Source organism: Danio rerio, chromosome 22 (genome assembly GCF_049306965.1).
Source record: "Danio rerio strain Tuebingen ecotype United States chromosome 22, GRCz12tu, whole genome shotgun sequence".
Taxonomy (NCBI): Eukaryota; Metazoa; Chordata; class Actinopteri; order Cypriniformes; family Danionidae; genus Danio; species Danio rerio.
This window is the reverse complement of record NC_133197.1, coordinates 6,541,030-6,793,607: the sequence shown is the minus strand read 5'-3', so window position 1 is coordinate 6,793,607 and position 252,578 is coordinate 6,541,030. Positions and strand designations below refer to the sequence as shown.

The following is a 252,578-nucleotide window of genomic DNA, read 5'->3' as shown; positions in this document are numbered from 1 at the left end:
AGGCAGATCGGATAATGCATGCCTGAGTTATAATGAATTCCGGTTTTGTGGCGAATCGTCAAAGTTTGCAAGGCCGCCACGGACACGCCCATCGACAAAACCTCTAAAGCTTCGCAATTTAACATCGCCAAGGCCTTTAGATGACAAAACCCAATTTTGGTGTCGATAGCATAAAATCCCTAGGAGGAGTTCGTTAAGATACAAAGCCTGGAAATGGCAAAAATGCCACTTATTTGCCGCAGGAAGTTAAAAATATCTGACTTCCTGTTGGGTTTGAGATGTGGATCCAAGAGACTTTTTCGTATGTTTTGGCGTGTTTAAGGTGTGTGCCAATTTTCGTGCATGTGCATGATTCGTAGATCAGGGGCTCGTCCGTTTAATTTTTATAGGTGGCGCTGTCGAGTCATTTTGCCACGCCCACTTCATTATTGTTATGTGGATGTGTTCAAGAGATGACGTTTATCAACCATGTGAAGTTTCAGGCAGATCGGACATTGTGTGCTTGAGTTATAAGGACTTCCTGTTCCATGGCGAAGCGTTGAGGTTTGTCATGCCGCCACGGACACGCCCCTCTGCGAAAACTCTAGATCTTCACAATATATCATCGCTAGGGCTTTCAGATAACACAACCCAAATTTGGTGCTGATACGAAAAAATTTGTGGGAGGAGTTTGTTACGATGTAAAACATGTCATTTCCTGTGGCCAGCAGGTGGCGCTATAACTGTATCTGGATATCGGCATGTAAACGTGTTCAGGTCAGGACTCTTATCAAGCGTGTGAATTTGGAGGCAGATCGGATAATGCATGCCTGAGTTATAACGACTTCCTGTTTTGTGGCGAATCGTCAAAGTTTGCGAGGCCGCCACGGACACGCCTATTGACGAAAACTCTAAAGCTTCGCAATTTAACATTGCCAAGGCCTTTAGATGACAAAACCTAATTTTGGTGTCGATCGGATAAAATCCCTAGGAGGAGTTCGTTAAAATACAACGCCTGGAAATGGCAAAAACGCCACTTTTTCGCCGCAGGAAGTTAAAAATATCCGACTTCCTGTTGGGTTTGAGATATGGCTCCAAGAGACTTTTTCGTATGTTTTGGCATGTTTGAGGTGTGTGCCAATTTTCATGCATGTGTGTGATTCGTGTATCGGGGGCTCGTCCGTTTAATTTTTCTAGGTGGCGCTGTCGAGTCATTTTGCCACGCCCACTTCCGAGACCCATATCAACCTGCTATTTACACCGCGTTTGGTGTGTGTGCAAATTTTCATGAGTTTTCGGGCATGTTTAGACCCTCAAAAGTGCCCCGATAGGGGGCGGAATAATAATAATAATAATAATAATAATAAAAAACGGAGCAATTCCAATAGGGCCTACGCACCGTTTCGGTGCTCGGTCCCTAATTAAAGCTGCAAGCAGCGATGATAGGGACCTCGCACCCGGGCTTACCACCGCCCGGTGGCCTCAGGATGACAGAGAACAGCGAACAATATTAATCTAAGCCGATATATATAAAGAACCTGGGAAAATCACAAATTTAAGCCAAACTTCCTCTTGTCAGCAGGTGGCGCTATGATTATGAATTAAGATTGGCATGTAGATGTGTTCAGGAGAGGAATTTTATCAACCATGTGAAGTTTCAGGCAGGTCATACATTGTGTGGCTGAGTTATAAGCTAAACTACCATCTGCCAGCAGGTGGCGCTATGACTGTGACTCAATATTGTTATCTGGATGTGTTCAGGAGAGGAATTTAATCAACCATGTGAAGTTTCAGGCAGATCAGACATTGTTTGATTGAGTTATAAGGACTTCCTGTTTCATGGCGAAGCGTTGAGGTTTTTCATGCCACCACAAACAAGCCCCTCTCCGAAAACTCTAGATCTTCACAATATATCATCGCTTGAGTTTTCAGATAACAACCAACCAAATTTGGAGCTGATATGAAAAAATTTGTGGGAGGAGTTTATTACTCTGTAAATCATGACATTTCCTGTGGCCAGCAGGTGGCGCTATAACTGTATCTGGATATAGGCATGTACACGTGTTCAGGTCAGGACTCTTATTAAACATGTGATTTTTGAGGCAGAACGGATAATGCATGCTTGAGTTATAACGACTTCCTGTTTTAAGGCGAATCATCAAAGTTTGCGAGGCCGCCACGGACACGCCCATCGACAAAAACTCTAAAGCTTCGCAATTTAACATCACGAAGGCCTTTAGATGACAAAACCCAATTTTGCTGTCGATCAGATAAAATCCCTAGGAGGAGTTCGTTAAAATACAACGCCTGGAAATGGCAAAAATGCCACTTATTCGCCGCACTAAGTCAAAAATATCCGACTTCCTGTTGGGTTTGAGATTCCGTTCCAAGAGACTTTTTTGTATGTTTTGGCATGTTTGAGGTGTGTGCCAATTTTCGTGCATGTGCGTGATTCGTAGATCGGGGGCTCGTTCGTTAAACTTTTATAGGTGGCGCTGTCGAGTCATTTTGCCACGCCCACTTCAATATTGTTATAAGTATGTGTTCAAGAGAGGAATTTTATCAACCATGTGAAGTTTCAGGCAGATCAGACTTTGTTTGGTTGAGTTATGAGGACTTCCTGTTCCATGGCGAAGCGTTGAGGTTTGTCATACCGCCACGGACACGCCCCTCTGCGAAAACTCTAGATCTTCACAATATATCATCGCTAGAGCTTTCAGATAACACCGCTCAAATTTGGTGCTGATACGAAAAAAATTGTGGGAGGAGTTTGTTACACTGTAAAACATGTCATTTCCTGTGGCCAGCAGGTGGCGCTATAACTGTATCTGGATATTGGCATGTAAACGTGTTCAGGTCAGGAATGTTATTAAACGTGTGAATTTTGAGGCAGATCGGATAATGCATGCCTGAGTTATAACAACTTCCTGTTTTGTGGCGAATCGTCAAATTTTGCGAGGCCGCCAAGGACACGCCCATCGACGAAAACTCTAAAGCTTCGCAATTTAACATCGCCAAGGCCTTTAGATGACAAAACCCAATTTTGGTGTCGATCGGATAAAATCCCTAGGAGGAGTTCGTTAAAATACAACACCTGAAAATGGCAAAATTGCCACTTTTTCGCCGCAGGAAGTACAAAATATCCGACTTCCTGTTGGGTTTGAGATATGGCTCCAAGAGACTTTTTCGTATGTTTTGGCATGTTTGAGGTGTGTGCCAATTTTCTTGCATGTACGTGATTCGTGGATCGGGGGCTCGTCCTTTTAAAATTTCTAGGTGGCGCTGTCGAGTCATTTTGCCACGCCCACTTCCGAAACCCCTAAAACCCAGCCATTTACACCGCGTTTGGTGTGTGTGCAAATTTTCGTGAGTTTTCGGGCATGTTTAGACCCTCAAAAGTGCCCCGGTTGGGGGCGGAATAATAATAATAATAATAATAATTAAAGCTGCAAGCAGCGATGATAGGGACCTCGCACCCGGGCTCACCGCCGCCCGGTGGCCTCAGGATGACAGAGAACAGCGAACAACATTAATTTAAGCCGATATATATATAAAAAACCTAAGAAAAATACAGATTTAAGCCAAACTTCCTCCTGTCAGCAGGTGGCGCTATACCTGTGACTCAAGATTGGCATGTAGATGTCTTCAGGAGAGGAATTTAATCAACCATGTGAAGTTTCAGGCACATGGGACATTTTGTGGCTGAGTTATAAGCCAAACTACCTTTTGCCAGCAGGTGGCGTTATGACTGACTCAATATTGTTATGGGGATGTGTTCAGGACTGAACTTTTATCAAACATGTGAAGTTTCAGGCAGATCAGAGATTGTGTGGAGATTGTGTTATAAGACAATTTACATTCTGCCAGCAGGTGGCGCTATTAAAAACTCAATATTATTATGTAGATGTGCTCAGGAGAGGACTTTCATCAACCATGTGACATTTTAGACAGATTGGACATTGTGTGGCCGAGTTACAAGCCAAACTACCTTCTGCCAGCAGGTGGCGCTATGACTATGACTCAATATTATTATGTAGATTTATTATGTAGATGTGCTCAGGGGAGGACTTTCATCAACCTTGTGAAGTTTCAGGCAGATCGGACATTGTGTGGCCGAGTTACAAGCCAAACTACCTTCTGCCAGCAGATGGTGCTATGACTGACTCAATATTGTTATGTGGATGTGTTCAGAAGAGGACTTTTATCAATCATGTGAAGTTTCAGGCAGATCGGACATTGTGTGGTTGAGTTATAAGGACTTCCTGTTCCATGGCGAAGCGTTGAGGTTTGTCATGCCACCACAGACACGCCCCTCTGCAAAAACTCTAGATCTTCACAATATATCATCGCTAGAGCTTTCAGATGACACCACTCAATTTTGGTGCTGATACGGGAAAGTTTGTGGTAGGAGTTTGTTATAGTGTCAAACATGTCATTTCCTGTGGCCAGCAGGTGGCGCTATAACTGTAACTGGATATCGGCACGTAAACCTGATCAGGTCAGGACTGTAATTAAATGTGTGAATTTTGAGGCAGATCTGATAATGCATGCCTGAGTTATAACGACTTCCTGTTTTGTGGCGAATCATCAAAGTTTGCGAGGCCGCCACGGACACGCCCATCGATGAAAACTCTAAAGCTTCGCAATTTAACATCGCCAAGGCCTTTAGATGATAAAACCCAATTTTGGTGTCGATCGGATAAAATCCCTAGGAGGAGTTCGTTAAAATACAACGATTGGAAATGGCAAAAACGCCACTTTTTCGCCGCAGGAAGTCAAAAATATCCGACTTCCTGTTGGGCTTGAGATATGGCTCCAAGAGACTTTTTCGTATGTTTTGGCATGTTTAAGGTGTGTGCCAATTTTCGTGCATGTGCGTGATTCGTAGCTTGGGGGCTCGTCCATTTAATTTTTCTAGGTGGCGCTGTCGAGTCATTTTGCCACGCCCACTTCATTATTGTTATGTGGATGTGTTCAAGAGATGACGTTTATCAACCATGTGAAGTTTCAGGCAGATCGGACATTGTGTGGTTGAGTTATAAGGACTTCCTGTTCCATGGCGAAGCGTTGAGGTTTGTCATACCGCCACAGACACGCCCCTCTGCGAAAACTCTAGATCTTCACAATATATTATCGCTAGAGCTTTCAGATAACACTAACCAATTTTGGTGCTGATACGAAAAAATTTGTGGGAGGAGTTTATTACTCCGTAAATCATGTCATTTCCTGTGGCCAGCAGGTGGCGCTATAACTATATCTGGATATTGGCATGTAAACGTGTTCAGGTCAGGACGCTTATCAAGCGTGTGAATTTTGAGGCAGATCTGTTAATGCATGCCTGAGTTTTAACGACTTCCTGTTTTGTGGCGAATCGTCAAAGTTTGCGAGGGCGCCACGGACACGCCCATCGACGAAAACTCTAAAGCTTCGCAATTTAACATCGCCAAGGCCTTTAGATGACAAAACCCAATTTTGGTGTCGATCGGATAAAATCCCTAGGAGGAGTTCGTTAAAATACAACGCCTGGAAATGGCAAAAACGCCACTTTTTCGCCACAGGAAGTTAAAAATATCCGACTTCCTGTTGAGTTTGAGATATGGCTCCAAGAGACTTTTTCGTATGGTTTGGCATGTTTGAGGTGTGTGCCAATTTTCGTGCATGTGCGTGATTCGTGTATCGGGGGCTCGTCCGTTTAATTTTCCTAGGTGGCGCTGTCGAGTCATTTTGCCACGCCCACTTCCGAGACCCATATCAACCTGCTATTTACACCGCGTTTGGTGTGTGTGCAAATTTTCATGAGTTTTCGGGCATGTTTAGACCCTCAAAAGTGCCCCGATAGGGGGCGGAATAATAATAATAATAATAATAAAAAACGGAGCAATTCCAATAGGGCCTACGCACCGTTTCGGTGCTCGGTCCCTAATTAAAGCTGCAAGCAGCGATGATAGGGACCTCGCACCCGGGCTCACCGCCTCCTGGTGGCCTCAGGATGACAGAGAACAGCGAACAGTATTAATTTAAGCCGATAAATATAAAAAACCTAAGGAAATCATAGATTTATGCCAAACTTCCTCTTGTCAGCAGGTGGCGCTATAACTGTGACTCAAGATTGTTATGTAGATGCCTTCAGTAAAGGAATCTTATCAACCATGTAAATTTTCAGGCAGATCGAATATTGTTTGGCTGAGTTGTAAGCCAAATTTCTGGTTGCCAGCAGGTGGCGCTATGACTGTGACCCAAAATATTGTTTTGTAGATGTCTTCAGGAGTGGATTTTAATTACCCATGTGAAGTTTCAAGCTGTTCAGACATTGTCTGGCTGAGTTATAAGCCTAAGTACCTTCTGCCAGCAGGTGGCGCTATGACTGTGACTCAATATTGGCATGTAGATGTGTTCAGAAGAGGACTTTTATCAACCGTGTGAAGTTTCAGGCAGATCAGAAATTGTGTGGTTGAGTTAGAAGGACTTCCTGTTCCATGGCGAAGCATTGAGGTTTGTCATACCACAACGGACACGCCCCTCTGCAAAAACTCTAAATCTTCACAATTTAACATCGCGAAGGCCTTTAGATGAAAAAACCAAATTTTGGCGTTGATCGGATAAAATCCTTAGGAGGAGTTCGTTAAAATACAACGCTTGGAAATGGCAAAAACGCCACTTTTTTACAGCAGGTAGTTAAAAATATCCGACTTCCTGTTGGGTTTGAGTTATGGCTCCAAGAGACTTTTTTCTAAGTTTTGGCATGTTTGAGGTGTGTGCCAATTTTCGTGCATGTGCGTGATTCGTATATCAGGGGCTCGTCCGATTAATTTTGGTAGGTGGCGCTGTCGAGTCTATTTGCCACGCCCACTGCAACATTGTTATGTGGATGTGTTCAGGAGAGGACTTTTATCAACCATGTGAAGTTTCAGGCAGATCGGACATTGTGTGGTTGAGTTATATAGCCTTCCTGTTCCATGGCGAAGCGTAGAGGTTTGTCATGTCGCCACGGACACGCCCCTCTGCGAAAACTCTAGATCTTCACAATATATCATCGCTAGAGCTTTCAGATAACACTATCATACTTTGGTGCTGATACGATAAAATTTGTGGGAGGAGTTTGTTACTCTGTAAAACATGTCATTTCCTGTGGCCAGCAGGTGGCGCTATAACTGTATCTGGATAGTGGCATGTAAACGTGTTCAGGTCAGGACTCTTATCAAACGTGTGAATTTTGAGGCAGATCTGATAATGCATGCCTGAGTTATAATGACTTCCTGTTTTGTGGCGAATCGTCAAAGTTTGGGAGGTCGCCACGGACACGCCCATCGACGAAAACTCTAAAGCTTCGCAATTTAACATCGCCAAGGCCTTTAGATGACAAAACCCAATTTTGGTGTCGATCGGATAAAATCCCTAGGAGGAGTTCGTTAAAATACGACGCCTGGAAATGGCAAAAATGGCACTTTTTCGCCGCAGGAAGTCAAAAATATCCGACTTCCTGTTGGGTTTGAGATATGGCTGCAAGAGACTTTTTCGTATGTTTTGGTGTGTTTGAGGTGTGTGCCAATTTTCGTGCGTGTGTGTGATTCGTGGATCGGGGGCTCATGCGTTTAATTTTTCTAGGTGGCGCTGTCGAGTCATTTTGCCACGCCCACTTCCGAAGCCCATAACAAACGTAAATTTTCGCCACTTCTGAGGTGTGTGCAAAGTTGCGTGAGTTTTCGGGTATGTTTAGCCCCTCTAAATCGCGATTCATTGGAGAGAAGAATAATAATAATAATAATAATAATTAAAGCTGCAAGCAGCGATGATAGGGACCTCGCACCCGGGCTCACCGCCGCCCGGTGTTCTCAGGATGACAGAGAACAGCGAACAAAATTAATTTAAGCCAATATATATTTAAAAAACCTGAGAAAATCACAGATTTATGCCAAACTTCCTCCTGTCAGCAGGTTGCGCTTGGACTGTGTGTCAATATTGGCATGTAGATGTCTTTAGGAGATAAATTTTATCAACCATGTAATTTTTCAGGCAGATCGAACATTGCTTGCCTGAGTTATAAGTAACTTCCTATTGTCAGCAGGTGGCGCTATGACTGTGACTTGATATTGGCTTGTAGATGTCTTCAGGAGAGGATTTTATTCAACCATGTGAATTTTCAGGCAGGTCAAACATTGTGTGGCTGAGTTATCAGCCAAACTTCTGGTTGCCAGCAGGTGGCGCTATGACTGACTCAATATTGTTATGTGGATGTGTTCAGAAGAGGACTTTTATCAACCATGTGAAGTTTCAGGCAGATCGGACATTGTGTGGTTGAGTTATAAGGACTTCCTGGTCAATGGCGAAGCGTTGAGGTTTGTCATGCCACCACTGACACACCCCTCTGCGAAAACTCTAAAGCTTCGCAATTTAACATCGCCAAGGCCTTTAGATGACAAAACCAAATTTTGGTGTTGATCGGATGAAATCCCTAGGAGGAGTTCGTTAAAATACAACGTCTGGAAATGGCAAAAACGCCACTTTTTTTCAGCAGGAAGTTAAAAATATCCGACTTCCTGTTGAGTTTGAGATATGGCACCAAGAGACTTTTTCGTATGTTTTGGCATGTTTGAGGTGTGTGCCAATTTTCGTGCATGTGCGTGATTCGTATATCAGGGGCTCATCCAATTAATTTTTTTAGGTGGCGCTGTCGAGTTGATTTGCCACGCCCACTTCAATATTGTTATGTGGATGTGTTCAGGAGAAGACTTTTACCAACCATGTGAAGTTTCAGGCTGATCAGACATTGTGGGGTTGAGTTATGAAGCCTTCCAGGTCAATGGCGAAGCATTGAGGTTTGTCATGCCGCCATGGACACGCCCCTCTCCGAAAACTCTAGATCTTCACAATATATCATCACTAGAGCTTTTAGATAACACTACCCAATTTTGGTGCTGATACGATAAAATTTGTGGGAGGAGTTTGTTACTTTGTAAAACATGTCATTTCCTGTGGCCAGCAGGTGGCGCTGTAACTGTATCTGGATATTGGCATGTAAACGTGTTCAGGTCAGGACTGTTATTAAACGTGTGAATTTTGAGGCAAATCGGATAATGCATGTCTGAGTTATAACGACTTCCTGTTTTGTGGCGAATCGTCAAACTTTGCGAGGCCGCCACCGACACGCCCATCGACGAAAACTCTAAAGCTTCGCAATTTAACATCGCCAAGGCTTTAAGATGACAAAACCCAATTTTGGTGTCGATCGGATAAAATCCCTAGGAGGAGTTCGTTAAAATACAACGCCTGGAAATGGAAAAAATGCCACTTTTTCGCCGCGGGAAGTAAAAAATATCCGACTTCCTGTTGGGTTTGAGATATGGCTCCAAGAGACTTTTTCGTATGTTTTGGTGTGTTTGAGGTGTGTGCCAATTTTCGTGCATGTGCGTGATTCGTAGATCGGGGGCTCGTCCGTTTAATTTTTCTAGGTGGCGCTGTCGAGTCATTTTGCCACGCCCACTTCCGAGACCCATAATAAACGTAAATTTTCGCCACTTCTGAGGCGTGTGCAAAGTTCCGTGAGTTTTCGGGGATGTTTAGCCCCTCAAAATCGCGATTCATTCCGGAAAAGAATAATAATAATAATAATAATAATAATTAAAGCTGCAAGCAGCGATGATAGGGACCTCGCACCCGGGCTCACCGCCACCCAGTGGCCTCAAGATGACAGAGAAGAGTGAACAACAATAATTTAAGCCAATATAAATAAAGAACCTGGGAAAATCACAGATTTATGCCAAACTTCCTCCTGTCAGCAGGTGGCGCTATAACTGTGACTTAAGATTGGCATGTAGATGTCTTCAGGAGAGGAATCTTATCAACCATGTGAGTTTTCAGGCAGGTCAGACATTGTGTGGCTGAGTTATAAGGCAAACTTCCTTCTGCCACCAGATGGCACTATGCCAGACTTATTATTGTTATGTGGATGTGTTCAGGAGAGGACTTTTATCAACCATGTGAAGTTTCAGGCAGATCGGACTTTGTGTGGTTGAGTTATAATGCAAACTACCATCTGCCAGCAGGTGGCGCTGTAACTGTGACTTAAGATTGGCATGTAGATGCCTTTAGTAATGGAATTTAATCAACCATGTGAAGTTTCAGGCAAATCAGACATTGTTTGGCTGAAATATAAGCCAAACTACCTTCTGCCAGCAGGTGGCACAATGACTGACTCAATATTGTTATGTAGATGTGTTCAGGAGAAGACTTTTATCAACCATGTGAAGTTTCAGGCAGATCGGATATTGTGTGGCTGAGTTATAAGCAAAACTACCTTCTGTCACTAGGTGGCGCTATAACTGACTCAATATTGGCACGTATATGTGTTCAGGAGAGGACTTTTATCAACCCTGTGAAGTTTCAGGCAGATCGGACATTGTGTGGTTGAGGTATAAGGACTTTTTGTTCCATGGCGAAGCGTTGAGGTTTGTCATGCCGCCACGGACACGCCCCTCTGCAAAAACTCTAGATCTTCACAATATATCATCGCTAAAGCTTTCAGATGACACCACTCAAATTTGGTGCTGATACGATAAAATTTGTGAGAGGAGTTCGTTACAGTGTAAAACATGTCATTTCCTGTGGCCAGCAGGTGGCGCTATAACTGTATCTGGATATCGGCATGTAAACGTGTTCAGGTGAGGACTCTTATCAAACGTGTGAATTTTGAGGCAGATCGGATAATGCATGCCTGAGTTATAACGACTTCCTGTTTTGTGGCGAATCGTCAAAGTTTGCGAGGCCGCCACGGACACGCCCATCGACGAAAACTCTAAAGCTTCGCAATTTAACATCGCCAAGGCCTTTAGATGACAAAACCCAATTTTGGTGTCGATCGGATAAAATCCCTAGGAGGAGTTCGTTAAAATACAACGCCTGGAAATGGCAAAAATGCCACTTTTTCGCCGCAGGAAGTCAAAAATATCCAACTTCCTGTTGGGTTTGAGATATGGCTCCAAGAGACTTTTTCGTATGTTTTGGTGTGTTTGAGGTGTGTGCCAATTTTCGTGCATGTGCGTGATTCGTGGATCGGGGGCTCGTCGATTTAATTTTTCTAGGTGGCGCTGTCGAGTTATTTTGCCACGCCCACTTCCGAGACCCATAACAAACGTAAATTTTCGCCACTTCTGAGGTGTGTGCAAAGTTTCGTGAGTTTTCGGGCATGTTTAGCCCCTCAAAACTGCGATTCATTCCGCGGAAGAAGTCGGAAGAATAATAATAATAAACGGAGCAATTCCAATAGGGCCTTGCACCGTTCGGTGCTCGGTCCCTAATAATAATAATAATAATAAACGGAGCAATTCCAATAGGGCCTACGCACCGTTTCGGTGCTCGGTCCCTAATAATAAAAAACGGAGCAATTCCAATAGGGCCTACGCACCGTTTCGGTGCTCGGTCCCTAATAAACAGAGCAATTCCAATAGGGCCTACGCACCGTTTCGGTGCTCGGTCCCTAATTATTCTACATCACCTTTTTCAATGTAGAACTTAAATCTAAATGGGTCTCAGAGCCCTCAGACATCACAGTTAGTTCTTATCGCTATTTTCAAAAAAATTTTTGAAATCCCAGAGTTTAGTCATCACAACAGCCTTTTTATATTACGTCAAAGCATTTCTCATTCCTGTCTATTGTAGGGAAATCATGGTTACATTTTTATTCCTCTTAAAGAGGTTGCATAATCAAATGTATTTATATTAAATACATCACATAAATGTTTATATTGTCCAGGGTTCCCACGGGTCCTTAAAAAGTATTAAAATGTCTTAATATAAAATCTGGGAAATTAAGGTCTTAAATTGTCCTAAATTTACTGTTAAGTGGCTGTAGGTACTACATTTTCAGCCGGTGTGCTTAATGATGATAGGGAAGCACAGTGGTCCACCGTAAAACATCTAATAGTAGATCATTTTAGAATGTGTAAAACAGGAGAGAAATGACAGTCTCTGTGATTTATTAGCTTATTATGGTAGGTTGGCTACAGACGTTTATATCGGTCTGCACCTGTGTGCTGTCATTATGCGGTTGTCAAGGTGAGGTTCAAAATGAAAAGATGGGAAAGTACAAATTTTAACGACGTGGCAATGAGGCAATGTGTAAATTCTGCAAAAAGACCTTTTCGTCAGGGACCATGGGGCTTAAAGCCATGGAGTCGCAATTGAAATTAGGAAAGCAGCAGCGGTAGGTTGCGGCAGCTAGTCATAGCAGGTCCAGTTTAATCCCTGCATTGTTTGCAGCTAGACCTAACAATGTTACTAAGTCTAGAGTGGAAGATCTTTGCCCGAACCCGACAGACTTAATTTCTATCCTTTTAGACGGGGTCGATCCGTGCTTGGGCTTGTGCCATAAATGAACAGTCATGTGATGCATTTCGATTAGCGGGAAATTTAAAGGTGAAACAAATGATGACGGAGATATCAAAAAAAGCTAATTTTGACCGCGGTCATTTTCGCTGCCAAGGTATTTTGGCGGTCGCTCATACACTGCGTATTACGGTAGAGCACTAAACAGTTATGTACAGCGAGCTGACAGGGACGATGAAATGTATGTTCTTGACTGGTGAAAGATGAACAAACAATTCTACCCAAAACATGCTAAATTAGCCAGAACAGTAGTGCATCCCGGCCAGTATCAGCAGCAGTGAAAGAGTGTTCTGTGCTGCTCAGTGAGCTCAGGACTGCACTAAAGCCATTTACAAGGGATTTAATAATGTTCCTCCACAAAAACATGTAGCCTAATCTTGATGAGCAAAGAATTTTCAAATTATAACTAAATATTAAAATGTAATAATAAAATCATAATGCAGACAGAGTATATTGGCTAATGCTGGCATTAATCTTTTAATATTCATTGCCAAATACCAGTCATTATTAATCTTGTATTTTAATTTAATTTAAGACTTATTTTTATTGGTGTGTTGGCCAATTTAAAGGCTAAGTGTATGTACCTGGGACTCTTTAGAGTGCTGAGATGTTACAGAAGATTTATTTTATTTTTTTGTTCCAATTTCCAAGTGGCCTATAGCCTATGTTATGATTTAGTAATGTTAACACATATAAATGACTCATTAATGAAAAAAGACAAGAGAGCTGTGTGCATGTGCATAATTGACAAATGTCGCTTTTTAAAAGCTGTCATTCAATAAGTACTTGTCAGGCTCGGGCCCTGTCGGGCCTAACTTTTATGGCCCGATTACAGCTCTAGTTCAGACGCCCCCTCACAGTCAGCTATAGGGTTGTAACGGTATGAATTTTTCACGGTATGATAATCGTCTAAAACAATACCACGGTTTGACGGTTTCGCGGTATACGGTATGTTACAAATGTTACAAAATAATAGAACAGTGAAGCAAATTTGACTTTTTCCAAATAATATATTTTTAGTTACTATAAACAACACCACTTACAATGAACAAATAAAAATAAGAAAATAATAAATAATGTGTCAAAGTCCAAATAAAGTCCAAATAAACATGGTGCAAATCCTCAGTAAAAAATAGATATAAATATTTACTATACTATAAATAGATACATAACGAAACTAGATTCAATATGGAACATCCTTAGGTTTTATGTGCCAGCATGGAAATGGTTGTCTGTGGATATGGATTTGGATATGGCTGTCTGCAATGCAGACAAACAGCTGCATCTTCATTTGCGTCTTTTGAAAACAGCAAGAGCAGCAGTTCGTCTTTGCTGTGTCACTGTTTTGTCATGTTTCTGTGCTGCTGTGCATGCAAAAGTACTTAGTATGAGAATTATTTCATGCAAAACTTTTTTTTTTGCGTTTTATTTAGCCGCGCATAAATGTATGCCTATCTCTCATTCCGTGTTGCTCAAAAAGCTTAGTCCACAAACAAAAGCGAAACCTATGCTTATTGGTTGTGATATAGCGAGTTTGAACCAATCTGGGCATGGAGTAGGGACAATGCATCAATGTATCATGTCTGATTTGTCCGGAGACACAGTGACGAGCGTTTCTTTGTCAAATCAGCGTTGTCAAATGTTGATGACGTAACCGCACTGATTCCGGAGCCTCTGAAAGTCCGCGAATGTTATGTGATACAGCACTGGAAAGCAAGCTGAGATTCTCTTCTTTATGCCAATCTTTGAATTGTATGAATCGGATCAGCGGATCAAAAGTTATTAAACATTTAAGAGCAATACTTATTTTTAGCCGCGGGCGGCTGTCTCGGTCTTTAAGGGTTAAAACCGTTGATATGCAATTGTTCATGGTATGATAATCGTGCACGTTCAAATCGTGGTAAACCGTCATACCGGTATATTGTTACAACCCTAGTCAGCTATAACAGTTTAATTTCACCACCAGACACTCAAACGATAGGTACTGTGGGTTATCCATCTTGTGACGAGGCACAGTTCATTTAAATCTAACAAGGACATTAAATTGAGTAGCCTATTACAAAGAAATTATGAACATTTTAAATTATATTTAAAAAACTTAAATTATATTTGTTGAGGTCTTAAAAAGGTCTTAAAAAGCATTAAATTTTACTTTTAAAATAGTGCAATAACCCTGTTGTCTTTTTGTAAGGCAGACCAAATATTGTTTATGTAATCACAGTGGTTGGAGTGAGCTGTAGGGAAAAGTTAAAGGCTGATTTATACTATGTCGAGTGCAAGCATATGGTCTAGCATAGCCTCCGTACAGTCGCATACAGTTCACCATGGTCTACACTGGTATCAATATCAAGCATGCTCTGTGATTGGTCAGCTTGGTAGCAGTGATAAGTGTGGGCGGGGCCAAGAGCCACAGGAGAGGATTGAGCCTAGTGGCAACCTTCTGCTCTACCTTGTGAAGCAAATACGGAAGTAAACTGCAATTCATCGAAATTCTGCTAGTCCCGGCTCCATAATAGAACAGATTTCTATTGTACCCCCTGTTAAAATGGCCAACTGTACAACAGAAAACAAGGTGTTTACAGCCTGGTACAAAGAACAATTTTGGTGTATAAAGCTAATATTACACTTCATGACAACTGTGAGGGGGTGAATTTTTTTATAACTCATCTGTTTCGTTTATATAAGGTTATGGTCTCATGGCCTCCATTTCCCAAGTGAGTGAAATTATATACTTATAAGATGTCTATAAATGTATTTGCTTTATTTATGATCATTAATTATAATTTTCTTTCGAGCTGTAAAATGCACTCCAGAATCTGACAGATTGATTAGATGTAGGCTCTAGATCAGTCATCTGAAGTGTTGTCATATAGTGTTATGCTATATTTCATCAATAGTCTTGCATTTGCTAACACAGACTAAATGGCGTTTTGTTCAAAAGACTAAAACTAAATCAGTATTTGCTGTCAAAATGACCACTGCTAGAGTTAATAAACCCACAGAAAGTATACAAGGCAATATCTTTTCTCCTAAAGTTTAGCTACATCTCATCACAGGAACAGAACAATTCGTACAGAGCAAATCTGAACGAATTTAGAACAAAGAATGTGATTGTGGAAGCACTACCTCAGTTCGTGAAGACATTCTGTCTGCACATTTAATTATTATATCGTTGAATAATGTGCTTCCAGTGTTGAGATCAACGCATTAAAGTAATGCATTATAGTTACTAGTTAACTTTAGCTGTAACAGTATTGTAATGCATTACTGCTCAGTTTTAAGCGATTGCAATATTTTACACTGAATGTTGGATCAATACTTGTATTTTCCTTTCAATCTTAAGTATTTTAGGTTTAAATGGAATGGATGGTTAGATGGATGATTTTGAAGTGCTGCTTTTATCCTGACTTGTAGGTTTGCTAAATGAATGAAAGAATGTTAATGTAGAACATTAGCTTTGGAACTGTAATGCATTGTAAGCTAAGGGATTACTTTAAACGTATCAAATGATCTGTAATATATTACAGTTTTGTATACAACTTGCACTACACTGTATATTACAGTAACTCTTAATGGTACTGTGTGTGCTTTCGATGGTATTGTTTTTCTTGTCTTATTTTGACTAATTATGGTTTATTTAAGGTGTTTTCTTAATGGTTTTGTTTCTTTTTTACATTAAAAAAGACTTTAAGGCTTAACCATTAGAATATCACATTTATATTCTCAGTCTATCACTTTTAAATAAATAAGTCAAAAATAAATGCACAGAAAAACAGTACTGGTAGAAAAAGCACAGTCGCACAGGATGCCTTTTCTCTTTTTTTGTGTGTGGTCTGGTAGTATATTGTTACATGCTACCTTATTTTAGTTGTATTTTTTTTCTGTCAAGGAGGTTGTTTAAAGTTTGCTTTGCCATGAAAATAATGTTGTCTTTATGTTTTGTGTTGCATTATTTACTTGTATTTTGTATTTGGCTTTACAATTTTCCCTGGACTGTTTTCAGGCTCATTTGACCAGCATACTGTAGGAGAGCTGTGCAATTTACTACAGTTTACATCACATCTGTTGAGCCTTGGAAAAGATGTGAAATTATCAGTGCATGTCTTTTGTATTGATTTTTTCATTAAATGTGCATTTCAAATGTTTTCTTGCTTAACACCAAAGTGTCAAAATATGTGTACAACACTAGGCCAAGTGCACTTTTTATTGTTTTTCATATTGCTTGAGTATAACCAATTTGTTCGACTGCCAAAAGAAGGATTTTGTCATCTTGGTGCCTTAAAAGACAGTCATTTTAAGCTGAAGGGATTCGATAAGCCAGTTTCATACCAAAAAAAAAAAAAAAACTGCCTTAAACTGAAGTTGGTCTATCTTCATGTCTCATGTGTTCATATGTCAATAAATAAAATACTAATTGTATTATGACTGGAATCTGTGTGTTTGTATTCTTTTGAATGATTTTACGTTAACAAATCAAAAATAACTCCACAATGGTGATTGAATGTAAACACGATGCAAATAACATTAAAGTTATGCCTCAGAAGTTAACTAAAGCTGATTACCTCAGTCCTCAGCAGCAGGTCCAATCAGTATTTCATAATCATGGTTTTTATACTGAATAAAGACATTGTGGTTTCTTGATGATGTGAATTTTGAGATGGAACTCCATCTAGAATATTATAGTATAATGTAATATATTTTAATATCTGAACTGATTATAATGGATGTTTCTTAATACATGACAAATTCTAACATGGTGGATATCTCTAGCCTCTGCCTTGCTAAAAGGCAAGAGATGCCCATCAAAAAAACCTACACCGAAACAAAGCTATATTTTAAGGTGAAATTTTTTAACTATGTAATATCTTAACCTACTTTAAACTTTTTAATTAATGCAACCAAGAAAACCTATAAAGATGCACCTGGATGACATTTGGAGGTAACATAGTTACAATGCACTTAGACATTAGCAGTTAACATTAATCGTATCATATTAAAGTTCTTGTAAACCCAAGAAAAAAAAAATAGTCGGTCATGAATTTCAATGAAGCTTTTGCAAGTAGCCTACCACATTAGCATTTTATTAATGCTTCAATAGAATTATAATTTCTATTAGAGCTTACAACAATAATAAATATAAAACACTAATAATTCAATTGTAATTGCAGTTTTGTACATACATAATGTATGATCTACCAATCAGACGATTCCTAATAAATAACCAAACCAGCTTATCTGAGTCATCTTGAAGAATCCCCCTTCCATCCCCTCTCCTCTTTCTTCCTCTATAGGATGGCACGGTGGCCCAGTGGCTAACACTGTTGCCTCACAGCAAGAATGCCACTGGTTCGGGTCTCTAATGCCTAGTTCACACTAGAGGATTTTAAGCCTGATTTGAGCCCGATTTGGAAGTTAACGAGCTCGCCTACAGATCGGGCTGTGATCGGGAAGAAATCTGCGGGTGCTCGGCGCTCGCCGCTCTTTATGTGTGAACTACTGAGCAACGCATCAACGAGGCTCGCTGACGCGTCGCCGACACCTCGCAGACGGAAATCCAACATTCAGCATGCTAAATATTCCAGAGCAGTCGGCCGACTCAACCCCACGTGTGGTCAGATGTAGTAACGAGCTACAGCCAATGTGAGAGCATATCAGCATGAGCTGAATGCCTGTGTGTTCAGGAGCTCAGCAGAAACATCTGTGATTGGTCAGAATGGGCTTCGGTGCACTGGCTTCATTCTGCGTTAGCACAGACATGAGAGTAGGCTATATTAACAGTGGAACTAGAATTCTGTAACTATTAGAATTACCATACTGCTCATTCTGACCGTTCTCATATAAAACGCCATACTGTCACAACATATTTACATTCAAAGCTATTATTGAGATATTAAAATTAAGCTTTGAATGTCTAGCATCATATTTAATGACACCATTACCCTAAAAATATAATCTTTTTTTTTTTGTAATACAGCCTATAAATATGTAGTTAAGATACTAAAACATGCAAAGGTCTTGGCTTTTATTTTCACTTTCAAACAGGAGCTTTTTAGCAGCACAGAATATGCTGTTTTGAAAGATATCTAAAGTAAATTGATGTTTTTGCCATCAGAAAGTTTTGTTTATGTTAGCAGGAAGTTGCCAGGCAAGAAAATGCACACATATTTAAAGTCACAGCGAAAAGTATCAGACATGCATGCAGTCATTTTGACCAATATGGTAATTTAAGGCAGAAATGCTCAGTTCTTTACTGTTTTGTAATAAAAAAATAAATAACAATGTCAGAAAGAAATACACTGATAGTTAGAAAACGGCAGGGTGTTATAAATATGTTAGTTTTATTTCAAAGAGTTATAAAATTACAAAAATTAAAAACTCTCTGTGTATCTATCCACTGGAACCTTGCAGATGAGTGATTAATCCGCTCATAAATCAGCTGATTTGACGATGTTTTTAAATGCTTTCTCCAAAGCTTGAAAAGCTGTCAGTGATGTCATCCGCACACAAGCAGCCAATAGTGTTCAGCTTTGTTCTGATGACTCCTCCCTCAAATTTTCATTGGCTGTGGTTTGGTAGCTTGAATGAGCTGATGGGGAATGAGATGTTGTCAGATCATGTAGTGTGTGACCCCCCTCTTTTGGATCGTTCACGGAGTGTTGCGTAGTGTGAACACCACAGAGATTAAAAGACACAAAGTCAAGTCATGTAACGTGAACGGCACAGCGATCTGCTGATGTTTAAAATCCTGTAGTGTGAACTAGGCTTAACCGGCCAGTTGGCATTTCTGTGTTGAGTTCATGTTCTCCCTGTGCTTGTGTGGGTTTTCCCCGGGTCCTCCGGTTTCCTCCCACAGTACAAAACATGAGACATAAGTAAATTGGCTAAACCAAATCAGCACCATAGCCAAGTTCCACCAGTAGCACACCCTCATCATAGCAGTCCTTAAGCAGCAGGAGGGAAGTGGGGTTCTCAAGCTCAATTTCCCCACGCGCCCTGCAAACGGAAGGGAGCCCTGAGCTTGAGGATCTCCTGGGACAGCGTGCCAAACTAGCTTTATCATCAATCATCAGCTAAGTGTGAACTCTTGAAATTGCCATTTTTATACTTTTACACGTAAACTTTTTTTCTTGTATACTTTGAGAATTACCATTGGATAAAATAAATAAGCTTTATAAATAAACTTACGGGGTCGATTGTGATTTTAAGTGTTTGGTTTAATTTTCATTAAGCTAAAAACCTCTCTGAGACTACAATTTTTTTTATGATATTTAGTGTTTAACTGAATGTATACTTCAAATAAGCATCAGATATGAGGACAGACATAAGTAAAGGCCTGTCATATGTCTAATTTTACAATGTTATGATTCAACACACACACACACACACACAAAAGCATGTATTTATAGCGCACATAGTCAGGGAAAAGCAGCACTATTATCAGAGAATTTGATCATTAAAGAACAGTAGAGAGTGATGGTGTTTTTGTTACAAAATATCAATTCAAGCTTGACATATTGATGCTGCAAAAGGTATGTGCTCTCTGTATTGTGAATAAAATATATACAAAGCATACAGTGCTCTACAATTGTAAAAAAAGAATAAATCAAGAACAGTAAATAGCAAACAAAAAGTTGGATTAAATATTTAATTAACATTTTCACCTGATAAAAAAATAACCTATAGATAAGATTTTTGAGTTTGCAAATGCAAATGGACCTTTAAATATAAAAGGTCTGAAAACAAATATATTCATGCAGTGAGTAAATGCGAACAAAACCAAAAGGAGTGATGAAAGATGCAAGTCCTCTATGAGCTCTAACAGCAGTTCCTGTCGTCAATATGGTCAACGTTTTTTAGGGACATTTTCATAAACAGCCTGCATCTTTAAGTTTCTGCAAGGAAACACAAACACAGTCAGTCTTGCTGATGTCACAGGAAATCTGTAGCACATATTTCTCTCTAAATAGCATCGCTAGTCTAATAATAATAGCTCTTGCGTAATTTACTTCCTCAACAGACTTTTAAAATATCATCTAGATGTAGAACTGAACATGACTTTACTCCAAAGGTTGACCTTGCTTATACATTAAAAGCTGCGTGTATCCCAGGAATCTTCTCTTATTGGTTATGAATTGGTTATTTAAATTTTAGAGATGCTAATCTGTTTTTTCTTACAAAATGAAGTGTCTTGAATGCCATCTAGTGTACAGAAAGCGTCACTGCAACCGTTACATTCCAGGAAAGTAGCTGCTACGAACGGAAATTGCCTCATGTGGTTCATCATCTGGTGAGTTTTTGAACATTTTTATCATCAAACAGGGTCAAACAAGTTAAGTTCTAAGGCTAGTCACGTTAGCATCTAAGCTAAGAATGCTTGCCTTAAAAAAAAAACCAATGACAAATTTGGTGCTGCACGTCTATAAAACAAACAAAAGGTACACTTCATCTTGTCATCAAGGCCAGACTTCAGCACAGGTAATAACTTGTCTTACTTTCTTTCCAGTGAAATCGTAGCCTACTTGTATCACTGCTGAAAAAAAGCATATGCTGGTAAGGTATGTTTTGATGTTGAGTCTTGCTGGTTTCAATGCTAGTTTTGCTAGTTTCAATGCTAGTTTAGCTGGTTATAATGCTGGTTTTGCTGGTTTCAATACTGGTCTTGCTGGTTTTGCTGGTTTCAATGCTAGTTATGCTGGTATCAATTAGTTTTGCTGGTTTCAATGCTAGTTTTGTTTCAGTGCTTTCAAACCAGCAAGGCCAACATCGAGACCAGCAAAACCTGCACTGAAATCAACAAGACCAGCATTAAAACCAGCAAGACCAACATACCAGCATCAAAACATACCTTACCAGCATATGCTGTTTTTTTTTTTTTTGTTTTTTTTAGCAGGGATAATACTGATTTAAGATTAGTTTTTTTTAGAATAGCAAACCACTTTAGCTAAATTTGGTTGTATTTGATTTTGAATAGATCACAATTTAACCATGAAGACATTTATTTGCATAATGTTGATATTTTGTTGGATTAATGGGTTTCTCTTCACACAATGAAAAAATACTATAGTAATTTATACTTAATACTAGTGTTTCTGTACTATATTATAGTATGTTATAGTATTTAACACTCTTTATTAATGAATGCTACAACATACTTTGTATTAACTTTAGTGAACGGATAGACTGTAATACATACTGTAGTATACTTTAGTTTTTACTACAGTAAGCTGATGTATTGTACTGTAATACACCTCACAGTTGTAGAAACCTAGTGTATTGGGTAATTTGTTTGTTGTGTTTCCATTGCAACAGTAGAATCACCACAACAGACTATTTCAAGTACTTTACTATTGTATTGTTCAAAACTATTATAGCTTTCACTATAAATCACTACAGTATTTTTCATGTTAGTTATATCAGCAGTGTTTGGAAACTATAGAGCTAAAGTGTATAATACTGTGTATATTATAGTATTTTAAACTCTTTGTTAATGAATGTTACAACATACTGTAGTATCAACTATAGTGAAGTATACTTTAGTTTTTTTTATTACAGTAAAATGTTATGTGTTGTGCTGTAATACACCTTAGAGCTGTTGACAACTTGGTGTATTTGGTAACTTGTTATTACTGTAGTTGTGTTATGACAACAATTAAATCACCACAACAGATTAATTCAAGTACTTTACTATAGTATGGTTTAAAACTACTATAGCTTTAGCTATACATCACTACAGTATATTTCATGTTGGTTAAATCAGAGATATCTTGATACTCTCATTCAAACCAGTTGTTTTCAATCATGTGTTTGATGTTGATGTAAGTGTGAGCAGGCCATAATCAAACATCTAATTCATACATACTTGGTTTGGTTTTCCGTTCCTTGCCTTTAAACCTTTTCACGCCAAGGATAACACTTGTAACAGTTTGATAAAAGTAACTAGATTTAATTGAGGTAAAGTTGGTCTTATATTCACACATTTGTTTACTGAACTTGCAGTATGATGTGCTCTCTATATTGTTCACCATGGTACTTTTAATTTTCAGCCTGAATTTGCATGCAAGTATGACTTAAACAACATCAGCACTGTATATTTGACTGTGAACAATGTTGTAAATTGATAGTCATTGGCTGCTGATATGATTTTACTATTTAGAATCTGCAAATAATATTTAAGAGAAATTATATTAAGGATAAAGTCCAAATGTATGAATATAAAACCAACTTGACCTCAATATAGTTTTAAAATCAATATCCATATTATTATTTTTATTATTAAAATGAATCACTCAAGCCATCCTGGGTGTGTATGCCTTTCAAATCAACCCAATGAGAGTGTCAAAGCTTTTTAAAGTGAAAGTTCACCAAATCGAAAATATCCTCATCATTTACTTGCACTCAAGTTCTTCTTTTATGAATTGCCATCTTTTATTGATCACAAAACAGGATATTTAAAAAAAAAAAAAACAGCCATTGACTTGCATAGTCTTCTTTGTTTAACAAAAAATACTATGCAAGTCAATGGCCATTTTTTTCCTTTGTGTTCAGAAGAAAGTCAAACAGATTTATAAAAAATGTGAAGAGTTCAGATGCAAAAACCTGAAATTTTCTCCTAAAATTTACATTTTTTTCAAGATCTGGTGTGTATGTTCAGTAAATCTACTTTTATGGCAAATAGTATGTTCTTTGCATTGCCTTTAAAGTGAAATAACTGAAAACAAACATAAGATCCTGAGAAAAAATGCTTATTTTAGTAGAAAATTTCAGATGACACTTTTTTTTTTTCATCTGAACTCTTCATATTTGTGTGAACTATTTCTTTAAAGCTTGATAAAGTGCATCCATTAATTATAAAAGTAATCCATTCATCTCTGGCGGGTAAACAAATGCATTCTAAAGTGAAGATACAGGTTTTTGAAAAAAAGATTCATAGTTAAAACTTTATTACAGCATAAAATGTTTATTGGACTCCATTGGATTGAGTTGTGAACAGAAGACAGTGGATTTGGATGTCAATTTGTATTAGTATCCATGTTAAAATTGTGCATTTGTTTGTCTATGCTGAATTAATCTTGAGATTACTTCTGCTGCACTGACATCCTTTATCATGCATCATAACCTAAGTCTCTCATTAAACTGCATGCAGTTTGAACCCAGCAATTGTTAAAAAAAAGTTTAAAAAATCATATTTTCCCAACAAAAATCTCATGTCATTACTTCAGAAGGCATTGATTTGCCCATAGCCATATGCTTTAGTGTTATAAAAAACTCCATTCACTGCTGTTACAAAACTGGAATAAAATAATATTATTTATTAATTTATTTAAATTGTGTTCGTCTAAAATAATTAAATTCCCAGAGATGGGTTGCGGCTGGAAGGGCATCCACTGCGTAAAAGCATGTTGAATAAGTTGGCGGTTCATTTCGCTGTGGTGACCCCAAATTAATAAAGGGACTAAGCCGACAAGAAAATGAATGAATGAATAAAATAATTTAGGGGATGGTTCAGATGAGTACACCCTTACATAAAATAAAATAAAACCCAAAGTTTTATTTACCTAAAAAATGAAAATTAAGAATTACTACTAAAAACGTTTAATATATATATATATATATATATATATATATATATATATATATATATATATATATATATATATATATATATATATATATATATATATATATATATATTTATTTATATTTATTTATTTATATATATTTATATTTATTTATTTATATATTTTATATTATATTTATTTATTTATATTTATTTTATTTAATTAATATATATATATATATATATATATTAATTAAACTGAATTATTTTAGGTGTAACAAGTTGAGGTATTTTATGCTTTGACTTGTGAATCTAGATTGAGTTGAGAGTGCATAAATTACGGGAGGTTGTGCATTGGTGTGGATTTTTTATGTATTGTTTCTGTCCATTAATCAATGTATTAAATACACATCTTGCTTATTTAAATGCCAACTGTTGGGGAGACAGATGTAGTATCAGTGATAAATAATAAGTAAATAAAAAGTGCTAATATGCTACCAAAGACACTATTCTGTCAGATGTCTCTCCCCCTAAAAAATGAATAAAGTTAAAGGGATAGTTAACCCAAAAATAAATATTCTCTAACTATTTACTTAAGATTATATGAGTTTCTTTCACAAAGGGAGATATTCTGAATAAAGTTTGAAAACCTGTAACCATTGATTTTTATAGTAAAAAAACAAATACTATAGAACTCAATGGTTTATTATTATTATTATTATTAATATTTTATTTTTTATAAAAAAATTTTTTTCGAAGTATCTTCTTTTGTGTTCAACAGATAACAAGAAACTCCTAAAAGTTTGCTACAAGTGTCGGGTGATTAAATGATAGCAGAATGTGCATGTTTTTCTGTGAAATATTCCTTTAACTGCATTTTAAATGCACAAACAGTAGACTTACTAACTTAAACAAAAAAAGTGAGCTCAAGTTATTTATAAAGCTCATTTTATAAACAAAATTATGCAAAATAAGATACTTAACAACTTGCAAAACATAACTAATAGACTTGACTGCACACATTAAAGAACCAACAAACAAAAATAAACCTAACAACCTTTTAACCTGCTCTTTGTTTACTAAACGTAATGGCAGTTGTGTTTGTCAGTTACGTCTGATGTGCATTTTTACACAACTTCAATCAGCAAACTTCAGTCAAACTGCCTGCAACACAACGTCCACAACACATCCAAAAATAAGCTTACCGTTTTCCGTGTTGTTTTTTTGCACTGCGGCGAATCTGTGTTGTATTCCACATACATCTGGGGTGCATTAACTACAATCAAATAAACCAATATTAGAATTTGTGTCCTAATAAATAATAATATCTCTATACTGATTAATTGCTGATTTTCTTCACCTCTTCTTTGTCGTTTCTTGCAGATGCAGTTCAGACAAACTATGACAACAGTTAATAGTAATCCAGCCGCAGTGCATATCAGCACTATATACAATAAAGGTAAGTGCAGTCCTGTAATGGACACAGTAAACCATTAGAAAGACAGCATCGGTCTAATCTGAAGATAAACAACTTTTATATCAACGCCAACATACCTGATGGTGTGTTACATGGTTGACAGAGTTGAGTGATGTTGAGTTGTGTGGTCTGGTTGCTGATGGAGTTGTTCACCACGCAACTGTATGTGTCTTGATATTCCACATCTAAAGAAAGGCTCCTGATCTGATCAGACACACTGATGCTGGACAATAAACCGTTTCCTTTGTACCAGGAGAGACTCACAGCAGTCACATTTACCACTGAACACAGCACTGAACAGTTATACTGAGATGATGGACATCGAGAAGAGTTGAGGATAGGAACAGGCAGACGAGCTGGAAAACAGCAGAAAATAAAGATTAATATGGATAAATCTACCCCAAAAATTATTTATGTGATGAAGTGTTTCTGAGATCTAAAACAACAGCGTTTGCAACGTATTTTGATTACCTAGATTTTCTATACTCAAAAAAAAAAAAGAAATTACTTTATTTACTGCTTGTTCAAACGACTTATTTAAAATCAGTTGAAACAACAAAATTCTTATTTTTATTTATTTAATTTGTATTGTTTTATGTTTAAACTTCTTAGAATTAATTTTAAAAATGCCCGTTAAGTTGAACTTAATACATTTGTGTTGAGCCAACATAAAGGAACTGTGTGGAACCCAATATTTTTTATAGTGTATTTAATGAGTGCTAATTGCTTCACAATTAAGAAGTAATTATATTTATCCTGCTTTTATTTTTGTAACATTAAACACTTGCTTAAAAAGTAAACTTACAAACACGTAAGTGATAACAGGCTGAAATATTTGCACACTATGAAGGGTGTGAATAACAGCGAGTTGCGCATTGTCATTGTCAGCCGAGGTTGATTTTAATGTGTCATTTTTTCATGTACAGTTAAAGTCAGAATTATTAGCCCCCCTTTGAATTTTTTTAACAGCGCAAGGAAATTTTCATAGTATGTCTAATAATATTTTTTTCTTCTAGAAAAAGTCTTATTTGTTTTATTTCAGCTAGACTAAAAGCAGTTTAAATTTTTTAAACACCCATTTAGGGACAAAATTTGGGGAAAAAATAAACAAGTGGTCTAATAATTCAGGGGGGCTAATAAATCTGACTTTAACTGTATATTTATATTTGTCATGAATATATATTGAATGTGCCACCCTGGATGACAAATTCAGTCTTATGTTGCACGGGTAGTTTTAGCTGTAGTCTAAAAATATGTGAGTGACTTATAAGGATATTGTTCAATTCAAGTTTATAGCACTTTTTACAATAATTATTGTTTCAAAGCAGCTTTACAAAAGGTGCACGTTATTGAATTAAAATCAAATTAAGTTAAAGTTACAATCAAATATAAGTTATTATATATAAACATGCAACTAATTATATAAAACCTGCAATTTTATATCATATAGGTAGGCCCACATAGAATATGCGCGCAGAGATCCGCAGATTATTAGCCTATCAATGAGTCTATATTTATTTGTGTAAGTGTGTGTAAGTTAATATTTACTCAGTTTTTTTATTATTCTCAGTAATGTTATTGACTAATATGAAAGTGTTAATTTGATTTATTTACAGTACAGTTTGTAAAGTAATATTTTCTGTCTTTTAGTAGAGATATTATATGAGAGACTTGCTTTGTTTACCAAATAAGTAGATCTAATTGGATTTGCATTGTAAACATTAAATACAAGTTAAAAAGGTATTATTTATTATTTCATATATTAAGATTTTAGTTACGATACTCCCAAAATAATTCTAATACTCCCATAAAATAAAATTGCTGATTTTAATTTTTTTTTAACAAAATTCTTAGCTGAAATGGCACATTCTGTCTGGCCCTATATGTAGGTGATGTCTAAGTGTATTTGTGTATTAAGTGAGTGTACGTGTTGTTAATTAAAGAATATGTAGTAAAGATCATGTTCCATGAAGACATTTTGTACATTTCTTACTGTAAATATATTAAAACTCAATTTTTAATTAGCAAAGTGCATTGCCAAGTAGTTAATTTGGACAACTTTAAAGGTGTTTTTTTTCTCAGTATTTACGTTTGTTTAAACCCTCGGATTCTACATTTTCATATATTTATAACATATTGTCATATACATCAGTAGAAATCTTATTTAACAGCTTTCAGATTATGGAAAAATGTGAAAATGAGCACTTATGACTGGTTTTGTGGTCCCGCTTATTCAATAATGTGCATTTAATGCTTGAATGGAGCATAATATAATGTGAGCGTTTAAAAAAAAAAAAAAAAAAAGAAGAAATTTCACTTGTCGCCTTTAAATATTTTATTATTATTATTATTATTATTATTATTATTATTATTATTACAAGTTTTTCAATAATTGCACTATTTTGCTTTTTAGAAACCCTCATTGACTCATGTTGTAATAAGCGCCCTTTCTTTGTCATTTTTTTTTCAGAGGAATTGATAAAACGTATTTTATTTTCAGATACATTATTGTGGAAATTTGATTTATTATTAAAATAAAAAACTCAAAAACAAAAACAGTTCTTTAATAAAACAGGAATTTGTCGTGAAAGCTTCATCCAATGATCTCTACTCACCATAGACAGAAACGCTGAATGTTTTGGATCTTAGTTTTGCTCCACGAATCTGCACTTCATAATCTCCAGCATGTTTGGTTGTGATGTTCGTGATGGTCAAAGATCCAGTTTGATTGTCCAGCTTCAGTCTGTCTCTGAATCTCCCATCCAGAACATCATGTTTAATAGAGAAGATTCCATCAGCTCCACTCATTTCAGCTATCAGAGACTTATTGGCTCCAAATTTCCAGAGAATGTCGTCATCTTCAGGTATTTTGGTAACACTAGAGTTTAGAGAGACAGAATCTCCTTCCATTACTGAGACTGAATCTCCAAACACACCTGTAGAACATGAAGAGGGTTAGCTGTAGCATTTAATGGAATAGAAAAATAAGTGAAATCAGAAGCTTAATCCTTCACATCTTATAAAATAATCTACTTGTTGAGTAAAACAAGTATGTGAAGTCACAAAGTTACTGTAGAGTAAAACCAGTACAATTTTGATGATACTTTTAGTATTTTAAGGGTTAGCTCATTAAAATGAGTTTACTGTGTATTGTATTATAGCTTACCTCTCAGAGAACACAAACAGAACAAAATAAACGTACAAAACATTCTCTTCATTTGCTCAGCGGTCTAGTAAGACTATCTGTTAACATGCACACTTGTGAATCCTCCTACTAAAGAGAATGACCAACCTATTAGTGCGCGCACACACATACTGCATACATGATTTTATGTACTGTTGAAGTCAGAATTATTAGCCCCCCTTTGATTATTTTTTTCTTTTTTAATTATTTCCTAAATTATGTTTAATCAAGGAAATTTTCATAGTATGTCTGATAATATTTTTTCTTCTGGAGAAAGTCTTATTTGTTTTATTTTGGCTAGAATAAAAGCAGTTTTAATATTTTTTAAACATTTTAATAACATTTTAAGGTCAATATTATTAGTCCCTTTAAGCAATATATTTTACAATAGTCTACAAAACAAACCATCGTTATACAATAACTTGCCTAATTACCCTAACCTGCCTAGTTAACCTAATTAACCTAGTTAAGCCTTTAAATGTCACTTTAAGCTGTATAGAAGTGTCTTGAAAAATATCTAGTCAAATATTATTTATTATCATCATGGCAAAGATAAAATAAATCAGTTATTAGAGATGAGTTATTAAAACTATTATGATTAGAAATGTTTTAAATAAATCTTCTCTCCGTTAAACAGAAACTGGGGAAGAAAATAAACAGGGGGCTAATAATTCTGACTTCAACTGTACATAAAATATAAGATATATAGACTTTTCAAGGTCTTCTTAAGACTTAATGATCAATAACAATTATTATCATCAAATGAAAAACATTTTAACTGACACTGATCATTTCTGAAAGCTACTTTCTGACTGTCAAGTATTAGAGAGCAGAGGAGTAGTGGAATAGTCAAACATGCATTTAATGATAAAATAAATCATAAGGATGCTTAATCATTTTAGTTTGTTTTAACTTTTGCCCATTTGCAAAGGTCATCTGCCGTTTCACACTGCTTCAGGATTTAGTTTGCTTTGGTTGTCTTCAAAAAGATCTTTCATATGTCGGTTGGACAAATAGCTTGTGCATAGAACGGTTATTTGTTTGATGTGTGTTCAGTTAGATGAGGCCTTCTTCCTGTACTGCTATTTTAAAAACTAAGTGCGTACAATAACCCTGAACCGTGCCGAAGCGCGGTTATCCCCCCCTCCCCTCTCCCTCGATGGCCTGCACTCACACTGCATCTTTACTTTCTGAACCTGAACATGCTTACGTCGTTGATGATTTGACTGTAGTTTAACAGGAGAGAAGTGCTTTCCCTCAGCACAGTGGAGATTGCTGTAGTTATAGTCATTTAGGATGCAGTGACACAAAGTCAAATATTTTGCCGATCAGATCTACAACTTTTGACGCTCAAAAATGATCACAAAAGTCATCGTGCTGCATGTATCAAGAGGTTTGCTGAAGGTGCAGCTGTCATGCAGTGAGGGATTTGTACCTTTAATAAACTTTCAAAGTGCAAAGTGCACCTGAGTGCGAAACTGAAGACGCAACGTCATTTTTAAGGCACTGTTTCATATAGGTTTATTAATAACTCTTACTGTTCAATAGAGGCAAACTGTGGTAGTTAGACACACTACTTACTGCACGACAGCTGCACCTTCAGCAAACCTCCTAATACGTGCAGTATGATGACTTTCATAATAATTTATGAGCGTCAAAAGTTGTGGATCTGTTCGGCAAAATATTTGACTGTGTGTCACTGCATATCAACCCTGCTAAAAATCCAGCTTAAACCCACCTAGGCTGGTTGGCTGGTTTTAGCTGGTCGACCAGGCTGGTTTTAGAGGGGTTTTGGCCACTTCCAGGCTGGTTTCCAGCCATTTCCAGCCTGGTCTTAGCTGGTCAGGCTGTGAGATGACCAGCTTGACCAGCCTAGCCAAGCTGGGAGTCCAGCCAAAACCAGCTATATCCAGCTTAAACCAGGCTGGTCAAGCTGGTTTTAGTTGGATTTGGCTGGTCATTTTCCAGCCTGACCAGCTAAGACCAGGCTGGAAATGGCTGGAAACCAGCCTGGAAGTGGCCAAAACCCCTCTAAAACCAGGCTTGTCAACCAGCTAAAACCAGCCAACCAGCCTAGGCTGGTTTAAGCTGGATTTTTCTGCAGGGAAACCACTAAATCAATATAACTAATGTCAGACTGCATGATTTTCAAAGTAGTCGTGTCACAGATGTTTTCATACTGCATGACTATCTGGGCTTGCGTTTCGTCGCTGCTTTGTTTACACTGCAAGATGGATCGGTGACTAGGACTTTCACATTGCATGACTTTACTATAGGAAGAATCGCCGACAAGTTCGTCCAAACTACGTCTAACAGCCAAAAACACGTAGTATATCTTTTGTTATTAACTACATAATGAGAAAGAAGCCTTTAATGGGGTAGAAAATGTACATATTTGCTAACCTGGGTTTAAAGGGAATTAGCCATTGCTCCTCAACATTGATAATAAACTAATTTATTTCTGTATGAAACGTCAAACAGACACGGTTGCTCCTGAGTCCTGTCAGTGAAAGCTGCTCTCTCATTGGCTGTAGGCGATCGCTGATGTTATTTTCAGTCAAAACTCAATTCACACGGCATGATTTGAATCGCCGACAGCTCCAGATATTTAGCACGCCAAATATCTTGCAGGCATCGGTGACTCATCGGCGATTCTCTCAGATCTCATCTTTGATAGTTCATACTGTGTGATTGACACTCACGTGCACGAGCAGCGATTTGCCTGTGATTTCAGGCATTTGTCGGCGATTTCTCAAAACCTGTCGGCGAGCCAAAATCGGGGCTAAAATCACTCAGTCTGAACTAGGCATAAAGCAATTTCTGTTGTACAAAGCAAGATCGCTTCTCTTCCTGTCAAACTGAACAGTTGCATCATTGATGTTAGCAGGTTTTTAAGGTAAAAGCAGTTGGAGTGCAGGCCGTTGGGAACCAACTGCGCTACTGCACGATTCAAAGCAACTGTACCTAGTGTGTGTATGCCCTTAGTGTGACTTTCATCCTATACACAGCTTTACATTTTACATCAAAGATATCCATTAAAAAATATTTTTGGCAAACTGTTGAATGCTCTAATTTACAATTTAGGAAGTGTTGCCATTGAGTATTATTATTCATTAATCACAATTAATCTAAATATATAGTAATCTTTTATTTCAGGGCTGTAACGGGTGTAACGAATCACAGAAGAGAGCGAAAAGTATCTATTCAGGTTCAAGAAAATGTCAACAAAATCGAGACAAAACCCCAAAAGTGTCTGGCTGCAGAATTGCACATGCACGCTGAGTCATGGACTGCAAGCGACATCACAGTGAGGGATGGGGTTAGGGGTGGGGTTTTGTGACAATTTAGTCAAAACTCTCTAGGTCAGGGGTGGCCAACCCTGTTCCTGGAGAGCCACATTCCTGCAGATTTCAGTTGCTACCCATGTCAAACACACCTGAACCAATTAATTAAGACCTGAACACCACGTGATAATTACAGGCAGGTGTGTTTGATGTGGGTTGCAGCTGAAATCTGCAGGAAGGTGACTCTCCAGGAACAGGGTTGGTCACCCCTGCTCTAGGTTATATTAGAGCTGCGTTCCAGTCCACTTTTAGACACGCACTTGCAAACATTCCTTTCCCACCACTATTTTAAATTATAATTCATAGTAAAGTACTATCAAATAAAGTAAAATATTTGTAGCTGTTGTAGAAAAGATTTTTTTAAAGGTACCAGTCAAATTCCTCTACACAAAAGTAGTCTCACAGCTTGATAGTATTTTAGTTGAACTACTGAAGACACATGGACTGATTTTACTATATTTTGTGGTACCGTTCTAGATTGATTCGGGGAACCATTGATGTCTATGGAGGACAAGAGAGCTCTCAGATTTCATCCAAAATATCTTAATTTGTGTTCTAAAGATGAAGGAATGTCTCAGGTTTGGAACAACATGAGGGTGAGTAATTAATATCTCTAATAATTTTGGGGGAACTAACCTGACATATTTAATCATGTATCGAAGTTGTCTCTTTTATTTATGCACTGAGCATGAACTCACAGTGAACAAAATACAGTATGTATTGACTCTGTGTTGCCAGATCTTTGTAGAAAACACATGTACTGCTTTTGTTTTTCAGCAGTACAAGACAAACAGGGGTTGGACAATGAAAAAGAAACACCTGGGGCCTCATGTACGAAGACTTGCATGGAAATCATACTAAAACATTGCGTACGCACAAAGCTGTAAATGTGCGTACTCAGAAAAAATTCAGATGTATGAAACACTGCGTACGCCGAATCTCACGCATATTCTTTTGTACATCTGAATGAACGTGAAACTGAGCACGAGCACAAAACCCCTACCTGCCTCCTCCCCCGTATGAATATGCAAATGACTCTACTTTGGCAAAACCCAACAATAAAAGCAATGGCAAAAGCAAGCAAAAAGAGAAACTTTGAACAGAATGTGAATTGGAGGTGCTGCTTTCGGAGGTAGACCGGAGAAAAGCGGTGTTATTTGCAAGTTTGTTCTCCGGAATTAACAACAAAAAAAAAAAATAGAGTGGGAGAGTTTAGCTGATGCGACTAACACAGTTGGGTCTGAACATCGCACTGAGTGAATTAAAAGAGAAATAGTGTGGTTTATAGGTGTAAAATGTTGCAGCACCTGTAACAGTCTCAGTGGCGCAGCTCGTAAGACGCTCATCAAGATGTTTTGACACGTTCGAGCATGAACTCATTCTTCTTTTTTCTTTCGCTACATATCAGATTTTTCCAACTATTTATCACGAGAAAGACAAGTAGGAATCATCAATAAGTTTGTGCATCATATTTTATTTGCACATTTATTGAATGGAAATGTTTCCCGCATGCAAATTCATCTTCAGATAGTGTCTTTATAGCAATGTGCGTGCAGTAGATTGCTCAGATTACATTGGGAAAACAGGCGACCGCTGCAAATTGTGCTTTAATGTTTGGCTGGTCAACTGTTTGGTATGGAAATCTTATATACCTCCTAGATGAACCCGTCTCATACAGCTGCCATTGCAAGGCTCAGACACTTTGTAGAGAGCAATTTAACACAACTGCCTCTAGGAGTCGCCAATGGAAATAAAACAGACACGCACAAAAAATGTGCGTACGCCTGCCAGAAAGCTGCCATGAAGCTGCGCACATTCCCACGTTCAGTTCATCGTTAGTAAATCCAAACGTGGGCAATTCTGAGCGTGAAACCTGGCGTACGCAAAGTTTTTGTGCCTACGCAGCGTTGATACATGAGGCCCCTGGTCACTACAGTACCTGACATTTCCTGACTTGCTCCTTCAACAAAGCCAAAAGTGGCTTAATAATATTTAGATGTGGTGACTGTGCAGGCTTTAGAAGATGTTCAACTTCACTTTCATGTTCCTCAAAACACTGTCACCATTCTTGCTATGTGTATCTGCGTTTTATCATTTTAAATATACGACACCGCCATCATTCAATGTTTGAACCATTGGGTGCACATGGTCCTCCAGAATGGTTTGGTAGTCCTTGGGCCATCTAGCACATGTATTGGACCTAGAGAATGCCATGATATTGCAGAAAAAAAAAACATCACTGAATCACTGATCCAGCCCCATGCTGCACTCTGGGCATGCAACAGTCTGGGTGGTACGTTTCTTTGGGGTTTCTCCACACCGTGACTCTCTTGGATGTGGGAAAGACAGTGAAGGTGAACTCACCAGAGAGCAATACATTTTTCACATTGTCCACAGCCTAAGATTTTTAATGCTGGCACCATTGAAACATGGTGTCACAAGTGACCAAAGGTTTGGCTATAGCAGCCCTGCCATGTATATTGACCCTGTAGATTTCCTGATGAACAGTTTTGGTGGAAACAGGAGAGTTGAGTTGCACATTTAATTCTTACAAAGACACGCACCAACAATTTGTCCCATTCTTTTATTTGAACTCTGATATATCACTCATAATGTTGTGCAATGCAATATTTTAAACAAAACTGTGCTGTTATTCTGCTAATTAAATCTCCACACTCTGCTGTTACTGGTGGAATGTGCAATTAATGAAGATTGGCCACCAGACTGCTTAAATTTACCCATGAAACCACCAACACTAAATTGGCCAGTGTTTTAGTTTTATTGTCCAACCCCTGTACCTGTGCCATATATTTTCCTAGTTTATCAACTCCATAAACTGGATCACCTTATCAGTCAAATCCACTAACAAACCAATACATGGCCAATAAACATTGCTTAATTAGTGGACATGACAATTCTGCATAATTCAAGAATGCACTGTGCAAAGCAACCTGCCTAAGATAAACAAACACGCAAGAGTTTGAAATTTATTTGGCAAACCTAACAAATCTCTATCGCTGAATTATTAATTTTATCAAAAGCTGTGAATAACAAACATGCAAGACACCTAGATGTATGCTCTTCAGTGTCAATCATAACAATTTTGAGTGACTTTTGTTTCAGATAGAAACGTAATGATAATTTAGGGTATTTTTGAGGTTTTTTGACTCTTTTAAGCATAAAAATATGATAATATGATTGCAGATATTTAAGGAACATGCTAAGTGAACATACTTGTTTATCTGAAAAACAATGCTAAAGTCAGATTTTGAGATATTCTGAGCCAGAACGGCTGTCTTTGTTTAGGTCCCGCCCACTGCCCCTTTAGCCAATTATATTTTAGCAACATGGGTTGCCTTCATGAAAAACAGCGTATTTCATTTATTTAGTCATGAAGGCTCTGAAAGCATGCATTCGTGACCGAAATGCGACCTTTGGTGGACAGTAGCAGACTTCGAAATGAGACTCAGATTCAGACCTCCATAGGTGGTTTTTAATTTGCAAATAGTATAAATATTACTGACATAAACATTAGGTGAGCAGGTTAAATTGTAACCATGTGTTCTAACACGCTACGTGACACGATTTGCAGTGATAAGCAATTTGGAAATTTATATCGAGCTATTTAGAAGAACAGGATAGTGCACTCACTGCACTCCAAGATCATGGTAAGGTTTATAATCAAATTAATACATATTAAAACTCTTTAATATTATTAAATATACATGCTGAATAACTGATATGTGTTGGCTTGCACCAAGTCAGTTTTAAATTTCAATTTCAAGCGGTTTATTTTATTTTTAAGATCTGAGGTGAATCTGCTGCTGCATTTAGTAGTATGGCAATAAATGTCTAACTCACATTATAAGCATTTACCACTGAATAAAGCACATGGTGTACCTGAGGTGATCAATGTTTCTTGTGTTGTTCACCTGTGGGAAATAAAGGCTGTTTCTAAAATATAAATTTCAGGTGTTGGTTAGGACAAAAACTCCATGTAGTATAGAAAATGTTTCTTCTATATCGCTTGATGTTACTTTGTTAGAAAACCTAAATGAGCCTTAAATCAACCTTTAGGCTTGATAATTAGGCACACTCACATCAATCTGGCAACCTGCGCTTGCATAGACTTGTCCGAGGAAGAGCTGTGTTTTGATCCAGGAGTGCAATACCTAGTTCAACCACTGGGTGGCAAACTTCCATACTGCACCTTTAAATGTTCTTACTACTGAAAAGGCTACAATATTTCCAACTCATATGCAGCAAACTTGCCTTCATTAGTTTTTCTGCATTTCTTGCCAGTCCAGAAGAACCAAACCACAACAGCAATTAACAGGAACCCAGAAACGGCAGCAACAAAGATCATAGAGTCTTGTTGTAGAAAAGACTGTCAGGCCAGAACTGCGATGATAAAGAAGTGAGCGTGTCAATCCGATCTACAATCACAGATTAAGAACAGCTGAGTAAATAAACATTAATATCAGCATTTTCACACCTGAAAGAGTGTGTTGGTGTCCAGATGTGTGGTCTGGTTGCTGATGGTGTTGTTGATCACACAGCTGTAGGTGTTGTTATCCTGATAATCCACCTCCAGAGGTAGAGAGAGACTGATGCTGAGATCAGACACACTGATGCTGGACAATACACTGTTTCCTTTATACCAGGAGAGACTCGCAGCACTCACATTCCCCACTGAATACAACACTGAACTGTTGTACTGTGAGGATGAGGAACACTGAGAAGAGTTAAAGATGAGGACAGGAACAGGCAGACAAGCTGAAACATTAAAAAAGAAAATGTATAATGATATTAGTGAGTTAGTGAGTGTCATCTTACTGATCATTTTGTAATATAAAATAAAGAAAATCTTGAAGGCCAGGATGAAGGTACTCTACTCACCATAAACAGAAACACTAAATGTTTTTGAAGAATGTTTTGCGCCACTTAACTTTACTTCATAATCTCCAGCATGTACAGATGTGATGTTCGTGATGGTCAAAAATCCAGTTTGATGGTCCAGCTTCAGTCTGCCTCTGAATCTCCCATCCACACCATCAAATGTGAAGACATTTTTGGCCTCTCTATTGATTTTAGCTATTAAAGACTTCTCGTTTCTTAAACTTCACAGAATATCTTCATCTCCGCCAGTAGCACCAGTTCTTAAAGTGACAGAATCTCCCTCCAGCACTGAATAGCTTTCTTTTGTCTCTAAACCAAACACACCTAGCGAACAAAAATAAGTGCATGTCAGTTTATATTTTTGCTTTTATACAGTAGATAATGTTTTAAAAAAAAAGATTAACAAAATGAAGCCGTAATGGACCCTTTTCACATTTCGGGTTTCTCAGCAGCGCAAGTCATCATAGTTGGTAGACTTAAGGACCGGTCAGATCACACGAATTTGTCATGAATTCAGCACTGTTTCCTTGACATTGGTGTCGTAAGGATTCATTAACAACAACTGGGAGTCGTAACACAAAATTCAATAATTTATTCTCGTGTAATTATGCATAGTTCATGACAACCGATATCATGCCTGCAACACCTCCTGACACCAAACGCAGAAAATAATCTGCAGATGTACTTATGGGTGGGTCATGGGTGGATAAGGTCAGTCATTGGTTAACTACCTTTTCTAAAATACTAAGGTGTTTTAAGCAATTTTATCTGACAGGCTGGCACAAATATGCAGACATCTCCATTCTCACAATGAGTTTCTGAGTTCTCTCATCCTTCCAACAGAGTTTGTTCTTCCGAGGTAATCTGGGAACATGTTCAGTGCTGCGAATACATTGCAAAAGTATCTCCTGCTTATTTAAATTTGTCATTAATAGTAAAAACTGTTTAATATAGGCTTTTCTGAAACTGTGAATATTTCACTTCCATTTTATTTAGGCTGGACTATTATTTATTTAACAAACCAGCACAAACACAAGGCAATTCGTGCCTTGGCACATATAGCGGACTTGTTTTGAAGCGCTTCACCTTAAATGTTATTTATTTTTGTTTATAGAAATCTGTCCAACAAAAGATACATTAAAATTAAGATAACAATTATACCAAATAAAATTCGTAAAAAAAAAATATGAATTATAGTTTTGTTTGTGCTCCTTTGCTACTCAACTACATGGGTGGGTGATTTGTTTAGCTCTGAGGAAAATAAGGATTTAATGAATGCTTCACTGTGATTGTTGTATCACAAATCTCAGTTATATATTTGCTATTTTTTAATATGTCATTATTTTATTATGTCTTGAGCATCTTATTTTTCCTCGGTGCTGATGTGCTTTCATTCTCTCTATCTCACTCACGAAAAGTTTAGGCGAGGGAGTGTTTAATAATCAACACTGGGAGGAAAATATACATTTAGATAATAAAAAAAATATTTATATTAAAAAGGAATCATAAGTTTGATCATATCCATGTCGCATTGAATGCCCTTACATAATGTAGTTATTAGTTTTCTGCAAGCATCAGTGTTTATTGAGATTGACATAAGATAAAAAAGAAAGAAATTGAGACAAGAAATATTGTTCTAGCAACACTTGTGACTACTTTGGGAATTAACGCTGGTCGTAGACTGATGTAGTCTGGCACATTTGTTACTTATGACAAGTCAAGATTTTATCAAGAAAAAAATCACATAATCTGATCGTGACTTTCGTAACCAACAATAACAATCATGTGGTCTGACCGGAGCTTTAGAGCACAGTGAATGGAGGAGCACAACAAACAGTTTTTTTCAGTCCTATTTGCTGAAAAAAGAAAAGAAAAACACCATGATGGTGTTATAAAGACTTTTAGAAAAAGGAAAAAAAAGAATAGTGTGAGTCTGATAATGATAGCTAGAAGAGAGAATAATGTCAAATTTACTGTCCTGCCCCATAGATGCTGCTTTAGAAACACCTTGCATAAGCTGTAATTTGTTTTTTGAAATTCATTGTAAAGATTATATAATACATAGGCCTGTGTAAAATCATATAAATGTTCATACATTTTACAAAAAAAATCTAAATATTAAAAACTTTCAAGGATTTAGTAAGCTAAATCTGATGATGACCGTTAAACGGGTCATAACAGGCTTGTGAAAAAGGGTCTATAATGCTTTAGAACTTACCAATCAGACGCCTCAAGCACAGGCATGACAAAACAAACACAGGAAACATTTTCTTCAGCAGCTCTGTGTCTGGTGTAAAAGCATATCCGCTGAAAACACTACTCAACTTTTTGTGAATTCACCCACAGCAGAATTTGACCCTCCTCCAAATGATCATCTTTCTCTTTTTAGAGCTTTAAATTGTTTAAATAAAAACAGGATGGTTAATATTTATCATTTAACAGTGACAGTTTTTTTATTATTATTTGGGATGTTCCAAATTTAGAATGCAAATCAATTTTAAATTGATCACTTTTGATTTAGGATTGATGTTTTGCCATGGAAACTAAATGTAATAATGTTAAAAGTTCTAAAACTCATTCAAGAGAGACAGTTGAGACATTCTTACCAGTGAAAATGTTAAAAGGTATTGAAAAGCCTCATTAAATGTCCTTTATGCTATATGCAAATTAAAGAGTGTGCTATTGTGAAAAATATTTCTTAATATTTGTGGTTAAAAAAGTTTTTGAATGGTTTTTAATTGTCTTATATATATAGAGGTCTGACAGTAGCAGCTCAGCTTCTACATCAAACTGAAACCAGCTGCGGTCTGATTTCCTTAGAATTGTGGGTTTGTATTTTGGTGGACAAAGAGCTTGTACACCAGTGTTTAGAGCATGGGTGATTAGTTTGTAGGTGAAGAGCCATTTCCTGCCATCATGAACCTTAAAATAATGCATTCAGCACAGAGCATGAAGTCAAATCAAATGGTCAGAGGTCAAACAGGAAAATTCATAGCTAACTTTACATATAAATTACTAACGACAATTTACAACAGTAAGTTGACTTTTTTTTGCATTCCACTGTTGCATTCTTATACAATATAATTGTGTTTTTAACTTTATGAAAGCAAAAAAAAATTACATTTGCAATGAAATTTTGATAATACGTTAGATGACAAATTGTGCTTTGCGGTGACAAAATGGTTGAGGTAACCCTGAGTTTTGAGTTTGAAGAATGTGTAAATGTGGCCATCTGGCGGTCAACGGGAGGAATTCTCATTATAGGGTGAACTATTCCTTCAAGAGAAGAATGAAGGTTGCAAAAACTATGGGATCAACTATAGGGTCAAATTTTTAAAAAATTATTTTAGAAATAGAAATGATTATGTGGGGGAAAGAGAGAGGAGATAATAAGGATGAGATTTGGACACTAGATTAAACGCGTCATAAGGATCCACACTATATAGTTGGTGTTTGTCAACCGCGAACAGAATCTCAAGAAATAAAAGAAGGGAGAGAAAAGGAAAGAGAGAAAAGGATGAGGAATGTAGTTTGTTTTATGTATGTTTTATGTACAAAATTATATAAATGAATTTTACAGTTATGTTAAAATAGATGCATCTAAGAGCTTAAATAGAGTAGGTGTGGCTTTTACAGTTCCTGAATTTAAAAAAAAAATATCAAGAGTATTACTAAGAAAAGAATGAAGGAAAGGTGGCAAAAATAAATAAATAAAAATGGGATAATAAAAAAAGGGCCGGTGGTTTTACAAAATTCAACAGAAATTGGAGAAACGAGAAGTGTAGGAAAAAGAACAGGAGAGAGGAGATAATAATATCTAGGATGAGATTTGGACGCACAAAATTAAATAGTACACTTTTTAAAATGGGTAAACATGGTACAGGACAATGTGAGTTTTGTGGACAAGAAGAGATAGTTGAACATGTTATATTACACTGCATGAAGTATTAAGGGAGAGGAGAGAACTTAGTAGGAATTTTGAAGATATAAAAGTTCAGTCCAAATCAGATGATAATCTTAAAAAATAACTCAGGAAATAATGTTTTACCCTTTTATTGCAATATCTTAAAACTTGTCATTTATGGGGGAGGGTTTAATAAAAGAAAGCATGTGGGGGTTAAGTCATAATGATCCACACTCCATACCAGTTGGTGGCGGAAACCATTTTGTTGTTTGTCAACCGCCATTAAATCGAAGCAGAAGAGTGCAAAGCTTCTGGCATCTGAAACAGGTGTTTATGATAGGATATAATAATTTAAGTTAAAAGGTAAAGGGAATAAAGTTAAATATAACCAAGTAGTGGAAGTAAAAGTAAGAGTAAGAGCAATGTGGTGGTTATTATTATTATTATTATTATTATGGTTTTAGTGTAAATAGTAGTATGAGTGTATTATGGTTATTATTATAACATGGGAGTAGGGGAGAGGTGTGTATGTAAGTATGTATGTGTGTGTATGAGAAGGGGTGGGAAAGAGGGAAGTGGGGGGAATGATTAGTCTGTAAACCTAACCTCTGGTCCACACTCCGGAGCTGAAGGTGGCGGTAATGCACCAAAACGCTGGATGCCAACCGCCGTAAAATTATTAGAAGAAGAAGAAGAAGAAAAACAAAGCTTCTGGCAGACGGGATGGACGCGTGGGTGGATATAGCAAACAGTTGAAACAGTAACGTTACAAGTCGAGCCTAAACGATATAAGCTGTGTTTTTTGCATCTGTTTCACACAGGTTTAAGATGTAACATGCAATTACAAAACGAGACGGGTTTGTTTTGTTGTTATGTTTGTAGTAACGTTGGTTTCGTTTTTACTGGAGCTAATGAGCTAACGTTAGTGGAACCATTGAATTAATCGAAATGTTAAAAAGTGGAGGGAAATATGTTTGGAAGCTTTGTCACACGATGTCTATTGTGTGTTTTTCTCTTGAATGGTAAGCCATTAATTTATGACTTGTCTTTATATGATTAACGTTAGCTAATGTTATGTTGTCGACAGGGCCGGCCTAAGCAGGATTTTATTTGGGGCCCCCTTGGTGCAAACAATATGACAAATTATCGTCAATCCTTGATTATTCGCACACTATACATTTAAAACCCATATTATCGATTTTATTCGCTGTAGCTGTGTTGCTTACATCGAAAAATATTTGTTTTAAGACAATTCTAAATATTATTCTGCAGAAACAACTTTCTATTGATCCCACTTTTTTATAGGACTACTTGCCACAAATCTAAACAATTACACACAAAATATTAATATGAGCTGGCAGAAACAAAAACAGCTGGAAGTAGCCAATAGCATACATTTTAAATATTTTTTAATATTATTCAGTCACAAGATGCTGCCAAATGTGACAATGAAGATAAATTTTTTTTAATTGGATATAAATGTTAACACTGATAAAAAAAAAATCGTATTGTATTTTGTAGTTCAAATAACTTAAATCTGTTTAAATTAAAATCAAATTTAATCGGGAAGCATTTTCTAGACATACTCGCATATCAATCAAATTACTAAATATGTACAAAAATTGTTCAGTTTTCAGAAATAATTCTAAATAAAGTGAATTTTTTTTTTGGTAGAACAAATTAATCTGCCAATGAGATAAGTAAAATAATCTTATTTAAAACCTAAAACAATATATATATTTTTTTATTTACCCTAATTGTCAGATTATTGAGCTTTTTTTTTTAATGAAAAATCCACATAATTTTGACCAAAAAATCTGTCCAGAAAATGTTCATTGGTTTAAGAATTTTTAGTTATTTGGACTAAAAACCACACAAAAACTAAAAGAAAGAAAATCATGTTTGCAGTGTATTTACCAATTGTATACATCAGAAGCTTATTTTTTTTATCACCAAGTTTATGAAAAAGAGTTTATGACTTAAAATAGCACATCTCTATCACAGCAGCAGAATCTCAAGTTACTGGAATATGCATTTAAGAAAATAAAACTGTCAAAATAGTAATTTATTGCATTCTGTAAACGTAAAACACTTATTACAACTTGACGAACTAATTTTATGTAAACATGGAAACATTTTATGCTTAGCCCTGGTTTATTTTTAATTAAAAAAAAAAAATTATTTCACACTATTTTTTCAACTGATCAGAATGCTCTGAGAGGTGAGCACAGACTCCTCTGAGCAGTGGAGAACATTAGTTATTTACTCATCTATTTAAGTTTTTTAATTCCCCTAATTTTTTTTGCCAAAATACCATCTACAAGACTTTGACAAGGTCTATAAGAGTCAAATAAACGCAAGGCCCTTCAAATTATATGTTCATGTCCTATTGATATCTTTATCTAATATATTTGGCGGAGTTAAAAAGTTTGAGCACATATAAGAAGTTGCACTGCCTGCGGGCACGCGCGAGCGATATAGCGAAGTGAAAGCGCGTCTGTATGAAAGAAACTAGTGGCCATCCGTATGATGGGTCATACACTGCAAAAAAAAAAGGCTTTTCTTATTTAGATTTTTTCTTGTTTCGAGTTAAAATATCTACAAATTCAGCTAAATAATCTGTTAATGGGGTAAATAAAATAATCTGATCACAAATCGAAAAACAAGATTATTTCGCTTACCCTATTGGCAGATTATTTTGCTTGAAAAACTCTTTATTTTGACAATATTTCTTAAAACAAGACAATATGTTTTGCTTGTCTAGAAAATGCTCCTTGATTTAAGAACTTTTAGATATTTCGACTAGAAACATGAAAAAATCTTAGTAAGAAAAGCGTTTTTTGCGGTTTACTGCTGTTTTAAATGGTAATATTTGCATAGCTTCCAGGACATCTGAATTTAACCATGTGATAGTGGGATTTGGGAGGTTTTGAAATGGTATAGAGGTAAAGTTGGTTTCATATTTGCACATTCGTTCAATAAGCAGTCTCTATATTGTTTACCATGTTACTTTGAATATTCGATCGGAATTAGCATGCAAGTATGACTTTAAAACAGCATTAACACTATCTAATTCACTGTGAACAATGTTGTACTTTGATAGTCATTGGCTGCTAATATGTTTAGCCTATTTAGAATTTGCAAAGAACACTTTTCTGAAATTATATTGATAAGGTAAATTTCTGAATATCCGGATATAAAACAAACTTTACCCAGTCAAGATTTAGATAAAAGCTAACTTCAGGAAGAAGGATAGATTTTAAAACTTAGCCAAAATTAAATGCAAAATTAGGGCTGCACAATGTATTGTTTCAGCATTGATATCATAATGTGTGTCTGTGATAGACAAATCATAGTGTATGCAATGTTGAGTTTGGTTTATAGTTGATCCTCAATTGAGAATATATGAGATTTGTAACAGAGTGAAACTTTGTCATTTACATGTGTTATAAAGGCTTTTCAAGAGAGTTAATAGCAGTCAGGCACAATAATGTCTACAACATTTACAACTTTACTGAATTATTAACACAATGAATGAAGACTATACAGCATCATTTTACACTTCATTATTCAATTTCTGTACCTAAATACTGTTTGATTCTTCTGGCAAACCATAAAGCACTGTTTATTTACAAATAAATACAAATGCTAAATACAGCCCTAATACAAATGCAGTATTTTTTATTAGTAGTTGTAATGTATCAGACTTGGTATTTGTGAATCCTAATATGGTGGGAAGTTATGTTACAGTCTTTCCCTCTGAGTTGAATCATATATACAAATAAAAACAAATGAGGAAAAAAAAATGTAAGGCTGGATTAGATTTTGTTTTTGTGTATAAACAAAGATATTTAAGTATGCAGGGGCGTATATACACAATATGATTGTTTGGTGTTTATTAAGTGAATATCATGCATGAGAGTAATGCAAGTTTGTCGGATTATTGGATGTATAAGCCAGTGATTATCTGCAGTTTGTTTGCATATTAAGAGTCCAGGGGTCCATTCTTTGTATGTGGATTACTCGGTTAGCTTGACGATTTTATCTGATCCAGGATCGTTTCGTTCTTCAAAACTGATCCGAGAGATGTTGTTCTGGTAGCTCAAACCTGCTTGGGAGCAGGCTTATTTCATATAAACAGGATTAGATTGACTCATTATAAGCAAAGGTAATATACTCAAAATATGTACTGAATGCTGATATTTTCTTACTGTAGTAAACTATAGATTATATACACTTTTTAAAATGGTTAGAAAAGTTATTATATAAGGTATATTAAATAACTAATAATATTTATGTTTATATTCATGTACATTTAGAAAGATTTGAAATAAAACATTCTTGTGTTGTTGTTTTTTTACGATGCAAAATTAATTTAAATTCCTTGTGCCAATTATGAAATTACTATAGGCCTAGGCTACTATAGTAAAGAAAATTTGATCTAAAATGTAAAACTAAATACATATCTAAATACTCTTGACAGATGAAAGTGTAAAGCCTGCAACCCACAACTAAGGTGGACCGTTATTGCGTATCATATTTAACAAACCGATTGCTATGAATTTTATATAATTTTTCTCGCATGGATAATTGAATATTAATCAGGTGTTGTGCCATCAGCCAATCTTTGCATTGCTGATCATGATTTCGAGGATCGATAGATCAGTCCTTCACAACACATGCAGCGATCTCAGATCAGTTTATGATGTCATTTTAATCTGAACTTGTTTGAAGAACCAAATTAGACAGATCAGTTATCAAGATTAAAACATCCAGGATCTGCCAAATAATCTAAGATCATTTAAGCCATTTACGAAGTATGGACCCCTGCTCACTGAAAGCTCTTTTAACCTGTAGAGAAAAAATGCAGCACTTTTTTGTTGAATATTTTTTGTCCAGATATCACAAAATCAATTTATTTTTCTCTTTTCAGGTCTGTCTTTTACCTCAGACCCGTTATTAGTGAAGGAAGGACAATCTGTCACTTTATGCTCTAATATTAATCTAGACCAAAATGATATTAAAATTATGTGGTATTTTGATGATGTGCGCATTGCTGACATCAATGCAGTTAATAACGGTAAAACCTGTTTAAATGATCAGTGTAAAACGAGATTTAGTGACAGACTGAAGCTGCATCAACAGACTGGATCTCTAATAATCACAAACACCAGAACCACAGACTCTGGAGATTATAAATTGATGATCACAGGAAACGACAACTACAGTGAAAAGATCTTCAGTGTTTCTGTCAGTGGTGAGTGTTATCTTTTAATTAATATTAAATGTAGTTAAATGTTTGAATCAAGTAAAAAGGAAAAAAAAAGAGAGAATGCTTTATCTCGTAACATGAGCAATGTTATCTGCCTAAAATTTGTTCACTACAAACTAGGGTTGGGCATCTAAGCTATAATGCCGATCCGATACGCATCTCAATACAAAGAATACGATCCGATATATTAGCGATACATTTGTGACATTATGATACAACACGATACGATTTACACCCATATCACAATACAATGCGATAATTCAGCACTAACTTATTAGATCAAGTTTATGAGATGATTTAAGAAAGGATGCTGTGCCATTGAAGGAGTTTGATTATTTATTAAGTAAAACCAAGACTTTTTTTACAAACTGGCTTTTCTCTCAGAGCCAGTGTCAGTTTACAGTAGAGGGCCATTTTAGAACCTATAGCACATATTATTTAAGTATTTTCAAGATAAACAGAATGTATAAGTGCAATATATGTTATAAATGTATATATTTGCACTTTTTCAACATAAATGTTTACCATTGCACAACAAGAATTGTGATTTAACTTTTCAACTATGAAAACAAGTTTTATAAAGATATATTGTGCCACTGAATATTCAAAACTTAAGGTGGTGAACTAGCAGTGTTATGCTGCTTTGAAACATCACTGTCACTGTAAACAACAGGCTAATAAAAATATAAATAAATAAAAATTAACAGGAGGAGGTGTTTAAAACCTTCGTTCTCCGTGACACTAGGCTGAATTTCTTTGCAGATGAACAAGGCAATAGCATTCGTTATTGGCGTAGAGCGAGCAGAACTGTTGCGCATGGAGAAAACTTTCACTGCTTTTCTCACCACTTTTGGAACTGGTAGCTACAGTTGAAGCAGAGCAGGAAGCCGGGGATGCAGGAACACTGGAAGATGCTTCCACAACAACACTGAGGCGCCGCTTCAAGTGAGATGTTCAAATTTGCACATTTTGCAAATTGCATCTGTCCTGTCAAGTCGTCCATCCTTTTTGCAGAATGCATAATGTTGCCATACTTTAGATTTAAAACTCAGTGAGGAATAAAATGTTTGTTTTGCTTCTCGCGCTTTCTGAGGCGCACCACTAGCTTCATCCGCACACCTGATACACTGAGTTGTAGTGTAGGTGTACACATCCGCAAGCTCGTTGCTAATGCATACTTTATGTAGCTCGATTAAATTATGCGCCAAAAACAGGTTGACAACACTTGTTAATAAATAAAAAATACATTCTATATTAAAAATATAAGTTGTATGTTGGAAAAACCAATGCATCTCGCAAAAATCTATGCATCTCGATTTGCTTCCAAAATTTCATTCATCCTCTGCTGCTCAACCGATGCACTCGCATGACCGCGTATCGATACATATCGGTTAATCTTCCCATCCCTACTACAAACACATTTCCAAGACATTTGTTATTAACATGAACAGTTCAGAAAATGATTTGCACTAGTCCTAAATAAACCCAGCCAAATTTTCAATGTATTTGCTTTTTAAATTATAAATAATAAATGAGTGTAATTTAAGTGTTGAATGTAATTGGTAAACAAAATTAGTTTAGTAAGTATCTTCAGATAAACATGAAGATACATGGGTATAAAATTATGTTATTGATAGTTGTAAATAAGTGTTGTTTATTTATGTTATATTATGAATTAAGACATACTGTTAACTGTTCATGAATTATTCTTTTCTTTAGGTGGGGCTGGTAATGGCTTAGATGAAGTGTTTGTGATGGAGGGGGATTCAGTCACTCTACTTGCTGATGTAAGAGCCGACCATGACAGAAGTGTGTGGTATTATAATGAGATTCGCCTCGCTAAGATCAATGGAGGTCAGAGTAGCATCTGTACAGATTATCAGTGTAAAAAGGGATTTGGTGACAGACTGAAGCTAGATAATCAGACCGCATCTCTGACCATCATGAACATCAGAGAAACAGACGCTGGACTTTATAAATTGATAAAACGCAACAGTGACAAAATCTTCAGTGTTGTTGTTTGTGGTGAGTCATTTAAAAGCAGTTTATATGTTTAAACTGTATTTTTTGAAACTTTTGATTGTGCATTATCATACTGTCAGTTCAGAATTCCAATGTTATATCTTCTTCAAAAGGATCCTAAAGCAGCTGTTTGTATGTTTCAGGTGTTCCTGGTACTCAGGATCAAATTAAGAAAAATCTAGTGAGGGATGGAGAATCCGTCACTATAAATCCTGGTGTGTTAAAAATACCAAATAACTGAACATGCATTTCTTATTAAGTGCCTAATGTATTTTCCTGACAGACTTTTGTTGTTGTTGTTGTTATTAGAGTGTTATTAATTCTTCCTCTTGAGAATTGGTGTTATTTAAAATGATTAACTTCCAAAGTGCTCAAAATGCAACAGAATGACAATTGTTCAAAAAGGCATAAATGCAACAAAAATGTATTAAAACATTAATTATGATTCTATTTAAGCATCTAATGGCATTAATTAGTGATGCACATTACAATCTTAATTTATAAACAAAAGATAAAATGGTCATAAATATGCACAAATTAGCTGTTTTTTTATTCAATTAAAACAAATAAACTGTTTTAACATTTGGTTTTCACATAAATCTATTTGAATGTCAAATATGTAGTCTACATGCATAGACAAGTAAATTAATGTGTACTCAAGTTTTAGATATGGGATTTCACAGGTGAATTTGGTCATTCCAATTTAAAGCCTGTGCTGCTAGTAAAGTACAGTTTATTAGCTGGTTCATCTGCCTCTTTGAAAATTATAGAAACCTATAATCAGTATTAGACGAAACTAACTCTACAACCCTAGTGTACAGTATGTAGACAACTATATCTGACTATTAAAAGTCCATATTCATTTCACTCACTGATATTTACAGATGGTTTAAAAGTGGAAAATGACATGGCAGCAGCAGCTATGTTGACTGACCTGAGTTTTGTTGCTGACATGGCATTAACTAAAAATAAATATGAATGCGATGAAGCTGGTACAACTGAGCTTCACCTTTAATTTCTTACACTTTGTACTATGAGATCATTAAGTCAGAAAAAGAAAGAATTATGTCTGATTCTGATTTCTGGCTGGTCGATCGGTGCATTAAACTTATTAGCTAGAAGTGTCTCTAAGATACACTTTCACTTTTCACATACACTTTACAATTAAATTTTATTATTTTTTTTTTGTAAATTATAAATTATTAACTTGCTGCATATTTTTTCATACATACAAAAAAATGCACTTCAAATTCTACTACATTACAAAAAGCTGTGAATATTAATGAAATTTCAGTATACCTGAGAAGATTGTCTTTCTTAATGTTACAGACAGGTCTTCAGCTGCTGTTGCTCGTATACATTTTGTTGGTGCTGCTGCTGCTGCTGTCCTGCTGCTTGTGGCTGTTGTGATCATCATTGTCAAATGGAGGAAGACGCGGCCATATTCGGTAAAATAAACTGAATTGCTACATGATACTACTAAAAGCAGGGACTATGGATCTAGTTTTGTGTGATAGTCTATAAATACATATAATTAAATATAAATGTAAAATTTAAATAATTGTAATATAAATTTAACTTTAAAGCTGTATATATTGGCAGTGTTAGGATTAATGTGTGAAGGTAATGTGAAATACTTACTGCTTTTTAAGGACTGTAACTGTTAAAGTAACACACTTTTCTATTTTCAGGAAAATAAGAGTAAAGCCATATATTGTCAGCACTTTTCGCAATGCTGTACAACAGTCCTTTATGGCTAAGCTTGAACATCAATAATTTTTTAATCATCAATAAAGCATGTCATCACTAAAACATATAAATACAATCCATACTCTTATATAGTGGATAAAAATTGATTTAAAGAGTTGGTATTTTTATTAGTATTTAAAAAATATGTAGAATTGGTAAATTCAAAAGAAAATGTTTTTTTCAATAGCCACATTTCCACTTTCAGGCCAGTGCCAGCCAGGGCTTTTATCGGGCTGGGCCGGGCTAATCGCCTGTGAGGTTGAGCAGTGAGGCCGGAGTCATGTCGCGTTTCTACTGTCGGGCTAGTAGCTCGCAGTGTGTCACGCAAACCCTGCCCCCAGAACATCCCCCGAATGTCACGCAACCAGCCCACTTCAGCAGGAATCAGGCAGATAAAGCACATCATCTTGAAACCATTCAAATGAAGCTGTTAGCAGACCACTGTAATCCAGAAACATGGGTCCACTCGCCAGTGGTGCTCTCATCACAGGAAAATGGAAACAAAATTTCATTGTGACACATTTATAAATGCTGCATTACAGCAAACGCTGACGACCCATGTCTCCAAACTGTTTTAATTACGGTTGTTAACACAAGGTTGTGTCTCTCTGCCGTCTGAACACAGTAACGGGTAAAAAGAGTCTTCGAAGCTATCATGCATATTAATGAAGTGGCACCTCATTCACAATAGAGCACGCTGATTAATTTAAACCAAGTCTTTTTCATGAAATAAGGATAAACTCAAAAGACGTCACGTTGTACTGACCGGTACAGACATTCAGTCTCCACGCTGGAATTTACACAATGATCTCCTTGCCGTGATGTAGCTTGAAATTTTATTTTTAAACCGGAAGAATTTGTTCGAAATAACACAAAAATAGCAACCAATTTTTACTTTTTAGTGAGATATGTGTGTCCTAATAGTGTTTTTAGCAGCGTGGGACACACAAATGACTGTCAACATCTTAAAACATGTGTTTTTGTGTTTCATGACCCTTTAAAATCTGAGATAGAATTTGAGCTTGAAATGAATGGTTTAGTTAAAATAACACCGAGATATTCACTCTGCTTTTCTTTAAAATCACTAATCCATTTTTTTTTGTTACTATGGAAGTGAATAAGCAGTCATATTTGCTTGTTTTTTACCTTCTGTGAATCTGTTTTCTTACAGGGAGCCATCTCTGCTGTGGAAAGTGAGAGTTCATGACAGTCACTGACAGTGTAATCAAGAACAAGGTCCAATCACAATTCTACCCCTCATGGTTCGTTTACACCAGATGGTGATGATGAAGCATCTAGAATAAGTGATTTACTTGTTAAGTCAATGCAAAGACTTGATTAGACATCCTTTGGTGAGTTTCGAGAGATTAAAGCAATTCGAGCACATGATATAAAGTGAATTAAGCTTAACCAAGTGGGTGCTGCACACTGGTGGTGGTGTGGAGAGACCCCTCTCCTGATTGTGAAGCGCTTTTGGTGTTTGGCCATACACAATAAATGCGCTATATAAATTCAAATTATTAAAAAAATCTAAACTTTTGTGGACATATACATATGCAATAACCAATAAGGAGCTTGCTCTAGTAGGGGTGTGATATTGATTTGCACCTGTAGTTGGTGTCATGAAGGGAAATCTTCCTGCTGACATGGGACAACAGCTCATCAAACTGGGACCGGCTGAGTCGGAAGTACAGCTTAAAGCATACGTCAGCCAGGCACATCTTCTGGAGGAGTTGGATCCAGACAGAGCACTAAACAAATGTATGCCATTTTCAGCCTTCCTAAAGCACATAAAGTACAGCTACTCTCTCAAAAAAATTCATCTCAGTCATTTAGTAATGAAACTGGAGTCTCCAGGCAGACAGAAGCCCCTACCGTGACGCTAATCACAATCTAGTGTGAGGTGAATTTGACACATGAATGTAGCAAGTGCAAAATAGCGCACTCTATTTGCGTAAGCCGCATCTAGTGAGAGCGCCCCATTAGCATTTCTACTTCTCCCTCAGATTGCTCACTCACATGAAGGGGTAGGGGTCTCCCAATTCTTTTTTGCTTGAAGGGTTACGGTTAAGGCCATATAGCCCTAAGATTTTTCAGAACCACACTACAAACGAAGGCATATGAGACATTTCTATGAATACACCTGCAAACATGACACACAAATGTTGAAAAAAGGCATTAATAAGGTTTTTTAAAATAAACATATATCTCCTTTCTTACATTCATACCAGCATTAATGTGTCCCAGTCATTATCTTAGAAGAAACATTTAAAAAATAATAAATAAAGCTAAGCTCTGTAAACAATAGTGGCTTTTACTAAAATAGACACACAAATGAACACACTGCTAGCAATGAAACAAATAATGCATGATGTTTTTAGTATATTTATAGTTATTAAACTATTGCAGTTACAAGTTAGTAGGACATCTCTGTTTGCATTACTGGTTTGACATCTACCATTGTATCCTATTTATCCATTTACAACCTATTGAGAGTTATAATTTACCATAAGTTAATTATGACCAGAGATTCGTTTTTTGCCAATGTGGCTCATACTTCAACACACGAGCCCTCCACAAATATGCAGTTGTGAATTTGAAAACTGCTGTTTTACTCTAAATAATAATCTGGGTGCTTTATGGAAGTCTGCCCTTCATATTCATGTATAGCTTAATGTTTAAATTTTGTTTATAAGGGAAATGTTGATTCAGAAGCAATGAATGCAGATTCAGATTCTTCATTTAGAATGCAGATGCACTGCCTGAATATTGAATGCTGTTAGTTGCTAGTATTGTCACTCTGCTGCTATACGTAAAAAAATGTGCCTTAAACACTAATCTCTGAGCGTGTTTTCATTACTTTTTTTATTTTTTAGTTTACATTCAATCTCATGGAGAAGCACAAATGTTACCCTGGAGCACATGACTAGTTTGAACATGCAAGGATATATTGATTCTAGCAATAACCAAAAATACATTGTACATTATTTTATAAAAAAAAAAAAAAAGTAAAGTCCATGAAGCTATATTGTTAATTTTCTACTTTTAAATATATTATAATTTTTTGATAAATATTTTCAAACTGTTGTAGCTCTGCCAAATATCCCACCCTATCAAACCATCAATCAAGCCAAAAATGCTTCTAGATGATACATAAATCTGATATGATTAATGTACGCTTGTGGTCACTACAAAGACCATGGTCACAAATACTGTACATCTAAGATGAAAATTGGCAGAATCTATGGAAAATAAAGCAGTTTTTGTGTTTTAAATACAGAATAATTCAGCATACGTTTATGTATATGCACTCAATTGTATTGTCATTTGTGTTCCTCAGTCTTTTCGTTTGTTTTTGTGACTGCCAATTGTGCCAATCGATTTAATATGTAAATTAACGAATATAAGTGCTTCTATTTAAATAAAAGTGCCTGTGCAATTGTAAACTTATGTATGTCGTTCTTATTATTTAGGAATTCTCCACTGATGAACACACAAACACACACACACATCCAACGCAGAATGGAAAAACCTTGCTGTTCTCCATTCTCAAAAAGAAATGTTTGCAACTGAAGAAAATCAGAGATAGTATGCTTGATAATTAATTCTTTTAATGATACTGCAAACTTTTATTAATACATTTTGTTATCATATTGATTCACAGTGTTGGGGTAACTTGCCCCAACACTGCTGATCCCTGACTGCTGCCACCAGCATTGTGATCTCATTTATTTTTATATTCCTCTACAACGTTGAAGTGAATACTGATGCATCCCAATACTATTTTGTATATTTCTATATTATATTCTTCTATATTTAACATTTTAAATTAGTATTTTATAGTTACACTGGTGGTCTGCTATATATAAATTAAAAGTTCCACACTCTTAATGGCATATTAAAAGAGAACATTCTTTTATGGTTTCTATTTTTTTCTGTTTGGTTATTATTGGGGATATTAACTAAATTAGAATGTTGTGGAAGTGTTCTATTTAACAAAAAACTAATGTTCTTAACCAATTCTTGCTCCCTTACAGTTTTATAGTTCTTATTACATCAATCAAGCTGACTTTAAAAAAATATGTTTCACTTTCTATAACGTGTTTTAGGTTGATAAATCAGACTAACTGACTAAATAAGTTAACGAAAACATTTCAGTCGACTTTTTGTCTTTTTTTTCATAGGAGAATGTTACATGCAGGTTTTTTTGTAATGAAGAGAACCTTTCAGGCAATGTTCTAATAATCTGTAAAGAATGTTCAAAATTAATGTCTAGAAAAAATTCCTGGCTAACCAAAAGTGAACATTTTGGGGACAAAAAAGACATTCAGTACTAGAAATGGATTTAATTATAACAAATAAATGCAGGTAAAACGCATTGCAAATGCACAAGATGGTAGTAAAAGTGGGAGAGGTTTAGGTAAAAGGGTTTTAATTAATAACATTTAATTATAACAATATTATTTATTTAATGTAATACATGTTACAGTTGATAAAAACATGTTTGGTAAGTATTTTTGAATGCATTATTAGGCAATTTTTGACAAGATGATTGAAAAGGTAGAGTGTTTTTTGTCTCTAATTGATAAAGTTTTATATATATATATATATATATATATATATATATATATATATATATATATATATATATATATATATATATATGTAGTGTGTGTGTGTGTATATGTATATATATATATATATATATATATATATATATATATATATATATATATGTGTGTGTGTGTGTATATGTATATATTTGTGTGTGTGTGTATGTGTATATATGTGTGTGTGTGTGTATGTATATATATATATCTCGCAGGAGGTTCCATTCCTGGGCTCTTGTACTTACAAAAAGATTTACGTTCGAATATCTTCACACGGTAACAGGTGCGTACATTATGCAATCCTCCTCTTTACTTTTCTGTTTTGAAAAAAAAAAAAATCCATAATACAGCGTTTGTCAATATCACATGTTAAAAACACGTGAAACACAGAAAATGTATTTTTATTTTAAAAAAATTATACAACATAAAAATATTCCAAAACCACACGTTTCATGTGTGATTGAAACATGGAGCTCATGTGACACTTGAAAATGGCAGTATTCTCATTTATTCATTCATTCATTTTCTTTTCGGCTTGGTCCCTTTATTAATCCGGGGTGGCCACAGTGGAGTAAACCACCTTTATAGTATTCTATTATCACATTAATCAAAACATCTCAAATCAAATATAAATGCTAGTTTTAAACTTAGCTTAAGGTAGATCTATACTCAAATGTATCTGATGTGCTGCTGAAGTGATACAAAAACACAATAAAGATTCATATAAAATCAACGTACCTCTTTGTTGAACACAGGCTCACTGTATATGATCTGCTCTGACTGAATCTCAGCTGTTTGAACAGGAGTCGATTGTCTTAAGATGTGATTCTTCAGTATATACACATTAGTATCAAATCAAATGACATTTACAGCTTTATGTTTTCCCCATATAAAAAGTTATTAACAGAGTATTATCATGTTTGTCTTTACGCTAAAGTACATTCAACAAAAGTCATTTGCATTAATTGTATTTCATGAAATTATTCAGCTTAATGAGTTATTATACCCCAAACTAAATTATATTCAGTTATGATTAGGCATCTACAAACACTGTATATACATTTATATGCATCAAAACAACAAATTACTATACGATAGATACTATAAATGTATAAGAATTTAACGTCTTCACACCTTCTTGATCAGTTTTTCTGTGTTTCCTGTAGATCAAGATCACAACTAAAGATCCAATCAGCAGAGATCCAGCAGAAATCAACAGAGGTACAAATACAGGAGAACCTGAAGCAGACATTAGTAAGACAGTCATTAGTAAGTGTGAATTTATACTCGTACTGTGTATATTAATGCTGTCGTACCTGGACATGGCTGACAAAGTGTGTTAATGTCCAGATGTGTGGTCTGGTTGCTGATGGTGTTGTTGATCACACAGCTGTAGGTGTTGTTATCCTGATATTCCACCTCCAGAGGTAGAGAGAGACTGATGCTGAGATCAGACACACTGATGCTGGACAATACACTGTTTCCTTTGTACCAGGAGAGACTCACAGCACTCACATTCACCACTGAACACAACACTGAACAATTATACTGGGATGAGGAACACTGAGAAGAGTTGAGGACAGGAGCAGGCAGATGAGCTGAAACATTAGAGAACATAAGATAGATGTTAACAAATCTAATACAATTCCTATTATGGATCCGTATTTGAATGCGTGTTAGAGTGTGTTTACTCTACACTTTTTGTGACCCTATGCTGGATCTTATGTTGCACCTGTTCATTTTTGGCAAAATGGAAACATGTTCTAGATTGATTTTTTTTTTTTAATGCCAGAAACTCATTCGAATATACTGTAAAGATCATTTTCTATGAAAATTTTTAGTAAATCTACTTTAAATAAATCTAAAATTAACTTTTTATTAGTATTATGCATTTTCTAGTCAACTTTTAAAGGTTATTTTCATAGCATTTAGATTTTTTAATCTTCAGATTACACATTTTTAAGTTGTTGCATCTACTTTTTTACATTTGTATTTAATATTTTTCCGTAACATAAATTTGGCTGTACTAGTTTTTTGGTCTGTTATTGTAAGTTATTTTGTTACATAAACTCTTCAGTGCTGACTAATCGAATGTACAGTTGAAGTAAGAGTTATTAGCCCCCACTTTTTTTTTTATTTATATTTCACAGAGTATGTTTAACTGAGCAAGGAAATTTTCACAGCATGTCTGATAATATGTTTTACTTCTGGAGAAAGTCTTATTTGTTTTATTTCAGCTAGAACAAAAGCAGTTTTAAATTTTTTAAAAGCCATTTTAAATGCAATATTATTAGCCCCTTTTAAGCTATATATTTTTCAACTGTCTAAAGAACAAACCATCATTATACAATAACTTGCCTAATTACCCTAACCTGCCTATCTAATTAACCTAGTTAAGGCTTTTAAATGTCACTTTAAGCTGTATTTGGCTAATAAAGTGGGTTGGGCGCCAGGGGTTAAAAAACCCCACTACAGTTTCTCAAATAATTCAATGAAATTAAAAATTAAGCTTCAATAAATGCATGATTAAATCAAGCAAACCAAAATCAAATTTTTAATCAAACAAACAAATCAATAAATTAATAAAGGAAAAAACAAAAACAACAAAGCAAACAAGCTTTAACTTCAACACATTTTAGTTAAACTCATCATAAACCAAACAAACGTAAATTTCCAGGCCCAGGCACAATACTTATTAATTACAAAACAATCAACAGGTGATACATTAATCAACCATAAAGATACAAATCAAGCAAACCAATTCTGAATATACAAAAATCAATATAAATCAAATTTACCCACAAACAAATAATAATAATATTTTGGGGCCAAACTCATCACACATTAACAAACTTGTATTACCCAATTATACACTTTTTTTTTTACACTGAAACATATCTAGTCTAATATTATTTACTGGCAAAGATAAAATAAATCAGTTATTGGAAATGAGTTATTAAAAACTATTATGTTTAGAAATATGTTAAAACATTTGACACTTGTCATGGTTTTGTGGTTCAGTTTCAAATTTAGTGCAATTTAATAAAATAATTGTACATTAATTGTACTGCCATCCATACCCTGGTAAATACAAAATAAACAGATCCAGACTGCTTAAATGATAAATAATACCAACTCGGGTACAATTGTAATGAAAGACAGTGCTTAGCATAATTGAGTACAGCCCATTAAATATATATATATATATATATATATATATATATATATATATATATATATATATATATATATATATATATATATATATATATATATATATAATTATTATTATTCATTTCTCTGTCAATAAACAGTGAATTTAAACAAAACAGATTTATTAAGTAGATATATTTATGGCAATAATATTTTAGTCACCAAACATATTTAGAAATTGAAAGATAATATGTTCAAATTCATGCAAAATCAATCAAAAATATATATATATATATATAAACTTAAACTAAATTATTTGCTTCTTGATTTTTCCTCTTTTTTTATTTGTATTTCATATTTTTCTATAATATAAATTTGGCTGTACTAGTTTTTGGACCGTTATTGTAAGTTACTTTGTTATACAAGCTCCAGATTTGGCTTCAGTACTGATTAATCTAATGTATATGCACAAATATAAAATTTAATAGCTTCCTATTAAAAATATGAATTCAAAAGATAGATCTGTGAGGTGTGTACTTGTATGTGCTGAGCACTGTATGCATGCAATTTAAACTCTTACTCAAATTTCAATACCTAAGTAATTTATAAAATCAGAATGATGGGAACAATGATCATTACTCACCATAGACAGAAATGCTGAATGTTTTTGTTGTCAGTAAAGCTCCAAGTATCTGTATTTCATAGTGTCCAGAATGTTCAGATCTGATGTTCATGATGGTTAGAGATCCAGTTTGATTATCCAGTTTTAGTCTGTCTCTGAATCTCCCATCCAGAGCATCATGTTTAATAGAGACCATTCCATCAGCTCCACTCATTTCAGCAATTAAAGACTTATTAGCTCCAAATTTCCAGAGAATGTCATCTTGATCATCTTCTTGTGTCTTCGTAACTTCAGAGTTTAGAGTGACTGAATCTCCCTCTGTCACAGACTTCACTTCATCACCAAACACACCTGCAAAACATTAAAGATAGATTTTAAACATTAATTATCACGATAGTGTAGAAAATAATGAGTAACACTAGCAGAGACACAAACACGTGAGCTTACTACTCTGGAACTGAAATAAATTACAATAAACAACAAAAGTATTTATAACTTACCGATTATACGGCACCAGCACAAACAGAACAAAACAAACACGCGAAACATTTTCAGATGTTCAGTGAAAAGTCGGATGTTATTCTGCACGACTGTTCACTAGTCAAAGTTAATCTCACATGATCTCTATCCTCCCCCTGACTGAGCTCAACCTTTATACACACATATACATACACACAATACTGCATACACTTAACATGTATATATATATATATATATATATATATATATATATATATATATATATATATATATATATATATATTAACCCATAACACAGGGTTAAACATCTATAACCTGAATATTTTAGTAAAAATGCACACTATAATTTAAAACATTGACCCAATGTTGGATGTTTCTACATTTGACCCACCCTTGGGCTTATACAACCCTGCATTTTAGACTTTCATTGTCTTTATATTATATTAATGATATTTTCTATTGCCCAACCTCAACCCCTAAATATAAACATTAGAGAAATCTGCATAACAGTAGATAAAGATACAGTAGAAGCATGTTTGGACCAATATCTAAGCCTTTTTAACTAAGCCTATTTGTCACTTGGCTGAGTTAACAATTAACATTGATTTAATTTTTAAATTTTATATATATATATATATATATATATATATATATATATATATATATATATATATATATATATATATATATATATATATATATATATATATATATATAATATATAATTATATATATAATAATATATAATATAATATATATATATAAATTTAACCCAATTGTTAGGTTTGTTTATATTTGACCCAATGTCATGTTAATAGACTTTTTTTAGAGTTGGACTAATTTATACATTTTCAATTGGATATAATGGAGGACATTTGAGCCCTCACAAGTATCACTAAACCAGCACACATAAACTGAACACATGATTTCTACATTCATGCACTATTCAACTCATGAACACGTACATTCTTCAATTTTAGCATTGATCATTTTAGATGATGTTTCACTCTTGTGTTCTCTCTAATATTAATAAGTAGAATAATATTGCCAGAATTTCTGATTAACAACATCACATTGTAAAATGAAGCACAAGTCTACTGCAAATTTAAAAATTGTGTGCGTATATTCAGCGCTTGGTTTTAGGGAATGGAAAAACACATGTGCTATCTGACATTCATCTTCAGAGTCAACTCGAAACTGTTGCGGTTGGTTGTTTTTTCAGAAATGCGCTTTGATCTGCTGGTGGACAAACAGCTTGTTTGTGAAAATGAGCTCTCATTGCCTACTGAAGTAAGCCCACCTGCACTGAGTAAAAAGGGCTTCTTCCTGTCCTGCTGCTACAGCATGAGCGTTCATTTTAAGCTCTCCTGAAAAACTATTTAAGACTGACCCAGAAAAGCACAATAGTATCTGGATGCAGACTTGAATATGAAAAGCTGAGACTGCATATCTCAGACATGCAATGTCAGAAACGGTGCACTCAATGGAGCTAGGGACATCCCTGTGAGGATTAGGTGTGCACATTAAAACCGTTGCATGCAGCTCAGCCTGCATATCTAAAACTGTATGTATAAGGCATAGAGCCCTGTCATACATGTGGCTCAATAAGGCGCAAGACATGTTTTGGTGTGATTTGCTATTTTCAGACCAGTGCAACCCTAATTTTCATGTTTTCAAGGCATATTATTGGCACGTTGCTCTTTTGAGGAACTGAAATAGACTGTGCCATTGCCCAAGTAAAACCTGAATGGAATGACAAAGAGAAGTGTTTTTCCCTTCAGTCAGGGCTTAATTTGTGCCGGAACACACTGGATCTGTATTAGTGATGGGAGGTTTGGATCATTTTACCGACTCGGATCTTTGAGTCTCGTTCATCGAGATGACCGAATCTTTTTTTCGAGTCATTTCGTTCATTTGGTTCAATTTGCCAAAATATTATTAAAATGTTATGAATTGCTTCCAAACACATCTACAACTAGACCAAAAGGTTGATCACACGACAAATAAGTCATAAATAGAATATTATAAGAAGGTGGAAATAATAATTCAATGTTTACCTGCTCTTTTGTCTATGAAGGTAGGCTATTGTTGTCTCCTTGCTCAGCTCACCTCTTCATGTCTTCAAATGTCAGTGATTCGTTCACGTTACACTGACAGTCACATATAATCTTAACCAAAGTACACAGTCTGAGTCGATAGGAGCCTTGATAATTAGTTCATCTTTCAATTCAATTCTTTTTCCAGCTATAAATGCATGTGATTGGCCCGTGAGGAACGAGTGACTCAGACCCGATTGAGGACTCGAGAGGTGAGCGGATCAATTCTTTTTCCGGCTCTAAACGCATATGATTGGCTTCTGCCAATGTAATGAAGACTTGAAATTAACGATACTACCTGCACAAATGTGCGCACGCGCGGATGAACGAATCACTCCCTGAGAGGACTCCTAGTTCCCGAGTCATATTGAAGATTCGTTTAAAATGAACGAATCGTTCATGAACGACCCATCACTAATCACTTGACTGTGGGAGATCAATCAAAGATCAAAGTGTGACCTCTTGGACAGAAATAAAAAAAAAAATTCTAAATGTCTAATCATCTTGTTTAATCCCTCCCCTTTTCCAATGGGAATAGTCAATAACAGGAGAATGGTCAGAATAGGCAGCAAAACAACAAGAGCAATAAACAATGCAAAGGGTCAAAGCAAAACAACGCTTTGTAATGCTTACGGGAAAAACAAGACTCAGCAAAGAGTATGAGAATGTGAAGTGTATATGTAGACCAGTTAATCAGTCTTCATGAGCTTCAGCTCTGTGTGTTTGTGCAATCGTTTATCATCCCAAACGGTGTGTGAGGTGCATGATGGGAGTTGTAGTTCATTTCAGTGGCAGTTCTCCAGCTATCTGCAACTGCTAGATCATGGTGATCATAAGAGAACAATTTATTTGCCCTCTTAAATTCATTTGATTATACATGCTTTCTCTTCAAACATTTTTTATGACTGAAGCGACCTGCTACCAGAAGACCAAAACCACACACTGATGACACTTGCTGGTCAATCTATGCAAGTGCAACAAAAACTCTGCTCAAACATGCATAAATCACCTTTTGTGTAATATTTACACAATAGTACGGGTAAATAAAATTTCATTTGCATGTGTAACTTTGTATCATTGAGATGCTTTGTATTATTGTATGATTATTGGTTGATCGGGCTAACAAGAGTTTCTGAAGTCTTTCTTTTTAATATTATTTTATTTCTCATTAAATGGCGGCATGGTGGCTTAAGCACGGTCACGTCACAGCAAGATGGTCATTGGTTCGAGTCGAAGGTAAATCAGTAGCAAACCTCTAGAGCTTGCAAATCTAAATGTGAGAACTAGTGACAATCGTATTTGTAGTATGTGTAAGTTACAATGCACACTCGCAGCTCTCACATTGGGTTTTATCCATTGTTACATAAATCCTGTGTTCAATGCTATAGTCAGTTTAGTAATGATGTAAACATGCACTTGTCAACACCTAAGTATCTACACCCTATCTCAGTAAAAGTGCAAAGGACCAAGCTTTTTTTTTTCTTGTACTTTTGATAATATATATTGGCATACATACCAAGCATTGATGAGCTCCTTTTTGACCAGTATGAGATCAGACTTTTTGCAGAATTTCCACCTGCTGGACAACAAGTGTGTGAAAAGTCTTTCAGATGCAGACTGAAGGAGGTATGAGATGTACAGAGACTTTTGAGGTAGGTTTTTATTAACTAACTAACCATTCAAAGCACCTTATGGCATCTGCACACCACAATGACAAATCAGTTTACAGCTTACCCTCTCTCACTAATATTTTGTATTTTTTTTTTACTTTTTTAATACAGGATGAGATATCTTCAGCTTTCAGACAATTAAAGTTTCTGGAATTAATGACCGTAAAGGTGAATTTTTCTGCTTTCATTTAATTTTGGGTGAATATTTTTCCCTTCAGCTGCTTAAGTAAACATTAAAGTGGTTAAAAATAACCAAATATAAATGACATAACTCAAAAACTTCAAGTTTTCTATTAAAAATAAAAATAGTTCACAGAGTTGTATCTTTGGACTAATGCAATACAAATTTACAACTCAGCCTAAATTAATCACAGCTCAATATTAAATAGCTCAATAGTTATGTTTGTTGACACCTATTCTATACAATAAAACAGTATGATCGTTATAAAAATTGTGAGATCAAGTTAAACCTTAATTTGTTGTACGTACTGTAGTTCCTTTAAACAATACTATGGTAAATTGTGTGAAACTATAGTTTAGTATTTACACTTTTCTTAATGAATGCTATTTGTATTGACAATAGTAAACGAATATACTGTATTATACTTAAATTTTTACCACAGTAAACTGTGGTGTATTGTAGTATAAATATGCCTTAGTTACTATAAAACTACAGTATTGGTTTATTTATATTGTTATAGTTGTAGAACAATAGCAGTTATATAATAATAATGTGGAAAAAACAGTCTGTGACAAAAAAAGGTGTGAGAGTTTATAAGATAATGGAGGGGTGCTGTAATATATGTGTGTGGCCGCTAGAGGGCAGAAAATGAGCATGTTGTAAAGGTTAGTTACTGATGAACAGCGAGTAACAAAAAGACAGCTATTAATGCAATGCACCAAACATTAAATTATTTATTTAGAAAAACTCAAAATATGTGGTGATGATGATAATGATGATGATATTAAAAACAAAACCGAGAATGAATCCATAAATAAGTGCTCTCAAAAGAGGTCATGCTGGGAGCTTCAAAACCATCTCCAGTACAGATCCAGTGTTGGATCATCGTTTTTTGGGGACGTTTTGATACACTGCCTCTGTTTTTGATTTCTGCAAGAAAACAAACTCAGTCAGGAGTTTAGCAGAACTTTTCTGACAAAAACCTTTTTAAAAAAAAAGTATCAACATTAATTATACCAAGCACACACTAAAGTTTTAGAAGCATCATCAACCGAGCTAAAATATAAAAATAAATCTCCGAAATTATGTTAGCAAGTGTATGGATCACAACTATCCTCAGAAATGCCATGATAAACCACATAATTGCAAAGGCATGCTGTCTTTGTCAAATTTAACATGACATTACTAAACCATGAATATGCAAGCTTCCTCATTTGATCCTTGAACAACGAAGCAGTAGTAAGCAAGAGAACCATCACAAATTGACTTTAGTGAGATGGTTAAGATTTTAATAATTAATAATAACAATAATGATAATAATAGTTAATTTAGGATGCAAATAGAAATGTACTGTAAGACGTGTCACAGTGCAACTATATGCAGCTTCACTGAGTACAGACATGCACTGTTTTCTTCACTGCTAAGTTAGATGATCTCAACTGTATTTCTGGAATGACTTTTTAAACAGTTTTAGAACTTCACACTGTATTCCATTTAGTTTCAATGGCGACAAATCAAGCTTCAGTTAAGTAAAGTGGCAGATTTAAAATTCGAAACTGCATTCCAGTCCACTTTAACATTAAGTTAAATGAATATAAATGTTTTTTGTCAGTTGGGTCAACACTCAACAGACTAGCTGCAACTGTGTGCAAAACTACAATCAAGCTTCATTCCTTGATCAGCAAACCTTTAATCAAAGCCTCTTGCAAAACAGCCACCATGAAGCATCTTACCGTTTTTCGTTTTTTTGGTTTACTCAAGGCTGAATGTTTTGTGTTCTTCTTCTTGGTCCGAACTGCATAAACAAAAATAAAATTAATAAAAATAATGGGTTACAATTACTCATTTGGAAAAATCTTAATTAACAATTATGACCCTGGTGGACCACAAAACCAGTCATACATGGCTCCAGTTTTGATATCTTAAAGTTAGATAAATAGTATTTTTATTAACGTGTGGTTTGCCAAGATAGGATAATATTTAGCTAAAATACAATTACTTGAAAATATAGAATTTGAGGGCTCAAAAAAAAAAAAAAAATCTCAGTTTGATTTTTACAGCTATGTCACCCTGCAGCCCAAGACCGGTTTCTCATGGAAACTAAGCAGGGCTGAGCATGGTCAGTACCTTGATGGGAGACCACATGGGAAAACTAGGTTACTGTTGGAAGTGGTGTTAGTGAGGCCAGTAGGGGGTGCACAACCTGTGGTCTGTGTAAGTCCTAATGCCCCATTATAGTGAAGGGGACACTATACTGTCAGTGAGCGATGTCTTTCGGATGAGAGATTAAACCCAGGTCCTGACTCTCTGTAGTTATTAAAAATCCTGTGAAACTTCTCATAAAGATTAGGGGTGTAACCCCAATGTCCTGGCCAAATTACCACCACAAATACACACGTTACATTACATTAGTTATTGAGAAAATTATCTTTAAAGTTGTCTAGTAAATAAAAAATTAAAATGTTTTTAGCAATGCATGTTACAAATCAAAACTTGAGTTCATACATATTTAAGGTAGGAAATTGACAATATATGTTCATTGGTACGTGATATTTAATGAATATTCAATAATCAATCATTTTGTCTGAGTATTTTGTTGATTTTGTGCTTCAGGGTCACAATTTTTAGTCAAAAAGATCCATATATAACATGTGTATTAGCTGCTTTCTGACTTGTTTTTCCTTTCTTGCTGATGCAGATGATCCCGATTACTGTTACAATCAGCAGAAATCCCGCAGCAGCAGAGATCAGCACAATCTGCCATAGGAGAAGACTCTGATCTGAAGGGGAAAAATTGGTCATGCATGTTTTGTAAGTCTACAATAAACACCACCAAACACCAATGCTGTATGTTTAAAAGCGAGCTCACATAAAAATGGTAATGTTTCCCCCTTATCTGAACATGTCTGACAGAGTGTGTTGATGTCCAGATGTGTGGTCTGGTTGCTGATGGTGTTGTTGATCACACAGCTGTAGGTGTTTCTATCCTGATATTCCACCTCCAAAGGTAGAGAGAGACTGATGCTGAGATCAGACACACTGATGCTGGACAATACACTGTTTCCTTTGTACCAGGAGAGATTTACAGACCTCACATTCACCACTGAACACACCACTGAACAGTTATACTGGGATGATGAAGATGAGGAGGAAGAACAGTCCCTGATGAGGACAGGGACAGGCAGACGTGCTGAAATAACAGCAGAGGTTAAAAATAATTGATAAAAGTGAATAAGCTAATTTAGGACACACACACAGAAAAGCAAGCCAACTGTTGATTTTCTATTGCAGGAGATTGTCATTTTTAAAAAAAAAAACATGAAGTGTTTTTAAGTGGAAGTGCATATGGAGAGGAACGAGTGTGTTCCCTACAGGTGTTTTTTGTTTTTTTCAGTGTGACAGAAGCAGAAAGTGCCTCCGTGTAACCCCACTAGTCCTACACCACACAACCTGCTCTGAGCTGGGATCGAACTGGCGACTTTCCGTATGGGAGTGAGTTGCTCTACCAAGGAGGCTAAAGACCATGGCCTCTAGTTTCTGGTGCTAAAGCACCTTTAGATGTCAGAGTGAGGTTTACCTGCACAGCACTTCTCTAGCTGGTAGGGGTGTCAAAATTAATTGTTTCTATGGTGCACCACGATGCAGATGCAGACAATTTGGTATGGGTTTAATAATAATCATAACCGGTTATTATGTACTGACGTCATTTATCTAATATTCGCTATGTCGCCATAGCTTACTATGGCGAGGAAGGCGTGGGTATTTACAACGCTCCAACTACTTAAAAATGCAGAAACTGTGCTCAGTTTCACTGCGTGTGTGTTTGCTGGACAGTCTTTCACTGACACTTACAGCAGAAGCCCCTATTTCAATGCTATTGAGAGAATGAAAGTGTACTCCATCTCTCTCTCTCTCTCACTGTGGCACCGACATATCGAATTGAACCAAATCGATGGCATGATAATCGTAATCGAACCGAACCTTGAGACTAGTGTGGGTTTACACCTCTGCTAGCTGGCCTCCACCACACTCACCCCCCTAAACTTCACTCCCATCCGGGTCACGGCACCAATTTAACCCCGCCAGTCCTATACAACCCAAAAGTTGTAGAGACCAATCCCCTAGTTGACGAAACATTGCGTGACTTTTTGAGTGATGTCGATTGACTACTTTCCAAATGACAATGGGCAAGAAAATTGCATCTGTATTCATCTGACCTGATATCTCGAAGGTGATGAGACATTGGGCGACTTTTTGAGTAATGTTTTTGGGCTACTTTCCTATTGAGAATGGGCAAGAAAATTGTATCTGGGTCCATCTGACCTGATAAGTTGCCATAAGTTATCTAGTTGTCCATTGTCACCATCATTGCTCATCTTTGCATCAGTTAGCTCGTGTATCATCACTTTGACACTCTCTTAAAAATGCTGTTATTTCAACCCAATTTCGGGTTAAAACAAACAAAACCAGTCGCTTGAGTTTATTTAATAAATTAAAATTTTTAGTTACAAGTTTAGGCCAAAGTTTGTCCATATTTTACCATATTTGGGTTTAAATATCCCAGCATTTAAAGTTTATAGCACATGTGCAGTAAACATCGAGTTACTTTTAAGTGATGTTGATTGGCTACTTTTTTATTGAGAATGGGCAAGAAAATTGTATCTGTATCCATCTGACGTGATATCCCGAGGGTGATGAGATATTTGGCGACTTTTTTAGTGATGTTGATTGGCTGCTTTCCTATTGAGAATAGGCAAGAAAATTGCATCTGGATCCAGCTTACCAAAAAGTCCTGAAGTTGACAAGACATTGGGCTACTTTCCTAATGAAAATGGGCAAGAAAATTGTATCTGTATCCATCTGACCTGATATCCCGAAGGTGATGAGACAGTGGGCGACTGTTTGAGTGATGTTCTTGGGCTACTTTCCTAATGAAAATGGGCAAGAAAATTGTATCTGGATCCATCTGACCTGATAAGTTGCCATAAGTCTTACCTAGTTGTCCATTGTCACCATCATTGCTCATCGTTGCATCAGTTGCCTCGTGTATCATCACTTTGACACTCTCTTAAAAATGCTGTTATTTCAACCCAATTTTGGGTTAAATCAGACGAAACCAGTCGCTTGAGTTTATTTAATAAATTAAATTTATAGTTACAAATTTAGGCCAAAGTTTGTCCATATTTTACCCAATTTGGGTTGAAATATCCCAGCATTTATAGTGTATAGCACATGTGCAGTAAACATCGTGTTACTTTTAAGTGATGTTGATTGGCTACTTTTTATTGAGAATGGGCAAGAAAATTGCATCTGTATCCATCTGACCTGATATCCCGAGGGTGATGAGATATTTGGCGACTTTTTGAGTGATGTTGATTGGCTGCTTTCCTATTGAGAATGGGCAAGAAAATTGCATCTGGATCCAGCTGACCCGAAGTCCTGAAGTTGACAAGACATTGGGCTACTTTCCTAATGAGAATGGGCAAGAAAATTGTATCTGGATCCATCTGACCTGATAAGTTGCCATAAGTCTTACCTAGTTGTCCATTGTCACCATCATTGCTCATCGTTGCATCAATTGCCTCATGTATCATCACTTTGACACTCTCTTAAAAATGCTGTTATTTCAACCCAATTTTGGGTAAAATCAGACGAAACCAGTCACTTGGTTTTATTTAGTAAATTAAATTTATAGTTACAAATTTAGCCAAAAGTTTTTCCAGATTTTACCCAATTTGGGTTGAAATATCCCAGCATTTATAGTGTATAGCACATGTGCAGTTAACATCGAGTTAGTGCCTTTTATATTGTGGATAAAGCAAAAAGCTGAACATTGTTTTTGCGAGTGCCTTAGCTAGCCGCTAAAATGACTAACAGCTTTTTAAATTCTATCAAATAACTTGTTTGTTAAGCCATTCAGTTGGATCAGTCCTACAATAACAGTAAGGAAAAAGAGCTTTGACTCGGACCAATACCGTTGGGTTTCTCCATATATCTCCTACTCGTGGAAATAATCCTTTGACACGATGATAATGAGTGTTTGCTGTCGCCGATTATATTTCTTTTCAGCTGGTGTAACATAAGTTTTCTAATATGACATGCTGTGCTCTACTTTTGTGTCCATAAATTTTCATTTTTGGGTGGTTGACAGCTTTTAGAATTTTGATTCTGTTTTTTTTTTAGCTTGTTTATTGCACATCTTGTCACACTCAGCTTTTTTAGTTTCTTGTAATAGGTCAGTAACGATAGGGGCGCATCTCCCCGTAATAGAAAGTCAATGGATAGGGTTCAATTGTCCATTAAGTGTGTCTCTGAAGTTTTAAACTTCAGATTTCTGCTTTAAAACCTCTGAAATATGATCTCATTGGTGCATTTTGTTTTTGTACAAATAGTTAATTAAATTTGTGGTAATTAACATTGAGTTAGTGGACTGAGTTTAATTTGTAACCTTTAATTTCCCTTTAATAAAAGCATTGAATAAGTGAATACATGATCTCCACTCACCATAGACAGAAACTCTGAATGTTGTATCCCTCAGTATTGCACCACTGATCTTGAGTTCATAATCTCCAGCATCTTCAGTTCTGATGTTTGTGATGGTCAGAGAGCCAGTGATTTTGTCCAGCTTCAGTCTGTTTCTGAATCTCCCATCAAGAACATCATCAAATATGGAGAAGATTCCAGCAGCTCCACTCATTTCTGCAATCAAAGATTTTTCAGCGCCGAATTTCCATACCAAATCATCATCTTGATGTATATCAGTAGCACGTAAAAGGAGAGAATCTCCCTCCAGCACTGACACAATTTCTCCAAACCCACCTGAAAAATTGTAAGTGTAAAACTGAAATTGGAAATAGTTTGTTATAATTTGTAAGAAAGCAAAAACAGAAAGAAGATCATTTGAATTTAAATAACAAATATAGTAATATTGGACGTTTTTCCTTGCATTTATAATTCTTGAAATGTACAAATGGCATGACATTTCAAATATTCAGTGTTTTTCTGTCGATAAACATTTTATTTATTATTTTTACTGATTATTCCAGGCCTTATTTTCCCACCAATATTAAATAAAATCATAATAATTCATATTTATTTATTTTTTATCCAAATCTTAACAGCATAATCTGGAATTCAGGGCCTGAAAAATGTTTTCATAACTTACCAGTAAGACACCAGCAGCACAAACAGAATGAGACCAACATTTTCTTCGGTTTGTTGTCTGATCTAATAATGCCATCCGTTAAAACTTGTGTGTTTGATGTGTGAATCCTCCCCCAACACACGCTAACCTTCCTAGTTCACAACCACACGCTCTGATCTTATCTGAAAGTTTTGAACATATTATATAAAGATCTTCTAGTACTTATTAAGTCTTAAACATATTTTAATGGTATACAAATTCATTATGAACAAGACCCCCTCCCCCCTCCACAGTAAAAACTCACGTTTTTAAATAAGTATTTGTCTGTTAAATATAGGAGTGTTGATCTATTTGAATACTTGATTTGTGAGCAAGTTGAATTGTAAAGTAAATCGGATGTTTTTACTTGGTTTCTAATCATTTATTCATATCATAATTATCATGTAATCATTAATCTTGGGTGTACAGTGACTTGCAGTTACATTCTCAGTGTCAAAAACGGTGTCAAACGGAAACCTTCTGTGGCCTGATTCTCTTGCATGCATGGTTTGATCTGTTGGGTGAGCCAATCACGTTTGTTCGGCCATTTGTTTAATGTGGTTTGGTTTGGTTTGTAGCTGAACGAACTGAACTGTACTTCCTGTTTTGCTGTTGTTATCTTATAGTTGATCAGACAAAAGGGAAAATCTAACCAGTCTCAGGGACGTGGATTCTGACTTTTTTTTTAGTTAAAAAAATTAAATTAAATTAAATTCAGCAAGGCTTTGAGAAATGGTCCAGAAATCTGTCTGCAAGATTGAAGTGAAAGTGAAAGTGAAATTAAAAGTTAAAGTGAAATGTATATAATTTGTCATGTGTGATCTAGGTGCTGTCCCGTGTTTTAAAATTATTGTTAAACTAGGCCTATTATTTTCAAAAAGTTGGAAAAAATAGATCCAAAATGTAAAAAAAAAGCACCAAGTCTTTGTTAGGGGTTCATAACAGTTGACGCTGTGTACCAGTGTTTATGTTTGGCCATCTGGTGGTCAAAAGACCAAAGTGAACAATGCATATAAAATGGATTATGTAAATTAAGTCTCTGATGTCCCTAGAGTGCGCATGTGAGGTTTCAGCTTAAAGTACCTCACATATGATGTTAAACAACCCTTTGAATCTGCCCCTTTTAGGCTTTGATCCACATTGTGCCATTTAAACATCTTAATTTTTGTTCTTAAAGTGAGGATAACCTCCTGCATATCTTATTCCAAAAGCTATAAGATATGTCAGAAATGTATGTTTTTTTTTTTTTTCAAATAAACAGTGGTGTTAAGCAGGGGTTCCCAAAATCAGCCTGCGACCCCCAAATTAACCATTCAAGTGACTTGCGACCTCCAATATCCTCTGAGGTGGTTATAAATACAGAAACCTTGCATGCAATGACGTACACACACCAATAGACCCACATTTATTTTTTGTTTAATTCTTTTTTTAATGTATGTGAGTGCTGTAAATTTGCCAGAAAGGTAAACCTGGTATTATAAAATCTATCTGCTGTATCTGACACTATTGCTGTGTCTTTAATATAATGTATTTACCCCAGGGTTCACAATCCAATTTAGTATATAGTAACTATAAACAACTATATTGTCTTTTCAGTATGGATAAAATATGGTAATTCTTAAGGTTTAATCAAAATAAATAGATTTTTGGAAATCACCAGGTGACTTTGAAACCTCACTTTGAGAACCAGTGGTGTAAAGTAACAAATTACAAATACTCAAAATACCGTAAGTGAGTTTTTATAAGGAATTGTAATTATTAAGTAGGTTTAAAAACCTGTACTCTTACTTGTGTACATATGTAGTGCATAGTCTATGTGGATTATAAAAAATCAGTCCTGTGATTTCTGTCCAATTAGATCACACATAGAAGGGCAATGTATAAATGCAGTTAACTCTTTGGAAGCATTATGTTTAAGAACATGTCTAAAATCTTTACACACATTGACACTGTTTAGATGCATGTCACTGATGAGAAGATGGCAGATGTTTACTGTATGATGACCGAAATGGCCTTCAGCAATAACTAAATGCAGTACAGAATGTTACGTTTACACACATCCACAAATGACATGTAAATGCATCAGCTTTTTACAGCGTAATACTCACTACTCTTGAGTACTTTTGATAGGGCTACTTTTTTCTTATACTTTTGAGTAATATTTACAACCAGAGATGTATAAAGTACTAGAGACCCAGACTTAAGTAAAAGTACAAGTGCTCTATCGAAAAGTGACTTGAGTAGAAGTTGAAGTGCTCTTTAAGCACCATTCTAAAGTATTCAACATCTTTTGTACTTAAGTATTGGAATGAGTTTATTTCAAAATTTACTACTGAAATACTAAAAGTAAAAGTACAAGTATTGTGTGATGTAGTTAATAAAGAAAGCAGTCTTTAAAAAGACATCAGATTGTTTATTTATTTTAAATATCTTTTTTAGGGGGCACGTGATTAAGCAGAACGAAAAGAAACATGGCTTAAGATACTGTTTTCCTCTAGCACTTGAACCACAGATCTGACAGATTATAACAGCTTTAACAAACACCTTTCAAAGTTGTTTGTCACAAAAACACTCCGTAATTCACTCAAAACGCTATTGAAACCCGTTTTCAGATCGCAAATTACCAGTTGTAAACGCTGCAAACGGAAGTTCTAAACATTCTACCAGAAGACGCTGGTCGCTATGGCGCCCTCCATGCAGCATCCAAGATAAAGGTCTATAAATGTAAGAAGTAGGGGTGTGAATCTACACTGGTCTCACAGTTCGATTCAGTTACAATTATCATGTCATCGATTTGGTCGAATTCGATATCTCAGTGCATTAACGATGCTTTTCATACATAATTAGATTTTTTCTTCACGACACAAGAATTTTTAAAATTAAAATCTATAAATATATTTATATATTATTTGTAATACAATTTTGTTCTTTAATACAGCAGTAAGACATAGGAACTGTAACTTTAATTGTACCTGCTCAAAGAAAACACTCTTTCTGAATGTATCAAACAAAACTCAAGTACATGCACGGAAGACAGCATGAGCATTTATAGCAAATAAACTAATGTAAATATTATCCCGCTTGCTTTTAGAGCGCTGACAGGGGTGGTCTTACACCCCTATGATTGGTCATTGTCTTCACCTGCTCAACAGAAAGGGCTGCGATCGGCTTTAGAAATGAAAGCGCTGTTCACCGATAGCGGTAAGAACTGCCGCGCTTACAATCTATATGTGCATAATACGCGGTTATCACAGGTAATCCATAATAAACACACTGGAGAAAACTTGTGAACTTATGATCTATTACTGAACTGATATCGATCATTTTGACACCCATGGTAATTAGTGACGATGCAGCTCAGAAAAAAATCTATCAGAGTAAAAGTATTAAACTCATCGAAAATATGTACTGAAGTACAGTACAATAAAGAGTACAGCTACAGCCTTTTAGTACTTAAGTACAGTAGTTTACAACAGATACTTTTACTTTACTTGTTCTACATTTTTGGTCAAGTAATGGTACTTTAACTTAAGTATGATTTTTTTTTAGTATTCTTTCCACCACTGCAAGTAATTTGTAAGCACTTCATGAATAAATGTGAATAAATAAATTACTCAAGACATTTACCGCCACCTAGTGGCAGTTCATTTTAAGCTTCTGGAAAGGAAAAAAAATCTCTGCCATTTTAATTTAACTCAGTTAAATTACTGATTAATTTGTGATTAATCGCTACAATGTGTAATTATTTAGATGGAAAGGAAACGTTTATTGACAGTGTCATGTCGGGTTATATGGTTAATTCACACAAATGTACAAAAAAAGCTTAGTCTTAGTTTATTCGATTCATCTATAGCGCATGTGTTTGGACTGTGGGGGAAACCGGAGCACCCAGAGGAAACATGCTAATTCGGGGAGAACATGCAAACTTAAAAATACCAACTGATCCAGCCAGGGCTCGAACCAGCAACCTTCTTGCTGTGAGGCGACAGATGAGGCCATCACCATGTCAAATTATCCAAACCTCTAAATATACCTGTAAATGTAACAACTAATTATTTTTCACATTTTCTAAAAACAATTTGACCGGGAAAAATTCAAAACATCTATTTATATAGACAAAACACGTCTCATTTTGATCATTGAACAGTGTTGAGGCAATTACAAAAAACGCGAGTTGCATATTCAGATCACTAATAAAGTTTTGCATAAATGCTTGCATTTCTCGAGCGTTTTTCAAGAAAATATCTTCATTACTTTTTTATGTAACGCTTATGGTGTGTAGAAACATAGTACTATAGCTATAAATATTAATTCATAAATATATTATCACCTTGGAGTTGTAAGGTTTTATCTGTTTTCTGAATGATTTTGAAATGTTGAGCTTCAAAGTTTCTGCATTCCATATAGCATGTATGTGTGTAACATTTGTTTTTTTTTTTTTATAAAAAGTCTTAATGTAAACAACTTATAAAAATCATACCATAATGTAAATAAGTTGTCATTTAATAAGAATATGTCAATCCCTCAATTTTGACAAAAAATGTCAGACAGAACCTAATAATTCTAAGGTGAGAATATGATTCGCTTGCACAGAATCCATGGCTTCAAATGAATAGAAAGTGAAATGCATGCGATATGTCGTTCATGTGGTTTGGGGTATGGTCATGCAAGACATCAGTCCAGAGAGACTTCAGAGTGTTTTAATTTCAGTATTTATTAAAGTTACCTTCAAAAAGTAATGAATTAGAATTTTGTTTAAAAAATCTAATAACGTAACATTGCTTTAGCATTATGTTCTGTTTCTTTAATCTAGACATGAAATGCCCAAATATGGCCCGTATGCACCACTGATCAAGATCTCTAAAAAAATGTGTTCACATGTGTGATGTAAATTTACACCAAAGTGAAACGTGACGTGAATAAACATTAAGAATGAAGGAAATGTAAATTCATCTGGCTCTTGACAGAAACTTGACAGAGCTGCTCTTCTGGATGCCATGAAGAGTAGTATGAAAAGTCTCTAGTACATTCTATTCAGAATTTGAAAGGTTTGTGCCATGTTTCAAAGATTTGATAAGTTTACATAATGTCACTGGCAATATTCTTATAAAATAAAGATTTAACATGTTTAACGTATTGTGCGTTTTGTTTAAATTACTGATGACTGGACTGTTCACACGTGTTAAGACACTTAAATTAAGGTTGAATTTTCAAGTCAGTGAGAAAAACTATCGATGTCGTGTTTTTTTTTTTTTTCATTGTCATATTTTGGCAATTATTATAAGTATTTCGGCAGTATTTTATGCAGCCTATACAACATTAAACATAAAAAATATATATTTTTAAATATATATTTATTACATTTTCTACATAGATGCAAGATATTTGAAGCAAAATCATAAAGGAAAAGTTATATAATTCAATTTTAATATCAACAATTTCACCTTAAACAAACAATAAAACATTATATAGCTGGAAACGTTAAGATAACAGGGGAATTAGGCTAGTCATCATTTGAAGTAAAGAATGTTTTTCAAAGTTGTCATAAGACAGGAATGGGTGTTGTTTAATAGTTTTCGGAAGACTATGAAGAAACTTTACTGTGAGAAGTGAACATTTGATCCTTCGCTTTGACTACTGTATTTGTATGCTTGTTATTACTGTGTGCCCATTTCTTTCAATTTTATTTGTTTATTTTTTATAATGCAAGAAAGAACAATTACAAAGCCATAATATGAACAAAGAGACGAGCAAATTATGCACGATTAAAAGATTCATATGGAAAGAGTTTTACATGCAACATAATAATTAAAGTCTTTTAAGGAGTTGTTTCTTTGAAAATGTACATTTGTGGATGTAAGATTTAGCCATAAGCAATACATTATTAAAAAATATGGGTTCTAGGATCAGAAGGACAGAATTATACTGTTTTGGGGTATACAAAAGTTTGGAAAGAAAAACATTTTTAATAAAATTGTAAACCAAAAAGCTGCACTCCCTGACGTCACCGCGAAAGCGAAAGCATAGACACACAGATCTGTCAGCTCTCCATTCGCTCTTGCGGCACTTTTGACTTTCGAGTTGTTTTTGAAGCTTCGCTGTCTTGCGAGATTTGACAACACATTTTGACTAAATTGTTTTTAAATAATTTTATATTACTTCCTTGAGGCCACTCAGCTATGAAGAAAAATGAGAGTGTTTATTTGGATCTTATGGAGTGTCATCAAAGGTAAGCATTTGGCATTTTATTTAGTACAAATTAAAAAAGCTTCTGTAGCCTTTAAGTAGCTGATGAATTAAAATGATGTGATTGCGGTAAAGCTGGTTTATCGCACAATCGTTCTGTGACAATTTGTGACATGCTGCAACATCTGAAAACAAAATTAGCTCTATTCATATAAATAAAATGAATACTACACAGGGGCGTTGCTAGGATCGAAGGGGATAAGGCGCGTATCCCCTACCCCACACCCAAAATTGTAACACCATAAAGGAAAAAAAAAACATCGACTAACTCACTTCTCATTATTCTCAAATTATACCTCTTGGGCCTCTTATCTCCTCCTGATTTTCAGTTTGTTTGTTTTTTGAAAATGTAATTTTCTTCATGTCTTTATATCTGAAAATATGATTTATTTTATAGTGCGAGATGTTATCCAATGTAATACGAAGCTACAAACATGTTCATTTGGACAGGGTGATTAACTTAGGCGTAGTTTACTGGAATTTCTAAATTTAATACCTTGCGAAATATTGATATTCAATAGTCTACTGTTTTTGATATAATAACAATTATTATAAAAATAATTATTTTTATAAAAAAATGTATAAAAATAAGTTTACTTCAAATGTCTTTAGAGGGAGATTTTTTTAGTTTTCCTCAAAATAGGTTGATGTGGGCAGTGTAACACTTTAAATGCATGTAATGCCTGTTCATTCATACTTGAGCAGAAATTCCACATATGCCTCACAACACTAGAACATTCCAGGAAATCCCTACTATGGATGAAGGAATTCAGCTATTGCTGTAGTTGAATGAATGAAAATAAGATCTGAATGAACATAAAAAGGCTTTAACTGATCAATTACACAACAATAAATGGTTTATATGTGTTCTTCCAGCCATCTTAGGTATTTTTATAAGAATAAAGTCGATTTATAATTCGGTGCTAACTGATATACCATGTTATAATAGAAGCTATAAAATAATAAGCTAGATGCATGAACTCGCTGTGATTTAACTATTACAGAAACAGATGTGCCTGGCTATATCAGATCTAGATAAATATGTCTACATATCTATATAATATCTAGAAAGCTAGTACAGTTTACGTTTTTCTGACTAATTCACATGTATTTACTTTCATATAATGCACATTTGATCGATTAGTTATTTTATTTCACCAAAACTACACACATTTTATACTGTGAAAACATATATTAAGCTTCATCAGTAGTTAGAACTATTCAGTTTGGCGAAACAGTTGTATTATTACCTCATCAGCATCAGCTCCTCAAAATAATTATTTTTAAACCATGTGACAACAGTTGCATAAAACATATTCTAGATAAGTTGGTGGTTCATTCCGCTGTAGCAACCCTGGATTAATAAAGGGACTAAGCCGTAAAGAAAATGAATGAATGAATGAATGAATGAATGAATGAATGAATGAATGAATGAATGAATGAATGAGTAAATAACGCATTACTTTAATATTTGAGTTACTTTTTTTAAAATGTAATGTGAGTTTAAAAAATAAATTGATGAATCAAAATGATCTGCCGCGGGAACAGACAGAAACCAAGATGGCAGAGCCTTACATTTCTGTGGGGTTTCTCATTAATTTGAACACATGGAAGAAAATGGGATTATAGTCTCAATGGATGGTGATTTTACTGAACTAGTAAGACAAAAATACAAAAGTAGCAAAGACATTGCCTTCAACTTTCATCAATCTGCATATGGCATGTGTAAGGAGGTTCTCAGAAGGTAACATTATTCCAATTTATTTTAGTGTAATGAAGGTGTACAAGTTAAGTGTGTAATTAAATGCAGAGCTCCTCTGTTTCAAAAAAGAAAAATACCCTGCAAGTTTTGAGATCAAGCCTCAGGCAGGTATGAAAATGTAGCTCAAAAGTAACATAACACATTGCTTTCCATAAAAAGACACAACTTGTTACTTTTTTGGGGATTAACTCAATATTGTAATGCATTCTTTCAAAAGTAACTTTCCCCAACAGTGGTGTAGACTATCTTTTAAAAATCATATATTATTGTACTTCTCCATTGAGAAGACTTTTACCTAAATCATTTTTTTAAATACATCCTTTGGAGCCAGCCTGGCGGAAATACATCAAGGCACACCCAAATCCAAATTCTTTTTTACTTCCTGTCTCAGGAGTTTTCTTATCAGATTGAATTTTTAATGCTTTATCACTGGCTATTTTTTGTATGACTGTTACATATGTCATTTTACAATGTTGTATGGTTGTCAGTCATACACTCAGCGGCCACTTTATTAGGTACATCTTACTAGTACCAGGTTGGACCCCCTTTGCCTTCAGAACTGCCTTAATTCTTTGTGGCATACAGTGCCTCCGGAAAGTATTCATAGCGCTTCACTTTTTCCACATTTTTTTATGTGACAGCCTTATTCCAAAATGGATTCAATTAATTTATTTCCTCAAAATTCTACACACAATACCCCATAATGACAATGTGAAAACAATTGTTGCAAATTTATTAAAAATAAAAAACCTGAAGAATCACATGTACATCAGTATTCTCAGCCTTTGCTGTGAAGCTCTAAAATGAGCTCAGGTCCACTGATCATTCTTGAGATGTTTCAGCAGCTTCATTGGAGTTCACCTGTGGTCAATTCAGTTGATTAGACATGATTTGAAAAGGCATACACCTGTCTATATAAGGTCCCAGGGTTGACAGTGCATGTCAAAGCACAAGCCAAGCATGAAGACAAAGGAATGGTCTATAGTCCTCCGAGACAGGATTGTCTTGAGGCACAAATCTGGGGAAGGTTACAGAAACACAGGTGAGCCTGTGTGAATTGTAGCCTCAGTTTCCTGTTCTTAGCTGACAGACATGAGTGGCACCCGGTGAGGTCTTCTGCTGTTGTAGCCTATCCGCCTCAAGGTTAGATGTGTTGTGCGTTCAGAGATGCTCTTCTGCAGACCTCGGTTAAGTGGTTATTTGAGTTAATGTTGCCTTTTTATCAGCTGGAACCAGTCTGGCCATTCTCCTCTGGCATCAACAAGGCATTTGCACCCACAGATCTGCCGCTCACTGGATATTTTCCATTTTTCGGACCATTCTCTGTAAATCCTAGAGATGGTTGTGCATGAAAATCCTATTAGATCAGCAGTTTCTGAAATACTCAGACCAGCTTGGTTTGAACTGCAGCAGATGGTCTTGATCATGTCTACATGCCTAAATGCATTGGGTTGCTGCCATGTGATTGGCTGATTAGAAATTTGTTTTAACGAGCAGTTGGACAGGTGTACCTAATAAAGTGGCCGGTGAGTGTATACTATAATACAAATAAATACATTAAAAATAAAAAGATTTTGTGTAAAGTTAGTTTTTGACCAACCTTTTCCATTTTATGTCATTTCTAGTATGAAGATGGTATTGTAGTGCGCAAAACTTGTTCGTTGTATGCACTTGTAATGACAGAAGTGTTTCTTTCCCTAAAGTCTTTGAGATGGTTTTTGTCTTTCTGAAAATTGACTTATGATTGCTTTTGCTGCTGCAGGTGTGTCTGATGCTGCTGCAGATAAAGTGTCAGTGATGGAGGGAGAATCTGCCACTTTGAATACTGGAATTATAAAAACACAAACAGACAGAATAAGATGGTATTTTAACAACAATCGCATTGCTGAACTCAATGGAGATCAGGTGAAGATCTGTGTAGATGATGTGTGTCCTGAAAGATTTAGAGGAAGACTGCAGCTGGACAATACATCTGGATCTCTGATCATCACAAACACCAGAAAGACAGACTCTGGACTGTATCAGCTGCAGATTAACAGCCGTAGAACAGAAAAGAAATTCATCTTGTCTGTCCAGGGTGAGTGTTATTTAATAAAGGGTTCATTCACATAAAAAATGCACTCATATGTTTGTCCATATTTGAAACTACAGTAAAGATGATTTCAATTAAATACATTTCTGTTTTTGAAAATCTGAAATTGAAAACCTTTCAACCAAAAATCAGAAGCCTGACAAAGCTAATGTGAATAAACAATCAATATGAATCCGCTATCCTAAGGGTTAATTAATTCAGTTCATTTTCATCCACTAGTTTCAAACCACTTCTTTCTTTTATTGAACACAAAATAAGATCGAAAAACAGTAAGCGTTAACTTCCATAGTAAGACAAACAAATACAATGGCTACAGGTTTTCTAGCTCTCTTCACTATATCTTCATGTTTAACAAAGAAAACAAGAAACAGTGGAGGATGAGTAAATGATGACAGAATATTCAGTTTTTGGTGTTGTGAGGGAGAGGGTGAGTCGACAATTTTAAAATTTCTTTAACCATTTTTTTCTCAACCATTTTAAATTACAATCTTGAGGTGTGTTAATTGTAACAAATATTTTTGAAGGATATTATTTATTTATTGTCATTTATTTATATTTGTAATACATACAGAGTTATTTCATTAATGAGGTTAAGGTTTAGGTTTAGGTTTATTATTACCAATTCTAAGGTAATAATACTTGTTTATAAAGTTGAAACGTCAGTAATGGAGTGAGTTTAATAATTAGATACGGGTGTTAAAAAAGCAGATATATATATATATATATATATATATATATATATATATATATATATATATATATATATATATATATAWWATATATATATATATATATATATATATATATATATATATATATATATATATATATATATATATATAATACTGTACACACACACACACACACACACACACACACACACACACACACACACACACATATATATACACAGTTGAAGTCAGAATTTGTATCTCCCTTTTAATTTTATTTAAAAGTAAGTTTATTTTAAAAAATTTTATTACTTATTTTAATGTTTAAAATGCTACACCATTTCAAAAGTGGCTTATAATTGACTGTCCGTTTCTCCAGGTGCCCTTGGTGCTGATAGACTTGGATCATCAGTGTCTGTGATGGAGGGAGACTCAGTCACTCTATGCACTGGTGTTCAAACAAACCAAAGCAACAGAATTAACTGGTATTTTAATAAAGGGCGCATTGCTGAAATAATAGGCTATCGGCGTAAAGTCTGCGCAGATGATACCTGTCCTCAGAGATTTAGGGACAGACTGAAGCTGGACAGTCAGATTGGATCTCTGACCATCATGAAGGTCAGCACTGAGGACTCGGGACTTTACACACTCCTCCATCGTGGCAGAGAAAAAATCTTTAGGGTTGCTATTTTAGGTAGGTCATTTATGTCTATTGACTTGTTGATCATACCACATTAACTAATATTATTTAATTTTATATAATTAGAACAGTATTACAATTTCCATTTATCTTTATTGCAAAAAAAACATCTGTGAAAAAGACATGTTACAAAAAGATTGATAGTTGGAGGTGATCATTTTCCCATTTTTGTAAATGTAAAATCTGGTAATTTTGGCCATTTCTCTTTAAATCAGATTACTTTGGAAAAAATAAAGCAACATGAGCCAAAACAAGGTGGCATGGTGGCTCAGTGGTCAGCACTTAGTGGTTAGCCTCACTGGGTGTATTGCATAGTCAAACACGAAACCTAGGGGTATGAATATTTTGGGCTTTGCAGTGTATACATAAATTCACTCATATGATCAAAATCTTATTTCACATTAGCTATTTAACAGCCAAAATTATTTATGTAAATTATTTATGTGATATTTTTAAAGTTTTTTTTATGCTTTATTTTATTTAAAATAAAAACCAAGGTCAATTAACAACTGTAAGAAACACCCCCCCATTGCTGAGAGTCCGTTTGTGGAAATTCGTGAGGTTTCGGCTGTCCTGAAACTTATGAGGTTTGCATGGAAAGTTTGTGGTGTCCCAATTGCATGGTGTTCGAGCAGGCCAGAGGGGGCAGAGAGCAACAGCGAGTGCGAGCCAGCTAATGCAAAAAGCAACGTTTCTTTGTTGCAGGGTGTTTTTAAGTGACCTGGGTTGGTCCATCCGCATGGCACTCTCTGCCAATGAGCAATTGCTATGAAGGGTGGGGCACACTCAAACCAGTTCAGTGACTTAGGCAATTTGGCCCCTGATTTCCAAGCCTGATTCGAACTGATTTTGATTGCCAGTGAGTCCCTTCAGGGTTGTAATAGTACTAATACAATAAAACAAAGAGACAATAAGTGTACAGCGCTTCATCTTTAAAAGGAGGCCTTTCTAAAAGTAGAATGGGAAATGCTGCTGTGATTAAATAATGAAATGTAACAATTACAACCTGGCATGCATGAAGACCTCACATGAAATGTTCATTGGCGTTATTAAAACAAGAAAAATGTTTGTTAAGAGCATTGACCAATTCTGTTCTAATGACATAAAGTAGTATGTTCACCGCCTAAAGCCTAATGCACAGATCCAATATATTGTACACTCAGGTCATTAAAGTATAATAATAAACTGTTTTAATTCAAAAATCATGTAAAAATGTTGCAATATATGTTGTTTTCAAAGCGCTGTTCAACATGAACATATTCAATTTACCTTTATTTCAATAGCGCTTTTACAATGTAGATTGTGTCAAAGCAGCTTAACAGCAATTCTAGTAAATTGAAACTGTGTCAGTCCATTTTTCAGAGTTAAAGTTTAGTTTAGTTCAGTAGTTAAATATCTCTGCCAAAATTACAAAACACTGAAAAGCAAATCCATTGATGTGTGTACACACTGTACATTCCATTATATCAAGAAACTGAGATAAACTAAAATGAGCATTTTCACAAATCAGTCATATGTTGGTTTGTTTTTTCAGACAGTTCTACTGAAGAGAACTGGAAGCAGAAATCAGTGACAGAGGGAGAATCTATCACTTTAGACACTCCTATTAAAACAACTCCAAATGATGTGCTGAAGTGGTACTTTGGCGAGATTCTCCTTGCTGAAATCACTGGAGATGAGAGTCAGATCTGTGAAGATGCTCAGTGTAAAGATGGTGAAGACGAATTCAGAGACAGACTGAAGGTGAATCATTCATCTGGATTTCTAACCATCATGAACAGCAGGAAAGCAGACTCTGGAGAATATACACTACTGATCAACAGCACCAGCTTCTACATTAGTAGGAGCTTCTCTGTGATTGTCACTTTCTCAGGTTAGTGTAATGATCTTTCTCATATCAGTCACTTCTCTTTTGAGATTTTTATTATAGTTCACATTACAGTGTTGCCAAATCAGTGACAAGTAGCTAAAGCCTCCTTGAAAAGTTTAATATTGTTTTCATGTAATGCCATGTGCTAAATTAGCATATTTACAATGTCCTTGTTTTGAATTGGCCCTTTACTTATTTCCTTTTCATAAGGCCTTTCTATTAAAGCGAAATTCTTCTCCACTCCCACCCAACATTTGTGACTATTTCTCACAAACGTTACATGAGATCTGCTTTCCTTATGTCTGTCACTGTGCTGTTTATCTGACGCAGCCGAGGCGGAGATTGAGGCACACTCTGACAGGCACTTGGGAATAGTGGGTGGGGAGAACCGGTATTAAAGGCACAGACAACAAAAACAGCTACATGATTTCCAGAGCAGAAAATCTTAATGTTCAGAAAGCTATAATAAATAATCTAATGGGTGTTTTGAGCTGAAACTGTACAGACACGTTCTGGAGACACAAAAGACTTATATTAAATCTGGAAAAAGGGGTAAAATAGGTGCCCTTTAATAAAATAGGACACTTTTTTTGGCAATAACTTGCCAAAATATCCCCAAATCTATAACACTGATCACAAAGATACAAAGGATTATCTTTGACATCTATGATTTTACTTATTTTCTTCTCTCTTTCTCTTGTTGCTTCTGTTTTAGGAATATCCTTAAGTACAGGAATTGGAATGTGTGTTGGTGTGCTGGTGCTGCTACTGCTGCTGGTGCTGCTGACGGCTGCTGCTATAGCTATTTACTTTACAAAAAAAAAAAACACAATCGAACAAGAGATCAGAGAATGGTGAGTATTAGAAACAGCTGATTTAAGATTTTAAAGTTGATTGAGAAAAAAAGAGTATTTAGAAATCGTACAAATATATACATCATTCTAATTAAAGTCACTGTTTAATTGTTTCGACACGCACTGAAGTGCTGGGAATAAATCAGGCAAGATCCTATGTTCATTAAATCTGTCTGTCTGAAAGAATCTTATCTCAGAAAAATTGCATTAATTTTTTTTGCTTAACAGTATGTATGTTTCAGAAACCGTAATGTATTTAATAATAATAATGCAATTATTTATTTATTTATTTACAATTTAGAAAAGTGGTATGAATGTTTTATTATATTAATAACTTTAAATATTTGTATAATAATAATAGTAATAATAATAATTAATATAGTTGTATAATTATTCAGTTAAATTTGGGTGCTACGTATGACTTCTCTTCTGATAACAATATTTGCCCAGGGATGCAGAATATCATTAGGCATTCGTTCGAAACAGTAAAATAACTTCCAAAATAAAAGAATAATATATATAACCATCTTATTAAACTAGCCAACCTGTTAATCTCTATTTTTTTGTAGTATGTGTGTCAGCCACCAATCAGAATGTGTTTCTACTGAGTGACTCTTCCAATCAGACACCTCAAACTCAAGATGCCCCTCTAATGAGTAATGGCCGGTCATTATGCCTGTCATCGTTTATCTGTGGCTGTCCTGAAAGGGGGATAAACAAGTTTGAGCTGCTTGAGCATGTGCACATGAAGGTGGGACATCTTCAAAATGACCAAAACGACAGAATTAGGCCAGAGGGATGAGCCCTTCTGAATGGAAGATGCTAAGCATCCATCAGTTTTACCCGTTGAAATCTTTCATTCTGAAGTGCCTTTGGAAGTGGTCAGCACTTTGTTTTGGAATAACACTTCAATATTGCAGCAATGAATATCACTCCATACTGACATTGCTGCTTTAACTGAAGCTCTTTGAATGACTACTGTAGAACAACCAGCAAACTGCCTTGGGTCAACTGTCTTCATCAGCTCTAACAAAAGAAAAAAAAAAACTGCTCAGAAAACAAACTCTTATTAAGATCATGTAAATGTTACATGTGGCATGCTTCTTGAGCTAATCCTAAGTTTTGTGTACCTAAACTTGTTATTAACTTCTATAAATGTAACCGTTTACTTAATGTATTAATATTGTTTGTATAGGTGCTGGATATGTAATCTTTTTAATCAAGGTTTGAGGTTTGAAAAGGGCTTTAGGCTTTGTTTGAAAATGAAATAGTTTTGCTTGCATAATTTATCTTACTAGTTTGGTAATACACTTTCCTTTGGCTTTATCAGGGGCTGACAATTACACCAGCAATAGTTTACTGTTACCACACTTGTAAAGCACTGGAAAAGGTTTGAATAATGCACCTGGAATGTACTTGAAAAGTGCCTAAATTTGACCTCAGAAAAGGTGAAAGAACCCTGATTGTTTACACTTCACAGTAATCGAAAATGGTAACTCAAAAAGATTATTTACTGAAGCTGCTAAGTTTGTCACTGTCTTTAACTTTAAAGGGCACATAGTTTACCCCTTTTTATGATTGAATGTTAGTATTAAGGTTCTTCTGAGTGTGTTCAAAGGTGTTATTTTAGGGGCGTTTACACAGCTCGCTGTTTTAGGGGCGTGTTGTCAGGGTTCTGCCACTTTGGTCTTGTAAATTCTTGTTTTGGTGGCAGAGCTCTGACACTACTCATGTCTGGTCCTGTTTCTGTCTCTGTGTGCGCGCGCTGTCGTGGGTGTACGCAGAGTGTGCGCACTGCCGCTTGATGTGGCCGCGCACGCTCTGCGTTCCTCAGACGCGCGCGCTCTTGTACTAGTGTTTGTGTTTGTTCTGTCAGCAGCGCGCTGCTTTATTCTCAGCGCCTCCGTCTAGTTGGTTTCAGTTTTGGTTGGGGCTGAGATGAAGCATGCGTGTTGCTTATGTGTGAGCGCACGGTAAGGTGTTTATCTATCGTGTGCTCGTGTCTTGCGTCTCTTTTCAAAGCACGTGGCTCGGTGTTTACATTGCGCTCTCCCGTCTATTGTCTTGTCCCACCCTCCTTGTTAACCCATTATTAGTTAATTGTGTTCACCTGTTTGTGTGTTAATTTTCTACAGTTTATATACCCCTCACATTTGCTGTCCTGTGCCAGTTCGTCATCACATGTTGTTGTTTGAACCCTTGTCTTGTCATGTTTCCAGTCCTGTTCCTTACCAGCCAGCCCAGTGAAGTTTGTTTGTGTATGTATTTGTTTTGTTAATGTTTTCCCCCTCGGGGTAGTTTATTTTGCATTTTATTTTATGTTTATTATTTAATAAATTCCCCATTTTCCTGCACTTGAGTCCTCGCTCCTTTTTTCCCCATTTCCCCTCACCAACCCTGACACGTGTTGCTTCACATGAAAATTAGTTTCAAATTCCCGCCCAACGTATCAAGGGGGCGGAGCCAAGAGCTCACCTGCTCTTTGTATGGCAACAAGCAGGCAGACAGAGACGCTGCATGAGAGGATCAGCATTCAGCCATACATGTACGCCTCGGCCACAGACCAAGCAGAGTGTACACAATCATTTGTGTCTTTGTATAGTTTCTCAGCCAACTGTGTGCTAGTTTAAAGTACCGAGCTTGTACACCGACTAATAACCACGCACACTGAATTAACTCTGACTGAGGCACCGAATGACCCACTTAGAGCCGCGACATGGCACACCAGACACGGACATTCGCATGTTCAGATGGCACTCTGTGGTAGAGATCTGCGCGGGACTAAATATTGAATCCCGCCAGGTTCTAGCCCGAATCCGACCGCTCCCGCTTGTATTCAGCATTTGTTGTCCTGCTGCCTGCCGTGCCCTTTCCCGCTAACGAGAGGGGGGAGAACAAAACCGAAAACCACCCAGCTTTACAGAGTCCAGACAGCCTATAACAAGCTGTCTGCATAAACACACACACATAAGCACGCTCTCTCTCTCTCTCTCTCTCTCTCTCTCTCTCTCTCTCTCTCTCTCTCTCTCTCTCACAGCAGCACAAAGGTCTCTCTCATTCGCGCGCACACACAACAACAAAGCGACACCACGTGAGGCAAAGGCGCTCGCACTTTACAGCTGCACCTAGTTAAGATCACACTCCCAGGGAGCTTCTGTGGCCTCGAAAAATGCAAACGGCTGAAGTTTAAGGTAGTTGCAATGAAAAGTACAAACGTGTGCAAACCTACCAAATGCTGATCTTGTGTTGAGCCCAATGAGCCTTACATCTAATAATAGAGCAAGGATGTTCCTCTAGTGACACCGCTTTGACTCACACGCTGAAAATGGCAGACGTGAAACGACAAACCGAGGATATGGTGACGCGCCTGTCAATCAATATTGGTGGGCGGGGGGACCGCACTCCTACGTAAAGTTGCGGTCGATCTAAAAACCACTCCAATCGGTCCACCGTTTTTATGTTGTTAAGTTGAAAAAGAAGGACTGTGTGTGTTTAAATCACCCCAATATGACGGTCTATACACTATATTTATACACATGTCTGTCCAGACAACTTGAAAAGTTGATTTTTCACCATAGGTGCCCTATAACCCTCTCTTGCACACATTATGATAAATCTATTAAAAAATATATTTGACTGTTTTTCTTTTCTTAAAATGGCTTAACTTGAAGTGCTGTAAAAAATGTTTTGGAAAAAAATATTTTTAAGGTACTTTATGAAATGTTGTCATATGGCAGGGGTGGCACACCCTGTTCCTGGAGAGCCACCTTCCTGCAGATTTCAGTTGCTACCCATATCAAACACACCTGCCTGTAATTATCACGTGGTGTTCAGGTCCTAATTAATTGGTTCAGGTGTGTTTGAAATGGGTAGCAACTGAAATCTGCAGGAAGGTGGCTCTCCAGAAACAGGGTTGACCACCCCTGCCATATGGCAACAACGTCCAACAGTGGATCTAACTTAGAAATTTCAAGTTTAAAACTTTCCTTATAATTAATCATTTTGTTGTTTGAAATGATTTATTGGTGTTGCAGCACTATAAATTTTAACACAGAACTTATTAATGACACCTTTTACATACTTTCCAACAACTCATATTCCAACAGCATTTATTCATTCCATTGTTTTTTGCTAAATATTATTGAAACAAACCTACTATTGTATTATCATATAAATAACATACAGTAAATATAAATGTTTCCTCCAGTAAATATAATAACAAATAAATAACAAGTCTAGTATATCCAGATCCATCGGAATAATGTAGCTACTAGCTGACAATGTTTATACAGTATATTATACTATATACTATACTATGCCTGTCATATCTGCCTCTGAGCTAACTTACCTGTACTGTCTCTATCAAATGTCCAGTAATAAACCCAACCATCACAGTACTGTAGAAATATGCATTATTGTCATACAGTGTCATAAAAAATGCTACTATAATTTATGTACATATCGCTCTTCCGGCTGCATATCCAATCTAGACTGTACCTTGCTGTTGTTCCATGTCGCATTTGCTATTTACATGGCGGACTTTGTAAGTGGAAAAACTGAACACTTCACTTGTGGAAAAAACTGTTAAACAGAGCATCTGCAGCAAGAGGATAATGAGCCTCCTCCATTCCGCCTTTACTTTCACTTTCTCTCTTTTGTGGATAAAAAAACGATGTTGTATGCACTCCACTGAAGACATCCATTAGCCTGCAAAATGTATTTTGTTTGTTAAGCGGAAAATTTTGTTTTTAAAACCATTACTAGATCCAGTTCTGATTTCCAGCAAACAAATAAATGAACAATAATAACGAAGTGTGCTCAAAAAGGTTATATCCCAACACGTCCTATTCTTATGCCCCATATGGTCCAAAACCTGAGAGGTGGACAAATCTAAGCTTGTTTTTAATAAAACAAATAATGTGTGTAGGCCTTGCATATTGTGTCGTGCTCCACCCTGCTCTCTCTCTCTCTCTCTCTCTCTCTCTCTCTCTCTCTCTCTCTCTCTCTCTCCTCTCTCTCTCTCTCTCTCTCTCTCTCTCTCTCTCTCTCTCTCTCTCTCTCTCTCTCTCTCTCTCTGAGAGAGAACTTGGTGAAAACTTGAACTTGGTGAAAGTCCTACTTAAAATAGACAAAACCAGCCACTTGGGATTATTTATAATATAAATGTATAGTCCCAAATTTAGCCTAAAGTTTGGCTTTGACCATATTCTACCCAATTTGGGTTGAAATATCCCAGCATTAATAGAGTGCATAGCGCGTGTGCAGTAAACATTGTGTAACTGACTTTTAGAATGTGGATAAAGCAGAAAGCTGAACATTGCTTTTGCCAGTGCCAGCTACATCACTAAAATGTCTAACAGCTTTGTTTTTCTTAAAAGAAATTCTTTCAAATAATTGGGCCATTCAGCTGGATCAGTCCTACAACAACTGTAAGGTAAAGGGAGTTTGACTCAGACTAATACAGATGAGTTTCTCTATTTATCTCCTACTCTGAGATTTGAATAGGATGCTAAAATAATCCTTTGACACGGCATAAAATCAATTCAATTCAATTCAATTCAATTTGTTTATTGTCATGTGCACAGTAAGAAAACACGTTTCCCTGTACAATGAAATTCTTCCTTTGCCCTCCACAGTAAAGTCATACACACAACATACACATATACATGACATACACATATACACACAGAAATGACTGTAGTATAATTATGAAATGTAAATATATAAATTTCTATAAAAGTAAACAATATATAATACTGATTGTGGAGTAATGAAAACAGATGTATGAGTGTTTGCTGTCACCGATTATATTTCCCTTCAGTATGCGTAACATTAGTTTTCTAATATGACATGCTCTACTTTTGTGTTCCTAAATGCTCATTTTTAGGGTATTAAAAGCATGTGAAATTATAATTCTGTGTTTTCAGTGTTTATTGCACATCTTGTCCCATTCAGCTTTTTTAGATACTTGTTATAAGTCAGAAGTGATAAGGAAGCATCTTCTTGCACTAGAAAGTCAGTGGAAGGGTTGAATTGTCCACCCAGTGTGTGTCTGGAATTTTAAACTTCAGATTTCTGCCCTTGGAATCTCTGAATAATTGATCCCATTGGTGCATTTTTTTTGTGCAAATAGTCAAATAAATTAGTGGTAATTAACATTATGAGTTAGTGGACTGATCTGTAAACTTTAATTTTCCCAATTGCTAATAAAAGCAATTGATTGAGTGAACATGATCTCCACTCACCACAGAAACTCTGAATGTTGTAGATCTCAGTATTGCGCCACTGATCTTCAGTTCATAATCTCCAGCATCTTCAGTTCTGATGTTTGTGATGGTCAGAGAGCCAGTGATTTTGTCTAGCTTTAGTCTGTTTCTGATAATTCCAGCAGCACCGCTCATTTCGGCAATCAAAGATTTTTCAGCTTCAAATTTCCATACCAAATCTGCATCTTGATGTATATTGGTAGCATGTAAAAGAAGAGAACCTCCCTCCTTTTTCAGAACACCTGAAAAATACTGAAACAAAGCTCACACAGATTAAGAGTAAAGCTGAAATTGTCAATAGTTTGTTAACTTGTTATAATTTGTTAAGAAAGCAGAAACGGAAAGGTCATTTGAATTTAATTAACAAATTTAGTAATATTGTAAGTGTTTTTTTCAGCCATTTCTTGCATTTATAATACAAAAAGTTCACAAATGACATGAAATTTCAAATATTCTATTTTTTTTTTGTGCCTAAACATTTTATTTATTTTTTTCTGATTATTCCAGCCCTAAAATTTTTATATTTAATATAATATTAATAATAATAATAATATTTAAATATTAATATGTTAAATAATAATATTTAAACAGTTATAATAATTAATATTTTTATTTTTATATACAAATCTAAACAGTAGCAGCATTATCTTAAAATTCTGGCTCTGAAAGTGTTTTCATAACTTGCCAGTCAGACACCAGCAGCACAAACAGAATGAGACAGACAGATGAAGCATTTTCTTCATTCGTTGGCTGTCTGATCTAATGAAGCCATCCATTAAAACTTGTTTGTCTGGTGTGTGCATCCTCCCCCAACACACACTGACTCTCCTAGTTCACAACCACACACTTTGATCACTAAAGTTATTAATATTATAAGATGTTCTTCCAGCCCTTATTAAGACTTTAACAGTTTTTTAATTGTGTACAAATTCTTTATGAACCAGAAAACACTTTCCTCAATGTATTAATATAATTTTAAAGTATTTATCTGTTAATATAGGAGTGCTGGTCTATTTGATCTACTTGATTTGTGAACAAGTTGGTTTATAAAATAAATCAGCTGTTTTTTGTTGTATTTTAATAATTTATTCATATCATGATTATCATGTTATCAATTCCATCTTGGGTATAAAATGAGTTGCACAACCTCAAGGGTGTCAAGCGGAAACATTCTGTGGCCTGATTCTCCTCAGAAAGCGTGCATGGTTTGATCTGTTGGGAGAAGCAGTTGCATTTGTTCGGCCATTTGTTTGATGTGGTTTGGTCTGCTGAATGAGCTAAATGGCCACTTCCTGTTTTGCTGTTATCACCTCACAGTTGATTCCCTCACAGAATGGCTTTACAGACAAACAAAAGGAAAAAACTAAAGCAGTGTCAGGGTCATGGATTCTAACTCAATTGTTTTTATTAATAAAAGAAAAAGAAGTTTAAGATTTTGAGAAATGGACCAGTAATCTGACTGCAAGATTACAAGTGCAATTTATATTGCTGTCATGTGTCACAGGACAGGACACATTTCTCCATCCTGTTCGTGACAGCCTTTGAAGTAATCTTCATCAGAGCAAGACAGATAGCCAGAGGGCTGATGTCACAATCCGATGGAAGACTCCCTGTGCTAAGAGGGGACATGGATGATGTAACATCAATACTTCAAACAGCACCATTTTTACTCTCAGTTTGAGTAATATTTACAATATGTTACTATTATTTAATATTTTATACTTTTACTCTACTTGCACTACATTTTTGGTCAAGTAATGGTACTTTTACTTGAATATGATTTTTTTAGTATTCTTCCCACCACTGCAAGTAACTTGTAAGTACTCCATGAATAAATGTGAATAAATAAATTACTCAAGACATTTACCGCCACCTAGTGGCAGGTTGTTTTAATTTCTGCTAAGGCAAAACAATCTCTGCCATGTTTTGTAATTTCTCATTTTCTCAACTGTTAAATTACTAATTAATTTGTGATTAATCACTACAATGTGTAATTATTTAGATATAAAGAAAACATTGATTGTTTAGATGGTCAATTGACATAAATGTATTAATAAAATGTTCATTGAGACAATTTGATACATTTGGAAATTTATCTCAGACATTTACGTGTCACATTATTCATTCAGTCATACATTTATTGTTTCCTTTTGGGCTTAGTCCCTTTATTTAACAGGAGTCGCCACAGCGGAATGAACCACCAACTTATTTAGCATGTTTTACACAGCAGATGCAACCTATCACTGGGAAACACCCATACACTCTCATTCAAATACATACAACAATTTAGTTTTTTCAATTCCCCTATAGCGCATGTGTTTGGACTGTGGGGTAAACCGGAGCACCCGGAGGAAACCCATGCTAATTTGGAATTCTGGGAGAACATGCAAGCTTAAAAATGCCAACTGATCCAGCGGCCTTCTTGCTGTGAGGCGACAGATCAGGCCACTGCACCACCATGTCAAATAATCAAAGCCTCTAATTATACATGTAAAAGCAGCAATTAATTATTTTTCACATTTTCTAAAAACAAATTGACTGGGAAAAAAAACAAAACATCTATTTATATAGACAAAACTCATCTCTGGTTTTGATTATTGAACAGTGTTGAGGCAATTACAAAAACAAAAAAGTGAGTTGCATAATCAGATCACTATTAAAGTCTTGCATTAATGCTTGCATTTCTCGAAAGTTTTTCAAGAAAATATCTGGATTACTTTTTTATTTAATGTAACGCTTATGATGTGTAGAAACATAGTACTATAGCTATAAATAGTAATACATAAATATATCATCAGCTTGGAATTATAAGGTTTTATCTGCATTCTGGATGATTTTGAGATGTTGAGCTTCAAAGTTTCTGCATTCCATATAGCATGTATGTGTGCAACATTGGTTTTTTAAATAAAAAGTCTTGAAATATAAGCAACTTATAAAAATCATGCAATAATGTAAATAAGTGGTCATTTAATAAGAAAATGTCAATCACTCAATTTTGACATAAATGTCAGATATAACCTTATAATTCTAAGGTGATATGATTTGCTTGCACAGAATCCATGGCTTTGAATGAATATAAACTGTGAAATACATATTCACACTACTCATCATGGAATCCAGAAAAGCAGCTCTGTCAAGTTTCTGTCAAGAGCTCGAGATGAACTTACATTTCCTTCAGTCTAAATGTTTATTCATGTCACATTTCATTTTGGTATAAATTTGCATTACATTTGTCAAAACCTTTTACATATATATATATATATATATATATATATATATATATATATATATATATATATATATATATATATATATATATATATATATTTATTTATTTATTTATTTATTTATTTTTTTGAAGAGATCTTGATCAGTGGTGCCCAAACTTTTTTTGTTTAAGGGCCAAAAACCAATTATCTTTGAAAGCCGTGGGCCAAAGATGAATATACTCTTTTAACAATTTTAAGCAAGAAGGTCGCTGGTTCAAACCTCGGCTCAGTTGGCGTTTCTGTGTGGAGTTTGCATGTTCTCCCTGCCTTCGCGTGGGTTTCCTCCGGGTGCTCCGGTTTCCCCCACAGTGCAAAGACATGCGGTTCAGGTGAATTGGGTAGGCTAAATTGTCCTTATGAGTGTGTGTGTGAATGTGTGTGTGGATGTTTCCCAGAGATGGGTTGCGGCTGGAAGGGCATCCGCTGCGTAAAAACTTGCTGGATAAGTTGGCGGTTTATTCCGCTGTGGCGACCCCAGATTAATAAAGGTACTAAGCCGACAAGAAAATTATATATATATATATATATATATATATATATATATATATATATATATATATATATATATATATATATATATATTTCTAAAAAGAAATCGTTTAAAATCTCTTTTAACCATATTAACTAATGCAGTATAACTTTTTAATTATAACTTACTGCAATAAAATAATCCCATTTGTAAGCAAAGTTCAATGCTGAATACATTATTCCAGCAAAATCTACCTTTACCTTGATTTGCTCACCACTTTCAATGAACATTTTGATTCTTTAAATGTTGACCACTGTATAGTCTATATGCTTGTTATCAGTGTGTGTCCATTTCTTTTATATTTATTTATTTTATTATGCAAGAAAGATTACAAAGACAAAATATGAACAAAGATACATAAATCCCAGCAAATTGTACATGATTAAAAGAATCACACCAAGAAAGAGTTTTACATGCAGTATAATTATTAGTATTTTAAGGAGTTCACATAAAAATCAAAACCCTGTTTGGAAAAAAAGAAGCTTTTTCTATGAAATGGTACAATTATGGATGTAAAATTTACCCAGAAAAGGCAATACATTAATAAAACAATTATAATAAGAGGGATCTAGGTTCACAAGAACCGAATAATACAATTTTAGGGTATACAAAAGTTTGGAAATATATAATAATTGTAAACCGCAAAACTACAGTACACTCCCTGACGTCACAGCACAGCTAAAGCAGCTCGCAAAAGCAAATTCATAGACGCACAGATCTGACGGCTCTCCTATCGCTCTGCAGCGAGCACCACTTGCTTGCGGCACGTTTGAGTTCGACGTTCGCGGCTAATTCATTGATACTGCTTGCCTGACAAGTAAAACTTCATTATAGTTAATCTACGAATACTAATAACGATCGAATAATGGGCTTGTTTTTAAAGCTTCGGTTTCGCAGTCTTGCGAGATTTGGCAACACTTTTTGCCCAGCGCTGCTTCATGTTAACGCAGGCAGTGAGCACCTGTTGTAGTGTTGGTTGTTGCAGCGTAGGCTGCTTATTCGCTTCAAAAGCATCTTTAAGAAACGTGAATGGATTTCTGCCTTTCTCTGTGTAGGCTAGTTGCTTACGCGAGATTTAATGTTTCTGCTTCAGACTAATTTTGAATCCTGGTGGTTTTTAAATAAGCTTTATATTACTTCATTGAGGCCACTCAGCTGTGAAGTAAAATGAGAGTGTTTATTTGGATCTTATGGAGTGTCATCTTCATCAGCGGTAAGCATTTGGCATTCTCTTCAGTACAAATAAGAAAAGCTTCTGTAGCTTTTAAGTAGCTGAGGAATTAAAATGATGTGGTTGCGGTAAAGCTGGTTTTATAATCGCACTATTGTTCAGTGACAACTTGTGAAATCACGAAACAATGGCATCTGAAAACAAAATGAGCACTATTCTTTTGACTAAACAAGGTTGCACTTTGATAATCATTGGCTGTTAATATGATTTCACTATTTAGAATTAGCAAATAATATAGTTGTATTTAAAAAAATAGATTTGTGAAAGTTTATAATTAAGATCAGTGTTGGGTGTAACACTTTTCAGAACACTTTTTATTACTTTTCTTAGTAACAAGTAAAGTAGCGGGCTTCACGGTGGCACAATGGGTAGCACCTCACAAGAAGGTCGCTGGTTCGAGCCTCGGCTGGGTCAGTTGGCGTTTCTGTGTGGAGTTTGCATGATCTCCCTATGTGGGTTTCCTTTTCCGGTTCCCCCCACAAGTCCAAAGACATGTGGTATAGGGAAATTGGGTAGAATTGTCTGTAGTGTATATGTGTGTGAATGAGTGTATGGATGTTTCCCAGTGATGGGTTGCAGCTGGTAGGGCATCCGCTTCGTAAAATATATGCTCAGTTTAAACTGCAGTCATGTCTACATGTCTAAATGCATTGAGTTGTCGCCATGTAATTGGCTGATAAGAAATTTGTTTTAATGAGCAGTTGGACAAGTGTACCTAATAAAGTGGCCGGTAAGTGTAAACTATAATAAAAATAAATACATTAAAAATAAAAAGATTTTGACCAACCTTTTCAATTTTTATCTCATTTCTAGTATGAAGTTAGTATTGTAGTACGCAAATGTTGACTTTTGTTGAACTGTTGTTTGTTGTAATGACGGAAGTGTTTCTTTCCCTAAAATCTTTGAGTTGGTTTTTGTCTTTCTGAAAATTGACTTATGATTGCTTTTGCTGCTGCAGGTGTGTCTGATGCTGCTGCAGATGAAGTGTCAGTGATGGAGGGAGAATCTGCCACTTTGAACGCTGGAATTGTAAAAACACAAAAAGACAGAATAAGATGGTATTTTAATGGCAGTCGCATCGCTGAACTCAATGGAGATCAGGTGAAGATCTGCGTAGATGATGTGTGTCCTGACAGATTTAGAGGCAGACTGCAGCTGGACAATACATCTGGATCTCTGATCGTCACAAACACAAGGAAGACAGACTCTGGACTGTATCAGCTGCAGATTAACAGCCGTAGAACAGAAAAGAAATTCATCTTGTCTGTCCAGGGTGAGTGTTATTTAATAAAGGGTTTATTCACATAAAAAATACACACATCTTCCAAAGTGTTCTCAACTCTTATGTTGGTCCATATTTAAAACTACAGTAAAGATGTTTTCAGTTAAATACATTTCTGTTTTTGAAAATCTGAAATTGAAACTTTTCAACCAAAAATCAGAAGCCTGACAAAGCTAATGTGAATAAACATAATTGATATGAATCCGCTATCCTAAGGGTTAATTCATTCAGTTCATTGTCATCCACTAGTTTCAAACCACTTGAGCTTCTTTTTTTTTGTTGAACACAAAATAAGACTTCCATAGTAGGACAAACAAATACAATGGCTACAGGTTTTCTAGCTTTCTTCACTATATCTTCGTTTAAAAAAAAGAAAAAACAGTTGCGGATGAGTAAATGATGACAGGATGTTCAGTTTTGGGTGTTTTCTGAAGTTGTGATGGTGAGTTGACAATTTAAAATTTCTTGGGTGAAGCAACAACTTTAAATTATAATCTTGATGTGTGTTCGATGTAGCAAAAATGTTCTGAGGGGCATTTATTTATTTAAATATTTTATTATATACAGAGTTATTTCATTAATGAGGTTTAAATAGACAAATTTAAACCAAAGACAAATTGTAAATAGACAATTCTAAGGTAATAATGCTTGTTGATAAAGATGAAATGTCAGTAATGAAGTGAGTTTAATAATTAGACATGAATGTTAAAAAAGCAGATATATAAACATAAAACTACATATCTAACTGTATATATATATCTTTTTTATACTGGTAAGTGATATCTCTCTCTTCTGTATGTTGTAGTGCTGTATTTATACCATATAATTTTAGTGTATTGAGTGTGAAATGGGACTCGCATATCAGGAATGTGTGTTGTTTTGGCAGAAAGAAAGAAGAAATTCTCACGCAAGTTAACGTTTTTCCTTATTGCAAACACAACATCAGTCTGGTATTTATTGGTTTTTTCGGGGGTTTATTATTATGATATCCCGATTGCAACTGAGAAATACTGTAGACTTATATACTGCAGGAGATATCTCATTGCATTTAACATGACATTTAATGTCACGTTCAGCCTTACAATCTCAAAATGTAAGCAAAATCACCTGTTTTACTCTAGAGAATCATTCAAATCCCAGCTTTAAAGTGACGTTGGTGAATTAGTAACAGCTTCTGCTGTTCTGACGTCAGCTGCAGATGTGAATGAATGGCGGAAGAAAGTAGTTCCTAATACAAAAGAGTTTTAGACTCTCCGTGTTTGATTTCCTGTTTTATATACATGATTATTTAGTCAAAGTAGTGTGATATGGCTGTGTATTGTCACTGGTGGACAATATGAATGTGTATTGTCACTGGTGGGCCAGTGCTGATATACTGCCACATTACACTGATACTCGTGTGATATTGCTTTTATATATATATATATATATATATATATATATATATATATATATATATATATATATATATATATATATATAAGGTAATAATACCTAACTTGATTCAACTTAAAAGTTTAAGACAATCACATTTTTTCTTTTTGTTGAATTATTGAAATTTAAAATATGATTTACTGTTTGTAAGAATTGGCACTGTAATATGCACACAAACTCTGAAAAGAAAGAAGAAATGTGGTCGAAAATTACAACAATTAAGTAATTCCTTTCCCTGCCCACCAGAGGGGTTAAATTCATCATGTGTCTTTAGAAAACATGCCATGATCAATAATACTTGTTTGCATTTTTGAAATGCTACACAATTTTAAAAAGTGGCTTATAATTGACTGTCCATTTCTCCAGGTGCCCTTGGTGCTGATACACCTGAATCGTCAGTGTCTGTAATGGAGGGAGACTCAGTCACTCTGTGCACTGGTGTTCAAACAAACCAAAGCAACAGAATTAAGTGGTATTTTTATACTGATCGCATTGCTGAAATAATAGGCTATCAGCATAAAATCTGCACAGATGATACCTGTCCTCAGAGATTCAGGGACAGACTGAAGCTGGACAGTCAGACTGGGTCTCTGACCATCATGAAGGTCAGCACTGAGGACTCGGGACTTTATACATTCCTCCACCGTGGCAGAGAAAAGATCTTCAGGGTTGTTATTCTTGGTGAGTCTTTTATGTCTTTTGACTTGTTGATCATACCACATTGACACTTTTTATTATTTAGTTTAAAATTAGACCAGTTTTACAATTTCCATTTGTCATTATTGCAAAAAAACAAAAAACAAAATGAAGTTTTGAACATATCTGTAAAAAAGACATTTTATCAAAAGATTTGATAGTTGGCGATGAAATCTTTGCCAGGTGCGGACTTTTTGATTTGGGTATCCTAAGCAATTCCATATATATATATATATATATATATATATATATATATATATATATATATATTATATATATATATATATATATATATATATATATATATATATATATATATATATATATATATATATATATATATATAATAATATAATATTAATAATATATTTTATTTATAACACGTTTTTCTAAAACCCAAAGCGTTTACAAGAAAGTTAAAACAGCAAAGCACGGTTAACAATAAAAAATACAATAAAAACACAGTAAGCATAAAAGATATCACAAATTAAAAACAGACCTAGAGTTTTAAGTAACGTTTTAAAAGCGTCCAATGAACCGGCATTCCTAATGTTAGTGGGAAGAGCATTCCACAGTTTGGGAGCATGGAAAGAGAATGCCCTACCTCCCATAGTGCTGAGTTTGCAGCGAGGCTGAAATATTGTAGGACCCGAGGCAGAGCGTAGACAGCGGAAACGGATATCAGGTCACAAATGTAACCTGGAGCAGAAGCATGAACCGCTTTATATGTTAAAATCATTCATTTTCTTGTCGGCTTAGTCCCTTTATTAATCCGGGGTCGCCACAGTGGAATAAACCGCCAACTTATCCAGCAAGTTTTTACACAGTGGATGCTCTTCCAACCGCAACCCATCTCTGGGAAACATCCACACACATTTGGCCTAGCCCACTAGGGACAATTTAGCCTACCCAATTCACCTGTACCGCATGTCTTTGCACTGTGGGGGAAACCGGAGCACCCGGAGGAAACCCATTCGAAGGCAGGGAGAACATGCAAACTCTACACAGAAACACCAACTGAGTCGAGGTTCGAACCAGCGACCTTCTTGTTGTGAGGCGACAGCACTACCTACTGCGCCACTGCCTCGCGCTATGTTAAAATTAATGTTTTAAAATCAATACGAGACTTGACGGGTAGCCAGTGAAGCTGTTAGAGTATAGGAGTGATGTGTGGCCGAGGCGATGTACTGTATGTGTCAACACACGTGCAGCAGAATTTTGGATGTATTGAAAATTTTTTAGAGAATTCGCTGGTAACCCTCCGAACAAGGAAATGCAAAAATCCAAGCAAGACGTGATAAAAGCATGGACGTGAAACAACACAATCTCACGGCAATTCGTAACTTTTTCATTTAGTGGCTAATTCGTATGAATTCGTACGATCTAATTCGTACAATTTAGTACGATTTGCTTATCCCCCAATGACGGTTGGGGTTAGGGGTGGGGTCAGGTGCCACGCCTCCTTTTTAAAATCGTACCATTTTGTACGACTGAACTCGTACGAATTCGTACGAATTAGCCACTAAACTGGCAAAACGTAAAATACTTACGTTTTCTCGTGAGATCAGGCTGGTGTTTCAGCATCAGGCCTCGAGAGAAAAGGACGGAAGCGGGCTATATTACGAAGATGATAAAAGGCCATATTAGTTACATGTTTAAAATGAGAATTCAGACTAAGCTGAGAGTCCAGGAGAACACCAAGATTATGCACCTGTGGAGATGGTGATAAGATAGACCCATCAACCGTTAACTCAAATTCACTACACCTCTTGACGTTAGAAGGAGTGCCAACCCAATAAAATAAAATAGTAGTGATGTGAAGTTGTGCACCAAGGCTTTGAAGCATGTATCAAAAAAACGATACATCTCGCAGTGAAGCAGTGTACCGAAGCTTGATTTGTTTTGCCAACATCACGTGATCAGTGATGTCCAAAGCTTCATTTTCGCCTATACCCACGTGCCTGATTGAATTTTGATTCAAAGTTTTAAACACCCTCATGGCGTCATACGCGTCAATCACATATTTCTATTGTTTCAAAGCACTGCACTGGTGCAAAACTATCTTTAAAGACAACCACTGCATATTGTAGTATAGTGTCTAACGGAGGCCAGCTGGCGAGTGCAGCCCGGAAGCATCACTCACATAGTCTCCTCCTAGTGCATTCGGTTCCCATGAAGGAAAACATCAAACACACTGCTTCCTTGTTTGACAACATGGGAAAATCAACAAGCCAGAATCAACAAAAAAGCCAGATTACAATTTGCTCAGTTAAACTGGGAAACAGAATAATTTTTGGAGACATGTCCTGTGGTCTGATGGAACAAAGATTGAAGTGTTTGGCCAAAATGACCACCCACATAGCAAAATTTCTCTGGCCCAGCTCTGGCCCACACAGTCAGGTTTTGCTTGGCCCACATGCCGCAGTGAATTACAGTACATGACTGGACCAAATCTGGCTTCCAGACAAGAGCCAAACACGGACCATATCTGGGCCAAGTCTCAGCCAAGTTAATACCTCATAACTGGGCCTGAACTGGGCCAGATAGGTTGGTGTGTCACGGTTGCAATGAAATTGATAAACCCATGGAGTGATGCGCTTTAGGCACACTATGGGCACGCTTTTTCTCAAAGTGACCTGATTGGTAGAATATTTTTTTCTTTACTCAAAAATTAGTTTAGTGTATTTTAAATGTGGGTCAAGAATGGCCAAACTCACATGGCCCACTTATCAAATTTTTAAATCTGGGCCAAATACTACGTTTTTCATCTGGCCCAAATCTTGTGTGCCACCTCTGCCTAACCCGGGCCATGTATGGCCCACATGCTGTATGCCAGTGCCGGATGAATGCCTGCTGTGCCAGCTTTATGCCAAATCTGGGCCAGAATTCTTTGCTACTAGGGGAGTATTACATTTGGAGGACATAGGGAAAAGCTTACAAGGCTAGGAGCATCATCCCAATTGTAAAGTATGGGGGCGGCAGCATCATGTTGTGGGGCTGTTTTGCTGCAGTAGGGACTGATCCACTTCACAGCATAGATGGCATCATGAAGAAAGAACATGATGTAGAAATACTGAACCAACATCTTAAGACATCAGCCAGGAAATTAAAACTTGGCCACAAATGGGTCTTCCAAACAGACCATCACCCTAAGCATACTGCCTAATTAGTTAAAATGTGCTTTAAGGACAACAGAGTGAATGTTTTGCAGTGGCCATCACAAAGCCCTGAGCTCAATCCTATAGAACAGGGATGTCAAACTCAATTCCTGGAGGTTCGCAGCCCTGCACAATTTACTTCCAACCCTGCTCAAACACACATACCTGTAGGTTTTAAACAAGCCTGAAGGACTCAATTAGTTTGATCAGGTGTGTTTAATTAGGGTTGGAACTAAACTGTGCAGAGCTGTGGCCCTACAGGAATTGAGTTTGACATCCCTGCTATAGAACATTTGTGGGTAGAGTTGAAAAAGCTTGTGTGAGCAAGCAAATCTGACTTCATTACACCAGTTCTGTCTGGAGGAATTGGCCAAAATTTCTTCAAATTATTGTGAGAAGCTTGTGGAAGGATACCCAAAACATGTGACATTTGACCAAATTTATACAGTTTAAAAGCAAAGCTAAAAAAATACTAAGCAAATTTATGTAAACTTTTGACTGTCTAGAAATAAATTCTCTCATTATTCTGGCATTTAGCAAATGTAAATAATTTAGGTAATCCCAATGGACCTAAAATAGTAAACGTTTAGTATGATTTAATTAGACAATTAAAAAAAATGGTTATGTTATGTTCCTTTTTAGAGTGTACATACAACTTCTGGTTTCAACTATATATGTTGGTTTGTTTTTTCTGCTGAAGCATTAAAGAACTTGAAGCAGAAATCAGCGACAGAGGGAGAATCTATCACTTTAGACACTCCTATTAAAACAACTCCAAATGATGTGCTGAAGTGGTACTTTGGCGAGATTCTCCTTGCTGAATTGACTGGAGGTGCGAGTCAGATCTGTGAAGATGCTCAGTGTAAAGATGGATTCAGAGACAGACTGAAGGTGAATCATTCATCTGGATCTCTGACCATAATGAACAGCAGTAAAGCAGATTCTGGAGAATATACACTACTGATCAACAGCAGCAGCTTCTACATCAATGGGAGCTTCACGGTCTCTGGTAAGTGTAATGAACTTTCTCATATCAGTCGCTTCTCTCTTGAGGAGTTTTTAATATAGTTCACATCACAATGTTGCCAAATCAGTGACAAGTAGCTAAAGCCTACTTGAAAAGTTGAAATTGTTTCAGTGTTGCGTCATGTGTTAAATTAGCATATTTACAATGTCCTTGTTTTGGGTTGGCCCTTTACTTATTTCCTTTTTATAAGGACTTTCTAATACATCCTTCTCCACTCCCACCCAAAATAAAATCTTTGCATTTGACTTTTTTTCCAGAAAAACTAATTGCTTCCAGTCTGCTTCTCTGTACTGAGAGAACTTTTTCTGACAAAATCCCCATTCACATACTGTGGAAGCCAAAATTTTTAGGATACGGCATATTCAAGATTATTTAAAGAGCCCCTGTTATACATTAAAAGGGATTATATTGTGGTTGTAAGGGTCTCCAGCAACAGGCTGGCATGCATGGAAGGGCTAAAAACACTTTCATAGTCTTATAATATGCATTTATTTTTACCTAATTATCCTAGCAACACATTTGTTTCCAAACACCTCCTTAGCGCAAAGCTAATCGGCGCTGATTGGACCGATGACAGCCTGCTGCGATTGGTCGACACTGACAGCGTGTTATCAGCGTGAGTGTTACGAACCCCAGTTTTTTAAGGCTCGTCTAGGGACAGGGTTAGCAACATAAAAGGACACAGAAACCAAAATTACAATTCTCTATTTATTTAGAGACCAGAAGATACGTGTCCTATCTAATTAAGGTGGCAACAGAAATATAAATCATTAATTAAACAATAACCAAGTCAAAGCAATTGCTTTAACAAACAAACAAAAGTTCGGACCTTCATCAGGGCAAGATACGGAGAGATTCTCAGCAAGTACAGGTCATACTCTTCAAAGAGAGACAAGATCGCGAGGATCAGTCAGACGCGCTGGAAATCAAGAGCCACACCGACACACACTCAGCTTCCGCTTATAAAGGCGACAAGTTGAATTAGCGGCAGGTGCAAGGCGGAGCCAGCCTCAAAGAAAAGAAATTGCAATTAATAAAACAATCTCCCCCACAACACAAAAGTTACGTAGAGAATAATAATAATAATAATAATAATAATAAAGAAGGAAGGCTAAATAAAGAATAAACCGTGACAGCAGGGCCGGAGTGGGACTTCTTTTCAGCCCTGGATTTTCAAGCCTCAGACCGGCCCACCTCAGTTCACGACTGACTATATTAAAATAAGGTCATTTCCAATTCAGTTGCTATTTACACTATCACGTCTTTTTTGAGAAAACAGCTGCTTTAGAACTTCAAATGTTCAACAACCCTAACAGTATTATATGTCTTAACAATAAAAATGAAAACAATAAATTACTCTAACGAGGATCAAACCCGGGTCCGCGGAGTCTTAACCTAACGTGCTAACCCCTGGACCACAACAGCTGTGTGTAGTGAGGAGACACAACTAAATTTTATCATCATTAAAATAGATAAAAAGAGAAGAGTTGCGATAAAATAATGAATAAAAAGGCTGTGGTCAAGTAAATAAATACATTTAAAAAGTGTGACTGCTGAGAGCAACAGATTCTGGAACTAGGGACACCGGCCCTCGCGGCCAAAAAAACGGACCGGCCCACCGGGAATTCTCCCGGTCCTCCTGATTAGCCAATCCGGGCCTGCGTGACAGTGAGACAGAATGAAAGGCCCAGCACTGCTTATCAACATTATTGAAGTAGTTAGAGTGCAGAGTGTATGTGTGGGCATATCTGCCAACAATCCTGTTTTTTCTTACAGTTCCATCTCCAGCCTCCCACCCATTTTGTTATTTATCCCAGAATACTTCCATGATTTCAACCTCCCCTAGTCTTCAGTATTTTAATATGGTCAGTGAAAGCCCCAGTACACCAACATTGGTATAGCATCCTATCACCTGAAACACGCTTACAAGCTACTAACACCCAGGGCTGGTGCGTCCACAGAGGCAACTTTTGCAGCTGCCTGGCGTCAGAATAGTGTGGGCGGCATCCGTGAACCAACACCAACAGCTGACGGTGGCCATAGCAACGACAAACGGCAGTGGAACGCGAGCTCACAAGTGCATTTAAATCCATAAACAAAGCAGCACACATCACATTTTTAACATGGCACTAGACGCAATATGAGAATATATAGAGTTAACTTGATACAGTACACGCGTTTACAAGTAACAAAACACAAATACATAATTTGCTAGCTAGGAGGAGGAGCCATTTTAATCACACTTACTTACTTTTGTGAAATGGAGAAAGAAACTGATCCATGATCCACTGATCCATGTACGGACAGTCCCTTACATCAATAGACCTTTCTGATCCGTCCTTTAACAAACGGCCAATGAATGCCCTATTGTAAGCATGTAGATTGCTAAAGCACTCAAACAAGACTGGGCTATAATGCTGAGGAATTTTTGCAAAAATAAACCTCAACCACATACTCACAGTTTCATCTTTAGGTAGAGAAAATAACACTAACTTTCCCCTCACACCTCCAATAATATCCAGCTGAGCACAGCGTGACTTAATAAAACCGGCGCCTGCTACAGTGCTTGTCTTCCTCTTTTTCTTTGATACTGTGTTTCAGGTTTAAATTTTCCTGGGTTTGTGCGCACAATTAGGCGGGGCTTAAGTTTCGTATCGACGTCATGCCGAAACGTCTCAAGACTCGTTATCAAGACGATTCATTTGAAGCACTCTGAGTTGACTCTTTTATAAATGAATCAACAGTTTTAAAAACTGTCCACTTTTAGATTTAAGCCTTAGCTGAGCTGTTACACACTACATGGAAGGTCATTCTCAAAAACCCATAATAAGGGCTCTTTAAGTAAGAAGTTCATTTGTGTTGGTTGAATTTGCCATTATTATACCCTTGAAGGAAACCTATTTCACCCCCTTTTCCAGATTTAATATTAGTCTTTTGTGTCTCCATAATGTGTCTTTAAAGTTTCAGCTGAAAACACCCATCAGATTATTTATTAGACCCTTCTGAACATTAGGATTTTCTGCTCTGGACACCATGTAGCTGTTTTTGTTGTCTGTGCCTTTAATGCTAGTTCTCCCCACCCACCATTCCCAAGTGCCTTTTTAGAGTGTGCTTCAATCTCCGCCTCGGCTGCATCAGATAAACAGCACAGTGACAGACATAAGGAAAGCAGACAAAAGACTTATATTAAATCTGGAAAAAGGGGTAAAATAGGTGCCCTTTAATAAGATATAAGACTTATGACATTGCCAAAAACTTGCCAAAATACCCCTAAATCAATAACACTGATCAGTACTAAGTATTAGCTTTGACATCTTTGATATTACCTATTTCCTTCCCTCTTCCTCTAGTTGCTTCTGTTTTAGGACTATCCTTAAGTACAGGAATTGGAATATGTGCTGGTGTGCTGCTGGTGCTGCTGACGGTTGGTGCTACAGCTTTTTACTTTACCATAAAAATGGTAAAAAAAAGGTCAAAGGATAAAGTAAAACCATTTACTTTACCATGTGACAATCGACCAAGAGATCAGGGAAAAAGCAAACAAGTGAATGGTGAGTATTAGAAACAGCTGCTATAAGATTTACAAGTTCATTGAGTAAAAAGAGTTTTTAAAACAATTTATATTTTTACGTTTTCTAATTAAACAAAGTCAATTGTTTTGACAGGCAACGGAATGAAGCAAATAAATCAGGTGAGAGCCTATGTTCATTGAATTTGTCTGTCTGAAAGAATCTTAGCTGTTTTTTGTGCTATATGTATGTTTCAGAAACCATAATGTATTTATTAATAAAGCAATTAAGTATTTTTACTTGAGAATTTATAAATGTGGCATTAACTTTTTTATTATTATTTATGTCAATATCTTCACATATTTGTATATTTATTATTATTATTATTATTATTATTATTATTATTATTATTATTATTATTATTATTATCATCATTATCATTTAGTTAATATAATCATATAATTATTTTGTTAAATTTGGGTGTTAGGACTGCTCTTCTGAGAACATTCTACCCCTAAAAATGCAGAAAATCATTGCACATTCTTTCATTCTTTCTAAAATAAATTAAGTGAAGTTTCATAAACTAATTTCGAGAGGAGCACGTGATATGATTGAGCACTGCTGGCCACTCATCCGTAATCAGTAATAATCCAATCAGAGTGATCCTAGCTTAATATAAATGGATCACTTTCTCCTTATTGCTCTATCTTCGTTTTGGAATAATCCCCCCTTCCACCCTATCTCCTCCTTTTTCTCCCCTTTCTAAAGGGGGAGCTATCGAGACCTACCTAATCTCGGATCCCCTGATATGCTTATTGACCGGGCGGGAGCCCTGGGCTCAAATATCTCCAAGCTCAGGGTTCACTCCCGGGAAAGCCTGCCAAACCTGCTATAAAGGCCAAGCATATCTAAGTGGGAACTCTTGAAATAATACATGTAAAAAGTGGACCCTTTTGAGGGATATGCTGACAAATCTTTTAAAGTAGTTGCACTTTCTAATCACTTTGTGTTTATATAACCGAATTAGTAATCTAGCTAACCTGTTCATCTCTATTTTTATAGATAGATGAGACAGACTTTCAACCAACTAACTTTGCCACTGAATCATTCCATGTTGAAGAAGAAACTCGTTCGACTACCTCTTCCAATCAAACATCCAATAATCAAGAACATATACCATTTATAGATGAAGAACCGGAGGATGAGTATAAACCAGGCATACCAGTTATACAGCCAGAAAAGGGTGTCATACTTGAGTAGCGCAGATCATTTTTATATCGAGTTTTAAATAATGCTGATTACATGACCAAAGACTGCACAGACTGTTCTTTGAGATTTTATTTATTTTGTCTGTTGTTGTTTATCTGTGGTTCTTCTATGATGGTGGCTGAATAAATCTGAGCTGCTTGAGCATGAGCACATGAGGGTGGGACATCAGTGCCAAACAGCCAATCAAATCGATGGGATTAGGTCATAGGTATGAGCCCTTCTGAATGAAAGATGCTTTTTTTGACACAAAACAACTTTCTAAAGTGTTTTGAGTGCCTGAAGTGTTCATTAGTTTTACCCTTCGAAATCTGCCGTTCTGAAGACCCTTTGGAAGTGGTCAGCACTTTGGTTTGGAATAACACTTCAATATGGCGGCCATGAACATCACTTCATACTGACACTGCTGCTTTAGCTGAAGCACTTTGTTAACGACTACTGTAGAACAACCAGCACACTGCCTTTAGTCAGACAAAAGAAAAAAAGTTGGTCAAGACTGCTCAGGGACCAAACTTTTTAAAGATCATGTTAATGTTACATCGCACACTTCCTGACTGATCGATAATTTTGTGTACACTTTTTATTAACTTTTTAAAATGTAACTGTTTACTAAATGTATTAATCTTGTTTGTATGGGTGCTGGATATGTGACCTTTTTAATCGAGGTTTTAGGTTAAACTTTGAAAAGGGCTTTGAGTTTTGTTTGAAAATGAAATGATCTTACTAAATAGGCAATACTCACCCTCTTCAGCTGTATCAGGGGCCAACAATTACTCTGGCTACTGTTAAGTTTTACCACACTTGTAAAGTGCTGGAAAGCATTTGAGATGTGCTTGATTAAGTGCCTAAATCTGACCTCAGAAAAGGTGAAAGATTCCTGATTGTTTACACTTGCCAGTACCTGTAAATGGCAACTAGAAAAGTGCAACAAGCAAGCAGATTATTTACTGGAGCTGCCAAGTTTGTCACTGTCTAACTGTATATAAAAAGAAAAAAAAAGTTTTGTTAACAATATTCCTGACAACTGTGATGATTGTGGTGATGGAGAAAATTTGTTTTTTTTTTTTTTTTTTTTTTTTTTTTGTTTATTGATGACATATAAGGGTAAATCAGTTCACTTTAAGATTAAAGCGGTTTAAAATGACCAAAAATATTAGAAATAACTAAGGTAATATTGAATCACTAAAAGACATTTATAGACTGTTGAATGCGGTTTAAAATTACCAAAAATATTAGAAATAACTAAGGTAATATTGAATCACTAAAAGACATTTATAGACTGTTGAATGCTGTTCTTGACAATGTGTGTTTCGCAGGTTCAAAATGTTGCGTCTTTTTGTGGTAACCAACACAAACCTTTTTTGTATTTTGTTTTTGAAATTATTTGCAGCATTACTTGTTTAAAACACTTTCGATTAATTTCAAACTTTGCCAAAACACTTTAGATATATTTTACTGTATACATTTTTATAAATTTTGCCAGTTGCCAACAAATGAATGTGTCTCTATGGACCTCTGCTGGACGGTAAATGTACAGTCTGTTAATAAAAGTTTATCGACTGTTAAATGGTGTTATTGCAGTTTATTTCCTTTTTGTCTATAATATAAATCTCTAAATATACATTTTATAGATTGTTTGTGTTACCAGTTGGAAATGGCATAGTATAAATTGCATTGGGTTTCAATTGGAAACAAATTTTCAGATTTTCACCTGCTGGATGACTAGTAAAAAAAACTCTAGATGCAAATTAAAGATGGGACATGAGACAATCATGGAGACTTGAGGTGGGTTTTTGTCCATTAAACAACTATAACAATGATATATCAGTGTAACAACTTACTTTTTTTTTAATTTTGTTATTTTTTTGTAGGATTTAAAGTAGGGCTGCACGATATTGGAAAAAATTGACATTGCGATATTTTTTTCCTCTGCGATATATATTGCGATATTTATATATATATATATATATATATATATATATATATATATATATATATATATATATATATATATATATTTACTTAAAACTAGGGCTGTGACGTCACCATGACAACCGCGTCACCGCGGTGGTCATTGCCACCTCGGTTGTCCATTGCCACCGGCCGTAGTACGTGACGTCACGCACTTTAAAACACAAATTACTGTTATGTTGCCAAGTATTACATATCTGTTAGAATATAACATTAGGCGCGATTCAGCAAGTTCAAGTTCAACTATGAATCTTGTTAGAAAACGAACTCTTACATCTGGGAACATTTTGGATTCGTGCCGAACTAGAAAGGTGAACGAATCAATTTGGATTAAGCTTTTTGTATGGGGGTTTTAAGTAAAGTGTGTTTTAATATTCACTGCTGAGTGCTGAGAGTCCAAACACTGAGGAGCAAATCCATCGATACGCAGATCCACGGGTCCCGAACCATGCAAGCTAGTGGCGATTGACGGCGAGGGAAAAAAAGCCATGTAGGCTTAAGCAGGTCGCACACCAGAAGCGCCGCTCGGCGGCGCGCCGCGCAGCGCCACGCCGCGCCATGCATTTTAGAATTCTAAACATAGGTTTCTATCAGGATACACACACCGGCGCCGCAAGTCGGCGGCTGTCGGCGGCGCCCGGCGACGGCTCAGGACGCAGTTCATTTTTCAGCCGCGCCACAGAGCGCCATCTGATTAGTTTCATGTTAAATATCATTCGAATGTGCGCGTCTGGTGTGCGATACTTTAATCTGTCATGTACGCGCCGTGTCGCGGCGCCGAGCGGCGCTTCTGGTGTGCGACCTGCTATACTTTAATCTGTCATGTACGCGCCGTGTCGCGGCGCCGAGCGGCGCTTCTGGTGTGCGACCTGCTTTAATCAACTCCTGTCTTCTAAACGCAGAAGCCCAGCTCAGCCAGGCATGGCAGAGGCATTTGCAAAAATGGCCAGATACAAAAGAGAAAGTGATAAATGGAAGACATTGACGAGAAATTGAGCATAGGCTATTTGGTAACTACTTAAGAACGCGCCGCTCCGCAGAGTAGAGAAACCTGCGGAACAGAAGGAGAAGCCCTCTCTCGCATGATTGTGAAAAAGTAGCCTGTCTGTGCATTTTTCGCTACAAGCACACCGTCTGACAGTGTATTGCTGGAAACATTATAACCCCATTCTTCACTTAAACCGGACAAAGTCAACATGTTAGTTTTTCTGGCAAATAATTAAAAATATGACTACAAAAGGTGGAGAGAAACTACGCTGTTTTTATTAAACATCTGACTTATATTGTTACTAGGTTAATATTTTCTTTTTACGTATAATTATTAATATTTATATTATTATTACACTGATTAGTAAAGTGCCATTTAGAATTTTTGTTAAGTTCTTAAAAATGTAACGTTTAATTGTTATTATTATACAGTTTCAAGCAGTTAAAGTAATGTAATATTTAACTACAATATTAATAAACAGTTTAGTGTTGTTTTATTAACGAAAGTTCAAAAATAAACATGTAGCCTATGTTTATACGGATGTTTTATTTATTAATATTAAATTCGGTTATTCCTTAATTTTTACATAAAAGGTAGGTTAACTTAAGTAGGCTACATTATTTGTTGATGTACGAGATCGAGGAACATTTGCCAGTAAATAATGTTCGCACCACTTAAAAAACAAAACAAATGAATAACTTGCGAAAAGGATGCAATAAAAAAATGCAAGCGCTTAATCATTCTTCACAATCGGATTCGTACGTGCAATAAGCCGAGGCTATATTGCGCCGACAAGAACAAGCCCTAAAACTAAGTCTAGAGAGAGAATTAAAACTAGTTAATATTAATGATTATAAACACGAACTGCGTTGTATGATGAACGCATCACAATGATGTCGTGATCTTTGCTGAAGAACTGATATGTTATCGCCGTCTCCCCAGCCAGGTTTTCATCTGCTTTTTTCCCCTTTTTCTGGATACAAAGTATCAGCGCCAGACCAGTGGTTTAAATTATATTTTACTCTCCTGATTTCTTTTCTTTTCATTAAAAAATAAATAAATGTTTAAAGTTTTGTATTGCATAGCCTATATATTTTTAAAGATTATCATTCAGCCTACCTGCAGCGCATGAGGTTGTGTGCTGGGCAAATCCCCTTTACTCATGCTACCCATTTCATTTATGACACTGTAAACCTGACTTGGCAGGCTGATAATCTTTAAACTCAAAAGGTGTTTTTAACTTGAGACTGCATGCTTCTGCAAAATGTGATGTTTCTTATTACAACTGTTAGCGGTGTCAAAATGAAAGCAAACATTAAAAAGGGTTTTGTTTTATCAATTGTATAGTTTAGTTTTAATAGCTAATGTATATAATAAATTATAATATCGATTATTGTGTAGACTACAATGTTCAACAAAACAATTTTATTAGGTTACTCTAATAGACCAAATCCCTAACTGAAAAACGAATGTGAAAATGACGGGCAGTTGCGTCTTTGCTAAAATTAACGACAAATTTCTTTAGCTTTTTTCCCCTTTAGAGATCAAAAGAGCTGTATTTAAATAATTATTTCACTAAAACATGAATTGAATGCGCAGTTCTTTCCCGTGTGAGTTTAGTGCGCCTCCGCCGCGTCTGCGTTTTTAAGGTTACAGGTGCACCCTGACCTGACGCGGGGACCAGATCTCTGCACTATTGCTTTAATTTCTCAATTTTCATAACTGCATTGCATTTTCATATGGTAAAATATCAAAATTTATGTTCTGAAAGTAGTAGGAATGACGGGAGTGTTAGTAAATAACAGAAAGAACTTTCACTTTTGAGTGAACTTCTGTCACGTGTTATTTTAGTATGATAAAATAAACAAAAATAGTAATGCAGAAAAGTATTTTTCGCTCTGCCAAGCCTTCTCTGTTGCTGTATAGAGAAGCAGCCTGCTCAGTCTCCTTACCCCGGCCCCACCCCGCCCACCGACTCCTAAACGTCTCACTCACTCACTCCCTCACTCACTCACTCACGCGGGCATGCAGTGTGGTCTCATGAGGAAACGCAGCTTTTTGATATAATGTTTTTCTTGTTCCCAAATACAAATAATTTATCAAGTATTGTTTGAAATAAGTATTCGTAAAAACACGCTATTCCTGCTTTTCCGAATACCGTATTCCGGTTCGGCTCCACCCATAATATATATATAATATTTTTTTTTTTTTTGCATCGCACCCTCCTGCGATGTGACTATCGCGGATGCGCACATCGCGATTTCGATGCTGAAACGATATATCGTGCAGCCCTAATTTAAAGCTGAAACTGGAGCAGGATGAGAGTACCTCTGCTGTCTTTTAATGTGTCTTGATTGAACAACCATCTAAAGAGCCTGAGGTTCCATTATTATTTACTTGTATTATCATTTCATTTACATTGTTTGGTAATTGACCAAAGTTTAATATTCAGAGTGAATATTTATCTTTCTATTGAGTGCTTGATAAACTAAAAAACACTTTTATTAACCAAGTGTAATATTTAAAAATTGAGCCTTTTTGAACCTTGCATCAGGAATCAAAACCAGTAAAGTGTCTTTTAAATTCTTTGATAGATGAATTTTTTTTGCAATTTTGTCCATAGCTCAAGAATTGTTTAAACACATGATGCTATCTGTTGGAGAGGAAAGGAAACTGCTAGACCAGGGGTGTCAAACTCAGTTCCTGGAGGGCCGAAGCCCTGCACAGTTTAGTTCCAACCCTGCTCCAACACACTTACCTGTAGGTTTCAAACAAGCCTGAAGGACTCAATTAGTTTGATCAGGTGTGTTTAATTAGGGTTGGAACTAAACTGTGCAGAGCTGAGGCCCTTTTGGAACTGAGTTTGACACCTGTGTGCTAGACTCTAGTTCTAATTTTGTTCAGCAAACAATCCTGGGTGTCGGTCAGGACACAGCAAATGAGGAGACTTGAACTTCTTTCAAAAGTGTATTGATATTAGTCTAGAAATAACGTAACATAAAGAACATTAGGATAATGGGTACAGTTGAATAGGTAAATGTACACAAAATAATCCGTCTCTGCTTAGTTAGGTATAATAAAGCATACAGGGTTATCCTAAATAACAATTAAAGGGCACCTATGGTGAAAAATCTACTTATCAAGCTGTTTGAACAGACGTGTGTAAGTGTAGTGTATGGACCGTCATATTGGGGTGATATAAACAAATACAGTCCTTTTTTTTTTCAATTTAACAACATAAAACGGTGGACCAATTGGATCGTTTTTCAGACCGACCGCAACTTGACGTAGGAGAGCGGTCCCCACGCCCAACAATATTGATTGACAGCCTCGCGTCACGATCATATCCTCAGTTTCTTGTTTCACGTCCGCCATTTTCAGCATGTGAGTCAAAGCGATGTCACTAAAGGAACACCCTTGCTCTATCTAAAGCTCATCGGGCTCAACACAAGATCAATATTCTCCACATTATCACTGTTATCAGAATTATTGCTCAGAATTATTGCAGAGTTCTGGGTGTGGGTTTCTGTCAGGGTGCACGCGGCGGAACTTCAGGTCAGCAGCTAGGCAGCCGCGGCGCCATTGTGTTTGCCCTGATGGAGGTTTGTGTTTGGAGTTCTGGAATGTGTGGCGCGACGATTCAGGATACTTTGTTTCTGCCATGTCACTGAGTGTCTGGTGTGCTGTGTCGCAGCGCATTCAGTGCCTCAGTCAAGGTTAATTCAGTGTGTATGGTTATTAGTCTCGGTGTAAGCTCGGCACTTGTACACCAAGACTATACAAAGACACGATTTTTGTACTCTCTGCTTGGTCTGTGTCCCGAGTTGTACATGTACGGCTGAATGCTCATCCTAGCTTGGCTTCTCTCTCTCTCTGTCTGTCAGCCTGTCTGTTGCAAGTGTAACGGGTGTCCCATCAGCAACACACCCGTCCATATTAACTCAGATCTTGGACTCAATGAAAGTAGCCGTCCACCATTGCACTCAATCAGATTTATTCTCTCCGTCTGAGATAAAACAAAAATATGTTGTGCAGGAAAGTGCAGCATTAACATTTAGCTCTCTCTCTCCTTCAGTCACACCGATCTCTGTGAATCTACACTGAAAAAAAATATTCAGAGATGACTCCTTTGATTTACTCAATTTTTTAACGTAAAGTGGTTGTAAACAATTTATCTGTGTTGAATTTAAACAAACAAATTAAGTCGAACATTAATAAACTTAATTTGTTTGTTTAAATTCAACACAAATAAATTGTTTGCAACAGTTCTGCATGCAACACTTTTTTCAGTGTACATGTAAGCGCAAAGGGACAATATACTCCTGCAATTTATCAACCACAAGGGGGCACTCAAACACCATCTTATTTAAAATGCCTAATTTCATGTTATTCACCCTGATGAATTATATTATAATATCTTTTCAACTCCGTTACATAAACACAGAGCGTGGGAGCTATTGGCTCCGCCCCATGTTACGTTGGGTGGGAAGCCGAAACTGTGAAGCAACACGCCCCTAAAAAAGCAAAATGTGTAAACGCCCCCAACATGACACTTTTTAACACATTACAATAAAAACATCTAAACTGTGTGTTGAACTGAACCTAAACTGGCACACTCAGAAGAATCATAATAGTAATATTAAATCATAAAAAAGGGGTAAACTATGTGAAATTTTATTAAGCACTAAATAATATAAATCATACAAATAAAGATGATACATTAGCAGCAATATGTATACAGAACCCAAGTGCGTTAATAATCAAATAATTTGCCAAACATCACCACAAACACAATAATATTGATTAATACTGCAGTATAAAATATTTCTTACATTTATAGTGGCTGCTGAAGCAATTAACTGTCTCTATCTTAATGATCACACGATCGGACATGAAGCATTAGGCATTGCATGTCTGGGCATGCCTATACAGATGTAAATGTATACTAATACACTTCAACATGGTTAAAAACATACAGAAATAAAGAGAAACTTACTTTATGATCACGTACTAACACTTGGAAAGCTTAAAACACCAAACGAACTTCAGGAGTAGCAAGAATAAACTTTAGTAGCACAGCCGTCGATCTCTGACTCAATAATGAAAGCAACAGAAAAAAGAAACTATAACTATAACGCCTTCTACTGGAAGCATCCGGTAATGCACTCTACGTTTTCAGAATACAAGTCTGTAGTCTAGCTTTCCTTGGAGCCTTTTCTACAGTATCTCTATAAAAGGGCATGAAATCAAGAATAGTTCTTAGAAATAGCTTTCTTTATTTGCTGAAGAAGACTGATGTGCAAAAAAAGGTTATGATGTGTATATAATGTACTTAAATATATGCAAATAATACATTACAATTTTGCCCCAACGTTGGTGAGTGAGTTTAGTGTTTTACACTAAAGGAAAAATTCAGTGCAAATTTGAATGTTTCATATGCACAGGAATGGAAAAAAGTGTTTTCAATCACGCAGTATTCACTATCATCAAACACAACCATCTGCTCAAGCTCAAGATTCTCTGTTTACAAGCTCAAACCACATCTTTGTACAGATGTCAATAATTTTGCTACTTTCTTCATGACATACTAAAACAATATGGCGCTGTTTCTCCAAACACTGCTTTGTTTAGTCCATTAAGTCCATATACTGGTATCTTGAGGCTAAATATGCAGAATGTGTGACAACAGCAAATCAGTGACCATTTAATCTATCTTTTCAAGCCAAACTGGTGACAGACTTGACACAAATTATGTTTATAATGTGCATTCTCATTTACTATAGTTTTGTTTTTTGTCAAAACTTTTAGTTTATAGTTTATTTACGATGGGAAATGTTTTAAAGTTGCCAGCTAATCAATATAGGAAAAAAGATAAATCAAGATTTTCTTTTTTTATTGCTACATTGCCCAGCCTTATTTAAATCCTTTTGAAAAGTACACGTTTTGCAGAGTCCACATTTTAAATCATGTTGATATTCACAGAATGTGTAACGTAGTGTTGTTTTTGACTAATTTCAGTGAACTTTTTTTTTACCCGTAAATAATTTCTAATTTTATATTCTTAATATGTTCACATGATAAATAACAGTATTAGTAACCTCGTGCCAATAGAAAATGTGCATTTTTGTTTTAAAGTAAGGTATTAAGTTGCGTGATGTCACTTCCTTTGGCTGAAAAGCCAATCGCGTCCCGCTCTCCTCAGAACAGATTTTAGCTTTAATGAGGCAGGTATGGTTTGAATGTGCTCCATGATATAATGTTAAAATATAGCTGGTTGAGTTCAAATGTTTATTGATATCGTTGGATGTTATGTTTTAATGCTGGATTTAGTTTAATTGTGTGTTTGTTTAGCATTAATTTTCAGTATATTGTGAGTATTTTGCTTTTGGTATTGTGTTACTTTATTATAAGTTAGTTATCTGTGTTTCAGCTTTATTCAATTTAATTGTAAAATGCTTGACAACTCGACCCTAATCATTATAGCATTAGTGTGCCAATAGTGATATATTAATTATGATTTTTCTGGTAAAAAAAAATAAAATAAAAATAGAATACAGTCAAATAAATACATTTCATTCATTGAGATATGTAGGCTACGTACATAAAGTGACAATTTTCACATTAAACGTCAAATGATTTTAATACAGTGACCTGTGCTGTGATGCTGTTTTAGCTGCTGATATTCAAAAATACATTGAAATGGGTTTTGTTAAAGTTGAAATCTGTTAAGTTTGATTAAATAATACCATTGTATAATGCCCTTAAATTGAATATATCATGGTGTAACATAGGTGGTTCATTCCGCTGTGGTGACCCCAGATTAATAAAGGGACTAAGCCGGAAAAAAAATGAATAATATAATATAATATAATGGCTGCAAGGTGACACAGAGGGTAGCGATGTCGCCTCATAGCAAGAAAGTCACTGGTTTGAGCCCCAGCCGGGTCAGTTTGCATGTTCTCCCCGTGTTTGCGTGGGTTTCCTCCGGGTACTCTGATTTCCCGCACAACTCCAAAGACAGGCGCTATTGGCGAATTGGGTAGGCTAAATTATATATTGTGAATGAGTTTGTATGGATGTTTCCCAGTGAAGGTTTGCAGCTGGAAGGGCATCCGCTGTGTAAAAACATGTGCTGGATAAGTTGGCAGTTCATTGCACTGTTGTGAACCGTGATTAATAAAGGGACTAAGTCGAAAAAAAGAATGAATAATATAATTTAATTTAGTTTTAGTTTTAATGCTTAGATAAAAAAAAAAAAACGGCATAACTTTTATTATACAGATTTATCATCAAATGTGACAAGATCATTGCCCCCTAAGGGAAGCAGAATATATGCTTACACAAAATGAAAAAAAAAAAGTGAAAACAAAGTCTAAAGGATATCAGTCAGTGAAAAAAAAAAAAAAACTAACAGAGCAAAGACCTGCATGACCTCTAATATTTGTTCCAGTAGTCTTATTGCTTTCTTCTTTTGGGGGGAAAATTTTCATACACAGGCTGCTTCTTTGATTTCTGAAACAGAAAACACAGACACATTTACGATCCTTGCTGATATGTGACAGGTTACAAAATCAAATATCGAATTATATATATATATATATATATGTATATATATATATATATATATATATATGTATATATATATATATATATATGATAACCACTTACTAGGAGCATGTCTATGGTGCCGAATTGAATTAGTCAATTAACTTAAGTTGCATGTTTTTGGTGGGAGGAAACCAAAAGCATGTGATCCTCTCGAAATTAGTTTATAAAGTTGAATTGAACTTGTTAAAGTACTGCATTCTCTGTGCTATTGAAACAATACAATTGGTTGGGACAGAATAATAATTATTATGCCTGTTATTTGTAGTATTTTTATAGCGATTTAAATTACCCCTTTAATATATGCAAGAAGAAACAAAAAGCTGGACTTTTGACTCTTTTTATTTATTTATTTTATTTTATTTTTTCCTTGTGCTTCAATGTTAAAACGGCCCTCCTTTAAATTGTCAGTCACTAAAATGCCCCCTGCCAATTCGAGTTTGAAATTTAGGCAGAAATGACAAATTACAATCTTTGTTTATGTTAGATTGATATCTTTTAAACCAGAGTTTTGTCGCTGTTTTGGAGCACACTCGCTTAGATATTATCCTTAAAGCTAACAATACAATTCTCACGGTTTCAATCAGAGCAACCTGTTCTCGATGGTAAGCAAAAAAAGAAACTGAAATTTACCTTTTTTTTAGCAAAGTTCTCATCAAGATTCTCTGAGAAACACTTAAGTCTATCGTTTAAACCCAAGATGGAGCTCAACTTACTTTCTTCTGGGAAACAAAAAAAAAAGGAATGATTGAGGCTGACAGAAACTCACGAGGAACAGCAAGGTGAGTTTATTTATATCGAGTATATTTTGGATTGTCATTGAGGTGAAAGTAACTAGATTTATTAAATTTCATAAAGCCACATGTATCATATTTGATACACAAGTTTCTAAGACCTATATGATATCAACCTGATCAATACTTTGGTTAAAAACCTGCTGTATATGATTTGATACTTGTATTCTCCCCCCTTGTGGATTTTCATGACACTGCAGGCCGTGGAAGGGCTTTTTACCTTTTCAAAATGGCTACTTTCATTGAACTACTCGGATGCTTTTTGGCTAAAAACTATTTGCTAATTTCAAGTTGTTATAGTAAGAATAAAATTTATATTGTTACTAACTTAATTAAATAAAGGTTTTCTTGATTGAAACAAAGCGTACATACTTAGTAATTAATTTATTTTGTTACAAATAAATTGTAGGATAATAAAATAGGATCATAAATAGGATCAAATAGGACCAGGAAACCTGACAGAGATAAAAACACTGCAACACCAATGACTTCTCACTTTTGTGTACTGTGTAAATGTAAAGTGCATCTTTGCCTAAACAAGAACTGAAACTACTAGTACACCTACCGCAAAGTGAAATAATAAAACACTGTAAAATGCTTAATTTCACAATAAATAAAGAAACAAACTGCACTGAAATGTTCTGTTTTGTCTAAATGTTAAGGGTAAAATAGTTTTTTTGTAATTAAAATTATCATTGTTTTGAACAAAAAGTTGCACAAACGCCTGATGTATCAAATGTGATACAAAATAAATATCATGGAAAAAATGTAAAAAAAAATGTTGTTTTTTTTTATTTAGATTTTTTGATTTTTGCTTAATACCTTAATAAACATCCCAGTTCCAGAAAATGTGAATTTTCTGACTATTTATTTATTTTTTTGCTATGTCAGGTCTTACAGGGTTAAGAGAAATACTTTTCTATGAGATAAAAACTGTACTAAATATGTAAAACAAAACATATAAATGAATAGTAGAATGTAAATACTTTTCAAAAGAGAAAAAAATATATGCAAAACTACAAAGTACTATTCATAATAAGGTACAAAAAAGTGCATGACTTCAAATAGACAGCGTAAAATCACGGCTTTTTAAGCTAATCCATACTGAAGGTAAAAATGACCAAGCTTGGATGTTCTAGAAAAAGTGCTTTCCTTAAAAGGTGGCATTATTTTATTATTTTCTTAACTTCTATTCAACAGATGCACTCTCTCGCTTAACAAAAGCATTTTAACTAATGCATTTCTGTTATTATTGTCACTATTTTATATAGTTCCATTTACTTATTCATCTACTTAATTTTGATCAGTGAAACTGTTTCTAAATATATTTGTTTTTTTTATAATTTTCCATTTAGATATTTCTCTAAGTCCATCTGCTGAACACGTATTTCTTTGGTTTACGTTTTACTTTTATTTATTGATTTGTTTATTTAATACAAACAATGGTAATTATATTTAAAGATTTGTTTTGTAATTGGTGGCTCATTCCACTGTGGCAATAAAGCAGGCAATAGTCCCAAGAAAAGTGAGTGAGTGTTTCATAGTAGTGTTGGTTTTTTTGCAATAAAAATGTGAGCGTAAAACTTATCAAGGCCGACCATCCATGCATGTTTCAAAGAAAACTTCAGACAGCAGTCTGGCTGAACAGCATCTTGCAAAAGCCATGAAATCTCTTACCATTTTACGTGCTGTTTCTTTACTCAGTGCAGAAACGGATCTGTTTTCATGCCCAGTCTGTGCTGCATTAACTGTAACTGTAAATGTGTTAAAATTAAGCTTTAAATATTATATCGAAATTGTTGTTTCAAAAAAATATCAACACTAATACGTTGCTCTTCTGACCCGTTTTTCTACTCCTGCAGGTACGAAAGACCCCAACGCCAACTACAATCAACACAACTCCAGAAGCAGCGGAGATCAGCACAATCAGAGATATTGAGTCTAGAGGACCTGAAGAAGAGTTAAAGTCAATCATGTAAGTGAAAATATAGCAAACTACTGAGATCATCTTAGTAAACAATCATATATTTCAGCACTTACATACCTTCACACGGTTGGCAGAGTGTGTTGATGTCCAGATGTGTGGTCTGGTTGCTGATGGTGTTGTTGATCACACAGCTGTAGGTGTTTTTATCCTGATATTCCACCTCCAGAGGTAGAGAGAGACTGATGCTGAGATCAGACACACTGATGCTGGACAATACACTGTTTCCTTTGTACCAGGAGAGACTCACAGCGCTCACATTCACCACTGAACACAACACTGAACAATACTGCTGAGATGAAGAGTTTTGAGAGGAGTTGAAGATGAGGACAGGAACAGGCAGACGAGCTGGTAAATGTCAAAGAAAAAAAAAAACAGAAGTCTAGGTTAATCTGGTCATCTCAAGCTAAAGTATCTCTTAAGCCCGGCTCACACTTTAATTTTTATTTAATCATAAATGATTGTAGCATGTCGGACTGCATGAACATGGCTCACATGTCACACTGTAAAATCTCAGCAGTGAGCTCTTACCATGAAACATATTTTGTTGGAATGTGGAAGTTTGAATTCGACAACATTTTCATAAGGAGAGTACTTTTTTAAAAAGTACCACCAGGAAGAATTTTAAATTATTCATCAAAAATTGAACTGAAAAATCATATTTAACTTTGAATATATTTTTGTGTGAATTTTATTTATTTATATTTTATATGTTTGTCTAAATAACTTTTTATTGTAATACAATTTTCTTTTATCATGTAATATTTTATGTATATCCATTTTGCCATGAAATAACCTTAAGTTGCTGATGTGGCAATAAATAAATAAATAAATAATAAATAAATAAATCTCAGCGGTTATAATGTCAGACTGAGTTACAACAATGATGCGCCAAACATGGAAAAAAATGCCACAGCCATATCACCCTGCAGCCCAAGAGTGGTTAGTCACTGAAGCTAAGCAGAGCTGAGCCTGGTCAGTACGATGGGAGACCATATGGGAAAACTAGACTGCTTTTGTAAGTGAGGCCAGCAGGGGGTGCTCAACCTGCGGTCTGCGTGAGACCTAATGCCCCTGTGAAGTGAAGGGGACACTATCCTGCCAGTTAGCGATGTCTTTAGATGAGATGTGAAGTCAGGGTTCTGACTCTCTGCAGTTATTAATAATCACATGGTACTTCTCGTGAAGTGTCCTGGCCAAATTCCCTCAATCAACCCTTACCCATCATGGCCTCCCAATCATCCCCATCCACTGAATTGGCTCTATCGATCCACTCCACCTATAGCTGGTCTGTGATGAGAACACTGACGCACTTGTCCTGTGGCTGCCGTTGCATCATCCAAGTGAATGCTGCACACTAGTGGAGGAGTGGAGAGACCCCCCCCCCCCCCCCTCATGATTGTGAAGTGCTTTGAGTGTATGGCTATACACGATAAATGCGCTATATAAATACACATTACATGGAACTCACCCTGAGCTTGACATCATTCATCTGTGACTTTTTTAATAACCTGAAATTATTATTCACCGCCAGTGTGAACGATCTGTAGTGGCAATTTTGCACTTAGCGTGCCTCAATAATAAAACCAGAAAGAAAAAAAAGAAAAACATTTCCCCGCAGTGGTTTAAAGTTGTTGTGCTGATTGCCTCATTAGCTTTTTTTTTTTTTTTAGACTGTGTGAAAACTTCTGAATCTACCAGAAGTTAATCAAAGGGAAGATCTGACCACAATGGCCATTAAGCTGCTGTTTGTGAACATGTCAAACTAACCATCAAAGACTACAGATTTCCGCAGAGGACATTGGGCATGTTTTAGATTTCCTAAATTTGTCTTAGACAACCAATTCATGGCTTAAATCCACAGTGTGAGCAGGGCTTTACATTGAGATAAAATTGGAGTCAATGAGACCAATCTCCAATATTGATACAATAAGAATAAGATACGTAAAAAGTATGAGCTGTAAGGTTACTTTCACTTTCAGTTCTATATTTTCTGGGTCTTTACTAAACGGAGCCACTATAATCACATATGAACCGACTATACTGTGTATTTATGACTTTAAATGCTTGGTTTTTGATGCACTTTGCATCTACAGTATGTAGGTTCACAGAATAAGTGGTATGAAAAAAAGTCACAAAATGTCACCATTTAGCCAAATCATTATAGGACACTGGGTTAGAAAGTTTCCAAAACTAAGGTTTGTGGATTTCTCCTGATCAGCAGGGGTGAGAATTTACCAATTTACCAACAATGACTCAAAGAAGGTGAAAACTACAAATAAGCGACAGAATTTGATGAACAAAGATAACCAAGACCAACAAAGGGTGAAGCGGCAAAACCTTTACGCACCCTCAAATGTCAAAGCTAGACCATGGAATGTTGATCTGATGCCAAATACCACAAAACACCCAATATAAGTCCATATTTCGGTTAGCTTTGGTCGAATTTTGAGAACCAACAGCATATTAGGCAGGTGGTCATAATGTTTTGGCTCATCTGTGTTTATGAAAACATTTTAAAACCATAAATGCTGCAGATAGAGCTCAACTTGTACTAAAATATATAATGAATATTAATATACCAAGAAGTGATAGCTCCTCACCATAGATGGAAACGCTGAACATTTTCGTAGTCAGTTTTTCACCACTTATCTCCAGCTTATAATCTCCAGCATGTTCAGATCTGATGTCTGTGATGGTCAGAGATCCAGTCCTTCTGTCCAGCTTCAGTCTGTCTCTGAATCTCCCATCAGGACCATCCACTGTGGAGTAGATTTGCCTGTTTATTTTCAGTCGAGCAATGAAAGCTGGATCGGTTCCAAATTTCCACAGTATGTCATTGTCTTTACGTATTTCAGCAGCAATGTGTAAAGTGACAGAGTCTCCCTCTGTTACTGAGACTGACAGATCAGACCCACCTGATGGGGAGATTTTACAAAGATTGAGGCTTATAATGAAATATATTAACTTTATATACATAGTAAAGTTTGTATGTTTTTAAGCTAGTTGATTTCAGCTTGAACATTTAAATTCACCACATATTTTCAGCCATAACATTATACTTTTGTTAGCCAGGAAGACATGGCTACTTCTGAAGTAACAACATGTTTAAACAACTAAGAATGCTCTACTTGTTTAACACTTTCATTATCATTTAAACGTGTGCGATTTAATGTTTCCAATATTAAGCCAATATTAAAATATATGTAACTTACCAGTCAAACAGCACCAGCTCAAAATTAAAACAAGCATGTAAAACATTGTTCTCAGCCGTTCAGAGAAAGAGATCTCATAATACTGTGTCTGGGGTCTGCAAACTATTACCAAGTTCTAGTGGTTGAAATGCTTACGTGCTATGACTTGTGGTTATATAGATATAGCTTTTGTTAACGCTTGATAGTGGAAAATGTTATCGCAGAAATATTACCGCTTACTGACTTTGAAATGGTGTTCAAATTTGCTTCAGTAAGTTAAATATTAATCATTGTGCATGTGAAAAGTTGTGGTAACAAGTTTATAATTTCTGCAATCCCATGTTGTAACACTAGCAGACATACATCTGAGTCAAACTGCAACCCGCTGTGGTCTTTTCTTCTTTTTTCTTTTTAAAGATGTGGTTTTAACAGAGGAGATGTGTGTAGGTGGAAATGGGTGTGTATTGTAAGTAGGTGAAAAGTTTCTTATCTGATTAGATATCAGCTTCAAAGTCGAATAAAATTCAATTAAAAATACAGAGTCTATCGACAACAGTCAAATTGGACTAAAAGATCTGAATGGGTTGCACTGTTTCTGTTTAAGCGAGTGTGTTAGTGTGTGCAAAGGCCAGCTGTATTTCCTCTGTTAGTTTTACTTTCGATGGATTGAGAGATTTTACAAGCTGAAGCTTTTTGCGGTCTCAAGTTTTGACACCTGCTGAATCTTTGCTTGATTGACATGGTTAGAAAAAAAAATCACTTGCACATCGGACAGGGTGCTAGCATATAATGCAACTGCGCTGCATGCATCCCGTGTTTAAGTCCCGGAAAAAAATCCGGAATTGTGACTTGATATGTTTTATTATTGTTCATTGTCTTTATGGCCAAAACCTCGGCCATATCACCCTGCAGCCCAAGACCCGGTTATTCGCTGAAGCTAAGCAGGGCTGAGCCTGGTCAATACCTTGATGGGAGACCACATGGGAAAACTAGGTTGCTGTTGGAAGTGGTGTTAGTGAGGCCAGCAGGGGGCACTCAACATGTGGTCTGTCTGAGTCCCAATGCCCCAGTATAGTGAAGGGGACACTATACTGCCAGTGAGCGATCTCTTTCGGATGAGGTCCTGACTCTCATTGTCATTAAAATCCCATGTCACTTCTCGTGAAGAGTAGGTGTGTAAACTTGATGTCCTGGCCAAATTTCCTCCATCTGCCCTAACCGATCATGGCCTACTAATCATTCCCATCCACTAAATTGACTATATCACTGTCTCTCCATTCCCTCTGTAGCTGGTGTGTGGTGAGCGCATTGGCGCCCTTGTCCTGTGGCTGCCAACCCATCAACCAAGTGGATCCTACACACTGGTGGTTTGATTGTGAAGTGCCTTGGGTGTACATGGTAAATGCACTATATAAATACAAATTATATTACATTACTTTTTTATTTACAAAGAGTTAATTCGGGTGTCAGACAAAAAGAACAGAGCCTTAAAAACCCAAATGACAGTAGACAATCAGGAACACTAACCACTCAATTAAATCTCTTGATGTCTCATCTCTAAAATGAGGGTTATTATAATTACTCAATTCGCTTAACTGTTTCTTTGTTGAAGTTGTTTCAGAGCAATTCCTGAAAACGACCTCTAGGTGACACTGTAGTGACTGGTTTCGAATCGTTCACGTGGTGGGGGTGGACAAAAGTGAAGAATGGGGGTGGGGTAATTGAACTCACAAATGAAAGCGAAGAGCTGTGGGGTGGGGGTGTGTTTGGGATGAGATTGGACTTGCCGATAAAAGTGCGAAAGTGAAGAGCTGGGGGGTGGGTGGGTGGTTGTTGAAGGTATTACGAGTGGGGTGATAGGGTGACAATATCCCCTTTCACACAGTGGTACCGGTAAATATCTGGAAAATTTACGGAACGACTTTACTGGTAAATTTCAAAAAGCTCTGTTCACACAGGCGAGGATGTTACGGAATTTTTCCGGAAAAGACCGTTCACACATCCATTCCAAAATACCGTTAAATTCTGACATCATTAAACAGAAATGAGCTCTAAACGGCTGCGCTTGTATTTGTAAACATTTGACGACATTACAAACTCTATGGATGGATCAGTATTGTGAACGACTTTGATGAAAACATAGAGGAACAATTTCGCATGTCGAGATGTACATGATATATGTGTGTGCTTGCGCTCACCGGCTGCTTCACAGGCACTCGCAAAGTAACTGAAGGAGGCAGAGCTTGAAAGTAAACAGACAACGGCTTATCATCTTATCTTATCGATAATTATTTACAGAGTTGGCATTAAGAAGGAACATAGAAACGTTATCTTTAATTTCATAAATCGCGTGGACGTGAATGTGTCTGACTGTTCTGATTGGCTAAGGTAGACGTCTTACGTCAGCGTGTTCTAGACGTGCACGCACTCTTTCCGGCAATCTTCCTTCTGCATTCACACATCGCAGCATTCCGGCAAATTACTGGTAAACTTCTCTTTTTCGAAAAATAGCCAGAACGAATTGTGTCTAGATTGGTGTCTGATTGTGGCCACCCCCTGGCTTCACCCCTGCCCACCACTATCCAAAACAAACAAACCAGGCTGAAACAAGGAACTAGAAACATGCTCAGAAATGTACAAGAAATACAAGACTTCACAATGATAGTGACAGTGAGTGACTGTCTTGAAAAGAGAGCAGGATTGTGAACAGGTGCGCAGTGATAACAGGAGAGTGTCATTAGGTGTGAAGAGCAAAACATGATGGTAAGTGTAGTCTGATGGTAAGAGTAGATGGTAAGGTGAGTCGCAAAGGTGATGTGTGAAGTGTCCTCTAGTGTGTCTCATGGGTTGATTTTGAAAGATTTGTGATTTTGGTTTGTATTTAATATGCTAGTCTTCTTACGTCTTAATAGCAACTAATAAGTTAAGCGGTCTTGAGGAATTGGTATGTGAATGGTAAGAGAGGGCTGTTATAGAAGTGGAGGGATTTGATATGCTAGTCTCCTCGCGTCTTAATAGCAACTAATTAGTTAAGCAGTCTTGAGGATACGAATGGTACGCGAATGGTTAGAGAGGGCTGTTATAGTAGTCGTGGTGGGGCGGGTGGGGGTGGTTTGGTGGCCTTTGCATTTAGAACTTTGTCAAATGTGTGTGTTTTTCTATTTACACTCAGACAAAGCCATCTGTATTCTCTCCAAGTGAGTGCAGAATTTACTTTACATCAGTACGGCCTGGACTTTATCTGTTCACTTTATTATTCATTTTAGAATTTGTAGTTTCAACTATCTACCAAGAGGTGCTAATGGGGAAAAGATGCCATCTTATCACTATATGCTCTTTAGTGTAATGTAAACATGTTTCAGTTCATTAGGGAATCCTTAAAGAATAATACAAAATAATAATAAAAAATAATACAAATAAACCTAAAAATATATTTCGAAGAATGAAATTATTACATAGAGTCTAAAACCAACAAACCAGGCAGATCTTAGCAGATTTAAGCTGGAAGTAGCTAAAACTGATCTGGCCATTTTTTTGCACATTCACCAAGTGGATCTCCAATTTTAAATCTCAGATAAGATGTTTTTGTTTAGCATAGCTGTCACGGTTTATGGATCTGTGTGTTCCTCCTGTATGTTATGTATCTTGCCTTGTGTGTTGTCATGTGTGAGGGTGTGTGTCTGTTTACCTTTTGTGTTGACAGCGTGCTAAAGGATCAGCTGATGTCATCAGCTGACTTAATCATCTTCCAGCTGGTCCGTATTGTTCTGGTTATCAGTCCGTTGTTTGTCTTGTTTCTGTCTGTTGTTTTCCAGAATCCTTCGTTGTTCATTGAAGTCTTCATTGTGACCCGTGGCTCTCTTGTTTTGAAAATAATGTAATAATTTTATTTTTCAGTTGTTTTATTTATTTATTTTTTTTATTTGTGTTTATGGTGTCACCTATTCTCTCTAATCGAATCATTTAAAATGATCATCAAAAAGACAAAATGCAGTAACACGAAACTTTCCTCTGTCACAAAGTTGTAATTACAACACAAAAACGTAAAAGTAAATTTGCTAGTGCACACAAAATCAACAAATTTATTGAAATTTACACTTTGTTTTCAGTTAATGTTTCAGTGATTTTGCTTTTCAAAGCTAGAAATATCTTGATCAACTATGTTTTTTTTTTATGGTGTCATAAATTATTACATTTAAAAGAATTAAAAATGTTACTGATTTAAAAGTTTTAATTGGTTGTTTCTGTGTTCTCTCCAAAACATTGCTTTCATTTTACTCGCTATGGAAGTTTTAGTCTTAAACTTAGCCTTATTTTTAAGCCCTGCCACAGTAAGTCTGTGGGAGTTAACTTCTATTAATCGTGAAATCCATAAAATGTATGGCCTATATTTATTATTATTAAATTATCATTATTATTATTATTATTACAATCGGCTCAAAGCTAAAACCCTTTCCATATTAATTTTTAATGCACATCATCGCTCCACCTTCCATGGCAAAGCTTTCACATCACTTGAACTGTCAACTGCGTCTCTAAGCAGAAGAACGACTTTTATGGATCACCATCTTCATCTAGGAGGAATAAAGTGGTGACAATGAAGTTGTCGTTTACTGTGCTTGTGATGGTCTTGTTTTTTATCGACAATGGTAAGAGCGACATTTTTCCTAAGTTTACATTATTTCTGTTTCTTTTAAAATTCATACGGTTCATATTAATTTAAATTTATTTAAATTAATTACATGATTAATTAATTACCTGTCATCATCATAAGTGTTAACAATATCACTAAACTGATCAACAGCAATGTTCCTTAATTGAAATGCAAGAAATTATAACGTGAAACCCACACGTAAAGACCCACAACAAAATTTACTATAGTAGTTGTGTTATACTGTATTATAGTATTTACAACAATTGGTTAATGCTACAGCGTACTGTAGGTTTAATAACCATAGTAAACTACTAGGCCTATAGTTTATTGTAGTAAAAACTCAGTAGTTTTGTGTGATTTGTTGTATTATCATATATTTAATAATCACAACAGACAATTTCAAGTACTTTATTATAGTATGATTCAAAAATACTGTAGTATTTTTTATAAGATATCATATGGGGGCTTTATTTTTGTAGGACAGTAAGACAACAACAACAAAAATGCTAGCCTACATAGTGTTAACATGTCTACATTCATATCGATGCAGGATTTTTGAGTAAAACATGAAGAAAGCCTTTGGGATAATGGAATTCAAACTACCTCAGCATTTGGGTTTGTCCGTATTTTACCAAAGATTTATTAGAAATGTTCATTAATAATAATATAAAGGGGCTGAAACATGAATCAAATTGTGAATTGTATTTGCTTGATTTTTGGTAACACTTCGTTTTATTTGTCCATTTGAGTATCACTGCTTCATATCTGTAGATCCTGCTCCTTCAGCAGACATTTAACTGACTATAAGAAACTTTGCAAGTACATGTCTACTTGCACTAACCCTAACCTCAACCCTAACAGTCTACTTGTAATCTAATCGGTAACTTTTCCTCTTGGCAGGTGTTTTTGGTACAGATGAAGTGTCAGTGTCAGTGATGGAGGGAGATTCGGTCACTCTACACACTGATGCTAAAATAAACCAAGGGGAAAATATCACATGGTATTTTAACGACACTCTCATCGCACAAATCAATGGAGATCTCAGTGAAAGCTGCACTGTTGATCACTGTAATGCAGTTACTCTGATAATCAAAAGCAGACTGAAACTGCACTGTAGAACTGGATCTCTGACCATCACAAACATCCACAGCACAGATGCTGGAGTTTATAAAGTGAAGATCTCAAACAACACCAGAGAAAATGACAAGAACTTCATTATTGCTGTCGATAGTGAGTTCATTCGCTTATAAAATTTATCTTTTTATTAACTGTATATTATATCAAATATCCTAGTTTGCATCATCAAACAGTTCCTGTGAATTTATAGCAAAGCCAGTTTCATTGTATAGTAACCACAGATGGTTTTAAATAATTAATTCCATTGATAATGAACTGTAGATGAGAACAGATGGAGATCACATAATGTCAGTGCAGCTCATTGTTGCGTGTTTAGAGTTTTCAAATGGACTTCTTTGTGTTTCAGATCCTATTAAAGAAGACATTATTAAAAATTAAGGAGAAGATGTCACTTTAGATCCTTGTGAAATGAGAAAAGCAAATTATTCGATGACGTGGTATTTTTGTGGTGACATTCTCATCACTGGAGATCCCAGTAAAACCTGTATAGATGTTCAGTGTGAAGAGCAATTCAGAGACAAGCTGAAAGTGGATCATCAGAATGGATCTCTGACCATCAGAAACATCAACACCGGAGACTCTGAAGTTTGTAAACTTAAGATCGTCATCAGTGACCGATACGTCAGCATCATCAGGCGGAAGAGATTTAATGTTATTGTCAATTCTGAGCAGAAGGGGAACCAACAGCAAAGTAAGGCTAAATCACGCACTTCAACTTGATACATTTAACCTTTTCACTGCTAAGTTTAGAATATCTGGAACACCAGTGGAGTTTGAAGATTTAGAACATTATACACTGTATTCCATTTTGTTTCCATGCCGACACATCAAGCTTCATTTAGGAAGAGTAGCTGATTTGAAAGTTTGGTTTGGATGGCATTCTAAATTCTGAACTTTCTAACTATCACATGTGCAACGTAACTGCTCAAAATGTAAAATAGATTTCTGAAATTATGATCATCAACCATTAAGTAGTTTGAATCAAAATATCACCTGTGACAACTTGCACTCCTTCCATTTTACACAGTTTAATCACTGTAAATTAATGTATTAAAGCCCAAAAGCAAATATTTTATAATTTGTTATTATTATATACTATGTCAAAAGTAAAAATGAGTAAAACATAGAAAATATTTTTGTTTATCAAGGCTGCATTTATTTGATTAAAAATGCTGTTAACATGTAAAATTTTTATATTATTATAATTAAAAATAATGTTTTTCTTACTGAATGTAGTTTAAAATTTCATTCATTCTTTCCTGTGGTTCAGATCTGAATTGACAGCATAATTAATTTAGTCTTCAGTGTCACATAATCCTTATAATGATTTAAATATGCAGGTTTGGTGCTCTATTTTGATCATTATCATTGGTGTTCATTCAAGAATAATGATTATTACTATTATCAATGTTGAAATCTTTTTTCCCTGCTTCATAGTGTCGTTGGAACTGTAATAGAAACTCATGTTAGGGTTCTTTGTTGATTTATAAAGTTCATAATAAGATCATTTATACTTTTACATTTTAAACACATCTTCACCTTGGAATTATATCTGAATGATTTTAAAATATTGAGCTTCAAAGTTTTTGCATTCCATAGCAAACAGTATCTCTGTAACATTTGTTTTAATAAAAAGTCTTAATGTAAACAACTTATATAAAAAAACATTCCATAATGTAAATAAGTTGTCATAAGTATATGTCAATAACTCAATTTTGACAAACATGTCAGATAGAACCTTATAATTCTAAGGTGACGATATTTACTTTCAGTTTTGACCAAATTAATATGTCCTTGAATAAGAGTAAAAACAGTAAATAATATTGGTAAATTAACAATTGTCAGTATTTTGTGATTCATGTATTATTATTATTAATATTATTATTATTATTATTATTATTATTATTATTATTATATTAGACTTTTATTGACATTTTTTATATTTTTAAATGACATAGTCCTATTGTCTGTATTGTTTATGTAAATAACGGTACAAAATCATGGAGAAAAAAAACCAGCCAGCTCTTTTTCTGTTATTTTACAGACCTAATTATAAATATATTATTTATTATACATTGTTTCAGACTACTAAGATTTTGGTATAATTGTCACATTTGTTAAACGACACAGTTGAGTTTTCATCATCAAAAGATCAGAAAACACCTGTTAATCACAAAATTACATCGTTATGTTAATTAACGTTTATTTTTATAACGTAAATGCCGATTAAAATATTAGAATCATTTTTGAGGGATCATGAAGTAATTAACCCTTAGCTTATCATGACAGCCTAATGCATTGATTTTTTTCGAAAATAATGACCTAAGAATGAACATTTTTAAAATGCATTAAATGACTAAATCATGTAGACTTGTCAACATGTTGCTTCTGTGTCATGAGTGAAAGATATTGTTGATGAATGACTCTTTTGCTCTTCCACTTGTAGGTGCTGCAGTGGAGATTTGCAACGGTGTTTTTCTGACGCTGCTGCTGGCGGCCGCTACAGCGGCTGCTGTCATGATTTACCGGAGACTCCACCGGAAACTCAGAGGAACGCCGTGGCATGTAAGCACAAACAGCTGATTTAACAAGATATAGGCTATGAGAAATAATGTACAAAACTATGTGACAGAAAAGTAATATGCTATATTGTAGGCTGTAGTATTACTATAAATTTATGGAGGTGTAACAATGGCAAAACAAACAATTATGAAGCATCAATGCTTGCAAAGGTTAATGTGAGATTATTATTATTATTTTTTATTTGTTAAACTGTGAGGACATCTACTGGTCATAATCATGATTGGCACGTGCCCAACTATTAAGTTCTGTGTTGGTTTCACTTTGGGTTTTGCACCTGCCAAACTAACATATAACGTTGCCTTATCGTTACTTTTTAATGACGATTGATTCGGTTGTCTAAAAAAAGTCACAATAGCGTTAATCAGATGTTAAAATAACGTTATGTAAACCATACATTAACATTGTATTTCATAAAGAAAACATTCCTGGCTAATCAAAAATTTACGTCATAAAAATGCTCTTGGATCCTCTTGGTCTAGCTTTCCAGAAGATATTGGCAACCAAGAATTGTTATTTGGACAGTTATTTTATGATTTGTATTTCATTTTATTTTTTGAAGCAAATATAGACACATTGCTCAATTAACAAGTGCAGTATTGTGCACAAACACTTGGGGGCTTGACATTAACTTTTTTTGATCACCAGCCACTACGGCTAGTAGTTTTCCAGAGTCTTGTTTATCAGTCCTCATCATTTATTTAGCCTTTTGTGAATTTTCTTACAGGAAAACGATGCTGATAATCCTAATAGCATTCCTTTGAGGGAGTTCAGAGTTTTATAAATCAGACTGAGACTGAAAGAGAGACTGAAGACAATAAGAAACATGAAGAAACTGATGAAAATGAGTTGATTCTCTTATAAAGGTTGAATGAGATCCATAGTGGATCAATTCTGGAGTGTAAAGGTGAACAAGCTTCAGCTCACAAAGCATGAACGAGAATCAATGAAGAACCCCTGACCCCCACACAACTGTTCATCATTTTTATTATTGACTTGTGTTGATTGAATTTGAATTAATTTATGTTTTTCTTTAATTATTCTACATTTATATATTTGTTTTTTAAGAAGCAAACAAATAAAAATAAACTTGACCAATGAGAACAGTGAATGCTTTTTTATTTATTTTGTGTAGTTTGAGTGTTAATCTTCTTGTTATTTGCAGTATAAAACATAGTCCAACTTTATATTAAGTGTCATTAACTACTATGTACTTGCATCAAAAGGTAAATACAATGTACTTACTGTGTTTATAATGTATTTGAGAACACTTGTGGTACTTTTGAGTTGCGATATAGGTTGGGTTATGGACAGGTTTGGTGGTATGGGTAGGTTTAAGGCTGGGTTAAGGTGTAAGGGATGGTCAACAGTGTATTTACAAATGCAATTACAAAAGTTAATTACAGATGTAATTACATACATGTATATAATCAAGCATAAGTACACAGTAAATACATGTATTTACAAAATAAGTACATTGTAACAAACTATTAATTCCTGTGTGAGTATACATATTAGTTAAGGCTACTTAATATAAAGTGTGTGGGACCTAAAACGTAAACATTCAAAAGGAGTGTGTTAAATATTTAGGAATTGTTCATATTAAAAAAACTTATTAGTGAGGTAATAAGTTGGTTAACTTAAGTTTGTTACCAAAATTAAGGAATCAAAAAGGATTTTTGACAACTGGTTAAGAAGAGATCTTTATTAGCAAAAGTAGGGGGTTTATCCAGATTAATTTTCCCTGGCTTGCCTTTATTTGTTCATGGTGCTGCTGTTCATGGTTTCTATTTTAAGACCCAGCACAACTTCCCAACCACTTGCATTTCAAGGCATAACCGACTGAACATTCCACTGCATGTGTGAACATGAAGTGAATTAAATGTGGAGTATCGCAGGACCACAGTGCTAAATGAATAAACATAATCATAAATATGAACAAAACACTGGACAAAACAGCGGTTTTAAACCTGCACAAAACTAACATACTGAAGCAGTAATCTAATTATGCTAACAACGAACTACTTAAATATGCACATAAACTAAGACACACTACACAAATACTTTTACATAAGACACAAATAAAAACACACATTTTTAAGTTATAAGTGTCTGATATTGGTGAGCCTGTGAAATTAAACAGTATTTATTTTGTCTGCCAGAAAATTGATGACAGCAGACCACAGTGTGTTTCTTCTCTCCTGTCTGTTTTCTTGCTTTCTCATTACCTCTGTTATTATTGCCTTTGGTATTTGTATTGATTGATTTATTTACTTTATTTCACTTGCAGTTTATAAGTACAGTTGAAGTAAGAATTATTAGCCCCCCTCTGATTTTTTTTTCCTTTTTAAATATTTCCCAAATGATGTTTAACAGAGCAAGTAAAGTTTCACAGTATGTCTGATAATATTTATTCCTCTGGAGAAAGTCTTGTTTGTTTTATTTTGGCTAGAATAAAAGCAGTTTTTAATTTTTTAAACACCATTATAAGGTCAAAATTATTAGCCCCCTTTAAGATATATTTTTTATTTCATTAGTCTACAGAACAAACCATTGTTATACAATAACTTGCCTAATTACCCTAACCTGCCTAGTTAACCTAATTAACCTTTAAACCTTTAAATGTGGGTACTTCATTTCTATTTTTAAATGTCACTTTAAGCTGTATAGAAGTGTCTTGAAAAATATCTAGTCAAATATTATTTACTGTCATCATGGCAAAGATCAAATAAATCAGTTATTAGAGATGAGTTCTTAAAACTATTATGTTAGATATGTGTTGAAAAAAATCTTCTCTCCGTTAAACAGAAATTAGGGGAAAAAATAAACAGGGGGGCTAATAATTCTGACTTCAACTGTATATATATGTGCCTATTAATATTATTTTTTAATTAGGGATGTTCGATAAACAGTTTTTGACTAGGGTAATTCATCATTGACAATCATTCTATTATCAATCAGCTCATAACCAAACCCCTATAAATAGTCAAACACTTCATACTTCTGTTTTCTCTTGACTTCAGCATCCTTCAACCACTCCAACTCCACACTTTTAAACCTGATACCTACTTAAATCTGCAGGGGGAGCATTCTGCTCAGACCCTATTATATCCTGATAAGGGGAATAACATGATTTATGGTGTCTTCACAAACTCAGAGCCCTCTTCCAGGACAGCACACCTGCATATTCAGTCAAATATCTGTTAGTGTGAACTCGTGAAGAACTTTTTTGTTTTGCTTTGGGTTGGTTTCTATTTATGATGTCATCTGCTAATATTGTTTTATTGAATCAATCAAGAATATCATTATAAAGACAGTACAATGAGCTGTGACTTTCCTCTTTCAGAGTAATGGTGTCACAGTTACAAGACTGCGATAGTCATTTTGTCTGAAAATTTCATCAAAGACTAATTTATATATATCAAAGAGTAGCATAACTGAAGTTTTCTGTTAACATAATAACAGTCAAATTCAAATTCTTTCAATAAATGCACTGCAGAAGTCATGCATTTGCACATGCCATGCATTTGTAAGTGCAAACATGTATAGACAAGCAAGACCTGTGAGGTTTCGCATATTCATTAAACCACACCTTTTCTCAGGTTAGTTTCACTTGTCTTGAACTTTATAGTGGAAACAACTGTCACTGAGCTGAGGTATTCGTCTTTATTTCTCTAGTGCTTTTACACTGTGGATTGTGTCAAAGCTGCTTAACATAGAAGTTCTAGTAAATTGAAATTACCTCAGTCCAGATTGGTGGATCAGCATCTGTTTCTTTATGAGGAAAAGCAGTAAAAATGAAGTTTGTCTTCAGTGTGCTTGCAGTGTTGTTGTGTTTTCTCAACAATGGTAAGAGCTTAATGATTACTTTTTTCTAAATGAACATGATTTTTGTGCTTCCAAAGCAAACCACTGTCTTAAAAATCATTGGGTGACGGAATTTGGTTTAAAGCTAAACCGTAACAAATGTACATTAAAAAAGTTACGAGAACTTATGATTTTACGTTACTTTAACTTAATTGTAAAAAGTTAATCCGGTTTGTTATTGGGCAAAACTTTTATAACACAAGCCGAAACTTGATTAACTTTCTAAATGCAGTTTGTGCAGTTTTTACACGGACAGACTGCGACAAGCATCAGCTTGCTCTGGTGGTGCAAACTGCGTTTGGGGGTATAAAACAAATTGCTGGCATACTCTATTACTCCAGTGAACAGTGTGTTTTATTTACAGTGCTGGCAGGTGAAAACCTAATATATACAAGTGTACAAAAACAAAAATCCAAAGTGCCAAAGAAACGACCAAACAGGAAATAAAGATCAAATATATATATATATATATATATATATATATATATATATATATATATATATATATATATATATATATATATATATATATATATATATATATATATATATATATATATATATATATACACACACACAACAGTTCTGTCTGGTTCTCAAATCTGATCGGCTGATAGCCGTGCGATATTCTGCAGTATCACAACTCCTACAGCCTCCTTACCCTATGTGTATTACTCCGCCCACATACAGCAAGCAAAAAGCAGACACTACAGATCTAAAGTTTAAAAGATGCTTGCTCAACTGTTTAACTGTCAGCTTATGATTTGAATCCGGAAGAAAGTAGTTCCTCATAAAGGGTTTTTAAGACTCTTCATGTTTGATTTTGTTTTTATATACACAACTATGTCGTCAAACTGTTGTATAAACGCAATATCACACTCCTAGCAGTGCGATATGGCTGTATATCGGCACTGGTGGGGGGCACTAAGGCATTCGGCCTGCGGGCTCGTGCCAACGCACGCCTCCCACCAGTGCCGATATACAGCCATATTGCACTGCTAGGAGTGTGATATTACTCGTGTATATACAGTATACATATATATGTATATATATATATATATATATATATATATATATATATATATATATATATATATATATATATATATATATATATATATATATATATATATATATATGTATATGTACAAGATTAAAACTCCTGATGTGTTCACATCCTACCCCTTTAGTGTACCTGGTCAAAATTAGTGTACCTCTTATATTTGCACAAAAATCATTTTTTACCATTCAACATTCTTTAGCTGTGAACGATGTCTCAAAGTGTTTAACATGAATTTTCAGTCCTTCAATTGTACTATATTAATGTATTAATATAGGGAGTAGTGACTGAGGGTATATACGGTGGGATGGACACAGAACTAGCACTAGTTATACTTTGGCTAGATTCAGAAATTCAGATTCTGCTGAATTTATTATTCAGAAATTCAGAAAGAAAGAAAGAAAGAAAGAAGGAAAGAAAGAAAGAAAGAAAGAAAGAAAGAAAGAAAGAAAGAAAGAAAGAAAGGAAAAAAGAAAGAAAGAAAGAAAATAAGAAAGAAAGAAAGAAAGAAAGAAAGAAAGAAAGAAAGAGAGGAAAAAAGAAAGAAAGAAAAAAGAAAGAAAGAAAGAAAGAGAGGAAAAAAGAAAGAAAGAAAGAAAGAAAGAGAGGAAAAAAGAAAGAAAGAAAATAAGAAATAAAGAAAGAAAGAAAGAAAGAAAGAAAATAAGAAAAAAAGAGAAAAAGAAAGAGGAAAAAAGAAAGAAAGAAAGAAAGAAAATAAGAAAGAAAATAGGAAAGAAAGAAAAAAGAAAGAGAGGAAAAAAGAAAGAGAGAAAGAAAGAAAGAAAGAAAGAAAGAAAGAAAGAAAGAAAGAAAGAAAGAACACACACAGATGGGTTCACATTACAGACATGCAACCTTAATTTTCCAGTTTTCCGCCACGTTGCGTAAATAGCAAATCTATTTGCATCACTTTGTGGACTTATGGGTGTTTTGTTCTAGAAAAGAAGTGTGTTAAGGCGCATTGTTGGCATGTTGCTATTTTGAGGAACTAAAATAGACTGCTCAATAGACCAGCAGGTCTAAAGTCCAGTGCAGCGCACGTTAGTTGTCCGCCTCGCTTACACATTGCTTAAAACATGCAGGATGTACAACAATACGCAAATATCATAGATCTTACAGTCTATGGTGTTAATGAGTGATGTTCAACAGCGTTTGTTTGCTACGGGCGTTGAATTGGCATGGACGGAGGAGACATATCCACACCAATATCCACCAATTACTGAAATGTCTCTACCAAAACTGTAATCAACTTCAAAATAATAAAATAATGTTCCGTTCACCCTTAGTTACCCACACGTACAAAAAGTCAAGTTCACTACTAGTTCACCATGATACTATTAACCAAGGCTGTGCAATTAATTGAAATTGGGTTATGATTTTGGCCTACATGATTATGAGAAACTATAATCGGGATAAAAACAGTTAAATTGCATCACACACCTCTAAATTTCTCTACATCCATACCTCCTCAAAGCCTGGCTGCAGTAAAATCATGTAAATTGACTTTTGCAGCATGCGACGTGATTGTTATTTGTATTATTAAGTGTTTATTTTATGTTATTAAGTACTTTATTCATATTTTTAAAAGCACGAATTTGGGCTGTTCAATGCATCTCTGAGGATGTATGTTCCCAACAATGTCCAGAGTAAATCTACAGTACGCCCTTGTGTTTCACTATGGAATTGTTTAAGTACTTTCAGTCTCTATGATACATTATTGTGTATTTTTCTTTGGCTTATATTGATTGTCTTCTTCAGATATGACTGGTGTTTATGCAGATGCTGTCTTGGTGTCAGTGACGGTTGGAGATTCAGTCACTCTACACACTGCTGGTGTTAAAAATCTACAGCCTGCAGACGTTAAATGGTATTTTAACGACATCCGCATCGCTCAACTTGATGGAGATCTCCGTTTTAACTGTACTGATATTCAGTGTAATGACCGCACTGAGATATTCATAGACAGACTGAGGCTAGACCGTAAGACTGGAGCTCTGACCATCGTGAACATCACAAACACACACTCTGGGGTTTATCAACTGGTGGTTATTGGGGGTGGGGGAACCATCTTTAACGTTACTGTCCATGGTGAGTTATTCATGAATGTTTAAAGAATTTTTATTTTCTTTATCTGCACTCTTAAGAACGGTTACATTAATGGACCACTTCATTTAAAGGGTCACGAAACACCAAAACACATTTTTTTGAGCTGTTGACAGTCGTATATGTGTCCCACACTGCTTAAAAACACTGTTAGGACACCTATATTTCACTAAAAAGTGTTTTTAAAAAGTTGGTAGTTTTTGCGTTATATCAAGCAAATTCGTACTTCTGGTTTGAAACGAATTTTTGAAGCTGCGTCACGGTCATGACATAATAGCGTTGGACGTGACTACTAATACTAATAGCGTCTGGACGTCTGTGCCAGAGTGAGTCTTATTACGTCTTACAGTGTGATGCATTAATGCATGAATAAGGCTTGGTTCAAACCAATCAGCGCGCTCTATTGTGCAACTTCATTAATATTCATTACTGTCACAGTGTTTAGACGACAGAGACGCCACGTTGTGTTGGCAAAACAAGCGTGAAGTGTTGCTTTTATAGTTTGCTGCAGTTTCATTTTCTCTCTGTGAGAGCTCAGACTCTCGTGTGTATTAACAGTGTACGCGACGCTCGACAACAATAACTTATGTGTCTAAGGAGGATTATTGTTTACCTGAGAGCTGTTCTCATCTGCAAACGCTGAGATCCGGATTCGCTTGTAGTCTCCTCTAAATAAAGACGCGGCTCTAGTTGCTGGTGATTGTCCTGTCTCTACAGATTTGGTAAGTGAGCGACCAACGCTCTTTGTTTATTCAGTTTGTTTGTATCGAACTAAGTTAACCATTGCACTGAGTGTAAACATGTTAGCACCACAACCAAACTTTAACCTCGTGTAGGGTTTTCACCGCATTAAGTGACCGGAATAACACACGCGGCTTTCTGACGCTACCTGCCGTGTGCATCCAAGTTTCCAGGAAATGCGGAGGTTTTTTTTCTCTCGTTCGCCATGCAAAATCAAACATTGCACGAAAAATACACGCTTAGAGCAGTTCCTCGAATCAAATATCTCGTTTGTCGCGAGGGACATGAATGAATTCCCTGAATGAAAGAGCCAAACTGCAGTTAAAGTCCGCCATTTAATAATTTTGGCAAATAATTCGACTACAGATGTCCATGTAGGTTTAACACCATCACTTTCTCCTGTTTGTGTATTTTGACTCTAAAACTCGCGCTTGCCCAAATAGACACTCCCACACCATCCCACTTTTCTTCCTCCGACACTCCCCGCTAAACAGAGCTGGACACGCCCACTTTTCTGACTTTTTCCAAAGTAGAGGTGTGAAAACACCCTGCTGAAACGAGGGGGTTTCATGGCCCTTTAAACAATAATAAAGGTGTAATTTTGTTATTAAAATGTAATCTAAACTTCGAAAAATAAATGAATATTTTAAGACACCTTTAGAATCTCTACTATTAAGAGGGTGTGCATTGATTCATGTGCAGTAAATAGATTTTATTCACCAGAGATAATCTCATGATCTGTTGATTTAATTTTTTAGATGATCCTGCTACTCATTATAATAAAGTAAAGAAAAACCAGGGAGAGTCTGTCACTTTTAATCCTGGCGTAAGAAGAGACCAGATTGTTGAGCTGAAGTGTTTGCTTAATAACACTCTCATCGCTGAAATCTCTGTAAATCAGAGTCAGATCTGCGCTGATGTTCAGTGTAAAGAGAGATTCACGGACCGACTGAAACTGGACAATGAATCTGCATCTCTGACCATCACGAAAACCAGCATCAAAGACTCTGGAAATTATAAATTAGTGATTTTAATCAGCAGCGACAGACGCTTCAGCATCACCAGAGAGAAGAGATTCAGTCTTACTGTCACTTGTGAGTATTTTATTCTTTTCCTTAAACGTTCAACAGTTCATTATACTTTAACCTAAAAATAAATGTTGAGTTGGAGATAAAATCTCCAATGTGCCTTACAAATTTATGCAAGAAATGCTCATGGATGCATTTGGGACACATCATCAGTAATGTATCCTGGGATCATTGGGTGTTTCGGGTCTCTCAACATCACACACTGTCACCCAGCCGGGGTTGATCAAGTCCTGACTTGTGTCCCAGCAGCAGTCCACGGATCCACCCACTTAATCCACATCCACCTTGTGGCCTTCTCGGCGGCTTCGCTTGCGGATCGGATGGCCATTGCGTTTGTCCCTAAGCAACTGTTTTGTGAAGCCGAAGGGATTAGTGATGAAGGCCGCTCACTTCCTGGCTCTCTCTCGCCCCTGTCTCAGATATGCCACTCTGCCCTGTGTAGGATGATCAGCTTCTTTCTCAAAATGTTTTTCAACTCCGCTAATAGTTGCTTCTCCTCATCAGTAGCTTTCTTATACAGTTTCTTGAGGAAGAGAAGCTCCTGACGCAGATGATGTATCTGGGTAGCTCTATGGGTCGTAGTGTAGGAAGTAATGGTACACAGCAAATTTCTGGAGTTGAAAAATTAGGAGTTAGGCAAAAAAGTGTGAAAGAGTTAATTTTTTTGAGTTTATTTTTAAACTTTAACACAATTTTGTGTTATGGATTACCCCTTGCTGTATTGTATTCTGGAGTTCATTCTCTGGTGTTCAGAAACGTGCTTTAACTCCTTACTGGAGTTAAATTTTTTGATAAAGTCCGCCATTACACAACTCTGCCGAGCAGCACATGAGAACTGGAGTTATGTTCTTCGTTGTGAGGTAGGTAAAAGTGCATTGTTATACAATTCTAAAAGCTTTTTCTAAATGTATATATAAAAGTGTGTTTTGCTGTAGCTGTTTCATTTTGTACTGTGAGGCTAGTGACTGCATGTGGCTAACTTAGCATAGCATGTTAGCTTTTCCAATGTGGCTGTTTTGTGCAGTTTTTTAAAAAATGTTGTGGATGTGAACAAGCTATAGAGCTTTATGTCTGTAAGATTTAATATGTGTAATATTGCTCATGAAATGTTTTGGATTGTATCATGATTTAGTCGTGACCGTGAGAGTATGCTGTTTTCAGCTATATTTACATTACATTTTCAATCACACTAACATAAGTTGTTAAATAACATTTATCTTTTTTATTTCAGGCCACGATGCTGATAAAAGTGCAATTTGTAGGCAAGAAAAAATATATTAAACTGGAAGAAGATTGTTTCTTGGATTTTTTCAGTGCGGGTGAGTTTTAGCGTAACAGAGTATTTTTTTTTTTTTATTATAATAATAATAATAATAATAATAATAATAATAATAACAGTCATTTTGAAATTTATTTGATAAATTATACATTGTTGTTATGTTGTAGTCCAGCACAAGTTTGTGATACCAGAGGATACAGCATCGAAAGTCACAGATGACCATGGCATAGAGGTGGATGAGGATGTATTTCAAGAACTTGCAACAACCAAAGAAACATGTCATCCACACTAATGATGGTAGGTTATTTAAGAACATTTTTATAGATTTTGAAAGTTGGTCTCATGACTCAGAGTGAAAGTGTGCATTTCAGAACCATTTGCTGACACGTGTTGTTGTTGTTTTTTCATCAGATTTGACTGTCCTGCAGCAAGGGGCTGTTGAAGTGCCCTCCTCCCCAAGTCTGACAGATACATTGTCTTTGTCAAGCAGTTTGAGCAGCAGTGATTCTGGATCTCAAATTATTCAACCTTTAATGGGCAGTGTCCAAAAAATGTAATTTTTTTTTAAACTTCCATATACATAGATATTATACCGTAAACATTACAAAATAACGTTACAAAATGAATGCATTTTAAAGTAAAAAAATAGTATAAACACAGTTATTAGATTAAGTTTTTTTTGTTAAAAAAATATTAATTTTGGTTATCTTTCTAAATACTTTTTTTTTTCTTCGTTTCAGAAAATCGAGCAAATTCTAACTTCAAAGCCAGCAGAGTTGACTGTGATTAAGGAGTATGACAAGATATTTTTTTGCTGCTTCTGATTCCTGTGAAGTTAATTTTATATAATGTAATGTGTTGATTGTCTCATGCAATTTTACTAAGCCATTGGTTTTAGTTGGCACTAGCTGCTAACATATATTAATTGTAAATGTTTTGCTGTTAGATTTAATGCTTTGATGACAATTAATTTCAAAGTGTGTACATCGATGGAAATTCTAAATCTAATGTGTGGATTTGCATGAATAAAAGCAGTAAGTAAAGAGTATTGCATCAGTTCAGTCATTTTCATATATATATATATATATATATATATATATATATATATATATTGTTTGAAGTACACTTTAACTCTAAAAAGTGTTACATTTTAACATTGGTAAGGAGTTTATATTATACCCAAATGTAAAAGTACTCTCTGTAGGATTACAATTTTAACTCCAGAAAGTGTTATAATCTAACTCAAAAAAATGTGTTAAAATTCAACTCCAAAAGCAGAGTGATTTTAACTCTGAATGGGAGTACATTTGATGGTCACGCATGTACACTCAGATTGAGTTGATTTTGACTCCCAGGGAGTTTATTCCAAAGACCAGAATTTGCTGTGTAGTCATCGTTTTGAGTCGGCTATCTGCATCTCCTTTGGCTATGGCTTGAATGTCCATGATAGATGTGGTGGAGAAAACTTGCTCTGCATGCTTGTATTTGAATCCTGAAAAATCGCTTTAAGGACTGTCACAGTCAATCTGAATGCTTATTTTCGATAAACTGTATTATCACCAGACACAAATTATCAAGTATCATATAAATTGGCAATGAAACGCATTCTAAAACATTTTTGTTTTTGTTAAATGTTGAACACTTTTTTTTATGTTTTTATGTTTTTTTCCATTTTGAAAAATAAATGAATCTTTTATGAACACAGTGTAAATGAAAATACAACAAATAAAATATAAATAAGCAAAAATACACTGAACATGCACTTTTTCCATTTTGAAAAATGTAATAGTTCTTAAAGGACATGAACATACAGCTAATAATTATAATAATTGCTGTATTTTCAGGTCATTTAACAATTATCACATTTCATAACACAAATGAAAATATATTCATAATATTAATGACTGGTATTTAACTTTGAGGTTTAGACTTTGTTGATCATGCTCTTGTTTCAGGCAAGGTTTGTACTTTCTTTAAATAGCATCTATTGCTAAGAAAGTATGTTAATTGCATGAAAAAATCACATACATTTCTAGGGATGTAACGGTATCAGAATTTCACTGTACGATAATACCTCGGTATGAATGGCACGGTACAGTATTTATTGAATCATTTACAGGAAAAACAAAACTAATGAAAAGACCTGAAAAAAGTGGCAAAAGTGTTTATTTACCTTAGCACTGAACATATCAATGACATACAAATTAGCCATCTATCTGTAAGTTTTGAAACAGGAACTTCAATTTTTCAATTTTAATAACAAAAAACTATTAAAACATGTAAAAAATAATAAATGAAGTTTCAATTTAGTATTGTTGAAAGCTCATCACATTCAACACTTAATCACTCACTCACTCACTTAGATAGAGATGTTTTTTTTAGGGAAAATTATCATATAACTATAATCTGGTAAAAGCTGGGATCTCTGGGCATGTCTCCTGCAACAGAAAAAAAAAACCCTCTCATTTGGGACTGAGGTTTCTGGGACAGAGAGATATGATTTAGCCAAGGTTGACAGCAGTGGGTAACGCTGTGCATTGTCGTTCCACCACTTGAGAGGACAAGCCGTGAGTGAGATAGAGGACTCTTTGCGGTACAAGTCATTAGCCCCTTTCACATATACAGACCTTTCCGGAAAATTGCTGGCAATTTTCTGGAAAGGTTGTATGTGTGAACAGGCCCTTTTTGAAAATACCGGTAAATTCGTTCTGGCTATTTTCCGGAAAGGGAAGTTGTAACATTACCGGCAATTTGCCGGAATGCTGCGTTGTGTGAATGCAGAAGGAAGATTGCCGTAATAAGCGCGTGCACGTCTAGAACGTGCTGACGTGAGACGTCTGCTTTAGCCAATCACAACAGTCAGACGCATTCACGTCCACGCGGTTTGTGAGAATAAAAGCCTTTGAATATTTTTCCAGACACATTTAGCTGCTAGAAGTTAGTCAGATCACGTTTATATGTTCTTCTTAATGCCAACTGTGTAAATAATCATCGATGAGATGCTTATGATAAGCCGTTGTTTGTTTACCTTCAAGCTTTGCGTGTGCCTGTGAAACAGCCTGTGAGCGCCTGCACACGCACATATTATGAACATCTCGACATGCGAAAGTGATCCTGCGAAAGTTGTTCACAATATTGATCATCCACAGAGTTTGTAATTTAGTCAAATGTTTACAAACACAAGCGCAGCCGTTTAAAGCTCATTTGTGGTGAATGATGTCAGAATTTACCGGTATTTTGGAATGGATGTGTGAATGCTCTTTTCCGGAAAATTTCCATAACGTCCTCACCTGTGTGAACAGCGCTTTTTTGAATATACCGGTAAAGTCGTTCCGGAAATTTTCCAGATATTTACCGGTATCACAGTGTGAAAGGGGCTTATGTCTGCATTAATCTAACAAGTGTGCTGTGTTCTACAGTCCCCATGACTGTTATTAGTCGTATTCCCCGACTTATATTTTACCACAGTCTGGCAATGCCTACATAATGTTTTTTTCTTTGTCTGTCACCTTTTCTCCTTTTTCGTATTGTGATGGCCACACCTAGGCTGATGGAAATTGTAGTTCCCGCTACCTCCCGTTCGCTTCATTCGCCTAAGCAAACTTTTCTTAGAAATATAGTTTTATTGAGACATGCGCCTACGGTAATATTGAAAAAAAAAATGACTATTACGGTGTTTACAATATTGTTACACCCCTTTTTATTTCTATTCATCTATTTATTTATTATCCATGGGATACCATAAAAATGTATAGCTTATTATTCAATAATCTACTACATTGACTACTAATCTACTACTCTAATCTACTACATTGATCATGTCTTTTCATTGTCCTGGTGCTGAGAGTTGACTGAACTAACTAAATTTAACTGATCTGAATCCAGAAACTACACTGTAAAAAAAAAAAAAAATCCAGATTTTCACAACAAATTACTGTAATTTTTCACAGTATAGTATCACTTCACAGTATTTAACTATAAAAATTCAAAGTAATCTTTTATATTCATATGCGAAATTAAGGCATTAGTATGATTACAGCCAATTACCGGCTATATCTTTTGCAAGCTAGTTATAAGAATTCAAACACTTTTATTTTAAATCAACATAGAAATTAATACAAGCTTCTGATGACCAAAGCAGAAAAGTGTGAACGTGAATCAGAGCTGTTGTTAAATACAGAATTTAAGATCCATCACTCTCTGATAATAATCCCTGTTTCTTTTCAGCTCTTTCGCCTTCACAGCTGTCTGGAGGTGCAATAGCAGGAATAGTTGTTATGCTGTTGTTGCTGCTGTGATTTATCGTCTTCACCACAAATGATGGAGCAGCAGCACAGATTGTGAGTATTACACGCAGCTGATTTAACAAGATGTGGAGTATTCTGATCAAAATTAAACTCTAATTAGTATAAAAACGTTTACCTTGAGGTGAAAATTCTGCCATAATTTACTCACCTTTAACTTGCTCTATACAATAAACAGTTTTGTAAACAAATAAAAGAGGGAAGCAGAAATCCAAGACCTCTTTATCAAGTTTAACCATTTCTTTTACATTTTGTGAAGTTTCCCAACAGAAAGGCGGTGATGCTGGTGATCGTAGTAGCATTCTTTTGAGCGAGAGGAGAGATTCTTAAATAAGACTCAGGCTGCCAATAAAACAATGCAGCAACACATACTGAAAGAGAGACTGGAGAGGATACGCTATTAGAGAATTGTGAAGAAAGTGTGCTAAATAAGAATAGCTTTGGGTTGGAGGAGGTGTTGAAAAGGATCAGTGGAGGATCAGCTCTGCTGGAGTGAGAAGGTGAATGAGCTTCATCTTGTTGACAGGACAATTCCTCAACACAGACACCTGTGGCCTTTAATACACACTTTAATATTCCCTATAGGTGATTTAGACGAATTTGATTATGATTAAGTTGATTTTGCTTAGGTTGGCACCAGTTTGTCTCAGTATAAAGTTTGCTGGAACAATTTAAATTACATAAACATGTAATAATTTTGTGTGTGTGTGTGTTAAAATGTTTTTTGTGTGTACTTTACACTTGATTTCCATAAAAAATGTATTCTTTACAGTACAGTTTACTTCTAGCAGTGTTTAAATGTTTTTACCTTGTAGTCTGTTGGCTTATTAAGCTTGCTCCAAACACGACTTTAACCTTTGCTGTTGTCTGTCAGTATTCAGTTTTATAATTACTTTTTTTGATTAAACTCTACAGTTTAATTAAATGACGTTAATTGTCAGTTTTACTTTGTTTATAATATGTTATGGTATTGAATTATTTATCTAAAAATAAGCTTGTAAAATAACAGGAAATTAACATAGTCATTTGCACATAAGGGATATACATATATCTTATCTTCTAAAAATGTTATCAACGTGCATTTATTAAGCTCAATACAATATGAATATAGTAATGGATATACTCCCTTATTCAAGGCTTTCCTATCAACTGTATTCCAAAAAAAAAAAGATCTTTAGAATTACAGTGAGGTTTTATTAATTTGCTGAACTGTGATGACATCTACTGGTCACACTCATGAACTGCACATAAACTGTTGGTTTCACTTTCGGTTTTGCAACTGCCTGTTAGTTTATTGATACCTATTTAGATATTTATATATTTATATACATGTATGTATGTATGTATATATATATATATATATATATATATATATATATATATATATATATATAAATATTATTTTATATATATATATATATATATATATATATATATATATATATATATATATATATATATATATATATATATATATATTATTTATTTTATTTATTTTTTTACAAAGTTTTTTACTTTTTGTACTGCTTAGGGCGGGGCGATTTGGCCTAAGACCAAAATCTTGATAAATTGAACATTTTAATAAACAATTATTTTATTTATGTTGTTTTTTTGGACCTGATAGTTCACTCGCAGGTATTGTACAGTAAATATGCTCATATTACAAGTGAGAGATTTCTGAATGAAGGGTGCTTGATTTTAAAATAACTGAGGAAAACACACAATGACTATCGATGTTTATTTATTAAACATCAACATTGACCAACTAAAAATAAAACACACATTGCCTAAAAACAAAGTCACTTTTTTTTTGTTTAGAAAAAAGTAAAAATAAATAACTTTTATTAAAAAAAATAAAACATAAGCAGTATCTCTTCTAAATAAAATAAGTCTTTATCCTGTAAATAGTATTTTAAGCAGTGCATTTCTGGCATCTTCTGTAAACAAATATTTTAATGTGAATGATCATTTTAATGTAATGGAAAATATGCCATCTCAAGGCATCTCTGGAACAGCTTTTAATCATCGTCCAAAGTAAGGCTCAAGAATGGATCCATCATTCAACTTGACCAGAGAGATCAGATGTGGCTGCAAAGTGTGGAAAACAGAGCAGGGTCATGACTCCATGGTAGAGAAAGTAATTGAAAAAAATGGACCTGGAAAATTTTGATCGATTGTAGGTTCTGAATGTCGATTTTGATTATTCACTCAGCCCTGATACTGCTCCAGTGACAGCTTGTATATCTTTCTTTTCCGAGAGCTGTTGCAGACCTTCAACAGAGTTTATCCATAATTTCCCCACAGTTAAAACAACATAAGCTCAAACACTGGAAGTGTAAGTTACTCACACAAAAAAGTGGTTGAATTTTGACTGATTAGAGTTTTCGCACAGTTTAATAGGTTTTTATTATTAAAAATGAGCAAACAAAGCCTTTCTGTCACAAAAGAGTTGATAGCTGTAACAAAGTTTCTTTTTGTGTGGGAAGAAGAAGACAGGGTCGGCGTTGAGGTAAGTAACAGATTTTATTTAGAATTTATAAATGTAAAAGACAGCTCACATTGTGTGGTCGTCGCTCAGCTCTCTCTCCCAACTGTTCCTCCCGTTCTCCTTAAGACGGGTGTCTCTCCGGCCCAATCACTAGAATAAACAGGTGTTGCTTATTATTTCTGATTGGCCTGCTGATTAGCCGCCGAGCTCTGAGCATGCTCTCCCCCTTTATTGGGTGTTCGACCATGCTTACCTCTCCACAATAGCCTTATCTAAATTTTGACAATTTAACAATTTCTGTTTTGCCTTTGATAGCAGTTGTGCTTTTGTTATAGTTAATTTCTCCCCAAAATGGAGAAACATATCTATCAGATATCAGCATGTTAGGCAACCATATGTATTACAACCATAAATTAAACATGGCATATATTCACATAGCATGATTTTAAAACAAAGAGGGGTAAACAAAGCTTATCAGCAAAACCACAGCAGTCATTATGCATGTTTTAGTTTTTGATATCTTCATATTTCATGGTAATATTATTACTGGGTTTGATCTTTGATTGTGAACTATGAGCACTGATGAGTTCATCATTGAGTTGTACAGTATGTAGAGCAGAAGTCAAACGGTTACACGTGAGTTGGAATGGAAAAAGCAACCACACGCTTTTTACACAGACACGCATTCATAAACCGACCAAGCAGACATTGAACTTTCACAAGCTCGTGCAGAAGCTGTTGGTCCAGCACATTAAACCACATGGCAGTACACAGACATAAACAGACAAACTGAGAAATGAGCATTCTCACACTTTTGGTGAGTATATTGCACATACGTCTCGCACTTTTGCACATTTCACATGAGCTACACTTAAGGCTTTAGACTAAAATTACAATGAGTATTATGAGTTAGGCAATTTGTTAAAAGTCAGTGTTAAACAGACAGTAATTACTTTTTTAAAGGGATAGTTCACTTAAAACTAAAAATTTAGTCATCATTTAATCACCCTTCACTTGTTCCAAACCTAGTTTGAGTTTCTTTTGTTTGTTAAGCTTAAAATATATTTTGAAAAAAACTGAAAACCTGTAAATCAATCTATAGTTACAAGTTTACAGCTTTTTTCAAAATATATTAACTTGTGTTTAACAGAGTTAAGACATTTTGTAAAGGTTTTGAACCACTTCAATCACGGTATCTTGTTTCCATTCCATATATGTTTTCAGACTAAAAAAAGAAAACTGCATTTTTTTGGGGGTTTTGTTGGCTCAAAAAAATGAAGAAAAAAAAGGTTTCGGCTCGATTTTTTTAATTTTTTTTTTTTGGTTTAGGGTAAGAAAATGGATAAACAACTTTAAAATTCATTAAACATGTATGCGGTGCTGAAACACCCTTTTTCCTCTGATTGGCCAACCAAATCTGAGCTTGTGAAATCACACTCAAAATAAGAGCCCTCTGTGAATCAGCACCCAGGCTTTTTATTATTATTATTTAGTTATCAGGCTTACATTCATTGCAAATGCATAAATGAAATAAAAAAAAGTAAATTAGCAGTATTATTAAACATTTGCCATTAAAATAAGGTCATAGTTTGCTGTTGAACGTTTTGCTGCTGTGCACCTGATGCTGAGCAGAGCATTTCCGAGCAACATCTGGTTTGCATGATTGTTTCAGAGCTACTGTAGGCCTAAATAATAATAATAATAATAATAATAACAATAATAATAATAATAAGTAATATTGTTTACTCAGTGTTTTTAATGTTTAGTTTTTTTTTTAAAGTAGTTTGCAGGACCAGAATATAACAAAGGCTATAACAAAGGGTACCATTTGTTTTTATTTTCATTTCAAGCTCAGATTTACCAATCAGAGGAAAAAGAGCGTTTCAGCACTGCATACATGTGTATGATGAATTTTAAAGTTGTTTATTTATTTTGAAAGCGGATATGGGATGGACGGTAGATAGCCTGATTCACTTGGATAAGTAAATAAATTTGTTTGTGTAAACTATCCCTTTAATCACATTTTAAAACCAAAACTCAGACTCCCAATCTGAGGTTGTTGACAGAGGCTCTTCATGAAATTCATCACACAGGCCGGTCTCATAATCAGAAAAAGATTAAAGTTTATTTTCAGGTCATGACTTGGCCATACAGCACCTGATGATTCTCTTTACTTTTCTGTAAAAAAAAAAAAACACATAATTAAACAGATTTGTTAATTTAAAATTCATCCTGATCAGCTTTAGATACATTATAAAGGGGAGATTGATATTGTAGAATTAATATATTTAAATGTTATTTTAGTTGTTGGTGCTCCATGACTCTCATGTTGATATTTTGACAAAAAAAAAACAGCTTTTATTTCTGAGAAAGGGTTTTACAAAATAACCAAAGTACTTTGATATTTTAAACAAAGATATTTTATATAAAGATATTTTGTGAAAAACACTGATCAACATTACAGAAATGGCAATGACTGTAGCGTGAAGCAATATAATGAGCATTTCTGAAGGTTACAGCAGTCAAAAATGAGTAAGAACTGAGCAAGAGGACTGTACATCAGAAAATACTTCAGGACATCGCTAGATTTCTATGGTCTTTTTAAAAGTTTGGTTTCTTAACTTTACGTTGGTTTGCATATTTTTTCAATCGGGTTTAGATCAGAACTCTGGGCTGCCATTTCATTATTTCAGTGCTTTTAGTTTTCAGGAAACTGCATTTTGCTGTGTTTAGCGTTTAATGTCTTGCAGGAAAATAGTTCAAAATAAAATATCACAAATCACTTTTTTATAACGCCATCCCATAACTGCTATTAGAAGCTTTGGTTGCTATAGAAACTGGTCAAAAGCACATTGGCTGATCCAACCTTAAAAATAAGCTGTTTGAACATAGTAAACAACACTTGAGAGATGGTTGTATTCTAATATCATTTGTGCTTTTAAAAGTGAAATTTAATTGCAAGCTTCATAATACACTATTAGGAGAAATGAAAAGAGATTGAAATTGTTTTAAAGATGGCTGCCAAAGGACTGCACATGTGCAAATACCCAGACTTGTAGTTTTTACAAAGTGCATGCAAGCAACATCAAATGCACAAACGCAGTGCACTTTACACAGACTAAACCCACATTTGTGGTGTTAGAGGCTAATGGTATATACAGTAGTTATAGTCTCACTTGCACAAACACAGATTTAGTATCTCTTCAAATGTATAAAAACTGTGAAATGCAAAGAATGTTAATTGTTGTGTTGAATTTTTTACGCTTCGTACTCATGCAGTGCAGAAAGATTTGTTTGAGCTGCACCTTGACTGTATACACGTAAATTTGGTCGACTCACTCAATTTTTTGTGTAAATAAAAAGCTTTCATTTCTCATTGAAGTTTTAAAGTTTAATGTTATATATACAGGCTCATAGCCAGCCTGGTGGAAGGGATAGTTCTTTTTTTCTCAAAAAGTGGACCTTTTTGCAGTTATACGCTTCAGTTTCTATTTAACAATGAGATTTAAATACAGCATTTTAGTGACATTTTTTTTGCTGGATTAGCTAGTCAGACGTCATCATAACCACACTTTTTGAAAAAGTTTTTTCCTAAAAAACTGCAATAATTTTTTTTTTAAACAAGACTATAGCCCCTTTCACACAGTGATACCGGTAAATATCCGGAAAATTTCTGGAAAGACTTTACCGGTATATTGAAAAAAGCGCTGTTCACACAGGCGAGGACGATACGGAAATTTTCCGGAAAAGAGCGTTCACACATCCATTCCAAAATACCGGTAAATTCTGACATCATTCACCACAAATGAGCTTTAAACGGCTGCGCTTGTATTTGTAAACATTTGGCTAAATTACAAACTCTGTGGATGATCAATATTGTGAACAACTTTCTCAGGATCACTTTCACAGCTGGCGCTCACAGGCTGTTTCACAGGCACACGAACGTAAACAAACAACGGCTTATCATAAGCATCTCATCGATGATTATTTACACAGTTGGCATTAAGAAGAACATATAAACGTGATCTGACTAACTTCTAGCAGCTAAATGTGTCTGGAAAAATATTCAAAGGCTTTTCTACTCACAAACCGCGCGGACGTAAATGCGTCTGACTGTTGTGATTGGCTAAAGCAGACGTCTCACGTCAGCACGTTCTAGACGTGCACGCGCTTAATACGGGAATCTTCCTTCTGCGTTCACACAGCGCAGCATTCCGGCAAATTGCCGGTAATGTTACAACTTCTCTTTCCGGAAAATAGCCAGAATGAATTTACCGGTATTTTCAAAAAGGACCTGTTCACACATACAACCTTTCCGGAAAATTGCCGGCAATTTTCCGTAAAGGTCAGTATGTGTGAAAGGGGCTTATGTTTAAATACAAATTTACATCATATATCATTAGGAAAAAATAGGAATCTGTAAAAGTTTTAAAGTAAAAAAAAAACTGTAGTCTACTGTCATTTATTAGACAAAAAACAAACTGGCCAGAACATTCAACTGTCCAATGTCACGATTTGGCCATTTCAATAAAAAATAACAATCAAAACATAATAATAATAATAATAATAAGAAGAAGAATTATAAGATTATAATAATTATAATAATAATAGTACAATAATAATTATTTTTGAATAAAGATTTTTTTCTAACCTCTTTGGTAAAAAAAAAAAAGTACATAAAAAAGTTCCTGGATATCAACAATAGCCAAAATATATTCCAATTATATGCTTCTGGTGCTTCACACCTTATTATTGCTCATTTTTATTTCAGAAAATATGTCCAAGATTTAGAATAAAAGTTCCCTGTAAAATCTTTTCTCTGTTTAAAAACATATATATATATATATATATATATATATATATATATATATATATATATATATATATATATATAGTTAATATATGTGACCAAAAAAATACCAAAACAAAGATTTAAATAACATTGTAATTTTAAATCCTAAATCAAACACAAAGTGCTTCGGGGGTTATTAGTGTATTGATGCTCTTTGGATAAGGAATTCATAAAGATAAACAACCAAAATCATAAGTCTAAGGCACTCAAAAAGTAAGCTAAGTAAATAAAACTATTAAAAAGCCTTTATGAAGAAGGCTATTATTTTAAATTACAGCACTATGCGGTTTGGCCAAATTTGCCACACCAGAAGATTGTCACACTGATGAAGGCAAGTTTGCCAAAATGCGTAGGTGCAGTGCAAAACTAGTGCTGTATTTTAAAATAATAGCCATGCTAATAAAGGCTTTTTAACTTTTATTTTTTTTCGAGGTTCTTTCACTTATAATTTTGCTTGTTTAACGTTGTAGTTTTCTTTTATGCCAAAAATGATTAAGATATAAGGTGAAGATCATGTTCTGTGAAGATATTTTGTACATTTTCTACCATAAAATATATAAAAATCATCTTTTGATCAGTGATATGCATTAAGGTAAATTTGGACTTTAAACAGGGATTTTTCTCTTTTTATTTATAAATGTTACATTTATATGTTTTTTGAATACTCAGATTTTCAAATAGTCAAATATTTTCATATCATAACAAACCATACATGAAATAAAGTTTATTTATTCATTAAATATGAGATGATTTAAGTCTAAAATTACCAAGAAAAATAACCTATGTGACTTGTTTTGTAGTCCAGGATTACATATAGACAAAAACACAAGTGCTGATCCACTTACACACTGACAATAGTCATAAATGAATAATAAAGCGTCTTACTGATTTATGGACACGTCTTTTGATGAACATCGTCTCAGCATAAGTGATCTCCTCTAATTGATTCTCAACTGTTTGAATAAAAAAAATGCATTGCAACATTTACAGTTAATGCTGTCAAAAAGAAAGAATTCATTTAAAATGTCATTGCCTAGTTTTACATTCACATTTAACTTTAGCCCAAACAACTCCTAACAGAGTATTGTCACTCTAATTACTGAATTTTCTTAAAGTCTATAACTTCAATGTTTGTATATATTTAATCTGTTTTAAAAATGTTTTAGTCTGTTACAGCTTTACATGAGATTTCTTCACATTTTTCAGAAAGATTTTTTTTCAGTATTGAATTAATGCAGCTCTACATTTCTGTTTTCTTTCCAAATGAGAAGTTTACACATGTTTATTCTGAATTAGGGCTGCACAATATTCCATTTCAACCTTGATATCACATTGTGTGCAGGGATTATGATGTTGAGTCGCAATTTTTGAGTCGGGATTATAGTTAAGCCATTAATTATTATTAATTTAGTTATTTTAAAGTTAATTAGGTTATTAATTATATTACACTAATCTTATAATTTATGTATAGTATGTTCAAAAACATGACTGACGTGCAGAGATGCTATAAGTCTTGTTTTATTTCATTTGTGCAAAGTGCAAAAAAGGTGCTCAGTGCATGTTAGAAATCAACAAAATTGTGTTAAACTCAAAAAATTGTTGAAAATTGCAAAGTTTAACCACAGAGATACCAAATTCCACAGTTGGTTCCACACGGTCGATTTGTGTTGGGACAACATGAAGGAAATAGGTTTACTTACTTTTATATATATATATTAACAAATTTAAGTAGATTGAACAAAAAACAATCAAACTTAGCAAACAACAAACTTAATTTTTTTGGGTGAAGATTATATATATATACAGTTGAAGTCAGAATTATTAGCCCTCTTTGATTTTGCATTTTCACAGTATGTCTAATTAAAAAAAAAAATTTCTAAGAAAGTCTTGTTTGTTTTATTTCGGCTAGAATAAAAGCAGCTTTTAGTTTTTAAAAAGCATTTTAAGGTCAAAATGATTAGCCCCTTTAAGCTATATTTTTTTCGATAGTCTACAGAACAAACCATCGTTATACAATAACTTGCCTAATTACGCTAACCTGCCTAGTTAAACTAAACAACATAGTTACACCTTTAAATGCCACTTTAAGCTGTATATTGAAAAATATCTAGTCAAATATTATTTACTGTCATCATGGAAAAGATAAAATAAATCAGTTATTAGAGATGAGTTATTAAAACTATTAAGTTTAGAGATGTGTTGAAAAAATGTTCTCCCCGTTAAACAGAAATTGGGGGAAAAAATAAACGGGGGCTCATAATTCAGGGGGGCTAATAATTCTGACTTCAACTGTAGATATATATATGTGTTATTTTCATTTGATTATTCAAACTTTAGTACTACTTATTTTACTTATATTTTTGCCCTACTGTATTTATCAATGGTTTTGATTTCTTTATTTATTGTTATATTTATGGTATTTGATATCAATATACTGCCCTACAAATCAATGTAAAATTATGAATTCAATCCACATACAGCTTTTCAATTCTCCTGGTGAATTATACTCAATAATGCAATATATCAATCTCAGAAGAATAAAAAATAAAGCAATATCAGTTGTTTTTTTTCCAATATTGTGCAGCCCTATTCTGAATCTTGACAAAATCTACAGAAATTGTTATTATTATTATTATCATTATTATTATTATTATTTATAATTGTGGTTTAACTGCATCTTTCAATTGACTGGAATATTTAGATAATATTTTACAATATTTATTATGTTGTTTTTAAAAGCAGTAGGTGACACTTGCCTTCTTGGTCTGTTTTTCTGTGTTTCCTGCAGATGCAGAAGATCCCAACTGCAGAAATAATCAACAGAGATCCAGCAGCAGCAGCAGCAGAGATCAACACTATCTGAGATCCTGGAGGACCTGAAGGAGACCATTATTACTGTACGTGAAGTTCTGCTTAAAACTAATTTTTGAAATTGTAATACCTGGACATGTCTGACAGAGCTGAGTGATGTCCAGATGTGTAGTCTGGTTGCTGATGGTGTTGTTGATCAAACAGCTGTAGGTGTTTTTATCCTGATATTCCACCTCCAGAGGTAGAGAGAGACTGATGCTGAGATCAGACACACTGATGCTGGACAATACACTGTTTCCTTTGTACCAGGAGAGACTCACAGCGCTTACATTTACCACTGAACACAACACTGAACAATTATACTGCGATGAAGAACACTGAGAAGAGTTGAAGATGAGGACAGGAACAGGCAGACGAGCTGGAAACAAGAAAATAGAAAGACTTCTCAGTAAACCTGAACATAATTTTAATTTTTTGTATAAACAATATAAGGGGTTAATTTTAATGTGTTAAAAAAGTTTAAAAGAACTAAAGTATTTTTTTTTTACTTTCCATGGCATTTTTACTTAATTTTTAATACTACTTTACACAAAATTTGTAGTTTATTCTTAATTATTTTCTTTTCTTTCTTTCTTTTTTTTCTTTCTTTCTTTCTTTCATTTTTTTCGTTCTTTCTTTCTTCCCCTCTTTTTTTTAAACCTTAAACCAGTTTTATAGTTTTTTCTATTTACAAAATAAATTAATATTTGAATATAAATACTATATAGCATATATAGTGCTATAGTGCTAGGATATAGCACTTTGATATGTGACTTTGAACCGCAAAACCAGTCTTGTTGCATGCGTATATATTGTATTTTTATATGTGTATACATTTAGTAAGTTTCCTACTGTAAACTTACTTTGATTATTAATATGGATTGTGAAGCACTTCGTTAGACAAATTTAAAGACAATTTTTCTTAATATTTTGACATTTTTTGCATCCTCAAACTCAAAAAAATATTGTAACCATAACCGTGAATCACTGGAAAAGCGTATTTATTCAGCTTTTAGGTGTATGAATACAAATTGTGGCTAAAACTATGACTGGTTTTGTGGTTTTACAAGCGTTGCAAGTTGTGCACAGATAACTCTAGATTTCTTTGTGTTTGTGAATATAGGCCACTTATTTAAATCCTGCTGATGAAGCTTAACTTTAATACTGTGTTAAATATTCTTTTAATAAAACATGACATTTAGATCAGCACTGATCAATCACAAATGATGATCTCTACTCACCATAGACAGAAACACTGAAGTTTTTTGTTGTCAGTTTAACTCCAGTTATCTCTGCTTTATAATCCCCAGCATGTTTAAATCTGATGTTTATGATGGTCAGAGATCCAGTTTGATTGTCCAGCTTCAGTCTGTCTCTGAATCTCCCATTAAGAGCATCATCAATTGTGAAGAGATTTTGCTTCTTTATTTTAATTATAGCTATGAGAGAGTTATTCGCTCCAAATTTCCACTGTATGTCGTCTGTAGATATTTGAGTATCAGTGTTTAGAGTAACCGAATCTCCCTCCATCACTGACACAGACTCGCCAAACACACCTGGAAAACATTCAGATTATAAACAGTTTAAGACTTCAGTTTGAGGATTCTCTCTGTATAAAATAAAACATATTAAACTTACCAGCTAAACGCCACCAGCACAGACATAAAGCAAACATGCGAAACATTTTCTCCAGACGTTCAGTGAAAGATTGATGGATAAAAACTCTCCTCTGAAAACATGACTCCGCCCACAAGAGAGTTTGACCCTCCTATTGGCTGAAATAAATGCTCTATTTTTTTAGGAATGATATATGGTTACAAACTAATACTAGTTTACTTCTTTTTTTATCTTAAACCTGCTAATAATTTTTTATTTATAATTTAACACTTAAATGTTTTAAAACAGAAAGGCAACTTTTAGGTTGAAGCGGTGGTTGAAGTAGAAATATGCAATATTGTGTATATATTTTTATATTTAATTCTAAAGTGTGGCTCGTGTATTTAAAAACGTTTTCAAAACGTTGCTTTTATGTGTGGTGGAAAGTGTTAATAATGTCTGCTGTCTCTCATTGTGATTCTAGCAGCAGCCTAAGCATGAGTCAAACTGCAGCCTGCGGTGGGTTTTTTCAGAGATGTGGTCTGATGGCAGTTTTTTGTAGGTGAGAGTGGGAATTTAATACACATCTGTTTAGTTAGTAGGTGAAAATGTTGTTCCTTTCTATTTATGAACCTTACAGTTGATGCACTTCGAAAACAGCCCTACTATAAATAACACTAGATTGAGTTAAATATGAACACCAGGTCAAACTGGACTCTCCAGATTTAGTTGATTTATAGAATAATGCAGTGAAAACATTCAAACAATCTTGGACATTTTTGCATGTTTAGTGAGCTACGCCTTCCCAAACCATCAACAGTTAGCAAAGGGTGATATTTGTATAGTATAAACAGCCATGAACAAACTGGTTATAATAGAGAGGATGATACACTTGTACCCCAATTTAGAATTGAACAGTCTTAAAATAATCTGGTCAAAGTAATCACTGTGGACTTCCACAAACTGTAGAGAATGTGCAGAAATTAGTGAAATAAAAAGCTACAGATATAAGGGATATAAACTAATAATACAGTATTTAAAAATAACAAGAATTATACATAGAATTATACAAATGTAATTAAACAGCTATCGGAAAGGCTCATCTCTATTCCCTAATCCCTTTGGAGGGTGCCTCTGAAGTGATTTAGAGCATAGAGAGGAGGTCAATGCAAACTGAATTCCACATGTGACCCCAAACACCTTCCCTAAATAAAGGATCATGGCCTGCAGTATCCATCAAAAATACTTAATTTCAAAAGGCCCTTAAAAGTGAGCGGTTTTAGGCAATTTGGTTTAGAATGACACTTGAATATAGTGGCCATGGTTTTTTTTTCACTCCAAAGTGCCCTTTGGAGTTCAAAATGTCATGTTTGGAACCCACCGCAATTATCTCATGTCATTTTTGTCAGAAACTGTAGGGGGCAGTTTCAAAAAAACAGCATTCATTTTGCACAAGCTTTAATTTCAGATGTGTGTTTTACTTTCTCTGTCGTAGCTGTACTAAAGGGTTCTCAAAGTGGGGCATGGCAGGGAGGGCACAGGTCATCAGCAGAAAAAAAAGCAAAGAGCCAATAGAAATAAGATGTAGGGTAGTTTTGTCCACTCTCTGCCACTTCTCTGATGATGGTGGCCAGTATTGGCTTATTTATGTCTAAAAACAGTTGACGGGCACTACAAGAGCTTCATTTCAGTTTGAAGATAATGAATGAATACCATTCCAGATATATAGCAACCCCAAGTCACAAAAAGTTAGAACAATATGAAAAATGCAAATACAAAAATACAAAAATAAAGTGATGATTTTAAAATTTACATTGAGTTGTATTTCATTGTGGACAATACAACACACATTATTTAATGTGTTTCAGTGCTCCAGTTTTCCCCATAAGTCCAAGCATGCGGTATATGTGAATTGAGTAAACTAAATTGTCCGTAGTGTGTGTGTGTGTGTGTGTGTGTGTGTGTGTGTGTGTGTGTGTGTGTGTGTGTGTGTGTGTGTGTGTGTGTGAATAAGTGTGTAAAGATGTTTCCCAGTGTTGGGTTGCAGCTGGAAGGGCATCCACTGCATATAACATATGCTTGATAAGTTGTTGATTCATTCCGCTGTGGCGACATAAAATAATAAAGGGACTGAGCCGAAAAGAAAATGAATAAATGTATAAATGTAAGCTGTAATACTACTATACATTTATGTAGGAAGTTATATAGATGCAAAGATGGCTATTCAAACGACTATAAAGCATCAATTCTCTTCTCTCAACTGTAATGTAAGACATTACTTGAGATTTTATTAATTTGTTAAACTGTGAGGACATCTGCTGGTCATAGTCATAAATTGCACGTAGCAAACTAATAAGTTCTGTCTTGTGTACCGGTTTCACTTTTGGTTTTGCAACTGCCCAACAAACATATAGTCTAATGTTCTCCTAGCGTACGTTTTATTTATTTATTTTTGTTCAAGGTTGTTTTTTATGTCATAATAGAGTTAATCAAATTTTAAAATAACATTATGCAAACCTTTATGAAAACGTTCCTGGCTAAACAAAGGAAACCAAAAATCTGGAAACCAAAGACATTCCCAGAACATTGGGATGTTACATGTGTGAACAGCAAATTCCAATGATTGTTTTCTGGTATTTTATAATTCATTCTTTTAATTCTTAAGTAAATAAATTATATATATATATATATATATATATATATATATATATATATATATATATATATATATATATATATATATATATATATATATACATATAATTTTTTTACTTAAGACTGTTAAGAGGTGTTGCCACCCAATGGACGGAAACACAAGAGATATACAGTAATAGTATATTCCAACTTATTATCTGCATTAGATGTTGTTTACAGTGATTAAAGACATCATCTTCAAGACGGGACTTTGAAAGACAGTTTAATGGTGAAGGAATTGATCGAATAGGCCTTGATTGAGGGTTTGGGAATAAATGTCATGCTTCCTTGTAAAAGTATTTTGTATTTTAAAAATACAATAAACAGTATTTTATTTTGATACTTGTTGTGGCTGCAGTATTTTGTAGTTTATTTTGATACATGTTTAAAATATTTGGTATTTTATTTTAAAACACATTTCAATCTATTTTTGCCCATCCCTGATAGTACAGTAGCTTAGAATGTAAATATACTGTGAGAAAATAAATACATGTATTATCATGCTATTATGCATTAAAGGCAGACTGATACTCTCATTTATATATATATATATATATATATATATATATATATATATATATATATATATATATATATATATATATATATATATAAATAAATTATTATTTTTTCTTTAATGTTGTTAGTGCCTGGCTCAGTGCAGAAGTCAAACAGCGCTCGTCACTGTCAGAATGTTTGTGACGGCCTATCAGATCAAAGGAGGCGGGGCTTACTGTTCACAGAAGCCGAGCTCAAGCGCGCCACTGTTTTTGCTCTGGAAGAATGAGGTAAAATGAGTTGAACCGCTTTTACACCTGCTCCGCGGATTTATACACATACAACACTAAAACATCCAGCCAAATCTTGAACAGTATAGACAGACTGAATCCAGTAAAACACAGGTATGCGACTTTTATTTACCATTATGTTGGGTTCGTTAAATTTAGCGACTAAAGGTCCCGTCCCGCCATTGTATGAGTAGAATCCGAACAAGTTGTTGCAGTTACAAATGACCGTTTAAATGTCACCCCTGCTGTAAAAAAACAGCCTAAACCTTATTAGCTGGTCAACCAACCTTGTTTTAGAGCGGGTTTGGCAATTTTCAGGCTGGTTTCAGCCATGTCCAGCCTGGTCTTAGTTGCTCAGGCTGGAAAATGAGCTAAAAACCAGCTTGACCAGCCTGGTTTAAGCTGGGCATAGGCTGAGAGCGCAGCCAAAACCAGCTGGTTTTAGCTGGTCATCTCCCAGCCTGACCAGCTAAGAACAGGCTGGAAATGGCTAAAAACCAGCCTGGAATGGCCAAAACCCCTCTAAAACCTAGGCTGTTTTAAGCTGTTATTTTCAGCAGGGATGTTAATCAATATTAGGTTAGCTAGAACATGTATTTCCCCCACATTTATAATATTGTACTTAACATCCCAACTGCTTTATCAATGATTAGGTGGTCCCTACAGTAGTCAACATTTAAAAAGTTTATCAAAATTGTCCTAAGACAAGTATATGTGTTGTTCTTTATTTTTCAGACAACTTTGATGAAAGGGTGATCTATTTGAAATGTTGACTACTGTATTTCCTAAATAACTGGTGACGACTCGTGCTTAAGTGATAGTTTACCCCAAAACAATAGGGAACTCTGTCGTCATTTACTCATCAACCATGTAACAAAATTTTTTTTATAAAATCCTAGTTGTTTTAAGATACAAATCCTCAGCAAAATTAGCATCAAACGCCAGAATATCACCCTTTACTGAGCTGATCTAAAGTTGGAGGTCCAATATGTTCAGAGTCTTTTTGAAAAAAAATCCACACTTGTATCTAACGATGCATATTCAAATTGTATGTGTTTGGACTTTTTAGGTACTCTATACTTTTAATGGTACCGTAAATGACTGTAGTGATGGTTTTTACCTTTATTTCTGATTCTAACAGGTGCAGCAGACCTTCAGCAGGCTTTATCTAGAATTTACAATAATTAAAGCAACTAAAGCTGAGACACTGCAAATGTAAATCACACCCACACACAGAAATTCATTTGAATTTTCACACAGTTTCTTTATTATTATATACCTTGGACAGCAGTAAATTCCACATAAGTACCATAAGTATTAGAGCCACAGATGAAACATGACATATATTCACATAGTATGATTTAAAGACAAAGAGAGGTAAAAAACCAAACATGTTTTCTTTTTTAAAAGTGAAACCACATGAGATCATCAGCAAAACCACGGCATTATGCATGAATATGTTTTTGATATCTTCATATTTTATGGTAATATTATTACTTGGTTTGATCTTTGTGAACTAAAAGAACTGATGAGTTCATCATTGAGTTGTATGTAGAGCAGAAGTCTAACGGTCACACGTGAGCAGAAATGGAAAAAGCAGCCACACGTTTTTCACACAGACATGCATTCAGAAACAGATCAAACAGGCATTGTACCTTCACAAGCTCTTGCAGAAGCTGTTAGTCCATCACATCAAACCACATGGTAGTACACACAAAAAGAAAAACAGAGAAATGTGCATTCTCACACCTAGTGATTATTTTGCACATACGTTTCACACTTTGTTTCACACTGATGTTCCACCTGAGGTACACATAAGGCTTTAGTAATCTATTATTAAATGAGTTTGGTAAGTTGTTAAAAAACACTGTTACATGGATAGTAATTAGTTTTTAAAAGTGTAGTTTACCTAAAACTAAAAATTCAGTCTTCATTTAATCCCCCTTCGCTTGTTCCAAACCTGTTTGAGTTTCTTTGTTCTGTAAAACACAAGAGAAAAAATTTAAAGAAAGCTGTAAACCTGTAACTATTGACACCCGTAGTATTTGTTTCTCATACCATGGAGGTCAGTGGTTAGAGGTTTTCAGCATTCTTCAAAATAGCTTATTTTGTGTTTAACAGAAGAAACTTGTATAAAGGTTTGGAACCACTTTAGGATGAGTAAATAGTAAGTAACTTAACATTTTTGTGTGAACTATCCCTTCAGTCGCAAGTGCAAGCTTAAAACTCAGTTTTAGACTTTCAATCTGAGGTAGTTGCCAAAATATTAAAGTTTATCTTCATGTCTTAATTTGACCATACACCACCTGATGATCCTCTTTACTTTTCTGTAAAAAACACATAATAAAACAGTTAATCTAAAATTCATCCTGATCAGCTTTAGATACAGTATACAGTGGAGATTGATATTGCAGAATTAGTATACTTCATTGTCATTTTAGTTGTTGTTGCTCCATGCTAGACTCTCAGAATTAGGTACTGGCCCAGTGACCAGGTTTTATTTCTGAGAAACAGTGTTTTACAAAATAACCAAAGTACTTGGTTTTGTGCAATATTTTGTGGAAAACACTGATCAAAACGACAATGACTAGCATGAAGCATTTCATTAAATATTTCTGAAGGCTACAGCAGTCAAAAATGAGTAAGAATAGAACAAAAGTACCTAAGAAAATACCTCAGGAAATCACTAAATTTGGTCAATCTCTTTAAAAGTTTGGTTCTTTATCTATAAGTTTGTCTGCAGAGATTTTTCAATCAGGTTTAGATCAGGACTCTGGGCTGCCATTTCATTATTTCAGTGCTTTTTAGTTTGAAGAACTGCATTTTGTTGTATCTAGGGTTCATTGCTTTGCATGAAAATAGTAAAAAGATAAAATAAAAGATCACCAATCACTATTCTATCACTACCATTATAAGTTTTGGTTGCTATAGAAACTGTTCAAATGCACGGCTGATGCAACTTTACAAATAAGTTTTTGAGTTTAGAGCATATAAACAACACGTGTGAGATTGTTGTAATCTAATATCTTGAAATGTGAAATTTATTTGCAAGCTTTAAATAACGCTATTAGGGGAAATGAAAAAGGAAAGTATTTTAAAGATGGCTGCCGAGTCTTAAAGGGACTTTGGACTTGTGTAAATACCCAGATTTGTGGTTTTGGCCACTTGAAAGTGCATGCAAGCAACATCAAGTGCACAAGACAAGACTGGAAACAAGTAGTGCATTTTACGCACACTAAACCCACATTTGTGGTATTGGGGGCTAAATGTATTCCATCATGCGTCATGTTCTGGATAAAAAAAAGCACATATTTATACAAAAATAGCCCCCCCACCTCCCTTTCTAAAGGGTATCAGACGGAGTAAATGGAGGAGTGCTGTGAACGATGTGTAAATATGATACTGTTGTTCTAGTTTAAATGTGAAGTGTGCACATGCATTTTAGGGTTGTGCAATTAATCGAAATTTAGTTTTGATTTCGATTTTGGCTGACAAAAAAAAAAACATTAGTCGAGATAAAATGATTATTGCGTCATATTCTGCACCCTTTCCAACATTACACATTTGATCCTCTGCAAACGCTGCTGAAAAAAACAGCTTAAACTATAGGCTGGTTGGCTGGTATTAGCTGGCTTTGGGTTTTCGCCATTTCAAGCCTGGTCTGGGAAATGACCAGCTTGATATAGCTGGTTTTGGCTGGGCTCCTAGCCTGGCCAAGCTGGTTTTAGCTGGTCATCTCCTTGGCTGGTCGACCAGCTAAAACCAGCTTAGTTTCACATGAAAATAAGTAAAAGCATGTATTGTAACGTGGTTTTCCTGCACGAGACATGCATCATTTATTGAGGTGTATTCAATTCATTCATGTTTTTAAAAGCACGAAAGGGAGCTCATGCTGTTGCGTGCGTGTGTGTGTGTCGCTGAGCCTCAGAGACAAGCAGAACACACACATTGGTTTGAAAACAAAATTAATCTAGTTAGTCAGTTATATAATAAAGAAGGTGTACTCTTTTCTTACGATGAATTCTTCTCTTATTACAAAATCTCAATTACCCAACAAGAATTTTCAACTGTTAATAATTCAATTCCTTCAGGGGTCCATATGTTATTTAGAGTTATTAATCAAGTCCATGCTTTTGATGCATCGTCTTTTGATGTCACTAAATCATATGTGGGCAAAACCTGTTTTAATATATATACACTGTAAAAAATGTTACTTAGATCTAACTTATAAAAAGTGAGGCAAGTGGTTGCATCGGACGTTTTAGGTTGATTCAACTTCCAGCCTTTTTTAAGTATTTTAAACACTAAAACATTGCTTAAAACAAATGCAATAAAATTAAGTTGAGCCAACTAATATTTCTAAAATTACTCAAATCAGATAAACTTACTTTTTTTGTTAAACTTAACTTACTTATACATTGCTATATGTTGACTGTACTCATTTTAATTAAGTATTATGAACTTAATGATCTAAATAAAATTAACCATGCATATGTCATTTAAAACTAATTTAATTGACTTCTGGCTGTAACCTCAGAAAATAAATCTTCGTTTCTATATTGTAAGCACAATATACACTAGTAAAAACAGATAAACAGACTTTCCTGTCAATAACAATTAAATAAGAATGGGAAGATGGATTAAAGACCATAACATGTATTCAATATCAATCGATGTTCCTTTTAATAGTGACTACAAAATAGGCCATTAATGTGGCTACACGTACACAATACATAAATAAAAACATTAATAATACCAGATCCTATTGAGAAATCATCCAAGGCAACTCAGTGAGGAGATTTGCATATTTTGATAAAGATTTAGGATGCATAATGTCCAGTCCCACAAAGAGTCTCTAATATATCTCAAATGTATACAGTTTTGATGGATACTTGAAGTCGAGGACATCGGTAAGTCCAAACAGGAGCCATCATGCATTTGACAGGTTTGGCAAACCTCTGACAGTCCTATGATAATCCAAACTGTGTTGGGCTGATGGCAAATTTTTCCTGTGGGCAGCCGCATGCACCTCTGATTCCTCACAACTCTATTAGTAGAGACAAAAAGAAACAGGAGTTCAGGTGGTTGCTACCAAACAACATTAAATAGCTAAATACTGAATAGGAAATAACTACAAGTGAAGTTACAAAAGTCCAGTGAGAATGATGCATGGATGAAACACCTTAGTTTATCAGTTAAAAATTACCTTAGTTAAAATTACCTAACTTCTATTTAAAAAATAAAAAAAGGTTATAGAGGTTGTGTAATTACATTATTCCAGGTGTTTTTAGTTATCAAATTTTAAAGAAAACTGTGATTTTACTCAGTGTAACAGTGCATGTCATTGTGTTTTCCTGTCAATCAAAGAATTGTTAAAATTTAGGTATTACATTTTTTGTTTATTTTGGCAACTTATAAAGCATAAGAATGTGTATTTAATTTAGATATTAAAACTGTTTGAAAATGGCTATATGAAAATTATAGAATACAAGTTCTATAATTTAAATGTCATCTTCATTTTGCACCAAACTTTGCACGTCATAATACAAATTTTATTAAATAAATAAATACATTGCCATTTTACACATTACATTAAGGTTTACATTAAATTTTTGCTAAAGCTACATTTAATTGACTTTTTTTCTTCAAATTTAATGTCACTGGCAAATGACAGTTCAGTGATTCAGTGTTATCAGTTAGCTTTATTGAAAGACTGACAGATAATAAGAAACTGCATTAGGATATTTTTATACTGTTTTTACTGTTGCACACATAAAAAATCTTCAGATATCAAATGTAAGTTAATTCTATGGAGCCCACTATTGTTTGCAATTTTACCAATGTTTTACTTGCCTGCAAATAATTATAGCTGTAGTTGTATCTAATGTTTTTCTTACCTGGATGTGAAGTTTGAAGATCCACAGGTAACAAAATCACTTTGGTATCTAAAGACCAAGAACATGCATTTTAGAATGAGGTGCATACAATTTAAATGGTTCTGTAAACATCAGTAGTAAATGTAATTTAAGTTAAAATAAATTGTAAATCTGTAATTTATTCACTATGCAGCATTAAAAAACTTATGGACTAAATCTCTAAAACACAAACTTTAAGTTATACTTTCTCTTACGTTAAACACAAACTACTTAACTGTTGCATACGTTTCTGCATTTAATATCCATCCTTAATGTGCTGCTATAACTTAGGTGAGCTAACTTTAGCTAAGTTAGCGCTAGCAAACTGAACCCCCACACCCCGACCGCCCACCAGTGACCTTGTTAATCGGTTCTGCAACGTTAGTTATACCTACTAAGTGTTTTAAAACTACTTTCACTATTTTTATTCAATAATATCACTTTTAATCGTTAGCATAAACTAGCGTTGGTTAGCGTTAGCCAACTTAGCTTTCCATGTGAGAGCAGTCTAACTGTTAACATACCTGAGGCTACAGTACAATTTACAAAGCTAAAACCTCACCTGCCTAGCGAAGACAGCAGTTTTGCATGACTTTACAATTATCATTCGGCTAAATTTGCAACTTACCGTGTTAATCAGATCCGCTGCTGGGAGCAGTTAATGTCGACCATTGCAGAAGCTGCGTCTGCCTGCTAAATCCCGGGCAATGAAAAAGGAGTCACGCCAAACTATTAAAATCACGTTTTATGAACACCTGCCCACATCGACAGCTGCTCTAATAAATTGTCTGTGTCAACTCACTTTTATAACATTTATTCTACACAATAACCACGTAAAAAAATCTACTCAAATAAATTGCATTAGTTTTATTCAAAATATACAGTTATATAAAAACTGATATATTTTAAGTAAAGAGGAAGCAAATTTTATTTTTTTGGTATAAAACAAATAAAATTAACTAGATTGCAATTATTTAAAGTAGATAGAACCAACTTTGTGAGTGTAGCACTTTTTACAGTGTACCAAGAGTAATAATAAAGCTATCCATACCCTTTTCCAAAGAGAACTTACTACTGTACCTTATATTCAATCTTATTGGATGTCTTTATTAAAGGATCAACTGATTTGCTGGAAAAAAGTGTGGCTGTTACCACAGAAATACCATGTTAGAAATAAAATTAAAGAAATATCTTGTAAACATCTCCACAGATTTTATCCAGCAAAACATTATTTACAAAAATTTAAAAGTGGGATTGATATAAATTGTATTTTTTGTAATGAATATGAGGAGACTGCGTTACACTTATTTTGGCATTGCGCATACTCAGTCAACTTATGGAGTGAGGTGCAAAAATTTATTAATAACAAATTACAGTGTTCTAAACCTCTGTCATTGTTGTGGGAACATGTACTTTTGGCATTTCTATGTACCCTATATAAGAGGAAAATTGTTTTTATTTAATTAATTTAATTATTTTGCTAACAAAATTTTACATTCATAAATGTAAATTTACCAATAAGAAACCCAACTTTAAGGTGTTGATGACGGAATTATGCTTGTATATTAGTAGTATCAGAGACTCTCTTAATAAAAAAACGCTACGCACTTTAAAAATTTGTGAACTCTAAAATGTATTTATTTGATTTTTACATATGTATTTTTGTATTTGATTTATGCTTACCCCCTGGCATGTATATGTGTATATATATTTCTTTTTGTATTGTTAAAATGTTACAATAAAGAACCCACACATGTAGGGTGTTCATCCTAAAGTGAGCACCTAAATCGTCAAATTATTGTTATATAATATACTTAGTGATTATTTACATTCACCCCTGTTTGTTATGAAGAAAAAAGTGAACATAAAGAGTTAAGAATGAAATGGCATGTGAAACTGAAAACACAACCGGAACTGTGTGGCTCTTAAAGCGACAGTACACTATATTCCTGCTGGTGACTGTGTTTATCTTTATAAATCAAACAAAAAAGACAAGGACAAAATCGCGCACTGCTCTTGACTGAAGGTTTCATATGATGTTTAAAAATTAGTTATTAAAGTCTGAATTTCCTTTAAAAACTACCCTTGTGACTTGTTTTGTAGTCCAGGGTTAAATGTGGACAAAAACACAAGTGATTTACATATACACTGACAATAGTCATGAATGAATAATAAAGTGTCTTACTGATTCAGGCGCACGTCTTTTGGTGAACACCGTCTCAGCATAAGTGATCTCCTCTGATTGAATCTCAACTGTTCAAAAAAAATGCATTAAAACATTTACTTTAAAAAAAAAAATGTAACAAATATCCAGAAAGTGTTTTTTTCCGTATTTAGCTAATGCAGATCTACATTTCTGTTTTTAACAAATCAAAAGTTTTACATATTTTTCTTCTGAAAAAGGGCTGCATAATATATCGTTTCAACCTTGATATTGCAATGTGTGCACCTACAATAGTCACAACATGATCTGCAATGCTGAGTTATAGTTGACTATAATATATATATATATATATATATATATATATATATATATATATATATATATATATATATATATATATATATATATATATATATATGTATGTATATATATATATATATATATATATATATGTATATATATATATATATATGTATGTATATATATATATATATATATATATATGTATATATATATATACATACATATATATATATATATATAATCATGTTGAATACGAAAGTGAAAGCATGCAAAAATATTACAGAGGGCTGTTTATCCATTCGGAAAATTTACTGAAATGGCCATCTGATAATTTTTCCATATTTTAATCTTATAATAGTGTGTATTAAGCCTGTTGTTTTGTTAATTTCTGTTCATTTTGACACCTCAACAAAAAGATCAACATTGATCTGCTTCATGATCTGACTGTAGTCTCGATCCATCTGTTATTTCTCTCTGTAAGTTAAGCCTATAATGCATAATTCTAGCCAACGTTTTTTAATAGAATAATTATTTCAATAGATCAATTTTTATTTTATTTTTTCCAAATTTAGTTTTTTGTTCAAATTTAGGGACATCACAATTGTATATTTTTAAACTGTCAGTTGTATTTAAAGAAATGTTATAATGAATAAAATGTATGTATATACTATATATATACAGTTGAAGGCAGAATTATTAGCCTCCTTTTGATTTTTTTTTTTTTTACATTTTTAAATATTTCTCAAAAGGTGTTTAACAGCGCAAGGAAATTTTCACAGTATGTCTGATAATATGTTTTTCTTCTGGAAAAAGTCTTATTTGTTTTATTTCGGCTAGAATAAAAGCAGTTATTAATTTAAAAAAAAAACATTTTTGGGACAAAATTATTAGCCGCTTTAAGCTCATTTTTTTTCCGATAGCCTACAGAACAAACCATCATTATACAATAACTTGCCTAATTACCCTAACCTGATTAGTTCTCCTTATTAATCTAGTTAAGCCTTTAAATGTCACTTTAAGCTGTATAGAAGTGTCTTGAAAAATATCTAGAAAAATATTATTTACTGTCATCATGGCAAAGATAAAATAAATCAGTTATTAGAAATGAGTTATTAAAACTATTATGATTAGAAATGTGCTGAAACAATCTTCCCTCCATTAAACAGAAATTGGGTAAATAAACAGGGGGCTAATAATTCTGACTTCCACTGTATATATATTTTACAGAACCCATCAGGCAAGTGGTTCAGATTTTTATATACTATGCCAAAATTTTCACTGGCCCCACTAAAAAAGAAGTCAAAAGCTATTTCTTAACTCCAAAAAGCAAACAAATCCATAGCATTGAACCCTGCTTAAAAATCATAACGTTTGTAACTTTAAGAAACACTGTTAAAAAAAGGCTGGGTTCCACACGGTCGATTTGTATAGGGACAACTGGAATTTTTAGATAATATTTTATAATATTTAGTATGTTATTACTAAAAGCAGTAGGTGACACTTGCCTTCTTGAGCTGTCTTTCTGTGTTTCCTGCAGATGCAGAAGATCCCGACTGCAGAAATGATTAACAGAGATCCAGCAGCAGCAGCAGAGATAAACCCTAGCAAATATCCTGAGTCTGAAGGACCCGAAGGAGACCATTGTTACTGTGAGTGAAATTCTGCTTAAACCTGAATTTTGGAACTGCAATACCTGGACATGGCTGACAGAGGTGATTGACGTTGGATTTTGTGGTCTGGTTGCTGATGGTGTTGTTGATCACACAGCTGTAGGTGTTTTTATCCTGATATTCCACCTCCAGAGGTAGAGAGAGACTGATGCTTAGATCAGACACACTGATGCTGGACAATACACTGTTTCCTTTGTACCAGGAGAGACTCACAGCGCTCACATTCACCACTGAACACACCACTGAACAATTATACTGGGATGAAGAACACTGAGAAGAGTTGAAGATAAGAACTGGAACAGGTAAACAAGCTGGAAAACACCAGAGAATGGAGAGACACCTCAGTAAATCATCTCAAACTGCATTTATTAACTCCTCAATATGGAAATTAGTAAAGTCACATTAGCTAATCAATATGAAGGTTTAAAAGAACTAAAGCACTTTTGTTATTTTGTTATTTGTTTTTGTAAATTTGTTTCTATGACATTTTAACAGCTTTACATACAATTCAAAGTTGATTCTTTATTCTTTTTTACTGTCTTTCTTTTTATTACAAATCAGTTTTAAATGTATTTATTTTTACAAAAAGAATGAATACTTCTTTGATAAGCATATTGGAACACTTTCATATGTGACCCTGGTCTTATGTTGCAGGTGTATATATTGTATTTTTCCTATGTATATACATGTAATACATTTCTTACAGCAAATATACTAAAACTCACAGTTTGTTTGGTAATGTGGATCGCTAAACACTTCATTTAGGCAGTTTATTTTTTCCTCAATATTTTACTACTCAATTTTTTATTCTTAATTTTTGAACCCTCAGACTCTAGATTTTCAAACAGTTGTGTTTCTCAATCAAACATTGTCATTTCCTACCAAACCAATCCAGAAATCACTGGAAAAGCCTATTCATTCTGCTTTCATGTGAATGACTACAAATTTTGAAAAAAATAAAAATAAAAATAATAATAATCAAAATAATTTTTAAGACTAATTTGGAGGTTTTCTGTTATGCTAGCATATAATCCATTAGCATTACAAGTTGTGCACAGATAACTCTAGATTTATTTTTGTTTGTGAACATAAGCCACTTATTTAAGTCCTGCTGATGAAGCTTAACTTTATAACTGTTAAATATTCTTTTGGTAAAATATGACAGTTTGATCAGCACTGATCAATCACAAATGATCTCTACTCACCGTAGACAGAAACGCTGAAGGTTTTTGTTATCAGTTTTGCTCCACTGATCAGCATTTCATAATCTCCAGCATGTTCAGATCTGATGTTCATGATGGTCAGAGATCCAGTCTGATTGTCCAGCTTCAGTCTGTCTCTAAATCTCATATCAGGACCATCATATGTGGAGAAGTTTTGCCTCTTTATTTTAAATTTAGCGATGAGAGAGTTTTCAGCTCCAAATTTCCATTGTATGTCTTTAAGTATTTTAGTATCAGTGTGTAAAGTGAGTGAATCTCCCTCCGTCACTGACACAGACTCGCCAAACACACCTGGAAAACATTCAAATTATACACAGTTTAAGGCTTCAATTTGAGGCTTCTCTCTTTGTGAAATAAAACATATTAAACTTACAGATTAAACGGCACCAGCAAAAACATAAAGCAAACATGCTAAACATTTTCTCCAGACGATCAGCGAAAGATTGGTGGAAAGAAAAAGCAACTCTCCTCTGAAAACATGAATCCGCCCACAAGAGAGTTTGACCCTCCTGTTTCCTTTATTTTTAGGAAAGATAAATGGTTACATACTAATTATATTTTGGTTAGTTTTTACTTTAAATGCGCAAATAGTCTTTGATTTGTACGTACAACATAAATATTTTAAAACAGGCAACTGATTTTTGGTTAAAATGGTGGTTGAAGTAGAAATATTGTGCAAATATTAATATTTAATTCTAAAGTGTGTCTTGATTGTTACTTTAAAAACGTTTTATTGATTTAAAAACGTTTTATATGTAATATCAATCAATACATTATTTGCTATTATGTGTGGTGGAAAATGTTAATAAGGTCTGCTGTTTCTCATTGTGATTCTAACACCTTAAACAGGAGTCAAACTGCAGCCTGCGGTCGGGTTTTCTTCAGAGGTGTGGTCTGATGGCAGTTTTGTAGGTGAGAGTGATGGGCTTTTTGTACATGTTTGTAGGTGAAAATTTTGTTGCTGCCTACTTGTGAATCTCACAGATGTGCTCACAAAACAAATCTGAAACCTTTGGAAATGGTAAAATCTAAAAACTAGACAACATCTCCATGACATCATGGACATCCATGACATCTCACACTTTATCATTAGATTTATTGAGCAAAGATGAAGCCAAGATAGAAAGGCCATAGGTGAAAAGCTGATGATTCAGACGCCTTTAGATCCACTTAGTGACTTAAAGTCTTCATCTTCATTTGTTCCAAAAATCCAACTAGGAATTAGGGCTGAATTTTTACAGGTTTCTCAAGAAAAAAATAAAGATCGTGAAAATCTATTGGTGGAGAAGCAAGCAAGCCCCAACCCAGTCCAGTCCTTTGGAAAATGATTCATATATATTTTCATTCATTTATTTTCTTTTCGGCTTAGTCCCTTTATCAATCTGGGTCGCCACAGCGGAATGAACCGCCAACTTATCCAGCACATTTTTAAGCAGCGAATGCCCTTTCCATCTCTGGGAAACATCCACACACACTCATTCACACACACTCACACTGGACAATTTAGCCTACCCAATTCACCAGTACAGCATGTCTTTGAACTGTGGGGGAAACTGGAACACCCAGAAGAAACCCACATGAACGCAGGGAGAACATGCAAACTCCTCACAGAAACGCCTACTGACCCCGTTGTGGCTCAAACCAGCAACCTTCTTGCTGTGGACATTGCAACCGTGTTGCCCTATATATAAATAAATAAATATATAAATAAATAAATATATAAATAAATATATATATAATTTTTAATTTTTTTTCCCAGAGATGGGTTGCGGCTGGAAGGGCTGCATAAAAACTTGCTGGATAAGTTGGCAGTTCATTCCGCTGTGGCGACCACAGATTAATAAAGGGACTAAGCCAACAGGAAAATGAATGAATGAATATATATATATTAAATGTAACTAAGTAACTTTTAAGATTGTTAATTTTACTTTAACTTGTGTAAAGATTTCCGCAAGTACTTAGATTTTGGATACTCTACCCACCTCTGGTCACGCCGACATGTCTAAAAATTTGTTACCTCGATAATTCATTCAAACTACTCTGAGTCGTCTTTTACAGATGAATCAATAGTTTTAAACATGGCGCACTTTCAGATTTAAGCCTTAGCTCACTTCACTTAGAGCTGTGATACACACTGCATGAAAGGTCATTTTCAAAAACCCATAATAGGGACTCTTTAAGATATATTGTCTATGTATATAGGAATTAAAGATAAAGGATGTGAAATTAAACTTACGTGAGTCCCAGCTCATGTAGGTATAAAAGGTAATAAATCAATCTGCCCAGTTGGTGGAATGAACTCCCTAACTGCATCAGAACGGCAGAGTCACTCGCTGTTTTCAAGAAGCGACTAAAAACTCAACTATATTTAGTCTCCACTTCACTTGCTAATCTGTAATTGCCTCTCTGGGTATACCACTAACTGTACTCAAAAAAAAAAGTACTAATACTTTCCTTCTTAGACTACAGACCTGAAACTTGCCTACAGCACTTATTCATTGTTGCTTTTATAGTTATGTAAATTGCTTCCTTGTCCTCATTTGTAAGTTGCTAAATGACTAAATGTAAATGTAATAAAAAAGCTGATAGAGTTTTAAACAAGCGTTACACAAAAAAAAATTAAAAAACAACAACATAGATGTAGATATCAGACTTGGAGATTATTAGGAAAGAGTGTTGTTTGTTTGTTAATGCATGGCAGAGTAGAAAAAAGTGTGCAGCGTGGAAAATTAAAGGTAAAACAGAAGAGGAGAGACCATCTTAAACAGACTAAAAATAGTCAGTGGAATAAAAGTGGACTAAACACTTTATATTATAGGGTAACATCAAACTGGGCTGTGTGAACTTTGCCTTTTAATATATTGTACACTTTAAGTATATGCTCTTCATTTTCTATTTCCTGGCAAAGGACAACTTTAATGGAAAATATAGCAGAAGTAGGACTCAATAATAAGACTAAGAGTATGAATTATAGGTTTAAAAAACCCTGGAGTACTTTTTTTTGAGATTCTAACAGATCTACAATAGGTGTGTTGAGCATCAGTTAATACAACATTAGTACCTATAGCTTAAAACTGGATAATTAGGAGCTTTTGTCAGCTTAAACACATTATTGGGGGTGGATCAAAGTCGGCGACGTAGCGCTCAAATGCTGGTGGAGTGATGATGCATTGGTTTCTCATTATTATTCACAGACTGAGTTGCTTATCCTCTGAGAAGACAGTAATGACAGCCCATTCTTTCCGATGACAGACTGGGGTCATATTGTCTTAGGTGTTTGCTTCCATGATCTACTGGGTTTGTTATATGGTTTTCCCTGGGCTAACGATACAGCCAAGTGTGTGGATATTTTACAGTTTTAACCTAAAAATCACCAGTCAGTCCATTACTTTGATTATAATGATCAATGATGTGATGGAGAAGGTACCAGAAGATATAGGTAGGTCTATTTGCAGATGATGGAGCATTGTGGAAGAGAGAAATTAATATGGAACATGTAATTAAGAAGTTACAAGAAGAAAGCAACTAATAAAGTGGTTGAGTGGGGATATGATTGGGGGTTTCAGTTTTCCATAGAAAAAAAAACTGTCTCTTTTCTTTACTAGGAGAAGAATTCTAGAAGGATTAAGCTACAGATGAATGGAAAAGACGCAGAGAGGGTTGAATGTTTTATTATTTTTTTTTAGGAATTAAATTAGACTCACATTTAACATTTGTACACCACATCAGATAAATGGAGGAATTGTGTAAAAAAGGTGATTAATGCAATGAGGTGTTTTAGGGGAAGGGGGTGGGGTGCAAGCTTACTATCACTGTATAAAATATATGTAGTTTTAATACGGTCAGTGTTAGATGGTCAGCAGCCAAGTTAAATAAAAAAAGAAAATTTAAGTAATTGTGTTGTGGAGCTTTTAAAACAACACCAGAGTCAGCTATTCTGGTAGAAACGGGAGAATTGCCACTGGAATTAAGAAGGAAACAGTTGACGGCTAATTATTTGGTAGGTTTAAAAGAGTGTTCAAATACACATATTGCTAAATCAGTATTAGAGTTGGGAAAACGGGAAAAGTCAAAAGGAGAATTTTGGTCGGTGTGGAGAGATGCTGGCAAATTGTTTTTAAAGTGTTTAATTTGAGGATATGTTCCACTGTCGTCTGTCCAGAGATTGCTCTATGGAGACTAGTGTGGCCAGAGGTAGACTGTGTTAGAGGAATAAGGCAAAGCACCAATCTGGAAAGAATGTTTATTAGAGTTGAAGAAAAATATAAAGAGTACAAACACAGAGATTTACAGATGGAGCAAAAAAAAAAAAACCCTAAAACTGGAGTATTTGTATTGGGATTGTCATACCAGACTAAATTATAGGATTAATTAGAGGAACATCTGATTTAGGGGTTTACAAAGTGGAGGTGCCAGCTACAGTATGTTTATAGCATAAAGATGGGTTGAAGAAGTCTTCCGCATCAGCTCTTGCTAGTCTACGGTCATTTTCATCAAGTCAACAAGATATTTTGTTTGCAGAACGCCAGTGTATAACAAAAATAACAAGTCAGGGAAGTTTATATGGGTATCCGGTCATGAAGGGATAAGGGGAAATGAAATGGCTGACAGATGAGCAAAAAGAGCATTAACAAAAGAAAATGTAAAAATGAAAATAAACGTTAGTAAAGCAAGAGTAAAAAGTCTAATATGGGTAAGAATAAATGAAAAGCAGGAGAGGCAAGACAGAGAAAAAGGCTTTTATCTCGAATTCAACAGGTTGTTAAACAGTCAGTATAGTGGTAACTGAAGAAAATGAATAGTGATCAGATTAAGACTGGGACATCCATTGTTTATTTAATATAACTATTGGATTAATAGGGAAGCATGAAACTGGACTGTGTGAGGGCTGTAGTGAAGAGGAGTCAGTAGAACATGTGATTTTAAAAAGCAACAGGTATGAAGGACAGAGGGGTCGAGGAAATAAATGATCTAAGGGAGATAGGGATTCAGGAAAATCCATTAAAAGCTTTACTAAGAAAAAAAGGACAGGGTACAGTTCAGAATTTTTATAAAGTTCTTGAGAGAAACTGGTGTTTACTATGAGAATGGTGTTTAAGGTGTGAGTGAAAGGGTGGAAAGAGGGGGAAAAATGTCTGTGAACCCTCCGATCCACACTCTAGAGCTGAAGGTGGCGGTAATGCACCGAAACGCTGGATGGCAACCGCCATTTTTTTAAGAAGAAGAGTGCATGCGTTCGCGCAGAGGAAGTGAGTTGCTGACAAAGTCTAGAGGAAAACCGCAAACTTTTCGAAATGATCTTTTTAGTTAAAAAACAGTCTTATTAATCAGAATATGTTTAACGTTACCGTGTGGATGCGTCATCAAAATGACACATGTCTTTAGCTTGTTCTCTTGGATCTTGATTGTACTCGTTCTTGGTAAGACTTTCGCTTTGTAATCAAGGGCGTTGCTCGTAATTTCAAAACAATTAATAATATCCATAGGCTACAGTACATGCATGTTCCAAAAATGACTTATTTGGTTTTGACTATGCCGCCGTAACTAAGTAATTTGATCATAAACTAAAATGACAGTATACCAACAGGAAACTTAACGTAGACTAACCATGTTCCGTACACTTTTCGCTATTCAGCGCACTCAAACGACCACTCCTCCGTCATTGAAAACCAGATAAGCATGCTTGTGTGTTCATTCTCTGGGGGAATACCTATTGCACAATCCAAATCTTGATTGATGTCTTTTGGACCAGTAGTTTTTGAGAAAAGATGGAATAAGTACCGCCTTCGCATGTGTACGGAAGATGATAGGTATTAACGGTGTTCCGTACACGACTAAAATAGTGTTCCGTGCATATCTTTAATTTTCGGCAAAAAAATGGGCATTGTTTGAAGTCTTATTAAAATCTTATGTCAGAATATACTATTATTGTGTTTAACTTGAAGTTAATGATATAATAAATAACTCTTTTATGAAAGTTTTAAATGAAATAGCTTCAAAATCATTTACTTTTTATATCATGTTTATTTTATTACAGCATGACAATTTAAAATATTAAAACATTAAATTCATGCACATTGAAGCTAACTTGACTGACCTTTTATGAATATAAACATCATTACTGCAAATGAGGATCCAAACAGCGTTTGCAGCCTGTCTTTCAGGCGGAGATTTGCGACATGCGGTATTTACCCACAATTGATGTTTAAACATCCCCGTTTCAAAGCATTTATTCAACAAAATATAATTTATTTAACATTTTGTGATAACGTAATATTCACTTCATAAAGACTGTAATACCGTGTGATGCATAAATTAAATGCAAAAGCATATTGTCGGGCTTTAAATGTCTCCCCTCCCAGGCGACACTCGCACTTTAAGCTTGCCCACTTTCTATTTTCAAGCGCATTAGGTGGACGTAGCAAACTTACTGATTTTACTCGGAAACATATAGTAGGAATGTCTCTGTTGTGGTTGGGGCTGAAAGAGTGAGAATTAAAGATTAAACAGATATATAGCTTGCCTACGACCCATAAGTATTTATTCAGAGATTAACGTTAAAAGGTCATCTGTACGGAACATCGTTGTGTACGGAATGGATTCGTCATCAAAATGACACATGTCTTTAGCTTGTTCTCTTGGATCTTGATTGTACTCGTTCTTGGTAAGACTTTCGCTTTGTAATCAAGGGCGTTGCTCGTAATTTCAAAACAATTAATAATATCCATAGGCTACAGTACATGCATGTTCCAAAAATGACTTGGTTTTGACTATGCCGCCGTAACTAAGTAATTTGATCATAAACTAAAATGACAGTATACCAACAGGAAACTTACCATATAATTTAAATATAAATATCATGGACGCTTTTGAATACTGCTTCACTGAAGCTTTGAATCTATTACAGAACATTTGATTTGGAATTAGAGCTTGTGTTATTATCAAGTTTTTTTTTTTATTACAAAAAGAAATGGAGGAAAAGAAAAAAAATACACACACACAAATAAAATAATAATAGAAAAAATAAAATGTCAGGGGTATACAAAACAAAACATGTACAAGACAATGTGTATATATACATACTAACAGAAAAGGGCCTTGTGAAATTACAAGATCTTGCAGGTTTCAAGTAAAAAAGCGGTTTTAATGGCTTTTTTATTAGTGCTTTGCTTTATGATGTTTGTATAGTTTTTTAATTCAATTAGTATAGCAGGATAAAATGGTTTTTATTTTTAAAAAATAATCACATATTAATGACATAAGCTTCCTTCTTTATATTTTTGTTGTAGATCAAAAACCCAAAAATAACATGTTGGTATTCTAAACAGAAATTCGGCAATAATTTTTCATTTATGAAATTGGTCATCTCGTACCATATTTTCTTTGTGAACTGGCAATTCCAAAAGATATGAGGTACAGTTTCTGGCTGTGACAAACAAAAAGAACAGTTTTGATCTATATCCTGTCTAAACTTGGAAAGAAAATGTTTGACAGGGTAAAATGTATGCAGAATTTTAAATGAGACCTCTTTAAATTTGCTTGTAATAAAGAATTTGTTAGGCAATGACCATACCTTTTTCCAATTTAAATCCTTGATGAACCCAGAGTAATATGAAATTATGTAGGGTTTACTAATAAGTGGCTGAAATAAGGAACGTATGGCTTTATTTTGTTGTGAAGTAAAACAAATTTTCCCACATAGTGTATCTTTAGGCTGTAACAAAGAAATATTTCCTGAATAAGAGTAACTTTTACATAGTGATGTGTTATTATCAAGTAGCAACCTCTCGCTCTCACTCGTGACTATGGGGAAGTAACTGAAACTGCAATTCATCGAAATTCCACTAGTCCTGACTCCATATGGAGCAAATTTCAATTGAGCCCACAGTTAGAATGGCCAACTTTACAGCAGAAAAAAGGGTGTTTATAGCCTGGTACAAAGAACAATTTTGGATCATACAGCTAATATTACCCTTCATGACAACTGTGAGGGGGGTGAATTTTTCACTCATCCGTTTCCTTTATATTAAGTTATATTAAGTTTGCATAATTAAGGGCGTGGCCACTTGAGTGACAGTTAGGTTTTGCTGGTCACCATCACTTCACCTCAGCTGACTTAGCAGATTAGCCACTGAACTCTGCATATTCATCATATTTTTGGGTTGTTTTATTTGGCTTTACACAGTCAATTGCTTTTTAGACTTATTTCTTACAATTATCAGAATATATGGGATGCTGTGTGCACTATTTTGTGCTCACAAACCATTCACATGGCCTCCATTTTTAAGGTGAGTGAAGTTATATACTTGTATACCATCTCTGTAAATGTATTTGTTTTATTTAAGATCATTTATACTTTTCTTTAGAGCTGTAATGCACTCCAGAATTTGTCAGATTGATTAGCTGTAGGCTCTAGTACAGTCATCTGAAGCGTTGTCATACAGTGTTATGCTGGATTTCATCAATAGTCTTATATTAACTAACACAGACTATATCTGAAGTTTTTGGAAATAATTAGCAATTTCCTCCTGCAGAAAATCCTCATAAGAACAATGTTTAGTGGCTCTGTGTATTACAGAAATGTTTTTAAAAGACTAAACACTTTATTGATATCGTGTACAGCCAAGCACATGCGGTCAGAACACAAACGAGTCACAGGTGATATAGTATTAAGCGTTTCTCCCAAAGTAAAGTGTGTCTAAGCCAGGTCCAAGCAAAATGCCAGCAGGTGTCTTTGGCTCCGCTCACTCTCTGCCTCTTTGCCCTTGTTTGGTATCCTGCCATGGGTGTGATCACATGCAAACAAAATGTTGACGGTTGGCCGCGCCTACTTGTAGCTTCTTTTTTTTTTTTTTTTTTTTTTACTTGTGGCTTTTTTTCTTTTTCTTTCTTTTTTTTTTTTTTACTCGTGACTTCTTTTGCAGTGTTCAGAAACCTATGGGTGACCTCACTGATACTACGTCCATATATATTTACAGTCTAAGGTTATTATCTGAAAGTTATGTGATTTTCATGTAGTTTTCATATTTAAGCTTTGTGTTTGTGTACCGCAAAACTAGGGTATTGTTATATATACATATAGAGTTTGATACCAAAAAATAAGGGACGCATCCTGCAGCGGGTGCCATATTCCTTGGGGGGCCTAGACCACAGTGATCACAGGCCCAATAGCATGCCAGTGGTGGTAAATTGCAACTTAAAATTTGTTTTCAGGAAAGTATGAACACTTGGACATTAAAATAAACTGTCTTTATTGAAATCTGTGAAAACAGATGCGGTCGGTCTTTCTGTTTTACAACTCTGCAGCACTGATATAGCTGATGTTATGTTTGAGGGTGCTTTCACACCTTCACTTTTGTTTCGGAACGTGTCTCGTTTGCCCAGTTAGCGCGGTTCGATTGGCATATATGAACAGGGCAATCGCGCTCTGTTCCGCGCCAAAGTAATCGCTCCGAGATCGCTTGAATGAGGTGGTCTCGGCTCGATTGAAACGAACCCTGGAGCGGTTCGATTGCAGTGAGAAAGCGATCCGATCCGAGCGCGATTATATCACAGTGTTTTATGGATATGTAATAGGCTTACGGCTATATGAAGAGAGAATTATGAGTATGGCGGGAAGTTTCGCGAGTCTCCGGATGCCCGCAAACGAGTGATGATCTCCCGGTAATCTCGCGTCTCTCTCCCAGTCCTCAAATAGGCATCGTCGCGCACCCTTCTCACCCCTCCCCACCGCATCTCTCCTCAGACACGTCACGCGCGCACCCTGTCAATCACCATCAAACCACCACCTCTCCTGACAGCTGAGCGGGACGCTGCAAAATAAACCCTGACACTCTGACCAATGTAAGGAGAGTTTCCCCGCACGTGACTTGTTTTAGCTCTTTTGGACCGATTAGAAACTTTGCAGTGTGAAAGCGAACCGCTCTGTTTCGGAACAACTGAATCGATTCACAGGTGTGAAAGCACCCTAATAGACACTTGCGTTAACTCAGCTGCTGTAACCTAGAGGAGAGAAGAAAATACTAATGAACCTAATTTTAAAGGGTGGATTTGATAACAGATTTTGGCTAAAATATTTGACATTGGCAGTAACAACTATCCAAACATGGAAACAGCACATACATAAGCTAGATACAAACATTAGCCCTGAAGTTAATCATGTTCTATCTGAATTGTATAAGTTATGCAAGCTGTTTTAAGTCAGTTTAACATAATATAAGTTCAATGAACTTATGATTAATTTGATTCAGCTTAAACAATTGAGGCAACCAGGATTTTTACAGTGTAGTAAAGTTTTCATATAGCCAATTTCTAATTTTAAAATATGGAAAGTTGCAATTTACTAGTTTATTTTCTTTACATGGGCATTATGTTGTTTATTAATGTATTAAATAAAAGTATTAAATTATTATTTTTATGTGCCTGACTTAACCTTAACCAGGCCAAATCTAATTCTGAGGTAAAGTTTGACTGTAGCCATTCATTTCACCATTCATTTCACTGTGATTTCAGTTGTTGACATTGTTTTACTCAGTTAATATTAAATACATATATTATTATATTTTCAGACTGTTCTTTATTTCATGTACAAAACAGTGAAGTACAAAAAAAAATCACTCCAGCTAGATTTTCACAGATTGGGTCACATTTTGTAACATAATTAAGCAATTAACCTAAATATTGTTGATTATTACACTGTTATTACCATGTCTGCTTCGGGAGAGACTTGGGGTCTGAGAACTGTCTGACTGCTTTGATTTTTACAAGCTCTGTCATTGCAGGAATGCTGTTCTCCAGGGGCGTGTTGTCCCACAGACCACCATGAGCCACAGATAACGCTCTCCGATAATTCGTGCAGTTGGCTTAATAACAATTTCTAACACTCTGCAGCCAGTTGTTTCCTCCCACTTTCTGCAGTAGTTTTTCAGTCGCTTGCGTTTAATCTCTGAAACTTTAAGACGCGGGGTCACCTGGAGAAGCATTTGCCATCACTCTCTGTCAAGACTTGACAGACTCTGCTTAAAAGACCCGCCCTCCTCACTGGACAAAGACCAATCAAACTAACGATGACATCAAGTATTAGTCAATCAAAAGTACGAAATGATGCATCTTCATAAAATGCGTGTGGGATGATTTGCATGAAAAGCTACTTTTAAAAATTATTTTAAAAATACGGTACAAAACCCATCCCGTATTGATTCAAAACAGGATGTGCAATTTCATTCTCAAATACGGGACGATTCCTTATTTTAAGAGACGAGTGGCAACCCTGCGCAAAACACAAGATGGGTGCTCATGTTTTGCACTTCATACCTTTACAATTATTTTATGAATGTTCAGTGCAAGCAAATATGCTGCTTTTTTATTTGTGTAATAGCAGTTGTTATGTCTCATTAGGGGGGGAAAAAACAGACTAAAAGATATGGACGTAGTATCCATGACGTCAACCATTGGTAGGTCCACATGGAATCTGCACGCGCAATATTTCGCAGATTTTAAGCCCATCATTGATTCTGTTTATTTACTTTTGTAAATGTGTGTACATTTATATTTATTCAGTTTTTAAAATAATTACAGTAATATTATCGACTAATATGAAAATATTCATTTAATTTATTTACAGTGCAATTTGTAAAGTAATATTTTCTGTCTTTTAGTAGATCTATTATATGAGAGACTTGCTTTGTTTACTAAAATAAAGTGGATTTAATTGGATTTGCATTTTAAACATTACATAAAAGTTAAAAAGTTATTACTTTGTATTCCATATATTAAGATTTTAGTTATGATACTCTGAAAATAATTCCACATAAATTTGCAGATTTATAACACAATTCCATGCAGAAATAGCCAAAAATGTCCGCAGATTCCATCTGGCCCTACCTATAGGTTTCTGAAAAGCACAAAAGTAGCTACAAGTTAGTGTGGCCAACCGGCGCCATTTTGTTTGCGTGTCATTGCTCCAACTGAGGGTAGCCATTTAAAGTGAAGTGTGAGCAGAGCTACAGACGCATGCTAGCATTTTGCTTAGACAGGCTTTCCTATTGGAGAAACGCTATACTTTATTACCTGCGACTCCTTTGTGTTCTGACCATATCTGCTTGGTTGTATACTAGGGGTGTCAAAATTAATTGTCTTTTCGGTGCACCGCGATGCAGACGCGGACAATACGGTATCAGTTCAGTAATAATTTTGACCGGTTATTATGTACTGACGTCATTTATCTCCTATGCGCTCTGTCGCGAGGGAGGTGAGCGCAAGTATTTACAACACTCAGCCAACTCAGGGCCAGCCCATGGCATAGGCACCATAGGCAAATGCTAAGGTCGCTGTATATTCAGAGGGAAGCCAGAAATGAGCGTGGTTCAGTTGGTTTTGTTTTCGATAATCCTGACACATTCAGTTATAGCCGGCAATAACTCAAAAACCTCTTACCCTAAAAAGATCTTAAGTGTGTTTCCTACAAAAAGACAAAGCTGGTTATGTTTCACAGCTGTCTTTCTTTTCGCTCGACATTACGAGCACTGCTCCGTTTAAGCCCTCGCAATATGTGTTTAGCCGGGAGAGCTCGCGCTGAGAGGAGCTCTCAGTAAGGGACCGTTGGAAAAGTGCTTCTTTTTTTCGTCTTTTTTTTTTTTTTTTTTTTTTTTCCGTTTTTCTGCTCTGCTCTGCGCGAGCTCTCCCTGTTGCGAGGGCTTAAGTGTGTGTGTTTGTGTTTGTTTGTTTGGTGCTGTCTATGTTTGTGTATGTGTTTGAATAAGAGACAGTGTGGTGCTGTGTGTCTGTGTTTATACAGACAGCTTGTTATAGCCTCTCCCCTAAAATATAACACTGTATGGAAAGCATCGTCAATACACCGATATGTCGAATTGAACCAAATCGAAGGCATGATAATCGTAACCGAACCGTGAGACCAGTATAGGTTCACACCTCTATTGTATACTATATCAATAAAGTGTTTACACTGTTGTAATAAACTGAGCCACTAAACATTGTTCTTCTGCAGGAGGAAATGCAAATTACTCTCAAATACTTCAAATATAATCTTTGTTGGTAAATGCAAGGCTATTTATGAAATCCAGGCATAAATGACAATGTTTTAGATGAATGTTCTAGAGCCTACAGCTCATGAATCTGTCAAATTTTAAAGTGTATTACAGCAAGAACCTAAGACCAATGCATTTATAGAGATGGTATATAAGTATATAACTTCACTCACCTGGGAAATGGAGGCCACGTGAATGGTTTTTAAGCACAATAAAGTGCACACAGTATGCCATATCATCTGATAATTGTAGGAAATAATAACAAAAGCAATTGATTGTGTAAAGCCACATAAAACAACACAAAAATACGATGAATATGCAGAGTTCAGCAGCTAATCAGCCGGAATCAGCTGAGGTGACATGACGGCGACCACCGAGACCTAGCTGTCACTTAAGTGGCCACACCCTTAATTATGCAGACTTGATAAAACCTAATATAAAGGAAACAAATGAGTTATAAAAAATTCACCCCTCACAGTTGTCATGAAGGGTAATGTTAGCTGTATGAACCAAAATCGTTCTTTGTACCAGGCTATAAACACCTTTTTTCTGTGGTAAAGTTTTTCATTTTAACTGTGGGCTCAATTGACATCTGCTCTATTATAGAGTCAGGACTAGCGTAATTTCGATGATTTACAGTTTCTTTTACTTTTGTATTACTGTAGCTTCACGAGGGAGAGCTGGAGGTTGCCGCTTGGGGAAAACATCCTTATTTCTTGTGATCTTCACTTAAAATTAACTTGACTTCAAAACAACGTTAGCACTATTTATTTGACTGTAAGCAATGTTGTATGTTGATATTCATTGGCTGCTAATATGATTTCACCATTTAGCATTTGCAAAGAATGTCTGAATGTGTGAATGAAGCCTACTTTACCACAGTTGTGTAAATTATTATTTTTGTCACAGAAATGTGAGCTATAAATCATATAAAAAATTATATATAATATTCATTTTACTCTAAATCTGTAGGATATACTGGATATATATATATATTTTTTTTTTTTTTTTTTACTTATGTTGACTTTATCTTCTTCAGATGTGACCAGTGTTCATGCAGTTGTTGTGTCCCTGTCGCTGTCTGTGACGGAGGGAGAATCAGTCACTCTACACACTGGTGTTATGAAACAACAGCATGAAGATGTTAAATGGTATTTTAATAAGACTCGCATCGCTCAACTCAATGGAGATGTCAGTGATATGTGTACAGATGTTCAGTGTAATGAAGGCACTGAGAGATTCAGAGGCAGACTGAAGCTGGACCTTAAGACTGGATCTCTGATCATCATAAACATCAACACCACAGACTCTGGAGAATATCAACTAGTGGTCAACGGCAATAGTGGAAAGATCTTTAATGTTACAGTCCAGGGTGAGTAATTCATGAATGTTTAAAGAACCTTTCATTTTCTTTATCTGCACTCTTAATTTAAGGTTACATTAATGGAACCACTTCATTCAATAATAATAAAAATGTGTCATTTTAGTATCATTTAAATGTAAACCAAACCACCAAGGAAAAACAAATGGTCCTATTTAGAAACCCTTAGAATCTCAATTATTAATAGTGTGTATTTTGATTCCTATACAGCAGTGGTTCCCAACCTTTTTTTTTTTTTGCCTGAGACCCCCTTTTTCCCCTGCAAAATATCGTGAGCCCCCCCCCCCCCCCCCCCTCCACATTTAAAGATATTATCACTAGAGTTGGGTATAGTTTGGGTTTTTTTCGATACCGGTGCTAAATCGATACTTTTAAAATTGTACCAGTGCCAAAACAGTGCCTGAACCGATACCTTTTAGCCACAAAATTAATTGACAAAAAAAAAAAAAATTATATATATATATATTAATCATTATAATTGAACCATATAAATGTATATTTATTGTAAGTTTAAAGTAAACATAAATTCATATTTTTTTAATTGCATTAATATATTTCTTTTCATCATTTGTTTGTTGTTCAAGGTTTGCATTATGCTATTAACATTAGATTAGCTTACTACTGACCTGTGGAAAGGCTGTCTTCAAAATCAGGGAACACCTTTTTTCTGGGTTTGGGGCTTGTGACTACTTTTGCATGGACATCAGTGATCTAATGATTTGCTTTAATCTGAATAAGACAATAATATGATTCAGGTGTTTACATGAGCTGCTTTTTGAATGTTCCATTCATGATTCCCTGTTACATGTTATAGCACATAGATCCATCAACGTCATTGCGCCACCAGCCTATAAATGTTTCCTCCGCTGTTTGTGTCTGTGGTCCTTTAAGATATTAAAAATTCACTGTTTACGTGGTGTGGCGAGGCAGTGGCACAGTAGGCAGTGCTGTCGCCTCACAGCAAGAAGGTCGCTGGTTCGAACCTCGGCTCAGTTGGCGTTTCTGTGTGGAGTTTGCATGTTCTCCCTGCCTTCACGTGGGTTTCCTCCGGGTGCTCCGGTTTCCCCCACAGTCCAAAGACGTGGTACAGGTGAATTGGGTAGGTAAATTGTCCGTAGTGTATGAGTGTGTGTGTGGATGTTTCCCAGAGATGGGTTGTGGCTGGAAGGGCATCCGCTGCGTAAAAACTTGCTGGATAAGTTGGCAATTCATTCCGCTGTGGCGACCCCGGATTAGTAAAGGGACTAAGCCGACAAGAAAATGAATGAATGAATGAATGTTTACGTGGTAGTCTCGTGATCAGAGTAGTGTCTTAATCATATTAAAATCAGAGTATTGGTGTCCATGTAAACGTACTCAGATAATGTGTCAGATGATGTCACAAGCTGTCAGAGATGGTCCATTCCTCACCTTTTAGTTGATTCCATGAGCCCTCAAATTTCATAAGTTTGATTTACATTTTTCTACAATTAAAGCACATGTTAGCTTTAATTGTGGGGAAAACTGGATCATTTTGAGCTTTTGTCAGCTAATTTCATCTTCCGATTTAAAAAAAAATTTAAGGGCGGGATCAAAATCAGTGACGTATGTAGCCGTTCATGAAGGGTTGTAACGTTATGTGTTTGTTTCCATCATCCACGGGGTTTGTTGCATGTTTTTCCATGCAATGCTGTCTGGGGTGATATAGCAAAGCTGTTTGTTTGGAGCAAGCATTTTTGTCGAGAGAGCTGTATGAGAATATGAGAATGGTGGACTTTGTCTTTTATCAGTTGAGTTTGTTACCATTCAGACACATTGCCTATATCTGTGCTGCTGTGTTCGCCCATGTTTAAAATTCTCCAGATTATCAGCTGGGTTAATGGTTGGAAAAGACGGGGCAAGAGGTCTGCAGCACTGCTATCCACTGTCTTCATTCAGACGCGGGGATTCAGGGGGAGAGAAGTCCTCCTCATTTATAGTGGTTATCTTTATAATGATGTAACAAATTGTGGTTAGGGCAGCCTGGTGGGACAGTGGCTAGCACCCCCGGGTGCTCCGGTTACCCCCAAAGTCAAGGTTAACAGGTTAATTGAATTAGCTAAACTGACCATAGTGTATGTGATTGTGTGCAAGACTGTCTATGTGTTTCCCAGTGATGGGTTGCAGCTGGAAGGGCATCCACTGCGTAAAACGTGTACTGGATAAGTTGATTAATTAATGAAGTTTTGATTAATAAAGGGACTAAGCTGAAAAGAAAATGAATGAATGAATGAATGAATAAATGAAGTTGTGGTTATATGTATATGAAATTACAAACAACATATGTAGCTGGACAATAAATTACTGTTTATTTTTTTCATTTTAACTTTGTAAATTATAAAATCATTCGTCGTCTCATGGTTTGTGTCTTATTTTGTGAGCCAACTGACAACAGTTGTTGGCTCCCCTCTTTTTCCCCTACTCTGCTGGCCATGCCCACTCCTCCCCCTACTCACAGCGTTCCACGCTGTTGGAATATTAAATCAATTCCATGCATGTTCAATAAAAAATGTCAGGAGAGGTTTTTCTTCAATGTCAAAAATCGTAACAATTTATTGGATACAAATGAATATTTCGATTCACAGAATTCGGTTATCCTCAATGCAATGCAAAAGTTACATTCAGGAGGTGCGCAACAATTTTTATTTCCTGACTTCAACTTAAACATAGTATTATGTAGCTGATTTTAACAGGTGGAGTTTAGTGAAATTCGTCATTTGTCAGTTATTGTCCAGGTCTCCATTGACCGCAGCCCAGACATAAGTCCTCTTTTTCGACAAACTTTCTGCACAGCAATAAAAGCAAAAGACTTTCCGTTTTCAGTTTTAACACCTTTCTTCAGACAGGAAGTTTCTGCAGAGCTGAATTTAATTTTGGACCAGCATTTATATACTTCTACAAAAATGCTTCATTGGTATGCACAGCATCTCACACTCAACAGTAGAAGTTCAGTTAATATATGACCCTTAAATGACCGATACAAATAATTGTATGATGAAAAGAAAAAGAGAAAAATAATAAAATAATACAAATCATGAAGCATTTTTTTGAAAAAAAATTCTGAGGTAGACTTGAACTGACAGGGAGGTTTTATGGCCCTTAAGGGATAACAAAATAAAACTGCATAGACCTGTATTATAAACTGTTTACCCTCTAAACCTAATAACTAGTTGGGCCACAGCAGCAACAACTGCAATCAAGCGTTTTGATTAATTTTAAATAAGTCTGTTAAAGCACTGTGGAGGAATTCTGGACTGCACATTTTTGCAGAATTGTTATAACTCAGCCACATAAGAAGATTTGAGCATAAATCTCCTTTTAAAGGTCATGCCACAGCATCTCAATTAGATTTAGTTCAGGACTTTGACAAGGCCACTCTCAAGTCTTTTATTTTTCTTCAGCCATTCAGAAGTGGACTTGTCCTGCAAGTTCGCTTTAGCTTAAAGTCACTAACAGATGGCCAGATATTCTCCTTCAGGAGATTATGTACACAGCATAATTCATCCTAAAGCAGCAAAACAGCCCCAAACCATCACACTACCACCACCACATCTTACTCATGGTTATTACGCCCCAAGTCTAGGGGAAACAAAAAGGGCATAATAAACGAAGAAAAAACATGTGTTGGGGTGGTGGATTTCCCAAACTAAACTTAAAGCAAAAGATTCCCTTCGGTCGAAGATATGAAGATATTTATTATAGAAAAAATGGGGTTAATATAAATAAGCATTTCATCAGGGTGACCAGAGGCCAAAATAACAAACAAAAGAATCTATAGAATAAATCCACTAAATTTCCTATTACTATTTAAAGAAACATACAAAAATCTTACCTTACTCCCTAACATAAACAAAGTCAAAAGTAATCAAATAAATAGGCAGGTCACCCCTACACGCTCAAACTCTCAAACTTTAAAAAAATATTTAAACATATGATGGTCATCAATACAAAGTTGGTTGTTGTTGGTCGTCGGCCGAAGGGGTGAGGAAAACCCAGGAGCTTCACTCCAAACACCGTATGCAGCAGACATGAGCTCCTCAAACCCTGCCGGAAGCTCCTTTTTATACGTGCTTTTGCGACCAGCAGCCAATCAGATCAGGGAATCACGCTGGTATGGGAGCCTATGAAACAACAGAAAAACAACAAGGAGGCGGGATAAAAGTAAAAGAGTACAATCCGCAATAATAAACAAATAAATAAACTTCAGTCGTAACAATGGTATATACCCCACTCATAATAGGACACACACCCTCCAATACAGTTAACCTTTTGTCTTGTCAGTTCACACAGCAATTTTCCAAAAGTCTTGGGGATCCATAAAATGTTTTCTGGCAAAAGACAAGCCTTTGTTATTTCTGCTCCGCAGTGGTTTTCATTTTAGATCTTGGAACCATGTTTGCTCAGTCTCTTTCTTACGCCCCATTCACACGGGGCGTCAGCGTCAACGCCACCCATTCACTTTGAATAGGTGACATCAGGCGTTGCCGAACTGCATTGTGGATCCGTCGGCGCCGCTTCAGAGGCATTGCTCGCTAGAGAAGTTGGGACCAGCTCAACTTTTCAAGCGCCGACGGAAGCGTCAGCCAATCAGATCGCTGTATGCAAATACATCAGCTAGACATTTCATTGGCTGACGCTTCTATGACGATCGTTTCAGCCCCAACTTCAGACACGCCTTCAGTCAAGCGTTGACGCTGAATCCCCGTGTGAATGGGGCGTTATGGTGGAGTCATGAACACTCACCTTAAGTGAGGCCTGCAGTTCTTTGGCTGTTATTATGGGTCATTTGTGACATCTTGGATGATTTGTTGCTGCACTCTTGGGGTAATTATGGTAACCCTCACTCCTGGGATGGTTCTCCACTGCTCCATTTCTTTTGCTATTTGTATGTGATGACTCTCACTGACTACGTTTACATGGACATCAGTAATTGAATTGTTTGCCTTAATCTAATTAAGACAATAATAAGATTAAGGCGTTTACATGAGTTTTTTTAATGTTCCTTTTATGATCCTGTTTTACATGCTACAGCACATAATTCGATTAACGTCATTGCGCACTGCGCTATCCGCATTTCATCTGGAGTTTTGAGTAGTTTTGGGTGTTTCATTTTTAATTTGATGACTTTAACTGCAGTTTGGCACTTTCACCTTCATTCAGGAACATTTCACGCATGCCCCCTGTGACAAACGAGATATTTGATGCAACTGAGCTGCTGGAAGACTGTTGTTTTAATGGAAGTTCATAACACATGCTGAATGGAAGGAAAAAAAAAAAACTCTGCATTTCACAATGCAGGTGTCTGTGGTCTGCACTGACTCTGTAGGTGCAGAGAGTGTCAAACAGCCATGGGTGTGTTTGTGTGTGGAATATCCTGTCGCAAAACGTGTCAAAGTCCTATAATGACGGTAATAGTTTGATTAAGGTGTTTACATGTCTGTACTGCACTTCAATAATGCGACTAAAATCAGCATACTCCACATGTATTAATTCGATGTCTCTTTAGTTTAAATATGACCTTAATCGGATTCAATAAATCAAAAATCACTGTTTACATGGTTAACTCTTAATCAGAGTATTGTTATAATCACATTCAAATCGAATTATTGGTGTCCATGTAGTCACTGTAGTTTGTTGCAGTCCCAAAGCTTTAGAATTTTCTTTATATCGTTTTCCAGACTGGTCAATAATTTTCTTTTGAATTGTTTTAGGATCTCTGAGTGATGTCTAGCTTTTGAGGATCTTTTGGTCTACTTCACTTTTGTCATGCAGGTCCTATTAAGTGATTTCTTGATTGCGAGCAGGTGTGGCGGTAATCTGGCCTAGGTGTGGCTGTAAGGTTATGTGTTTTAACAGGTGACACTCTTTTTGGATGTTATTTTCTATTAATATAATTTAAATTAAATAATTTAAGTGTTTACTTTTCTATTATTTAAAGTAGTTTGATGATCTAAAACATTAAGGTAAAACATTTTTCACACCACTGTATATACACATACATGCATACTTAGAGTTTTTCATTATTTTTTACCAAAAGTCATCTCATAATCTGTTGGTTTGATTTCTAGATGATCCTGCTGCTCATCGTTATCAAATAAAGGGAAACCAGGGAGAATCTGTCACTTTTAATCCTTACATGAGAAGAGACATAAATGTTATGAGGTATTTTTTTAATGACATTCTCATTGCTGAGATCACTGTAAATCAGAGTCAGATCTGCACTAATGTTCGGTGTAAAGAGAGATTCACAGACCGACTGAAACTGGACAGTGAAACTGGATATCTGACCATCACGAACACCATAAGCACAGACTCTGGAAATTATACATTAGAGATTTTCATCAGAAGCGATGAACGCTTCAGCATCACCAGAGAGAAGACATTCAGCCTTACTATCACTTGTGAGTATTTTTTTTTCCTTTTTCTTCCCATTTTCCCAGAGGGGGATATTAAAACTGTTAATTAAACTTTAACCTAAATATTGTTAAATTGTAGAGTGTAAAACTTTGACTTTCAAAAACTTTGTAGTTGTTGTTGTTTTCACTGTACTGTGAAGCTGCATTTGACCTCATGCTGCTTTAGAGTGTGCAGTATCTTTTTGCCTTGTGCAATCATTGAACACAACTATCCTTGTTTCTAAATAAATAAATTTAGTAGGGCTGCATGATATAAAAAAAAAATCTGATGTTACGATTGATTTTATTTTGCTGCGATTTTTATTGCAATATGAATACAATTTCGGACTTGTATAGCTCGTTTGGAATAAAATCATTAACTTTCATTAAAATAATCTTATAGTGGAGGAGTGAATCACAGAAAATGCAAATATTAAAAATAAGATAGAGCAAAGAGAAGTGAAATAAGTAGTCAGATATTCAGGTACAGTAATACGATACGATATTATCATGATATTTTGCCCCTGATAATTATAAATAACGATATCAGCGATATATCACAAGTAAATGATCTACAATATATCTTAATTTGTAAACGAAGAGGGAAAAATAAATCAAAGTTTTTAAAAAGGATTTTGGGGGAATGCTTAGGTAGCTAGCTTGAAGCCAGTGGTGTTCTCGGTAAAAACAGAGGATCAGCCTAGTCACTCCATTTAGTTTCATTTATTAACCATCAACAAGAATTGTGCTCAGGAGGAAATGTGTGTCTTTTCTTTGTGTGTGTGTTTGTGTTTCTGGTCAGATACGCACACAGGAAAACAACAAAAAAAATCAGATTCAGTCCTCTGCACAGTTCAGCCATGTGCAGCCGAAAGAGCAAATTGTGGACACGTGCCGTTAATAAAGCCTTTGAGGCAGTCCTGATTGGCCTAAGATTGAGTGGGCAGAGATTGGAGTAAACCATCAACTGAACAGGGGTGTGACACTACTTTGAGTTTACAGTTTAGGACGACAAAACTTCTCAACAGTTATAAAATATTTTATTAACAACTCATATATTTCTTCAAATTGCAATATTGATATATGTTCGATTCGCCGTTACGAGAAGTGCCACCTCATGCATATCGCTGTTTTGTCCTTCCCCTAATATTGAATAATCAAATGTGATGTAAATGGTGACCAACAATAATCACAAATCCACATTGCAGGTGATGTGATGTGATGTGACTATTGCAATGTCGATGCTGAAACGTATGTATTGTGCAGCCCAAAAATAAAAGCCAAGTTTTACTATTTAGCTAAATAAATAAAAATAAACGGAATTAACTAAAAAAAAAAAGCAGGCCTTCTTAATGTGTTCATGCAGCAGTAGCATCTCAATCACTGATGAGGGCTTCAGATGAATGCATCTCTGCTCGAGTATGCGACCTTAAATACTGAAATCTCTCTGATGGCTAGCTGAACCACACGAGGATTAGCTTCTGACCTTTTGCCTGTAAATAGTTTTTATTTTATTTTAATTATTCTTGTCGCTTTTGTGCTGCACATACAGTAAACAACAGAGTATTTGTTTTTAGTAAATTACTTTAAAGATATTTAAATTTTGTGGGATTCACATGACTGATTGTTTTGTCCCACAACCCACACTAGATGAGGAGCTTACCTCCCGCATTCATCCAGCAAATCTTGTTACGCGCCTCACTTTGTGCTTGGGTCCTGTGGGTCCCACGGTACTCCTGCATGAGTGCAGCTCTCTAGTTTAAACTCAGAGTTTGGTTGAACCACCTTATTGAAACTGCCCCCTGATGACCAAAGCAGAGACGTGTGAATGTGGATCAGAGCTGTTGTTAAATACTGAATTTTAGATCCTTCACTCTCTGATAATAATCACTGTTTCTTTTCAGCTCCTCCACCTTCACATCTTTCTGAAGGTGCAATAGCAGGAATAGTTGTGCTTGTTGTCGCTGCTGCTGCTGCTGCTGTTGTTGGCGGTGTGATTTACTATCTTTGCCACAGAAAAAAGGAAGCAGCAGCACAGAATGTAAGACTTACCAGCCTGATCTCACGACGTAACGTAAGTATTTTACGTTTTGGCATTTTAGCGGCTAATTCATTCAAATTTGTACAAGTTCAGTCATACCAAAATGTATGATTTTAAAAAGAAGGCAGATCACCCAACCCCGGCTCTAAACCCAACCATCATTGGGTGATGAGTAAATCGTACTAAATTGTACAAATTAGATCGTACCAATTCTTACAAATTAGCCACTAAATCAAACAGTTACGAATTGCAGTGAGATTGTGTTGGAATTACACACAGCTTATTTAACAGGATGTGGAATGCTCTGATCAAAATAAACTAATTGGCAGAGATGGGAGTAAGTCACACATGTGCAAGTCTCAAGCAAGTCAAGTCAATTTTTGTCGGACTCAAGTCAAGTCACTGCTTATTTCAAGTAATGTCAAGCATATATATAATAGTTAACTATATGCGACAAACAAAACATAATTTTATTTTTAACAATATTTAAATTTATTATGACACTGTTATACACTTTGTTTCCAATGGGTTAAAGTAAAAAAAAATGTTAAAGAGAAAAGACATCCACTTTCTGTTACCTTTATGCTATTTAGAAGCCATGTGCACCGCTGACAGGTCAAATCTGCTTCTCTCTTTCTTTCAAGTTCAAAGCAAACTTTAATGCTTTAAAACTTTAAAGTATTTTAGATATGTATATAAAATAGCCTATGTATTAGCCTGATGACATCATCAAATTAATAAAATTAATAAAAAACTTACAATATCTATAATATTGGGGGGTTCAGGGAGTTTTCCGGGAGACAGAACAATACGGGAGATGGGCGGGAAATGGGTCTGAAATACAGGAGTCTCCCGGGAAAAACAGGAGTTGTTGGCAGGTGTGTATTAGGCGTACACAACATAGTAAGCCCAAGAAAAGTCTATGTGAGGGAAGCACTGACAAATAGTATAAACTTTGATTAGCCAAGACGGAGGGCCTTATGTCACTGCAGTATCTGATGGCTGAATGGCAACTGAATCGTTCTAATGAATCGTTTGAAGTGGTTATTCGTAATAAACCGATTGATCCAGTTCAGCAAATCCAACTGATTCTTTTTAAATGGTTTGCATTTCCAATAAACACTAATCACAAATTAATTAAAGTTACTTACTTTTAACTTGCCTGGCACTCCCTCTGACATGAAAAAAAAAAATATCCCAGGTTATCCACTTACTTAATAAAACCATTAACTTGAGTCAGGAATCATTTGCAGTGCTTTATTCGGAACAGTACAGAGAACCTATCGTTCAGACCGGTCTGAAAACAGATGAGCTGTTATTATTGCGCATGCGTGACTTAGAACTTTCGGTTTTGTTTTGTTTTTAAATGCATAAAGCATAATATATAACAAACGATTATGTATTTAACAAAAACAATCAAGTTATTTCGAGTCATTTCACTCAAGTTTAAGTCAAGTCTCAAGTCATGACAGTCAAGTCCAAGTCAAGTTGAGCCTTTTTGGGTATTTGTCAAGCAAGTCTCAAGTCCTAAATTTTGTGACTTAAGTCTGACTCGAGTCAAGTCATGTGACTCGAGTCCCCCATCTCTGCTAATTGGTATTTAAAGGTGTAGTTCACCCAGAGATGAAAATTCTGATATAATTTACTCACCCTTGGCTTGTTTCAAACAATAAAGAGTTTAATAAACAAACAACAGTTTGTGAATTTTTCCAACAGGAAGACGTTGCTGGAGAGGACGTTGCTGGAGAGGACGTTGCTGGAGAGGACGTTGGTGGAGAGAGTATGCTGAGAGAATCATAATGAGGTAAATAACAGATAAACAAGCAGAACTTCAGCTTTCTGTGGTCAACATCTTGTTGACAGGACAATTCCTCAACCCAGACGCCTGTGGCCAGCTTTAATACACACTTTATGCACTCCGTCCAAGATCCCAGAGACCTGCACCAAGAACGGTTACTCATTCACCTTACAGAACTCATCACTGAATTATAAGCTCTTTTAAAATGGACAATAGCTATGTTACCATCTAAATATGCACATTAAGGGTGCTTTCACACCTGTGAATCGATTCAGTTGTTCCGAAACAGAGATTACAATTGTTACATTGTTGCTCTTTGCTCTTTGAGCGGTTCGCTTTCACACGGCAAAGTTTCTATTCGGACCAAAAGAGCTAAAACAAGTCACGTGCGAGTAAACTCTCCTCACATTGGTCAGTGTGTCAGGAGAGGTCCCGCTCAGCTGTCAGGAGAGGTGGTGGTTTGGTGGTGATTGACAGGGTGCGCGCACGACGTGTCTGAGGAGAGATGCGGTGGGGAGGGGTGAGAAGGGTGCGCGACGATGCCTATTTGAGGACCGGGAGGGAGACGCAAGATTACCAGGAGATCATCACTCGTTTGCGGGCATCCGGAGACTCGCGAAACTTCCCGCCCTACTCATAATTCTCTATTCATATAGCCGTAAGCCTGTTACATATCCATAAAACACTGTGATATAATCGCGCTCGGATCAGATCGCTTTCTCACTGCAATCGAACCGCTCCAGGGTTCGTTTCAATCGAGCCGAGACCACCTCATTCAAGCGATCTCGGAGCGATTACTTTGGCGCGGAACAGAGCGCGATTGCCCTGTTCACATATGCCAAACAAACCGCGCTAACTGGGCAAACGAGATACGTTCCGAAACAAAAGTGTAGGTGTGAAACCACCCTAAGTGTATGTGCAAACCTGGAATATCTTATAAAACATTTGACAAATAAACCACCGTTTCCATCCACAGAGTCAAAGACAACAAATTAGCCACTTCCTGATAAACTGGCTGCAAATATCCCAAAACAATAAGGAGTTTGCTTTTGCAGGAGAAGCCACTGTAAGCCTTTTTTTCTAAATATAAATATGGAAATATCAATAGTTAATCATAATTAGTTATCATTAATTATACTATTTACATAGGCTATATGCTTTTACGCAACGTCTTTGAGTCAAGTGTTTATTTGTTCAAAGATAGTGATATCTGTGTCATGAAATAACCTGCTTAAAATATAAAACTACACAGAGCATGTAGGTAGATTGGCATGATTAGGGACACCAGTTTTGAGTGAATAATGAACAACTTCAAGTGTGATATGAATAATGCTTTAATAACTACACTAAACACTTCAACTAATCTAACATAAACACATTCAGTTGGTCTAAAAAAAGGCATTAAGGAGTGAAGAATAAAAGCATGAAGTTATAGCATTATTTTATATTCAGCAGATTGTCAGCCTGAAACTGTTTCATAATTTAAACACCTTTGCAAAAAGGTTTAGATGACGCTTAATGTATCTGTCACACACACTGAAATATCCCCTAATATCCTATTTCAGAAAAGACCTGAATGCTTAAAGATTTATAATACTGTAATAAGCTCTTTACTGAAATATCTTCCAAACTTTAACACATAACTCTTTAACTCTATTTCTGTAACTAAACCTAAGAAGAAAGATAAAAATGGTCATTTAGCTGTCAGAAGTGGCTGTAATGTGCAAAAAATACCATTGAAATTCTTCTCCAATATCTCAAGCGCAATCTGTGCCAGCCAGTCTTTTAGCTATGATTTTATGTAAATTGTAAATTAATAGTAATTTTGTTTTTATGTCTCTCTATGTTTGTTAATTTTTCTGCCATGCCATCCGAGTGAGTGTTTACAAACAGCTGCTTGCTTTGGTTAACAGAAAAGCTCTCCTTTATTTTGATAGAGACGCCATGTTCTGTTTTTAATGAGGTGTTTTCCCAGATTTGTTTATACAAGACATTACAAAATGTTTTAAAGAATTCTTTATATTTCAGTGTATATTATACTGAAATGTTTTCCCAGACACTTGCAGTGGTTAAGCAGACAATAGAGGTACTAGACAGTAGCCCCTTTCACACAGTGATACCGGAACGACTTTACCGGTGTATTCAAAAAAGCGCTGTTTACACAGGCGAGGACGTTACGAAATTTTTCCGGAAAAGAGCATTCACACATCCAATCCAAAATGCCGGAAAATTCTGACATCATCTCTAAACGGCTGCGTTTGTGTTTGCAAACATTTGACTGCATTACAAACTCTTCGGAAGGATCAGTATTGAGCAGGGCCGGAGTGGGACTCATTTTCAGGCCTGGAGTTTCAAGCCAGACCGGCCCACCTCAGTTCACAACTGATTCCAATTCAGTTACTAATGGCACTATCACGTCTTTTTCAAGAAAACTGCTGCTTTAGAAATTCAAATGTCCAACAGCCCTAACAGTATTTTATGTCTTAACAATAAAATCGAAAAAAATAATTTTCATGGGAGATTCGATCACAGGTCTGTGACATTGAATTGCAATGTGCTTACCACTGGACCACATTGGCGCTATTAGTGAGAGTAAAAAATAACTAATGACTTGCGACCCTTAAGACACAGCACTACTTTCTTTTGATGGCTCAATCTTTTTCTCCTATTTTTAGATTTCTGATCAAGTTATGTCAGATATATTAATGTAGTGAATCATTTGATTTTCATTGAGCAGGTGTTTTATTCATTTTATTCGAATTCTTATATTCACTAAGGTGCCGCTGTTTGGGGTCGATAGTTGCATTACATCATCATCATTAACGTTAGTTAACCTGCAGGCTGCATTTTTCTCACGGGGCTGCGAGAAAATAAATAAAAAGAGCGGCACTACGGTGAAATAATGATTAAAAAGAGTAAAGCTATGGTCAAATAAATAAATAAAAGAAAAAAGTGTAACTGCTGAGAGTGCAAGCAGCTAGGGACACCGGCCCTCGCGGCCAAAAAACAGACCGGCCCACCGGGAATTCTCCCGGTCCTCCCGATTAGCCAATCCGGGCCTGGTATTGAGTACAACTCCAATGAAAACAGAGGAACATTTTCGCATGTCGAGATGTTCATGATATGTGTGTGTGCTGGTGCTATGCTGCTCACGGGCACACGCAAAGCTTGAAGGTAAACAAACAACGGATTATCATAAACATTTTATCGATAATTATTTACACAGTTAGCATTAAGAAGGAACATAGAAACGTTATCTGACTAACATCTAGCAGCTAAAGGTGTCTGGAAAAATATTCTAAAGGCTTTTATTCTCATAAACCGCGTGGACGTAAATGCGTCTGACTGTTCTGATTGGCTAAAGCAGACGTCTCACGTCAGCACGTTCTAGACGTGGACGCGCTCTTTCCGGCAATCTTCCTTCTGCATTCACACAGCGCAGCATTCCGGCAAATTGACGGTAATGTTACAACTTCTCTTTCCAGAAAATAGCCAGAACGAATTTACCGGTATTTTCAAAAAGGGCCTGTTCACACATACAACCTTTTCCAATTTTCCGGAAAGGTCTGTATGTGTGAAAGGGGCTATAGATTATCAGATAGCATTTTAAACCCATTTTGGTTTGCTTGTAGGTCAGAAAAGCTGCTCTATGAATCTCTTTGTTCAATACATTTCTGTTGAACTGAATCCTCAGTGACTATAAAAACAAGTATTATGTGGGGCTAAGAGTGCCTTAGGAACTGAACTCTCATATTTGACTTTATTCATTTTGTCTTTTAAGCTGCCTTAAACTGCATTAAATAAAGTGCTGTATGTTGTCAGGTGTGAGTAGAAAATGTAGTAAGATACATACATGTACTGTTGGATGTGTGATTTTGTCTTGTCCAGTTTATCTCAATGTAAAATTAGCATTTTACAACTTTATTTTTAAAATAAAATCTTTACTGAACAGTCTACGTTGAGTAATGTTTCAAAGTTTTTACCTTGTCTGTTGGTTTACTGAACTTGCTCTAAACTGGTCTCTCAGTATTTATTTTATTATTACAAGTGGTTTTAAAAATTAAACTGCAGAGTGACTTTCATTGTCAGTTTTACTTTGTTTATAATATGTTATTATATTAAATTATGTATCTTGAAATGAGCCTGTAAAATAACAAAACATTTTGAACATAACTTACCTTACTTATAGGGATATACCTATTTTCTAACTTGTAAAAATACAAACAAAAGTGCATTTGTTAAGCTCAAAAAAAGGTGATGGCTGTACAATCGATTATAAAACATCAAGGCTTCCTCTCGACTGTGGTGCAAAAGAGATCGTTACTGTAATGTTTTATTAATTTGCTGAAGTGTGTCGACATCTACTGGTCACATTCACGAACAGCACATAAACCCTTGGTTTCACATTTGGTTCTGCAGCTGCCTGTTAGTTTATTGATTCAAATTTTGTTAATTTAGAAAAATCACATGTACACAGCAAATTCATCAGAGTTAAATTCTCGGTGTTGAAGCATTTTAGAGTAAAGTGTTGACGTTAAAGAGTTAGATTTTGATAAATGAATATAATAAGAGTTAGAATTGATTTTATTCAGTGCGAAATCAAGGAGTTATCTTTTTTACACTTGGTGGTGTTATTTCCAACATCCGGGAATTCACGCAGCCCCAGTCACTGAAGAATTTTCCAGACGCCATTTTCCATCTGAAGTTTAGAACAGCAACTGGTGAGTCAAACTACCTAAATGTTGGTATTTTACTGACTTTCTTTAAGGAAATACAGTTGTAAACATATTGTTAAGTTAATAACTTTAGAATGTAGTGACAATTTTAATCTTCTGCGGTTCATTCATGGTCGTTTGTGTATCTAGCTTAACTGCATTACTATCGACTTCTTTTCAAGAATGTTTTTATATGTGCTCACGCATACATAGTGCATAAAAACATCAAATGTACTTGTTCAACACATTTCTGTCACGCTTAATGCCATTTTGTGCGTTGTTACCCATCTGTAAAATAAAATCGACACTTCTCCTTTAATTCGAAGCAAACTAGCGAGGGAATTCCCGGAGCAGCCTAGCCTACTCTTCCCGGATGCTAACGGCAACACAGGACGGTTTCCATAAGCTCTGGAGAGTTTCTAAAACATATCTGGTGAGTAAATGAACATATGCTTACTTGTAAAAGGCTTCCTGACTAAAACATATGATTGTTTGTTATCCGTGTATGTTAATTTGGTTATTTTAAACACCGCAGCCCTTTTAAACTGGTTCATTCGTGGCCGTCCATATACCGTTAGTCCATAGACTCGCGTGATAACGTACGCTTGAATTATATTAAGTGTTGACAACCATTAAAGTCGGAATGTTAACATTAATGTCTTTAAATGACCGCGTTTGCACTTTCTCCGACATTTGACGTTACAGAAGTCTCCCGGAAGTTGCGGGACTAACATTAACGTTATCCCGCAAATGCACAGAGACTCCCAGATGCCTAAGTAGATGCCCGCAAATGAATGATAATCTCCCGGAAATCGCGCGTCTCCCGCCCGGTCATTAAACACTTTGCACACCCCTCTCCACCGCATCCCTCCTAGCTCTTCAGGTACGTCGCGCGCAAGTCACCCCCACCGCTCTTTAGGTACGTCGCGCGCAAGTCACCCCACCGCTCTTCAGGTACTCATCTCTCCCGCTACCTCCCGCAAATCAACCCTGTATCCCCCGAAAATGACTTTCCCAACTCGGGATGTCTGACGTTAGTAAGTTAGGCTATTTATGTAGTCAGGAACATCTTAGTCAAGCTTTTTCTCCCGCATGATATTGTGCTTACAACTAGGCTAAACTTAGCATGTACTGTACACAACATTTCCGTTTTATTAAAGACAATTTAGTGCGTTGTAAACAGCCACCTGTCTGTAAAATTAATCAACTGATTCATATTTGAGCAGCCTAATGATGATACAGGTTTGATTTGTAGATTTATTATCAATAATCAACATCTGAATCAAAATATATCTGAAAATGTGTAACGGCATACTTTGTGATGTTCATCTCTCTTTTTTTATCTGAAGGTTATGCATATGTGTTAGATACTAATGTTTTGTTGTTTTTTAACAGCCACAGTTCTCTATACAATAACACAAGACCCTGTGACGGTGGCTGATTAGAGACGGATGGTGTATTTCCAGAGTTGGTGAAATGACCAAGCACACCTTCTTGGTCATATGTGGTGATAATAATGAAGGTATGTTTGATAAAGTTCTGTATTTGTTTCACAATAAGCTGAGAGGGTATTAGAGCATTAGAGAATAACAAATGACATGAAGGTGATAAGTTTTGTATTGTGGGTGAACTATTACTTAAATAATGTTTTGCTCTTTGCTTTGCACTTTTCCTCTTCTGCTTATCCTAATAGTTAAGATTATATTTGGACCTGAAACATCTGCTAGACTCCAGGAAAGGTGGCGTCAATACTGGTCCTGAAAGGGCCCAACAAGTTGAATCTGGTAAAGAAACACGCACGCACGCACACACACACACACACACACACACACACACACACACACGCACACGCTTACAGAAAACTGTAAGTTTATGAATATTTTTTACACTGTGGCCAATATTTTGGGGAAGTCAGCATCACTAAATGATATAAAAGATAGAAAAGTCATAGTGATTAACCTAATTGTTTTTGGAGATCCAACAGTGATGTATGTGTTTTTTCTACTTTTCCATATCCTGTCACCTCAACCAGCTGGGAGAGTCAAGTTGTGGATCATCATGAAAATTTTCAAAAGGTGAGTTTAGATTTCTTAAATGTTTTATTTACTTTAAATGTTCTATTAAATATATCATAGAATTTGATTGCAATTTGTTTTCAAACATTTATCTTAGTCATGCTGGAGTCTTGAAGAGTTCTTAGAAGAGCATCACCCTATATCCGTGCATCAGGAACCACCAGACGAGCGATCAGCAGCTACTACATCGTCATGGATAAAAAGGTCATCCTGTGGCTGGGAAGCACTTCATTCACAGGACATGCTTGATGAGATTTCCTAGCTCCAGTTTGTTTTCACACAAGTTTCCAGCATTTATACCTTCATTTAAACTGCTGTGTTTGATATGGAGGACCAAGGAAACACCCGAAGTGAAAGATTTGCACACCAAGTTGTTTAAAATGTAATTTCAGAAGAAAACTATGCGTTCAGAAGAAAACTGATGAAACATCAAGTTTGGACCAAAGGACTAAAACAGCCTTTTTGAGCACTGGTCATACATATTTTGTTGATACTGTCTGTACTAATAAAACATTTAAAGCATATTTGACATTGTTGCATTTTAAAAACTGAATGAATTGTTGAAGTGGTGAATGTTTTCAAATAAAATGTTTTTTCTTTTGTAATTTACAGTCTATTTGAGTTTTTTACCATATTTACACTCAAGAGAGTTGAATAAAATAATATATTACACCAGGCAGTGTTAAATATAGTTACATTTTTTAACTCTGCCCAGAGTTAAAATTAACCCTTACTTCGGTGTCAATGTGCCAACCCTTTTGAAAGTGTTGATTTAACTCTGTTTTGAGTGGACCCCATGAGACACTTTCAAAGTGTTGAAATTAACACCCATAGAGTTGTTTTGGGTCCCCATATTTTGCTGTGTACAATTAAATACTTATAATTATTAGAATTAGCACTACTGTTCTTTTTAAATAAGGAAAACTTTCTTGAGGCAATTTATCTCATACACACTCTGCGATAGTAATTGTAAAACAAACATCACTACTTTTTGTACAAATACACAAATTTATTTAAAAACATATTTTACATTGACAATTTGCACATACAGTAACAGCAGCACATATAACGTTGTATATAGTTGTTATTTTGTACATACTGTTGAACATTTGCATTCACTATTTACTCCTATTTTAAAATAAAATTATTATCTATTTTTGTCCTGTCTCTGTCATTCTGTTGCACTTTAGAAGCTCTGACACGAAAACTAATTCCTCGTATGTGTGAACATACCTTGCAATAAAGCTCCTAAATAAACCAAGACATGAAAAGTCTCCCAAAATAACTAAATAATTTAAACCTTTCGATTATTTTTAAGAAGTGTCTCATGCAGGGTTTCTGCAGGGTCTTAAAAAGTCTTAAATCTCAAAACAAAATTTTAGGCCTTAAAAAGTCTTAAATCTCAAAACTAAATTTTAGGCCTTAAAAAGTCTTAAATTTACTGAAATATTGTGTTGTAGGTCTTAAATCTTTTTTTAAACAGGTCTTAATTTTCTTTTGTATTTCATGTATTGCTACCAAATCTGGCAAAAACAGTCACCAACAATCATCTCAATCAAACTTTTTAATTAAGAAGGAAATTAACTCTATCATAATGGTTTAATTGTTTTCCTTACAATAACATTTGTTTAAAATTTCTCCGTGTATTTACTGCTGCGGACAGAGACCTGGACAGATTGTTGTGCATAGATTTAGTTTATTATAGTTTTTAAAACATTTAATTTTCTTTTTTATTTTAAAGAAAGTTTATGTTGGGGGAAAAAAGTGTATGAATAAAAGTAGAGCTTGCTTGTTTTTACACAATATTTAAAATATTTTTCTATGAAATAAAATCTACAAAATTTTATATATTTTTTATTAATGTATTGTATTATCAAATTTATTAAGTTATTAAAAAATTGATAGGGCAAATGAAAATCTTTTCTTTTCTAGACAATTCGAAAAAATCCTTAGCGTTTACCCTGTTATTAGTCTAAAATTTTATTCATAATGGTCTTTAACATGTCTTAAGTCTTAAACTTACCTCTGTGAAACCTGCAGAAACCCTGTTATTAGAAATAATAAATGGAGCCTAATACTGTTCTGTGGAAATCAGTAGGCTAATTATTTATTACTGAAGTGAAGATACAGATTTAGTACAGATGACGTTTTGAAATAAACCCAAAATAAACTTTATTTATTTATTTTAGACACTGCATATAAACAAATACAATTCAAAGTCTCGTTTATCAGTTCTTTTGCTTTTTGTGATCATTCTGTAACAGGAAAATTTTGCTGATAATTCTAATAACATTCATTTGATGGACATGTGAGAGATTCACAACTCAGACTCAGGCCAATGAAGCAATAACATCACTGAAGAGAATGAAACGACGGAGAACCGTGATTAAGCGAATAAACTCTAATGAGCTGAGTCTCCTCGCAGGGTTAGTTGATGCAAGAGTTGATGGTAAGTTTTTTGTCTTCTTTTGTTTTTCTGTGTTTGCTTTCCTTTCTTACAATAAACAAGGTTTTCAATTCATTTTTAAGTAAAAGTTTTTAAATAAATGTCTTAAGGACACATGATGTGCTTTTCACCGTCTGTTTGAGGTGTTCTTGTTGGAACTGTTGCTGATACTGGAAGAGATTAAAAGCTATGATTTAACAGTTAAATGTTGTTTTAGCATGGTGGATATTCCGTCAGCCAGCGCCAACTTGATTTAAAATAGATTTAATTTGTTCTGAACAAGGGGTTAGCGAAGTGGCGCACGTCACTGTCAGAATGTTTGTGACGGCCAATCGGATTTAAGAGGGCGGGGCTTCCGTTCACAGAAGCCGAGCTGAAGCGCGCCCCTGTCAGCACTGGAAGAATGAGGTCAAATAAGCTGAACCGCTTTTACACCTGCTCCGCGGATTTATACACATACAACACAAAAACATCCAGCCAAATCTTGAACAGTATAGACAGACAGAATCCGGTAAAACACAGGTATGCGGTTTTTGTTTTCAGTTATGTTGGGTTCGTTACATTTAGCGACTGAAGGTTCCGTCACGTCTCATATGACTTGAATCTGAGCAAGTTGGTGCTGTTACAATTAAGTGTATTGGCCATTTATATGTTAAGTAAAAAAAATATTACGTTAGGTAGTACAGTACATGTATTTTCCCAACATTTATCATATTGTACTTGAAATACTAACTGCTTTAATAATGGTAATTAGGTGGTCCCTACAGTAGTCAACATTTAAAGTTGATCAAAATTGTCCTAAGACAAGTATATGTGTCGTTCAATATTTTTTAGACAACTTTGATGAAAGGCTGTGATCCACTTCATGTTCACTACTGTATTTCCTACATAGTACATAGTGCTATAGTACCATAGTACGTAACTGGTGATGACTCGCGCTTAAAGGGATAGTTCACCCAAAAGCAGCAGGGGATTCTGTCATCATTTGCGACATTCTACTCTACCAGAAACGTACATTTTCACTTATAAAAAAGTGACAGGGCTTGACCTTTAAGTTTGTCTTTCTCAAAATCATACAAAAACAAGCATAGAATCATACAAGTCAATGATAAAATGCACCCATTGATCGCTGTCAGCTTCTCCATCAAACCATGTCACTTCCTTTGAGTCATAATAGCCTTAAAGGTTTATTGCATGGCTTTTATGTTCAATTTAATGCAAATGTGACAGGAGCAGGGGCATCACTTTTAGAGACAGACCGTTTAGAAACGGGTGATGAATAATTATATGAATGTAAACTTTTGGATTTTATGCACACTTAATATTTTGAAGTTCATTTCAAGTTCATTTAAAAGCAGTCACAAGACTGACCAAAGGGCTGAACATGAGACGAGATAAAAAGAAATAAAAAGACAGAATATAAAAACATAGAAATGAAGCAAGCAAAATATCTGTAAAAATGTAAAAAATTAGCGGTACAATGAACTAATAAAATAATATTAAAAAGCCAGGCTAAAAAAGTAGGTTTTAAGACTTGATTTAAAAAATGGATAATGATGGAGCCATTCTGATCTCAAGGGGCAAGGTGTTCCACAACCGAGGACCTGCCACAGAGAAAGCTCTGTCCCCTCTACTGTTCAGCCTAGAATTTGGAACTGACAGATTCTGCTCACTCGACCTTAGAGATCTGCCCCACACTTTCACACTTAAATAGTCCCCTACACTTAAAATGTCCACTACACCCCTGGACAAGACTGACAGAAACACGGGGACAATTGTAGTTATTTATATTATATATTTGTAGAATTTATTTATAACTTTGTGTTTTTAATCAGTTTAAGTTGATGTGAATGACAACAACTTAAACTTGCTATTTCTGAAGTTTTATTTTGTCTAAATAACAGTTTTTAGCACAACAAATCTATTAGAGCTGTAGATTAATTTGGGTGAAGAATAAGGAAAATGACAGGGTTTGTACATTTGTAAAGTGTTTTTAATAAAGAACCAAATGACAGAAAGCAACCATCAGTCCATTTTTAGACATTTTTGGAATTAAATACTTTTTATTCACTTCATTTGTTTTTAATTCAGGGACAGGTAATGTACGTTTCTGGTAGAATGTCCTATTTACTCATCAGCCATGTAACAAAAAAAAAAAAAAAAAAGGTAAAATATAAAATCCTAGTTGTTTTAAGATTCACATCCTCAGCTAAATCAGCATCAAATGCCAGAATATCTCCCTTTACTGAGCTGATATTAAGTTGGAGGTCCAATATGTTCAGTACCTTTAAAAAAAAAAAAAAAAAAAAAAAAAAAAAAAAAAAAGGCCACACTTGTATCTAAATTAAACTAACGTAAATTCAAATTATACATTTTTGGACTTTTTAGGTACTCTATACTTTTAACGGTACCAGTATGAGCCCCCAGTGACGGAAAAACTCTATTTTTGACAGGTGCAGCAGACCTGCAGACTTTTATCTAGAATTATTAATAATAAAAGCAATTAAAGCTGAGACATTGGGGATGTAAATCCCACCCACACACAGAAATTCATTTTAATTTTCACAGTTTATTTATTAATTGTATAAAATATGAGCGAGCGAAGCCCACATTTTGACAATTTCTGTTTTACCTTGGACCACACAATGGATAAAAGCACAGTAAATTCCACATATCCATCAGATATCAGCATGATAGGAGCCACAAAATAAAAGGACTTATATTCACATAGTATGATTAAAGACAAAGAGAGGTTTAAAAAAAAAAACAACAACAACAACAGCATGTTTTCTTTTTAAAAGTGAAATTAAATAATTACTGAAGCCAAACCACATCAGCAAAACCACAGAAACCATTATGCTTGTATACGTTTTTGATATTTTCATATTTAATGGTAATAAAACTACTTGATTTGATCTTTGTTTATGAACTATGAGCACTGATGAGTTCTTTATTGAGTTGTATGTAGAGCAGAAGTCAAACGGTGGATGTTTATGTGTCATTTGTAAATGAGTTGGAATGGAAAAAGCAGCCACAAGTTTTTCACACATGCATGCATTCATAAAAAGATCAAACATTCATCGCACCTTCACAAGCTTTTGCAGAAGCTGTTAGTCCAGCATATCAAACCACAGACATAAATAGAAAAACTGAGAAATGTGCATTCTCACACCTGGTGAGTATTTTGCACGTATGTGTCACACTGATGTTCCACCTGAGGTACACATAAGGATTTAGCAGTCTATCATTAAAATAATGAGCCATGTGAATTAGGCAAGGTGTTAAAAACACTGTTACATGAACAGTAATTTGTTTTACAAAGAGATAGTTTACTTAAAACTGAAAATTCAGTCTTTATTTAATCCCCCTTCACTTGTTCCAAACATGTTTGAGTTTCTTTCTTCTGTAAAACACAAGAGAAAATATTTTAAAGAAAGCTGTAAACCTGTAACTATCGACACCTATAGTATTTGTTTCACCTACCATTGAGGTCAATAGTTACAGGTTTTCAGCATTCTTCCAAATAGCTTATTTTATGTTTAACAGAAGAAAGAAACTTGTATTAAGGTTTGGAACCACTAGAGGCTGAGTAAATAGTGAGTAACTTTACATTTTTGTGTGAACTATCCCTTCAATCACACATGCAAATCTCTTAAACTCCCAATGTGAGGTAGTTGCCAAAATATTAAAGTTTATCTTCATGTCATGATTTGGCCATACAGCACCTGATGATCCTCTTTACTTTTCTGTGAAAAACACATAATAAAACAGTTAATCTAAAATTCACCCTGATCAGCTTTAGATACAGTATACAGTGGAGATCAATATTGCAGAATTTGTATATTTCAATGTCATTATAGTTGTTGGTGCTCCATGCTAGACTCTCATGTTGACATTTTGACAAAAAAAAAAAAAAAAAAAAAAAACAGGGTTTAATTCTGAGAAAGTGTTTTACAAAATAACCAAAGTACTTGGTTTTGTGTGATATTTTGTGGAAAACACTGTGATAAACATTAGCGAATGTCAATGACTGTAGCGTGAAGCATTATAATGAGCATTTCTGGCTACTGCAGTCAAATATGAGTAAGAAGTGAGCAAGAGTACGTCAGAAAATACTTCAGGACATCTCTAGATTTCAGGGCCGGAGTGGGACTCATTTTCAGCCCTTGAGTTTCAAGCCAGACCGGCCCACCTCAGTTCACGACTGATTCCAATTCAGTTTCTAATGGCACTATCACGTTTTTTTTTCAAGAAAACAGCTGCTTTAGAAATGCAAATGTTCAACAGCCCTTACAGTATTATATGGCTTAACAATAAAAATGAAAAAAAAAAAAAAACTTTGCAGGTGAGATTCGTACACGGGTCCGCGGCAATGAACAGCTACATCCTTACCACTGGACCACAATGGCTCTATTCTTATGAGGGTAAAAAATAACTAATGACTTGCGTACCTTAAGACACAGCACTACTTTCTTTTGATGGCTCAATCTTTTTCTCCCATTTTTAGATTTCTGAACAAGTTATGTCAGATTTATTAATGTAGTGAATCATTTGATTTTCATTGAGCAGGTGTTTTATTCATTTTATTCGAATTCTTATATTCACTAAGGTGCCGCTGTTTGGGTCGATAGTTACATTACATCATCATCATTAACGTTAGTTAACCTGCAGGCTGCATCTTTCTCACGGGGCTGCGAGAAAATAAATAAAAAGAGCGGCACTGCGGCAAAATAATGAATAAAAAGAGTAAAGATATGGTCAAATAAATAAATAGAAAAAAAAATGTAATTGCTGAGAGTGCAAGCAGCTAGGGACACCGGCCCTCGCGGCCAAAAAACAGACCGGCCCACCGGGAATTCTCCCGGTCCTCCCGATTAGCCAATCTGGGCCTGCTAGATTTCTTTGGTCTTTTTAAAAGTTTGGTTTCTTATCCAGAAGTTTGTTTGCAAGGATTTTCCATAGATTTTCAATCAGGTTTGGGTCAGAACTTTGGGCGGCCATTTCATTATTTCAGCGCTTTTTAGTTTTAAGAAACTGCATTTTGCTGTGTTTAGGGTTCATCATCTTGCATGAAAATTGTTCAAAATAAAAGATCATCGATTACTATTCTATCACTGCCATTAGAAGCTTTGGTTGATATTGACCTTATTCTAAAATGCGGAAGTGCGCCTGTTTTCGCGATTGTCTTAGAACTTCCGATTCAGTCGCCTATGGGAGACATGACTGGGAATAATAAACGGCAGAAAACGGTCAAACTACTTGCTCTACAAACAAATGTTTGCATGACTATATAGACCAAGTAGAATACTATAATAAGAAAATATCAAATTGCATCATTAAGCAGCGTAATGAGCAGTTTTCAAAGTCAAAAAATGAATGGAAGTGAATGCGACCGAAGGTCTCGAGCCAAAAACATTCAAATGGCAGCGCCCACTCGTCGGCGGAGAATAAGGTGAATAGAAACTGGTCAAATGCACATTGGCAGATCCAACCTTAAAAAATGAGTTTAGAGCATTTAAAAATAACACTTTTGACATTTTACTTTTAAATGCAAAATTTATTTTCAAGCTTCATAAACCGCTATTAGGAGAAATGAAAAGGAATTGAAAGTGTTTTAAAGGTGGCTGCCAAGTTTAAAAGGGACTTTGGACCTGTGCTAATACCCAAACTTGTGGTTTTGGCCACTTGAAAGTGCATGCAAGCAACATCAAGTGCAAAAGACAAGACTGGAAACAAGTAGTGCACTTTACACACTAAACCCACATTTGTGGTGTTGGAGGCTAAAGTATTCCATCATGCGTCATGTTCTGAATAAAAAAAAGCACATATTTATACAAAAATACTTCCATCATGCAGTCTTACATTTAAAGAAAGACTTTTTTAGTATTTCTATTTATTATACTTATTCAATTTCAGAAACCTTTTACAAACCCAAAGGTCAAACTGAGAGTTATAAAATCAGATTACCTTTTTCAAGTAACTAAAGTGAATAATGCATTACTTTTTTTATTTCAGTCTTATTAACTGTCAGCTGTTCTGTGTCATATTGAGAGATATCAAAAGGAGTAAATGGAGGTGTGCTGTGAACAATGTGTAAAGATGATACTCTAGTTTTAGTTTAAATGTGAAATGTGTACATGCATTTAGGGCTGTTCAATTAATTTTTCGATTTCATCGATTTCAATTCTAGCTGGAAAAAAAACAAAACAAAACATTTATCAAGATTTGTGTCATATCCTGCCTCCTTTCCAGCACGCATTTCATACGCATTTGTTCCTCTGCAAACCCTGCTGAAAAAACCCCCAGCTTGAACTAGTCTGGTTGGCTGGTTTTTAGCTGGTTGACCAGCCTGATTTTAAAAGGGGTTTTGGACATTTCCGGCCTGGTCTTAGCTGGCCAGGCTGAAAAATGACTAGCTAAAACCAGCTTGACCAGCCTGGTTTAAGCTGGACATGCAGTAGCTGGTTTTCACAGGGCTCTCAGCCTGGCTAAGCTGGTCAAGCTGGTTTTAGCTGGTCACCTTCCAGCCTGACCAGCTAAGACCAGGACGGAAATGGCCAAAACCCCTCTAAAACCAGGCTGGTCAACCAGTAAAACCAGCTGACCTGCATAGGCTGTTTTTTTCAGCAGGGAAGTTAAGTTTCACATGAAAATGAGAAAAAGCATGTACTGTAACATGTTTTTAAAAGCGTGGAAGACAACTCATACTGTTGTGTGTTTGTGTGTGTACGCAGAGACAAGCAGAACACACACATGTAGAGTCATCTTCTTAACGTGAGCACCTAAATTGTCAAATTAATACATAAATGCTTTGTGATTATTTACATTAACCCCCAGTGTTTTCTCTAGGATTTTTTTTCCAGCTGTGGTGGCAGATCTATCAACCACCTATGGCGTTATTTCAATGACAAATGGAGAAATGTTGTGAGCGCAGTATTACAAGTCGAGATCGCATTTATGTAATATGAGCATGCAAATCTCTTTGCTTGCGCGCCAATTTCCTCTGCCTGTGCACGCTGCTCAAGAGCAGGTTTTCTTGTGCGCTCTCAAATAAACGCTGCTGAAGTGTGATTTAGGGCCCTATCATACACCCGGCGCAGTGTGGCGCGAGGCGCAATAGTCTTTTGGTAGTTTCAGCTTGGCGCAAGAGTCGTTTTGAGGCGTTGCGCTACGCTGTTTAAATAGCAAATGCATTAGCGCTCATTTGTGCGCCCATAGGCGTTCTGGTCTAAAAAGGAAGGCGTTCTGAGGCGGACCGCTGGCGCGTTGCCATTTTGAGAAACTATATTAGATTTTTCATTAGACCAAAACTAACCCGGTCTAAACTCCAGCGCAGAGTTGTGCCTCGCTTACACACTGCTTAATACGCACAAGAGAGCAATAGGCAAATATCTTTACATATGAAAAAAATGTAATATTAAGGATATATATATATATATATATATATATATATATATATATATATATATATATATATATATATATATATATATAAGAATAGATATAGGATATAAATATAAAGGATTAAAATATTACAAACATATTATTTTCTAGCCTACATAAATATGAAAAATCACTGCTCTTATGTCTTCTTCATCTCGGGAGGCTTTTTCAGTTTATTCATAACAATTTGCTTTTGTATAATGTTATTATTATTAGCAGTATTATTTATTATATCCATATTTGTTTTATTAAAAACAAGCTTAGATTTGCTCACCTGTCAGTTTTAGACATATGGGGCACAGCATGTGTTTTAGGATATCACTCAGGTTTTTGAGCACATTTTGTTATTATTGTTCATTTATTCGTTTGCTGGAAATTAGAACTGAATTTAGAAATAGTTTTGAAATGAATATTTGCGCTTAACAAACAAAATTATTTATTTATTTATAGACTAATTGATGTCTGTGCGTAAAGGTTTCCCTATTTAAGAGCGAAAGTGAAAGTAGTTCCATTATCTCTCATTCTCATGCAGTAGATGCTCTGTTTAACAGTTTTCTGTTAAAAAACTGTCAACTGTTAACTGTTTGCTAGTGAAATGCTCATTTTTTCTACTTAGACTTACTTTGTGTCCTGTAAATAGCGAATGCGCTCTTGGCGCGACGCAGCTGACTCTTAAAGGGAATGGGAGATGAGACTCTGATTGGTTTATTCTCAAAACACACCTATAACTCATTAAGAAAATAAACTCAACCCTTTTAGGCCATCCGCCACGGCGCAAGGCAGATTTCCCATCCTTAAATTAGCAAAAATGCGTTCTGACATGCCCTGAAAGCGTTTGCGCCCTGCGTTTTGCGTTTTGCGCTCTGTGTTTGTGTAACAAATTTGTTTCCAGCATTTATTAGATTTGCTAGGAATATTTATTCCTGTCAGTCAGTCAGCATGTCACCTTTAAGGGTTATACAAACAACGCACAGCATTACTATGGTTACTGAAAAGTTAACTCTGTTGTAATTCGTTTACCTTTTAATACGCGTTGTTGTGATTATTACACGCTATAAAAGAAAAAAACAACTGAATGTTTTGAATGAGAAGCTGTAATTTAGCCATGGCGGGATGAATTTTGGTGTTGTGCCTTGCCATGGAAGAATAAATGTAGCGGAAACCATGACATTTTTATTAAGAAATAATGGAACATAAAGAGTTAAGACTGAAATGACGTGAAAATAAAAACAAACAGAACTGCTCTTAAAGTGACAATACACTATATTCCTGCTGGCGAGTGTGTATGTGATCATCAATCAAACAAAGACGAGGACAAAGTCACACACTGCTGTTGACTGAAGGACTCTTGTAGCTTTTATATGAAACAAATTAAATTTAATTCTTACAGCTTAAAGCAGAGTGTGTTCCATTAGTATGTTCTTATTCCATTTCCTTTCCAGAATTATGAGAACTTTTTGTTAGTTTTTTTCCCATTCTGCTTTAAGTGTTAAGAACTGTGAAATTTATACTAGGGTTGTCAAAATGTCTGGAATTCGGTACCAAGAGAAACTGACATTTTAAATATGTCCATTTCCTGCTAACATTTAAGCGTTGTTGAGCTCATACCTAAACAGCGCTGATTTGCCATTGTGCTCAACAGAAATGAATGTGATTGGCCGTGAAGCTCATCAGTTCACCAAACTCATTGCTGTTTACTGAGTGTAAACACCGATACAGGGACACTGGACCATTTTAAAGCTGTGATTCATCAGCGGATCGCTTGTATGTCAGTTTATAGACAAACCAGCTAATCAACGTACATTTGAAATACTACAGTGTCCCTGTATCTGTGGTTACACACTGTAAACAGCGGTGAGTTCGGTTAACAGATGACCTTCACAGCCAATCACAGTCATTTCTGTTGAGCACGTGAAAAAAATGGCAAATAAGCACCGTTTAAGAATGCGCTCAACAGCACTTCAGTGTTCACAGGAAATGGACGTTTTAAAAATTTCAGTATTGATTATTATTGAATTCCAGGATCGTGACAACCTGAAGGTGTAATATCAACTTTATTTACAGAGGGAAAAACTATATTGACAACTGACAATATATTTGGACAACCTTAAAAGTGGTTTTCTCTATTTATTTTTTAAAGTTAAATTTTTATGTGTTTGAGCATTTAGATTTTCAAATAGTTTTATCTATATCATCATATCCTAACAAACCACACAAAAAGCTTTATTCCGATTTCATATGATGTTTAGATATCAGATGTCTAAATAAAAAAAAGACCCTTGTGACTTGTAGTCGAAGGTTACATTTGGACAAATCCACTTATACACTGACAATAATCATGAATGAATATTAAAGCGTCTTACTGATTCATGCTCGCATCTTTTGTTGAACACCGTCTCAGCATAATTGATCTCTGATCGAATCTCAACTGATTAAAACAAAAAAAAAAATCATTAAAACATTGTGTTGGGACAACATAAAGGAATAAAGTTAACTTAAATTTAAGTGGATTGAACATAAAACATTTAAGTCTTAAGTCCTAAAAAACTTATGAATTGCGTTTGAGCTTATTTTAAATAGCTAGTTTGAACAAACAGCAAACATCTTTTTTTTCAGTGAGGATTATTTATATATATATATATATATATATATATATATATATATATATATATATATATATATATATATATATATAAATATAAATATAAATATAAATATAAATAAAAACAAACCCACGCGAAGGCAGGGAGAACATGCAAACTCCACACAGAAACGCCAACTGAGCCGAGGTTTAAACCAGCGACCCAGCAACCTTCTTGCTGTGAGGCGACAGCACTACCTACTGCGCCACTGTTTTTTTCTATTATATATTTGCTCTACTGTATTCATCAATTTTTTTTTATTTTTTTTCTACTGTTTTTTATATTTTATATCCATATACTCACCTACAAATCCATTGCAATCAATTTAAAATTATGAATTTATTCCAAACAGAGCTTTTCATTTCACCTAATAAATTTATACTCAATATTGCAATTTCATAAAATAAATTATCACAGAAAAATGAACGCATAATGAATTATCATTTTTTCCAGTATTGTTTATTTATTTTTATAATTGTGGCTTACCTTTTTAATTCACTAAAATATTTAGAATACATTTTACCATATATTTAGTATGTTATTATTAAAACAGCAGGTGACACTTGCCTTCTTGATCTGTTTTTCTGTGTTTCCTGCAGATGCAGAAGATCCCGATCGCAGAAATCATCAGCAGAGATCCCACAGCAGCAGCAGAGATCAACACTAGCAGAGATCCTGAGTCTGGAGGACCTGAAGGAGACCATTGTTATTAAAAGTGAATTTCTACTTAAACTAGTATTTTGACACTACCATACCATCATTCAGCTGGCAGACTGTGTTGATGTCCAGATGTGTGGTCTGGTTGCTGATGGTGTTGTTGATCACACAGCTGTAAGTGTTGTTATCCTGATATTCCACCTCCAGAGGTAGAGAGAGACTGATGCTGAGATCAGACACACTGATGCTGGACAATACACTGTTTCCTTTGTACCAGGAGAGACTCACAGCGCTCACATTCACCACTGAACACAACACTGAACAATACTGCACTGAAGAAGATGAGGAGGAAGAACACTGAGAAGAGTTAAAGATGAGGACAGGAACAGGCAGACGAGCTGAAAAACAGCAGAGAAGTACAATACTACACCAGAGAACTCAAATAATATTAATTACATTTTAATAATTTTTTTTTACCATTAAATATTTACAGCTTTACACATAATTTAAAGTTGATTCATCATTCTTTTTTCTTTCTTTCTTTCTTTCTTTCTTTCTTTCTTTCTTTCTTTCTTTCTTTCTTTCTTTCTTTTTTTTCTTTCTTTCTTTTTTTTCTTTCTTTCTTTCTTTCTTTTTTTTCTTTCTTTCTTTCTTTCTTTCTTTCTTTCTTTTCTTTCTTTCTTTCTTTCTTTTTTTTTCTTTCTTTCTTTCTTTCTTTCTTTTTTTCTTTCTTTCTTTTTTTTCTTTCTTTCTTTCTTTCTTTCTTTCTTTCTTTCTTTCTTTCTTTCTTTTTTTTCTTTCTTTCTTTCTTTCTTTTTTTTTCTTTCTTTCTTTCTTTCTTTCTTTCTTTTTTTCTTTCTTTCTCTCTCCCAGGGCCATTTATATCGAAGTTGATATTTAGCCGCACCATGTTGGTGTTTCGTAACATCTAGTTTTTATGAGGTGAGTCGTTAGCCCAACACTAAACCCAAAATTTGGAGGACCAGGACATACACACACTACAGACAATTTAGTTTACCCAATTCACAGACACCACATGTCTTTGGACTGTGGGGGAAACCATAGCACCCGGAGGAAACCCACGCCAACACAGGGAGAACATGCAAACTCTACACAGAAATGCCAACTGACCCATTCATTCATCTTCTTTTCAGCTTAGCCCCTTTATTAATCTCGGTTTGCCACAGCGGTATGAACCGCCAACTTATTCAGCATATTTTTTAAGCAGCGGATTCCCTTCCAGCTGCAACTCATCACTGGGAAACATCCATACACTCTCATTCACACACACACTCATACACTGCGGTCAATTTTAGCATACCCAATTCACCTGTACAACATGTCTTTGGACTGTGGGGGAAACCGCAGCACCCGAAGGAAACCCACGCCAACACAGGGCGAGAACATGCAAATTCCACACAGAAATGCCAACTAATCCAATTCCTACAAACATATAAAAAATGACTTTTTGTTTAGTAATTTGGACTGCTAAGCACTTCATGTAGACAGTTCATTTTTTCTCAAAGTTTAATGTTTTTGCATCCTCAGACTCTATATTTTTTAAATAGTTGTGTATCTCGACAATTTTTTTTTTCCTAACGAATTAAATCTAAAAATTCAGCTTTCAGGTGTATGAATACAAAAAAAAAAAGAATCTAAATAACCTTTATGACTGGTTTTATGGTTTTCTGCTTTGCTAGCTTATAATCTATTAGCATTACAAGTTGTGCACAGATAACTCTAAATTTCTTTATATAATGTGTTTGTTTTAAATCCTGCTGATGAAGCTTAACTTTAGTACTGTGTTAAATATTCTTTTAAGAAAACACGACAGTTTGATCAGCACTGATCAATCACAAATGATAAGCTCTACTCACCGTAGACAGAAACGCTGAAGGTTTTTATTATAATTTTTTCTCCACTGATCTGCATTTTATAATCTCCAGCATGTTCAGATCTGATGTTCATGATGGTCAGAGATCCAGTTCGATTGTCCAGCTTCAGTCTGTCTCTGAATCTCATATCAGGACCATCATATGTGGAGAGGTTTTGCTTCTTTATTTTAATTTTAGCGATGAGAGAGTTTTCAGCTCCAAATGTCCATCTTATGTCATCTGTAGATGTTTGAGTATCAGTGTGTAAAGTGACCGAATCTCCCTCTGTCACTGACACAGACTCGCCAAACACACCTGGAAAACATTCAGATATATAAACAGTTTAAGGCTTCAGTTTGAGGCTTCTCTCTGTGTGAAATATTACATATTAAACTTACCAGCTAAACACCACCAGCACAAACATAAAGCAAACATGCCAAACATTTTCTTCAGACGTTCAGTGAAAGATTGGTGGATAAAAACTCCCCTCTGAAAACATGACTCCACCCACAAGAGAGTTTGACCCTCCTATTGGCTGAAATGAACACTTTCTTCTTTAGCAATGATGTATGGTTACATACTAATGCTACTTTAGTTAATTGTCACCTTAAACCTGCAAATAGTCTTTGATTTATAATTCAACACTTAAATATTTTACAACAGCAAGGCAAATGATTTTGATTAAAGCAGTGGTTGAAGTAGTAATACTGAATAATGTGTAAATACTCTTAATTTAGTTCTAAGGTGTGGTTATTTATTTAAAAATGTTTTAAAAGTAATTTCAGTTGATAGGTTATTTGCTGTTATGTGTGGGCGAAATGTTAATAATGTCTGCTGTCTCTCATTGTGATTCTAGCAGCTTAAAGTCAAACTGCAGCCTGCGGTCGGGTTTTCTTCAGAGATGTGGTCTGATGGCAGCTTTGTAGGTGAGAGTGGTGGGCTTTTGTACACGTGTGTTTGGTTTGTAGGTGAAAAGGTTGTTCCTGTCCTTTTATGAAACTCACAGTTGATGCACTGAAACCATTGCAAATCATAAAATCTGAAAAACAGATTAAGCTTAATTAAGCGGATTTACCACATTTGGTTATTTTAAGAGTTTAAAACATTTTTAAAACATTCAAACGTTTCATGACAGGACATTTTTAATGGGTTCCTGTTTATGTTGCAGTGTAGGAAATTAAGTAGGTGGACAAGATTTTTTATTTTTTTTTATAATGTACTCACAATATATTTCCATAGTAGGAAGAACAATTACTATGAGACCATGTGTTTTCTGACTGAAACATGACTAATTTCAAGAATAATTATGGAATATATAATATGAAATAATATATGGCAACATGGATTATTGGGAGCAGACAGAAAGAAGACTTGTTTACAAGAATGAGATTTAATCTCACAGCACTCAATAGTATACACTACATAAACATGCAGATGGCATGTGCAAATGTAGTACCAACCAGTAGACTATATAGAACATGTATTGATGCACTGCCCAATATATCACACAAAAAGAAATGGATTATGCACACAATTACAGGAAAAACCTATAACATGAAGAACAATTTAAAGTTGAGCACAGGTGAAGTTTGTTTTAGTTATAAAACTCCTTGAAAGACACAGGGTTAATATTTAGTAGATATTGTATATAGTAAGGTGTATAATGATATAATTAAATTAGTTAAAGAAACCCAGTTAGAGAAATATAGGCAATATAATTTAAAGAACTGTCACAATTTTTTATTTTTTTTCTGGTTCTCCCAGGGCCGGATTAACCATGGTGGTCTTTGCTGTTTTTTTCAGCAGGGTTTGCTTTCACCATCCAAAATAAATAAAGTTATTCAACATGTGCGTCTGATAGCTCCGCCCCTTCCGCTACGTAAGCAAATCTGCGGTCGTTGAGTGCGTGAAGTGTCCATCATTACACACTTCATTTTAGCGGCTGAATGAGTGCATCATCCGGGTAATTAAAGTGCACTTATTATTTTTAGAGTTTTCAGTGTGAACACACTACTTACACTATTTATACTACAAAATGGCGTAGAATAGTGCATAAGTATGCGATTTGGGACGCAGCTGATATCTTACTTTGCTGGCGTCCACAGTTTAGTAAAAGAACGGAGTCTAATTGATCCGAATATGCTTACCGCGTGGAAGCTAGTGATAGTGAAATGAAGCTTTCTGAACCAGAAGCGCTCGACTCAATTGTATCGGAAAAAGGTTGGTTACTCGAAGCTTTCTAAATCAGAGCTCAATGAGGACCTCTTCTGGTGAAAGTGTGGGAAAGCACTGTGTTGCCATAATGTCAAATGTTCACAACTGACCAACTCATTCATGTAGTAATACAAAAACAGCAATATAAACAAATTACTCAATTACTGTAGTTTTTACACAAGATATATTACATTACACAACTGATGATTGTAGTAAAATCCAAGGTATTCAAAAGTTTATCATAATACAATTAGTCCCGCTCCAAGCAGGGATCGAACCAGCGATTCCTGATTGGGAGGCAAGTGCTCTAGGAGGACGCTATGTGAACGATGCTTCAGGGTCGCATTCACCACATTGTCTCTGTTAAACACAATACTACGATATGCGGTGGTTTTCTTTAAAGATAGTCATAAAAAAAAATACGCTAATACACTTTAGTATTATTCAAAACCTTTTTACTAAAAATACTATTGTATTTTAGTTGAATTACTGGTGTGTGGGACTGGTGCAGTGCTTTGAAACAAATGTATGTAATAGACGCCAATTCTCTCGCTATACACTTTACTATGAGGGTGCTTAAACCTTTGAATCAAAATTCGAAGCAGTCACGTGGGTAAAGAAGGAAGTGAAGCTTCGGACGTCACTGATCACGTGATGATGGCAAAACGAATCAAGCTCCGGTACACTGCTTCACTGCGAGATGTATCGTTTTTTTAGGTGCGTTCGACTTCATGCAGCGCTGCGCAGATCGATCGAAATCTGTCTTAAAGCGGTGCATTCTGGTTAGAAATCTTGTCCGGATTGATGCTGCGCCGACGCCACGTGACTGTCACATGTGGCATCAAAGTACCGCGACAACGCTCCGAGATCAGACGGCAAACTCAGACCGTGCAGGTTCTGAAGAGCGACTGCAGGAGCTTTGATGACGACACCGATATTACACGATTGGCCGAGTTCACCACATGACAACAAACACGTGTATTTTGGGTTTATAATTGGACAAATTCCGATTCAAAAGTTTCAAAACAAACAATTCACTTTTCACACCCTCTCTATCCTGTACACATCTTGCTTATTAAAAGACTACAAATATTTTACTGCAGTATCATCTTTTGTTAAATAATCTGGTTATAAAGGTTTGCTTGTTTGCACAGGTTTATTTTTAACTTTTTTATACAGACTATTTACTGCATTCATGAACGATTTAAATGATATATTTAAGTGTATATTTTAGTGAATAACCTAAATAAGTCTTACAGACTTGAAATAAGAAAATCATCATCATTGATCCTGCCCCCCTAAAGCTCTCTTTACAAATTAAAGTGAAGAACTATTTTATTAAATAATTATAAAATGGTTTTATTATTATAATATAAATATATATTTTATTTTCTATCTAGCAGTTTAAAGGCTACCTGCTCTTTCTGGGAAACTTCTACATAGCTCACTTATTTTACCTTTTGTTCTTTTCAACACAATCTTTTTGGATTAAAATGCTTTTTTGAAAATTCATTCATTATCCAAAATAGTCTCATTTATTAAGACCTAATCAAAACACCTTGTTTTGCTTTTTACATTGGAAATGTTTATATCTATAAATGTACATAAATGTAAACCCATTTTTAGCATATTCAAACAAGAAGTATTAGCCCAAAGATTGATGTTTAACTCCTAGAATTTATGCTTATTGCTTTGTATTTAATAGACCTGTTCGTTTTTATGTTTATATTAACCTCTCATTTCCTCTTATTTCTCTCATGCATTTGTTATATATTTTATTCATAATTCTCTCTTATTGTTTAAAAAGGAACTACAGTTTGTAGAAACTGTATTCTGTTTTATTTGTAAATGTTTTGTTGTTATAAATAAACATAACAAAAAAATATGATGACGCCATGTTATCGGTCATCATGACTGCAGCAACTTGGAGTCCCGAAGTGTCCAGCTGTCCGTCTTGACGGCTCCGTTTTCAACTCCGCCCCCGCCTGCGCTCGGCTAATCTCGTTGATCACCGGCTGCAGCTGAGCTTCATGTCGAACGCACCTTTTGATACATGCTTCGAAGCCTCGGCGCACAACGTCACATCACTAGTGGAAGCGTCGTTAAAATGATACACGTCTTTAATTTGCTATCATGGCTCTTGATTCTACGCGTCCTTGGTAAGACTTTCTCATGTGTGTCTTCAGGGCCGTCGCCCGCAGTTTCAAAACCTATTTGACGATTAATAGCCAAGTTGCACACCGGATGGCACGCAAATATGAAAGTTTTCCGTAACGCACATTCACGTTGTTTAATATAAGATTGGCTAGTTGCACAAGATGGTACTGCTAAGTGTCTCTCGCAGCGTATGCGTCCCCAATAATGTCGAGCTGCAGGCCCGCAGAACCACACACAAACTAGGACACACCATTTTATACAAACCATATTTGAAAACTACCCAGCAAACAATGAGTTGGCGGACCGTCGGCGTTTTTTCGTCGGCACAAATTCAGCGGCTTGATAGGGGCGGACCGCCGTCGGCTCACCAGCAGGAAGCCGCCCATTCTAAAAGTTATGTCGGCCCACCGGCGTTTTTTGGGTGGCACGCCGCCAGCGGATTAGCAGAGGTAACGTTAGCATTAGGCTAGCTATTGTTTATAAAAGTGTTGGCTTTTAATTACATTTTATGTGTAGATGAGAGGTTTGACAATGTTTTATTGGAGGTAGTTTACTTTATTTAGCCTAAAATAAGCACTGTACTGTCAACAAGAGCGAATTAAAATGTTAAAGTTAGTGCATATGTGTTACTTTGATATTTCACAGTAATGTAAACTAATATTAATTTTAAAAAGTGCTCTGTGGTTTCAGGAGTGACAAAATTACCCCTACAACAGAAGAAAAGAGCCAAGATGAAGGGAGCTAATCACAGAGCTGGAGGAAACACAGGTAAGACTATAATTAACTGTTAAATAGATTAATGTGCATTTTTATAAGAAATCCCTACATTATCATGCATCTGATACATGTCTTGATTGAAGTTATTTTAAAGTTTTGACATCCAAACATAAGTGAGTGGTTTTAAAAATGTTTTACATTGCTTTTCTCAAAGCTGAATTTACAGCATCAGTGCTCCAGTCCAAAATGTAATATTGTATTCATAATTTGCTGCTGATCAAGCACGATTTCTTATTTTTATCATGTTTTGTTATTTCAGGATTCATTGATGAATAGGAAGTTTAAATTGAAAAGTATTTGAATCAGAAATCTTAACTCTCTTCTGATCAGTTTTATGCACCCTTGTTTAATACAAGTATCTATTTCTTAAAATGTGTTGGTAATATATATATATTTTTATTACTTCTTTCTAGATTTTGAATCGTCCTCCACTCACTCTACCACTTTGTTTTTCCTTGCCAGACTTCATTCAAGGTAAGTAATATTATAGTGTCACTTAAAAGTGTTCCCAATGATTACTTTTATTAATGTTAATATTAATATCAACTGCATCAAACAAATTAGCCTATTAGAATGATTTCTGAAGGATCATCTGACACTAAAGTAATGATGCTAACAAATCAGCTTTGACTTCACATTAATAAAATACATGGTCACATTTTATTTTAATGGTCTTTTTGTTGAATTTAAGGTGCATTGCATCTACATGCCAACTAATTCTCATTAGATTATAAGTAGACTGTTAGGGTTGCGGTTAGGGTTGGTGTAAGTTGACATGTACTTGGTAAGTTTCTTAAAGTCAGTTAATGTCTGTTGAAGGAGCAGAATCAACAGATATTAAGCAGACAGTCTATTAATACTCAAATGGACCATCAAAATAAAGTGTTACCAAATATATTTTAAAATGTATTGAAATTAAAAATCCTTATTTTAAACTTTAAAAATATTTCAGTGTTACTTTTAAAGTGTAAATTAATGTTATCGATCAGATCAATGCAGTCTTGATGTCCAATAAAAAGACAATAAAAAATACAAACATTAATGTCAATAATGATCTAGTTACTGATGATGGACAATAATGATGACTGATGATTCTGTTATTTCTGGATAAGAAAGAAGCCTGCTACAAGAGAGACAGCGGAAGGGAGCCTCCAAGACATTTTTATTAGGATCTGCTAATCATGAGGGGGCAGACAAAAGAACCTGCATTTTCCTTCAGCTTAATATCAGGGGTCGCCACAGCGTAAGGAACTCGATATTACTTTGACATATGTTTTACACAGCCTTCCAGCTGCAACCCAGCACTGTGAAACACCCATACACTCTCGTATTCACAGACACTTCTACACTATGTTCAAATTCACCTATAGCACAAGTGTTTGGACTGTGGTGGAAACCCACACCAAAACAGGGAGAACATGCAAACTCCACACAGAAACGCCAGCAGACCCAGCCGGGACTCATACCAGCAACCTTTTTGCTGTGAGGTGACAGTCTGAGCCACTGGGTTGCCCCAGTGTAGTTATTAATAACCTCCAGATGTTTTACAGTTTGATTTTGTAATAATAATGCACGTTTACATTTATTGTAATATGTATTTTAAAATTTATTCACAATGTAATTTATTTTTATGTTATTTATAATAACGTTAAATGTCATAAGAAAGTTATAATTTAATATAATATTATAATAAATAATTATAATAATGTTAAAATATAAATAATACAAATTTATTTATAATGTTTTTAATAGTTTATTTTTATAAAGAGAAGTCTCAAAGTTTGTCTTTATTATAGAAAACTCATTGTTGAATGGCTACCACTTTACAATAAGGTTGTATGTATTAGTTAATGTATTTACTAACATAATAAACAATACATTTATTACAGTATTCATTCATCTTTGCTAATGTTGGTAAATGGTAAAAGTTGTTAATTGTTTATTCATGTTAACTCGCAATGTATTAACTAATGTTAACAAGCATAACTGATTTTATTAATGCATTAGTAAATGCTGCACATAAATTATGCTGTACAGGTATTGTTCATATTAGTTCATATTTAAACCATTAACATTACTTATAAAACTACTGTAAAATGTAACTGTTGTATGTATGTTGTTATATTATATTTGTATGTATTTTATATGTATTTATTTATTTTGTTATATTTGTTAACGTATGTGATTTTGAAACATTTCATTACAATCTAAGTGTTTAATGTATGTTCGTTATGCAGTATTATAAATAAATGTTATAATGATTAAGTATTTTGTACTTGATTTCATTATTGGACATATTTATATTGAATACAATTGTAAAGGCTAATGTAATATTTAAAAATGACATGTGGACTGACCGTGGGCCGCCAGCAGACACTTATTTAAAACCAGCGGTCCGATGACGGACCACCGCCGGAAAAGCGGCGGTAGCCGCTGGTGGGCCGCTGGAATAACGATGAGCAAATTGACGGTGGACCGCGGGCGGCGCCCGCCGGTGGACCGCCGGCGGGCCGCCAGTGGCCCGCTGGTCTTATGTTAGCTGGGTAAATAACTCTTTAACATTATCGCCACCTATAGAATTTCACAAGTATGGTTTAAGTCATTATTATTATTATTATTATTATTATTATTATTATTATTATATCGTAACGATCATTTAAACAGCTCTGCAGTTTCTAAACTCAAATTATGTAAATAAAAATAATTGGTTAAAGACACTTATGGCTTTATTCATGTGTCCACATAAACAAGGAAAACATAACAGACTGTCTAATTGTAGGATTAAGTGTAATAAACTAATTCAGGATCTTAATCTTATTATACTTGGTTAAAATCACTTTGTTGTAAAATATAAAAAGCAAACAATAATATGTCACATAAAAAAAATTAGCATACTATAGTTAATCATTTAAACTATATATATATATATATATATATATATATATATATATATATATATGTATATATATATGTATATGTGTGTGTGTATATATGTGTGTATATATATATATATATATATATATATAGTTATAAACTGATTATCTTAACTGATTAAAATTATAAATTTATGTATAAACTACTATCTTTTACTAAACTCACACCTGTGTTATATATATATATATATATATATATATATATATATATATATATAWTTTTTTTTTTTTTTTTTTTTTTTTTTTTGTAAACTTTTTTTTATTAATTATTAGTAGTTAATTAGTTCCTATTGCTAAATTTTGGTTTAAAAACAATTTATTGCTTGCTATAAATTACTACAGTATTAAATGTGGGAAATCGTTAATTAAAAGGTTATTAGAAAGTTAAGCAAATAAACACTATTAAATCGCTTGAGTAAAATATTAATATAGTGTCACACATTTTACTTGTAAAAAGCTTTTTACTACATATAATGTATTATTGCCTATATTGACTTGCTATTATTTCCTTCATTATAAATGAATCCATTATCAATAAAACCTGTCCAATTTAGATCGTTCAGCAAGGCCAGCAAGCGAGTATGTGCTATATTATTGTCAGATAATAATGACTGATCAGCCATAATGACTGATTAAAAACTGTTCAGTCTATTATATTGAATGGCGAACGGAAACAACGCTCCCCATTCGGCCTTCTCGATCGCAATATTTGTGAAGTAAACCCTATTGTTTATTGTGTACAATATTTATTAACCATATATATCAAAATATATCGATGACGATGTTCAAAAAGACGTTAATAACAATAACATCCGTCGTAACCATATATGTTTTGCCTACATTGTGTGTGCCTAAAACGTGTGTGGTTCTGCGGGCCTGCAGCTTGATATATCTCTATGCATCAGGGGTGTAGATTTATGGTGGATGGAAGTGACGCATCCCCACCTATATTCACCAACACCAAAAATGTCCCGACCAATAATTTAATCCACTTTAAAATAAAAGCACTGTCAACGTTAACCTAGACACGCAGGTTTAATCACGTTCTCTCCTTAAGTCCTCTTGTCCCCAAAACACATAAGGACATTTTGATTAGCTGTGCCTTTCCCTGCTATCATGTGAGAGGATGTGGCAGCATTCAGATACAAGTAGCGCCAAATGCAGCAGGATTGATTTTTTTTTTTCCCGTGCTAGAGTATGGTGTGTTGGGAGACACACAAGTGAGGATGGCGGCAGCAAAAAAGGTGTACATAAGGAGCTTTTTTTCAACGAAAATGTAAGTCACATAAACGCAAGTTCGCTACTGAATGAGTCCATCATGATAATGCCGTTAATGTTCGTGTTTTCCCCGCTTTAACGCACAGTCTATCATTAAGAGATGGGTCTGGCTCCAGACCTGGTGCAGTGCAATCTGGGCTGCATCCAATGCTTTTTAATGGGCTCACCTAACCCTACCCTAGTACATTGTGTCTAACATTGCATTGCTGAGTGATGCAGTCTCAGCTTGCATCATAAAGGCTGCATCCAGATACTATTGATCAATATAGCTGACTGATATAGTCGGTCAATAATATGCCCTTGAAAACTAACTGCGGAATAAACCGCTCAAGTACAGTATATGATCCCCGTCAGTTCTCCTAATCTCTTAGAGTAGCATGTCCAATTTCATTCATTCATTTTCTTGTCGGCTTAGTCCCTTTATTAATCCGGGGTCGCTACAGCGGAATGAACCGCCAACTTATCCAGCAAGTTTTTACGCAGCGGATGCCCTTCCAGCCGCAACCTATCTCTGGGAAACATCCACACACACATTCACACGCACACTCATACACTACGGACAATTTAGCCTACCCAATTCACCTATATCACATGTCTTTGGTCCGTGGGGGAAACCGGAGCACCCGGAGGAAACCCGAACGAACGCAGGGAGAACATGCAAACTCCACACAGAAACGCCAACTGAGCCGAGGCTCGAACCAGCGACCTTCTTGCTGAGATGCGACAGCACTAGCTACTGCGCTCATGTCCAATTTCAGTTGAAACAATGTGTCAGAAAAAATACAGCCTGTGTTTTGGCACAATACTGATATATGAGACGTGTTTCATTTGCACTATGGCTAAAAGTCTTTATTAAGCTCTAACTTTATATCAGTCAATAAATATTTTTGTATTATTACACTATCGAGCCTGTAGCTCATTGAAAGGGGTATTTTTCTGAAATACTCGACCTTGTTGCTGTTATTTGCCTGATTTTCTATTTAGTTATGCATAATATTGCATTTTAGTGACATTTTAAGAACTAATTTTTGCTAGATTATCTTGTCAGATGTTTATCATAAGCACTTTTTTTGATGTGCCAAAAAATATTTCCAACAATTTTGTCAAATTGCTTACCATACTACTTTACTATTGTAAGTGTTTATTTACAAATGTGTATTTAAACTGTAAGTTTTATATTACAGTTATATAAATAATAAAAAAATTGAATAAAAAAAAATGAAAATATACTTATTTTTAAAATACACATTTATTATCATCTATAATTACATTTAGAAATCAAATATCAATCAAAAAATCTAATTAAAAAAATAATAAATTAAAAACTGAAGCCTACAGGCAAATAACAAATGAAAAATACGAAAAATTCAAAAATAATAATAATGATCAAACTATTGGTCTTTCGAACCTCAAGAATATATAGTTTGATTTACCCGTTCCCACCAATGTCAGGTGCAAACCTACGCCCTTGGTATGCTCATTTACTTTCGGTCGTATAGAACTATGAAAGAAGTGAAGATTTTGCATTTTCGTTACCAAAAATGAGCATGATTAAAATAACAATAATAACAAAAAAAACAAAGTATCAGCGAGGACATCCTCAATTCATTGCTGCACAACTCACTACACTGATCTGCTTTCATTTTTTCCCTGTTGATGCCTAATTTCGTGCTCAGTGGTTACTCAAATTCCGTTTGTATCACTTTAGTCCTACAAAAGCTAGTAGTGTGTAGTGTACATCCTAAAGATAAGTTTGTTTTGACACCCTGTGGACTGAAAAACCTTAAAAAGGAGTTGTTCCTTGTACTTTTGCATGGAACAACTGTACTCACACCGAGAGCTTGGGATCATCAACCTAGATGCTCCATCCAAGAGACAACTCCATCTGACTACGAGATGAGTGAACCACAAGCTGCACCTCATCATATTTATACATGACTACATGTATATGTAAATTAAGTGTAAAAATATTTGTAAACACTAAATAAGCATTGTATTTTATTAATAGGATGTACATTGCAGCATTATGTTTAATAAATGAATATCTGTATTCAAACATACCTTGTGGTTAACTGGAATTTAACTGATTTTGAAAGTTTGCCTAATTGTATGTGATGTGCAGGTATGTTGATTAATAATTAAGAAACACAAATGCTGTAGTGAATAATTATTATATTTTTATTTTAGGAAGATTAATGTATAACTACTATATTACTATTATTTATTTTACAATCTGTGATATACATCTCATATGTATGTTGTAAATGTGAGTGTATTGAGAGCTTGTGCTCTTGATTGCTATGTCTGTTGAGAAGAGACAAAAGAGAGACTAATAATATTAAGAGTTAAGAGAGATTGGCTAATTATGTCATGCAGGAGGCACTGGCTGCCAGTTGCTGCTCGCATCAAATTCAAAGCTCTGGGGCCTCATGTACGAAGACTTGCGTGGAAATCTTACTAAAGCATTGCGTACGCACAAAGCTGTAAATGTGCGTACGCAGAAAAAAATTCAGATGTATGAAACACTGCGTACGCCGAATCTCACGCATATTCTTTTGTACATCAGAATGAAAGTGAAACTGAGCGCAACATGCACGAGCGCAAAACCCCTCCCTACCTCCTCCCCCGTATGAATATGCTAATGACTATGCTAATGGAAAAACCCAACGAAAAAGCAACGGCAAAATCAAACAAAAAGAGAAACTTTGAACAGAATGTGAAATGGAGGTGCTGCTTTCGGAGGTAGACCGGAGAAAAGCGGTGTTATTTGCAAGTTTGTTCTCCGAAATTAACAACAAAAGAAAAAATAGAGTGGGAGAGTTTAGCTGATGCGGTTAACACAGTTGGGTCTGAACATCGCACTGAGTGCATTAAAAAAATAAATAGTCTGGTTTATATCTGTAAAATGTTGCAGCACTTTTAACAGTGTCAGTGGCGCGCTCGTAAGACGCATACGGTCGTGTTTTGACACATTCGAGCATGAACTCGGCTCGAATCCAGCGTCTGATGAACTCTTTCTTCTTTTTTTCCCCGCTACATATCAGATTTTGCCAACTATTTATCACGAGAAAGACAAGTAGGAATCATCAATAAGTCTGTGCATCATATTTTATTTGCACATTTATTGAATGGAAATGTTTCTGATTCACACATGCAAATACATCTTCAGATAGTGTCTTTATAGCAATGTGCGTGCAGTAGATCGCTCAGATTACATTGGGAAAACAGGCGACTGCTGCAAATTGTGCTTTAATGTTTAGCTGCTCAACTGTATGGTATGGAAACCTTATTTACCTGCTAGATGAACCCGTCTCATACAGCTGCCATTGCAAGGCTCAGACACTTTGTTGAGAGGAATTTAACACAACTGCCTCTAGGAGTCGCCAATGGAAATAAAACAGACACGCACAAAAAATGTGCGTACGCCTGCCAAAAAGCTGCCGTGAACCTGCGCACATTCCCACGTTCAGTTCATTGTTAGTAAATCCAAACGTGAGCGATTCTGAGCGTGAAACCTGGCGTACGCAAAGTTTTTGTGCGTACGCAACGTTGATACATGAGGCCCCTGATGTTTGCCTGCAAAGTGACTTCTGGCCTTGCTCCTTCTTATCTGCTCTCACTTCTGCAGATCTATGTGCCCTCCAGAAACTTGCGTTCTGTGAATGAACGTCACCTCGTGGTTCCATCCCAAAGAGGGAAGAAATCACTTTCGCTCACGCTCACGCTCAATCTGCCCAGTTGGTGGAATGAACTCCCTAACTGCATCAGAACAGCAGAGTCACTCGCTACTTTCAAGAAACGACTAAAAACTCAACTATTCAGTCTCCCTTCACTTCCTAATCTGCAATTGCCTCTCTGAATATCACACTAACTGTACCCATAAAAAAATAAAAATAAAAATACCAATACTACTAATACTTCCCTTCTTAGACTTTACAGACCTGAAACTTGCCTATAGCACTTATTCATTGTTGCTCTTAGTTGTGTAAATTGCTTACTTGTCCTCATTTGTAAGTTGCTTTGGATAAAAGCGTCTGCTAAATGACTAAATGTAAATGTAAAATGTAAATAAAATCACCTCAACTTGACCACGTTTGTGTCAAGCTTCTTTTTAATAACAATAAAAAAAGATACATAAAAAACATGATTCCAATGGAATTTGAGTAACCACTGAGCATAAACTTCAGCATCAACTGGGAAATAATAAAAGCAAATTCATGCATTTAGGTATGCAGCAATGTAGTGAAGATGTCCTCTCCTGTCGCTGATAAAATACTTTTTTTTTTAAACATGCTCATTTTTGGTAACAAAAATGCAAAATCTTCATCTCTTCCTTCATAGTTCTATACAACCGGAGATAAACGCGCACACACTTGCGTCTCGGAAGCTCACCGGCACCATCTTGTGCACCTAATCCATTATGCAGAGCTCTGTGGCATGCCAGAAATGTAAACAGTGTACTGAGTCGTAGCTGGACAGCCGCCGACTTCCTGCGCCAGCGTGCCTACTCTGATAGAAGTCTGTGTTATTGAGGTAAAGTTGGTTTTACATTCGCACTTTCAGACATTCTCCTTAATAATATAATTTCAGAAAAGTATTTCTGATAGTGAAATCATATTAGCAGCCAATAGCCCCTTTCACACATACAGACCTTTCCGGAAAATTGCCGGCAATTTTCCGGAAAGGTTGTATGTGTGAACAGGTTCTTTTTTGAAAATACCGGTAAATTCGTTCTGGCTATTTTCCGAAAAGAGAAGTTGTAACATTACCGGCAATTTGCCGGAATGCTGCGCTGTGTGAATGCAGAAGCAAGATTGCCGTAATAAGCGCGTGCACGTCTAGAATGTGCTGACGTGAGACGTCTGCTTTAGCCAATCACAACAGTCAGACGCATTTACGTCCGCGTGGTTTGTGAGAATAAAAGCCTTTGAATATTTTTTCCAGACACATTTAGCTGCTAGAAGTTAGTCAGATCACGTTTATATGTTCTTCTTAACGCCAACTGTATAAATAATCATCGAGGAGATGCTTATGATAAGCCGTTGTTTGTTTACCTTCAAGCTTTGCGTGTGCCTGTGAAACAGCCTGTGAGCGCCTGCACACGCTCATATTATGAACATCTCGACATGCGAAAGTGATCCTGCGAAAGTTGTTCACAACATTGATCATCCACAGAGTTTGTAATTTAGTCAAATGTTTACAAACACAAGCGCAGCCGTTTAAAGCTCATTTGTGGTGAATGATGTCAGAATTTACCGGTATTTTGGAATGGATGTGTGAATGCTCTTTTCCGGAAAATTTCCGTAACGTCCTCGTCTGTGTGAACAGCGCTTTTTTGAAAATACCGGTAAAGTCTTTCCGGAAATTTTCCAGATATTTACTGGTATCACTGTGTGAAAGGGGCATTTGACTATCAGCGTACAACATTGTTAACATTCAATTAAATAGTGCTGATGGTTTTTTAAGTTATTCTTACATGTTATTTCAGACCAAATATTTAAAGTACCATGGTAACTATATAGAGAGCATGTCACGAGTTGTCACTGAATAATTGTGCAAATATAAAACCAACTTCACCTCAATATCTATGTTTACAATTCTAAAATGCATGGCGCAGCGCATGCAGTGTGCGACCCCCTGTAGGCTACATGTTCCAATATGCTTCATTGGCTTTGGTTATGCTACCAATAGAAGGCATGCATGAAAAAAAAAGTTAATAAATAAAATAACAATAGACCAACAGGACCATTTTAGTTTTGATTAAAACCAATTTACTAAACTGACATCTATTACAGGCCATATAATAGTCAATAGTATATATTTTTTCTACACAGGAGGAGTTCAGTTTTCTAGGAATATACATTCTCTGATGCACGTTCTTTGTAACCGCTTCTGAGTTCTGCTAGAACTTAAATGTGAGATCAAAGATACTTATATTCCTGTACCCTTTCAATTTGTTTTCCTCTTTCGTTTTTGTGATGATCAGTTGTCGTTCAGCTTCTTTGCACCACTTAAAAAAACTCATGATTATCGCTGTCATTACAATCTGTATTTGTTTACTAGGATGAAAAAAAACTGTCATCAGCATATTTGACCATATAGCAATTGTTCTTTAAGCTGCGACATTCATTTGTGTACTATATAAAAAGAATTGAGGGCAGTACACAATGCTGTGGAGATCCCGTTGATGTAAGAAGCATGTCTGAAAACACTGTGAATACTTAAAGTGAAACATGGGATGTAATGGATTATAATATTTTTATTGATCATTAAATCAAACATAACAATTTATTTATTCTGTTAATGATCGATTAACAGTTTTCCTTCAAGGAAGTTACATAAATTAACCACCTTAATTTTTAGGGGACCCCAATAACACACATCCGCTGCGCCACTAGATTCACATTATTTATATATGACCTACTTTCTCAAAAACAAAAAGTGTATGAAAGAAAAGATGTTATATTGTTCTTAATTAACAGAGGCACCAAAAGGAGCATGATGCACATCTGTGCTCAATGCTTTCATTTGATATTAATGTAACATTTACTTGTTTTTTTAACACCCAGATTTAATAGTCTTTAATGCATTCAAATGGCATTTACTTTCTTTTTCTTCCAATGGATGGCTATCCAATCAGAACATTTGTTACATATATTGGTCAGAAGATATATTATGAAAATAATAATCACAAAAATATGACAATGCATTGATTGTTTTGATAGTGAAGATCATCTATGAGTCAGTGATCAATGATCAATAATCAATGTTACGTTATGAAAATGTTTTAACTACTTTCAGTATCTATGATGTATTGTATATTTTTATTGTGTATTTTTCTTCGTATTCAGGTGTGACTGGTACAGATGTTCCGGTGTCAGTGATGGAAGAAGATTCAGTCATTCTACACACTGGTGTTGAAAATCTTACAGAAATTAAATGGTATTTTAATAAGACTCGCATCGCTCAACTCAATGGAAATGTCAGTTTTATCTGTACCGATAATCAGTGTATTAATGGCACTGAGAGATTCAGAGGCAGACTGAAGCTGGACCTTAAGACTGGATCTCTGACCATCATGAAAATCAATAAAACACACTCTGGAGAATATCAACTAGTAGTTGATGGCATTGGCAATAGCAATGGGGGAAAGATCCTTATTATTACTGTCCAAGGTGAGTTATTCATGAATGTTTAAACATCCTTTGATTTTCTTTATCTGTACTCTTAATTTAATAATAATTAAAAAAAGAGTATTTTAGTATTGTTAAAATATAATCTGAACTAATATTTAATTAATAAAACAACTAATAATGAAAAAAGGATTTTAATAAACCTTTAGAATCTCTATTATTATGCCTGTATTGATTTGTATGCAGTATATATATATATATATATATATATATATATATATATATATATATATATATATATATATATATATATGTATATATATATATATGTCTTTACAAAGGTTAAGCATGTGCACTTCTGTCAGTTTACATCAAACATTTATTTTAATTTAATACAGAATCATTTTTGTTAACTGGCTGCTTTTAAAAATTTAAAATCTTGTTTAATCACGCCTACAGTTCTTTGGCTGTTGTTGTGAAGTCATTTGTGACCTTGGAGCTTTTGGTCTACTTCACTTTGTCAAGCGGGTCCTATTTAATAGGGCTGTGCAATTAATCGAAAATCCGGTTTCAATTTCGATTTTGGCTTTTAACGATTATGAAAAACCATTGATCGAGATAAACGATTATTCCATTATGTACCACCCCCTTTCCAGTACACATGTTGCTCCGCACAGCGCAGTTCTACGTGAAAATGACTAAAAGCATGTGCTGTAATGTAACTTTTGCAGCACGGGATGCTGCAATCATCATGCACTGATCATTCATTGATGTACGTTCGAATCATTCATATTTTTTTTAAAAGCGCGAAAGAGCACATGCTGTTGTGTGTGTGCGCGCATCGCGCTTTACCTCGGACAGGCTCGGAGACGAGCAGGGCACACAAATCTAACGCCATCTTAATGTGAGCGTTTTAATGGTCAAATACATGCACATTTGTGTCAGAGCACGGTGTTCAGTGATTATTCAAATTAACCCTTGATTGTGTAATAAACGAGTTCAGAATCAAAAGACACGTGAAAGAGAAACCATATCAGAGCCGCACTATTCTTAAAGACAAAGTGCACAATATTTCTGCTGCTTGTTTTTATCATTAAAACAACAACTGGAGAAAATCCCTCACTGCTCTTGACTGAAGGACTTTTGTAGCAGAAGGTTTTTTTTTCTTACAGTGAAGATGCGTAAAGCACAGTTTAAACATAACAGATATAATAACTCATCTCTAATAACTGTTTTCTATTATCTTTGCTATGATGACAGCACATTATATTTTACTAGATATTTTTTTAAGATACTAGTATTCAGCTTAAAGTGATATTCATAGGTTTAAATTGGTGTAATTAGGCAAGTCATTGTATAACAGTAGTTTCTTCTGCAGACAATCAAAAATATATATTTTGTAAATAAAAGGGGGGATAAAGATATTAAGCTAATAAAATAAGTTTCAAAATATTTAAACCTGCTTTTATTCTAGCTGAAATAAAACATAAGCCTATTAAAAATATATTATAGGAAATACTGTTAAAAATTCCCTATATTATGAAAAATATTTTTATATAAAAAAATTTCACAGAAGGGTGAATAATTTTGACTTCAACTGATAATTATTTTAAATAATCGTGATTACAATTATGACCAAAATAATCATGATTATGATTTTTCCCATAATTAAGCAGCCCTACTATTTAAGCAATTTCATGATTGCGAACAGGTGTGGCAGTAACTAGGCCTGGATGTGGCTGTTAAGTTAAGTTTTAACATGAGGGCAAACATTTTGTTTCCACTTAACAAAAACTTTCTACCGTCTATTTTGATGATCTAAAAGATGTGACAAACATGGAAAAAAAGAAATAAGAGAGAAACACTTTTTCATACCACTCTACATACAGATACCTGTAGTATTTTTTCATTTTTACCAAAGATCTCATCTCATTCTCTGTTGCTTTGATTTTTAGATAATCCCGCTGTTTATAATCAAGTAAAGAAAAACCCGGGAGAGTCTGTCACTTTCAATCCTGGCGTGAGAAGAGACATAATTGTTGTGATGAAGTGTTTTTTAAATAATATTCTCATTGCTGAGATCACCGGAGGTCAGAGTCAGATCTGCAGTAATGTTCAGTGTAAAGAGAGATTCACAGACCGACTGAAACTGGACAGTGAAACTGCATCTCTGACCATCACGAACATCAGAAACACAGATTCTGGAAATTATACACTAGAGATTTTCATCAGAAACGACACACACTTCAGCATCACCAGAGAGAAGACGTTCAGCCTCACTGTCGTTTGTGAGTATTTTATTCTTAAATGTCTTAAAATTAAAACAGTCCATTATTCTTTAACCCAAGAATTGTTGGGTTGTAGATTTTAGATCTCTGCTCCCCATACTTTCTCATTTATAATCTCCAATGTCCTTTGACGTCAAAGGTAAAAAATAATAATAATAATCTGTATGATTATTGGCTGCAGTGTATTGGCAATATTGTGTTGAGCACTGGTGTGTTAATTTTTGTAAATTTAGGTAGTCATAATGATTGAATGATGCATTTAAGGGATGGGATAGTTCATCCAAAAATTTAAATTTCCTTAATTTACTTAAGCACAGGTCATCCCCGATTAACTCAGGTTTACTTTCATTTATTTTAGTTTACTTAAACTCTTTGAACTTTGTAATAAATATTGCAACCCAATTGTCTGCCATGTGTAGTTATTGATTAAACCTCCTTATTGAAACTGATGACCAAACCAGAGAAGTGTGAATGTGGATCAGAGCTGTTGTAAAATACTGAATTTAAGATCCATCACTCTCTGATAATAATCACTGTTTCTTTTCAGCTCCTCCACCTTCACGTCTGTCTGGAGGTGCAATAGCAGGAATAGTTATTCTGCTGGTTGTCGTCGCTGCTGTTGTTGGTGGTGTGATTTACTATCTTCGTCACAGAAGTGATAGAGCGGCACAGCCGGTAAGTATAAAACACGGGATTTAACAAGATGTGGAATATTCTGATCAAAAAAAAATAAAACTGTAAGTGGTATTTGAAGTTATAGTTTACTCAGAGATGAACATTCCGCCATCATTTTCTCACCCTTGACTTCTTTTTAACCTGTTTGAGATTCTATATTCTATTGAACACAAAAGATGATGAAAAATGAAAAAAAAAAACAGCTGTTGCCCTTCATAGTTGGAGAAACAAACATAGAAGTTAATAGTTGGAAACCTGAAAACTATTAACTTCTATATTTGTTTCTTCCACTATTAAGTGCAACAGCTGTTTTTCCCAACATTCTTCAGTAAATATTTTTTGTTCAACAGAATAAAGAAACTCAAACAGGTTTGGAACAAGTGAAGTAAAGATGTTTTTGGATACAATCTTAAGGTGCTTTCACATCTACACTTTTGTTTGGGAACGTATCTCGTTTGCGCGGTTCGTTTGGCATATGTGAACAGGGCAATCGCGCTCTGTTCCGCGCCAAAGTAATCGCTCCGAGATCGCTTGAATGAGGTGGTCTCGGCTCGATTGAAACGAACCCTGGAGCGGTTCGATTGCAGTGAGAAAGCGATCCGATCCAAGCGCGGTTATATCACAGTGTTTTATGGATATATAATAGGCTTACGGCTATATGAAGAGAGAATTATGAGTATGGCGGGAAGTTTCGCGAGTCTCCGGATGCCCGCAAACGAGTGATGATCTCCCGGTAATCTCGTGTCTCCCTCCCGGTCCTCAAATAGGCATTGTCGCGCACCCTTCTCACCCCTCCCCACCGCATCTCTCCTCAGACACATAGCGTGCGCACCCTGTCTATCAACACCAAACCACCACCTCTCCTGACAGCTGAGCGGGACGCTGCAAAATAAACCCTGACACTCTGACCAATGTAAGGAGAGTTTACTCGCACGTGACTTGTTTTAGCTCTTTTGGTCCGATTACAAACTTTGCAGTGTGAAAGCGAACCGCTCCAAGAGCAAAGAGCAACAATGTAACAATTGTAATCTCTGTTTCGGAACAACTGACTCCATTCACAGGTGGGAAAGCACCCTTAAAAATTTGAGGGGCAAAAACAAAAGGAAAAGTATTTCATTAACAACATCGAAAAACTCAAATCCAAAATATCTCTTAGGTCTAATAATTTCTTTGTTTTGTGAATTTTCCAGCAGGAAGGTGTTGCTGATGATCCTAGTAGCCACCCTTTGAGGGACATGGGAGATTCTTAAATCAGACTCTGGCTGCTAATAAAACAATGCAGCAACACTTTGATACTGAAAGAAAAACTGGTGTGAATGCGCTATTGGAGAATCACGAAGAAACTTGGTGCTAAATCAACTGATTAGCTTCAGTTTGGAGGAGGTGTTGAAGAGGATCAGTGGAGGATCAGCTCTCTGCTGGAGTGAGAAGGTGAATGAGCAGAGCTTCAGCTCTCTGTGATCAACATCTTGTTGACGGGACAATTCCTCAACACATACACCTGTGGCCAGCTTTAATGCACTCCACACAGCATGCCTGTGACCTGCATCAGAATGGTTACTAATGCCCAGAACCCATGATTGTATAAGCAAGTATAAACTATTTTAAAATTAACATTAGCTGATTACATCTAGAGATGCACATTAGACCTGCAATAATACCCCTTAAAACATTTACAAATAAATTACCTTTTTCATTCACCTTGTCAAAGATAACTAAATAGCCTCTTCCTAATCAACTGGTAAAAGATATGAAGGAAAAAAATTACATTTTCTGTGGTAGAAGCTACTGTGAGCCTTTTTCTTATATGATTATTTGCGCCTCAGAAGATGAAATGTAATGTACATGTAGTGTGAGATGCTCTTTGGTCAAGACAGTTTAGTTGATTTGATTTATTTATTTTCGAACAGAAATGATATATCATACATAAAATATCTTTAGCAAAAAATACATATCAACATGGTCAAAAATGGAGCGGAATGAATCACAAGCTTATTATTTTCCCACCTCATTACCACATACATCATTCGTCATTTCTTTTTTTACTAATCTCTTCTTTGTACATGAAATACATTTTATCCTTTTGGCATCTTTGACAAATTATATGCTTGATTCCATATGTACATTCCATATTACGTTTTATAACATCAATCCAAAAATAGGTGTTTATAGTACTGCAAATAGCCATTGATTAAAGTTTCATCATACCTTCCTCAATTTATCTTTTTTCAATCACCTTCATCATTATATTCCTTTAATAACATATATTTATACCACTTTTTAAATTGATTAATTAATCCTGATATTGTTTGAGAGTCTGATCTAGACTGCTCCATAATTTCACACCACAGACAGACATACACAAACTTTTCAAAGTTGTCCTTGTTTTCAGCCTCCAAAAATGTTGTTCTTCTCAGAATATATCCCCCTTGTCTTTCTTCAAAAAACTTTTGTTTGCATTTCGGAAATAATTTATTCTTAGCTTTAAACATAAATTGTGCTGTTTTAAATTTAAGCAAATAATTGAACTTAAGTATCTTCAATTTAAAAAATAAAGGATTTGTATAAAAAATAAATGTATTCCCCAAATTTCAACACAATAACCCTTATATGGCAACATAAGCTTGATATATATATATATATATATATATATATATATATATATATATATATATATATATATATATATATATATATATATATATATATATATATATATATATATATATATATATATATATATATATATATATATATATATATATATCTTGCTTTATACACTAATGCTAGAGTTTTGACTAATATTAATATCAGATTATTTATTTGCGGTTTCTAACAAATTCTATTGCATATACTCTTTCTATAACTTCACTATCAATTTGTAAATCTATGTTATGACTACTTTTTAAATTCCCAAATAATATAACCTTTGTTTTACTTATATTCTTATATTTAATGACAATTTGTTAATTATTTGTAAACTAATTATTTATTAGTTAATAATGATAAAAATAATAACAATTATAATACTGAACCTCTGTGGTGTTGAACTAAACAATTTCAGAATAACCAAAACAAAATTTCAGATGTTTTACAATGTCCTCAGACTGCTGCTTTGTCTATTAATAGGTGCGTTCGACTTCATGCAGCGCTGCGCAGATCGATTGAAATCTGTCTTAAAGCGGTGCATTCTGGTTAGAAATCTTGTCCGGATTGATGCTGCGCCGACGCCACGTGACTGTCACATGTGGCATCAAAGTACCGCGACAGCGCTCCGAGATCAGACTGCAGACTCAGACCGTGCAGCTTCTGAAGAGCGACTGCAGGAGCTTTGATGACGACACCGATATTACACGATTGGCCGAGTTCACCACATGACAACAAACACGTGTATTTCGGGTTTATAATTGGACAAATTCCGATTCAAAAGTTTCAAAACAAACAATTCACTTTTCACACCCTCTCTATCCTGTACACATCTTGCTTATTAAAAGACTACAAATATTTTACTGCAGTAATCATCTTTTGTTAAATAATCTGGTTATAAAGGTTAGCTTGTTTGCACAAGTTTATTTTTTAACTTTTTTATACGGACTATTTACTGCATTCATCTCCATGAACGATTTAAATGATATATTTTAGTGTATATTTTAGTGAATAACCTAAATTTGAACTCAAATAAGTCTTACAGACTTAAAATAAGAAAAACATCATCATTGATCCTGCCACCCTAAAGCTCTCTTAACAAATTAAAGTAAATAACTATTTTATTAAATAATTATAAAATGGCTTTATTATTATAATATAAATATATATTTTATTTTCTGTCTAGCAGTTTAAAGGCTACCTGCTCTTTCTGGGAAACTTCTACATAGCTCACTTATTTTACCTTTTGTTCTTTTCAACACAATCTTTTTGGATTAAAATGCTTTTTTGAAAATTCATTCATCATCCAAAATAATGTCATTTATTAAGACCTAATCAAAACACCTTGTTTTGCTTTTTACATGGGAAATTTTTATATCTATAAATGTACATATATGTAAACCCTTTTTTAGCAGATTCAAACAGGAAGTATTAGCCTAAAGATTGATGTTTAACTCCTAGAATTTATACTTATTGCTTTGTATTTAATAGACCTGTTCGTTTTTATGTTTATATTAACCTCTCATTTCCTCTTATTTCTCTCATGCATTTGTTATATATTTTATTCATAATTCTCTCTTATTGTTTAAAAAGGAACTACAGTTTGTAGAAACTGTATTCTGTTTTATTTGTAAATGTTTTGTTGTTATAAATAAAAATAACAAAAAAATATGATGACGCCATGTGATCGGTCATCATGACTGCAGCAACTTTGAGTCCCGAAGTGTCCAGCTGTCCGTCTTGACGGCTCCGTTTTCAACTCCGCCCCGCCTGCGCTCGGCTAATCTCGTTGATCACCGGCTGCAGCTGAGCTTCATGTCGAACGCACCTAATGACTTCATCACATGATCTGTTTAAATGAAATCACATGACTTTGATCCATATGCTGGAACTTTCCCTAAATGTGTTTTCATCGTAGTAAATACACATTTTTTTTCTTATTTAAAAAGTTTATTCAATTCAGCCGTTAATTTGCGCATGTTGACATTCCCTTTAAGCATTTTTTTATGTGAAAATGCACATAAAACAGCTGAAAAACCAACTAGTGTTACATATAAAGCGTAAAATACACTGTTACACTTTGATTAATAAAACTCTACTAAGTATGTTACCTGAATGTCTTAAAAAGCTCCTGGAACTTTACTTGAACACAAACACAACTACATTATCTTACTCTATTCCCTTGACCAACCCCACAGAGAAAGCTGCTAATAGTCCTTTTCCTTTTGAGTTTGCTACCTTGACTGAAGGTATGACTGAAATGTCTTACAAAGGCCATTGAAACACCAGGTCTGTGCATTAAATAAATTGCTAATGACTAGTCAGTCAGTAGAAATTGCTGACCTTTTGCTGCTTCTGTATCACAGATTAATCAAATTCTGTATACTGTATTGTGCCAGTAACAGTGGTGGAAAGACTACTGAAAAATCATACTCAAGTAAAAGTACCATTATTTGCCTAAAAATGAGGTGCAGGTAGAGTAAAAGTATCTGTTGTAAATATTACTCAAAGTATAATATCTACTCAAAGTAGACCTTTTGAAAAGTACTCAAGAGTAGTGAGTATTACGCTGTGAAAAGCTGATCCATTTACATGTAATTTGTGTATGTGTGTAAATGTAACGTTCTGTAGTGCATTTAGTTATTGCCCAGCAGGCACACAACAACATAAGATGTTAATTTTAGGTTAGATTTAGGTTACGATGTCAGGTGACCAAAATTCAATGTCCAACTAGTGTCTAAGGACAACGTTATTTTGATGTCAAATGGCATTGATATTTTGGCGATTTTAGGTTGTTGGAAAATGACTAAAATCCAACGTCGAACCAACATCATATTGACTTCAAATACTGACCTTTATTCATCAGTTATGGCAACCAAAATCTAAAATTTGATAGAAATTGTGGTAACGTCAAGCTGTTACATCATTAGAAGTTTTATCTTTGGTTGATTTTAGGTTGGACGTCGGCCTGACATTGACTTCTGACGTCAACATGATTTTCACAATCAAACAAACAGCAACATCCTCATGATGTTAGGGTACGGCGTCAATCTGACGTCATGTTGACATCTTGTGCCTGCTGGGTGTTTAAGGCCATTTCGGTCATCATACAGTAAACATCCGTCATCTTCTCATCAGTGACATGCATCTAAACAGTCTTTGGGTCAATGTGTGTAAAGATTTTGGACACTTTTAATGCTTCCAGTTTGCTGCAATTATTAATCGCCCGTGTCTTGAGGTTGTTCAGTATGATGTGATTTACCTTCTATTCGTGATTTAATTATACAGGAATCACAGGACTGAACTTTTTTAATCCCCATCGACAAGAAAAAATACTGACTGTAAGTAGAAGGAAAGTAGCAGAGTAAAAGTACTGATACTGCAGTAAAAATGTACTCATTAATAGTGTCTGATGTTAAAAATATGTAATTGCAAAGAAAAAACATGGTTTGTAAATGCAGAAACTGTCATGTTCACACTCTGTGTTTGTTTATTTCTGTCTCTTTTGTCACACCCTGTCTCCTTTGTTACCCAGTTTGTTGCTATGCAGATTAGAAGCTTTATACATGCATGTAAAAGACAAAAATGTAGCGTAATTTGTCTCGGCACACATGTTTTTTCCAAATTTGCACCTTGTTTTTTTTCCACTTTTCAAGAATCTGTTTGTAATGTTTAATTTTTATAACTGTACTTATGTTATTACTGTTGAACTGTCGCTCACATTGTTGTGTTGTGATTGCAATAATAAAAATAAAATATATCTGTTGCAGGACCGAAGTGAAAGTGTGGGTTAAACAATATTTCGAGAATTCACATTTGGCTGATGATTTATTATAAAGCATGTTTGGCATGCTGTCTCAGCAAAGAGCCCTGAGCTCATAAGATCCTCGAGCCCAGGGCTCCCTCACATTTGAGGGCGAGAGGGAAGTTTGAGCTCAGGTAGATCTCGAGAACTGTTGTTTGAAGCTAGTGAGCAATTAGGGTTTGTTATGAAGAGATAGCTACTTATGTATTTACGCTATTGTATATATACTGTGAAATATACAATATAGAATGTTAAAATACAGTAACATACAGTTAAATACTGTGTAATTTAGAAAAATTGTTACAAGTGAAGAAAAAAAACTCATGTTTCAATTTTTATAAAGAAACATGCTTAAGATGAGTTTAGATGTTATTTAATTGGTCTCGGGACACTTTTTCAGTAATTTTCACCATGCTGGCTGGAGCACTGTGTTTGTAAAAATAGACTGTTGAGTAGAAATGTGAAGTAAATGTTCTCTGTTTTGTGTTTTTTTGCCCTTGCCACTTTTTTGCCTTTTTTTTCCCCAATATTTTTTGCCACTTCTGACCTAGACTATAGTATATATAGACTATAAAATACCTACCTCAGTTAAAAGTGTAAATAATAAAATTTCAAATTACTTGTGTCATGCGAAATTCAGTGTTATTAAAGGGATAGTTCACTCCAAAAAAAGTTAAAGTCATTTACTCTCACTTTATTTCATTCAAACATTTTAGTTTCTAGTTTCTACAGAACACGATGGTTTCTATTGAGTACAAAAACCTTGTGAAACGTATGCTAATATAAACAAATACTATTACAGAATGTTAGTAAACTGTTCAAAATGCAAAAGATTTTAAACAAATACTTGACTAAACTGCATTTATCTGTAAAATAATAGAAATGGTTATGAAGTAATGTATAAAGACAGAAAAAGGAAAGTTCATGTTTACAGATATTGACCTTTGATGTTTTTGAGATACAAGACAATCAAGCAGATGATTCAAAGAGTTTTATAGAGGATCCCTTCAGTTACACTTGGAGAAAAGAAAAAAACGAAAAAAATAAGTGAGGAAATGATTAACAATGCATTTTATTAAAAGCTTTGAGAAACTTTGTTTAGCCTGAGCTGTTTACATCAATGATGCCTTCATCGTAATGTACAGGCCAGCCTTTATCACAACGCAAAACAATATAACGTGTGCTGCTTCTACCACGGTATTGACAATGCGGGCGTCTCTCCCCACTTTTTAATTGACACGTGACCACAGGAAAAGGCTGATTGCTCTTAGTCAGGTTCGTGTCGACCACCCGATTTCCTGCATTGCCACAAACAGCGTTAACATCACGTTTATTTGCTTGTATGAAGGTGTTGACTTTTTTGCAGTCGTTTCCAGCTTTGGCAGTGATTTTTCTTTTGCTTATTTCACTGTTACATTTTTGCACACTCATATCAGGATCCACGTGCTGCCTCAGGAATTTTTCATAAGGGGACTCATTATCTGGCACTTTAACTGTGAAAGAGAAGCTGAAGACCAGCAGAAAAATGACGGCAGACTGAAGAATCTCCATGACCTGGAGAGAAAACGCATACATCAAAACATGTTGTAAACTAATTTAGACCCAACTGATTTAGTAATAAAATAAGACCTTTTGTTTTACTTGCACATATTTTATTTTTACATTTCTGTAAGCGGATACTTCCAATCTCTTTGAGTTTTTGTATTGTATTACTTTTTATTGCCATAATATCACAATTCTTCTGTGTAAATGTCTACACCTGAGTAAAGATGTAACGTTCTTACCTGGTTGTCTTTTGCCTGAAGGCTTTACTGTATTGACCAGCACTGTTGTGAATAAAGCCCAGAAAACTTGCTTTTCACAGTCTGTCAGTGTCATTGGAGTTTTTATTGCAAATCTAATGTGAACTTTATTCACAGTGCAAACATGCCCTTGGCCAGGTTTACTTCATGGAAATTTCATCACTTTTGTTTGTTATTAATTGACCAGATTAGTCAATTTTCAAAATCCAAAACATTACTGATGTCTCAAAGGGCTGTATAGTCAGAAATTACATGTAATAACATTGTGAACTACAGATAAAAACACTTGCTCCACATGAAAAGTGATGTTCAGACAAGTTTACTTTATTGAACTTGATTTAAACTAAAAAAAGATTTTTGCAATATTGTTGCAAACAATTGATATGGGCTGAATTTAAACAAATTAAATGTAGTACTGTTTAACTTAATTTGTTTGTTTAAATTCGGCCTAAATAAATAGTTTACAGCCATTTACCTTTAAAAAATTGTCATTTTTTCAGATACATGAGACATTCTAATTGAGCCAGATCCTATATTAATTATATTTGGACGAATTGACCCAGATCCTATATTAATTGTGTTTGGACGATTGACTCAGATCCAATATTAATTGTATTTGGATGATTGACCTAGATCCTATCTATAGGCCTATTAATTATATTTGGACGACTAAACCAGATCCTGTATTAATTATATTTGGACGATTGAACCAGGTCCAATAATAATTATATTTGGACAATTAAACCAGATCCTATATTAATTTTGGACGATTGAACCAGATCCAATATTAATTATATTTGGACGATTGAACCAGATCCTATATTAATTATATTTGGACAATTGAACCAGATCCTATATTAATTATATTTGGACAATTGAACCAGATCCTATATTAATTATATTTGGACAATTGAACTAGATCCAATATTAATTGTATTTGGACGATTGAACCAGATCCTATATTAATTATATTTGGACAATTGAACCAGATCCTATATTAATTATATTTGGACGAATTGACCCAGATCCTATATTAATTGTGTTTGGACGATTGACTCAGATCCAATATTAATTGTATTTGGATGATTGACCTAGATCCTATCTATAGGCCTATTAATTATATTTGGACGACTAAACCAGATCCTGTATTAATTATATTTGGACGATTGAACCAGGTCCAATAATAATTATATTTGGACAATTAAACCAGATCCTATATTAATTTTGGACGATTGAACCAGATCCAATATTAATTATATTTGGACGATTGAACCAGATCCTATATTAATTATATTTGGACAATTGAACCAGATCCTATATTAATTATATTTGGACAATTGAACCAGATCCTATATTAATTATATTTGGACAATTGAACTAGATCCAATATTAATTGTATTTGGACGATTGAACCAGATCCTATATTAATTATATTTGGACAATTGAACCAGATCCTATATTAATTATATTTGGACAATTGAACTAGATCCAATATTAATTGTATTTGGACGATTGAACCAGATCCTATATTAAATATATTTGGACGATTGACAAAGATCCTATATTAATTATATTTGGACGATTGAACCAGATCCAATATTAATTGTATTTGGACGATTGAACCAGATCCTATATTTAATATATTTGGACGATTGACAAAGATCCTATATTAATTATATTTGGACGATTGAACTAGATCCTATATTAATTATATTTGGACGATTAAACCAGATCCTATATTAATTTTGGACGATTGAACCAGATCCAATATTAATTATATTTGGACAATTAAACCAGATCCAATATTAATTATATTTGGACAATTGAACCAGATCCAATATTAATTGTATTTGGACGATTGAACCAGATCCTATATTAAATATATTTGGACGATTGACAAAGATTCTATATTAATTATATTTGGACTATTGAACTAGATCCTATATTAATTATATTTGGACGATTAAACCAGATCCTATATTAATTTTGGACGATTGAACCAGATCCAATATTAATTATATTTGGACAATTGAACCAGATCCAATATTAATTATATTTGGACAAATGAACCAGATCCAATATTAATTATATTTGGACAATTAAACCAGATCCAATATTAATTATATTTGGACAATTGAACCAGATCCAATATTAATTGTATTTGGACGATTGAACCAGATCCTATATTAAATATATTTGGACGATTGACAAAGATCCTATATTAATTATAATTGGACGATTGAACCAGATCCTATATTAAATATATTTGGACGATTGAACCAGATCCAATATTATTTGTATTTGGACAATTGACTCAGATCCTATATTATTTATATTTGGACGACTGAACCAGATCCATTATTAATTGTATTTGGACAATTGACCTAGATCAGTGGTTCTCAAACTTTTTTCATCAAGTACCACTTTAGAAAAAAATTGTCTCTCCAAGTACCACCAAAATGAGCAGTATTGAAGTACAGTAGCGTATAGTAGGCCCAGTAAAGCAGCTACAACTCTGCACAGTTAAAAAAACGTGACGGATTACCTCAGAAATATAGGCTATATGTCATATATGGCATATTATATACATCATTTTTGATAATTTTTGAAATATATGTAGCATGTACATGACATATTTCATTCCTCCGCGTACCACTAGAAAGAAGCTTGCGTACCACTAGTGGTACACGTACCACAGTTTGAGAACCACTGACCTAGATCCTATCTATAGGCCTATTTTTTATATTTAAACGACTAAACCGGATCCTATATTATTATATTTGGACGATTGAACCAGATCCAATAATAATTATATTTGGACGACTAAACCAGATGCTATATAATTATATTTGGACAACTGAACCAGATCCAATATTAATTATATTTGGACGATTAAACCAGATCCTATATTGTAATGTAATGTAATGTGTATTTATATAGCACATTTATTGTGTATGGCCATACACCCAAAGCACTTCACAATCATGAGAGGGGGGTCTCTCCACACCACCACCAGTGTGCAGCATCCACTTGGATGATGCGACGGCTGCCACAGGACAACGGCGCCAGTGCGCTCACTACACACCAGCTATTGGTGGAGTGGAGAGACAGTGATACAGCCAATTCGGTGGATGGGGATGATTGGGAGGCCATGATCGTAAGGGTCGATAGAGGGACACTGGGCACCGCTAGGACACCGGGCTAGGACAACGGGGTTCCACCTCTACTCTTTTACGATAAGTGCCATGGGATTTTTAATGACCACAGAGATTCAAGACCTCGGTTTAACATCTCATCCGAAAGACGGCGCTCACTAACAGTATAGTGTCCCCTTCACTTTTACTGGGGCATTAGGACTCAAACAGACCACAGGTTGAGCGCCCCCTGCTGGCCTCACTAACACCACTTTCAACAGCAACCTAGTGTTCCCAAGTGGTCTATCATGCAGGTACTGACCAGGCTCAGCCCTGCTTAGCTTCAGTGAGTAACCGGTCTTGGGCTGCTGGGTGATATGGCTAATTATATTTGGACGATTGACCCAGATCCAGTAATAATTATATTTGGACGATTGAACCAGATCCTATATTATTTATATTTGGACAATTGAACCAGGTCCTATATTAATTATATTTAGACGATTGAACCAAGTCCTATAATAATTATATTTGTTTCCAAAGAATTTTTGAGACTTACATGGGTACGACAACAGTTTGTTTCATATGGGTTGATCTCAAATTTAAAAAAAAAAACGTATCGTTTTGTTTTCTAAGACAAAAAAAGTTACAACTCTTAAATTATGGCTGACAGAGTTAACAGGTACATTACATCTAGAAAAAAACAGGTATACCCTTTGTTATTTGAAACAATTGGTCTCCTTTTATTTCCTTTCTACAAACTTGTGATTACTATGCTTACTATGCCTTTAGTACCTACTTTTACTATTGGAAAGCACTGGTGGGTGGACGGTTGGGGGATTGCTTGTTTTTTTTTTATTTATTTTTATTTTTTGTTAAATTATTATTTTAATGACCGTTGGTTGTTGCTTTATTTTGTTTATTTGTATTCTTTTATTTATCTAATTCATGAAATCTAAGTTTTATGAATATATATATATATATATATATATATATATATATATATATATATATATATATATATATATATATATATATATTATTTTTTTATATTTATTTCCAAGTGAATGTCTTCCAAAAAGACTTTAGAAATATTTAAACAAACAAAAAAAAAATTATCCAAGGAACCCCATTTGAGTCATTGTTTTCAGTGTATGTGAAATTGAAACTAAATATCTAGATATGATAAACACTTCCCATATGCATTTCAAAATAACATGCATATCTAAATCACATGTGTTTCAGTCTGTATGCCCTGCTTACCTTTGGTCACTTTATCTGTGTGTCTGATTGCAGTGGAATAGAGCCAGGTGGATTTTTGGGAAAGGATTCAGTCTGAGCAAGTTTGCATGCTTGTTTTTAATAGTTTATCTAACCTGTTAAACAAATAGAGTAACACATGTGATTGGTTTGGGGAAATACAGCCCTTTAGTTAATGTGTGTTTGTCAAGCATGACTATTAATTAAAATAAAATAAATGTGGTCTTTACCTACTTTTGTTTGGGTGGGCTTAGCCCACTCCTGCCCGTTTGATTGATGATGTTCTTTAAAGGTTGTGCAATCATTGTCTCAAACATCCAAAAGTTTTGCTTGAGACACTTAAATGGAATTTAAAAGTGATATTTTAACTAGTAGCCTACACCGACTGGATACTGCCCTGTATTCATTTTAAGGTTTCCCTGAAA

The 252,578-nt window shown here is 35.2% G+C and overlaps 14 protein-coding genes, 2 long non-coding RNA genes and 1 other non-coding gene across 63 annotated transcripts; 9 read left to right on the top strand and 8 right to left on the bottom strand.

The window, feature by feature from the left end:
- Positions 1–19,993: 19,993 nt before the first annotated feature.
- Positions 19,994–39,130, bottom strand: LOC141380156 (CD48 antigen-like). 2 transcript variants are annotated; one of them, XM_073937164.1, is made up of 9 exons: positions 39,040–39,130; positions 36,822–37,145; positions 36,418–36,698; positions 36,195–36,323; positions 28,010–28,330; positions 25,472–25,750; positions 25,278–25,388; positions 25,123–25,193; positions 19,994–20,252 (listed from the first exon to the last, which is right to left on the bottom strand). In XM_073937164.1, the coding sequence occupies exons 4-9, from the start codon at positions 36,286–36,288 to the stop codon at positions 20,226–20,228; spliced, it is 903 nt and encodes a 300-aa protein (XP_073793265.1). In that variant the 5' UTR covers positions 36,289–36,323; positions 36,418–36,698; positions 36,822–37,145; positions 39,040–39,130; the 3' UTR covers positions 19,994–20,225. The 2 variants fall into 2 exon arrangements, with proteins under 2 accessions (XP_073793265.1, XP_073793266.1); XM_073937165.1 differs by lacking the exons at positions 36,195–36,323; positions 36,418–36,698; positions 36,822–37,145; positions 39,040–39,130 and adding an exon at positions 28,561–28,737.
- Positions 20,565–53,214, top strand: si:dkey-19a16.7. Of its 5 annotated transcripts, none has more exons than XM_073937158.1 (8): positions 20,565–20,647; positions 25,301–25,376; positions 32,400–32,518; positions 45,659–45,982; positions 47,717–48,022; positions 48,163–48,234; positions 49,349–49,467; positions 50,940–53,214. In XM_073937158.1, exons 4-8 carry the CDS (start codon positions 45,754–45,756, stop codon positions 50,973–50,975), a joined length of 762 nt encoding a protein of 253 aa, XP_073793259.1. In that variant the 5' UTR covers positions 20,565–20,647; positions 25,301–25,376; positions 32,400–32,518; positions 45,659–45,753; the 3' UTR covers positions 50,976–53,214. The 5 variants fall into 5 exon arrangements, with proteins under 5 accessions (XP_073793259.1, XP_073793262.1, XP_073793260.1 ...); XM_073937161.1 differs by having other exon boundaries at positions 46,760–48,022; XM_073937159.1 differs by having other exon boundaries at positions 20,565–20,835.
- Positions 53,215–54,733: 1,519 nt separating this feature from the next.
- On the bottom strand, positions 54,734–58,798 carry LOC141380154 (uncharacterized). Its single transcript, XM_073937150.1, has 4 exons — positions 58,654–58,798; positions 58,175–58,504; positions 55,695–55,976; positions 54,734–55,617 (listed from the first exon to the last, which is right to left on the bottom strand). The coding sequence occupies exons 1-4, from the start codon at positions 58,700–58,702 to the stop codon at positions 55,466–55,468; spliced, it is 813 nt and encodes a 270-aa protein (XP_073793251.1). The 5' UTR covers positions 58,703–58,798; the 3' UTR covers positions 54,734–55,465.
- A 1,299-nt stretch (positions 58,799–60,097) lies between these two features.
- zgc:172133 lies at positions 60,098–86,310 on the top strand. 2 transcript variants are annotated; one of them, XM_073936142.1, is made up of 8 exons: positions 60,098–62,381; positions 62,511–62,567; positions 65,279–65,391; positions 79,534–79,848; positions 80,914–81,228; positions 82,769–83,107; positions 83,820–83,958; positions 84,528–86,310. In XM_073936142.1, the coding sequence occupies exons 3-8, from the start codon at positions 65,385–65,387 to the stop codon at positions 84,568–84,570; spliced, it is 1,158 nt and encodes a 385-aa protein (XP_073792243.1). In that variant the 5' UTR covers positions 60,098–62,381; positions 62,511–62,567; positions 65,279–65,384; the 3' UTR covers positions 84,571–86,310. The 2 variants fall into 2 exon arrangements, with proteins under 2 accessions (XP_073792243.1, NP_001121763.1); NM_001128291.1 differs by lacking the exons at positions 60,098–62,381; positions 62,511–62,567; positions 65,279–65,391 and adding an exon at positions 75,831–75,992 and having other exon boundaries at positions 84,528–84,993.
- On the bottom strand, positions 63,286–115,686 carry si:ch211-105n15.1. Of its 2 annotated transcripts, none has more exons than XM_009296012.5 (6): positions 115,581–115,686; positions 69,085–69,399; positions 65,450–65,770; positions 65,253–65,360; positions 64,314–64,375; positions 63,286–63,510 (listed from the first exon to the last, which is right to left on the bottom strand). In XM_009296012.5, exons 2-6 carry the CDS (start codon positions 69,275–69,277, stop codon positions 63,463–63,465), a joined length of 732 nt encoding a protein of 243 aa, XP_009294287.2. In that variant the 5' UTR covers positions 69,278–69,399; positions 115,581–115,686; the 3' UTR covers positions 63,286–63,462. The 2 variants fall into 2 exon arrangements, with proteins under 2 accessions (XP_009294287.2, XP_073793250.1); XM_073937149.1 differs by lacking the exon at positions 115,581–115,686 and adding an exon at positions 69,746–70,359.
- On the top strand, positions 94,697–109,187 carry si:dkey-19a16.12. 4 transcript variants are annotated; one of them, XM_009296014.4, is made up of 8 exons: positions 94,697–95,235; positions 96,212–96,526; positions 98,336–98,650; positions 102,524–102,832; positions 106,201–106,401; positions 106,516–106,541; positions 107,422–108,793; positions 108,873–109,187. In XM_009296014.4, exons 1-7 carry the CDS (start codon positions 95,190–95,192, stop codon positions 107,617–107,619), a joined length of 1,410 nt encoding a protein of 469 aa, XP_009294289.1. In that variant the 5' UTR covers positions 94,697–95,189; the 3' UTR covers positions 107,620–108,793; positions 108,873–109,187. The 4 variants fall into 4 exon arrangements, with proteins under 4 accessions (XP_009294289.1, XP_073793247.1, XP_073793249.1 ...); XM_073937146.1 differs by lacking the exon at positions 106,201–106,401 and having other exon boundaries at positions 94,713–95,235; XM_073937148.1 differs by lacking the exons at positions 106,201–106,401; positions 106,516–106,541 and having other exon boundaries at positions 94,713–95,235.
- Positions 115,687–116,545: 859 nt separating the features above from the next.
- On the top strand, positions 116,546–133,636 carry zgc:171699. 5 transcript variants are annotated; one of them, XM_073936139.1, is made up of 8 exons: positions 116,785–116,812; positions 118,834–118,971; positions 120,846–120,958; positions 125,451–125,559; positions 129,716–130,045; positions 130,299–130,643; positions 132,399–132,517; positions 133,260–133,636. In XM_073936139.1, the coding sequence occupies exons 6-8, from the start codon at positions 130,361–130,363 to the stop codon at positions 133,314–133,316; spliced, it is 459 nt and encodes a 152-aa protein (XP_073792240.1). In that variant the 5' UTR covers positions 116,785–116,812; positions 118,834–118,971; positions 120,846–120,958; positions 125,451–125,559; positions 129,716–130,045; positions 130,299–130,360; the 3' UTR covers positions 133,317–133,636.
- Positions 121,020–124,664, bottom strand: LOC108181082 (CD48 antigen-like). The gene is made up of 2 exons (XM_068216611.2): positions 123,571–124,664; positions 121,020–121,315 (listed from the first exon to the last, which is right to left on the bottom strand). Exons 1-2 carry the CDS (start codon positions 123,944–123,946, stop codon positions 121,020–121,022), a joined length of 672 nt encoding a protein of 223 aa, XP_068072712.2. The 5' UTR covers positions 123,947–124,664.
- A 2,501-nt stretch (positions 133,637–136,137) lies between the features above and the next one.
- On the top strand, positions 136,138–147,906 carry si:rp71-1i20.2. Of its 2 annotated transcripts, XR_012397388.1 has the most exons (6): positions 136,144–136,381; positions 139,221–139,550; positions 141,065–142,713; positions 142,841–142,970; positions 143,085–143,226; positions 143,414–143,720. XR_012397388.1 is itself a non-coding variant. In NM_001013487.2 (5 exons), exons 1-4 carry the CDS (start codon positions 136,330–136,332, stop codon positions 146,969–146,971), a joined length of 789 nt encoding a protein of 262 aa, NP_001013505.2. In that variant the 5' UTR covers positions 136,138–136,329; the 3' UTR covers positions 146,972–147,013; positions 147,237–147,906. The 2 variants fall into 2 exon arrangements, 1 of the variants encoding a protein (NP_001013505.2); NM_001013487.2 differs by lacking the exons at positions 142,841–142,970; positions 143,085–143,226; positions 143,414–143,720 and adding exons at positions 146,901–147,013; positions 147,237–147,906 and having other exon boundaries at positions 136,138–136,381; positions 141,065–141,400.
- A 1,780-nt stretch (positions 147,907–149,686) lies between these two features.
- Positions 149,687–158,376, top strand: LOC141380153 (uncharacterized). Of its 2 annotated transcripts, none has more exons than XR_012397686.1 (3): positions 149,687–150,282; positions 157,106–157,214; positions 157,438–158,376. It is a non-coding gene; the product is annotated as an uncharacterized protein (transcript). The 2 variants fall into 2 exon arrangements; XR_012397685.1 differs by having other exon boundaries at positions 149,688–150,282; positions 157,333–158,376.
- LOC137489039 (SLAM family member 9-like) lies at positions 151,566–160,920 on the bottom strand. Its single transcript, XM_073937144.1, has 4 exons — positions 158,409–160,920; positions 157,074–157,546; positions 155,203–155,270; positions 151,566–151,643 (listed from the first exon to the last, which is right to left on the bottom strand). Exons 1-2 carry the CDS (start codon positions 158,695–158,697, stop codon positions 157,173–157,175), a joined length of 663 nt encoding a protein of 220 aa, XP_073793245.1. The 5' UTR covers positions 158,698–160,920; the 3' UTR covers positions 151,566–151,643; positions 155,203–155,270; positions 157,074–157,172.
- Positions 160,921–162,192: 1,272 nt separating this feature from the next.
- On the top strand, positions 162,193–221,813 carry zgc:113298. 25 transcript variants are annotated; one of them, XR_012397375.1, is made up of 10 exons: positions 178,745–178,940; positions 187,606–187,938; positions 194,034–194,366; positions 196,265–196,438; positions 198,136–198,205; positions 207,254–207,438; positions 218,120–218,235; positions 218,350–218,593; positions 219,051–219,119; positions 220,911–221,813. XR_012397375.1 is itself a non-coding variant. In XM_073936506.1 (9 exons), the coding sequence occupies exons 6-9, from the start codon at positions 187,689–187,691 to the stop codon at positions 198,199–198,201; spliced, it is 837 nt and encodes a 278-aa protein (XP_073792607.1). In that variant the 5' UTR covers positions 162,230–162,359; positions 163,387–163,460; positions 172,165–172,276; positions 172,500–172,599; positions 174,370–174,432; positions 187,606–187,688; the 3' UTR covers positions 198,202–202,153. The 25 variants fall into 25 exon arrangements, 16 of the variants coding, with proteins under 16 accessions (XP_073792610.1, XP_073792611.1, XP_073792607.1 ...); XM_073936506.1 differs by lacking the exons at positions 178,745–178,940; positions 207,254–207,438; positions 218,120–218,235; ... (1 more) ...; positions 219,051–219,119; positions 220,911–221,813 and adding exons at positions 162,230–162,359; positions 163,387–163,460; positions 172,165–172,276; positions 172,500–172,599; positions 174,370–174,432 and having other exon boundaries at positions 196,265–196,434; positions 198,118–202,153; XR_012397378.1 differs by lacking the exon at positions 220,911–221,813 and having other exon boundaries at positions 196,265–196,434; positions 198,118–198,205; positions 218,385–218,593; positions 219,051–219,796.
- LOC141380151 (uncharacterized) lies at positions 163,487–179,170 on the bottom strand. The gene is made up of 6 exons (XM_073937143.1): positions 179,128–179,170; positions 173,503–173,811; positions 172,321–172,608; positions 172,133–172,246; positions 170,346–170,413; positions 163,487–164,572 (listed from the first exon to the last, which is right to left on the bottom strand). Exons 2-6 carry the CDS (start codon positions 173,645–173,647, stop codon positions 164,525–164,527), a joined length of 663 nt encoding a protein of 220 aa, XP_073793244.1. The 5' UTR covers positions 173,648–173,811; positions 179,128–179,170; the 3' UTR covers positions 163,487–164,524.
- LOC137488896 (uncharacterized) lies at positions 166,905–168,886 on the bottom strand. Its single transcript, XR_011008171.2, has 3 exons — positions 168,789–168,886; positions 168,143–168,190; positions 166,905–167,292 (listed from the first exon to the last, which is right to left on the bottom strand). It is a non-coding gene; the product is annotated as an uncharacterized lncRNA (long non-coding RNA).
- On the top strand, positions 202,861–205,594 carry LOC141380152 (uncharacterized). 2 transcript variants are annotated; one of them, XR_012397682.1, is made up of 6 exons: positions 202,861–202,920; positions 203,241–203,347; positions 204,310–204,436; positions 204,613–204,698; positions 204,947–204,989; positions 205,087–205,594. It is a non-coding gene; the product is annotated as an uncharacterized lncRNA (long non-coding RNA). The 2 variants fall into 2 exon arrangements; XR_012397683.1 differs by having other exon boundaries at positions 204,608–204,698.
- Positions 220,917–241,799, top strand: LOC108181187 (uncharacterized). 6 transcript variants are annotated; one of them, XM_021469539.3, is made up of 6 exons: positions 224,310–224,424; positions 229,327–229,408; positions 236,262–236,585; positions 238,499–238,831; positions 239,379–239,506; positions 240,697–241,799. In XM_021469539.3, the coding sequence occupies exons 3-6, from the start codon at positions 236,294–236,296 to the stop codon at positions 240,754–240,756; spliced, it is 813 nt and encodes a 270-aa protein (XP_021325214.1). In that variant the 5' UTR covers positions 224,310–224,424; positions 229,327–229,408; positions 236,262–236,293; the 3' UTR covers positions 240,757–241,799. The 6 variants fall into 6 exon arrangements, 4 of the variants coding, with proteins under 4 accessions (XP_073793234.1, XP_021325214.1, XP_073793233.1 ...); XM_073937133.1 differs by lacking the exons at positions 224,310–224,424; positions 229,327–229,408 and adding an exon at positions 220,917–220,977; XM_073937132.1 differs by lacking the exon at positions 229,327–229,408 and having other exon boundaries at positions 240,700–241,799.
- Positions 241,800–246,630: 4,831 nt separating this feature from the next.
- On the bottom strand, positions 246,631–247,863 carry rnasel2 (ribonuclease like 2). The gene is made up of 2 exons (NM_001100105.3): positions 247,742–247,863; positions 246,631–247,511 (listed from the first exon to the last, which is right to left on the bottom strand). The coding sequence occupies exon 2, from the start codon at positions 247,506–247,508 to the stop codon at positions 247,056–247,058; it is 453 nt and encodes a 150-aa protein (NP_001093575.1). The 5' UTR covers positions 247,509–247,511; positions 247,742–247,863; the 3' UTR covers positions 246,631–247,055.
- Positions 247,864–252,578: the final 4,715 nt, after the last annotated feature.

What these genes read in the sequence shown, in the direction of transcription:
- LOC108181187 (XM_678027.10), top strand. Translation starts at nt 224,319, where the DNA reads ATGCTTCGAAGCCTCGGCGCACAACGTCACATCACTAGTGGAAGCGTC. An exon ending in CCTTATTATTACTGTCCAAG is followed by an intron (nt 236,586 to 238,498) that starts GTGAGTTATTCA and finishes TTTGATTTTTAG; the next exon opens with ATAATCCCGCTGTTTATAAT. An exon ending in GTGATAGAGCGGCACAGCCG is followed by an intron (nt 239,507 to 240,696) that starts GTAAGTATAAAA and finishes TGAATTTTCCAG; the next exon opens with CAGGAAGGTGTTGCTGATGA.
- zgc:171699 (XM_068216187.2), top strand. Translation starts at nt 130,361, where the DNA reads ATGAGAAAAGCAAATTATTCGATGACGTGGTATTTTTGTGGTGACATT. An exon ending in GAAGGGGAACCAACAGCAAA is followed by an intron (nt 130,644 to 132,398) that starts GTAAGGCTAAAT and finishes TTCCACTTGTAG; the next exon opens with GTGCTGCAGTGGAGATTTGC. An exon ending in TCAGAGGAACGCCGTGGCAT is followed by an intron (nt 132,518 to 133,259) that starts GTAAGCACAAAC and finishes ATTTTCTTACAG; the next exon opens with GAAAACGATGCTGATAATCC.
- si:dkey-19a16.7 (XM_005161644.5), top strand. Translation starts at nt 41,696, where the DNA reads ATGTTTGGAAGCTTTGTCACACGATGTCTATTGTGTGTTTTTCTCTTG. An exon ending in GTGTGTTTTTCTCTTGAATG is followed by an intron (nt 41,748 to 45,658) that starts GTAAGCCATTAA and finishes TTCTCTTTTCAG; the next exon opens with GTCTGTCTTTTACCTCAGAC. An exon ending in ATCCGTCACTATAAATCCTG is followed by an intron (nt 48,235 to 49,348) that starts GTGTGTTAAAAA and finishes TTAATGTTACAG; the next exon opens with ACAGGTCTTCAGCTGCTGTT.
- LOC137489039 (XM_073937144.1), bottom strand. Translation starts at nt 158,697, where the DNA reads ATGGAGGGAGATTCGGTTACTCTAAACACTGATACTCAAATATCTACA. An exon ending in CTTCAGTGTTTCTGTCTATG is followed by an intron (nt 157,547 to 158,408) that starts GTGAGTAGAGAT and finishes TCTTGTTTCCAG; the next exon opens with CTCGTCTGCCTGTTCCTGTC.
- rnasel2 (NM_001100105.3), bottom strand. Translation starts at nt 247,508, where the DNA reads ATGGAGATTCTTCAGTCTGCCGTCATTTTTCTGCTGGTCTTCAGCTTC.
- si:ch211-105n15.1 (XM_073937149.1), bottom strand. Translation starts at nt 69,785, where the DNA reads ATGTTGGTCTCATTCTGTTTGTGCTGCTGGTGTCTTACTG. An exon ending in GGAAACATTACCATTTTTAT is followed by an intron (nt 65,361 to 65,449) that starts GTGAGCTCGCTT and finishes TTTCCCCTTCAG; the next exon opens with ATCAGAGTCTTCTCCTATGG. An exon ending in AACCAAAAAAACGAAAAACG is followed by an intron (nt 63,511 to 64,313) that starts GTAAGATGCTTC and finishes GTTTTCTTGCAG; the next exon opens with AAATCAAAAACAGAGGCAGT.
- si:rp71-1i20.2 (NM_001013487.2), top strand. Translation starts at nt 136,330, where the DNA reads ATGAAGTTTGTCTTCAGTGTGCTTGCAGTGTTGTTGTGTTTTCTCAAC. An exon ending in CTTTAACGTTACTGTCCATG is followed by an intron (nt 139,551 to 141,064) that starts GTGAGTTATTCA and finishes TTAATTTTTTAG; the next exon opens with ATGATCCTGCTACTCATTAT. An exon ending in ATTCAGTCTTACTGTCACTT is followed by an intron (nt 141,401 to 146,900) that starts GTGAGTATTTTA and finishes GTTTCTTTTCAG; the next exon opens with CTCTTTCGCCTTCACAGCTG.
- LOC108181082 (XM_068216611.2), bottom strand. Translation starts at nt 123,946, where the DNA reads ATGTATATAAAGTTAATATATTTCATTATAAGCCTCAATCTTTGTAAA. An exon ending in GTTCAGCGTTTCCATCTATG is followed by an intron (nt 121,316 to 123,570) that starts GTGAGGAGCTAT and finishes GACATTTACCAG; the next exon opens with CTCGTCTGCCTGTTCCTGTC.
- LOC141380156 (XM_073937164.1), bottom strand. Translation starts at nt 36,288, where the DNA reads ATGATCTTTGTTGCTGCCGTTTCTGGGTTCCTGTTAATTGCTGTTGTG. An exon ending in ATGCAGAAAAACTAATGAAG is followed by an intron (nt 28,331 to 36,194) that starts GCAAGTTTGCTG and finishes CATGTTCTACAG; the next exon opens with GTGTGTTTGGAGATTCAGTC. An exon ending in CAAGAAACGACAAAGAAGAG is followed by an intron (nt 25,194 to 25,277) that starts GTGAAGAAAATC and finishes ATTTGATTGTAG; the next exon opens with TTAATGCACCCCAGATGTAT.
- zgc:113298 (XM_017353426.4), top strand. Translation starts at nt 180,133, where the DNA reads ATGACACATGTCTTTAGCTTGTTCTCTTGGATCTTGATTGTACTCGTT. An exon ending in CTTGATTGTACTCGTTCTTG is followed by an intron (nt 180,185 to 187,605) that starts GTAAGACTTTCG and finishes TATCTTCTTCAG; the next exon opens with ATGTGACCAGTGTTCATGCA. An exon ending in GGAGACCATTGTTATTAAAA is followed by an intron (nt 218,236 to 218,454) that starts GTGAATTTCTAC and finishes CCTTTGTACCAG; the next exon opens with GAGAGACTCACAGCGCTCAC.
- LOC141380151 (XM_073937143.1), bottom strand. Translation starts at nt 173,647, where the DNA reads ATGAGATTTAGAGACAGACTGAAGCTGGACAATCAGACTGGATCTCTG. An exon ending in CCTCTGTCAGCCATGTCCAG is followed by an intron (nt 172,247 to 172,320) that starts GTATTGCAGTTC and finishes CGGGTCCTTCAG; the next exon opens with ACTCAGGATATTTGCTAGGG. An exon ending in AAAGACGTGCGCCTGAATCA is followed by an intron (nt 164,573 to 170,345) that starts GTAAGACACTTT and finishes TGTTTTTTACAG; the next exon opens with AAAAGTAAAGAGGATCATCA.
- LOC141380154 (XM_073937150.1), bottom strand. Translation starts at nt 58,702, where the DNA reads ATGTTTCGCGTGTTTGTTTTGTTCTGTTTGTGCTGGTGCCGTATAATC. An exon ending in GTGCTGGTGCCGTATAATCG is followed by an intron (nt 58,505 to 58,653) that starts GTAAGTTATAAA and finishes AATGTTTTGCAG; the next exon opens with GTGTGTTTGGTGATGAAGTG. An exon ending in ACTTTGTCAGCCATGTCCAG is followed by an intron (nt 55,618 to 55,694) that starts GTACGACAGCAT and finishes TGTCTGCTTCAG; the next exon opens with GTTCTCCTGTATTTGTACCT.
- si:dkey-19a16.12 (XM_009296014.4), top strand. Translation starts at nt 95,190, where the DNA reads ATGAGAGTGTTTATTTGGATCTTATGGAGTGTCATCTTCATCAGCG. An exon ending in TGGGAGCTTCACGGTCTCTG is followed by an intron (nt 102,833 to 106,200) that starts GTAAGTGTAATG and finishes CTCTTCCTCTAG; the next exon opens with TTGCTTCTGTTTTAGGACTA. An exon ending in AAAAAGCAAACAAGTGAATG is followed by an intron (nt 106,402 to 106,515) that starts GTGAGTATTAGA and finishes TTGTTTTGACAG; the next exon opens with GCAACGGAATGAAGCAAATA.
- zgc:172133 (NM_001128291.1), top strand. Translation starts at nt 75,953, where the DNA reads ATGAGAGTGTTTATTTGGATCTTATGGAGTGTCATCAAAG. An exon ending in CTTATGGAGTGTCATCAAAG is followed by an intron (nt 75,993 to 79,533) that starts GTAAGCATTTGG and finishes TTGCTGCTGCAG; the next exon opens with GTGTGTCTGATGCTGCTGCA. An exon ending in ATTCATCTTGTCTGTCCAGG is followed by an intron (nt 79,849 to 80,913) that starts GTGAGTGTTATT and finishes CCGTTTCTCCAG; the next exon opens with GTGCCCTTGGTGCTGATAGA.